At 37.8% G+C, this 288,358-nt stretch overlaps 1 protein-coding gene across 16 annotated transcripts; it reads right to left on the reverse strand.

Annotated features, from left to right (window-relative positions):
- Positions 1–15,589: 15,589 nt before the first annotated feature.
- On the reverse strand, positions 15,590–193,685 carry PLEKHA5 (pleckstrin homology domain containing A5). Of its 16 annotated transcripts, none has more exons than XM_052789354.1 (30): positions 193,514–193,679; positions 193,307–193,383; positions 190,207–190,264; positions 89,024–89,107; positions 87,912–88,032; positions 82,563–82,667; positions 77,582–77,654; positions 73,719–73,819; positions 72,678–72,793; positions 64,601–65,068; positions 59,464–59,932; positions 57,825–57,908; positions 55,057–55,176; positions 54,318–54,371; positions 47,679–47,759; positions 41,081–41,143; positions 39,844–39,924; positions 39,560–39,709; positions 38,042–38,143; positions 36,819–36,930; positions 36,520–36,566; positions 35,420–35,608; positions 34,742–34,859; positions 29,997–30,112; positions 28,244–28,453; positions 25,333–25,491; positions 23,883–24,010; positions 22,912–23,057; positions 21,617–21,697; positions 15,590–18,530 (listed from the first exon to the last, which is right to left on the reverse strand). In XM_052789354.1, the coding sequence occupies exons 1-29, from the start codon at positions 193,609–193,611 to the stop codon at positions 21,627–21,629; spliced, it is 3,801 nt and encodes a 1,266-aa protein (XP_052645314.1). In that variant the 5' UTR covers positions 193,612–193,679; the 3' UTR covers positions 15,590–18,530; positions 21,617–21,626. The 16 variants fall into 16 exon arrangements, with proteins under 16 accessions (XP_052645314.1, XP_052645313.1, XP_052645315.1 ...); XM_052789353.1 differs by having other exon boundaries at positions 21,617–21,721; positions 193,514–193,678; XM_052789355.1 differs by lacking the exon at positions 21,617–21,697.
- Between the last annotated feature and the right edge of the window lie 94,673 nt (positions 193,686–288,358).

Raw genomic sequence — 288,358 nt, forward strand, 5'->3', positions numbered from 1 at the left:
CTCAGCAGCCTCCCAGCCAGTTCAGTCAGGAGCTGGGTTAAGCCTTAGGCCTCCGGGTCTGCCGGAGGGAGGGGGCAAAGAGAGCGGGAGTTACGGCTGAGGAAAACTTGGCGACATTTGCATCCGTGAGAGGAAAAAGAGGGGGGGAGGAGGCTGTAGGGACTCCGGAGTTGACTGGACTCGTAGTAACTTAAAATAGGGGGGAAACGGAGCATGGAGCTTACGAGAAAGGGAGAGACGAGGCTCCTTAGCAAAGAGAGCTATAGGGTGCAGGTCACGACGTGACATTACCCAGTGAGGATTGTCAAAAGACAAACTCGGCGGAGACACAAAGGAGACAGAAAACGGTTTTAAGCGATACTGGCAAAAAGGAATGAAAAAGCAGTCGTGCTATGCAGTGAGGAGAGTGAGAAAAGAGAATAAACTAGATGTGGCCCTAAACCTCTATTTGCGGTAAAGAGGCGTGTTGGCTACCAGGCAAAAGCAGTATTAGTAAAAGGGAGTGCAAAATACGGACTACTGCATTCAAATGAAAGTAAACCCAAAGAGTTCAATGTACTAAAACTGTGGAAATTGGTTAATTTTTTTTCTCATGAACCTAAATTTGGTTCCGGAGGCATGGGGTTAGTAAATTTGTTGAGTTGGGAATTGTGTCATCTGAAAAAAAACAGCTGTGTATGTGTAGAAGGGGAAAGGTGAAAGACAGCTGGACAGGATGACTGTCAATCACGTACAAGACTTCAGAACAAATTTTGAAAATTAAAGTAATTTTAATATTAAAGTTGGATAAAGTTTACTAAAGGTAGATCATGCCAGACTAATGTGACAGGCTTTTTGACCAGAGTCTTGTCTATATGGACATCAAGAAAGAAAGCATTTGATAAATTGGCACGTGGAAGTGATTAGCAAAAGTTTATAGGATGGAGATTTGCAGTAGAACAGGAAGGTGGGTGGAATCTGAACACAGAGATGAAATCAGGTAGTTTGACAAATTATTGGAGGCATGAAGAGGGTAATTGAAAGCATAAAATGCTATTCCACATGAATTTTAGATGTCATATATGCATCTGTCAGTCTTTACCCAACTCTTACAGAACGTGCCACATTTAAATAAAAATCATGAGGCAATGGTAGTTTAGTTTAAAAACAAACTACAAAACACAGAACCACAACTCAGTCCAGAAAAACATTGTGCCTTCTGCACAATAGGAAGAACATCACCAGTTCAAGTTACAGCAGGCATATCTGGCATATCCACAGAGATCCTAGATTCCAGGAGAAATTAACCACGTAGGATTAAAATCTGGAAAGAGTGCTTCTAAGACTTGCATTAGCATAGCTGGAGATGTCTCCCAGCCCATCAACAAATGTAGTTGTTAGCAGCAACGCCAGCAACCCGTGGTGCAGCACTGTCAACATAGAATGAATGCCACAATACTGAAACAGCAACATATTATTGGAGCAAAGGGACATGGCATTGGATTAATCTTTGGAAAGAAACCAATGACATCTTTAACCTGCAGAGGAGCATAAGCAAACTTCGGAAACCAACAGCAGCAAAAGAGTGATGATAGTTTCTGAGACTTCTAGAAACCAGCATCAGCTAGAAAGTGGAAATGGTAAGAATGCTAAAAAAAAAAAAAAAAAACAAAAAGACAAGGACAGCTGTAATGCTGTTTCATATGTGTAATATATGTAACGCTGGTCTACTAACTCCACCAAAATAGTCACCAAACCCTGAGCTTCTACATCCTCTTCTGCCTTTCCTCCTTGATCCCGGTAACAACGTGCCCTGTACTTCACTCTTCACTTAGGAAGGTGTGGCACTCCCGCGTGGGTGTTGCTGCCGCTAGTCTTATCAAACAAAAATCGTGAGGTTTCAAAAACAAACGACACCCTTTGATTCAGTCAGAAGACGGCAGCAGCTGAAGTAATTCCTGTTTCTCTTCTACCCATTGATTCCCTTCTGGAGTTCTCTGCTGTAGCAAGGGACAGAATCAGAGACGTATCAAGTCATGAGAAACCAAAAATATGTAAAGGACTTACATAAAAGACACCTTTCACAACCTAAGAATATGAGAAAGAAGGGGGGAAAATTACTTCAAAGAACTCTATGTACCCTAATGTAAATCGTCCAAATCCACTCCGCTGTGTGTTCTCAAGCCCATCAACGTACTTTTTTTCCCGCAAGCCTCTCTGGGTTTCTTGAGGTCGCGTGTGCACGCAACGCTCCTTGTGCTTGTGTACCGAAAGCAAGCAGGATGATTCAGACCTCCCACTTTCCTAAGTAGAGCGGTAGAGACGCCAGCTCATTAGGTAATTTGTGTATTCGAAGAGGGTCAGGGAAGGAAACCTCAGGATACGAATAGGAAGGATGGTGTGAATCTGCCTAATGGAAATCACTTAGCATTTAAGCAAGAGATCAGTACCAAAGGGGTCACTACTGCAGCAGGCAGTCATCAAAGAAATACTCGGTGATAATCTCTTGGTGTTCTGCTCTCAGTTTTTCAAAACCACAAAATTCTGTGTCCAGGCTTGGTCCTTGAGTGCTATAGTGAAGTCCTAATCAAGGGCAAGCAGCAATGATTACTTGAATCTCTTGTTACTGAGCTTTCTCTGTGCAAAAATAGGCAGTTTACCAAAGGTAATTCTCCTTTTTCTCCAAGATTTTTGACTTTTCAAAAGTCTTGAAAGAGGAGATTTGTCTGAGAACAGGTGAGTCTAGAACTTGCAAAGGCATCTAAATCCCTTGCATTTGAATGGTCTGATAAAAGCTCAAAGCAGGAGACACACTTAGGAAATCCTTTGGAAAAAAGAACTTAAACATCCACTTAGGCTTTGAGGGAGGATGTTACTCTGTCCTTCACACAAAGGACTTCTGGTATGCTCAGTTTAGCTTGGTATGATCATTTTACAACAGGGATGATGCTTTAAAACTGAGATATTTATGTTGAGGCATACTAATCTGTGGTACTTGGAAAACATTCTCAATAAAGTACAAAATAAAATTTAAAAAAAAGTCAGTAGTTAAACTAGGAGAAGCTTGTTCACAGGCAAAGAGTCCAAGCAGAACCATTCTCCGCTACTGTGAGAACAAACAACATTGCAGACACAGCAGAGCAGGGAGAAGAAATTAAGATTTTATTGTCTTACCTCAGGAACACCAGGATGCAGGGCATTCACATTGACAGCAGAATCAATAATGAGCACACTCCAAAGAAGTAGTTTCTTCTTTTCTTGAGTCACAACGATTTTGCTGCTTTGTGGGGGTTTTTTTGAAGGACAGTTAGGTGAGATCATCAGAAGATTTTGTACACGTAAAGCAGGTTTTTTGAGGTTTTTTTCCTAACGTTGATCAGCATCATAACACTATGATGTATAGTATGCAAGCAAAACACTTCAAAACAGTAAGAAGGGCCTATAAAGAGAGAAGAAAAAATGCCACCGGCATAAGAGACAGGAAAAGCGACATCCCGTCTTGCACTTGTTAGGATACCAGGGAAAATTCTGTGAAACAAAACATTTGGTCAGTGGATTCCCTTCTCCTGCCCCTGCCTCCCCATGCATGTCTTACTGCAGGAAATTCCTGCTGCCTGAACCTCATGACTCACCTTGCTCACAATATTCTGCCTGCTCAGCAGCCTCTGGAAACTGCACCCTTCCCTTCTTTCTGCCCCACCCTTCCCCATCCAAATTCAAGGTCTGGAGGAAGAGGCTGCAATCTCCCATTGCTTCAAGTAAGCATCCAGCACTGGTTCTCACCCTTCCCTTCAGACCAGACTGAAACTGCCTCATTCTGCGATTCTGACCCCACCCTCTCCTGCAGCACCCAGTTAATTCTCCCTTTAAACTCGGCTTCTACGCTGTTTTCTTTTTAAAGCTGCCTTTAATCTTTCCCCATACTGTTTGCTTAGAAACCATGACTATAGGAAACTTCAAGCCTTGCTTAGGTTGAGTCAACCAAAGGGAGGCTGCTGGGAATGCATGTTGGGCTGGGGTCCCTCTTCTCTCCCCATTCGGCGGTGAGCCCTCAGTGGGGCTGTACAGTGGCTTTGCAAAACACTGCAGCAATATGAATCCTAAACACTGCTTGTGTCCTTCTTCCCCCTTTTCCCTGCATGTGCTTTGTTACAGCTCTCATGGTGACACACTGCCTCTTCTGTTGTGCCAGCACAGCTGTCTCTGAAATTCATGCCATGAGCTAGACCAAGGAACTGCTTTTAGTGGTAACTAGGGGGAAAAAAAAAAAAAAAAAAAAAAAAAAAAAGGCATTCTGTTGCTGCTAGGTCATGAAACTTCAGAAAACTCCAGACAGCTCAGTTAAATGTAACTGTGCCCACTCTGGGAATGGGAAAAAAAAGGAACAGAAAAATTAAGAAATTATTAAGGTGACACAAAGGACCAGGAGTTAGTTCAGGAATGGAAAACCCTTTTCTATCATTCTGGCACTCATCCAAAAGCACATCCTAACATTATATTTGCATTTGTATTACTGTAACAACTTACAAGCCCAGTGGAGATGAGGGCATCTTTGCGTTAAGCCACCTATAAACACAATGAGTAAGAGGAAGCCCACGTTCTATAGATGTTCTGATATAATTGCAAGGAATCAGATATTTTACAAGTGCATAAAAAGTCTTCTCTAAAATGCACGCTAATTGATGTTAAATTTGCTGTCAAATGATATTGAAGGAAAACACAAAAAGCAAAACAAGAAAGCATAAAGATTTCTTGTAAGTGAAAGATACAGAGCTTTGAGTTCAAGGCATTAAGCGGACTCATAATATGGTTCACTTATGTGCTTTACAGCTTGTTGCAAAAACTGAAACATAAGCACAGAATTTCAAATAGATACTATTTAGCTATGATACCCTATTAGTTATTATAGACACCACTGAGAATGAACTCAGAATTTGCTTCAAAAGCAAAAGCTACTTACAATACCTCTGCACTGGTATATCTATCTGAATATTAATCCTGTCACCCTGTGTCTTAATTTTTGTGAGTTCAAGGGACTTGCATAAATATATGCTAAAAATGTGTTGTGCTTTTCTTTGAAACTATTCAGAAAGTTTTCCAAATGCCACATTGGAAAATTTAAATAGCTGATGCAATACATCATATGACCAGGTAAAACAATAATATATGCAGTATTGTACAAGCAAATAGAGCATCTTTTCTCTGTCATGAATATTGTCAATATTTTTATATTATGATTCAAGAAAATATATAAATTATCAGAGACATTTTCTTTTCCTCCCAAAGTATCTTATACCTCCTTGTGTACATTTTTAACTTGGCACAGTTTGCTCTTTTCAATAAAAAGCAGCCAAAATTCTTAAGTCTCAGAGGAATCAACATTCTTGAAAGGTACAATTTAGATTAGTTTTAATCATAAATAATTAACATATTTGCTTCCAGATTAAAGACTCTTTAGCATGCTGTTAATATGGGGAATGTGTGTTTTCTACATTCTTATGCAAACCAGAGCCAGATTCCAGCTTTGAATGAAGGTGTGTGCCGGACCACAAATACAGGGTTGCCACCAGTACATTCATTTATTTTCTGCAGGTCAGTTACTACAGAGCATTACAATAAAACCAGGGGGAGGTCATCCCAACGGCGGGGGCAATTCTGCACAAGCATGCTAGGCAGTAAATCCCAGCAGTTTTTTTTCTAAAAATGTAGATGTGAAGTCAAGAGCAAAGTCCTTCTTTGCACACATGGAGATTCTTTTCAAAACCATAAAAGTAATCAAGATCTTGCATGTTGCAAAACCGGTGTGTAACCATTACAACCAAACAGAAATGCATAATGAATTGAATGCTAATTAAATACAAATCACAGCTTGGAAGGAATACAAGTTTGCAGCAGATTTCCATGTTCTTCTAGGATTACTTTAAAGCTCCTCTTTTTCAGTTTGTGGTCATAACCAGAATATGGTCTTAATTTTTTTAAAAATTAATATTTCATAAAATTTAAATGAAAATTCCCTTGCAGAAATCTAGTTATAATGTTTGTGGTTTTATTTTTTTTCTTCTTTTTTTTCTTGAAACAATCTCTTGTCTTTCCAAGATCAAGCTCTTGTGAACACATGTCATTCCAACCATGGTTGTCAGCTTCCCAGAACATGTTGTGATGGGCCCAGCAAGGGGCCCTGAGGATAATTAAAGTGGTGGAGCATGTCAGATGAGGAGAGGCTGAGAGCTGGGACTGTTCAGCCTGGAGAAGTAAAGGCTTAGGGGAATCTTATCAAGGTGTATAAATATCTGATGGGGCAAGTAAAGAAGATGGACCCAGACTCTTCTCAGTGGCATCTGGTGAAGGGCAAGAAGCAATGGCCACAAAGTGAAATACAAAAAATTCTATTTAAACATAAGAAAAAACTGTTTCACAGTGAGGGCTGTCAAGCAGTGGAAGCAGTTGCCCAGAGAGGTTGTGGCATTGCCATTCCTGAAGGTATTCAAAACACACCTGGACATGGTCCTGAGCAGCCTGTTCTAGCTGACGCTGCTTTGAGCAGCAGGGTTGGACTCAATGATCTCCAAGATGCCTTCCAACCTCAACTTTTCTGTGATTCTGTAAAGCTGAGATATTGTTCCCACGTTACATGAAGACACAGGCATTGTCAAATCTGCAAAAACGGTAAATATTTTTCTGCGTCCCCATATATAACCATATGCCCTGGCTTTGCTCCAGCTTGGGGATGAAAACCATGTTCACACCGGTCATGCCTTGCACCGTGATTTCTAAAGATGGGAAGGGAGGCCTAGTCAGGAGCCACAGAAGCTGAGCTGCATGACTGGAACCAAGCAGTGAGTCCCTGCAGGCAGGTTTAGATGCAGCCTGAAAGCCTAATGACTGCATTCAGAATTCCCATGGTAGCGCGTATGACAAATTTAGGGTTCTGCTAAATCCTGTGAGATTAAAAGTGACATACATCTAAGATTACATACTTTCCATGACTGCCAGATTTTGGCATGCTAGAGAGTTAAGGGAGGGAGGTTATCCTTAAGAGAGGCATTTATCACCCAGTCTGGTCAGCCTTGGGCAAGATAGTCTCATGGAAAAGGTGTCAAAGTACAGATTTCCCAAAACCTTAACAGCTGGACGATTCCTCTTCTCTCCCCACTGCTCTGCTTATATTACAAGAAAAATTCAGGTCATGGAATGTTTATCAAACAGCTAGAGATATACAGAATTAGTGTATTTAAATAGAAATTATTATTTGGTAGGCTTGAGCACAAGGAAATACCTGAATTTCAGAACAGTTCAGATTTGCATCCAAAAACTAGCCTTTCCATTATTATGGTATTCACCGAACAGCAGAAGTCATACTCAAAGTAATCAAAACTAATTTAACAATTACAAAACCAGCAGGATGACTTTATTGTCATTTGCCACTAATGACAAATATTTATTACAGATAGTGTATTTGTCTTCTGAGCTATTAAAATGTTTCCAATTCATAGCTCTTCAAACCTTTCCTATAAGATCAAGGATCTGTCATGTTAATGGAAAATAAGCGAAGTCCATAGAAGTAGAGCGTCCCTCCCTATTCTCAATCAATCAAATCTGAGAGAGAGAGGGAGATTGATGAGAACAACCTACTTTTCTGTGCATGGCATTCACTGAATGTGAAAAGGGGTTTCAGAAGGACCGAGAAAGTAGCTGTTGTCATGACAGCACTAGGAAGCCCAGGGACTGAAAAGATCTTCATCGGCTCACTGCAGCAATTCTGTGCCAAAGGAACTGCACTGCCTGTCTGCATATTGACAACAGAGCCAGGGGAGCACCTCCTTGTCAAATCTCCCTGGTTTTACTCTGCAAACTTCCCCACTCTTGCCCTCTGAAGCTGGAATATAGTTGCAATCTGGCAAAAATGGAACTCTCCTGCCGCCCTCCTCTCCCTTCAATACCCCCCACACCTCCTGCTCATCTATCTGGTTTAACAGGGGCAGCACCTAGTCTTCCTGTACTCCCTTTTGCCCCACCCTGGCAACAAAAATGCCATGTAGAAGGCAGCAGTAATCTGCAGAAAACCTGTACAAATACCAGCATGTTCTGCAATCCAACTCCATCGATGTAACAACTACCACTCCTGTTATCTCAATGTTATGGGCCAGCATGTCTGTATGCTCTGATGTTTGCATGGCAGCTTTGGGGCAAGAACCTGAGAGGATTTCTGTGGCAGTATCAGCTGCTTGGGGTCATACTCTTGACAACAGTGGGATCTTAACGTGGTCAGCTCTTTCCATTCCATTCCAAGTAAATGCATTGTCTTTCATGCTGCAGTTAGGCAACCTGCTGTCCATGCCAACTGCCACACTGTAATCACCACAAGCACCAGTTTGAGACTCTTCATTCACAGTGAAGCTTTTCTTTTACTGAAATGGCTGAAAATGGTTGCTGCATGGCTGAGATCCTCATAATGTAAACAAGGAAGGAGAAAGTAAGGTCTTTTTGACTATGCACATGTTGATTGAATTCCAATACTGTTTATTTGAAGCACTGGGAAATATAAACATGAACATTTGGAAACTTGCATTATGCTCCTACCAATTATCACTAATAGAATGGAAACTGAGATTGAGCACTTTACACCCAATCTCACAACAGCCACGTTTATTGCAAATTAAATGATCAGAGATGTCTGCTCTCAGATGAACTCTAAAAGCCTTGTCAGAAACTTTGGCCGCTCTGGTATTGATTGCAAAATTCCCATTGACCTCAGTGGGGCCAGAATGTCAAACTCAGCCCAAGAGCTGGGGAACCAAGGAGTTCTGAGGAACTTATAGCAAATCCTGATATTGTTGGCCGAGGGAGGATGGCTACTAGGAGGTGGGGACATATCACACAGGAGAGTCTAAGTTGCACCGTGACCCTTCCATAATTCAGAATTTAAATAGTTCAGAGGGTCACTCCCTCAGGAAGCCTGGAATACATTGCAGAATTGGGAGACCTAAATCCTAAATTAGATTAATGCCCCAATGATGTGCCTTACAGATGAGCTACATGCCTTCTAACAGCCAAAGCAGCAATTCCCCTCTCCTGAAGTCTATTCCCAGCTCAGTTGCTCACAGACTCCAAAGCAAGGGACTATACAGGAGTGGGCAAACCATTTTATCATTTTGTTATGCAGCAATGTAACCATGGTTAGGATGTGCATTAACAGTCTCTTTCCCAGGATTGCTCTGAAGTATAGTTGTCTGCCTGTCCAGTGAAAGCTCGTTATACGTATACATGGAATGTTCCCAATCGAGATGGGCCTAGTTTTTAATGACATAACACTTTTGATTCTATGTAGTCTTTTAAAACTTCTTTTTTTCAGCAAAGATGACCATTTATTATGTGCTTAATGATTTTTGCCTAGTGACACATTTAAACTGTATTCAAGAAACAAATTCTGTCCAGTACTTTTCCTAGGCAGTTCGGTGTCCCAAACCAACCTACCATAGCACTTAAAATATAGTAGGAAAACGTGGCACTATAAAATCTTAGCAAGCTGTTGCTATAGAGGCCTACTATCAGGATGAATGGCAGCAGTTTGGCTTTATATTACATTTAACTAGATAATTTATCAGAACCATCATCTTTACGGTTGAATTTCTAGGTGGGTTTGGCAATGTTAAGTATTTGTTTCATCTTGGTGAAAAGTGGATTCAGCTATTTAAAGCCTGGAAAATACAGGAAACATTTTTATTATAACAATTTAGAGCAAGGTAAAAAAGATCTAATTTTAAATGTGGTGCATCTTACAATTCATGCCTACATGTCTTCACATAAAACTGGGGACTCTAAGTTGAGAAAACTATGTGATTTAGGTTGTGCTAGTGCATGAGAGGTACAACGAAGAGGCATGTATTATAGAAGCGTAACTTGGGCACTGAAAAGTGTTAAGGTACCAGCTCTGTAGAGAGCAATGACCTACTTCTGCCTTATTCTTCTGCTCCCTGCTACCTTGAGGACCTGATCTTGCACAAATGTTCCTCAGCCGTGTTCAGTTCCCAGTTTCATAACCTGGTAGCAAAGCAGCCAGTTTAAAATGGGATTTTACAGGAAAAAAAAAAAAAACAGTCCCCCCCGCCTTGACTATTTTCATATGAATTAAGTGCTGGACCAATGGCTGTGAACCACTTGTCTTTCAGTTTTGTTATACTAGCATGCATTTTGGAGGTCTTTTTCATACTAATATAGTCAGGTTTTGGGACTCTTTTTTATTGCACTAGGTGATCTCAGTCCACCACCTGCACTGTACTGTGGTAACCTCCTTTGGCATATTGCATATATATTTATTTCTATTACAAGTAACATATTATCATCAGCTTATGCTCTATAGTAAAATATATATACAAACCTCAACAACTGAGTTTATATCATGCTTAACAAAGTATGGCAAAATAAATGCTGGTTTAAAATCTATACAAATATTAAAACATGAAATATTTGAGAGTTACTCCCCTCTTCCCTTACCTAATTATAGTATTAATAAGCAACATGCTGAATTTCGGCTGAGATGTAGTAACCACAAGAGATTAGACTCTCACACAAATTCTCTCTCCTATCATAATGTTTGCAGTATAAGCATGTTTAACTTTTAATCATACAAGCTGTCCACCTGAAGCCAAAAGCGCTGTTCCCATCTGGGCTCAGGTCTGCTATATGAACATGAACCCTGTTGCTCTGTTTGTATGCAACTCCAGATTAGGCCAAGAACATATTTTGTCTGTTTTGCAGTAATTTGTCCTGTAGTTCCAGTTTAATATGATTGTCCACTTTTTATCTTTAATCGTTGCTGTGCATGATTAAGCAGCAATACCATGACACGTAAAAGTCACTTTGTCTTTATGGTTGGTGAAGCAACCCCATTTCATGGACAAAGGAAGGCTCTGAGATGTGGCTACAACCTTGCAAAGAAACCTGTTTATGCAAAGTCACATCAAGAACTTCTTTCATGTAGGTTAAAGGATCAAGTCCTTAATATTTGAAAATACACAATAAACATACAACACTGGATCATTGAGTATGAAGGTTAATAAAAATACAGCCTGGCATTAACATTAAAAAGGCTCTAATTTTTTCTTCACAGGTAATTAGTTCACACAATGAAATAATCTCCTTTCTTATCCTGGAAACACATGCATAAAACAGCTCAGATAACATCATTTACATACAGGCTGCTGCATCCGCATGTTAATGTCTGGCAGTGAAAAGTTCAGACAAGTTTGTAATCCCCGATTTCCTGCGCGTGCTCAGCACCCAGATTCCCAGAAAGTCAGAAGAGAATGGGATACTAAATATTACTAAGATGACAGGTCAGCTGCAGTCTGTGCTGCATCTGGACAGCTTGCAAGTTACATTTTCCCAGACCACAGGATCTTTGACAGTTCTGGACATTTTAACATCAGGGGTTTTTTTAAACACATATTGGTATTTGTGTACCACAGTTTCTTTTGTCAGTCACTTACGGTTATGGCGATCATTCTAAGCCTATTATGCTGCCGCCACTTGCTTTGTCCGCGTTACTATATTGCTCGGTATTGGAACCAATCCGCATTCTCATTTAAAGCACTATCATGTCACCCATCAGCAATCATTTGCTTTCATCCCTTAAAACTACTATACAATGGCAACCACGCCATGAGGACAAAAGCACAGGCAGAGAGGAAAAAGGAGGAAAGCTGAAGTGGGAAAGCGGCAGCGGCAGCTGCAGCGAGGCTAACTTTGTTCTTTCGAGGTCCTTCCGGGTGAGTACTTGAACTTGGACTGATAATGTACATGCCCTTCATCTTTTGCTTCCCCTGTTAACACAACTTATCTTCCCAGTGCAGATACTGGAAGGAAGCTTAGATTGGCTGCTTTTGCACCAAGGCCAACAGGTAAAAACACTGTTTTTACAGCACAAGCCCGTGAGTCTATGCCTACTGACAGCTGCAGGAAAAGGGAGGGCTGTGGGAGGGACAGCCTCCTATTGCAGTAATACTGATTGCCAGCAGCACTTTTCAAAACACGAATCCAGCTTGCTGGGCATCCTTAAAATCAACAGTTCTTGGAGGAGGCCATCTGATCAACTGAATAGAAATCCAGTTTGCTGCATTCAGACAAAGATGCAGTTACAACATCCGAGGGTTTGGGAATTGGCTAGAAAGTCTGGAGTGCTTCGGCTTTAACTGGGATTCATTTCTGTTTACAGTCATCCTCCTAATAGTTTAGAGCCATCAGCTGTAAAGAGATCTTAGACTTCACAGACTGCTTATGATTAATTGCCTGAAAATGTTGTAAAAGTTAGGGATTCTGTTCCAAGGTGAAATAACTGGAGTGCTCTAGCCTGGAACCAGGCAGACAGGGAAAGATGTATATTTGTAATTCGTGCAGAGCACTTCTCTGAAATAGGCATGGCACAGAGCAAGGCTTTAGACTCCTACCTTTTACAAACATGACCTAACTGTGCTCCTTGGGTTCCACACGATTTTAATGAGGTAAAAATGATCAAAATGTCATGACCTCTGTTCTTCCTTGTCCTAAATTCTGGATAATGGAAATGAAGAGGAGCTTAGCTAGGTTATATTTAGCAGATCACACAGAATGGAATAGCTTTAAGATCATGAAATAAAAGGTTTAAAATAAAATGCTGTGAATTCAGAGTAGTTATCCCCCCATATTCCACAGAATCAGATTATATAAGCAAGTATGCTTTTCCTAATGTTGCAATTCATTTGAGTATTAACCAATTCCTCTTCACTAACACAATTTCCTAAATGGCTGAGAAGCTGGTTATTTAATTCGTAACTGTTACCTTGTAAACAGTGATCAGGATCTCACACATTATCCAGGCACTTTGTCTTTATTAAAAATATTTTTTATTTGTAGGCACAATATACTAGAAACAGTAGTTACAAGGTATTATAGGTATGTAGGCACAGGCTAAGAAAACAGCCAGAAATGTTATTCAAAGGTGCTTTAGATCAAACAATCCCAGATTTCCAGGCAATCTCCTAGCTCACAAAAATGACACCTTCAGCTAGTCCTCACTCATACACAAGTTGGCTTCCGTGCAGTACCAGCCCTTGCATGTGTAAACTCTGAGACAGTCTCCAGGCAGCCAGAAATCAAACACAAAATAGCAGCAGTCACAAACATCAGAAAACATTAATCAGAAAGTTCAGTTGTCATTGTCTTTTTTCTCTCTATCTAGATATGACCATTTCAGTGTACAAAGCGAATAATTGCAATAGCCGCTAATGTCTGTTTCCAAGATTGGTGGATGAGCATGAAAATACTAAAAAAAAAAATAAAAATCAATCCTCTTGAAAGCTAAAACATCTGAAACAGCCTCCACCTTCTGCTGACTTGGGATTTTACCAAGAAGAAAGTTGCACAATACAGAGCAGTTGACTACACATGTAATCAATGTCAAGACTCGGCAGAAATTCATATTGTGAAGAAGTTATTTTTATGACTTGAGAGTTGCTGAATTTTGCAGCTTTTTTCAATATCACTTTGAAATGTACTCATCAATTGATGACAATTTTCTCAAAGAATTTCTTATATATTTGTACCTACTAATTATTTGATTTCTAGCAGTGTGACTAGTACTTTGAAAAAAAAAATCTTTTTTTCATCTAAATAGAATCTATTGCTGATAATAAGGGAGATTCACATGCAAGTTACTTGGAAATGTTGGGTGCCTCACAACATATGCTTTGAGCTTGATCTTTCAAGATGCTAAGCACCTGCAGTTTTTAGCAATTTCAAGCAAGAAACTGGTGGCCTGGATTCAGCTGCTTATGTAGGGACAGACAACTGTTGTATGGATAACACGTTTTTTCTCCATACAAGGAACGCAGAATATTTTACACATTGGGCTGGAGTGGATTTAAAGCTGCAAAAGAGAGTCCTGGACAGTGCCAGTCACTTCACTGTGATTCACCAAAACTACCAGATGACAAAAGATGAGGACCAGGCATTTTTCTGAAAGTTTTCATTGACCAAATCTCTAGACTGCAAGTAAATCTTGCATCTTCTACATATAAAGTTAAACCTGTGGGGTCTGCTTTCTTTTTTTTTTTTTTTTAAAACAGTACTCCTTTCACCTTCGAAAGAGGAAGAGGGTGTTTCCATTTTTAGTCTGAAATTCTTTGAAGTATTCCTGCTCCATAGAACAGGGATCTGGATAGAATTTGACAAAAAATTAATTCCTCATTTTAGGTTTGGTTTCAGCAATAAAGAAGTTAATGAGATCACATCTGTTTTTGTCCTGATATACTCTACAGCAGCCCACTGGAAACAGCACCATTTGCTTACAGCTTTTCTTTTATTCCAAACAGAACCTAATCCAGCCTAAATAAGTGTTCTTAAATGCATCCATAGCAAGACTGCCATATGAGCTAATTCGCAACCACGGTGGTGATGTTACTTACCATAGTTACAATTAAAGAGTTGCTTGCAGTTTCACAACAACGGCTAGATAATATTTAGACAGACCTTAAAAACATTTTCTTTGGCATACAACAGACTGAAGAAACATCACAACCCCCCCCCCAAAAACTTCATTCCACAAGTAACATTTGAATACTGACACATCTGGAACAGCTGGGTAACAAGTTGTGCGTGTCAAGTTTAGAAAGCAGCTGCTTTTAGCCTTCATTTTGGGCCAGACATTTGCTTTCAGCCACCAGTATATTCCATTTTATTTTGTAGCAGCTTCTTCAGTGTTCCCATATGGACAAGCTAAACAGCTCCAAGGATATAGCAGCAAGTATATATAATGTTCCTTAGAAGAAATGAAGGCCAGATGTTGCTTTGTTATCTTCACATGCATCCTTAAAAAAGTTAAATTAGGTTGTTTCAGATATATTATTAATGCCAGGTATAGGCAATTTGTTCATTGGCCATTTAAATGTCAACTTTCCAAAGGATGGAAAATAACATTTTAACTGAGGATTCAAACTGAAATAAGATTAAACCACCCTAGAATAACTTAAGAAAATAAGTACAGCAAAATCCAGGATCACAGGGACAAAAAAGTATTGTGCAGAAAAGACATGATGACCCACTTCTCAGATCTGAATGAGTACTAGTTACGATTTATTAGAAAAGAAAAAAAACCCCCACCTCATTGTTACAAAGTAATGAAAAGTTTGGGGTAAGAGTTATCCGGCACCACCACTGATGAAAGATCTTCCACTCTGCTGCTTTACTCAACCAGGATATAACTTAAGCCACCAGTCCAAGTACTAGAGAATTCAGAAGATCTGTTACTAACAGTGTAATCCATTAACGTTTTTCATGTATGTACTCCTGGTTACTACATCTAGTGGATCCAATAGCGTGGGTAATAATTCTTTCCCAGACTGTCCAATTAAAGTGATTTAGATAGAAATGAACTGTTTAAAATTTTTCTGATTTCCTGAAAATAGAACCTTATTGGATTCATTTTATGACAGATATATTTATAAGGAAATATTAACTGAAGACTACTTTTCCCCCCTCAGTAATAATATAAACAAGGTTTGAGTTTCAACTGCCTGGTGAGGTCTTTCTCTTTGAGCCAGTCCACGACAGTCAAAAACTACCAAGACACCAACTATAACTTTTTGAGTAATGTCACTTTATTAAGGGACTTAAAAGAATCACATTCTCTAGTAGCCTTGGAACAATGCAAGTGGTGAACAAAAGACAAAAATAGATGTAATTGGTTCTGAAAAGCATGAACATCTGTAGAGAATGTGTTGCATTATTCCTAAGGACTCTTGCTTTTGAAAAAAAGCATGTTCCATATATACAAGTGTCAGTGCAACAGCCAATAAAGCAATCAGTCAGAAATATAAAAATATCCTAGATACAAACTTAAAATAGATGTTTGAAGACTGACAATATCAGTATTCTGATATTTCTATATCTCAGGAGTATGATCACTGGGATGAGTTATTCTGATGAGGTAAGAGACAGTAGATGCTCTGTGATAACACAAAGCCATACATTTTTTCCATAAGACAAAAAAATAGAGCACCCAATGAAACTGCAAGTCTTTGCTGCAAGTGCCTACAGGAAGTGAAATTATAGTCTATGAGAGCATTACTACATTCCTGCATCATTTACATTTGCTGTCTTTGCCAACAGTTATACTAGCAAAAACTTGCTAATTCTCCCACCCTCCCGCAGCTTCAGCATAAACTTCACGTACTTCGCAGATATACCAAACCGACAACTGCTTTAAACACAGACAAGATCTATAAATGTCTGAAAAACACTTAGTCATTCTTTCCTTTATTTGTTGCAATTCTTTTCTTGGCAGCAAGGACAGAAAGAGATCACAAAGCTTGACAGCTGAACAGCTCTCTCTAGAAGGGTTAGGGAGAGAACAGGGTGTGTCCTATTTGCTTTGCCCCAGGTGTTCCAGTGATGACACTGAACTTAAACCTCAGCTGGTTGAGCAATAAAAATCACATTCCTCCTCTTCACTCTATGTTTTGGATGGAAGGATGTACTAATTTGGGGCTACTGTTCCAAAAAAAGAAGTAAGGCTATTTGGTCAAACTTTCAGTTGGATGCTGTCTGTCTGCATCATGATTCATCTTCTTTCCTTCAGCCAGCTCTTTCACTATGACCCTCCAAGCTCTGCTGCTAAATTCTGCTTCCTATTTCTTCACTTTTCAAAGAAAATGGCAAAATGACAGGTAGACAGACAGGTACTCTGTGTCTTTGTAGCAAAGAGCCCCAGGAAGAACTGGCAGCAGAGCTGGGAGTGGCAGAAGAGTACAATGAACACAAACTCCTACTTAGGGGACTGATAAAGAGTTAATTTCAAACTGTGTGTCAATGTCAGGCACTCCTCTATGGAAAAGCACAATGAATTATATAGTCTCTAAAACAGCAATATTAACTTGAACAGGATATGATTTGTATGATAAAAAAGCACAACAGGAGCTGGCAGTCGTCTTCATATGAAACTGGCCTTACCACTTATGGCACACACATGCACTGAAGCACACAGCAGTTGCCTGAACCTGTAAAAGATTTCTTAGCTTTATATCCTAGATTCAAAAGCTTTTCCTTCAATCTTTTCATTTTCCATTGTTCTTTCCTAAACTTGTTTTGTCTCGGGCAAATTCAGACAGCAGTGTGAGATGGAAAAGTGAAGCTAGTAACATCTGTAGTATGATGACACTTGACAAACTATCTCAGGTTTTCTTTCAGTTTCTGGAAGATGCTTTGCAGATTTCAGAGCCTCAAGGAATCATCATATTTCTCTCCTTAACCCCACTGAATGTGGCATTCAACAGTTGCAAATATTGAATTACTACTCACCACACCCCAGTAAGACAGGCTATTACCTCTCAAGTAAACAGGCAGGGAATGGAGGCACAGAATGACTAAGTGATTATTCCAACATCACGATGCAAGTCTCGGAGAATCAGGAGCTGAACCTGTATTTCTTGCGTCTCGGTTTCAGGCTGTCTTTTTGTTCTGTGTTGCAGCCTTATCCTTTCCTGTAGAGGAAGACTGGAATCTCTTAAGAGTCTGTCACTGCTACTCTGGTTGACAGGTGATGTTGCCAATGAGATAAGAATTGTTGCATTCCCCACATCAAAAGGTGGAACACAGTGTGACATCTGTTTGCTGGAAGAAATACTAACCATACAAGTCCTTAAGAACATCAACATTTATTTAATATGCTATAAAAGAAATGGGATATGAACATTCATATTTGAACAATAGTAAGTGGCTTCTTATACTTACATCGTATGTGCTCATTGTATAATATATACACAATGAACATAATTACATTTGTACACAAACTAAGTACTGGATTGAAAACCTGCTTATTGCTGTACACACCCTAACCCAACGAAGGAAAAGCCCAGTACCTCAAAATACCTACACTCCATTTTATTTAAGAAAAAGTAACCACTAACATTAATGTATTTGTTGACAGAAGTGTGGCAGTAACTGCTGACATTGCAACCTGACCAAGAAATAATTACAGCAGAAACAGGACATATTTTACTAAGCAATAATAAAAATGGCACATTTTAAATATATCTATATGTATATATATATATAAAAATTTTACAAATAAAATGTTAAAACAATAAATTGTAATGTTTTAAAAGTGTAAAACAAGGTTTAGTGGTGATATGTAAAATTAACTGAGTTATGCATCTAAAAGAAGCAAAAAAGTAAACTTGTATGATCCATAATTAAAAGAACATTAAATTCTGGAGAATATCAAATACAGTTCTGACTGTAGGCTGCACGTTAAAAAGAGCCTTTATCTTATGTGCACAGAAATCATAGCAGCAAGCTGGTATCAGGAGAACAATTTGAAGGTTGTTGAGTGTACATGTGGGCCATTTAAAGCTCTCTTGGAATAAACATTTTCCAGGAAGTGATAAAATGATGCTCTGTGGCCAAAAGCATCAGAACTATGAATTTCATAGATTTAAAATATACTGTACAATATCTTCTTTTCATAGGTCAGGTCCATACATCTCAGGCATGAATTGTTTCAATAGAAGCCATTAATGCTGAAAGACAGACATAGATTAAGTTACTCTATTTTAGCAACAACAGAATACTGTATAAAGCAACTCCTGGGATTAAACACAGCAAGGAATTTCTGACCTCATCCTAGCAGTAGTCATCAATGGCGTAAACACAATAGATTATTTTAGAAATCAGTTGTTTCCCAAATCAATTTTTCTGATGAATAATACTGCTGTCAAGATACTTTGACAGCAAGAAGCAAAAGCAAGCTTTTTTCAAATTTACACAACTTCGTATGAAAACCTGTTTATTCTGAGAGTTTTTTCCTGTTGTACATGGCCATCTCCAAATGTTCTTCATATAAAACTGGTAATAATAGCAAAGACCCTAATTGCTCTTACAAAGGACAGGTACAGTTTGAAGAGGGATGCAGTATTATTCAGTTGCTACACCGTAATGGCAGCATAGCTGTGAGGTGTTCTGAAGTTCAAGTGCTCCACCCAGAGCTTGCTGCATTTTGGTAATTGCTGAAAGGACTTCTATAAATAGCTTTTAACAGTTTGTTAGCAAAAATGCTTCTGAGCTTTGGATCCAGGTGCTGTATAAGATTTCATTATCCCTCCATTACTCAGTGTAAATGTAATGCTTAAAGCATAACAATGGTAGTGGTACACATCCAGATTTGTCTTTGCAAAGCAACAGCCGTGACAAAGAAAGTAGCGTTGTGTTAATGGGTTTTTCCTTAGTCCTACAATATCCTATGCCACCCATTCCCTATGCCAAATTCCCCTGGCATCGTTCCAAGAGTATCATTTTACTAATTGACCATAAAAGCCAAATATAGGTATTACCTCATTATTCTCTGAAATCTACCATACATTTTCCAGATGCTGCCTGAAAAATTTCATTGCATGTGAACAGGGCTGATCCCACAGCTCTGAAGTTCCCTCTGCCGCATTAGGATTTCTTGCATCTGAGAGACACTGAGCTCTTGCACGTTAAAAGACCTATCTTTCAGCAAAGCACTGGCATACTGGAGCAGCAGCCCCAGAAGGTAAGGGGCAGTGAATACTTCGGGCAAGCAGACTATGCTTCATACATCTCCTATGTATACTAGGCCCAGCTCATGGCATGAATTTATTTTAGAGCTCCTAGAAAACAACTGACAGTGGCATCAAGTGCAGCAAAGAAACGTGGAATGTATATGCACATAGTTGAATGTATATGCACATAGTTGAATGCTTTTTCCAACTCAATTCAAATTCTAAACAGCCAAGGTGGATGTATTTTAAGTTCTGGAATCCTTTCTTCATTATAGTGAGGCATGTGTATCCAGAGCATTAGTTTTACAAGTGCCATCCCAGATGCACCATTTTGTCATAAGCAATTAAGGTCTATTTGTAGAACCGTACTTAACATGGAAATGTTACAGCTACACTATTACCTATGAGGATACAGCACACTGTGGGATGTCAAGGCTTGGGCATTAAGTTACAAAGCAGATCACTACGTGAGCGCTTCACTTTTGCTAGTCTCATATTTAGCATAAATCCTTAAAAAAATGAATTTGCTGATCTGATCATTGGAGATGATGACAAAGGCTAAAAGCAACTTAATGCAATTGGTAATAGATTCCTGGTGAAGTTACAGGCTGCTTCTCCTTTCAAGACAGGCACACCGTGGCTATGGACAGAATTCAGCAGTGCAGTTTCAGTTTCACTGCTGACCTGAAACTGAGTTGATGAGGTAATGTTTGTCCTATTTGAAAAGGAGATGCATGATAAATGCACGTGTATTTATACAGTGAAACTGAAAAGCATTAACACAAATCAGTATTTCCAGAAAAACTCAATAGTCCCACTTATCTTTTTTAAATAGTTCTGTAATAAAACTTTTGAATAAAAGTACAAAAGTCCAAGCTAAATCTAATCCTGACAGACCACATCCATCAGGAAGCCAGCAACACAGGTGTCAGCATTGAATGTGAAGAGTGCATTTTCTACTCTCAAAAGGAGAAAAAGATAAAAATAATTTCCTTTTTTTTTTTTTTTTTTTTTTAGAATATGAATAGTTTCCTGCCTATAGTTCATACAAGAAAGCTATCTGTGATGAATAATAAGTCTAATTTTGCCAAGATGAAAGCTTGGCAATGCAGATTGGGACAGTAAATGAAAAAATGCATTTTCAGATCTCCTCATGCTAAATGACTGAAAATGTCTTGATTTTAAAGTTTTCTTGATTTTAAAGTCTTCTTAAGTTACATTAGCTATGGCATTTAACATTACCATTGAAACAAAGTTCATTCTTTTATTAGAAAGCTTATTTAAACAGGTACTTCCTGACAACAAAGAAATGTGGATTGATTTAAATGCTGGTAAAGTGCTGAAGCATTCACATTGGTATCTTATTAATTTCTTTAAACACTTGTATAAACAAATATGCTTACTTCCATTTCCATTTCTATTCATTAAGTAGGTAACACTACAAGTATGAACATGTAAATCTGGCCTAACTCATGCTTTTTAACTTGATTCCTAGAAGAAATCACCTACTACGACAAGGGAAGAAAAATTGTATAGGGCTATCTCTATAGAAAGAAAGAAAAAAAAAGGTTTGTAATTGTTATATTTCTTCTACCCTCATTTTTTCCCTTCCTGTTTGTCATGCGTCAGTCCTCTATGTCTTAAGCTATAAACTCTTTGGGCCATTAGACCATTCCCTCCTACGCATCACTAAGAGATCTAGCTCTAGTTGCCTATTACCACAACTGAAGCATCAAGATTCATTTGCACCTGAGCACTGATGCTCATAGCTTAACTGGGTATCTGTTTTGTAATAGCTTAGGCCTCTCATGTAGTTCAAAAGGCTATTACCTTGACAGTTGTGGAGAATGTGCTTGATAAGCCAATTAGTCCTTTCTCTTAGTACTTAGAGAATATATTACTTGCAAGCAAATACATACATGTATGTGTTTTGTTTTCTAGTTAGTTTATATTCAACTTTGTTAGATAACTTTGTCTTGCCAAGTATTGTCTACAGATGTTTCTTGGAAAAATAACTAGAATACATATACTTAGAAAAATATTAGGAAAATGGCAGGAGGAGTGGAAAAAAAAAATAGACATACTTCTCTGTAACTATACACACATGAAATGTGATCCTTCTGTGAGCTGTGTCTGTGTAGATGGAGCTGGTGACAATGACGATTCTGGTGAAGAAGGCAAACTTTTCACTGCGAGTCACACAGCAAGATAAATAAGAATACAAGTTACAGAAGGCATGATTTCAAGCCATAATAAAGATAAGCTTGAAAATCATCATTTCAAGCCATAATAAATATAAGCAGAACCAAATGAAAGCTACACAAGTAAAGACTCAAAATCCAATCAGCACAATAAGCACAACTTCAGGGGAGAGCATAGCTGTTTTCAAGAAAGATCATTACTCAGGCCTATAAACAACTAGTAGAACACCAAAGGAACAAACAACGGACACATGAATGCTGACTTGCTATTTACGTTGCAAAGAGAGAGGGGGGAAAAAAAAAAGTAAAATTTAACTAGTCAGGATACTCCCAGACCCACCTTTATGTCCCAGCTCAGATTAACTAAGCATTTTTTATTCTGCTGAGCACTATAAAATATACTTAGAAGGTCTGGTTCTGATTATCAAGTCACAGAAAGGGTTGCTGACTGCACTACAAAGGTCCAGGTCACCTTTTATATCCATAAATCGAACCATTTGGCTTACTTAGCCATTCCCATCACCAGATATCCTAATAATGTCTTAAATTCTATCTTCTTCCTTCCTGCTCCCCTACACACTCCCCCTCCCCTTTTTTTCTCTTTGCAAACAAATTTGCTTTATTCCAGCCTTCTCTTCTTGCAGAGTAGCACACCACCAGCCATTTTACTAGTCAGCTAGTGTTTTCTGTTTCTTCATCTCTTTTTACTCCTGAAAACATGACCGAACTGGGGTCTTTTACTTGCTAATTCAAAATCTGCTAGATATATTGGCAACTCTCAAGGATTTCTCCATCTTGGGCATACCTGAGGCCATCCATTAGCAAGGAGGTATGGGTAAATAATCTATATATATCCAGGATTGAGATGCTGTTCTACAAGATGAATAGGGAAGGATTTGCTCCAACCAACAACTATAGTATGACTCAATTTCTGGCAATAGTTATTTAATTCCCTGAATTAAATGCTACATTAAAACCTCAGAAAAATGGAGTTTCTGTAATTGTCTGCTGGGAAACACTTTTTCCTCTACATTATAAAACCATACACTTGACATCTAGACTAGCTCAGCACTTTCAATTCACCAGGGTTTCAAAGCATCAAAAGACATAATCAAAATGAAATAAAGTTTTACATATGTACTGTATAAGTTGTGCTTCAGTCAAACTCTCTTCCATACCTGCTGTTGCCTGATTTGCTTTTGAAGACTGTGCTGCTAATTCAAATGAAGACATAATCCCTTCTTGCTCCTGAACACTAACTACTTCACTTTCTTCTGAGCTGGTTTTGGGTTTGTGGTTTGTAACTGTGGTCACACTCTGCAAGCTGGTTAAAAAAAGCACAGCGTTTAGAACTCAGTCTAACTTAATTTCAGGTGTTAACCACTAAGTATAGGAGTTACAATTTAATTTTCTTTTGTTAATAGAAAAATGTTGCAACATGCAAATTTGTGTAATATAAATTAAGCACGTATTTTAAAACCCTTCTACCTCGTAAAGTTAGACTTAAAAAAAAAAAAGTACTGGAAACTGAATTCCTTTCTTTTACATACTCATGCAGTTTCCTACTCCACGATATCTATTTTGCTGAAGGGTGCTGTGAGAAAGTTATGACCTAATGTAAGAACTCACTTAAGATCTACAGTGTAACTTACACTGAAGTTATGAATCCTTAAAAAGGAATATCCAAGACATGATATTCCTCTAATTCTGCAATACTCCAAAATAGTGAAGTAAAAATTAAAGCAGGAGATACAGAATAAGCTGTTTAGCCTGCTCCTAAATATCAGCAGTAAAGAGCTTGCTGCGGAAGCCCTGGCTGAAGCTTTCATAATAAACTAATGCAAAGCTTGAACTGGCATTACTAAATACATTTTGTATCCCAAAGCAAGGATTATGAACATATTTTGTTTATAACTGGGGCAATACTTGAAAGTAAACATTGCTTCACCCACCAACTCATCACCTCTTACTGAAGCCCTGCAGCAGTTAGGTTTCTCACCAGATTTCGCTATATGTAAACCACTCAAAAACATATAAATATACCTTATAAGTATTTATGGCAGTGTTTCATTAGTTGCTTGGTCCATTCAGCTAGTAAATATAATGTTCAGAGGCTATTTTAAACTTGCACATCTTGTTTTATTTTTACCTTATATCACCATCATATGTTTCTTCCAATTTATTTTTCTTTTCCTTTTCTGCTTTCTCTTCATTACTCACTTCTTTTGAGTCAGATACAACATGTGCATCTGATAAAATATCATCAGTTTTTGTCAGCTATAAAAAAATTGAAATCATGAAACAATAAGCTGTAACACATACTAAGTGGCAGATAAGAAAATACAGTATCAGGAAACAGTTTTATTAACAGACAAATTTTGCCATCATGTATACTTAGTAACTCAGAATTACATAACTTAAGAAATTTTTATCAATACCATTCAGGTTAATAGAGTTATCCTGAAACTTATACCAGAGCCAATGGGCAGGGCTTGGCTTAATAACTTCCAGAACTTACCTGAACTCTTTGGATTGCAGCCTGCCTGTTTTTTCATGCTATCCCTCTCTTCACAATGCCAACAGAGATTCCAGCTACTGGAATATATTGCTGATAAGCCTGAACACTGCTCTTAAAGGTTTCATTAGATATAAACAATGTAAGTGTGTTACATAATTTTCCTTTAAAAGATATGCATATTTAACAAAGCAACAGACTCTCAAAAGAAAGTGTTTTTAAAGAATAACAACAGATGTTAATTATTTGATTTTATACCATTCTCCATAAGACATATGTTTAAAAAAGCTAAATATAAAATAGGAAGACAAAAGGAAAAATGAGTGAAGAAAAGGAAAAGCAAAGGATGATTAAAGAATATGGATAGAAAAGAAGAACACCCCCCCCCCCCCAGATTTAAAAAAATATTAAACTATAAGCAGGATATGATTATGTAGAAAAAACTCCAGTAATCTATTCTTCACAGGCAGTCTGTTTTTGCTGAGTGTTCAGGGCACTTTAGTACCAGAAACACCAAGGTAATTCACTGCCAAGTGAGTTTGAGACTGTTTCAAGACAGAAATCAATCCAGTGACCATATAGCACAAACTACAGTTACTGCCTACTTCCATATATAAATTGTTGTGTCAGTTTTATTCTGCATCCTGTAACTATTTGATGCACTATAGCCAACCAAACAAAAAAGTCAGGTGTAGTAAATGACTGTCAAAAACTACACTGGGATATCCTAAGCAATGAACAGATCAATGATTATTATTTAAAGATACATAGTATCGGTTTTGTTTCCAAATAAATAAAGACCACAATTTTGTAGTTTTCCAATCAATCAAGATAGTAACAGATAAAGTTAAGTAAAATGAAATTTAGGAAGACCACATACAAGAAAATTCAGTATCTCAGCTATAGACAGATCTGATACAATTTTGCGCTTCTGTATAGAATATTTGTTATATCCAAAAAGATATCTTAATCGTCCAAGCAAAAGGAACTGGCTCAATTTCCCATACTCTGCTGTCTGTGGCTCAAAATATTTTCCTACTGCAAGACAGGCTGATGTACAGTTCAATAAGGGACAGTTTAGTACCTCTTTAGTAAAACTTGAATTATGTTCTTGTTCTCCATCATGTTTTAGTTGCGCTATTTCTTCTCCAGGACTCTCATTATTTTGTTTCAAATTCCTTTCTTTACTGGTGCTCTCCAATTCCTTCATGTTACTAGATACAGTATCATCCTTTTTTCGATTCTGTGGAACAAAATTGATATACAGACATATTGTTACAAAAGTTATCACAGTCTCAGTTCTTCTGCTGTCCTCTGATTGTGATAAAAAAAGTACTTAAAAAACCCTTAAGTATACCACATTGCAATATGGAAAATGGAAATTAAGGACCTAGAATTTTCTTATTTTTGTACCTTTCAAAACAGTTCAGCCAGTCTAACAATTTTTTTCTCTGTAAGATTATTTACTTTCTGTGCCCCCCTCCAATATCCAGCATTTCTATTAGTCACCTTTGTCTTCTGAAATTTCATTCATATTTAGCTCAGTCACACACAGGCTTAGTAGCATCCTTATTTGCATTCATAAGCACTGATTTTTTTTTTTTTTAAATAGCTTTTCCTGGTTTAAAAAAAAAAAGGGGAATAAAAATCTGCTCTCAGTACAAAATTGCACAGAAGTGCACTGTGTCTTTCTCCAATTATGTTGGGTATCTTCCAAGTCTATGCTGTTAACTGATTTAACAGAGGACAACATAGCAGCTGATTATGCAAGAGGATATTACTTATTCCTTAAAAAAAAAAAAAAATCCGTTGCACAGAGAATAATTTGATTTAAAAATTTTGAGGAAGGATGGTAGATGTGATTTAAGACTGTGAACTGCAAACATTATGTTGGCAGAGTAGCAAAACAAACTGAAGCGAGTTCATATAAGTCTTATCGAACTAAGTACTAGGGCTGAGAAAAATAGGAGCCATGAAAGTAGTAAATCTTGTGGTTGAATTCGTGTGATTTAGCACATGCACTGTTAAGAGGAAATTCCATGCAAGTCAGTTCACAAATCAATCTCTCTACTTTCCTAACTAAAGTATACACCCATATCATACACTTGTCCAGAAACAATAACAATCGTGAAGCAATTGTATTTTGGTAATCACTTAAAAATTACACAGTAGGCTGTTTATAAAATCCTTTTTCTCCTCCAGTTCTTAAAGAACCAAACCCCAGTTGAAAAGACTTCCAGCAGTTAATGCCACTGCACCATTTTTCTGTATAAAAATCAATAGGCATACAAACTATGCTTTTAAAAGTAAGAGCTATTACTACAGCGTAATACCTCATATCTTGGGGCTTTTTGCCAAATAGCATTCTGGAAGAATTAAAGTTGTGATAGAAAAAGTGATTTTGTAGCACGGATGACTAGCTAAATATTCAATTCAGACACATTCTCACTTATTGTATAAATTTCTTATCTCATCCACGTAGCACTGATTTCACACAGAAGACTGAAGAACATGCTGACATGAACAAAATTCTTTTGAGGTCTGTATAGCAAGTAGTGCTGGCACAGAGGATCTGGCTGCTTCCCCCACTCTGCTCCCAATGTGCTGGCTAAGCAGGTATGACACATACGTGACTGCAGTTTCCTCACCTTGAGGTATGAAGGGGTACCATAGGAAAGTGGTAAAGCTCAAACGCCTCTGTAAAAACTACAAAAAGAAACATCTGCAAAGCTTTGCTTTGCATGTCCTCTTCTTGAGAAAGGCAGTGTTATCACAAAAATATTTGTAGAAGCCCCCTTCATATCTAGCACTCATGATGTCAGCCCAAATATAGATGCTCTAACGCAAAGGCAAAACTTGAATTCAGTGTCTTCTGGGGATCCAATGCTGTTGAAGGAAAAGTAACTTTTGTATAGCTCTGAAGGCAGCTTAGCATGCTCAGAGGGAAAAAAAACCCCACAACTAAAACTTCTTTGGAAATATGTGACTTCTTAACAGTGCAATGCATTTAATCTGGCTTTGGAAAATCAGATGTTAAAATGCACACAAAACATAGAAGAAGGCATTTCCAAATCAGTGTTAACCAACATCCCCCCCAAAAAAACACCCCACCCTCCCAAAACACAGTGTGATCTGAGGAAAAAAGTATGTCAGAAGATAAAAAAAAACAAAACCAAAACTAAACTCCATTAAGCTATTGAAAAAGAAAACTAATTCTTAGCAGTTAGAAAGTAGTAGGCTGTTTAACATCCACTACCCTGAATCTATCTGATTTTTTTGTCCTGAGGTGGCGTGGCATTTTTTGTTTGTTAGCTGGGTTTTGCGTTGGTTTGTTTTTTTGGTTTTATTTTAGATGTATATTCAGGATAGTATTTCCTGGTTAATGACAAGCAGTTATATCTTCCTCCTCTCTCCCCACCTTTAACCATTTTATAAACTCACTTCTTTGCCTTAACTGTTTAAGCATGAGCGAAAACAAAAGCGAGGGTTCTATTTTTATGTACTTACGGGCTCAAAAACCTCAGCAAAAGAGCACAAGTTAAGAGCTATCATCATAAAGATACATTCCTACTTAAAAATGTTACAGATGTTTGAATACATTACATGGCAGAAAAATCTTCATAATTTATACATCAACTGAATCATGGTTCTCCCCGATACTGCTTTTATTCACAAAGCTTGCAATTTCATGTTGCTTGCTAAATTTGACAAAAAACCTCTGCTAACAAACATCAAAATGCGTAATCAAACATATGTAGATTTGAACTATTTATTTTCCAAAAAGACAAAGAAGTGACTTCTACTATCATTAGGTATAAGCATGAAGATTGTCATCTCCCTTTCTCTTGTGTCTGGCAGAGAATTGTGGCTGTTACTCTATACAAGCAGTCTCAAATAGACACCTATAGTATTACGTGATTTTGGAAAAAGAACAATTTTGTAACTTTTTTCTTTTAACTGGACACATTAAAGTTTTTGAATAATGTGGGACCCACCTGTGCCAATTTGAATGGATTCTCTCTGACAAATGACAGACTCTGTGAAGGAGACTGGTCTGAAACACCAATAATATTGAGTCCTTTTCTCTTTTCTCTCAGGCAAGCCTGTTGGTGTCTCTTTATTCTTTCCATCTGTTCCTCCACAGTCATTCGAGGCCGTGTGCTTTCTGCAAGACACAGCTGCTCCACTGCACTTCTTGGTCTTTCCTTAAATGAAAGAATATATATATATATATATTTATTAAAAAAGCGAGATTCTAAACTGTTTAGTTTACCAGAAAAGATCACCTAATGATTTACTAAGAAGCAGAAGAATAGCAGGCAAGTAAAGATCTCCTATGTATGTGAAGAAAGTACAAGAACCAATTATTAATAAATGAACAATGAAATTTGAAATAAAAGGAATAATTTGATTTTTTGAACAGTGACATTGTCGCCATCAATGATAAACATTAAGAGAATGGGTAGATGCTCTCTCAAAGCCATCCTATCAAGTCGAAACAATTTACTAGACATTATACAACAGGCAAACACAAGTTACTTGGCTGAGACAAAAACGTAATAGAAATTTAATGATCCAGGACATTTATACCAGTTGATCTAATAGTGATTTCTGCCCTTTTATTTCAAGAAAAACTATAGCTGGGCATCATTTAATGGCAAGTACAGGCTGAAACAAACAAATGGCTTCAAGTTGCACCAGGGGAAGTTTATTTTCCATATTAGGAAATATTTCTTCACCAAAAGCATTGGAACAGGCTGCCCAGGGAAGTGGTGGAGTCACCATCCCTGGAGGTATTAAAAAGACGTGTAGATGTGGTGCTTAGGGACAGGGTTTAGTGGTGGACTTGGCAGTGTTAGGTTTATGGTTGGACTCAATGATCTTAAAGGTCTTTTCCAACCTAAATGATTCTATGGCCATTTAAAAATCTGTAATTTAAAGCATTATATTATTCCCAAAATAACAACCATCACTTTACCTACTCTGTTCTTGAAATTCACTGTTTTTCAGATAGTTCTGTACTTTGTATGACAGAAAAAAATTTACTTCTGGCTAATCAGCTGCATTCAGTACATTCACAGTAACTGATTTCACTTCTGAAAAATGGTGTTCTTTCTCCAGTCAACATCCTGTGAGTTTCTCTTTCCTCTCCCATTCTTCCTACAATTTCTCCTGTTCTATTCACGCTACAACTATGGCAAAACTTTTCCGCCCTTCTGCCTGAGCCACCTGTAAACTTTTGTCTTCAACCCAGAGACTACAGGACTCTAATCTGAAATTCCAGGCTTATTGCCCACATATTACTTGCTGTACCCTTATTTTCTGGCTGCTTTAGTTTTTTCCCCAATAATTTTAGTAATAAAATAAACAAAACTGATATTTGTTATAAAAGGGCTGTTAAATTGCCCCAGAAGCCAAATACAAGTCCTCCAAAAGTTTTAGCCTAAGTTGCTGCCTGTCCTTTCAACTCAGGTGTGAACTTCAGTAGCTTAGTAGATATATCATTACCATTTAGCTCTTGCCCAGTTTGAGATTAGGGAAATCTCTATGCAGTTTAACATGCACGACCTTTATAATTTTGTCATTCTTTCTACAGCTGTCTCCATTAACCTAGCACATTTTTATAACAGCGAGTTTTATGTAAAGAAAATTAAAAACATAACTACAACTTTTGAAGTAATTATAGAAATTAAACTTAGAAGTGAACCCATCGCTATCCATCAATACTTAAAGGTTATTTTAAAGTACCGTTCTTAGATCTATCTTCTTATTCTTCCTCAAAGTGACATAGGATGCTATTGTTGAAGACTCTGGTGTTGGTGACTTGGTTCTGGGTGGTACAACTCCCACAGGAAAATGTGAGCCTGCGAAACAGTAAAGCAATATACTAAGCTCTACGCAAAACACTGCCAAACCAGTTCATTGTTTTCTAGAAAATACACGTTGTCAGCCTTGGAAACTATTCTTCAAAAGACAGCAAAGATCTTAATGCCTAACTACCACATCTGTTAAGGTACACAGGCAGAAGACTAGCCCCCAGCCTGAGGTTTAGCTGAATAGAACATGGGGAAACTACTGCACATGGCACAAGAAATTGCTGGACATAAAAATATAAATGTAAAAATTTTGTCTGTGAGAAACAGACAAAAGTTAGTGCTGTGTGGAATGGCTAGATTTCACAGATGGTTAGGGGGGAATTACGTGAAAGATGGCCAAACTTCACAGCTAATTGGACGACCACACTGGGGGCAACCCCATGCAGCGCTACAGGCTTGGGGAAGAGTGGCTGGAAAGCTGCCCAGCAGAGAAAGACCTGGGCGTGCTGGTTGACAGCCAGCTGAATATGAGCCAGCAGTGTGCCCAGGTGGCCAAGAAGGCCAATCGCATCCTGGCCTGTATCAGGAACAGTGTGGCCAGCAGGAGCAGGGAGGTGGTTGTCCCCCTGTACTCGGCACTGGTGAGGCCACACCTCGAGTCCTGTGTTCAGTTTTGGGCCCCTCACTACAGGAAAGACATTGAGCTGCTGGTGCGTGTCCAGAGAAGGGCAACCAAGTTGGTGAGGGGCCTTGAGCACAAGTCTTATGAGGAGCGGCTGAAGGATCTGGGGTTGTTCAGTCTAGAAAAGAGGAGGCTGAGGGGAGACCTTATCACTCTCTACAACTACCTGAAAGGGGGTTGTAGTGAGGTGGGTGTTGGTCTCTTCTGTCAGGTGTCTGGAGATAGGACAAGAGGAAACGGCCTCAAGTTGAGGCAAGGGAGATTTAGGTTAGATATTAGGAAAAATTTTTTTACTGAGAGGGTTGTCAAACATTGGAACGGGCTGCCCAGGGAAGTGGTTGATTCACCATCCCTGGAGGTATTCAAAAAGCAAGTGGACAGGGTACTCCAGGGCATGGTTTAGGGGGCATGGTTAATGGTTGGACTTGATGATCTTGAAGGTCTTTTCCAACCGAAATGATTCTATGATTCTATGACTTTTTGTGGAATAGGGTTTGCAAGGCCAGCAGAATGCCTAGGTAGCCATACCAGTGGTACCAGTTCCAGCCAAGCTTACCTAGATAACGGTGTCAAACATACAAAATCTAGCAAAAGTGGGACTAACGAACAAAAAGTAATTGTGGGTGGGTTGTTTATCTGGGAGGAAACAAAAACTGCAAAAGGGATGGGTCAAGGTGGAAGGGAAAGAACAGGCATGGAACAAGAGAGAGAAGGGGGAGTAAAAGGGGCCAGCTTTGCACAAACAAGCCGTTTGTCAGTATGCTTGTCTGACCTAGCCCTGTGCCTTAGCATTGCAGTCTGGCCTATGTTCTTATTAAACTTTATTCTTAAGTATTTTCCATGGAGTAGCTTTCCCTTCTGTGTATGAGAGTGTGGGAGATAGTAGTGATCTTCAAGCCAGGCCAGCTTGCGAGTAGGAGGCAGCTACCGAGAGATCATAGGTCTGGACGCCAAAGATGGGAAAGACCGCAGTTCTGCAGGTCAGCTACTGGAGGGACCATAGGTCTGGACCTGCTACCAGGGGAACCTTCTGCCTGTGAGATGCTAGCAAACTGAAGACAAGACTAGATGGCAAGCAGAATACGAGGTGTGGGAGCCAGCTGTCCAAGAGACCTTAGGTCTAGGATTCAGATACCGGAGAGGCCAGAGGTACTGCGAGTTGACAGATGAAGATACCATAGGTCTGGCCAGCTTTTGCAGGGACTCATTTGTGGGTATGCACACATGTGCTCACGTCTAGATGTGTAGGAGATCAGTTAGCAGGCTTTGAGCCTGATTAGCTGGTGAGTGAGAATAGGATCATGCTATTTGTGTTGTTCCACTGTCATGCGAGTGTTGGTCTTGTTTATGCTGTGCCTGTAATGGCACCAGTCCCAAACCTGCTTGTGTTATCTGTTGTGGTCAGCTGTGGCTGTGCTTATGCACAGTGGGACTATATCCTCAGCCTTGCAGAGAACCAGAGCAGCCAGGCTCCGTCTGGTCAGGAGTTGAGGATATTCTGTGTCCTGACATCCACTACATTCAGCCTCTCGTAACAATATCCACCACTAGTTTTTCTACTTAGAGAAGCCCTGCCAAAATATAATTAAGCTGGTAGAAAACTGAAGTAAGTTAAAATTTACCAAAATATACAGATAAATAACACACTCTTCATTTTTGCTTCTTGATACATACAGGAAATCAAACTATTAAAAATATTGTTTTGTTGCTGATTTTGCCTAAAAACCAGATATAATATCTTCTTTGATAGCCAAATTATTTCTCCTTGTTTTTCCTGAGCTTGCACAGATTTGAGAGGAAATATTGACTCGGTGAAGGCTCAACTCTTTCTCCAAATTGTTTGATAGTCTGACAAAATAGTCTGGAAGTATTTGAATGCCAAATCCATAATTCAAAACAAAAACTATAAAGCAACAGTTTGGGTCTCCTTTAGACGTAAAAAGGATAAAACACAGCTGAAGTCCGTTTTCCTTTTGTGTTACCTTTATGTACCACTCAGGTCATAAATACTCCTCTGCTTGCAGACAGCTGTAAGGGTTACCTTACATAGTCTCATGAAAACATTTCTCTGATTGTTGACATTTGAAAAGAGAGAGAAATGGTTGACATGAGAAGTGTCTAGTACACTAACATCCACAATGAACTAGAAAACCATTTTTAAATTTCCTCTGAAATTTACTAATTTTTAGAACCACCCTCAATAGGAAACTATGTAATTTGACTACTTAAAACAGCAAGAAAGAAGAATTGCAGAGATGAGCTGCCTTTGAGTTTGTTTCCTTTTCAGCTTATAAACTGTTAAGATAGAATGGCATAAAAATGTTGAAACAGCATATAGTTGTAATGGCATACACACTATAAAAACCATAAACAACCACTAATGGTTCTACTTTTCCTACTGCATGGGGATTGTTTTCATAAGTGAATGCCCAGAACAAGAAATATCAGTTAGAAAATTCACATGCCCAAAAGCATGGACTGGATGATAAAACACAGCTACGATAAACCCACTTCACTGTTGTTTGAGAGATAAAAAGCCTCTTGCTGCTTGCTACCACTGCAGCTATTCTCTCCCTCTCCTCTAAATTTTATTTATATTAGAAGAATTTGTATTACTGCTTTCCCTTACTGAGGACTGTTTTTCTACAAATGGACATAATAAAATTACTTATGTCTTTACAGAAGAAAATAGAAAGCAGATTGGGGTGCTCAAAAAGTATTGGTTTGCTTTATGTAGTCAGTGTAGGCTTTCTTGTATTGTCTTGATAATTACTTTCCCTCCTGTCATAAATTACTATAAATAATCTGGAACACCACAGGTCAATAAAACCTAGGCATGTTGTCAGAAAGGCAGCTTCCTCAATTTAGGTAGTTGATGATTAGCAAATCTCAGGCTAAACCTTGCATTTCTCACCACCAAGTTAAATTTAATATCTATCTTAAGTGAACATTATAACCTCAGCAAATACCATAGTGAATCTGAATTGACTAATTGTCTGGTAAGTGCAAGCTTAATTGCATCATATATCACGGGGCCATTCACGTTGTTTACACCCAAACTGTATGCTAACCTTAGTTTTAAAAACCTCCACTACCATTCTGATGAAAGTAATATCCTTATATGGCCATAGTTCCTGGTCAAATTCTGGTACTGTTGCACCAGCCTGCTATGTACGTGCTTAGTCAAACTACCAGAACAGGAGGCAGTGATCTTTCTGGCACTGGAAACATCAACCATTATGGTAAAAAAAATAGGTAAGTTTAGTTACTTTTTCTAAAAGCTCTTAATATGGTTTTGGGGAGGTGCTCAAGCTGCTTTTCCTGAAGTCACCTTTAACAAACTATTCTGTGTGTTTTAACAAACAGAATTGAGAAGCACTTCCTGGTAAAAGACTCTACCAAGCAATTAGTAGCCTTTATGGAAGCTAGATGAAGAGAAGAATCTAAAGCATTTAGCAATTGCAAAGACCTTTATTGTCTGTACACTCCAAGGTCATGATCATTATTCCTATTATATCAGAGGACAGAAGGCAATTCAACAATTACAAGATTAAAAAAAAGAAAAAGACATTGTTTCCCTGCCTTATGAGAGCCTGAAAATTCTGTGGTGCTGCCTTTTTGGACGTTCCAGTGACATAACATCGGGAGCTTGATTCAGAAACTGAATAATTGTTCAAGGGCAAGAACATAAAATGGGTAATTGTTCAAGGGAATGGTGTGTGGGGAATGTGAGTGATGTGATTAGACATGGTGTCAATAAGGATTTCAGGGTTGTTGGTGAGTGTAATGTTTGATTTTTCTGCAGTGTAATTGACTGAAATCTTTCTCGTCATATAATTAAATCATTATTTTATCGTGAAAGCTGTTTCATCATATTAAGAAATGGACATGCTACAAAAATGCAAAAGATGATATAGCTTCTATAACACAGTTAAAGGTTTGTATTCCTTGTGAAAAAGGCTGAAAGGTTGTAAACACCATGCCTGGGGACAAACCTTTAGCAGTAGATTCTGATTCTGAAATCTGTTCTGTTTTTTCTTCGCCATTAGACTCATCCACTTCTGCTACTGTAGTTAACTCTGGTTCACTCTTATAAAGCCTATAATCAGGACCCTGAGGAACGACAAGTTATAAGGTAAATAAACAGGCATTTTTGTACAAGCATTTATGTCTTAAGACTCAAAACAGTTATTTTGTGATGACTCTGTTCTCACTTTAAGACAATGTTTCATTGTTCAAGCACTATTGCAGCAGTATTTCTTCGCAGTTAATTTGAGTAACAACATTTGCAGACTCAGAAATTACAGAAAAAAATTGCCATAAAAATGCAGCGGGTTTTTTTTTTTTCATTTAAATGATCTTCAGTAAACAAATTTGTATAAGATTTCAGCAAAAACTGATTCTGAGCCTAGAGTTTTATGAGAACTTGTGAGTAGAAGAATCTAATTTTCTGAAATTTACTCAGAGACAATCATTTAAGTCTTAAGACATTTTATGTAAGCGCAGAATGTATGACAGGAAAACGTGAAGAGCAAATGATGGAGCTATAAAGAAAGCTAAGTAAACAAAAGCAGAAACATAACACAAAAGTAGCCAGATGACAAAATAAAAATTGTGACTGTGCAAAGGAAGGGGGATGCTTCAAGAACAATGTGGCAGTTTAAGCCACTTACACAGTAAGATCCATTTCTCTGATATCCTTGCACTTGGTGAATCTTCTTTTCTTCTGGCAGATGTACTGGGCCCCTGCTATAACAGAGCAAGGAGCTGCTATCACTGGGCAGAGGGGGGATTATGGGAGGATGCTCTGTAAAGTCATAGGACCGAGGGAGTGGAGGACGAGGTGGGACTACTTCCTCTTCCTAAAGATTGTAGAATAGTCACCTTATTTAGATGTGCACACCTGTTACAATTATTTATAACTTAAAAAGAAAAATATATTATGATAGCTACACCAGCTATAGACTGTGGAATTAAAGGGACAATGTCACACTAAAAAAAAAAAAAAAAAAAAAAGGCCAAGAGAGCTTTTTCTTTGGGTTTCTTTGGGGTTTTTTTTGTTCATTTGCTTGCATTTTATTACTACCACCTAGACTGAAATACTTCAATAGTTTCATTATTCAGCTTATCAAGATTTTGAATTCTAACACCTGCACTTTCTGTTGGACATGTATGAACTCTCTGAATCATCCTTTTAAAAATTAAATTCAGTATCTTGTTAAGATTTTTACATAAATCAGACTTTTAGAAAGTTCTGTAAGCCAGATGTATATTGCATACACTTTAGATAACCATGACAATGTCCCTTTAAAACTGTAACTTCTAGCCAGATTTTCAGAGGAATTGAACATTTGGGAGCTCCCACAGTTTCAGCTGTTCTTGTGGGTGCTCTGGCCATCTGAGAACCCGGCTCAATATGTGAATAGACATATAAAGCAATGTATTCCTTCCCATGAAAAGTATGGTGGGTAGAAAACAAATCCATAAGTCAGGGTTTATATTTCTAGGGTAAGAGCCTAGGGAGAGGAAAAGGTGAGAAATGGAAAAGAGAAATATACCAGTGAGAATACAAAGACACAGAACAAATGAACGTGTTAGAACTACTAGTGGAGATATCAGTCTTTAAAACTAATTTATAATGCAATATTTTCACAGAAACATACTGAATACGTACTTCAGACATGCTTAAAACAATTTATTATAATGTTCATTTTTATCATAGGTATAGTAGAAATTCAGTGATGCTAAAATGGTAAATATGCTAAAACCATACCTCATTTTTATATTTAATAGCTGAAAATGTCCTTGATCCCATGAAGCCTGTTTAGGGGGAGGGGGAAAGGCGTAGAAAGAAAGAGAAAAATTGTTTTCAATAAACAGCTTTTAAATTATGAACTATAACCTGTTGCTATCAAATATGGAAAGCATTAACTTAGAATAGATGATTGCTTTCTTCTTTCCTCAGCAATTGTACCATTTTTTTCAAAAATGCAAAAGCAACTGTGGACCTTATCCTTCAAAAATGTGTATGATCCAAACACACTTCCTATGAGATAAAAGCAATCAGTTTACCTGCCTCTGAAGAGCTTCTTTGTTGTTTATGTTTACTTAAACCCTCCATGACATCTTGAATTCTCCACAGTTCCTTCTGAATCTGAGCACGCTGTATCCCTGCTGACTCAGTCTGCCAGTAAGTAAACAGCATATATAGGAAATAAATTAGAATACACTGCAAGCGGAAAAAAACAGAAAACCTTTTTCTTTCTTTAGTTTACACTGCATATCCTTTCCCAATGAAGGAAAATAAAGTGCAGTAATGACAGACACTCTCCTTTCCCATAAAAGTGCAACATTCAAATATTGTCAGAAATAAGAAATGTAAGATTAACTAATTTCATAATGTGTCAGTTAATTTGACAGCAATTTGCTAGTTCAAACTCCACTTAGGAATAGAATTGTATCTACTGTCTCCAAAGAAAATCCAAGCAAACTTTGCACAGGAGACTTACAACAAAAGAAAAGGAATCATCAGTTCCAACCCTAAAATAGGTGCCGATGAACATGGTATTTGCATTCTAGCATATAAACTGTGGGCCTATTTGCATGCTTTGGTCATGCATGCTTTGGACTGCATAACACAAATTTCTCAGCTCTTGGGCTTCCTTGTAATCTCCCTCTCATAGCTGCATAGAAAATCAATCCCTGGAGCAAACAGCCTTTAATGCCTCCCAGCATGGACCACACCCATCTGCCCACTCCAGATAACGTATGCACATCTCTGCCTGCGCATCTCTGTGTGTGTGTGTCTCAGAAAGATCTCCTGAGAAATTCAGAACTTATACTACCTGTCCAATCCTCCACAGCACAGTGAGGTAATAAGATACACGTCAGAACTCTTCATATGCAAGACCTGAAGCAATGCCTAGAATATTTTTTATTATAATTTATTTTGATAGAATGATTTAATTACATTTTAAAATATTCAGTTAAATGGAATAATTTGTGCGAAGATTTAATATGACTGTCATAGCAATTGAAGTCTGAGAAAACTACCCCCTTTTGGACCCCATCACTGAAACAGAAAGAGGAGGCTTCTAGACACAGGAAAACCAGTGCTATAGCTTCAAAAAACCAGGAAAAGCTGAAGACCTCCTCAGAGCTTACAGACTTCTCATTTATTTTTATACCTTGGAAGTTCACGCAGCCCATGTCCCCCTTTTTTCACCTGTGTAGTTTTTAAACAAAATCATAGAAAATGAAAGTGACTTAAGTGTACTTTAAGAGCTATGCCACACCTGAATTTCTCCAAGACGATCAAGTTGCTCCTGCATGTGGTTCCTTGTAACCGTTACATCATACTCCAGTTTGTCATATTCTCTCCAAGCTCTTTCCAGTTCCTAACAGAAGAATTAGAGATGCACATTCAAGTACACAAAAAAAAAAAAAAATAAAATTATTTTTCTTCATTCAGTGGCATGAAACTTAAGGAAGTAATGCATAAACAGATGTCAGCAATAAATAAATATGTATTTTAGAGAATGCAATGTTTAAACACCTTTTTGATTTTCTAATGATACTGAATGGAATTCAAACAAACAGCATTTTGTCTTTTCACAAACAAAAAATATAGGCAAGGGCAAAATCTTCAGAATATGTCTTTATAGTCAGCAGGCATGTGGGTCTTAAGCTGTCCTTCCACTGAGGCAGAAAACCCACAAAAATGGATGCAAATTTGTCTCTTTTATCACATAGAATACATATGTGTGAGTGCACAGCATGTGCATGTACATGCAATGTATTATGCATGACAAACATAAGTCATCCAACCCTGCCTGTGAGGTTACCCGTGAATGCTCCAAGCCTGCTAATACACCATTCTTTTACATATGTGAAACTACAAACACCAGAAGGGAGAAGGTGCAAAAAGAAAATCTTCTTTGAGGTCAGCTCTACCATCTCACTTTTTAAGCCTACATCAAGCAATTTACTCAATTTAGCATAAATTAAAAACTTAATGAGGGAAAGTATATCTTGAGGATTTCCTTTCCCCTAATTCCCTTTTCATTGTCCAACCAATTCCTTTTACAACATAGTCTAACGTTCAGCCTAAAACCAGTATTTCATGGCCTGCTTTGTATCAATTTCACCACAGCAAACCACTGGAATTTAACACTGAAATACCTTTTTGGATATATATACATAAGTAGGGAAAAATGATTCTTTGCCTTGTCATTTCAGTGTAGAAACCATCATGAAGTGGAAAAAGACAGTAAATAGCAATTCCCTTTCTTTCCTTTTTTTTTTTTTTTTAAGGTTTTTGAAAGTGCATAACTTGAAAGATCTTTTAAATATAATGGCCCACTATTAAGAGACCATGACAGTATAATCTTTTCTTCTTTTTATCCTACACCTTAAAATATTGCTTAAAATACATCGCCTATCTGATTGAATATCTGATAAAGTTTGCACTTGCTACTATTTTGCCATCATATGACATAGCTTATTTGCATTATTTACTTCTTCTGTAATCAATTTTTCATATTATGTAGATTAAAATTACCACACCAATTAAAGTCAGTGTGCACTCATTCCTGCCAAAAAAAAACCCCAAACCAAAAAACTACTCAATGAATACAGTGAAAAGATCACTTTCCAGCTGCCTTTGTCAAAAATACAAGCAAGTAAAAGACAACTGAGTTTTGTTGGAACGTAATGAAAAATAACCAAAGAAAAACAACCCAATTAAGAATATGAACATGAAGATAATCGTTTAATACTTCATTGAGTTTTACTGGCAAGAACGTATTACTTACTGCAGTAGCTCGCGATACTTCTCGACAAGTGCTAAGTAGTCCGTTCTGCAGGTCATCTCTCTGTAAGACTACATTTTGTATGGCTGCAGGATTATCTGCATTCATTTCTATCTCCTGACTTGCTGATAGCAAAGCTTGCTCAAGCGTGTACTATTATAATAAAAAGAATTATTTTTAATGTTCTGCATCATTAGGCTGATTTTAATTTTATTTCAGTTATCAATGTTCTGATAATAAGCATGTAAAATAACATCCACTTTAGGTAATAAATACAATTGTCCTACTTTCTCCTTGTGTAGCTGTTGAAGCTTCTCCTCCAGTGCTTGTACAACTTTATCTTGTTCACATAAACGGCTAAGCTTAGCCTAGTATATAACAGAAAATGATTGCAATTAGGATTTCATTTTTAACATCTTCAGTAATCAAAATATAACTTGATCAAATCATTACATGAATCTATATAAAATGTTATTACCACAAAATAGGAATTCTAAAATTATGAAGGCATCAGTCTTGCATTTTCAAATTAATCTTAAGAAACCCTCTTAAGATACTATGAAATAAGTGTTATTATAACTTGAAACAGCATGGCTGAAAACATATAATTTATGATTCTACAGCTAAACCTTTACAACTTAATAATAGGTATTAAATACCTTTTTAATTTACATATTCCTCAGTATTATTGCCAAAAGAACATTGTATTACTTTTGCAGCCTTTCCCATGGTTTATTTCTGGTGGTAGTTTTTAATAGTTAGTTAGTAGTATTATCCACGCTCTGCTCTGTTTTAGCTCTTACCAAGGCTTGGCTATAACTAAAACTGTTCCACTCCAGCTCCAGTTTGAGCAAGTAACTGTTCAGCACACTCTAACCAATTTGAAACAGTTTACTTTTCTATTTGAACAACCTTTTTTGTTCAGTTTGTGCTGCTCTGACTTTTTAACTCTAAGAAAACACTGGAAGCCTGCTTTCTTTTTTACTCTTAAAATAACATCCCTTAAATCATTATGTCTACTCTTAGTTGCATTGTGCAAGAATGACTAGACATGCATATGTATGCATATACAGTATGACTATATGAGTGTATTTTTCACCACCAATTTTACAGCAAGCGCCTTTTCTTTAGTAACTAGCAACCCGATACTCTAAATGGTAACTACCCATGCCAAATTTCAGTTTTGCAGTATCGGTCATATTTCCTGAGAAATTACATCTCATGCTTATAACTGAACTACAACTACAGAGTTTTTCCCTTCTTAAGTAATTAATTCCTTTCTGGAAGCAATTCACCTTTGAACAGATATAATACGTGAAATTAGAGCCTAAAAGATAATACCTCCTGCAAGTTAGAAGCTTATTATGAAAAGAGTCTTATGCCCCTCAGTTTCACAAAGCAATTTCTATTGGTAATCACCTATATGAAGTGTGTTTCAAACCCTAAAGTCAAGGGGGAAATTATTATCAAAATAAAGAGACAAATACCAACATTTCCAAGGAAGAAGAAATACAAATTACTTACATCAATATCCAGCTCTTCAGTTCTATATTTGTATAGTGTACCCCTACATTCTTCTTGTGTTAACTATAAGGAAGAATAATAATGCCATAAAACAACTTAATTGGACTATGAAAATGAAACTACTGTTCAGCTTAAGAGTTTTAATAGCGAAATCAGCTTTTGCTTGAAAGTCAAACATACTATATTGAACAATATATTTTTAGCCAGTATGTATTAATGAAGATAAGTAAATGGGATGTCAAGCAGACTGTCAGTAGAAAGTTGCAATAACTTAATACACTATGTTTCTAATGAAATTGGATTTTTAAAGATGTACCACTAACTCAATCAAGTATGGATTATGTAGGAAGATGAAAACGTCAGAGTACACCTAGACAAAGTTATACATCATTATGTACGTTTTCTTATGTGCAATCTAAACACAGGGGCTCATTCTACTTGGAATTAACTACTCTAGGCCCGCTAAGATCAAGTCTATTCACAAGGAAGATATTCTGATGTGAATCCGAAATCAGAACAGAATGACCTAAGTATACAAAGCATGTGTAAAATATCTCATTACAGACATATGCCCAGTAAGTGCCACCAAATACCTTTCTACCTACTTTTTCATATGGATTCCCTACCCTCCAATAGAGTTGTCCTGGTTTCGGCTGGGGTAGAGTTAATTGTCTTCCTAGTAGCTGATATAGTGCTATGTTTTGGGTTCAGTATGAGAAGAATGTTGATAACACTGATGTTTTCAGTTGTTGCTAAATAGTGTTTACACTAAGTCAAGGATTTTTCAGCTTCTCATGCCCAGCCAGCAAGAAGGCTGGAGGGGCACAAGAAGTTGGGAGGGGACACAGCCAGGGCAGCTGACCCAAACTGGCCAAAGGAATATTCCATACCATGTGATGTCATGCCCAGTATATAAACTGTGGGGAGTTGGCCGGGGGGGATTGCTGCTTGGGAACTAACTGGGCATCGGTCGGCGAGTGGTGAGCAATTGCACTGTGTATCACTTGTTCTGTATATTCCAATCCTTTTATTATTATTGTCATTTTGTTATTGTTATTATTATCATTATTAGTTTCTTCCCTTCTGTTCTATTAAACTGTTCTTCTCTCAACCCATGAGTTTTACTTTTTTTTCCCCCTATTCTCTCCCCTATCCCACTGGGTGGGGGGGGAAGCAAGTGAGGTGCTGCGTGGTGCTTAGCTGCTGGCTGGGGTTAAACCACAGCAAAAGTATTACCAGAAATGCCATAAATGGAAGCCCTTCTATTTTATCTTTGGACCTATGCAAACTTGTCTCCGCATGCCAGTCAGCATGTAAGCTATCCTCACACTACTTTCATACAGCTCCTCACATTAAGTTCTTCACTCTTTCAGTCTCTGAACTGGCCAGTAACAAGATTTAAAAATATTTTACATGAAAAAAGGTAGCGCCCCATTTTAGAATGGACTGTCACATACAGTATCTACTTAATGTCCTACACTGCACTTATTGGCATAACACTATCAACCTTCATATTCTATTTAATTAAAAACATGTGTGCATTGAGTCCCAACACAGATGCTTTCCTTTCATGTATCTGTCATAATTAGGTCATCGTGATTTAATAGTGCAAGACAGACTATAAAAACACAATTCTATGTTAAAGCACACTTACAAGTAAAAGGACGAGGGAAGGGTTAATCAGACAAGCATTCCAAACATATAGTAAATCTTCAACACACTTAAGTGTTTCATTTCAAGACATTATGTCCACATACCTCATGCAAATGCACCTGGTGACAATTTAAAAGTATGTATAGTGTATTAAAACCACACAATAACTTTCTTTGAAATGGACATTTTATGAAAATGAGTGTTGGAATATGAAAAAAGCCACAGCACTTTTGCACCTCATGAATGTCACAAAAATTAAGATATCTGTTTAAACTCTTACTATTGTAGAGTTGTGTTTTTTAACTGTTGATTTTATCACAATGAGAGAAAAATGAGGAATGGAAATATTTAAAAAAAAAACAAACTCATAAACATGGCCAAATGTCTTTAACTTACAGAGAAAACCTAATTATATTTCACAACAGGAAGATTTTACAAAAGAAAGATTATTCCCTATTAGAAAAATACATCTTCCCAAGACACTGCTTAGCATTTTATATAGCTTGCCTGGAAAAATGTAACGTTATTTTTTCAAGGCAGTATTTTTTACACTGTTTTAATTTTTTAAAAAAGACATTGATTTTTTTTTTGGCATTTCAGCCTTAATTATAGCCAAGTTTAAAACAGCTTGCCAATTCAGCATCCTTATCCTTGCTTGCCTCCTAAAAGGAATATATTTTAAGTATTCAGAAAACAAAAACACATTTTCAAAGACGACTATGCATGTGCTAATTCTTCTTATTAAAATCCTATCACACTTTTAAAATTGCTGCCAACTTCTTGCTTTTGTCAGCGGTACTAGTTTCCCACAATAGGCACTGCTGGAGGGCCAATTCATTTCAACATCTCTACTGCAACATTTTACGTAGACTTAGCGCAAAAACTCTAAAAATAGTATGAAACACTTAATCCATCTCTGACAAAACAGCAGCTTCTCTTTCCATAGCACATCTATAAATCAGCTTAAGGCAAAAAGTGCAGAATGCTATGACATCCTACTGGAATTATGAGAGGAATTGCAGTAGACAAAATGCAATTACACATTACAAGCAAGGTTAACAACCTCATAACCTTGGCAAATGCATTATAAGAGCTCCAACGATCAAGTTATCGAAATGTATTTTATGTCACATTCAACAAACGCCTCTTTCGCCAAATCATTCCTACAAACACTTCACCAGGATGTTAATTTCAGAGAAAGAGTGCCACCTGCTGAATCAATGACATGACTTGCTGCTGACTTCTACACTTTTCCTCAACATTTGCCTACTCAAATATAAAAAAGTCCATTCCTCTTACCACAGTGAAATACACTGTACAGCTCCCAGACATTAAGGAGCCGCACCCTGAATACCTACAAATAGAACTTACCATTTTTGAAAGGCAAACTGCATGTGCAGAGGGTGGCCAAACCTCTATCTGACATGTGAAAAGGTAAACTGACCTTAATTGAATTGCCATCTTATGTTCAAAATAATTTGTCATCTACTTTACAGTCCTACTGTACAGTCCCCATCTCTGTCAAACGCCAGTACCAGCTGAATCACATAAGTGGATAAATCCACCACAAAGGACACAATGTAAGATGTCCTTAAACGGAAATTTCTTCCCAAATAAAAGCAGATTAGGCAAATGTCTCTCTTGAGACATGAAGGGTTAAACCTATTTAAGCAGTCAATATTAAAAACTAAGTGACAGTATTATTTCATTACCTTATAAGCTATTTTCAGATTCTGCTAACCATTTTGATTCAATAAATATATGGCAGGAAATTTCACACCCTGAGAGCACACTAAGCATCTCTACAAGGTTACTGCACTTAGGAAATTAAAACAGGACAATCTAGGACATTTTGTGGGGAGCACAATGTTCAAGTTAGACTTCCAAAGGCTTTTTTCTTTTTTTTTTCTTTTCTTTTTTAAAGTACTTCTTACTATCAGGAAGCAGATCAAATGGGCATTTACCCCACAGTAAGCAAGATTTTCCTCTAATTTTGCATAATGTGACAGATAACATTTCAAATACAAATTGGAAATACAAGATTTTTAGCTCAAATACAATCATCTCGTGTTCATAACAAAACCTTAAAAATATTTCTACCTACAAGTCTCAAAATCTAACATGCATAACAGTTTAAATGTATGCAGCTGCTATAATAATAACAATAATAATGATGATGGTGATGATGATGATGATGATAATAGTAAAGTATGCCGTAAACAAGATCTCCCTATCCTTATAGGAGAAAAAAAATCAAGGACTATTTTTATAGGTTTTTAATGTATTAAGAATAATTACCCAAGCAAAGACCTAGGTGTTAGCTTGTTGCACTCAGATTTTCATTTTTTCCCCCCTTTAGGGAACAAACACACGTAAGAGGAACAGAGGATAATTCTACTTTTTAAAATCAGCATATACTGCTTTAGAAAACAAGATTAACATTCCTCACCTAGTATTAGAAAGAAAGAAAAAAACCCCCAAAGTAGAAATGGGTCCAGGCTGTAAAAAGCCTCAATTTTTCTTGTCTCTACATATGGAATCATTGCCCTGGCTTATACTTGTAAATTTACAGTACAGCCCATAGAGCAGACTGATGTAAGTCAATGTGATTTAAATAACTGTGAAGATGTAACAAATCACAAACAAAAATGTCTTATAAATAGCATATTTAAAATAGTATATATTTTACTAAAGAACCATTAATCATTAGAAACAGGAAGGAAGACACCTTAATTTTTAATTAAATACAAGCGTTTCTTGCTTTCCATTGCTTAACTCTAAATGAGCTTAGTCATAAAACTGAACTGAATAAACTGAAGCAAAGAAAGATCCTTTTCTCTACCCACAAGAATGGTTACAGTCATCACAAACTAGTTTATCATCTTGACAACAAAACAGGTTTCAGTCGCTTACACAGAGGCTTCTCCCAATTGTTTACATTTCTTTAAAACTGCAGTGGGAAAGATGATTGGTAAACCCAATTTATTTTATTTAAATAAAAAAATTGTATGTTGTTTAAACTTTAAATAAGTTGCCAAAATCTTAAACAGGTTAGTTTTACATCACAGAAGTTTAGAAGACTATTTAAGCGGTGAAATTTTGAGTGTATTTTTATCCTTTCCTGGCAGTTGGTTAATGCAGTATTTTGTGGAGGAGACTTTATCCATGAAAGCAGAAGGTCTTGCTGTTCTCCAGTTTATGCAATACATGGGTTTTTCTGCACAAGCCTGCCAACTTGTCGCAAACACTCTGACCTGAAGAGATCACAGCTCTAGTGACAAAAGGTTATTCCATCTTCATGACCTGCTAGATTCACTGTTTCTTTGACAAGAATGTCAAAAAAGGTGCTTATTCAGTGTCAAGTATGAAGCAGCAGGTGTGTCTACAAGGTGAAGGCAGTGCTGTGTAGCGATACCTTAGGTGACAGCATAGCTTTGTCAAGGCAGCGCTCTGAAATTTATTGGTATCCCTCAATAAGCAGGCAGACTAGCCCAGGCACAGCCATGCCTCAAATGTGTCTATATTAACATTAGAAGCTGAGCTAGTTTACCCTGACACATCCAAAGCACCTCTGTTCATTATATGTACGTTGACTTACTTGTCTTATGTACTCTATTACAGAAAATTGACTTGCTTTTAAAAAAATCATAACAGCTAGGCTTCTTAAAAAACAAAACAAAACAAAAAAAACAAACTCCACTTTCATTTAGGGCTTGAGGACACCTTACTTCTCCCATTCCTCTCCTAAATAGTTCCTTCAGGTTCCATGTTAAAGCTCCTATTGTGCACATAGGGGCACAAATTGAATGATCCTGAAATCAAAGTCACTCACAACCCAACTTCCTTTGGAAAGCTGAGATTTTTCTTGCAACTTTTCTGGATCACAAGCAAGTCTACAATGTGGAGTTGACTTCCAAAAAAATGAAACATGAAATTAAGCTGTAGCATATTTTAGAAACACGGCAAAGCATTAATAAATGACTGTGTTACATGGCAGAACATCTACTTTTCTTCAAACTATGCAACCTTTTTATGTCGTTTGGCTCACAAGGGCATAAATGCAAGTGCAAGGGAACTGGTCATATATTCCCTTTTGACTGGCAGCCAGAATTGCCCACCTCATCTGCTGCAATATATCATAGTCATTTAAGTAAGAACAACATCTTTGTTGCAGTTGAGGCTAGAAACTTCTTAAAAAGTCCCTGATGTGACAGGAGCTATTCAGTTAAGGCCCAGTATCTCTAAGACACTGCAGTGCCAACAGATACGTATTGGCCATGCTCATAAGTTAATGCAGGTCTCAACTCACAGACAATATTTCCATTCACATTTCTGATTCTTCTTCCATCTTACCATTTACAACCATCACTAGATACTCTAAGTGTGCACAGTTAAGTCTGCTGTGACTTTATGAACAGACACTGCCTTTTGGATTTACAGTCCCCAGATCAAAGTAAATTTGATCCTTCCTTTCTTCAGTGGCTAAAGGCTTGGTAGGTGCAAACAAAAACTTGTAAATCCACTTCCTAGAACAAAACAAAATTGCCAGAAATGACCAGGTAAACACCACTCACATGCTTTTGTAGTGGTCAAAAGAAAGAAGCACCTTTGAACACTAATTGCAGAGAATCATGCTAAGACAAATGTTGGAAGCTTATTGGAAGTTTTATGAATTTACTGGACACCTGCATAAAACATCAACTAATTAAATTGTCTAGACAGAAAAAGTTATTCAAAGTGTACATTTAATACTTAACAACAAAAACGCAGCAAAAGCCATGCTAACGATATTGCAGCATTTTATAAAGCATGGATGACTTGTGGTTTTCCAAAGCAAATAAGAGAACACCAATGTTATGAATAAATCTGAGGAACAACCAAAACTGTCACTAAGGAAAATTTTCGCAGATGATAAAGCAATTTCATTCACTATCCAAGACCTTACTTGCTGGTACAGTTGCGGTCTTAGCGCCGAGTTCTCAATCATAGTGTGAACCATGGTGATTAAAGGTTCATTCTCTTTCATCTATTTCAAATCAGGAGGAGCATACAGCAAACATCAGTTTACAGCATGGCTAGATTTGAAAGACGACACTGTAAAATATAGCCTCTACTTTAATTTTTTCTAATAATGCAGTAGATTACATTTTATCCCATGCTTTTTATATATTCCATCATTCAGTAATATCAACATCTGAAAAGTTTAGTAATATCAAAAAAATGTAACAAAACCACATAAATGCTCAAAACCAATGTAACATTTATTCACCAACACTCTCCCTTTTAAAAAATAAAAATGCTTAAAATAAGCCCAACTTTGCAAGATATTGAAATGAAAAGTATTATCGGATTATGCAATAGGAACATGCAAACCTTTACCAGAAAACCTTTTAAATTATAGATTTAATAACTCAATGTACATTAAAAAGATACAAGCATTCCCAGCTTCTTAATATTGAAGCGAGGTTTAGACTTATGTTCACGTATCACAAAATGCCTTTATATACTGCACTGATTTATATACTTAGGAACTTCGAATCATTACCCATTGTATGTATCCACCCTCATATATGGGTGTGAAACTCTTTCAGAACTGGTCAGACATTTTCTATAATGATTAGTATTTATTGATGTGTGTGCAAATGTCAAAACCAGATACTTTGATTATTACAGTAAAAATTGCAACACAGAAAATAGTATGGGATTTTTGGGTTTAAAAGTGAGACTTCCCTGACAGTAAGGAAAAAGTTATGAAAACAGATAGTTTTCCTCTCCAAAAGAAAATGAAAAGTCACTTAATGCACAATCCCCCTCCTATTTTTGTTGGAAGCTTTAGGACCTATTGAAAATTTTAGGAAACTTTAGCAATACCTGTTTCAAGTATGGTTACACAGGAAGGAAGTGTGTGTATGAATATTTATGATCTTTCACTCTGTCTTCATGTATATATATGCACTCACCATAAATTTGCACGGGAAGGTTTTGTCTCACAGATTGAAATGCAACAGAAAGCCTGAGTTTTTGATGCCTTTTGGAATTTCTTGCCCCTAATTACTTAGGAAAAAACCTAACTTGTACATTTGGAGAAGTATTTTTTTCTTCTCCTTATAGGAGCCACATTTTTCTTGTTACAGATAGAGGACCTTTTTGTTGTTGTTGTTGTTTTATACATAGTAAAGTCTGATAAGCTGATAAGTTCATCACCCAATAAAGAGTACCTTATCTTAAGAAGGCAGGCTTATGATGCTCTGTTTGTTCAAGGCAGGAAAAAACCAAACGAGCAACCCCTCCCATTGGCACCATCATCTACAGTATACATAAACAGAAAACGAGAACTGACACAAGAAGTTGTTCTCCCTTTACATTAAAATTTTGTCCAGAGAGTGGGTGCACAGGGTGATACCAAAAGATAGCTCCATAGTAAGATCAACAATAAGGTCCAAAGCCAAGCAATCAACCTACAGCCAACTGAAATATTTGTAAAGGAAAAATTGCTCTGAAGCTGAAATATTTTATTAGGAGTATACTGGTTTGGATGCATTTTTATTAGGAGGATTTCAACAGCTTCAGGCTGTTTGGCTAATTCTTTTTTACAGTATTTCAAATTTTTCCTTTCTGACTGATAACAGACACCGGAATTAATTTCTGTGGAACTGTTCAAAGATTGTTCTTATCCAGATTAGAAAAGAAGAAAAGTGGATTTGCTCAAAAGATGTTCCTAAGTAATGTTTTGTCCTCCAGCCAGCTCCAACTTTGATTTATAGGACTTCTTCCAATATTTTTACTACCATTGGTGCTTAACTGTGCTTATCTAACACTGCAAAGGCCAGTTATTTCCAGAAAAGCTCCAGTTCCTTAAGCCCTTATGGAACAAAGATGAAAAAACAGATAATTGGTAAAGTAATGCCAACCAAAGAGACTTTGTAGCAGCCAAAAATAGCAAGCTTTTTGTCCATTTAGGAAATAACGTTTCCAAAAAATACTGATATTTAACTACTGAGAAGTTAAGTTCTTGAGGGAGTATGTATCTGTCACAAACCTTCCATTAACTAAAGCTAGCGCACACGCAAGGCAATGCATACTGAAGAACTGTCAAAGTAAACTAGAGCTACGCTGGACACAATGGCAAGTCCCATGCTCTAAAAGGTGAAGAGGATACCTATTTTGTGTTCTTAAAGCATTATCATGAGGCTACTCCCAAACTGAAGTTGGACACTATTCACATTGAATAAATAGCTCAAGGAAAAATATTTGCTTGTTCACAACAGAAATAAGCCTTGATTTTCTCTCACTTCCGAAAAAAAAAAAAAAAAATTGTACAGTAAAGGATGCCTTTTAGATCCTATGTATAATACTAATAGCATTATAGAGTGTCTCCACTTAAAGAAGTCACAAAAATTGGAATTAAGATTTTTGTAAGCAAACTGAAGCGTGAACTGCCTGATGCCACACAGCAACACAGCAGTAAAACCAAGGAAAATCCATCAGTCCTGGCTTTATCACTTTCTACTTCTAGTAAATAACACTTTCTTCCCAGAAGTGATGCTTCATCTTTGCTTTTTTCTTTACTAATGTAGTATATAAAAGCATTTTCCAGTTGGAAGCAACGAAAAAAATACCACCTTGACATATGATCTATATGAACAGCTACATTATTTACAAGTGAGTATCTGAGTGGGTATTTTGTGTTTTAAACTGTAAAGCCAAACTATTGACAATTTTTCTCTTCCTTCCTTTTCCTAAATTCTCTTCTGTGTTTGATAACACCCTATATAGATGACATTTCAGTATGTGCTGTTCTGGTGGCAGTGATCAGCTGGAATAGCGGCTCCCTACCAGGACAGTTGACCTCACTGATAAGACCATATGTTTTGGGTGACAAAAGACTGAGCTCAGATTGGCAGTTTTATCCATTTCCTCTCAAGCTTCCTGATGGTAAAAGAAGTGGCAATAGGACCTGACCAAGCTTTTCTCCCACCTTTCCCCTGATGAAGCTTTTCTCCCACCTTTCCTCTGCTCTTTAATCTTCTGTCCAAAAAAAGAAGGAAAAAGCACTTTTCCTTCCTGCTGCCTTTTTACAGCAATGCTGCCTCCAGCGCAGACTTTTTTTCACCCTACAGGGCCCCTGTCCTTGAGCCTCCCTTCTTCCCCTGGGGAGGTAAAAGGGAAAAAAAAGCGGCAGAAAGAACAACAGTGGTGGCTGGGTCAGCTCACTCTACCTTTTCCAGATAACCTGAAAAATACAAGTAAGAGTAGTATCCTATATTTTGCTAATATAGGACATAGAATTCTAGGTTGAAACACAAGATATCAGATATAATACATGATATCTGTCAGCTCTATCCAAACCCCCTTGTACTATTCTAGCCTCCCTTAATTTACTACATTTTCCCAGAACCACCTTCAGCATCTCAGAAAGAGGTGGTGAAGAGGAAAAAATGGAAGTGAAACACCAAGACAGTATGGATGTTGGCTGTGGGACCTGGACTCCTTTATTTCTTTATTTGACAACTTCCTGTTCAAGTTCTGTTTATTTTTATGCACCCTTTGAAAAGTGAAAGAAACTAAAAATGAAAGTACCAGCAGAAGTATATGAACTACTTAACACCTAAACTATTTACATAAATAGCCATTTCAAAAAATGGGAAAAAAACCCCAAGACTAAATGAAATTTAGTAGAGCTTCTACTGTGACAAACCAACTTGGGATATGCTGAAATCAGTATGACAACATGCATGGAGAGTTTTACATAGATAGCTTGAGCTCAGTAGAAAAGGGTTTTTCAACCAAAGAAAAGTTTTACTATGAACATAAAATTCAGAAGTGTACTAAAAGACTGGTTTGCTGGAATTCTCCATAGTAGCAGAAAGATTCGAGTGCGACCTCCTGCCCTGGCTTTATTTACAAAGGAGAAAAAAGCGTGTCTAGCTTTTATTTGAAAAAAAATCCTACTTTTTGTTCCTGTTATTGTAATTACTGGGTACAAATGCATTAAGGAGACTGGTGGCTTGGATTTGGTAATACACAATGAGTCATCCCTTAAAATTTGATAATGCAGAAGACTGAGATTATATGTGCCCTCATTGCCATCCCACGTTGGCAAACAAATCATCATTGCCTAGGGTTGCTAGCTATGTTGCAGGAACTACTTCCTAAAAGGCAGACGAGTCTCTCTCCCAGCTCTCTACGAACCTTGAGCCAGCAGAGTGGTTCACAACCTCACTTTAAAAAAAAGGATGCTGGACAATCATTCTTTGGGCCATAAGACATCAAAGAAATCATATGGTTGCATGTAAGTGTGTCAAGTCTCTTCAATCTTTTCTTCCCTACCTCTGGACTCCAACAACAACAACAAAAATTCTGAAAGCGTAACACAAAAACATCAAAAAGTGTAACATAAGAATTTCTAAGCATCTCAACAGGAAACAGCAGTACAAAAACAAAGTATGATTTAAAAAAGGCTATGGGATATTCTTGAGTCTTGATAAGAAAGCCACCTAACCAGTAGACACCAACTTACTGCAACAGTAAACATAAAAGTTACCCTCCCTACACATGAACTTTAGTCTGCCTGAAAAATTCACCTGTGCAGCCTTGGTACAAACTTACTAATTATTGTTATGCATGGTACTGAACTCTTTGCAACCAAAAAGGTGAGAGTTGAAGATAACAGGACTGGAGTTCCACCACATGCTTTAGGCAAAGCAGGTTTTGACACTATTTCCAGGGATTAATACAATCGGAAATACCTTATTTAAGTACACTGGACATTTAAAATTCAAAGAGGGCAAGTGATTATGCAAGCTGGTTACAGTTGTGGATAACAAGGAAGAAAGGTCTCAACTAGACTAAAAAAAACTTTGATTTTTTTCTTCCCAAATTAAAAGAAAACTGATAATGGACAAAGTAATAAAAAGATATAATGAGATACCACCCCTAGAAGCAGTGGTACTCAAAGCAAAGAGAGTCTCAGGGGTATTTATTTCATACAGGTAGGTTGCAGGATTATATTAATACAAGGGAAAAAAAGAAAAACTGATCAGAAACTGGGACAAGTATTCCAACCTGCTCTTCCATGATTTTGTAATTAAGGTAATATATTTTAGACTTGATAATGATTTCTTGCTGTAAGAAGTGCAGTGATTTCTTGTATCTCTGGTAGGGGTAATTATGGCACGTTTGTAAGATTTAGACACTTCCCTAAATTAATGTTTATCACATCACATTTCTAAATTTTATCTGATGCAAGTAAAAAGAAAATCCTTCTTACCACTTTGCGTGTTATATATAGGCAATTCTTTCTGTTCAATCCTGTCTATTATACTCACAAGCTTGGCTAATCAAGCAACAGCATGGTACACAGTTTTACACTTCACATAGACAGTTATCTTTTCTTGGCAATGAATTACACTGTTGAAGACAGAATTACTCCCTTATTCCAAAACATTATAAACTGGAAATATTCGAGTTGGATGAAATATTTTGGCCTAATTTAGCAAGCAGTTTTTCCCTACTGTTTTGGACCTCCTGCAGCCCCTTAAGACAGAGATGTTTAGAAATGCATTGCCATCTAACTGAATTTGTCACAATTCACACCTTGTTTTCAAGAGATAATAGGAAAATAAAGTCACTGGGTGAACTAAGTGCATGTGTGCGGATGTCTCTGCGCGAGTGTGTGGTTTTTTGTAACTCACTGAAATCCTATTACAGGAACAGGTAGGACATAGAAGTTCTGAGAACAGTTGGTTTTAAGTGTAAGGCTGAAAAAGTTCATTAGAAGAAAGAATACTAGAAAAAGAAAAAGCTGTATTGATTTTTATATCTTTAACTAATGGACATGTAGTTGCTTATATTTCTTCTAAGCACTTATGACTGTCTTTTATAAGTGCCAGCAAAAATTTCCCATTTAAAAACTTCTCACACACAACTTGTACAGAAATCCCTTTTGATCATGCAACAAGCCCATAAAAAGAGATATGTGATATCACAATTCTTCACTTGGCAATCAATTATGTTAGTGAAGACAGAATTGTACCCTCACTCCATAAGTTATCAGAAATTGTAAAGAAGTAAAATCTTTTAAACCTTTAAGAAATAACTGAGTAAAAGGAGAAAAAGTAATGAGCCATGCTATGATTTGTTTAAAACATTTTTTCCTGTTTGACCTCCCTTTCATTTAGTGTCGTGTAGAAACATCTAATTCTTCTTAATTCAGAAAACTAAAATTATCAGAAGTTTCTATAAATTGCATGTGTGTCATATGAGCTTGGAAATATATTACGCCTCTGGTTAAAGATGATACAATGCTACAGTTAGTGTTATTATAAGAAGGAAATGAGGAACAGAAAAATTAATTGGTGGGTGGCTACTGTATTCTGACAAATTTTAAATTGAGGGTTTTTTTCCATTACAGGTCAAATTTGTAAGTGATTAAGATATTCTGTTCTACTTAAAAAGGGTGTGTATTAAATATCCAATTTGATAAAAAGCACTGAAAATCCTTCTCCCCAAATATTTCCAGCTTGATAGGAGCAGGCAAAAAGCATTAAGAAATGTAAACACACAAGAAAATTGCAAATCCCACCTGATGATCCAAATATATGGCATTCCTTTGAAGGTGATGTGAAAGAATCTCATTCTAGCAGGCAGCAGTCAGGGAGAAAAAGGAAAGGGACAGAAAGTGCAGAATGTATGAAAAGAGCTTTAAAAGATGTAAACTAGACAGTGATCTTTCTGTTTTATGTAGAAATATAATGCTGCTTTTATCTGCTTTTTTTTGGTGAAGTGTTAACAAGTTCTTATCCCAAAACAGAATTGATGAAAGTTTGCCATGAATCAGACTACGAACTACTACATTATGTTTTGGCTTTACATATAAAATACAGTAAGCTCATGTAAATTTCTACTACACAGAGAACTATAAACCCTTTGATAAATCTGTGTTTTAAACATGTCCTGATTTTTCTACACAGATTACAAGTAAGATTATATCTGATATGAGGCAGTATAAACAATAAATTAACCTCATGATCTATCACCACTGATTTTGATTATAACAATAGGTAAAAAACCTTTAACTTTAAACTTAACTACCATATATTTTAAATTGTTCCTATGGAATTTTGACTTAGGTAATATCAAAAAGCTATGAATAAAGCCTCAAAGGGTTAATAGCAAAACATCACATACACAATCAATGTTACTCTATTCTACTCCCATAGCAGTCAGAAAATTTTGCACTAACGGTACAATGCAAACTTTGATTAATGAATGACTACAAGTTAGTGAGAATGGTACATGACACACATTGCTTTATAGCTGACCTTTGGGCTGCTGGCCTCAAGTTTTAGTTGCATGAGCTGTGCTAGTGTGTGTTCCCGGATACTACTCAGTTCAGCTTGCTGCCGTCTCAGCTTTATTAGCAGCAGCGTGAGCTCCTCTGGCTGAAGGAGTGCAGTGTGCGAAGCCAAAGAGTAGAAAAAAGGTTAATTGGTATCCTAAACAACACTTAATTAAAATAAGGGTTCTTAGTATCTTTCTTACAAAAACTTTCTATAGTGATACAACAAAAGATACACCATTCTTCCCCCAAATTGACCACTTTCAAATATATAATGAAGGGTTAACTTTTAACTACTCAAAACAATTGATACTGCAAATGCTGTAGAAGTGGATCATTCTGTATAAAGGACAAAAACAAGTGAGGATTTTGCAGGAGAAAGTCTGTGCAGCCCTCAAACTTTTTCTGACATGCATATCAAATTGATGATATTGACTTAAGTAAAGGGGGAGATAATTTCAGCCCTTAGGATATCATTACCTGTACATGGACAGTCATTTGAGCTTGGTGAAAGGATGGCCAAAATTAAGAGTAAAAATAATAAAAACCCCACGATAACAGAACTACATCAGAAACAATCACCTTTCACAAATTAAAACTGCACAAGCATGACAAAAATAATTTTCCGTCCCACCTTCCACAGGTCTGAGGCTACCAGTTAATTTATTGCTTTAAATACTATTCTTCATCCCTTCCTAAGGCTGTATTGTACACCTTAGTCATAAAAATAAAGTCCAAGGTTATATATATAATGGAAATAAAGTCACACTCAAATAGGTATTTGTCAGGTAATTCCACACAGATCAGTTTAGGTCAGTTTGGGAAACTCTACCTGAACCATTCCTGGGAGCCACTTCTATTAGCAATACTTTCAAGAAAACAAACCACTTAACATCATATATTTTTGTTATGTTCCTGTTTGCTTCTGTTTCTTACACTTCTCCAGAAGTCAATCTTATAAGAAGTTAAATATTCATCCAGCATTTTGATTTCCCCACAAGTTCTGTGAGTTAAAAAACCCCAAACAAACCCAAACACAAAAAAACCCCTAAAACCCCGCTTGCTCTTTCCCACAGTCACAGAATTTCCCCAAAGCAGAGTAAAGAAAAAAAGCTCCAGAGAACCACATATTAAATTACTGAAAAACGAATACCAGTTTCTTAGAATAAAGAAGAAAAATCCCCGAGACTAAGCACGGTACTGGCACCGTTGTGAGCTCGTACCAAAGTGACCCACAAGAGGGAGCAAGGGATCGCCACATAGCTTCAGTTGTCAAAACCAACACCAAAGCCAAATCGTCTAATGGCCAATCTTCCTCTTACAGTACTCTTTCAATACCTGGATTTGAAATACTTAATTTCAGAGAGTAAGCGTAAGAATCTAGACTGCTATACAAGACATTTTCAACTTCTCTCCAAAAATCAGTGACAATGCTTTCAGTCTGAAAATTAACATCATTTCAAAGCACAAGAAAACTTATTTTTAGAAATAAGAGAATTAAAAGTAGCATCTTCAAACAAAAGGAACAGTGAATCACTTTTTCAAGATCAAAACTCTTCTCAGTATGTTCTGCAAAAGCCCGATTTTAGTGCATTAGGAATAAACTCTTTAATGGTACTTAAATGCAACGTTTGCAAGCAAACTTTTTTCCATAGAGGAGCCCATCGAACAGTAATTCCTACTCCTCTCTAGACATTCACAATGTTGCAAACATTTTTGACATTGCTGTAAGTGGTGTGCTTTTGATACAGCTCTTGGGACTCTTGCAACAACTACAACACAACATTTTGTTTAAAGAGCTACCTACAGGTTTCCTCCTCTGGCCCCTGCAACGCTTGTGCTGTGGGCAGGACTTCTGGTTTCTACAAGCAGAAGCTTGGACCTCCTTGCCCCCTACCCTGCTCATCAGCCCAGCTTCAGCCCAGGGGAGCTGATGGGGCCGTGAACCCAAAGAAATGTCTGCAGAAGACAAGGCGCAGAGATAAGGCACCAGCTACCAAAGGCAACCCCTAAGTTGCTGAAGGTGCCAGGGATTCATGCTGGGAAGTGCAAGAAACAGGGGTCAAGGCAGTGGAAGGATGGACTGGGGAGCTGTTGCCCAAAGCATGATTCAAAATCTGTATTCTTAATTCATAACTCACTCAAACAGTAATTTCCGATGGACAGAGAAAGATTACGGAAAGGAGACAAAAACTGGTAAAGAAATTACATAAGTTTAGGACTATCTCTTAGCTTTTGGCTAAGAGTCATGTTTGAATTAGGAAGGTGGATGGTATTCACCAATATTACTTCGATGAAATACCTTCAATGAGAATTTCAGCTCTACCACAGTAAAATGGGAGATGTCAGAAAGGACACAATTTTACCAAATGCAATTTTAGCATCCTCAAGTTTTCCAAAAAAGGTGAACTTTACTTCTAGGATTTTCTAAATAATTAATGGAGAAATAAGTGTTCTGTGATGTATTCTACCTTCTCCCAGGAATTTCAGTAATGGATCAAAGATGATTAAAAAAAAAAAAAATCATCTGTATTTCTCAAAGAAAATCTGGACTCAGCGGCTACACAATATTCTCAGAATTCAATGGAACCACAGAGGAGTACTTTATTTGCTTTAAAAATCCCTGATAATTAAAATAAAGGCTACATTTAATGCAACCTTTGAATAGAATAAAATTTCAGTGTTGCCTCTTCATACTTAAAGCATTAATCTTAAAAGAACCCTGATGTACCAAATAAAAATCCAACTCACTGTTTTGCCTTGGAGACTCTGAGGAGTAACAGGCTGTAAACTCAGACCTGCTGGCATTGACCTTCTGTCGGGCACAAAGACATGCTGTACAAAAACAAAATAGCACAGTATGATCCACAGTTATCTAAAAAACTCACAAACTATTAAATGCTAAAAAAAAGTCAAGCCAACTTCATGCTCATGACAAATTTGCTATGATTTGTGCCAGCTTTGGCCAGTCCTGCTCCCTGCTGATCTACTATCTAGGACACTCGAGTAGCCTACCTCTAAATTTTAGAAATACCCCAGCTTTCATCATTCATTTAATTAGCAGTCCTCCCTCAGAGTTGTTGCCCTACTGATAGCCCATGTAAACAACAATTTTAGTTTTTCACCCATCACTGAAAGCTGTTTAAAAACCTAAGACCTCTATATAGATGGGGTTTAAATCTTAAATTTACCTTACTGATTTCAAATAGCCAGTCTCCCTCTTAAAAACATGTCTGTGTTTTTAAGTTAATGGCAAAAGGTAGTTGTGTAACTAAAAAAATATGAACCAAATAGCATGAAAAACCAAAGGTAAACAGAAGTCTTGTATAAAAGACACTAAATATGAAATGAAATGCTAGCATGAAGTGTTTCACAAGGGAGAAAAAAATATCAGAAAGCAAAACATGGCTGAAAGGACAAGTAAGCACATGCTCTGCAGCACTGACCCTACTGATATTTCTCAGATTTGTGAGAAGTACTGATTACTAAGTTTCCAGTGCAGTTGAGACATAAAGGATGTCAAAACGACTCTTTTGTTGATAGGGACCTAAAAACTTTCAAAACCAAGACTTAGTAATGAACTGTAAGTTGTTTAAACTTAAACTGCTTTAAGATGTAGTTAAAGATTTTTTCCTGCATCAAGAAACATAAAGACACCTGAGATAAAGATTTAGGAATAATGTTCAGGACCATTTTACACAAACTTTAGTGTTATATCCAACTGAAAGTAATTTTTATGTAATTACCTCCAATTTATTAAAAAACATGCATAACACAAGCATGATGGATATAGCAGAGGCACATACGGCACCCCGTTTACAATTCTTTGTGTCTCCATCTCACTGATGAAGACCAGCGAAGTTACACCAGTCAAGCGCTAAGGTTGTGTGCAAATAGACTCTGATCTTTTGTGATCTCCCTAATAACTCAAAGGCATCAAAAGAAACCACTATGTTCAGTTTTCTGCTGGAACCCAAGGCAGGCAAACTTGTGGCTGAAGAATAGAAAACAGCATGTGGAAAGAAATCTGGGATTTTCAGTCCTCAGAGTTCCAGCTAAAAAAAGCTAGAAAGGAGAAAGTTTTCTGTACATACAACAAACTATTATGAACATTTTGCCTATTGACTCCTTTTCTTTCCTTTAGAGAACCACAGTATCAAGGACAGAAGTATTAGGACAACATGTTTTCACTTAGTGTATTAAAAAAATGCCTTTTTACTACCTTTAGATTTTTAAATGCTTTTTAAAACCAAACCTTTCTCTGTGAAAACAGTGATCTAACTTAATCTTCATTATAATACAGTGCAACATGAGTTTTACAGTAACTGTATACTTTCTACTAAAAATCCTTGTAAATAAGATTTTCAACTATTAAAATAAGTATTTTTACCTTAGTATGATGCGTCCTGTGTCTGCGATCAATAGTTACATCTCCCCTTTGCACCGGTGAAGACACTTCTGATCTGTAGGTCCGCTGTGGGGAATATCCTTGGAAACCAGCAATTGAACCATGAGAAGGTGAGGTGGGAATTGAATGCATCGTCTGATCAGAAATATTAATCATAGTTTTTGGGCTACTTAAAGTACTATGTCTAGTAAGAGTTGTTTGCTTATTGTAAAACTGACGTTGCTGCCATTCATAGAGCTGCCACATTGTGTCATCACGCATCGACCTCCGTTTTTCTTCGGCTGTAGCTGGTCCTATGGCTCTGTCGTAAGCCGATGGTGTTATGCTGCAGAGGCTCTCTGGCCGTGCTTTGCTGTTTCTTGGCAGGGTTCTGTAGCCTTCTGGGTAACGGGGTAAAACTTGAGGTCGATGACTTGGCATGTTTCTTGGTAACGTCTGATATGAGATTATGCTGAAACACAAATTTTCTTTTTATTAGTGGACAGCATTAATATTATGGCAATAGAGTTTTTCAATATTTGTTAGGTTTATCTAGTTAACTCTTACTTTTTTTTTTAATACTACAAGTATCATTTTAAAAACATGCAAGAAAATCAAGACAACCATTAATTGAAGAATCAACTATATTGGTTGAATGTACTGTGGCAGCTGAAACTCGATCCTCTCTCTGATTAGCTGCTTGATTATATAATCCATATTTCATCTTTTGACCAGTTGAACAGTTTAGTAGTGTTAAGTTTAGATCAAATCTTGTAACTCGTCTATGTGCTGGACAGTTCAGAGTTTTGAAAGCTTTGAAGTTCTATCCTGTTTCCATATGAGCCCATTTTTCAAAAGTGAAAAAATCTTAATGAAATTACATTTTGCAATTGTCAAGGACAAGCCATTCCGTATCAGCTACTCAAGTGAAACAAATAGCAAAATAATATCTTTGTTTTATAATAATATTGTATTGCTTTTCAACTCATATACGAATTCAAAGGCTTATTCTTTAATTTGTTGCCACATTAAAATTCTGGAGTGCTACAGTCATTTACCAACTTTCAGCATTAGTTGAAATGCAAAATTTTCCATACCACGTATCGATGCATGCTTAAGTATGACAAAGCATTTCTTGCTTTCTCAGAGGACAAAATCTAGGTCATAAACATTGATTCATTCAACCCTTATCTAAAATTCAGATGAGCACCTCTTAAAGCGTTTTGCTGCTGATCACATCTATGATAGATGCTTGCCCACAGACAACAAAACTGATCTCAAATTGGACATGATTCAGCCCTCAGAGGGCAGCAGCTTCTGGCTACATCCCAGACTAATTCAAACTAAAATCCCTGCCACCACGAGGCACCAGAATCTGAAGACGGTTTTGAATTACTTCAGTGCCACAAAAACATTAAAGAAGTCATGTAGGGCAAATGGCAAGGTAAACCAGCATTATGCATGTTAGATGCTTATGGAATACCTATCAAGGAAATTGATGATGGTAAAACCCACTTTTCACTGAAAATAGTCAAGCTGAGTATTTATGATCACCTGTAACATTTTGGAGATGAAAACTGCTATAAAGAGCTTTACATACACAATCTGCTACAGTTTCTGAAGCTTTCTAAGAATTAATGAAGTATTATCTCCATTTTGTAGATTGGACAGCTTTCCATTCTCACAAAAAAAAAAAAAAAAGGGAAATGGACTCTAAATCCTATTCTTTTGCTGCAAAACCTGCTTAAATACCTCTAAATTTCTTCATGTAACATACCATTAAAGATAAGTGCTTTTCTCCATCTCCATATTGAAAAAACCAACAACCCAGACCCTTTGGGGTTCAATTTCTAACTTTCAAAATATTATTTTAGCTATTCACAAATGGGTATGGTGAAGCCTGATGTTTTCAATGAAGATAACCGGTAGCTAGATACACCTCACTCACTGAAGCTCCTCTCCCATTTTATTAATTAAATGGGCAGCATAATCCTGTTGGCTCCTTTAAATATCCCAGACAACCTGATGAAAAGCTGTCTGAAGTTTTTACTATGTAAAGATAGCAATTTAAAGTCTGCATGCAATTACTTATATTCTAGAAGATTTAGGACGATAACATATCCGACTTCTATTGGTAAACCATGAAAACTGTAGAAAGGCCAACTGCCTCAATATTAAGCCTTGTTTTACGTCATTTGATAAAATCAAAACAGATTCACCAATGTCTTGTTGATACCTGCAAAAATGTCATTCTAGTGAAATCCAAAGAACAACTTTAGACAGTACTGCAGCTTATAGCTGCCTCGCACACAAAGGGAGACTGCTGCAGCCAGTCAAGCAGTCACGCACACTGTGAAGTTGTAAAATATTTCTGCAACTGTCATCATAAAAAGCTCCCTACAAATGTTCCCATGTGAAAAAAAGGCTTCCACATGAGTTTATAGACTCCTCATAGACACCTTTAGAGGTTGTCTCTAGGATTACTGTTGGGTGGTAATACTGGTTCCGGTGTCCAACTTGGAGTATTTGGGAAAGCAACCTTGCTGCTAAACTTCTAGGGGCTCAGTCCTGCAATGTTAAGAATACCCTCAGATCAAAACCTCAAAATAGTCCTTCATCCTAAAGAATGCAAATACCAGCTGGTCCAGAATACAGAACTTCCACACGCGAATCAAGCAAAGGGTGGCAGAGTGAAGATGGAAACCTGGTGCTGTACAACAGGTATTTATTATTTAGGATGAAGCTTGTATGGGCAAGGTGGGGAGACAGAGTCTCACATCCTGGCTTAGCAGCAATAAAAAACCTCACTTAGTACCACGCAACCCTTCTATATTTTTTTCACATTTGAGAAAGACCACTCAAGTGGACCGCTTTTGGTGAAAATGTTTACTAGTAGCCGACTTGTGCAAAATTAATTCAATAAAATGATACTGAAGTGGAACGTTTTTATTTAAAAAATATTTATTTTTGTTTTTTTAAAAAAAAGGTTTGTCTTCCTCAAAGCATCAGTTGCTTTTATTTGTGTGGCTCTTGCAAAACTAGATGTCTAGATCCACAGAAATGGCAGATAACAGCTTCAAGAATTAAAAAATTACAATGCCATCATTCTCATCAATTTTGCAGGCAGTCAAATTACTAACGGGTCAGCCTGTTCCTCTAAAAGATTAGTAGCTTTACAGTGAAGTCTTTTCATTCCATATTGAGGGCAGCTAACAGCTCCTATTTTACATATAGTTATTTAAGTGAATCTGTTTGTTAAAAATTTAATATTCTTAAAGAACTAATTTTTTTTTTTCAGTCTGACACACCAGAGATACTCAGTTTGGTTCTCCATGATTTCTCTAACACATCAGAGAGACATATACAATGGACAGCATCTTTGTTAAAAGTCAGCAACTTTTCCCCATTAAGTGAAGACTACTCTTCTCATAAATTCAAGTTACGAGTTGAACAGGACTTACGACAAACAGCCTTACTAGCCTCTCACCCCAACCTTAAGCTTTAACATAAACTGGAGCTTCTTCCTACTCTTATTCACCAACTTCAATTCTACTTAAATTTCTGTCTCCAGCCCGAAACTGGCAATCTGAACAAAAGTAAAATTTAAAATTTAAATGAAACCACATTCTAAAGACATCACTATACATTAGAAATTTAGATCATTATTCAAGACCACTTCCACACAATGCAAAAAAGATAGCTCAAGGCAAATTCTTTTTCAGTTTGCTACTTTTATGTAGAACTGCATTTGAAAGCACACCCTTTGTGCTATCAATGCCACCCTTATTTAAGCAACAAGCGTTCTCTATAGTCAAGAATAAAATATTGTTAATTAGTAACATATTGTTAACAGTACTTCCCTCTATTTGATTCCTGCAATGATATCAGTTTTAGGGTTTTTATACTTGTTTGCAACTGAAAAATGGCACAGCTATTCAAATTTTTACTGTTTTGTTGCAAGTTTTACAGTCCAATTTAAAAAAAAAAATCTAATTGCATCAAAGAGCATTCTCAGTTCTCATTCCGCAGCATGCGTTACAAAATAAATGTCAGGGTGTGCAAGTCGCTGTCTGCACTGCAAGTTCAAACTTCATCAAACTGCTTATATGGAGTATTTCATAAAACACATTAACAATTCCTAATTATATTTAATGAAGGACTAATGGCAATGAGGAAATGTTCAACCAATATTGGCAACTGTAAGTCAAACTAATGTAAATTTTTCAAGTTTGGGCAAAAACTGAAAAGCCCCCAACCGCCATATTTTGAAATTTGCAGAAAACACATTTTCTGAACTTGGTTCTATCTTAAGCTCTGCTCTGTCATCTATCCATACACAAACTCCCTAATTTCCAGCTCTTCAAAATACCTCCTGTGATAGCATCTCCATACTTCCTATCTAATGTAATATTGAAAACTTTTATATTTTACTTCGAGAGCTGCTTGTCTGTAAGCCATCCTGGAAGCAACGTACCTACACTTTTGTCAGACGGAGAAATTGCTGTCGGCACAAGATTCAGTATTGTCAATCATTCATACATAATTTTAAAGCTTCATGAATAAGCACTGGAACTCAATATTAGAACTGGGAGATGTTTAATTTCATGAGAAGAGAAGCTTTAAGCATCAAGTTAGTTAGATTTCTATGACTTACTCTTAGGTAAAGCTTCTCTCTCTCTCTCTCTTCGATTAAAGCTTGTTTAAAGTTTAAACTTTAATATTAAAATGGAATATTTTTAAAGAATTTTAAATAAAATATTATTACAAGAATTTGTGAACAAAAATGCAGAAGACAGGGCAATTTCAAGAACAGATTTTAAGAGGAAAAAAAATTGTTATGATCGATGACACCTCTCTGCTGGGATAGAGAAATTTCTAACACCCAAAAAGGGTTTCTGACCATTTTTATTTATTAAGTTATTAATCTAGTTTAATTTATTAATAATCACTCAAATGTTAATAAAAGCAAAACTTTAATAAATCTGTTCTGAGCAGTCATCCAGGCACTTCTTACAGAGAACAATGAATTATATATTTATGTAAAATAGACCAAAACCTAAGGAACCTTACCAGGATACATGTCTTAGTATTTGCTAGAAAGCCTATTAAAAAAAAAAAAAAAAAATTACATAGTACTTACCCTCTTGTTTCCTCCTCTTGTCCTTTTCCTCTTTGTATTTTAATCCATTGTTCCAACTGCAGCATTGAATTAGTTCTCTGCATAACTCGTTCAGACTCCATATGTGACTGGACCACATTGTGCTGAACTCCATCTCCAGTGTCTGCCAGGACAACACCAACAGCTTTATTCTCAGACCCATTTAAATGAACTGGTCTAAAGTGTCCAGCCTGAATCGTGCTTATGGGTAAAGTCCTGTATTCGGTTCCCAAAGGATTTAGCTTTACACTGTTAATTTTTGTTAGTGGTTTATCTTGCCCAACTTTCTGGAATCCGTATTTTTCAGCTTCCAAAGCTTTCTTCTCCTCATTTTTGTTCACCTCCTTGTTTTTCTGGTTATTTTGTGCCTCTGGCTTAATTAGCACCCGATGGTTTGAAATATTATTTGCCTCTCGAGGTGGTGTATTTTCAGTGGTTAACTTCTCTACTCTGGAAAGGAATATATGACAAGCTATAATATCAACAAAACATTCATTTAAAAATAGTAAAAAATGACAAGTGAATATACTGGTGCTTATCAGGTTTATTTCAGTGAATCCCTGTCCAGATATTTTACACTTATATCTTGTCTTTGATAGAAAAATCTAGGACATATTTGCACAATAATCAAGGACAGGGGTTTTTTTTGTTGTTGTTTTGGGTTTTGTTTTGTTTTGGGGGGTCATGGTGGTGTTTGGTTTTGGGTTTTGTTTGGGTTTTTTTATTTTTTGTTTGTTTGGTTAGTTTGGGGGTTTTTTGGTTGGCGAGTATAAGAGTTTTTTCTTCCACGCTTCTCTATTTCTTTGCTATTTTAAAAGCATTTACAACATAGGGTAAATTTTTTAAGCTAAATTCCAGTTAACCCCCTAGAAAAGATGTGCACAAGAAGAAATAAAGCCAGAGTCTGAAAAATAGGATGTTCAGTTCCTGGAGGGCTGGACGTTCAACAATAAAAATATTCAGTGGCTCTCCAAGCGCTACAGCTTCCAGATGTCAACAGCCTGAAATTCAGATGATTTCTAAAGCTATCTTTAAAAATGGTACCAGATTACATTGCTGACCAGCTTGTGATTCACAATACTGCTGAATTTAACATATAAAGAGCTCCTTTAAAGAAAGCAAACAACTTTTCATGCCCATGGGCATCAATTAGGTTTTGCTGCTATGTTATCACTTTGGCTGGTACACATTTTGTGGAAAATAACTGTGGCTTCCCTAATTTTAAGGGAGAAAATAGCTGCTGACTTAGGGAACTGTACCACAAAAACAATGATATTTTTAGAACAGTTACTGCTCTACAGTACTTACACAAATACTCAGTGTATGCAGTTCTATTAGCTATCTTCTTTTTAAAATTCCAAAGTGTCAAGAAGCTGTATCATTTTCTGTACTGGGACATAAACTGAACATCCAGCTCAGATAGTGACTTTTTTTTTTTTTTTCCAGTTTACTAGGAAAAAAAAAACCCAACCCAAACCATAAAATGTTTTGATCAACATTTTTTGGTATGGGAGGAAAGAAGAATCTTAATTCTTTAAGATTACATCTCTGTATAAAACCAAAGCAAGAACAAATCTTTATTTTAAGATGATGTCAAATTAACCTTTCACACTGTTTGGCATCTTTTTTGCAAATGTATTATTCAGCTTTATAACTGTGTCCAGTTCAAATGCCAAATCCATGTGTAAAAAGGCCATCACATACACAACTGACCAAGAGCACAAGTATAACCACCCCTCTGAAAAATACTCTAATTCCAAGTAGACAAACTACATATAGCTGTAAGCATTTTGCTTACCCCATCTTGAACAACAGGCTTAAATGTCCAACAAGTCTACACTTCCCCAACAGATTATTTAAGCCATGAATTCCCAACAGGCCAACAACTATTTAGGACAGAACCCCAGCAAATACATAAAGGACTGAAAACTGTTAAGGTCCTTATAAAATACTACCCACTGCTAATAGTATTGGACACTTAATTTCAAATGCACCTCCCATTACCACCCTACTCTTGCTATGAGTTCTCCATGACGTGAAAGGAATCAAGAGACTCCTACCTTGACAAGTACACCATTTCAAATGTATCAGTCAGAAACAGCAAGACATCAATGTCCTCTGCATACTGTGCCTGAGTTAGAATGAAATGCTCATACACTTTGCATGTTAACAAGGGGTGTGACTCTTTTCCCCCGTGCCTCTTCCTGACATAGTTGTGATGATCCCAATCTCTTCTTGATACTTCATAATGTTATAGAAGTCCTCCAAAATTCACTCTATTAATGTAAGTAGCTCAAAATAGTCCTTTTCTTTCAGTGATTATTCCTGAGCTGCCGATGTGAAAGCGTACACGCACATCAAACGTATTGCAAATGGAAACATTCCTACCAATAATCCAACATGAATGTCTCTTTGGCTATATGGATCACCATTATTTTTAAACGCAATATTTTTTCTCATACATCACTATTAAATGCAGAGGTTAGATACATCTGATGTTTTCAGCTAGCAGAAAGGAAAGGGTAATATTTCTGCCAACCATAACTTTTAGAGAAAGAAAATCTCTATGTAGAACCAGTTTTTATGTAGAATTTTGCAGGGAAGGACATGTGGTGGAACTCTTATACCTACATCACCTTTTCTATAATTTCCAAGTATCAGCAAAGAAATGCTATGATCGTCTCCTACTACAATTTAAGTGAGGTGTTTTGTTTTTATTTTTTTCCCCCGAGACTTTAAACTGTTCCCAAGACCAAACATTTCTGCCTAGGTTCCTCCTCAAGGTTATGGAAAAAAACGGGATCACCTCCTCCCTCCCACCTCAGAAATACCCAGTGTTCTACCACAAACTGACGGAATTCCCTACACAGGAAAGTGAATGGAAAACTCCATTTCCCACAACTAGCAAGTCAAAAAAGTGTGTTAAAAATTCAGTTTTCAGCCAGCACTCAAGAGTTTACAAATAAATGTAAGGACTACTTTGCAAATAATCCTAAACATGGGCATTAATATATGCAACATGACTTAATAGTACCACCTACCCCCTTATATAGCTTTTTATGTCAATCTTTTCTCAAGGTACTTTACAGCGGAGAAGCAGTTGCCATTTTACAGATGGAAAATCTGTGGTGCAGAGGGAGAGTGGCATCTCTAAGGACATTCATCAGATATGTGGCAAGACTTGGCACAGTGTTCGATTCACACTATCGTACTACTTTCCACTGTCTTAATTAAAAACCAACAAACTCCAAAATCACAGAGTTGTTTTTCCATGCAATCTCTATGCTGTATCACTCGTTACTATGGTTATACACAGCAGAGCCAAGCATTTATATTTGACATTCTTTGCAATGGTGTAGAGGCTGAATGACTGACTTTCAAATAGACTTCTGGGCTCTCCTTTGTGCTTCAAATCAGTCAACCCAGTGTGAGCAAGAGACCTCTTCCCACAGCAAAGGATCCAAATGGGAAAGAATTATCAGAAACTAATAGGTAAACATAAGAAACATAAATCCATAATTATATTTGGCTCCATATTTATATTTAGCTCTCAAAAACATATTCAACAAAACTTGCAGGGTATTTTGAGGATGGGAGAGGGAAAAGACGAAGAGAATGAGCACTTTCAGCATATACTGAATGCAATTTATAGTTCTCTACAACCAAACAGGAATAATATGTATGGAAGAGTAATGCAGGAAAAGTACTATTTTCTGCTGGTTTATATAAACAAAATAATTCTGAAAGGGTTGGGTGGGGGGCATGTAATTAAGTTTCAGATGGACATGAGGACTGTGATTTAATAAAGCCAGGCAGAAGCATTTGAAAAGAAAAAGCCATTTTTTCCAAACCCAGCAACGTCAGTAAACCCCCACTGTGGATGTCGCTATGCTAACAAGCACTTTTTTGGCAGCTTAGCTTATGCTGTTCAGGGAAAGTAGCTACACTAGGAGGAGGAAAAAAAAGTAAAATATCTTTTCTTAGTACATGCTGCATCACTCAGAAGAAACAAAGGCTCTAGCACACACAGCTGACAGTGAAACGACAGAAAAATGATGCTCTTAAACATGGGAGAGTAGAGAAATCAGCATTTAGGGTAAAAATGATAAATCAATATGTTGGTGGATATTAGCATCTACAAACGCAAGCAATCAGTACTCAGATACAACTTAACTGTGGTCTGCAGTGATACAACATGGAATAAGATGTTTTGCTAATTCAGAGAGGTTGTTTGAGATCATATTTTGAGTCATAGGCTTAAATAGTTCCTCACTGACTAAAGTATTTGTGTTTAATTATTTTGATAGGTCTCTCAGTACAGTATTAAACTTGAATTTACTATCTAGGTAAAATTAAAACAAAAATGTTTAGAAAGGAGTAATTACAGTTAAGTCAATAGGACCAAATAATATTTGTTCTTCCCTGCAGTTATACATCAGAAAGGAGTTGTTCTGCTGTGACTGCAGATCAGTTCTAAAAGAAATGGTTACATTTTTATTTTCTCACCTCAGTATCTCATTTCTGTATTATGTTGCTAACTAGATGTTGAAAGTAAGAATATTTTATGGAAAACCGGACACCCCCCCCCCCCCCCCGCCCAGCTTAGTGTTTTAAATATTCCTTTTGTCTTTTCTCTCGAAGGAACTCACATACTCAGAAAAATAAAGATACAAATTGTAGCTCTGAAATTATTTAAAGCTGAAACATTCAGTTTAACAGACTGTTGGGTTTGGCTTTCCAGAGTATCATAAGCAGTGAAGTACCTTGACTTCTAGATTTAAAGAACTATACTATAAAAACTCTGACTTATCATTGGGCTTTTTATATTAATAAGCACTTAAGAGTGGTTCAACACCAGCTTGCGTAGATATTTAAGGAAGTTCTTAACGACTCTAGCTATTATATCGTAAGTATCTAGTCTGTTAGAAAACTGTATTCAGTACAATGTTAGAACGTGTAGAAAAAACAGAAGTGAGAAACAAAGGTACTGGCTGAATTTGACTGAACCAAAATCATTTATGCTTACAGCTGTGTGCATGCCAAACTTTAGGCTACTTAGAGATGAGGTAATACAATACTTAATAGTTAACAGATTTTTACAGGGAAGAAACAGTATTTCTTCTGGATAAGATCATATCCTGCTACATGGTTCATTTTAAGAACTGGTTTGATAGCCAAAAGATGGATTCTTTAGAAAACAGATGTCTGAAGGATTTTCTTCCTTATTATAGCTAACAGACACAAAAGTCTTTTAGACTTCACTGGTCTTGAAATGTTATTTTCTCTGAAGTAATTATTTCAAGACTACTAACAAACTTTTAATAGAGGTCACATCTACTTCTGTTTCATTCTGAGGTTTCTCGCCTGAATTAAAACAACAAGATGGTGTAACGTAAGTCACTTTTCTTGTTGCTTTTCTGACACTTGTTTTGGCTGTTGGCACACCTGTTCTGCCTGTGATATCCAGGCAGAAAACTACTGCTTTTGCTGCCGAGTGCTTTTCTACTCATTTAGTGTGCTACAGATTCACCAAGGAGTAAGATAAGCACCAAAAGCAATGCAAGGCAGATCGCAGGTGCATGTATAGCTGGATGAAAGGTGTAAAATAAGTTCAGCTGGATTGGGACTCCCCACTGTTTGCCTATATGCTGCCAAACACCTGAAATAGGCAGACATCAATGCAGCTGACAGAAGGGGGTAGGAATGCATGGCCAAGCATTTCAGGAGCTGGAACACCCTTCGTGGCAGTGGACTGCACATCCATCTTATTATAGCCGCCATGGCACTGCAGCCTAGAAGGACGACCCGCCTGCAATGGAGCTCACGACATGTCTTCATAGGCTCTGAGGCAGCTAACATGGCTGTACAGCTGTATTAATGAACTGCACAAAAGAGTTGATATTTACATAAACATTTTAGATTGCTTCTTATGTTAAAAGAAATGTCACAAGTAATAACGTAACATCTGTCTATATAATTTACTAAGTATCTTCTATAGAGCATTGACTATTATGGGAGAGACTATGAAGACAACACTTATTAAGGAGGCTCTGTCAAATGGAGATGCACTTTTTTCACGCTAATTTTTTTTCTACTACAAAGATGTCCTCTTCAAACGTTCAATCTTCACAGTATTGCAAATATCAAATGAAGGTCATTTCACTGGTTCAAAAAAAGTCAGAATGACTCACTTCAGTATTATTCCCCCTATGAAGTGCTTATACAATCAATACATGATTTTTCTTAGAAGTTAAGTGGGTCTGATTTGGTTTAATCATTTCGCCATCTGTAAGCTACCACAGCTAACTGCCCTACACTTACAGTGCGAACCAAAACTGATTTTTCAGATTAAGTTTATTATTCACTAAGCTAAATGAAACATTTTATTTTGTAAAGTAACTCCATTCTTTTAAGAGCAATCTCTTAAAAGCTCTGAACAGAGGAAGTAAAAGGTGAAAATGCTATTAAGTGTCTACTTGCTTATGCTCAAATTCACTCTGCTCATCCCTTTCTCATAACATCGACTGTTCCCAAACATGAGGAGGGTTACAGAAGACAAAAAACATAAAATCTTCATATATAATATGAAATCATACATAATCAGATCAAATTTCATTGTGGTAGTTGGACCTACCACTCCTCCTTTCTATAAGCTGAAATCTTTTATTTTCAGTAATTTTGGGAAAAACACACATGACCCCTGAGAGCTTGAAGCACATGTGTTATTTTTTCAAAGTATAGAGAACAACGTATTTTTTCTGTTAAGCTATTTCGCTATGCTGTCCAATGCAGAGAATTAAATACTTCATATACTATCTCTATAATTAAAGGATCTTGGAGATGAAAGCTAAGATTTCAACCTTTTGTTTAAGATTAGTCACTAAAAAGTTGCATAGGTGCAAATTTAAAAGTGTTCTCATTTACTGTTAGCCTTCTGAATGTCCTGTAGATTGGTGTAAGTAAAAGCTTCATTATGTTTGACTAAGAAGCTCACAAAACATTAAAACATGTAACATTAAAAGTGTCTAATCATTCTGCATTCCATTTCATGCTTCTGCCAGCACCATACTGGAACATGGGATATAGAAATGCCAGGAACAAGTTAAGAGGAATGTCTTGCATTAGCAAGGCAAAATTCAGAAAGATTGTTTGTAATTTAACAACAATTTGAATGTGCTTACTCTTCTGCAAAAATTGTACCTTTTCCTTCTTTGGTACCTGTGTCTATGCGTGTTTTTTTTTTTTTTTAACTTAAAATTTCTCAGCATTGCTGCCATTCATTTAGCTCCAGTGTAGCAAGAACTAACAGAGTGCAGAATAGATCAAGTGACAGCAGCCATCAGCAATAACTTCTGTGCCATCAATAATGAGAAGCTTCTAAATTTTCAACTGATGAGGTTTCCATTATAGATGCCATGGAGCTGACCCAAGGGACCACATTCAGAGAGAAAACAATTCTTACTGGGTGGACAGCAGCAGACAATATTCAGTTTCTGAGAACACAAGGCTTCCAGTGATAACTCTCTTTGTCAACACATGGACACATAAAGGATAAGGCTCCAGATTAGGTAAGTATAAATTTGATGACAGCTTAATGATGAACAAGAATTACTCCCCACAGGTTGCCCATAGGCACAACTGTTTAATTTAGCCAGAAACTACAGTTGTGAATTTGAGACTTAGCTTTAAGCCAAAGACTACCACCAGTTGAGCTGCTATTGCTATTCAGTCAGGAGGGTAGGGGAAGACAAACATGCCTGCACATAGTATTTTGTCATTGGACTTCTTTTGATGCTGCTGGCTAAAGGAAACAGTCTTTTTTTTTTTTTCTTCTAGCCCCTTACACTCAAGGCATCCATATTCAGAACAGAACTTAGTCTATTTTTACCACTTCAAAATTTTATCCCACGTTGTTAAATTAGTAAGGGGTCTTCAATATAAGGAGAAATTACTTCAGCCAACTTACATTCTATTCTAAGGTATACTCTTTCATTTAAATAAATCAAACTAAACATGAAAAAGAAATACAGTGTGCCACTGTTTTGTCAATCCACACTACCTTTTCACAGGTTCTGTCTGCACAAGTGCTGCATCTGTCATGGCTTTCATCCACAGCTCCATTTCCTTCCCTGTATCTGTGCAGAAATAATAGGTCCTCATGTTTGGATGAGCTGCCTGATTGGAAATGACATGGTCATTGCAATAAAAATATAAGATCCTGTAAAAGAAAAGAGGCAAATAATGTTACTGTATACTCACTCTAATGTTTTCTATAATAAGATTTCTGCAAATAATATTATCAGAAAAAACATGAGAAGGAACACTTCAATGTTTGTCTGTCACTGTATTCATATTTTCAAAATAATTCCCTACAATTTTCAATCATAGCTGCTTCTTCATTAGTATGCTCAATAAAAAGCCCTTAAATTTCTTCAATCTATTAAAAACTATCTTGACTATCCATTAATGTAAATTATATTAATTATTATAAATAAGATTTTGGCATAGATTTTTGCAGTCTGAATGATACTGCAGTATCATGGTAGTAAGTTTTAATTTGTACTTACCATAGTAAATAAACGATGTGTTGCTTAGGAGGCCAAAAGAAGAGCCAAAAGGAGCTCATAAAACAACAAAAAGTCAAGAGAAAATATTTAGCAGAGTGATTTATATCATGATTAAAAACATTAGCTGTGAAACACTAACAATGATTCATGTAATATTATGATTCAATTGATAATAAAACCTTATTTTTATTTATATGTAAAGATACTTTGTATCTAAAGAACTTTAATTAGTGGGATAAGTCCAGCTGCAGATGCATCTACAATTCTAAACCAACACACAGTATTTAAGATCCATGAACTAAAAATAAAAGACTAATAATAAGTGATATTCATCCATTTTCTCACTCTGATAGTTATGTCTATAGTTACATCAGGCTAAATACCTGAATCCCCTGCTACTCTATCATGCAAAAATCAGTCTCAGAAGCTGTTTGTCAATCCTCTTTTGCATAACTACTCAGTAAAATGAGTTCTGATCACTAGGCTGTCGTGCTTTCAGACATAAAATTAAACTGAAAAATTGATTCCTTTACCTTGAAGGCATATTTGCGGTTAATATGGTCCTCAGCAGAAAGCACAGATATCTGAAAACTAGGTAGAAGGATGCTACCTAGTATTCCTTCTTCTTTCTCATCTATGAATAAATAGTCTTTGATTAGAGAAACAAAGTGTTTTGATACATAATACTTGTATTCAGACACTTCAGTGAAACTCTGTATTTAACAACACAAGACCACTACCAAGAAGTTTACCTCAGAAGAAAATGCATCAGAGAATCAGAAAGACAGACTGATTTATTATGCAGGTGTCTGTACACAGTCTCAGAAGCGCGCAGACCACAAAAGCAGTTGTGCAGCCCCTCTCTGCCAACACACGCCACGGGACGTGTACCACACGAGTGTGTGCCCCCAAAAACCTGCTAAGCACCGTGAAATCTCGGCCACCTGAAAACGGCCACCTTTGACTTTTTCAAGATGGACAAGCATAACCTGTCCCCCCCATCCCCGAGTGTGCTAGTTTGCAAAAGTTGAAGCACATGAGCTACCTTATGGAATCTGCCTTATGCAAAACACCACGAGTGGATATGCCTAGAGTTTTTCTGGGGATCAGTGCTCACCTGCATATGAGTTCAAAACTGAAAAGCAGATGGAAGTCAAGCCTCTAATTCAGTGACAAGAACAATACTTGCTGTCTATTGCCTGCTCAGTAAAAATTGCAAATACCTATGAGAGCAGAAGTATTTTAAAATACTGCTTCTGATTGTTGGCCTCAGAGAAAATTTGCACATTCTTCTTATGATATTGGGCATATCAAGCTACAAGTTTTTATAATCCCCATGAAGAGTTTACACTCAGTTACATTCTATTTGTAAGAATGCATATGTTTCAGATAATTTGTAAAAAACAAACTCTCCCCCCAAACAAACACCCTTTTTCCAGAACCTTGTTTTACATAAAATTTTAGAACAATACATTGTAATAATAAGTTGACATTTTAATTGGGAACCACAACCAGCTCTTAAATCCAATTATACTTTAATAAAGGAATAATTGGATGCAATTCACAAAGTCAATCTTAATTCTATTTCAAATACAGAACTTCTATTTACAACCAGTATCTTAGGTCACTGTCCCCCATAACACTTCCCTTAGTTGAAGATACTGCCCACAACAAATGACTATGTATCTATGAAATTAAGATGAAAACATAGATATTCCAAAGTTTCAAGCATGGAAAATTAATAACTACATTTAAACTACATGTAAACAGCACAAAAGAACTCCCTCTCATACACGGATTTACAAATCTTTTCCCGGTTCTCATTTACTCACTAAATTCTGAAAAGCCACAACTTTCATTTAAGTTATTCATATGGGGAAAGCTCTGCCGAGCCATTTTAGTATTACATGACATGTTAGATGTAAAAATTATGCTTTCTTGGATAGTAATTTAATTGGAGAACTGACCATAAAATTATTCTGATTAAAAGGTAGAAAAGAAATGAAGGGAGTGGATTTACTTTCAGGTACTCAACTGTACTCATAAGTAAGCCTGAATCCATCCCACCTTCCCCTCTCAAATATTTACTCCTTGCTAGCCCCACACATGAAAAAAATCTGCCTTTTTTTCCCTGTCCCAGAATGCATAGCAAATGTTGTGGTTCACTTTATTTGGACTGCTGGTTTTGGGAAAAATTCCCTTCTTCTGCTAGATTACACTTTGACTTATTACTAAGTCACACCCACTAGTGCCATATAAAAGCATTAAGCATTTTTGTTCCACTGAACAGCTGCATGTCTGGAGGACTTTAGTCTCTGTTAAAGACATACGGCTACATTCCATTTCCAGATTTTAAAAATGTGTTTCCAATCAGACTAGCTTTTATCTACACTTTACACTGTACCATACCCATCTTTACTTGTATGCTGTGTATGAATAATACAAGAGAAAAATAGCAGATCTTCTGTCTAGCTCTAAGATCTTTTATTTGTTGCAACAATAACCTTCCAATATGAAAGCAGGCAGTCTTTTATCCCTCCGTGAAACAGAAAAACAGTATTCCCTAAACTCCAAAAAAATACAATGAAATCATTTTTCTTTTCATCTATAAATTAGATTTAAGCTGCTAACATTGTAACACAACTGTAAAAGTTCAGTAAGATTTGCTAACAGAACCAAAACACCACCCCCCAAAACCCCAACAACCACAATTGCACAAACAGAAACACTGTTTGCGATCTGGGAATAAGTGCATGGCTCCCCCCTTTCCATTTTTTCAATATCTGAGACAGAATTAACAAAAATGTAAAAGCACATGTTTTAGAGTGCAAGTTTTTTATATTTCAGTAGTCATTTCTAATACCTTTAAGACTATCACTATACATGTTTAATTACGGTTTATCTGCTTTCTGTTAAGTGAGTGATAGCTAAAAGCTAAGTTTATCATGTAAACAATTCAGACTATTCTGCTTGTATTTCAGCTTATTTGGCACACTAACATGTAGAAATGAAAAAGTAAGATTATAGAGCTGTTTCGATTTATTTTATTTGTTGTTGGTTTTGCTTATTGCTTTTTGTTTTATTTTGAGATACTTCATGTGCAGTGCTTTAAGTCAATTTAATTTGTTCTTAAGGCAGCTACAAAGCAGCATTGTCTTTACACCCTTTGGAAGGCAGAGCCTGAAGACTTGTTTAAAAACAGAAAACCCTATAAAAGCATAGAGTATATAATGACCACAGTGTAACTGTATCACAATCAATGTCTCCATGACTGAAATTATAGCCTAATTTTGACTCAGCAGTGGTTTACCCAACTTCTATACTTCTTGGGGTAAAGAAACAAAGCCTAATGATTATATTTCAATAATTCAGAATTTGTTAACTGAATCAGATAAACAGTTACAGAGCTTTTATGTTTCATGACCTGATTTGTCTTGATTAGATTAGAACCATGCTGCACTTTAACAGAACAGCATTTTAAAGTCATCAGTCACTGCTTTCAGCATCACCAGCATCAACACCACTTCTACCAGTTCGAAAGTCTCATCCTAAACTGAAACCCTTTCTTATCCTTCATCTGTAGTTAAGGCTGTAGATGGCATTAACTGTTTATCTTCCTCTATTTTGCCATGCTTTACAATGTTCTTTGCTCGTAGCCTCCTTTAAACTATTACGGTTGTACACCTTATTTCAGGATTGAATACATTTCCATATGTACAAATCCCATTTGCTTATCCCCTCAGGAGCACTACATTTAATAATCTGTAATGGTGAAGGAATCAGTTTTCTAACATACATATCTCCAGACTAGAATTATAAGCAGCTAATCTTTCCCATGTAAAATAAGTCTGATGTAGCTACATAAGGGTACTAACAGATTTCTTTGTTCCAAATACAGCAGAGACTTCTACTGATATGGAATTAGACAACATTTCACTTTATAAGTATTCATGAACACTGATTAGATTCCCAAAAGGCATATATATTCTCTTTATCATTCCAAAGGCAGTTTCAGCTCCCCTGCACTATCCTTTTCCTATCCCCATTTCAGTTACTTAGTTTGCATGAAAAATCAGATTTGACCTGGCATATCTAGTTCCTAGCAACAGAAATAGTGAGAAAACTACAATACAGAATTTAATAAAAGAGGTGGCTGTGAATGGGTTTGCCCTTTGAGCATACCTGACAAGCAGGAAGCAATTATGTGAAATTGGTAATTAAGAAAGAAAAAAAAAAAAAAAAAGAAAAGTAGCAGGCCTGGATATTGACAGCTATACAACTACTTTAATCCATTAAATTAAGTAGCAGCTTCTTACTTCTTACATTTGAGTCGTGTGTCAAAATTTATCTGCTTCCAGTAAAACTAGCAAACAAAGCTCTCCTGAGTGGAACTTACCTCTGTAATAGAAGAGGCACAGATCTGAGAGCACAAACCACCGTTTCTTCCACAACTTCATTCCAGTGCTATCCTGTATTAATCAAAGTGATCAAGTAAGAACTTTCAAACTGTTAACAGCAATAGTTCATAAAGTAAACCAGGTAATACATAACTGTGGTGTGTGCTAATAGTTCATTTTCTTGGCTAAGATATTTTAAGTATCTTTGACTTCTCATCACAGACTTGACACTGCAAACAAAGATCATAGCCCAGGAAGCCTAAAGTTAACATGATTCAAGAACAGGAGCTGATTATTTTAGCATGCTAGAGACTACATTCTACAGTTAACCAAAAAAATGTATACTTTTTTTTTTAAAAGGAAAAGAGCAAGGTAATAATTGGGGTACATCCTCCTTTGTTTTCTGAAGAAACTCTCTGCTGAGCTTCATATTCTACTACCACTCATATCTAGAGCAAATTTCTTTCCCAAATAAAGTTTATTCATAAAGCAATTTTATTTTCTTTTATGCTTATAACCAATTTACACTGCACAACTCAGAATGAAAGACTGCTACCACTACTGCTGTGTAAATAAGCCAGAGCATTGCAGCACGCACATCGTAGTAGAATCAGACTTAATAAATATGTTAATCTGTTCCAAGAAGAAAAGTACATGTGAATTCTCAATATTCTTGTAGGAAATAGGTTTTGTGACAACCAAGAAGAGGGATTCTATAATGAAAAACTGTGGGGTGGGGTGGATTTGTTTTTGGGGTTCTTTGGGGTTTTTTTTTTTGAGAAAATTCAGCATAATTTTTAGCATATTTCAAGCTCTGCTCTTTTTGGGGTGAGGAAAGTGAGCTGAAGGTGGGAGAAGAAAGGGTGAAGCAAGCATTAGCTAGGAAATATTATTCAGAAAAAGTTAAAAAACATCCTTTGCTACAAACATTTTCATAAATAGAATAACTAAACACTTTATAGCACCTTCCTTCTGAGGACCTCAAAGTGGTTTAACAAACACTAGTGAAGTCTGGAAGCACTGCCCATAGCAGTCAGCTCCTATTTCCCAGCTGGAAAGGCAGACATGAGGAGGGGAGGCTGCCTTCCTCACCTCACTGACAAGGTCACTGACTCTGTAGTGGATTAGGATGCTGAACCCCTGGCCCAAAGAACGCTGGCCATAAAAATCAACTGTACCATGTGAAAATACCCAAACTTCTTCAGTATAAAGGATTATCACAAACCCTCAGACGGACTTTCTGAAGAGGTTGTTATGCAACATCACATTTATCCCATCACTCAAAAACACCAACGGGTTTCTATGCAGCCACGTGTAAAAATTCTGCCAGCAATTAGACAAGCTAGGAATGATCTTTTGGCCTTCTTCAGACATAGCAGAGGCCCACACAAAATGACTGTGTGCATCTCATATTTTAAATTCTTTCCTATTTTAAAGTACATCCTTTCTGTATCAGTGGATTTACTGATTATTGTTTCCTCTTTATTGTGATTATGTCATAATATGGTAACAGGATGTTCACAGTAAACACCTTCCAAAAAAAGAGTTGACTCCAGACTTAAAAATTAGTAGAAAAAAGACAGAATGTCGTGGTTTAACCCCAGCCAGCAACTAAGCACCACGCAGCCGCTCACTCACTCCCCCCTCACGCAGTGGGATGGGGGACAAAAAAAATCGGGAAAAGAAGTAAAACTCATGGGTTGAGAGAAGAATGGTTTAATAGAACAGAAAAGAAGAAACTAATAATGATAAAGATAACACTAATAAAATGACAGCAGTAAAAGGATTTGAATATACAAATGATGCACAGTGCAATTGCTCACCACCCGCCGATCGACGCCCAGTTAGTCCCCAAGAGGCGATCCCCCCGCCCCCACACCGCCCAGTTTCTATACTAGATGTGACATCACATGGTATGGAATACCCCCGGTTGGCCAGTTTGGGTCAGCTGTCCTGGCTGTGTCCCCTCCCAACTTGTGCCCCTCCAGCCTTCTCACTGGTTGGGCATTCGAAGCTGAAAAATCCTTGACTTAGTCTAAACACTACTTAGCAACAACTGAAAACATCAGTGTTATCAACATTCTTCGCATACTGAACCCAAAACATAGCACCGTAGCAGCTACTAGGAAGACAATTAACTCTATCCCAGATGAAACCAGGACACAGAACAGCATTACGTGCAATGAGACAGCACACCCCAAGTCAAACAAAACTTGCTGTTCTCTGTGATTACACAAACGTGTTAAGAAAGTTATCTTACTATTAAAAAGAAACCTGCACAAGCTTTCACTGTAAATATCTGAAGATAGCATCTGTTGGTAAAGCTCTCGACTAAATTGGCTTTCAATTACTACTACAACATGGAAACATACAGCAACACCTTTTCTTACAAAAACCAATCAAACATCACAGCATTTAAATCATTTTACACATAAACCCTGTCCAATGGCATGCATTTTGACAGTGAGGTAGATTGAAAACTGGTTGAACTACGAGGCCCAGAGGGTGGTGATCAGTGGCACCAGAGGCAGCCAGTTGCTAGTGGTCTATCCCAGGGGTTGATACTGTGGCCAAGACTATTTAATATCTTTGTTAATGACCTGCACACTGGGACAGAGTGCATCCTCAGCAAGTTTGCAGGTAATACAAACTGTAAAGGAGTTACTGATACACGAGACGGTTGTGCTGTCATTCAGAGGGACCTCGACAGGAAGAATCTCATGAAGTTCAACAAAGGGCAATGCTCAGTCCTCCATCTGGAGAGGAATAACCCCATGCACCAGTACACACCAGGGCTGATCAACTAAAAAGGAGCTCTGTGGTGAAGGACCTGGGGGGTCCTGGTGGACAACAACTGATCATGAGCCAGCAATGGACCCTCATGGCAGAGGTGGCCAACAGCATCCTGGACTGCATTAGCAGGGTTGCCAACAGATGGAGGGAGGACATCCTTCCTCTCGACTCAGCACTACTGGGGCCTAGCTGGAGTGCTGGGTTCAGTGCTGGGCTCACTGGTACAAGAGAAACATGAACATACTGGAGTGAATCCAGCAAAGGGCCACAAAGATGGTTAAGGGATTGAAGCACCTTTCATGTGAAGAAAGGCTGAGAGCACTGGGACTGTTCAGTCTGGAGAAAGGGCAGCTTGGGGGCATCTTACCAACATGTATAAATACCTGATGGAAGAGTGTAAAGAAGACAGAGCCAAACTCTTCCCAGTGGTGCCCAGTGACATGACAAGAGGCAATGGGCACAAATTAAGAAACGTGAAATTCCACCTGAGCAGAGGTAAACTTTTTTAGTGTGAGAGTGATCAAACACTGGCACATCTTGCCCAGAGAGGTTGTGGTGCAGTCTCCATCTCTGAGGATATTCAAAACCTGGCTGGACACAGTCCTGGACAACCTGCTCTAGCTGAGCCTGCTTGAGCAGGGGAGGTTGTGCTAGATGATCAAGAGGACCCTTCCAACCATCATAATTCTGTGATCTTAAAGTATAGCTACTGTTTCTTCATTAGTAAAATAATATAATTGTACACTAAAATGGACTTGGTAATATGAACATAGAGTATAATTTTTAGGAAAGCAACATCTTTGTACTACTTTATGTGTTGAATATCCATGGTTTGATGTAAAACAAGAGACATAAATCAGCTAGAATCTTTAGAGCATTCCAGTAAGTTAGTTCAGGTACATAACCATATCTTTTCATACATGTAAAACTCACTACAAAGGACCTCAGAATGAAAAGCCAGATCATCATGAATCTAACTTATTCAGAAGTAGGCAGCAAAGACAACAGATACTTATGAGCACAACCACCTGTGCTATAATCCAGACTTCATATGTCAATCAAATTAACTGATTGTCTCATTTAATTAAAAAAATCCAGAAAACGTTACTTTAGGAAAAGAGTGATTTTTTTTCAAGCTAAAAAGTTTAATAGCCCCAAAACAAAGCAAAAAAATCTGTCACCTTTGCGACAACTTTTCACTCTCAAAACTGAATGAGAGTAGAGGCCACAAGAGTATCTAAACATGGAAAAATCTGCTAAACAGATACTTCTAGACCTTTTTATCTGATAGTAATTTTTAAAAACTGACTCATCAACAGCATCCAGAAAGCTCTGTGGGTCATACCAGTCTATCAGAGTAGCGACAGTAAATGATAATGTAGATTCAAAACTACATGTACACATTTGCCTCAGCTGAGTTTAAATGGCAAGTTGTTACAGGGTTCTTGGTGGATTTATAAAATATATTCCTAATATGGCCTAATCGGTTTTGTTGTTCAATTTTTTGACTGAACTACTCTACTCTGATTTCCTGCAGAGCAAGAAAGTGCAAGTGGTCTGGTATTGCGGAATAGCAAATCTACAACAGGCTAGGTACACTGTCACTGAATACTAAAGAGCACATACTTCAGATTAGTTTACATTCAATAGGAAAAACTAAAATGATCTCTGGTTTTAAGATAATTATCTTTGAGTTAAGAAAACAGGCATTCCTCTCTTTTCATATGTGAAAAAATTGCTTGATTTCCAATTTGTTATTGAAAATACTTACTTACTCTTTAAAAAAACTTTAAGAGAGACAGCCTAACAAAAGAAACTTCAGAATTTAAAAAAAACAGTATGCTGGGCTTAGTATCCTTGTCCCATCACCTCTTCATGCCTGAAATAAATTCAGCTATTTACTAACAACATCTGCCTAGATTTTTCAAGCCCTTTGTGTATTTTAGACAGAAATATAATATATCAATGTTCTGCACTTGTCTGATGCCCTTACTCATTTGTATCAGAATGTTATCCAATAAATAGCTAATTAATTAAAATACCATGTGTCAGTTCCTCACAGTTTATAGTTTCACTCTAATATTGCTATCGTTGTAGTTTATGCAAATGATTGGTTTTTGTACATTATACACCTTACCCCCCCCCCCCCCCCAAAAAAAAAGAAGGGGGTGAAGAGGGGAAGAGTACCTGTTTGTAGAGCCAGCCACGTCTGACAACTGGTGCATTAGGATTTCTCTTTATTGAATTTGATCTCTTTCCAAAATTATGAACCTTCTTTGAAGATCGTGATGTCTAAATTGAATTGAACAGGTTAAAGAAAACATGACATCAATATCTGTTGAAAAATCATAACACATTTTCTTTTCTTTAAGATCTTTTTCTTACACACGTTCCTCTAGGGCACTGCAGAATACAAACTGTCTTGCTTTTTTAGATAAATAATTATTATGATGGTTCTGCTGGCTTCAGCATTTCTTTCTTTTCCTCTGCAGAAAATTTAAAGACAAATCCCAAGACAAGTACTTAAAGCTATTTTTTTTTTAAATAAGAAAAAACAACAAAATACATATCTGACCTTCTTATAAGGTAGGTAGCCTACCAAGCTGTAGAAAGAGAAGTAAAACTAACAGAACTATTATTAATTATGAAAAATTCCATCACCTGGGCAAGAAAATGCTACTCTTTCCTGCTTCCAACACTGGCTTAATATATGAAAACATGTTCAGATTTCAACAAGATATAACTCCCCCTTTTCTAACACACACTAAATTTTTTTTATTCTTTCTTCCCTCTCAAGAACCCTTTGCTCTGTGATCCCTTGGCTGATTTGAATATTCATTATTTTACCTGCTTGCACTAAGGCCTATTTTGAAACTTTTGCCCTGAAACTCCAGTGCTTACTTATATCTGCTGTTGCTTATACTTTTTACAACCTTACAGCTACGCCATGATCACAGATGTTTAAGAGAAGTAGGATAAATAAGCCATTTTAGATTTTAGCCTTCTACTCGAGTAACCAAGATAAATAGGAAAAGGCATAAAGAAACGTGCAGTGCTTTGCCAATTCACACTTCATTCTTTTCCGCCTACATTTAGAAAGTTTGTTCTGCAACTGAGCTGAACGTTCGTGTTTTACATTCTGTAAGAATTGGTGCCTCAGAGAGCATGCAATGTGATACAGCAAAGTATCCCACTCTGCAAAGGAAGTAAAGTTCAAATAAGTTTAAGCTGTGTTCATGGCTCTGCTCCAAATCCACCATTTGAACGGAGACAATACAATCCTGTGCTTCAGCTTTCCCATCTCTACTGCTGAAACTAATCATAAGGTTATGCAAAGTTCCTAAAGGAGGAAGGCTAATCAAACACTTGGTTTTCGTTGCAGATTAGGGTATGGGGTTTCTCTATGGAAATTCTCTCAACACGCATCACAGAACTGGGTTGGGTTTTATACATGCTTCAGAGAGAATTCCACAGTAGGTTAAAAATCATAAACTGAAAACTGCAATTTAAAATGATGTGCAGCTTTTGTCAACGATGCCATCAACTGAAGAATATAACATAGCTTAGCCAAAAAAGCATAATATTACAAAAACTACGTGTGTTTGCCTTAAGCCTACAACACAATGAAACAATGTAGTTTTGTATTTCTTTTTTGAAAGAATCAGGAGGGAATATAAAAACAATCAGAGTGCTTTTAATTTCCCTTGGAGATACAGAAATTTGACTCAACTCTGTTTGGAAACCTAATTAAAAGTAAAAGTAAAAATCTTTCACATTTTCATCTGAACAATTCTACCAGTACAAAATGGACAAAGGTTTGTAAGAAGCCAAGAGAATTCTGACATCCAGCTGTAAAAAAAGGGAATATACAGAGAACCTATATAGCAAACCAGAGCACATTATAAAGTTAACTACATCTATCTCAGTTAACCTGTATGGCTACTATATTGGCATATCACACAAGAACCGTGCCAAGATTTTGATCAGAAATAATTTATAACACTCATAGCTGCTCTAATATTAGGTATTAAAGGTTCAAAACCTCTCAAGAGTGTTCCAGACTTCCTATGCTTATAAAATGGCTAATGCATTAAGGATGTTTCTGAAAACAGAACCAACCACGAGTACTACTAATGTCAAGTCTACTAACAAATTCAGATAATTTAGATAGGTATCTCTTAGGTAGGTCTGATAATAAACCATATTGACTCCATTTTCACTGAGCTCACAGCTAAGTTTTAATGGGTTACATCTTACCAACTGTGAATACAAACTTCCTTTAATTAAACACAGCATCACAAGTGCTTTCTAATTTTAGTTAATATAGAGAACACTTCAGATGACTCGTGATTATTTTACCACACACTGCATAAAGAGAATAACTGTTCACAACAAATTTTGAGCCTTAAGACAATGAGTATTTTAGGATATTGAAATACCATAGGTGTATACATAAACTCAAACTTTTTAGATCACCTCCGGCTCTTGATATGTCTGGGATCCCTGGCCATCCCATATTCTCCCACACACATGCCTAATATACCTCAAACTGGGGAAACAGGAAGAAAGGAAAAAAAAAATAAAATTGAAGGGTTCAACTATTTACCCCACAGCCCTAAAAATATAGGGCATACTGCACAGCTCCAGGTTCTGGAGAAGGCAAAGAGAAAAGGAGGATAGTGAATGAAGGGTCCAACTACTAACCACTTGCTGGAAGGTGTAGAAGGTAACAGAGCTAGCAAACTTGCAGTCACACCTGGTACCATCTGACCCATTCTAAGGAATGGTCCCAGCAACTGTCATGCCTCCAAACCCAGAACCTATGGGAGGGACCCTGTACAGTTCCAGTACTGAGAAAGACGCCAGGAAATCCAGCCAGTGATATTCACTCTTTCCCAAACCTGAAGAAAACAAACACTGGCAGGGTTTTGAACTCTGGGCAACAGTCCAGTCAGTAGCTGGGCCTGCACACTTCATCACTCTGCAAGCTGCTCTTCTCTCTGCTTAGCTGGTAGAGGACACAGAATTTCTGTGAGGCTTCTTCCCAATTTCAGAACTAGCACAAAAGTAATTAATTAACACTAAGCTTATTGTGTCTACATTTGAAAAACGTGGGTTGAGAACCTTGCTGATAAGGAAGTTTTCTGCATGTAAACTCAAAGAATGGAAATCTAAATCTTTGTTACTTTCAACTTCTGTTCAAAAATATGTTTCCACTCTTCAAGTCTTACATTATCTTCCAAACCACAAACCAACATGATGCTGCCTTCTGAATTTTGTCGGCAATTTCAGTGCCTTCCAATGTTGCAGTTTTCCATGAGCTGAGTGGGTTTCTGCCTCAGCATTTTAGCTTGGACCAGGAGGTTGCTCTTGAAGCAAATCTCCCAATCATTCACTCTTATTGTGCTTTGGTTTGCATAGTACAGCAAACTGGATTTATTTTAGATAAGACTAAAATGTAAGATGCACAAGGAGCACTACTGGACTCATCCAAATATAAACCATGAAAAAACAGTACAGGTGTTCAGCCCTGAGCAGCAATACTTTGCCCTTCACATTGCTCCTGTTCACTATGCTGTTTGCTAATGTATCTCAGGACTGTTACTCCAAAATTTCTGGCTAACCTGAATCCTGAGAAGACATGTATGGCTATACCTTAACTAGCCATTTAAAGCTGGACTAGCTTAAGCACTGTATGAAATATCTATAAACAAACAATATTTATAACCAATGTGAAACATCCTAGCTGTAATGGAGACATGATGAGCTCTGCAGCAGCTGTACTAGGCTAAACACTCCATTCCACTCACTGTGAGAAAACTTCTAGCTTTATTCTGCTGATAATCAGGACAGCAATAAAGAGCAGGGGAGATGAACTGTGGGGTGTGACTGGTAATATGACAGACTTTACACATTCAAAAGCTGATTCCCTGAATGCATTTCAGGACATATAATCAGATTTGTCTAGGTAGCGATTTTAACAGTGGGGGAAAAAAAATAAAATAAAAAGATAACTACAAAAACAACTTCTTAATTTTAAAAAGAGGAGTGGAAATATATACCTCTGTAGCAATCTCAAGCCTATGTAGATCTTTTTCCACAGTCAGAGGTCTGTGCTAGTGGCTTGAAGTTTAGAAATACACTTCAAGCTAATAGGGAAGTAGCAGCACTTAACAGAGCTGTAGTGTGTTATTTGGTCAGCATTATGTATATAGCATTAAACTCCAGTGAGTCTTTCAGCCACAAAATAGAAAAGTTCTGTATCTATTTGAGATCAATTAACATTAAAGAAAGGGAAAACTTATTTCTACACCCCTCAATTGCCTGAAACTTTAGTTGTACCACAAACTTTTCTTCCATTCCTCATCACCTTCCAATATTAGGTGTGTTCATGAGCCATCTCTGAAAACAGAAACACCTAAAAAACAGGTGTGGCAACCACATGAAGCATTCTTCTGCTCTGTAATTTACTTTCCTCATCAATATTTTACTCCTCTTATTGTGCTGCAATACACACAGACTCTACATATTATATTCAAAGGTTGATAAGACAGCTTATCAGTCCAAGTTTCTGAAATTAAGGAATTTGCTCAGTTAAAACACCTTCCAAAGTTTATTTTTCTCTTGCAGGCTGGATTAATCTGCTGAAAAGCCCTTCTCAGGGATAAAGTTTTCAATGATAAGCAAAAGTATGAGGTTTTTTTCCTTGTTTAAATGTTAACTGCTAGGTAGAAGAGATTACAGGTCTCTTGTCTGTCTTCACTGATCAAAGTTGTTATCTTGCTGTCCGAGTAAACTTAAGGAAATTCTTAATTTTGTAGCAAGCACACTTTCCTTTCAGGAAAGCTATCCAGAAAATGGAAAAAAATCCACACCGCCTCATCAGCTTTATCCAATAAACTTAGAAGTTAATATAATTGAAACCATCACCTCAATAAGCATCCGGGCATTTACCTTAACCTTCTGAGAAGCTGGGTGAATGGGGAAAGTGGGACACAAATTAAGGTGACCTAGGAATCTCTAGGACTTTTCCCAGGAATTTTCCTAGGAAACCAGGACTTCTACTTCTTGTCCAGTGACAGCGAGTCATGTCATCTGCCCTTTAATTTTACCACAGGGTCACCTTCCATCTCTCTTGTAACTACTTCTTACACACAACTATAATTCTCTCTATTTTACCTGGAGAAATCTGGTCAATTATTTGTGATTGAGCAATTTCTGTAACAATGCTTACTCAGATATTTGATCAGTCACTCAACATTCTACTGTTCACACAGATTAGAAAGGTCAGATTCTGTAAACAATTTAAGTACATGCAAGTCATAAGATCAGATATACCTGATAAAAATTACAGCTTCAGTGATAATTTGTTTCAGACACTTCAGTTTCCAAATTAAACATGAAAGGAGCCAAGTGCCCTGAAAAAAATATGTGCTTTGTTTCTCTTTTTCAATGAAATACTAATACATAGTACTGTCTAGTACCTTGTGGAATAACAGAATGATCTTAATTTTAATTTAATTTGGACATACTTACTCTGCCCACAGGGCTCATTGGATGAGCAGCATAATCTGATGTCAGATTATAGTTAGCTGCTTCACATATCATGCTTACTGGTCGCTCCTTCTTTTCTTCAGATGTCATTGCTGCAGCAGTCCTGAAAATAGAATATGTAATAGCACTAGAACATGCTGTGTGTGAGGACTGCTATTAAAAACCACCCCTAGATGTAGCCTAATACAGCCCGTGTCCTACCTTTCCAATTTGAAAGCAATTCACAGTTCATTGTAAAGTTACCTGCACTGTGTTTTAAACTTAAATCTATTATAGATGAATTTTAAGCCATTGTTTTAAAATAGGATTTCTGTATTTGCGTAAGATGTTGATGGGAGGAAAAAAGACAGGTATGAGCATGAGATGGAAATGGGAAGAAATGCTCTCCGAAGACCCCATATGGCTTTGTCCCACTTCAGTGAGAACACGTATGTTTATGAAATTTCACATATTGCAGTTCTGATAGTTTTCACTCTGGCAACTGTATAATGTGTTGCAGCGGTGGTGGTGAGTAGGACACCCAATACCCAGCCACATATAAAATCTTGAGGTCAGGTATGACTTCCATGCATACCTTCTCATACTGTTGTGTATTCTACAAAACCAATGCAAAGATAGCAAACCCAAGTCATTATCCAATGGTACAGAAAATGTCTCGACTGGCCAAGAAAATAACTTTGAGGAGAAATTATCAGGCAAAACATGATCGATTAAAGGCAGGTGATTGTCCCTAAGAGATTAAAAAATTTATTCCTTTTTGGAAGTTTATTATATTCTTATATAATATATAGGTCATTTGCTAACACTATAGAATAAGTAAAGTGATAAGTGGAAATTTACGCAGTACATAAACACGGTGCATTTCTATCATATAACTAATTTGGGCTATGGTTTTTATCTTAAAAATTAGTATTAAATATTTAATATTACTTTCAAATTTATTAGTATTTCAAATAATTTAAACAAGTAAAACTTTATACATGCTAATCTGACTTGGAAAAAATAAATACTGCAATTAGCAATCACTGAATCTTACTTCAACATTAACAAGTTTTAAAACATGTATTTTATAGACTGAAACAGATGCCCCTTACTGTTCATTCACAACAAAAATGCAGTTGTCCTGTGATGGCTGTCCGGTTACTGGATGTTTGCAGGTTACTTTTCGTTCATTATGACTGTGGAAGAGAGATAAGGAAATTATTAGGCAATGATATTTTGATTTTCCAACTCAAGTATATAAATCCAGTACATTGAGTATATCAGCCCAGTGAAAACAATTACGAATGTTTCATTACGGCATATAACAATGTACATGTACACAACACACAGATACATATATATATAAACTAATAAAAAGAATGATAACAAGTATTAAAGAATCTTCATTAATACTCTGGAAAGAGATGGAAAACATTGGCACGGGTTGGTAATGGGTTTGAATTTAAGAACTAGAGCAGTAAGTGTGTTACTAGTTCATATATGATCACCAATAATTCACTTCAGCTAAGTCTTTATATATTCATAAACAGGATTTCAGCTAGACAGGAACAAGTTAAACATAAGACATAAGCAACTGCTCTGTAGGGATGAAATATCACTACCGTAAAAGCAATTGTCTTCTAGCTTAGACCATGAAGTTACTAGTTTAAAATTTTCCAGTAATTACAGATAAATATTCAGTGATTGGAACAAGAGTGATGCATCGCAATCACAGTTCTACTTTTGCTGGTGACTTTTTAATGCTACTCCCCTGTAGCTGTCTTGGGAGTACCTTCAAGCGGCAGGGAGCCCGCCAGCTGAGGGCTTCACCCTCATCAGCACAAAACACCCACTTTGCAGTATCTCCTTCCCCTGAACTGCAGGCGTTGCTAGATCACAGCAGCTCCCACAATTTGGAAGAAATTGCCAAAATTCAACAATTAGCAGCCGCTGCCACTCAAGAAGGAAATGTTTTGACTTGAGCCCTCCAGCCCTAGAGGGGAAGGAAGAGAAGGGGAGGAATTGCCTTTACTGCCTACCAGGCATGTCAATCAGCTGACAGTTATAACTTGTGCCTGCTGCACACCGGGGCTTTTCTACCCCCAGCCTCCATGCAAGCGGCAGGGTCCCAGCCCCAGTTATGCTACGAGCACACCTGAGAGCACGAGCTACCAGCTGGCACAGCAGCAAGACTGTGCAACTAGGAGAGGCAAGGGTGGCTGAACTGCCATAACCCCCTCTGAACTCTCTGGCCCTGAAACGCTGGAAAGAGAGCGGGAAAGGTGCACCGACAAAATTGAAACCTGGTTCAGTGATCAAAAAGCATATAAGCAGAAATCAGACTAAGAAAGGGAAATGATTATATAAGGCAGATGCGTTATTTGGATATAACCCACATGCTTCAAAACAAACTCACCTGTTCTGTTTTTAACACTTTAAATAATATTTATAAACAAAAAAGTGTACAATGCAAGAAAACCAGTATCTGAAATCAGCACTGTAAGTCACGAAGAAAGTAAATCCATTTGATAGTATTTACTTTTGCAAAGAATATGTGATGATAATCTTTTTCATGTAAGGTATCTTATACAACACTATGGCTTTCTCATCACAAGTTCAGCCCTGAAAAACATTCCTGGACAGAGAACCTGGACAAAAAGAAAGAAAAAAAAAAAAAAAAAGTGCTGTAGTTGCAAGATAGCACAAGAGGTGCAGAACAACAAAAGCTTTGCATGGCACTTTATCCTTAACACCTACTTCTTTTATTGCCTATTCATTTAACCTTCTTAGCTTTCAAAACTATGAAGCACAGCTCATCCAGCAAATGTTACGCTCTCTACCCTTCCTGCGTCTTAAAACAACCTACACTTAACAAAGACTAACAATCCCCAGGTTTCTTGAAAATGCCTTTGGATCGTAAGATTTTGCAACTATGGAGCATTACTAATTTAAAATTACCTCCAAACAAAAGCCTAATAAAATATTCACACTACTTTCATGGTCAATGGATAGTTGAAAAACACTGCATAAACCTAAAGTGCAAGATTAGAAAGATGATAGCCCAATTCCTTGCACTTTCTTTACTGGGATTTTAAAAACCTACTAATACCTAAATGGCTAGACATGTTATGGAGCTTAACTAGTGAGCTGGCAAATGCTGGTACTTTAACTTCACACTAAATTCAGCAGAATTCTAAGTCTAGGTTCTAAAGAAGCTTCTGTTACAGAAATACATCCATTACAATGAGGGGACAGAAAAGAGTAAATCTGTGCCATTCCGAGTTGCCATGGTCCTACAAAGCCTTTCAAGTGAAAATGGCCCAGATTGAAGAGAATTAAAATTCAAAACATTCCTGAGGAAGCATCCAGGTTTTTTTGTGATTTCTCTTTTTCTTCAGTTCCAAAAACTTTTTGTTCCCTCTGACATTTCAGAAACTCTTACACCAAACTGAAAAACCCCCATAATTATGGAGATGAGCTGGCACTCCACAAGCTTTGCCAAAATGTTGCCATCTTGTTCGCTATCAGCTGACATCCAGAAATGTAGCAATAAATGGATCAGGACTTCTGCTCAAGGACCATCTATACTCAGGACCACTACAGAGGAGGCACATGGCACATTTTGTATGAGTGCGTGCGGCTCACAGGAATGACATAGGATGAGGCCATACTCAAAGATTGTAAAGGGGAGGTCATACAAAACCAGGAGGGAAAGCAGGAAGGGGGAGGAAATTAGAGAGAGAAGAAGCAGCACTGACACAAATCTATTCAAGAATATTTTGTTTTGGGCTTGAGTCATATATCAAGTCAGCATTCCAAAATTTTTGGACAAAATACAGTTTTCCTTACTACTCACACTGATGTCAAGATGTATAGAGGTGTAGCTGACATAACATAAAAGGCAAAAAAATAGGTAGACATGAAACACTCTCCTGTGGGATATACAATACTTTCTTTCTAGTGTTTGAGAGACCTTTATAGTCACTTCCTTCTAAAAAGGTGAGGCAAAGGAAGAACTATCTTTTCTTTCTCTTCAGCTTAGACACAAGTGAAATCTCATGACTGAACACTGAAAATTCAGCTTGTACAACTAAGAAGTATGATGACTGTAAATATGTCTAACTGGATGAATAGATTTTAAATACTTTTGTTTGAAAACTTTTTCATTACTCATCTGAATTACTGCATTTTTGGCATTAATTTAGCTGATATTTTGACACGACTCTTCAAAATACTTGCGTAAGGTGGAGAGTAGCTTGATGATTGTTATTATAACCCTCCCACATAACAGTAGGTTAAGGCATTTGTTTTAAACTCCATCTTGCAGACTACAGAGGGTTTCATTAAAGCCAAGCTACAATTTGATACTCACAATCTTCAACATCCAATTTAGACAGTTGTTCAGTTATCCATGAATTTCTGGGTCCACAAACACACTTAGTATTTCATATATTACACTATAATAATACATAACTCATCAGTAAATCTCAGGGGAAATAAAGCAAAAATTGTTTTGTTTTGTTTTTTACTGAGAACTTTAATTTTGATTTTATACAAACTCCAGTGTGTAATTCAGAGTTTCAACTCTGCATATTTATGTGTTTGTACTTTTATTATGTGGTAAAGAGTGATTCACTTTGACACAGGCAGCTAGAAGCCAGTGTGTTAACTTTTTGCTTGTGTAGAGATACAACCTCCAAGACGTATATGGCAACAATATCCCTCTTCCTTCTCTCTCCAATCAATTTTTCATATCAACGTGTTTTGAGAATACAGGGTAACTATACACACACACTGTCACACTTACACTGAAGGATATAACTGACCCTTACTATTTTAGCATCCATAGTTAGGCTGTATTAATGGCATGATAAACACTAGAGCCAAAGATGGAAAAAATTCCCCTGTGTATTTTATTAGTATTCACAAGCATAGTCTGCAGACTCAGTACATGGCACAAATTATTCCTCATTAATATTTGCTACTGGGATGTGTTGGGCACCAGAAATCGACACAGCTGACTAAGATGACATGTCAATCCAAATTAAAGCATAGTTCTTGCATGTATCAAGATAATATTCTGTTCCTGATTCCAGTAGTGGCCTGGGAAAATGATCTGCTGTAAAAGGATCAGAACCAAACCAAAACAAACCAACAATAAATAAATAAAAACACCCCCCACAACACAAAACCCTAACCATACCAAAATAGCTCATGCAGGGACAAGTTCCATTTGTAGCTCTCTCAGTGCAAGACAACTGATACCAACTTAACTTGACCTCTTTTCTCCAAAATTTTTAAACTTCTTCCCAGTCCTTTCCTCTGAACACTGCAAGCTTTGGAATCATTTGGCAGGTAGCTTAGCTTTGGCACATGGACAAGCCCTCAGAGCAAAAGGATTTCTCTTGTTCAGGTTAGAAGTTGACAATAACCTTGAATTTGACTCATGTTTTTTGCCGCCTTATCTATGCTCTTTTCTCCTTTCCAACCCTTGCGACCCTTAATCTCTTTAGAAGACAGGATTATTTTACTTATTTTCTAGATATCCTCAAAAAATGTTGTTGTATAGTTTTAATCTACTCACTAAATGTAGTCAACAGAAATCTTTTTGATGGCCAAATGTGATCCAAGGACTACTAAAAAAAAAGCCTTCAAATATATCATTCAAATGTATTATTCTATTTGTAAGTAGCAACAGAATGCATAATTCCAGGAGCAGCACTTGCAACAGAAGTCCTACACAAGCAGGATTGTTTGTTTTCATTCTACTTTGTGTTTTACAGGACTGCTGACCCAAAAATGCTGTGTACCAATATTTTGTTCTAACACACACCACTGCAAAAATCAGCAAATTCAAAATTCTGTCCAGTTTTGCTGTTTTGAAATTGCTATCATCTTCAACAGTATCAGGATTTTTTTTAATAGGAAATAAACTCAGATAATAGCAGTTAGAATGGAAAAAAGAGAGATATGTAATCCAATTGTACAGGAGGATGCACACAATTAAAAATGAAGGGTTAGACTGTCTTTCCTCTGGAACAAAGCAGTTCACTCAGAAGTGGCAAGAAAGATCAAAGTACTAGGGTGGGGACAGTTAGTTTGGGGTCTCTCCATTGTATGATTTGGTTGAGTTCCCTGCCCTCTCAAAAAAAATGAGCTGGGCCAGAACTCCCAGACACACATCTGGTTTTCTCCCACTAAAATTAAAACTAGATGCCACTTCAAAGCTTCTCTCATGCCCTTTCTTTGTAGACTTTATTTATGCGTTCCTAAATGCTAAGGCCTTCTCATTTGCTCATTCTCAATGTGACCATCAAAGCAAAGGCTGAGTTCTACTTCACTGAAAGAATACAAAGTCATAAACCAGAACACAACTTTCAACAGGCCTCCATATCTTTAATTTAGAAAGACTGTCCCTTTTGACAAGTGAACACTGAAGAACACATTTCAGAAGAATACTACAACAAGTATCTGCCTCCTAGCTTTTATTCTACATCTTAGGTAAGATTCAGTCTGACAATCTAATCTCTATTATGCAAACATGCAAACTCTGTATATCACAAATATACTCAGAGTACATAGGTATTTCTTATGAGAAGCAGTTTTATGCATTTTTCATACCTGCTTCATGACAAAGTACCTTAAAAAATTACAGATAAGTTAAGACAACCAAAATTACCAGAGCAACGAAGTCATCCTCTCTACGTTAATGCTAAATTTTTGCACTGACATTTAAAATTAAGGTTCAACTGGAGACAAACATAAGACAAGTCTAGGCGAGCTTTATTCTGCTTCTGTGAAGCATTTCATTCCTGAACTGGGGGTGGGGAGGAAATTACATCAGCATTTTTTACCTTGTATGCTTGCTTCCTAGTGTAAGAATGTCTCATTTCTAATTGAAATAAATGCAGTAACTTGCAGTTATCTAACAAAAAGTTGCCTGAATTTGGAAAAAATTTAGTAAATGCAGTCCCCACACAACTGCTAGCAAGGATGTGGTCTGTGGCTGTACCAACTCTTCTATTTTACTAAATCTGTAATGCCACATTGTACAGTAAATAGCAAATGCAAGCACTTTTTTGTCAGTGCTATCATACCCTAGAATTACGAGCCTTTTTTCAATTAAGCTTTTTAAACAGCAACTTTGGAAACCAGGCAGCATGTCTCCACTGGAAAACATGTGAGTATGGTAACTTAACATCAGGGAGTCTGAATAAAAGAGGGTGTAAAGAGACAGTTTCAAAGCAAAGTGCTGACAGACCTGTATAAAATCACATATGCTGCTAAGAGCAAAGTGTTTATAATCCTTCATGTGTACACACACTTCGGAAGGTGCATACAAAATTCTACTAATTTTCTTGGCAGACAATGCAACACCTAAACTATAGTTTGCTGCCACCATTTTCTTGGCCTACTATGCATTTACTTTTTCAAGCAATGTGTCAATTCTGTAGACTTTCCTTTTAAGCCCTCCTTAGTTACAGTTATGGGAGTTTTGGTATCCTTGCTGGTGCTGTAAATGAAAAAGCACCTGGACATTTCTATACAACTGACTGTACTTCAGCTTTTCATTTATTATTGATATTTATTTTCCAAAAGATTAAGCACTACTGCCCTGAAATTGTACACCTTTATTTCAATGGGATTATTCTAAAACGAGGTTTATATTCCAATGAAAATATTTATGTAAAAGCAAAGCCTTTTCTCACTTAGGCAGATACAATTAACATGCTCTCATGACATACTTCCCGTGTAAAACTGTAAGTTTATGTAATTAAGTGCAAATATTGAAAACTCTTTCAAAATGCTAGGATTAAATACTTTCTAAAATAGCATATACTGTATTACAGATTGAGAAGCTTTTAATAAGTAACTGTTCTTTCTAATCAAGCACTGTATTTTCAGAAAAAGAAAGTGTTACTGTTTTCAGTTTTCCCAAAACTTTGTAGGAGTGTGTCTTTCACTCTATAGATAACATATTTGGGAATTTGTAAGATACTGAGACTTGGTAAAGGCCACAAAAGCCACACACCTTTAAATAGAAGTATGGCAATTTGGGAGAGGTACTTACTATATGTCATGAATTTATAAAACATTTCGCTACCTACATTTTAAGCCCTGGGCACAATGTCTATTGTAGTACCTTGATAATAGCACTGCAGATTATGAAAATTTTCAATTCTGTAAGTATTAGTCTGTAGTAAAAATGACTAATACATCGTTTGCTGTTTGAGATAAGTTTGAGAAAATAGTGAGTTGGGTGTTAGAAGGCAGAATTATCTGTAAGCCTCAGATTTGATAGTTGAAATCCAAGCATCCCTTAATAGCTAACTACCTGGAAAGCTTCCAAGAACTACAGTAACATAACAATTCTGCAGTGAAAACCCACAATCTGTTTTCTAAAGAAAAATGGGATTTGGAGTAGTATGGTTCAGCAGGTGGCTTGTGGACCAGAAGCAGCACTGGATGCTCCAATCTGGCTGCTGCTGCCTCTTCCTGTTGAAGACTGACAGCAGATGTCTGATCAGCTAGTGCTGCTCAAAAGTTCGCTTCCCCAGTACGGGAGGGACACGCTGCAGCCTCTCCTGAAGAGATAGAGAGGATGGAAGAAGTAAAAGCTAACTTGTGGAGAGGGCAACAAAAAGCCACAGTCAACAGCTGTTCCAATACGAAGAACACGCTCTCTTTGCTGCTGAAGCTAGACCACTCAGATTAGCAGACTAATAAATTGCTGCATTTCATTAGGATGAGTTAATTAGGAACCATTAATTGATATTTTCTTACACGTAGAATGTTAAAGGTTTTCAGAACCAGAAACAAACCTGACTTGAATTTACAAGGAACAGATACACTTAGGCTGTGTAACTAACTGCATGATCGTGATTGTACCACACTACCCAGAGCAATTCATTACACTAAGTAAATTAGAGCGAATTCAGTTGTCTTAGTCACCCTCCACAACTCTAAGCATCAATTTCAGTAAAAACTTTTAGTAAATGCTTTGATAGCTGCATACCAACTTTAAATGTTTTCAAAGCTCACTAGACAGAAAATTATCTCCAACACATATCACTAAGCTCATTTCTGCAAGCCTTGCCCTTTGTGATTTATTACAGTATTAGAAGCATAAGCGAAATGTGCTCTTGAGCAAGTGTTAGAAACAGAAGTATGAACTCAAAAGGTAATTTTGACTTATGCTTCCATTTCACTGTAAAGAAACTAGAGATATTTTGCAAGAGAAACTTACTCTAATAACAGTTCCTTTTACTAATTTTTACATGTTTTTCAATAATTATGCTTTGAAAAAGAATAGCTTGGCTAAGATAACTATAAGAAAAGATAATGCAGACAAATTAAGCAGCTTAATACCTACATATGTGTATATATATTTTTAAATACATTAATATATAGCCTATGCAAAAAACCAATCTTGCTGTCAAAAGTACTTCCAACTTAAGTCTGACTTGGGTCAGACTTCTCTGCAGGCTCACATGGTTTCAAGAGCTCAAGATGTCTCCAATTAGCATACCCTGAAAAAAGTCAAAGCTGTGCAACAATGTCTTAATTTCCATTTGGCTTGAAGAGCCTGCATCACTGCCACTTCTCTGCACCTCTCAAGCACTGACAACCTTGACTGTCCTATTGCTCAATCCAGCCCCTTCTCCACTTTAAGTTCAAAAGGGATCTCAACAGATTCAGTAATCGGAGGACACACAAAAAAAAGAAAACTTCGGATTTCATTCAGAAACGGTTGTGCATTTGCTAACAAGAACAATAAATCCTACAAGTGCTTACTCACCTCAGTTTTTTCAACCAGTTTGGAGCATTCTCTGATACAGAACAAGCGTTTCGGAACAGCCAGCCATTCCCCTTCACAAAATTTAGGTATTTAGTAAATTGGTATAGTTGCCCCCTATTTATAGTTCTCTTACTAATGATCTGTTTTGCCCCACATACATTGCATATCAGATTTCTTTTCACTCCAGTTTTCACCATGTTGCGTGGGGTTTGAGTGTTGTTTTGGGGTTTTTTTGTTTGTTTGTTTTGTGGGTTTGGGTTTTTTTTTTTGCTTAAGGTATAGACAAAACAGCACACTATGAATATACGTTCATCATCTACTGCATGACTCTTCCATTTTCAACATTTAGCACTTAAAAGCCTTGTCTCTGCCTCTCCCTCTCTCCCAGTTAACAAACCAGAGGACCATGAAATGATTAACTGTGCATATAGTTCCTTCCACAACTTTCCACTCTTTTTGTGCAACAATTTCAATGCTTTCACTGTCATGCCTTCTTCCTCTCCCTACTTTCCCCTCTTCGATAACAGCATACAATTACCTACTACTGAAATAACTCAAATTTTGTGGATTCTCATTCTCTCAAAACTCACATTCCACTTTGCTTCCATTGTTGGTCTCCTCAGATCTCAGCTGTCCATTATCTTCACTCTGGACTGCTTGCTGGTTTGTTAAAAGATATGACTTGCTTAGTATTTATTTTTACTCTTGTATCATACAACTCAATCTTGTTTAGCTTAGTCTCAAACTACTTACAGCAGTCACAACCTTTAAAGAATAGTTGCAGGAGTTACAGCACAAGTCAATTTTTCAATTAAACTCCTGCTGCAGAACTGCAAAGAAGTAAAGCTGCTTCATTTTATTGAGTTACAAATGTAATACATATATATAAATCTAAAAAAATATATATAATTTCAGTAAATTACTACCTCAAATTCAACAGCAGACTTTCAAGAGACATTTGGTGAAATCACACTGTACTGCTTCGCAAATCTAGCTAAGCACATCAGGATCAAAATCGGATATGCATTAACAGAAGTAGTTAAATACCTTATTTCTCTTAAAAGTTTTCTGCCTTTGGCCAGATTTCTAGGGATCTCTTTCCCTTATCCCATCTGCTATTATTTATTATTACTCTGAGGGGTGGTGGTGGTGGGGGGTGTTTTGTTTTGTTTTATTTTGTTTGGTTTTTTTTTCCAGATTATGTGAATCACAGTATTAGCTGTCTATGAAGCAAATCCCTTTATCTTAGCCAAGGTTACACAGAAGTGTAACAACATAATACCATCTTCAGATAGTTACATGACTTCCGTGATTTCTTGATCACTTTCCCAATGCCTTAGGAGTTGGCATACTTCCACAATCACATCTCTAGTAAACAGCCATTTTTAGTAAATAACAACACACTTCTATTAAGAACCCAGTAGAACTTTTAAAAGAAAGCCATGCTTATCAAGCAGTTATATCAGAATATACTAGGTCATAACTAGACACTTCCTCAGTCCGCTGAGAGGGGAAAATGGTCTGGCAAGCTTCTGCTAAGTAAATACATTACCATCATCTGGGAAATGCTTAGAAATATTTCTTTTAACAATTTGACAGAAGAAAGCAGCTGAAATTTTGGTGCATCCACTTGCGTATCAGTTTTAATTGTGGTAACAATTCAGACACATCCTGTATTTCAGGCTTTCCCCCACAATAGATCCTATTTTGCAAGATATAAGGGTAGACACTGAAATTTATAAAAATAATTATTTTATAAATGAACAGTCATCACTAACACTTTAATCACAGGCCTTCTTAAAGCTATTGTAAGGATTTAATTGAATAATCTTGGTGGTCCACTGATAGAGCGTATGCAAATATGTGCACCAGACCCCAGAGGATAATTAATTGAAGCTTACACCATGTGTGGGCCTGCATTCATCTCAGACAAAAGAGTACAAACTCCATTAAAAATATTCATTGCTTATGACGTAAAGTTCAAGTACAGAGACACACAGGGTATAACGCATGGCACTGAACTGGAACGCTGAACGTGTCAGCTGTCATCTCCAAGGTCTGAGGGCACAGCTCAGCTTGCTCAGCTCTCTTGTTTCTTTCAGTCCATTTGGGTTCAGCTTCAGGAGCTGATCATTTCAGAAAAATAATAATATTGTTGTCTTAGAAGAATAGCAGCAAGTTGTTTTAGAAGGCTCCAAAAGACTGAAACGTTAGCAACAAATAAAATTCATTTGGGATTTGTTTGAAATCACAAGTAGATCAGAAATTATCTCAGGATTTTCTCTGCACACTCACATCCTTTAAATAAAACTACGTTGTTTCCTTGAAATGTCCACACTTCACGTTCATGTTTGCACTTAATGTTCATTTGCTCATATTTCAGATTAAAGATCCTGGTGGAGATATAACATATTTTAATCTGGAGGTGTAGATGCCAATCAGGCTTGTGGGAAACCCTGAGAACTGATCTAACTGCAAAAAAGGCCACATTTCCTCTCTTTTCTCTGGTTTTAAATTCATCATTCCCTACTATTCATCTTGTTAGCTTCAAGTATTTCTAAAAATTAGGCAGGCCTCAACACTTCAGCAAATACTGCTTTTCAGAAAAAACACCATTATAATATTATCCACAAAAAAATACCAAAGAGAATCACGCTTCGACATGATGTTAATTCCTCACACACCTTTGTCTCAAACATCGGCAGAAGTCCTTACCAGGGAGAGAATGTCAGGCCAGATGGACCCACTGTCTGGTCTATGGCGACAGCCCTTATGCTCCTGTGGGGAGTTTAACTCTGATTGTCAGAGTTAAGTGACTGTCTACGCCTAATTGTTGGTGCTAAGAATACCTTTCAGCAATTAGCAAAACCAGCCCTTTACAGCATTTAATCTATCTTCCGTGCTGTTTAATGCTATTAGTCTGCAGCATTAATTCCTTGCTTTGATGCATATGATCAAAAAGCAATGGAAGCCCACAGTTTTATGCAACAAGAAAAGGGCTGAGAAATACACCACGGAAACAGGCAGAGCCAAATTACGGCTGGGAACTGGAGATTGGTGCCCTCCCTCTGTTACCAGGCACAAAAATGAAAGAGTGGGAGCATTTAGAAGCAGTGGTCTACAGGAAAATGTCCAAGGTTAGGTAACAGGTGATTAGTCAGATTCCTATAAAAAACAACCAAACACCCCCCCCCCCCCCCCCCAAACCCAAGAACGAACCCTGTTTCAAATACAGTTTTGGTTTGCTTTCTCTTGATCTGTTGTTATATGCCTCATCACAACTGGCAGGAGCCCCAGACAGTGGAGTATCTTTCTGTTAGTTCAGAATGCACACAGAAAAAGTTAGTAACATTATGGTACTGTTATCAAATGTCATTGTCTGCTACTTAAGATTCCTAGCTGTGTAGAATCTTTTACATCATTCAGACATCTTCCCCTAAATGATCTCAAAAATGCCAACTTAGTTAAAAAAAGAATACTAAGAAAGAAAAAACAGTTTAAAGGATACTTCCATTTAAAGATTATTCTCAGTAAAAATTATTATGATAAAATCCATTGACTTTAGCACCAGCCTACCTACAAATAGCAAAAAAAGGCAAGTCAACCTGAACACAAGATTAAGTACTATTTCCTTTATGTAGTGTTTTAGCTACTTTTTCCCATCTGAATGCTAAGTTTCTTAGAAAATAAATGAATATCACAATTTAGACAGACTGCTGAAGTAGTAGCAACAATTTAGGACAACTTCAGCAACACTGTTACTCATTATTAGGTAAGGAAGTGGAACAGATGAAGAGTCACTACAATATGCTTTCTCTGTAGATTAAAGCAATTTGGCCTTTTTAAATAAAGAAAAAATTCTGTATGATGGGTAAACACAAATGAACTATTTAAGGTATTTTCTTTTAGGAAATGGCTGCAGTACATTGAAAAAAAGATTTACTTTTTAGAATGTGTTTTAATGCATACAGTCAGGTATTTTTAAAAGGCAAATGGGCCAAAATAAGTACCATAATAACAAGGTCATTTAGGTAGTAGGCTATATCATTATTCAATTTACCAAATGAAATTTTAGCACCCCATCTGATCAAGAGTTTACATCTAGTGCTTATATGCAGATTGTCAATCACTTTGATGCCTGTTGGTCTTGTATAATCAAACCATTGGCTCTAGAAGTTTAGAAATTTCCATTTGACAAAAGTATTTCTTGGCTGTCTCCCCTTGTATTTTCACATCTTCAGTTTCAACACCTACACAGATTGTTCTGCATTATCCATTTCTTTCATAAATGCAAAGGAACAACTACAGTTTATTTACAAAATGAACTGTCAGCAGATTTGACAGCTATGCAGGAAACATAGACAGCAAAAAGTTATTATAACTCAGTCTCTTAGTTTTACATCCTGACCCTCACAACTGTATCCTTATCCCACAACACAACTGAAATAACACTTAATTTTTATTAAAAACTATTGCTGACCCAGCAACACATAGCCCTTCGGAAAATGGCACACCAGGTTGTCTCTTCCAATTACAATCATAGGTTAACTGCAGCGGCAGAAAAAACTGCAGGTCAATACCTCCTCTGAAAAGACATGATGCCCCTGATGACCTTGTCAGCATTTTCTTGCATTAAATTCATACCTCAGTGAGAGCCAGAAGCTGGGAGCTGTTTTCTTTCACAGGTGTTTTTTTCAAGCTGTTGTGAGACTCCAAGCTGCCGGAATTGTGCTGTGCCATCCAAAGTCTACACAAGCCATCTTTGGCCAACTCTGGTAGGCTGTTCTCTCACATATTGAGTAATAAAATGCTAACAGCATCGGTGATGACTTTTTGAGTTTTAATCCCAACAGCTAGAATTTTCTCATGTAAAGCACGCACACTCACACACCTGCCACCGACCACTGAAATTAATATAACACAGGGGCAGCTGTGACACAGAAGTATTTTGATGTTGCACACAAAATACAGCCCACAACCTGCAACTGGGATAGAAGAACCACAGGCTTCAGCCTCAGTGCAGCAGTGAGGCAGGTACATACATGGCTGTTGCATTGGAAATGCATATGCCAGGTCCACCCGAACAACTGAGACAGCTGTTACATGTGCAGGTATGCTCTGTGTGCAGGTCGATGTCTTCTGCTTAAAGCCAGGTCTTGGGGCTACACTCTTACAACCGCTTTGAGAAAACGGCTAGCTGCTCTAGAATGACAAGCCGACTCCACCCTTTGCTCTTGTGCTGGCACCAGTGCTCAAGCAGTCACGCAGCATTCACCCAACTGAAAATGAATTGTTTTTCATGGCACTAACCTTCCTGCAGGCTCACAGCACAGCGTGCAGCAAGGAGAGGTGGAACCAGCCTTTTTGACAACAGCTGAGTATTGCATTGGTGTAACTACAAACTCAGCCTCAAGCTGGCAAAAGTGATGGTTTTAATGTCAGAGCAGTTATCTGTACTATACATTTCTAAGAGTGTAACTAAATGGTGATGAAAAAAAAGTCCTGGTAAAGACTCGTTTCATAAAGAAACACCATATGTAAAAATGACAAATCAGTTCATTTCATTTGTGTCAGAGCAAGGGGTCAGGGACAAAAGGACACTTGGATGGCAGACATCACACTCAATGTCAAAGTCATTTCAATGGAATTTTTAAATGAGAAAGAAAATCCAATACCACTCTTTGTATTGGGTGGGAAACACTATCTTCTATCAACTTCATTATGAACTTGTTTTTCTTATGTTGAATCTGGCTTTAGAAAGAATTTTAAAGGACTAGTAAAATCGTATTGAAGAAGATAAATTAACTGCAGTTTACCATATGGAGTATTACTCATTTCTCCTTTTACCACTAGAAAACATGAACATAAGGAAGAGATTTGCAAGGCAGTGAATTTTCATACGAAACCCAGAAGTGAAAACTTCTTCCGTCATTTTTTTTTTCTTTCCGGATTACACATTCTATCAGAAAAGCAGATTTTAGGCTACATTTCAAGACTATAAAACAGAGTATTTGTAAAAAAAGATGTTTTTACAGTATCTCTCACCTTACAGAACGTTTCCAGAATCAGCAATTTTAGAGATATTCCAGATCTATAAAGTAACTATGCTACGCAGAATTTTTACAGATGTCCAGCTACTCAATACAGTTCTACATGTTATGTGCCTTCTGACATTAAATTTTTTCAGAATGGTTGTCTTCTGGTATCCACAATTTCCTAGCATTCTTTATGGGTATCCAGCCTCTATATGGGTATACCCCTCTCCTAGCTACAAAGTGTGGGGGTTTTGAAATATACTTAGGGCTAGCAAGGTTTATAGTAGCACAATACTTTATCATTGTTACAAAGAAAAAAAAAAAAACAAACCCAAAACAAAAAACCAAAACCTAGATGTTGCACTAAAGACCCCTGGTCCTTCATTGCAGAAAAGAGCACTGTTCACTTGTATGTTTGTTTGCTTTAAACCCAGATTCCTGGTGTCCACTAAAGATTCAGGCACAGTGTATATCACAAAACAGGTATCATGGACCAGCTCTAACTGCTTGTCAGCCTTTTATTGTGTATGCCTGCTCTGATCAACATAGTAATGAAATCTCTAAAACAGGCTACTGTCTAGAGCTGTATATACAATAATGTTTCTCCTTAATGGTGGACATTACAATAAAAAAGTCATTTGAAGACACAGCCTTTGCAAATCTTTCTGTATATGTTTAGGACTGACATTCAATAAGAATCGAGAGATCACAAAGCAACACCAACTTTAAAGACAGCAACTCCACAACCCAGGTCTTTGCTGGGTAGAATTAACTACTATTTGTGAATATTATTAATTCTCCTTCTATCCCATTTGAGTCTCATAAAGCAAGGGTCAGGAATTTTAACAGTGGAAGGTTGGGGAGGGGGTAGAACGACAGTTCACCAGCAGTTTCTCATTCCACATGAAAAATGGGCACAAAAGTAAGTCTTGCATGTTGAAAACAAAATGCCACTTGAATAACTCTTCCATGCAGTATGAATGTAGGGAGTTTGGCCGTATTATTGCCTTAGGCTGGGAAGTTTCCAGATGTCCATTGACTGCAGGGTGTGCTAACACTCAATTAGTTCCTGTTCCCTGGTTGCCTTGGGCAGGGAGTCTGAAAATGCTCTGCCAATGACAGTCAGGAAAAAAAACTTGCCATGGTCTCCTCCCTCTTCATGCCCTTTCCCTGGTGATAATTGAGGCAAAAACATCCAAATCAAACAATTCAACCTACTTTATGCATTTTAAAGGAGCAGAAAATGCACAAGCCAAAATATGAATTGGTAGATCAACTTCAGATAAAATTTATTCTCTCTTTTACTTGGATAGTTCTGACCCTGAAAATGATTGACATTGTTACAGAACTAAGTTTTTAATGATTTAACGCTAAGCTAAAAGTTTGATCCCATAGTACGTATTTTATAGAAGCAAACATGGTCTTCACAAAAGAAGCATTTTCAGTATTTTGTGAAAAAAGAACATTCTAGAAGATGAAAACAGATCAGTGTATGAGACAAATCAAATAAAATGTTCAGGCCAAGCAATAAATTCATCAGCTTCACCAAAAGCAAGTGTGAACAAGTGGTAATGTCTTGCCATGAATGTTGTTCATACTTTTCCTCATTAGGCAGAAGGTGTTTTGAGGTGAAGAATTTGTTCAATGATCATTGCTCTAAACTATTTCACTGCTCAGATGAAATCAGAAATTTGCCCCTTCCTCTCTCCACCCCCCCAAAATAAACACCACGCTTTAAGCTTTTTAAAATTTCTGGCAGAAAGATAGCTTTCACTCTTTTCATGAAGGAAATTTGTTTCTAAAGCCAGATAAGGGAAAATATAGATCACACTGAATGTTCAGTTTGTGTTCCTTTAGGAATCATATTATTTAGATAAAATAGGAGTTTCAGTACCAGAAGAAACATATTTAACCCCGCTCTCCACCCCCTTCTCCCCCAATAAAACAGACTGACTGATACAACTGACTCAGTTTAGAAGCAAAGCCAGAAGTTCCTTTCAGTCACTTGGCTTGGTGACATATACCTTTAAATACATCAATATATTCCTCTTTTAGCCTATATTAGCTAGCCACACATTTCAAATAAGATCTACTTCCAGGTTTAAAAAAAACACTTGCTCATATTTAAACTGTATCCTTTTCTCCTTAAAACCCGCCCCCCCTAATCCTGCAAGAAAATGGGAAACTTATGAGCAAGACTGTTACTCCTATAGGTAGGAAAAAGTAACTGGAAAATTCCAGCCATCACCACACTAACTCAAACTAACTATGGCTCTATTCAGTTAACCAACAAAACCAGAAAGTTTCTTATTAACAATTACATGATAAAGCTAGCTGATGTAGTATTTTTTTTTTAGACCTATATTTAAGAAAGGCCTCTCTCATTCTGCTGCCTTTTTTTTTCCTGGAAAGGATCTAAACAAGTTATCCTGATGAATTTAAAAAGTATAGCTGCATATTCTCTTTCGGTAAAGAAAAGCAGCAAATTAGAAGTTTACGCACAGTTCTAAATTCCAGTCAACAGAACAAGAAAATAGCTATTTGTGTCATTCAACATATATGACTCCTACCTAAAATGCTACTAGCACCTCATATTCCTGTATAATTTCTCTATTCCTTTCCATTTAATAGTACATTCAATAGGGTTTACATATATCAAAAAGCACACCACTTTAAACATCTTTGAAGACAGTCTGATATAACTGCCTATAAAAACCTATTTCGGGTAAGCCCAAATTACACTAAAAACAACAGTGATAAAACTGGTAATAAAATTTAACTTATCAAGCTTTAAAAATAAAGCCAAGTAGGTATGATAAACATCTCACTAAAATGAACCATTAAAATTTATCTAAATTCAACATTAAAATTTATTTGGAAACTATAATGACATAGAAAATAGTTCTATTAGTGACAATATAATTTAAAAAGCATTTCCTACAGCTCATTGCTTTTAGTTCTGGGTTGGAAGCCAACCATCTACATAAAGAGTCAGAGCTACAAAGGAATTTCTATGCTAATAGTAATCTGCCATATCACATAAATCATAAATATTATATCAATTCTATACATGCAATATATCATCACCACACCACTGTATCATAAAAATTGTCAGTTGACTCATTAATTAAATTATCCTAAGCACAGGCTTCTGAAAGCTAGCTTATCACATCCACATAGCTACCCACAGCTCTGATTCAGACCCATCTAAATTCAGTCTGGAAATGATTTCCTGCTGGAAATCAATATCTAACTTTTACCAAGATGAGTTTCACTACTCCCCAGAATCTTCAAACAGATGAATAAGATATTTTTGCATGTGTTCATTCATCAAGACTTGTCATCCTTAAAGAAAACACCAAAAGAAACCAAAACCAAAGTGACACAGCAAAACCCCGGGCTTCCCTTGCAAAATACCTCTGTGTAGATAGGTATGCTGTAATTTTCTACCTATAATATGGAAGATTATTAGCATATTAAAATAAAAACCCTTTCAAAATTTGAATCTGCCCAGGCTTCTGAATGTCATAGTATTGCAGTACTTTTACAATTAGACATTAAAGTGCTAGGGAGGAGAAAAGGTGGCATGTATTTTATATTTCTTCTGCGATGAGAAAACAGTTACCATAAAGTGGAAACTAAAGTGTATTTCAGTTATTTAAAACTTAAGCTACAACCAGATACAGTTTTGTGGGTTGGGTTTGGTTTTTTTGCTAAATAATTTTTATGCTGACAGATTTTGCAGCTCAATATATGACATTCATATAGAAATGAACATACAGCTTGGCAGATGATACACATACAGATACATACACTAACTGGAAATGCATCTTTTTTTCCATTTGGTCCCCCCTATACACATATACAACCCCAAAATAACATTTGAAAGATGGTCATCTATTAACGTTGCCATATGAGCTGTATATTAAAATAAGGCAACTTACAAGTGTCTATTTGGAGAGTACTTCCCATTCAGTGTTGCAAGCTAATTAAAAAAGCTCAAATTCCTGCTACATTCAATCTCTTAGACATATGATCTAGTAGACAAGCATGTCTGAATAAAAATCTTGGAAGTTATACACAGTTACAGGAAGTAATAAATCAGTAAACACTTAATTTCTACCTAAAATTAGGTTTCTATTTAAAATCTTAACTTGAATGCTATAAATGTTGTGTGCTACTTTGAATATATTGTGAATTATTGAATGCTGGATTAAAAAAAAAAAAAAAAAAAGTGTTTTTCCAAAGGAGGAAGAAATGCTTTATGTCTAAAGAAAAACAGTTGTTAAAACGTATAAGAATTACTCACCAGTCTCCGGGGAAATTCATTCTTTACAAAAAGCTTGACACACAAACAACAAAAAACACATAAGGACGTGAGGTACAACCCTTTTCTCTTGGAAGCTGCTCCCCAGTGAATACTGCACAACCCCAACCCAGAGAAAAAGCAACTTAGCTGTCAGGATTGCTGGCCTCTGAGAAAGCTGATACCAGAGTGATGTCACATACTTCTGAAATGTTACTGCAGCTCCAAATTACCGACTCTTTTCTACCAATAAAATCTCTACCTCTAGATGATGGAAGACAAAACATTTAACAACACGATTAAGTTTCAACAGGAGCTAATAGTAAAGATTTTTAAGAGCACATCACGAGGTTGGACAAAATGTTACAGGTCAGAAAAACTGAAGAAGAACAGATGCTGGCTCTGTTATCTAAATATGCTCTTCTAATTTACCTTAAACTTGCAAAGTTTTTATTTGTTGCAGCAATATTCATAAAACACTTCCTGAGTTGGAGGGGAAGAGCAAAGACTAGCACAGACCACCACAGCACTAAGCATCTCTCTACAAGTCTCCAGCTAATCCAGCCGAGAAGTTCTCGACTCCACATGGTGGCCCTCAGCCGGGCCACCTTTCTCACTCTCTTGACCTCCTTCTGCCCCCAAATTTGCCCCACTATCCTTTCTCTCATCCCACATGCCTTGTCCCAGTCACAGGGAGTAAATGGAAGCACAATGGACTCTAATCAAAGATCCTCAGAAAGCACTTGCCTAATTCCATTGTGAACAAAAGGCTAGGAAACTGGATAAAAAGAAAAAAAATAATAGAAAAAATGTAATCCTTGTATGTTAAGATTGGGAACTTTGACACCAAAATAGATGCATCCAAACTACTAATGCAGGATGTGAAGCTACACACAGTGTGAATAACACCACAGAAAAGAAAGGAATGATCATAACAGAGGTGCTGAAGGAAATTTCTATGCAGGAAAGAAAAACCATGGACTAGCGTTCTACTTTAAATGTATAAAGCAAAAAGGAGATGAACAGCATGAATAAATTACGTGGTATGTAAAATGCACTTTTGCAAAAGTAAAAACTAGAGTTGAAGTTGCAGGGATGGCTGGGGTCTTATACAAATTCCAAAATTTAGACTAGAGTGCGGACAGAGAGCTTTCATATTAAAATCATAAACATCAAAGATTATCTTTATGAATATTTTCAAATTAATGTCACATATCTTTAAATATGACAGCCCACAGATTTTCAACAGTCCTGAACCATCAGTATGTTAGTTTAGAGCTGGTTAGTAATCAACGGGGGCACTGTGTGGGAAAGTACTGCCTTCAGTCAACTAGACTGAGGGCAGTGCAAGTCTTTCACTACAGAAGAGGCCTGAAATTTTTTGACGTTATAATTAGTGAAGTTATCTGCAACCTATAAAGAGAAGAATCTTGCAGCAAAAGGTTCCAAATTCACAAGATAAATCACTACTTTTTAAAAACGATCCAGCATGAGTAAGATCAGAAATTCTAAGGAAAGGATAAAGGAACAAACCAGAAAGAACACACAGGCCTTCAAAGTAAAGAAATGGCAATTCAGACACTAAAAACACTCTTCCCATAGAAAGAAGACTGGGAAAAAAACAAAAAACAAACAAACCAACCCCACCCACAGAACTGGTATGCAGTCAGAAAGGGGTTAGAATGGGAGTTAGCAGAGATAGGGACCAAAACCTGAGTAATATTCCTCCTCAGTTTTCAATGTGAACAGTATCAACCATGGGAGCTGGAAGGCAGAATGAACTAACAGAAACAAATGCATGGGAACAGGCTGCCACTGAGGTAGGGAAGAAACTGGTTCAAGAGTAGCAGCCAAGGACAAAACCAGGAACCAGCTGATGCACAGAAGACTACTACCAGAATTCAATCCTGTTCAGAGGACTAAGTTAAAATTAGTGTTTTCATTAGTAACTAAGAAGAAAGGCATACATAATGAAGTCTGCTGGTGACAAAGCCAAGGGGCATCATCGGACATATAAGCTATATTTGATAAAGTATAAGAAATAGATAAGTTTCATACAGAAAGAAATGGATAAACAAGAGAAAGGAGCAACAATGGTAGAACAAAATTCAGGAGTACAAATGTAAGGTGATACCCCTAACTAACAAAATATCTGTTAAAAAAAAGATAAGAATGTGAATGGCATCCTGTATGCATGCAGATGGTTCTAACCTGAGATCTCTACCTCTGTGTCCTGTGGCTACTTCTATAGTAAAACATGGAGAAGTCTGCACTTCCCACTGACTTTTTTTGTCCCTTTTCTAATGGGTCCATAGCCTGAGAAAGGTTGAAGAACAGCAGAATTGGGATATGATTAAGTAATGTACGTATGCCAATTAATTATACCTATTACTCTAAACTAGAACAAAAATAAAAGTTTACCAACATGACCATTCACTCTGAGAGAAGATAACAGGAATAAGCCTCACCTGGCCAAGCAGAATGAAGTAGGACAGGACTACACTACATAAAGATGATGCTAAGTATAGGTAAAGCAGGAAAAGGAAATAGGAAAGGTAAATAACACTTGAGGCTAGAACAAACAGATGAAAGTTGTCTGAGATATGTAAATTGGAAATAAAGAGTTTTAAAATGAGGCTGGTCTTCTTAATGGGTGAGATCGTATAACTTTTCTGTGTCAGAAAGAGGTTGGCTTCAAAGTCCAGAAATGCTAACCCTTAAGGCAAGTGACCTATTTTGAAACAATTTCACCTGTCACACTTAGAATGGCAAAAGTCTGGAGTGCAAAACCTGAGCAGAGGTGTTTCCAGAAAGGTATGGAATATGAAACTTGAAGCCAAAAGTTAACAATCCAGAAACCAGGTGGAAAATTGAAGAGTTTTACCATTAGTCACGTGTTAAGTGGTCAATACTAGAGACTATGCTTCCCTTTCTCACTTGCACTGTTCATGTACAAAATTGACCCAGTGCTTGAAATTAAGTTGGCAGGCTTTTCCTCCTTTTTTGTTAGCATACGATAAGCTTTATAGAAGTAATTAATGTCCTGAGAGTTCCCTGGCATTAATGCCTCTCTTTGTAGGAGCTGTGCTATTTCCAGAAGAATCTAAGTTTCATTAATAGCCTCCAGCCCTGATTTCAGAGTTAAGATTTGATAAAGCATTAGCACATGATGTTTGAAGACAAAGACAAGCAGGACCAAGGCAGCTGGAAGACAGAACTATCAGGTTTGAGACATGGTAGCTTACCAGTAGGTAAGGGCTAATTTTGAATGAGAGAAAAACTTAGTAGTAAAATACACCAACTTTCTGCTATTTTCCAGTTTTCGATTTCAGTAAAAAACAAAGTTACATTTCATAGCAAAAAGCTAACTCCCCACTTCTAAACAGCCTGCAAACTGAGACAGCACCCAGTGCTGAAGCACTATCATTTTAAACCAATAGTTTAATATCATAAAAATTAAACTGATTAATCCTGAAAATCTAAATCAGAGTAGGACAACTGGTCACAATTTGTCACTGTTGAACATACTATCTATCCTAGAGAGTTATGGACCATTCCAGTAAACCTAATTTGCTATTTTCAAGTAAGAAGAAAAATTATTTTGTTTTTCAGTCAAGCCAATATAAAGACAAAACAACATTAACTGGGTCAAAGGAGCAGGGGAAAATAAAATTGCTCTGGGCACATACGTACAGATGACCACATGGCAACGTTATCTATATTTTCCACAGAATTTAGGGTTTTATGTTCATATTATTACTAAGTTCTTTAGACATCTGGTTTAGGGAATGTGCTTCTGATGAATGCAACAGGCTGTCTTATGGACAGTCTCAGGATAAGTGCTATGCTGTATAAAAAACTTAAATCAAAAAGATTTTCCATATAAATGAGACTCATACAAAAATGTAAGTTGGACAAGACCCCTGTGGTCATCAATTCAACCCTATGCTCAGAGATAAATTCTATACCAGATCAGGTTGCAAAGGCCCTTGTCCAGTTGAGTTGCAAAACTCTCCAAGAATAATGATTCCATAGCCTCTCTGTGCTCAACAGCTTTGTGATTTGTTTTTTTACTATTATTATTTTAACCTGTTAGAATGTACTTCATTGCAATTTATGACCATTGCCTCTTGCCCTTTCTTTATGCACTTCTGAGAAGAGTCTGTCTCCTCTACAAAGCCCATGCAATTATGTCCCTGCTTTTACCTTCTCTTCTTCAGCAGAAACACACCAATCCCCTTCAGCCTCTTCTTGTACATCATATGTGCTGGCCCTGTAACCATGCTAGTGCTGGACTCTGTCTGTCTCTCTGTCATACTGACAGGACCAAATCTGGACACATTATTCCCCTCAATTCATCACTTTTGAGACTATCTCTGGAATAATCGTCACTCTTGCTAAGGCAGCTCAATATGTGGCTAGCCTTCATCACCATTGCAGCTTAACACTAACATTCAGCTTGCTGTCCACCAGGACCTGCAGGCCATTTTCCAGGATGCTGCTCCTCCACCTGCACATTTGCCTTTGCTGAACTTCAGCATGTTCCAGTCTGCTCACTCCTCCAGTTTGCTGAGGTCTGTGTGAATGACCGCCCTGCCCTCCAGCATACCGATCCCTCCTCCCAAGGGTGGTGTTATCCAGGAACTTGCTGATGGTGCATTCTGCTTCATTGCCCAACTTGCTGAGGAGTGTTAAAATAGTTTCAGCCCCAGTATCAACTGCAAGAAAGACTTCTTGTAAACAGCCACTCGTTTAAAACTTCAGACTATTGATTGCTACTCTTTAAGCCCAATGGTGCAATCAGTTTTTCACCCACCTTGTAGTCTGTTCATTCAATCCATACCCCCTCATTTCGATACAAGGATACTACATGAAACTACACCAAAAGCCTTGCTAAAGGTAAGTGGCTTCCACTATTTTTCCCCTCACTTGAAGAGGCAGTCATTGTAGAAAGTAGTCAGATTGGTCAAGCAACCAATTTTTCCTTGATACAACCGTGCTGGCTGTTTCCAATTACCTTCCAGTCCTCCACAAGCCTAGAAATAGTTTCTATGGGAATTTGCCCCATAATATTCCCAGGAAAAGAGGTGAAGCTGACCAGTGTTTAGTTCCCTGGATTCTCTTTCCTGCTCTTCTTTTGCAAACAGTAATGTTTGCCTTTTTCTAGTCATCAGGGTTCTCCACACTGATAAAAGAAAAAACAGTCTCATGGTGACATCTGCCAGCTCACTCAGTCCCCTCAGATGGTTATGTTCCTAGAATAAGAATCCATAGTTGTTTCAAACACTGGTCAGAAAATAATTTATAACTGAATGTCCTATTAAAAAAAAAAAGTGAGGGCAAAAGGTCTTGAGGCAGCTTATATCTCTCAAAACAAGAAAGAGGAGGTGGAACAACAAATGACCCCATAGGAACCAAACCCACGTTGCTGGTATGCTCCAGGACTTACTGGCTGTCTTCTGCTACTTCTGCCATTTCTGCTATACCCATGAAATTTCACAAAATTGCTGTAAATCTATGACAGCACTGATGTGTTGCTCTAGCATTTCCTTAAGCTTGTTCTGCTTAGTTTAAGCTCTGTATACCATGAACAAAAATATTAATGAATTTTGAAGTAGGAATTTTGACTACTTGCTGTTGGCAGAACAGACAGAACAAGTTTTTCCAAAGGGAAAGCCCAACCTGGGCTTGCAACTGGCATGTCTTGTTCTGCCCCAAATATCAAACAGGTTAAAGATATGTAATAGAACCTGCATGAAGCATGAACATTACCAGTCCAGCAACCTTAGCAGGGAAGGCAAGGCTGCAACAGCCTGTGGGACACTTCTCAATTACAGTGACATATAAACACTGACAAAGAACCTTAAATAAGCTTGGGAATGAACAGTCAGCATTTAGAGTTGCTAGTCTTTCTAAAATAACATGTTTATAGTACCCTACATGTATTCAGCCTTTGATTCTGTGCATTTAAAATTAAAAGAAACAATGAAAATGAATTTGTTTCCTCCTTTCCAAAGCTTTTAGAGGAAGGAAACAATATTTTTAGATTTACTTCTGGAAGACCAGGATTAAAGCAAACATCTAGTTAAAGCAACAGCCATTTGCATGTTAATTAAAAAAAAAAGAAAACAACAAAACCCACATTTCTCAGCTACAGAATCTTCTATTAAAGCAAACCACCCCAATCCAAGTGATGTAGTCATTTACATAGCACTTTCATGCTGAGAGGGAGCTTGCTGTTAGGCACGGCTGCAACAAAAAGTTTCAGAGAATTTTAGCACTCTACTTAAGCCAACACCAGTCACAATCTACTCTTCATACTAGTAATAATGTAGAGGATATTTTCTTCTCTTCCTTTTCTAAAATATGCTTCACGTTTAATCCAGTCCAAATTCAGAATGTAATTGTTTGGGAAAAAAAGCAATCACGAAACCTGATTACCTAGGGATTTTATTCACTCTAAAACAGGTTTTCAAGCATGTGCCAGACATGAAGGACCCACAGTCTCCCACAGCTCAGAACTAAGACCTGAATCTTCTGAAACAGAAGACAAATGCTCTTATTCCATTCCCTGAAGCCTGTGACAGTCTTCTGCTCCCCCCAGTGGCAAAAAAAAAAAAAAAAAAAAAAAAAAAAAATTAATCCAGAAGGAGGCCATTAAAGAACCATCACTTGCTCATACAGTACTGTTCTTGAAGGTTCTTCAAACCAAAAATTCTAGTACTTAAAGGAGATTTTTGTCCTATGAAAAATAAACAGTCTAAATCAACATTCATCTTGAACTCATATTTATGCAAAAAAGTTTTAGGAATTGATAAATATAAAGTAGTTGATAATGAAAACAGATTTTAAATTGATCTATAGTCCTAAAATTGACAGTCATTTCATCAGGTTATGATAAAGAAAACCAGCCATCTTTAAAAATAAAACTACTTTTGATAGAAGTATTAGTAGCAAACTTCTGTGTAAAAAAAAGGATCTCATAGAAAGCTGCCGCCAGAGATATCACTTGCCTACCCTTATCAGCATTCTGATGTACCCTTTCTCATAAACTTCAAAAAGTTTAAAAAAAACCAGTGAGCATAGCAAGAACAGTATTTTCTGAAAGATGAACCAAATGGGTATTTAAAAAAATAATTCTGACATTTAGTGTAACTTCAAGGATATACCTTAGATACAGTAAACGTGTAAATGACAGTATTCTATATTCAAAGATTGACTGCAAAACTATGTTATTTCAAATATTTCTGGCTTATATTAGTGGCATCTAATATTAAATTTAGCCTTGTCTAACAACTGACTGACCACTATTTAAAACTTGTACACCACTTATGAAAAGTGACTTTTAATCTAACAGTCTTGGAAATCTGAATTCAATGTGAGGAAGCCAGCAGCCAAGGAAAAGCATAATGGGAGTGATGCCTAAAGTCTAGTAACTGCTTAAGAGAACTACAAAATTTAGCAATTGTGTAACAGAGGAATGCAACAGTAGTATCCACTAACATTAACATTGTAATATTTAAAAATTTCTGACAGGGGTATTGACGTATTACTGAAAAGCTTGATGAAAAATGTTATGTGCTATTTTCTAACTAAGCAAATGTTTGCATGTTAGCAGTTGTTAATAAGCAACACTGTTGATTGTTGTGGCAACCCTTTGACAAACTTGTTTTCAATTTAGTCACAAAAATATGGAAGGACTGCTGTTTTGGTCAAGATAGGGTATTGTTCAAACTACGCAATCCAGTGAAGGCTCGGCAGCAAGCAAGGAGATGGCACAAACCCAAATGAATTACAGGGAATGACACCGAAGCCAACATCCAATGCAGTGACTAAAGATTTCCCTGGAGACTATGATCTGGCTGGATTAACACTAAGAGATGGCCACGTAGTCTAGATGGGTTGAAGTACGCAGTAGGTAGAAGTTGAAGTTCAAATGGGGAACAGAGAGGAAGACTGGAGCCTTCAAGAAAACGACAAAAGCAGGTGGATTAGACCAAGTTTGCAGATGACACCAATTTGCAGGGCAAGGGCTACCGTACCGAGGGACCCAGACAGGCTGGAGGAATGGGCCGATAAGAACCTAATGAAATTCAGCAGGGCCGAAGGCAGAGCCCTGCCCCGGGGAGGACGAGCCCCGGCGGCCACACGGGCTGGGGCCGGCCTGCCTGCCCGCCTGCCTGGGGAGCAGCTCTGCCGAAAGGCCCCGGGGCCTGGTGGGCAGCGAGCTGGGCACGAGCCAGCAGTGCCCTGGCAGCAGAGACGGCCGGCAGCCGCCCGGGATGTACCGAGGGGGACGACGTACCGAGGGGGACGACGTACCGAGGGGGACGACGTACCGAGGGGGACGACGTACCGAGGGGGACGACGTACCGAGGGGGACGACGTACCGAGGGGGACGACGTACCGAGGGGGACGACGTACCGAGGGGGACGACGTACCGAGGGGGACGACGTACCGAGGGGGACGCGGCCAGCAGCTCCGTTCACGGGAGGAGAGGGATCGTCCCCTCTGCTCAGCCCTTCTGAGATCCTGCCTGGAAGACCGCGTCCAGTTCCGTTGCTCCCCGATGGAAGAAAGACGGATAAACTGTCGCGAGTTCAGCAGAGGGCCGCCACGACGGTCCGGGGCTGGAGCACCTGCCCCGTGAGGAGAGGCTGAGGGAGCTGGGCCGGTTCAGCCTGGAGAGCAGGTGGCTCCGGGGGTCCTAACAGCAGCCCACCTGTACCTACAGGGAGCGTATTAGGAAAATGAAGCCAAGTTCTTCACAGTGAAGCATGGCCAGAGGCTGAGAGACAACAGACACGAATGGAAACCCGAGAGGTTCAGACTGGACACGAGGAAAAACTTCTTCATGCAGGACAGCCAGGTGGTGGGACAGGTTGCCCAGAGGCTGTGGAGTCTCCACCCTTGAGGGCTCTCAGGACCATACGGGATAATCGTTCAGCAGACTGGTCTGAGCTCAGAGCTGACCCTGCTTTGGGCAGGAGGTTGGACAAGTGATGTTCTGTGTCAGTTTCGAACTGAATAATCCTGTGATTACTTACCAGCCACCTTCAGTAACCTTAGAAATGATAAGAAAGAGCCCCAGGGCTTTTTTATTTCATGCACCAAATGAGGTGAGATACTGAACCCACATTTGAAGGTCCAAAACATTGATGCAAAACTTTAAACACTGTATTTAAGAAAATCAATTATCAAATCTCACTGGTCCAAACTGAACCTACTGCAGGTAAGTACACATTAAGAAAGTTAACTTAAAATTTAGTTCTCAAATTTACCAGAGGTTTTAAGCAATCCAAAAATTCTCTAACACAGGTATTGAAAATCACCTATATGCTGCACTTCTTTTCAATATACTTAAATGTGCACTGTTTACACAAACTCAAAACTATCTAATAGGTTAGAATAGCCCCAAAGGATGTTACAATAAATATGGTCTAAACTGCATCTAAAGAACTTCTAGGTTGGAGTTTTTCCTCTTATTTCCAAGGATTCCTCTATCACCCCTTACTTCTCACACAGAGAAATAATAACCTTCATTATTTTTGCATACTTTGAGGTTCTTATGTGCTATTAAGTCAAAGCCCTTGGACTGTCATAAAGTGGTTCTAGGAGCCTTCACACCCCTCATTTATTCTGAGGAACGAAACAAAGAACTGACCAACCCATCTAGAAAGAGTATGTTCTGTCAGTAAAATGAATGCTATCTGCATGGTGGAATCGTGTCGTATGTTGATATTAGCATTACTACAAGCAGCACTGAAGCCAGTAAGGCAAGGTTTACACAAGGATCAGCATCTTTTGTTACATCTACTGACAATGCTGGAAACAAGTTACAAGCTTATGAAGCAAAAGCCATTGTTCAATCTTGAAATAAAGGCAGCAGTGTTCACTGATTTAGGAAAGCTGAAAACCATCATGCTGAGTTGAAATTAGGTATGTTTATCAGACCAGCTGAGAAGAAAAGGAGTTAGAGTCCAGTAGAGGGGAGTGAGATTTGTTAATAATTTTTTCTTTTTTTTAATTATTCCTTTTTTTCTCCCACTAAAGGGGAAGGTGCTAAAATGGTGGCATTAGCTGAATTGGACAAGAAAATTATGTGATATAAAACAACTAGGTTCATGAGTTTTAAGATCTAATAGATTTCTGAATTTCATTCCCATGCTTGTCTTTCAAATGCACTTTGCAGACTTTCCTTGAGGATTAGGACAACAGTGGGAGAAGTAGCTTTGTAAGAATTTTTCTCCCATTCTCTTTTAATGATTTTGGAAGTGTTCATACTGGTGCACAGCAGTTGTTTAGCTTCACTGGCAGTTTCCATGAGTGAGTTCCACTGAGGTACACCAAACAAAATACTGTTAGGTCAGTCATTTTGATATCTCAGAAATAAACGGCATATCAAATATTCAGTACTCAAGACTGAGAAGACACATTTTTTCCAATAATTATAGGATGATTCACATTCCAAACAGTTCAGCTTTTTGCAGAATAAATACTGATGATCCACATCTATTGCCTACACAAGTGAATATTGCTTGTCAGAAAACATGAATGTAACGTTTTGACAGAAACAGAATCAGCGATAACCATCTCCAGAGTCATAAAGGATTTGGCACATTCCAAAAAAACATCTAGTTTAAAGTTATAAACTTCTTTACGTATTTGGGTTCTGTTTCTAACACAGATGATATGCTAGAGTTATTTGTCAGTAACTTTAAACCATAACATCTGTAAATTATAATTTCTGCCTCCAGAGTAAGGACTGCAATGTCAACAGAATCAGCAAAGGAATCTACTGTCTTTAACTAATTTACTTTCTAGATCAAGAGCAGCAGGGTCTTACTGATTATTATTACTTGTTACTGTAATTCTTCAATTAAACTTCCATGTTCATTCCATATGAGAAAGCTGTAGAGAACTGGAAGTATATTCACCAGTCACAATGCCTAGATTTTTAGCAGTAAGAATACTATCGGTGTGTGCTAGAGGTCCCACAAGTTAAAAAAAGAAAACGTGTACACTGTTTGCAGTCTGAAATGCTTTTCACTGAAAAAGGGTCCAATCTTCTAAATAGTAAACTTTTCTTCAATGCCGCAGGAATATCAGAGCTTTGCAGAGAACCAGCTGGAAACATTTCAAAACTATTAAGAATATTTTTCTTCTAATGTTTTTCAAGGAAACAGCTCTACCATCTGCATTTAATCTTTTAATTAAAACTACGGAGGTAACAAGAGAAAAAAATTCAGTCTGGGAAGCTAAAGTGCTTTCTGGACCAGAAAGTCTAGAAGTGTTAGAGAAACTACATGGTGATGGTTAATGTAAAGTACTGGCTAGACTAACATATACACATATGTACACAGCCCCATGTACTCGCACTGCAGTGACTCTGACATTTCTTAGCTTCTATTCCCTTGACTGCTGTGTTATTACTCTTTCATATAGTTCTGAGACTTTGTTCCAGCTTTACACAGGTGCAGTAGAAGTTTTCAGAAATTTTTATGTGAAAATGGAGGAGGGGACTACAGTCAGAATGTCTCAACATCACTTCAACACAGTTGTCAGAAGATGACACATTGCTGCTCTAATAGATGTGTCACTATAACAAAAAAAAGAAATTAAATAAATGTAATTTTGTTGAAATCCCACACTAATTTATATATTTAATAGCTCCTTTTAAACAAAATCTGAACTGTTCTTGCTTGATTTCAACACAGACATGTTCGAGAAATAAACATATCCAATGGATCAAATTATCAATCTGAATATATCCTGCAAACAAGAACCATTACAGGACACAACAAGGACAAGAATACCTTAGTGCTCAGGGTCCCAAGTTGATGAAGTAAGGACCTTAAGCTTATCATGTTACAGGGCAGTGCCATATTAAGATAGCAGAATGGGTTGTGAGTGATCTGGAATTTCTAGATAAGATAATGCAAAGCTGGTAGCTAATATCTCAAAAACAGTACAGCCTCAGGAGCAAAACGTTTCTCTAGGGATATTTGGCTTTTCTTCCTATGGGGCCAGGTGCAGCTTTGGACTGACATGCATTTCAGTACCTGAGGTATTTCACTGACAGTCATTCAGGGATCACATCAAGCTAATTGCATCAGGGATATGCCCTTTGGATTCACTTTCTGCTTCATTAGACTTTCTATGTGACCTTGGTTAAGTAAACCTCTGTTTCAATTTCCAATTTTTAATATCATGATATAAAATACTCCCCATCATTAAACCAACTAAATGCAACTGAAACTGTGAGATACTAATGCTGTAATAGAAGGTTGTGGGGAATGTTCCCAACCTATTCTGATCATTGAAGCAGCTAGAAATTAAATTCAGCCTAAACCTATCGAGTACTGGTTTTAAAAAAATCAAACTCACTAGGTCTAGAAAAGGTCTCAACTGCTTAGTGTCAGGAGTACTCCAAAGGACTCAAGCAAGCCATTCAGTAGCTGGTTTTTCTTTTCCTCTTGACCACTACCCATCTGTAACCAGCTACATCTTACAGATGTTTCTGTAAGATACATTTTAGGATACAATTTTAAGGATCTGGCGAAATTCCACCACTCAATCTTTGATTCACGCCACCTCCTCTTTCCCTCATCTGTGCAAATCCTGCCTCCCACTGGCATTGCTATGATCCACTGAGCAGCAGCCAGACTTTACCAGACAGGTAACTGAAGCTGCCTCTGCAGGAAACATATTGTGGCTAGAAACACGCTGTACTTTGAGATACTTTCAAAGGTGGCATTAAAGTACCTACTTTGACAGCCTCCACATGAGGGCTACTAAAGATATCTGTCTTGTCTTTGCTCATAAAGAAAACAAATGTCCTGGACAGTGTGGGATGAAACAGATGGCATTACAGAAAATGGCATTGTTTAAGTCATGCCTTTTCATTCTCTGCTAGAATATGACAACCTTGATGTCTCAGGCTATTTTCTCCAGAGGGAAAGAAAAATGTTTCATACTATTTCTCAGGACAATGAAAAACAAAGAAAAAGTCTATTTTAGATTTCCCAAGTAAGATACAATGTCCTCTATCAGAAAAATTTTGATTTAGTAAAATTGTTCAAAATTGTACTGATGTCCTGTTTTTTTAATGACAGTTCTGAAAACTTTTTCGCATTTCTTGATTCTCAGAACATTCTTCCCTCAAAAACCTCCATCATATGCTGAACACATCTTGTCAAAGAATTGGCACAATTTAAAATAGTGCAATACAGCCATTTTGCTTTTTGTTTTTAACTTAATCATGGGTCACACTTAATATGGCCTTAAAAAAAAAAGAAAAAAAGGAAAAAAAAAAAGAGAGAGAGAGAGAGCTCTGTAAAAAGGCTCCATAGCAAATATTGTCAAAACCTTGAAGGTCATTCCACTAAGTTAGTTTTGTCACCAAACACAATCTTTTCACCAATTAAAAAGACTTTATTTAATTGTCCATATGTTAATTTTCGTGTAAATGACAGATTATCTACCAACATGGTTATGTTATGATGCCTATATAATTCCCTGGAAAAAAACTGCACACATTATTATATATAAAGGCAAAAGATGCAAAGGCAGCATCTGAAATATAAATACAGACAGATTTGTGAATAAAATTTAAATACTGAAATACTGATTATCTTTTCTATATAAATGGGAAACTATAGAACATGGAAACCTTTTGGTGGTTAAGGTTTTTGGACAAGAATGTATCAAAGGATATGAATTGCATACAAGCCCCTTCAAATGGCCTGAATTACATAAAAATTAACTACTCCCCCCCCCCGATGGCCATGCTTTGGAAGAGCATAAATTTGTGATTGGCTTAGAAACAAATCAGTCACTGTATGGCACATACTTCCATTAAATTCAGATTAGTTTTAAGAAAGCACAATGCAATTCTAGTGTTCTTAAAGCCACTGAGATGTTTAAATACTAAGCTATTGTCTCCCTACCACAGTACTGAAGCATGCATAAGACTGAGTATCCTAAAAATATTTCAAACATTGATGTTCTCTGGAGCATAAAATAGTATTTCAGATCCTCTTAAAAAATATGGATGCATGTATATACATAAAGCAAGTAATGTTGTATTGTGCTGAAAACACATAGAAAAAATTAAAACTTATGTACTATTTTGACAAACATTCCCATACTTTTTTTTCCTTTTTGTTTTTCCCCTTTTCTCTTCCCTGTGTTTTTTTGGAGGGCTGGAAATTCTGACTACAAAAGGGAATGTTTTACTCTTGGTTACCTTTTAGGAAATGTAAAGCTCCCAATGCTCACTTTATACAAAATCATTTTCTAAATTTTTATTGATAGACACTCCCACTAAATACCGATTCATTATTGAATTGCAATGATGTAGTGTATTCATGGCTAAAATCTGCCAAAATTAACAGGACTGTATCTAATACCCATTTTAAACCTCAATGTACTGAAAAAGTAGAGACAATCCTCATCTCATTCAGCAAGGACTTAGCCAACTCCTTACCATTTCCACTCTCTTGGTACAAACAAGCTGAAGATTTTTTAAAAACAAAACAATTTAAAACACTTTAGGTTTTCATTTTAAAAAACCTGTTTCTCAACTTACACTACATATATATAAAAAGAACTAATAATGCCTTCTTTATTTTTCCATAAAACCTCAGACCCAATGCTGACATTACAGCTAATTATTTTAAATGAGTACTGGTGTGCAGTTTCTTTTTCATTTGGAAAAGTAAATTTAGATCATGCTTGTGAAACATAGCTCCACTCCTTCCTCCACTCTATAAAAAAAAAGAAACCAAAAAAAAAAGGGCATTATTCTCTTGAAAGCATCAGATTGTAGCGTACTGTCTAAAATGGGTCAAGATTTGATGCAGAATGCTGACAAGGCTTTTAGACACAACCTTTAGTCTAAAATTGTTACAGGCTTTCCATCTGGCACACGAACTGAGTATGTGCAATTGTTAGCAGTAGTAAAATCTTTCATTTAGAAGACAACGTAAATGGAAAAAGACTGAGCCTTCACTGTCCAAAAGATTATAATAATTCAAAAAATAGTTGGCAGGCAGCTTAAGCGATATATATACACAAGAGGTTACCCTTCACCCCACATCCCTAACTTCCATATCCTTTTCTGGTTTTTTTGGTTTGTTTTTCTTAGTTCTGTACAAACATTTATATTTAAAAAATTCAAGCAGCACAAGGTTTATTTAAACATTATTTCAGCAGTGGTTCTTCCTCAAAATAACTGAAGTCACTACCACATTCTTATGGGTATACTGCTCTCCTAGTGAAGAAGCACCACGCAAGCCAGTAACTTTTTATTCATGTGGAAAACACAATAAATTTTTTTCATCCTTTTCAAAAAAATAACTGAACAAGGTGAATTACATGCCTTATATTGCCAGTCATGTGAATGGACACCTCAAAGATCCTTCCAGAGACCTACAGTTTCTGAAAATCTGAAAGATAGGTCTACATAGCAGAGTCATAAGAACTTAAACCTTACACTGGTATTTTATTGCAAGTTACAATATATTGATCCAAAATAAAATAAAATGAAATAAATAAAATAAAATCCTACTGATGACTGGCATGTGTAAAATGACTGAATCAACATTCTTTGAAATTGAATAAAACTATCTTTTTTTTCATTTTAGTTCTCAATTCAGTGCAATTTTAAGTGCATTCTGAATAAGCTTGTACAACCAGCAGCCCTTATACACATTCACCCTCCCTCTCTGCATATTCTCTGTGTGTGCGTGTGCATGCGTATACATATATACACACACAGATACATAAAGACATTAACAAAACTAACACAGTAAATTACAGCAAAAGAAAAGGTAATGTATGGGTGTCAGGTTCTCAGAGATCTCAAATTCATCTATTTATGCACAATCACCATTAAGATCATAAACACAAGGCAAACTTTTCTGCATGCTACCCATGACCAAAGGGGACTTATATGCTAAATAAAATGGGTATAGACAAGAGTAGCACTGCAGAGTAGACAGTATCTTGCCTGTAAAACTTCAGTTAACCTTTATAACTATAATATAGGCATTCCTCTTTTTGGAAAGCTAACCAGAGTCAGCATTTACTTCAAAGGAAAGGATGAACATTATTCTGAAAAGTAAAATAGACAAGATCAACGTTACAAAAATAACTTGAGATGTTTAACACTTGCAAATTTCTGCTTTCATTGAGACTAACAATTGCTCCCTTACAAAACCTGTAAAATATGACTTTTTATACTTTTGGTTATTTCAAACGGATATCTCAGTAGAATCATACTAAGGTCAAACTTCTTCAGCAATCCAAACCAGAAATCTCAAATTTTTGCATGCTTACAGTGATAAAGGAACACCACCAGAACAGCTAAATGCTGCTTTTTTTTGCACGTGTTTACCTTTTAGAACTCTGTTCCTCTTATATTGCCATTCCCATTGCCTGCTCTGCAGTCACTAATGCAAGTCTTTACCTTTTTCATCTCTTTGTTCCCTTCCTAAAAGGCCTTAAGTTTTCTAAGTTTGCCGTTCATCCGGAAACTGTCCTATGGCAAATCTGTACAGCTTTGTAGCATTTTCCAGATCTAAGACACACAGCTCGTGGCACCTGAAGGCACCACCATTATGAAACAACACATCCTAGTTATAAAAGCAAAAACTTAGTATTAGAAATAATATGTGCTCTGAAGATAACAATTCGGTATAGTAATATATTTTGCACAACACAGGTTTGCAGTTACCCCTCGCTGTCTCTCTTTCATCATTTGTCAGAGCTGCACACTAGAAACCTGTTTTGGCAGCCAAAGTGCAGGTTTTCTGACGGGTTATGACAGCCCTTTGCCACAGCAAGGCCTCAATTAAATGCATTATCCTCAGGCTTTAACAAAAATCTTAACTATTACACCCATTTAGATCACTTCCACTGAGAACCCTGTATCAGGGGTCAAGCAAACTACCATTCAAGTACTCAAGATTCATATACACCACTCTCCATCCTGTCTCCCTTCCAACCTGGACTGTCAAGGCAATGATGAAGCCTTATGGGTTTATTGATTTTACTCCTATGAATCAGGTCAATCGGAATCATAACAGGGGTTATGTTTAGCAAGAATCTCTTTTGTCGGGCTCAGTGAATTCACTGACAAGCAGTTTTTCCCACTGTAATTCAAATCTTTTATCCAGAAGACTGTTTAAAGTCTATACACACAATCACAACAGGACAAAGTATCTGCTTGTAAAAACAAACAACCCTCCCAACCAAAAAATATATGTGAATGTATTAAGACCTCCAATCTCAATCCAGTCATGAACTGTATTTTAGGAAGTAACTCTAGTATGTCACAACTGAAACCTTAAAACATGCATGAAGCTCAATCATGATATCAAATCACCTTTATTTACTGGGAGATAAGTGTAATGAGGAACAAACTTTTTGGAGGGGGGGGAGAGTGGGGTGGGTGGTGTCAGAGTTTATTAATTCACTCAGTGCTTTTTACAACCCCAGTTTAGATGTTTTAAAAGTATATTGTCAACTGACTTTTTGCTACAAGTTAAATGCATTGCATTAAAGAATTTTTAAAAGTCATATTTTGCAGATGATCTTGGAGGAAAATAAGATTTTAAATCAAGTGCAAGAACTAAGCTTTGGTAATACTTTGAATCATAAATCCTGCCTTCCCACAGTTAATTAAAAGTTAATTAAAAGATAATTAAATGTTAAGCTGTATCAAACATTCACTTTAGCTACTATAAAGACTATAAATTTGTTCAGCATTTCCTATTATATCCTACCAATGTGCAAAATCTCAGTCATAACAAAGAACTAGGAGATGCCTTTTTCTTAGCTGGTTAAAGGAGGAAATACATGCATATCTATTAGAAAAACTAATAGATGACAACAGTTGACTTACCCTGTTTAGCAATTTGCATTGAAACCAAGTACTGTAAATATCCTTCAGCATTGTATTACATAAATAAAATTATCTTTTGCAAGACTACTCAAACTCCCTCTAAGAGATACACAAAACAATCTAGGTTTTAAACCAATTTACTAAGAACATAAAGAAAATGAAAACTGACTGAAAAGTGATGGTTAAAGAACTGTTGCTATATTTAGAATAATTAGCTAATTTAAAGTCAGAAGAAAAAGGATATATGCCCATGTTTTGGACTTCTGAGAGAAACCACCTAGCATTCCTGTTAAAAAAGCAATTCTTCTCCAGTAAAGAAATTAATACACACATACCAGAATTATTTTACTGAAGCGAGCGACAGCAGACATTTCAAACAGATACCATTATTAGAGAATAGAGATAAGTATGAAGCTGAGTTTTATCTGAGATATCTAAAGGCATTAGAAAGGAAAGAGATGAATATCAACTCACCAAAAACACTGGCGATCTAACAGCAAGGCTTGTCTCACAGCTCAAGTTTCCAGTTCCAAGAGAAATCATATGTGCAGTGATAGAAAGATGACAAAAGGGCATGCTGTGCTCTCCTCTACTTCAGTTGAATGACAGCTCTACTAACAGGGAACCGACACACGCACTGCAAAATCTAAAAAGAGTGGGTACTTGATATGAGCATGCTCGGTATCTAATTTAAAATGGCCTGATGCTTCATCTCAGCATGAGATGGCCTACTTCCAAACAATTTCAGAACTTTAAGTCAAATCTAAAATCATTAATTGGAATACGCAAAACTCAGCCACCAAGCAGTATTGATTTTTTATTTTTTTTTTTAATCTGCACTGATGCACAGATAATTATTTGCACTACTTCCCTGCAAGGCATCCTAAGGCTTAAACACTATCATCATGTGCTTCAATGTAATTACATGATACCACTGTAACAGACTGAAAACCTTTTCAGGATAGCACAAAATTTGAACACTAAGCAGCACAATTCATAAATCAAAGACAACAAATCTGTTAAATATTCTCCAAATCAATTTAAGAATTATCTTACCTAGTGATTTCTGGGCAGCTTTTTTTTTTTTTTAGGGTGGGGGAGGCAAGAAGGAAGGCTAGAGAACTGTCTAACAAGTGATTTATGTTCCAAAGGAGTTTACCTCCACTTAAAATCTCTTTATACATAAGGAAACCATTTAGCTTCTTAATGAAACAATTTATTTTGATATCAAAAGCCAGGTTATTCACATGCAAAAATCCTATGTCAAAGAAAACAGATATTCAACCCCCTTCCCTTTAGAGATTAACATCTTTTAATTCACCCACAAACACAAGTAGTATAGAAGTTTTCTATGTTTTGATTTTCTCTATCTCACAGGCCACTTTCCATATTTATTGTATATTCATTTTTTTCACATGAACACACTACGTCTTTCCCCTCTTGTGGGAAGACAAAAGCTATGCCCCAGGCACTTTGGTTGTTTTTTTTGGTTTGTTTTTTTTTTTTTTAAATGCTTTCCTGCTTATCATTCAAGCTGAAAGCAAAGCCAGGCAGACTATTTTATAAATGTTATATTTTAAAAGATGCTACATAAAAAAGCAACACAACCCACCTCCTGGTCTCTGCCACAGCTGGGCATAGAATTACTTAACTGAATTTGGAGTAAATTCTACTAATTGGAAGGCATGTATCAAATCCTTTACTTTTAGTACAGTGGATAAAGGTTAATACAACATTCAGTAGAGAAGCAAGACATTACTCTTAAGCTTCACTGATGTCTACAACTAACTTAAAAATTAGGTTTTTGTATCTATGCGAAAATGCTTGTATTTAGTATGGGAATCTGCAGCTTCAGCCATAGTGATCTGAAGTCCAAGACTCACACACTGCAATCCTACCCTTTGAAAATCCTCTTGGCATGAAAACAAAATATTTTCTAAGGTAATTATTTTAACATTCATCCTTGCCCTTTGCCTTTGAACTCACACAAAATGATAGGAAGTACTTTTACTTCAGAAATTCCTTCCAGGCATAAACCCAGAAGTCAAGATGCACAACAGAGCTATGGCACTGTTAAACCTGATTTGCATGAACAAACTAAAACATCCCATTTCATACTCCAGAGTTAATAGTACATCACTATAAAAAGAAGTTTGTTTACAATCACGTAACACTAACTGAATTAATTTGATTTTTAATCATGTAATACCTTGGTAGTTAGTTTTCTTGCACCAATACATACAAAAAACAACCCATGCTACAAGATCTGTCCAGGTTGCAAAATTCAAATGATTTCTACAGTCTACCATTAGGCGATGAAAAGTCTGCTTCTTGATAAGAATTTCGGTATTTCCTTGTCAGCTAATGAACTCTTTAAAAGAAAAAGGAAATGAGTATTAAATCATATTTCACATTTTTATCTAAGCTTATCTTCTTTCATCACCTAACTTTTCATCATTTGCTCTGTTATTGCTCTCTGAACTTCCACAGAGATTCAGACTGGTGAAACGCAACATATTTTTAAAATGCAAGATGTCATTAACATAAGAGCTGCCTCCTGAGTGAGAAATGTTTTCATCCAGGCAGGTTTGATCTAGCTTCACTCTAAAAAAAAAAAAAAAAAAATGCCATTGAAGAAAGATTCATTGTGCAAATCTATATCTACCTAATCAGTAGTTTGTAGTTTCCACACATAGAAGATAAAGGGGAAAAAGTCGCTAATAAAATCCATTAAAATTGAAGTAAACACTGTTCTCTTGTTCTAGGTTTATTTGCCTTTGCTTCCCAAAATCCCATCAAGCTAAGCACAAATTCTGAGAATTTTCTTCGAGCTAGACAACAATTTACAAGTTCAAAAGGTCTGCTCTGAAGTTAAATTTCTGTGGGTATATTGTTATCGCCTTGTTATCACCCAGCACACTAAAACTATGCCAGACTACTGTGTGTTGATATAAATACTGAGTTTAATGAGCCCTAGGAGACTATTACAGGAATAAGATTCATTTCAGTAAACTTGGCACACAGAAGACACGACAGAAAACGTTTAAAGACTGAGATTTTTTTTTTCTTTTAGTATATTTATCAAGAAATCAGGTGGTGAATACTTATGACATCTTTGCTGCTTTCTAACAGCTTCTTAGCAACAGTTCATGCAAACACCTTTGTTCACCTTTTCTGACAGCAGAGCAGCTCATTTTAATATGATTGGTGTTTTGCATTACATTTAGGTTCATTTTAAGTCTCAATATCAAACTCACTACTATTTCAGAATGAAGTATGATTCACTTTTGAGCTTATAATTAGGCCTAACTATGTGGATTTTATTAAAAGGTTTGACTTATGCAACTGATGTTTTTAACTAAACATGATAAATTCTTCAGTAAATTATATAAAGCTGCATTTCACAAGGCTTTCTGGCATCCTAAAAAGAATTCCACAATCCTGTCTCTCTCGAGCTCTTTCAGCTCTCTTCCCAGCTTTGGCATGATCACACAAGCAGCTTTCCTGGATTTGGACTACTGTTAGTAATACCTCAGAACGCCTCTCTCAAATACTACGTCACAGATATCTAAAATTTCTTCCTTTTCTATATAGTTTAAAGCTATGTTCTCCAGATACATGTAGCAATTTAAAAATCTGTTTGCCATTATGTTTTCACATATTAACTATCAGCTGACCTATTCAAGTAGAAAGAACGTTCTTCAATGAAACCAAGAAAAAGTATATATCTGGGTCTAGACAACCACAAGAAAAAAACTACATATGCAAAGTTCAAAAGATGAGTCATTTTTCTCTTATTTACATAACATCATTTACATTCTTGTTTCTATTCATAGTTTTGTTTATGCTACATATTTCCAGCATGCCTATGTGCAATGCTTAAGTCTTCCTATATTAATAAGTATATTTCTCTGGTTTTTTTTCTTTTGTAATTATTCTTGCACGTAATTTGAAAATATTGTCTGGGTTTACAGCCCTCCTTTCCATCCCATGTGTTATTTTTGCCTTCAACTTTCTTCTTTTATTTTTTCCCTGTTGTTAACCCATCTCCCAATGCCTTCAATACTGAAAGCAAATTAAATAGATGTTGAATATTACTCATTAATAGTAACTTCAAACAACCAGGAATAAAAATGGTTGAAAAAAAAGGAAGATGCAAATCTTCTGAACTTTTATTAATGCACATATCGTATGGCTAAAGGCATCAGGAACTGATTAATACCAAAATCAGGACTAGGACATAAAAACACCATAGAAAGATAGCATTTGTTATCTGCAGTGCTTGTTTTACTTCTGTCACTATCTATGTTTTCAGTTTATCTGAGTAGTTAACTCCAGACATTCAGAGAAGCATCAAGTCTCTCACTCTGCCCGAGTTCAGCACTCTCAGTACACCTGCAGCAAATCTAAAGATAACAGATAGTCTTCAACTATCTTGCAGGGCTTGCACAACCCACCAAAGGGCATTACCATTACTGACTCAAAGGACCTTCTCCAAAGGATGTCCTCCTCACCTCATCTCTTCATTTGAAGGCTTCACGACGGAGGACTTGACAATTACGTGACATGGCATGAAAGGGCAAATGAGGCATCAAAGGATCCTCAAAATACATTTACTGCATCAGCTGAGAAGAGACCTGTATTCTACTCCTTATTAAGTTATTGCAAGCCCCTGGTAAGTCTGTCTTCATAGTCTTTCACTCTTCATATGCCCACAATTAGACTGAATAGTCAACTATGAGTTTGTGCATTACCATTTATATTGTCATTTCCTTCCTAAGTATAGGTATACTAAATGTTACAGATACAATAGTTTGTGCTCGTGCTCTTGAATACGTATAATGGAAAAATAGGGTTTATATCTGCTGTTCCCAGCTTATAAAAGCAGACTGCGTGTTGGTCTTTAATATATGACCATAGATGATTCATCTGGAAAATTTTATCAATGTGCCAGAAAATATAAAATTGCCACTGCTGCCCAGATTGTTAGTGTTGCTTTCCAAGTTTATACATATATTTGTATTACAGGGTGTCTGAGACTAAGACCACATCTGAACCAAACACCTTTCATAAATACAAGCTATGTATGTGCCTATCCTGATGACAAGCTCTAGCTACAGACAACTCACTACCTTCCTCAGAGTAGACAGAATTCTTCCTCACCCATTATTCTCTTAACAAATTTGCTTTTCTTTTAAAAATAGTCATTAGCTTTAGAAACACATTCAAGATGGGCAAGAGAACAACAGCCTGACAAAGGAACTGTACTTGGTAAGGCAAATTCTTGACTATTTCTGAAATTCAACCCATTAGTGCCATTCCTTATTTGATGTCTATTCCCAGAATTGACATTAAAAAAAAATAATCTAGTGATTCCATATATGAATACGTTTACTTCTGCTCAGAACCGCCAATCTCAGGAATCCAACCTGAATACTTATTCTTAATGTCTAACACAATTGATTTTTCTGCAAATTTCTTATACTGCAAAAATTGTACAAGTCCAAGAAATTTTTTTAAGGCAACATCGCTACGGACCTGGTCAGTTGATAACACATCCTTCAATTCTATTCAGCATCAACGAAAGCAGCATAAAATACTTCTCAGTTTTGGATGCGACACAGAACACAAGTGAAACAACCCATCAAATACAAGTTTCTGTGCAAGAAACATTGAAGCTCAGCAGCCCTTTTGTGCTGCAAGACCTATAGTCATTTTCAAATCCTTATTCAATAACTGTCACATAGCACGAATCCCTTTTATTAACTGATAAAGCCAGACTTAAAACTGCTGAGATCCCATCTGGAAAATATCTAAATTGTCCTCTCAAACTAACTTACTAGCCATCCAAAGCTCTCTGCAAAGTTCTTAAACTCATTCTGAATTGCAGTTACACATGTGCTCATTAAGCAGCTTCCTTATATTACTGGAAGGAATTCTAAAGTAAAAATATCCTTTTGTAGATTTATCACTTAATACTTATAAAACAAATACAAGCATTTAATGAATTTAAAATTAACTATTTAGAAAAACACACTACTCTGACAACTTGCTGATTGTGTACCCAATACAGAATTGCAGACACGAGCACTGGCTGAACCAATCCAAACAAGCACTAAGATCTCTGCTTCATCTCCCAAGTCTCTAGATACACAAAAATTAAGGTGATGAAATCCCTGCAGTGAATGAAAGGACAAACTCTTCTACAGTACAGAAAATGTAATATATTGTAGGGAAAATGTGTATCGCTTATTTCAAAATTATTTAAAGCAAAATACAGATCAGCATCACTAAATAGCAAGGTAAGAAAAGTTTACTGAAAGAAAAATTCTGAAAGTGTTCAAATGGGAGAAAGAATACTAGCTGCAATGAAAACTCACAAACAGGCAAGTCAAAAAATAAATACATTGCAGGCTCTGAGGAACCACTTGCAAATGTGTAGAGCCTGAAAAGGGGAGAGACAGACCCTGTATCTCACGCCTAATATAGCTTTCAAACTTCAGAATCAGGAAGCTTTTCAACCAAAAAAGAAATTAAAAAAATAAAAAAGAAAAAAAATCAAGAAGACTGATAGATGGGTAAGGTCACTGCAGAAAGCTCAGTTACATTACTTTCCTCTATTTGTTTTCACGGTTGGGGATGCCTTTATGGCACCCTTGTTCACCTAATTGGCCCAATGCACATTGTCCAATGAATCAAAGTATTGGTTGAATAGGGTGAAGCAGCCAGATGGTCTTCTGTAACCACAGAGCTTATCTGTTATCCAAGGTATCCAAATTGCCTCAGTTCCACAGAATTGGAAGGTCCCTTGACTCTATGTCAAGTTTTACAGAGCTTCTAGGGTCAGCTAGAGGTCTACAGACCAGGTAAACCCTATGGTTTGTACCAGGCAAAGCCATCAGAACTATTCTAAATAACTGAGTTAACAGGTATGAAATCTGTTGCAACAGGGAAAAGTCACCACAGCTTTTGGAAAGGAAAGCCATACCTCAGGCATCCAACAGACTTAGTAGTAGTAAATAAAAAACTAACAACAACAAAAAACAAACAAGCAAACAAACAAACAAAACCAAACACCAAACAACAGAAAAAAGCAAACAGGCCTTTCAGCTCAGAGAACGTGGTTTTCCTAAAAGCATCCAATAAGGTCACTCATCAAAGCTGCTCAAAGAAACTAAGCTGCCAGAGTGTAAGAGGGAAGGTTGTCACATAGATGGTAACTGGTTCAAAAGAATGAAAGGATATGAGTAAGACCTGCAAGGGCTTGAGCTCACATATACTCTTCATCCTGATTTCAAAAAGGGGATGAATACAGAGGTAAAACTTTACCAGAGAGTATCTCATACAAAGGATGCTATTCAGGATACAACAACAAGGGCCCAACTGAAAAATTACAGAGGAACTATATAACATTAGGACCACAAGCAGTAAAACAGCAAGTGATATTTAATAGTGGTAACATACCATGACGCAAGTGAACCCCACCCTGTATTTTACATATTCAATAATGGGCTCTGAGCTCACCATTTCTACCATGGAACAAAACCTTAGTATTGTAACAGATACCTTTTCACAGTCTGGTCATCTCACAGAGAATTCACAGGAAGTTTTGTGTGTAGATCAATCCTTACACTCAAACAAAACATAAAAAAACCCCACAGAGTTCCAAAAAATGGCAACAAGGATGACTAAAGGGTGTAGAACACTTTCCACATGTAAGGGACAAGAATAGATTGATAGGCCTCAGACTGGGGATGTGATAAAGATCCTTTTTCCACTCAGGCTTTTATGGTAAACAGTGCATCACCGCACCTACAGGAAAACCAGGACACACCAAATTAAACTAGATGGTAGCAATTCAAAACTAAAAAGGTGTTAGCCCTTCATACATGCAGTTGCAGCACGGAGCTCTGTTTAGCCTCTGAAACAACTTCTGGAGAGTTTGCCTGGGTTCAGGAATGAATACAGAAACCCATCAGCTGCAGTAAAATACAAAGATATCACCTCTGCCTCTGGAAGTCACTGAACCACAGACTGCTGTTGGCCAGGAATTCTTGTGTAGGTTCTCGAAAAACAAAACAAAAATCCTCATCTCTGCCTAAATCAGTTTCTGGCAAATGCTGTGAAAACCACAAATATACTCTGTTAGAAACCTTGAAGACAGGACATATCAAACTACTAGAGATATTTTCTCCTATATTTGGCTGCTTTTCTCAGCTACTGCAGAGCCCAGTATGAATGGTATTATAGTATCAATTTATTAAAATTTAGAGGGTTTTTTTGGGGGGTGGTGGGTGGTGGTGGGTTTTTTTGTTGTTGTTTTTTTTCCAAACTTCCAAATTTCTTCAAACAGTTTTTTCTATTCCCCTGTCTTCTCCAACATCCTTTTCAACAAGATAGGGAACGATCAACCAACTTGTGGCATGGAGTTGACTTTCCCTTCAGATTACACTAGCTTGCCAAATACGAACATCATCTTCCAGCAGGCCAGAGCTTATGGACTGTTCCCTATTCCCCTGAAAATTGATGTAGAATAGATTGTGGAAGGGAGAGGAAAGTAATTCTCAAGCCACGGACATTGAAAGATTATTAAACCAGTGAACAGGATAATTAAACTCTGAATGATCCACGGCTAATTTGCAGTGGAACTTTACTATACAACACAGGTGTGTAATTATCCTTTTTAATCAGATACTTGATATAAGAGTCCCTGTTAGGGGGTCCCCACAGATAGATGCCTAAAACAGGGATACTATTTAATATACTTGGACAACAATTTCACAAGCTAGTGTGTAGCCGTTTAATTTTATTCTCAACTAAATCACCAGATCCAGCACAGTGCGGGATTAGCCGCTAATATCACAGGCTTTCCTTCCGTACAAGCTGCCACCAATTCAGCAGAGCTATCCTCACCAAGAACTCCTACTGTCAGATACCAAGCACTTAAACCTGCTGAAAGCAAATCTAATCAAAGTGACAGTTAAAATAAAACCAGCACAGATGAAAATCATCATATTATGGCTTTCCCTTTTGTTAAAGTCAATTTAACTGATCTAATGAGTTTTATATTCCTCAATATGAAAAAGCCTACATGCATCAATAAAAACTAGAGGGAGCAACACTTTAAATGCTTTTTTAATTGACTTTTGTTTTCAGGCCAACAGCCCAGGGATAAAGTTTCATTATTACTCCAATATTTCAAGTCCTTCAAAAAGTATACAATTTGTACTCAGGATACCATTCAAACATGATTCACAGGAAATAAGCTAAAAACAAAAACACAAGAAAATCAACAATTAAATTGGATTTACATTACCAATAAAAATCTCTTCAATTTTGAATCCTACAGTCACATTTTAGTTAAGGTAGCAAATACCAAGAATATTTTCTAAGCTATTCGTATTTGCTTAAAATACCCATCTTTAAAATTAAGATGTACTCGCACTGACATGGGAATAATGTGTATTTAAAGTATCTTTAAGAACAGGAAGGCAAACACTGGAGGTTTGACTTCCTATAAGTAAAAGACTCATTCTCATCCAAAGCACTTAAAAAAAAAAAATTACAGGAAATTTGAGTGGTAAAGTACGCGGTATATTACATGCTGAAACCAAACTCCAAAACCCCAATTAGTCCAAAAAAGTAAAAAGAAAAATTAATGAGCAAGATAGCCAATACGTGTGGCTTCAATGCAAGCCAGAGGAAATTCATTCACAGCTTCACTTAAACTTCTCTTTCAAGCAGCCTCTGACAGACTTTTTTTTAAAGGCTAAGATATTACTTAGAAATATATATACACACACACAGATATACAAAGAGTCACAAAGCAGTATTGAATATGAAAATGGAAAAAAACCTGTTTTGACCTCCTACTTGAAAAACAGAAGAATAAAAGAAAGGTTAAATGCTTCATTCTCCACTGATTACATGAGGACATTATTACTTTAATCCACTGTTGAGATGAGAAGAACAAGTAGAAATTTTCTTGTTATTTAAAGACTGCTGCTGATTTTGCACCTTTCAAACCACTTGTGACTCGAGATTTCCAAGCAAACTGCTAAAACAACTGAATAACTTCAAATAAAATAAAAAAAAACGAGTTGACAAACTGTTGTTGGTCTTAACTCAAAATGAAGAAAAATCTAAAAAAAGACTGAATTACTTGTAGTAATTCAATGTTTGAAACACAGGATCTTGGCACACTATAGTATGAGTCCAGGCACACTATCAGTATGCAAACAGCATAAATGGACAAAACTTGAAAAAGTGTTTATTTCAACTTGTCTACAAGCTTCTCTTCCCAATAGCAGCTCTGTCTACTACAATGTATTATACACAAAGAAGTTTATCATTGCAGTGTGTAGCTTTACAGTAAGTGACTTTGTAGACAAAACTCACAATGTTTGTTTGACATGCAGAACTCAACCATGCACAGAGCAAACCCTACTAGACCATCCCTACATTATGTCTGGCTAAAAAATTCTCAGGAAACCATCTGCAGACAAACAGAAGTTTAACATTTTTATCACATGAATTCCTCCATCTAAAAAAACTCTGTGGTCTGAAGTGCTTTAAAAACAATTTACACAGAGCTACAGATTTCCATACAATATCCTATGCTGCACTTCAAACAAATTATATTATGTTTGAAAACCCTTGAAACAATGATCTGACTTACTCTGTATATACACATGCAGTATTGTTACAATAATTATGAAACAACATTAATTATGGATTAATATTCTTTATTGGTAAATCCTTAGCTGCTAAGACTATAATGCTTGGATATTAAAGTATTACAAAAATGCTTTACTGCGCTCTCAATTGTAGAGCGATGCCAGCTGCACTGCAATAGGTTGACAGCATTCTGCCACTAATGAAAAATAAGACTTTGTTGTATTTCCTTAGCAAAGGGTGTATTACAGGTTTTTACTTCTGGCAACATCTCGTACCTGCAAGGACTAAAGAGACAGCAGTGTGAAATAAACTCCTAATATTAATTGAGGATTATTAATCAAGTATTAATGGCCTTTTAATTTTTCCACCTACAGGAGGGCAGCTCCCAAGGTATATACTTGCAGCTTCCATCTCACTGGAAGTCACACCACAGCCCAACAAGTTCTGGGACACACATGATTGCACAGCAGTGCCTAAACAAGATTCAGTGTCATCCTTCCCCTATTTTGAAAAATTCATTTGCTGTTAAAACAAACAAAACACAACCCGCATGCAAAACCCCACACAGCCAAACAGGGTCTGAAATTCAGTCACTTGTTTAGAACTGGAAGTTTGATGGATAAAGAAAAAAGTACCTTTCAAAAAGTAAGTTTCAATTAATGTGCTAACACACTAAAAACCTGATCTTTGCTGGCAATCCCATCCCTCCCTCCCTCTCGCTGGTGCAAGGTGTGTTCAGACTACTTTGGTTTTTTTAAATCTAAATTAGCTTAGGTAAGACACTCTCAGGGTTCCTATCAGACTGAAACATCAAAATACTATATGAGCACTAAAAAAAATTTAATTCTGCCACGAGTTTTTAAAAATTTGTTTTTAAATAAATGGATTTAAGACAAACACACATACTACCAATTTTTGAAAGTAAGTTTGTGTTACAGTAAATATTACTTAGTGTATTACTATTTTTTTTATTACTAAAGACTTGCTGTTAAAAAACACAGGAGCTGCAGGGTTTGTTTGTGGTTTGTTTGGGTTTTGTTGTTGTTGTGTTTTCTTTGTTCAGTTGGTTTGTGTTTTTTTTTGAAATAGCTTGCTATAAGGCTAATATTCAGAGAAATCCTTCGCCCACCTGCCCCCAAATTTTACAACTGCTATTTCCTTTAGGTTTTATAATGGGAGGCAAAAATCCATCTCCCCAAGCAATAATCTAGTACTCCGCTGCCAACCAATGTAAAAAAGAATCATCCAGAGAGCGCATCCAGAAAAAAATAAATGAAATCAAAAACTTGGTAGAAATACAAATACCCGAATTACATGCATACAGATATTTTAGTGCCATTATTACATCATCATTCAAAATTACTATCACAGCTTCACATTTCAAACATGATGTACTAAAGAACATCAAGCTAAACTTGTTTTTCTTATATATAGGCGCATTTTGATTCTTTAACGTTACTTTCTGGCATATTACTTTTTTCCTTTTCTTTTTAATCTCTTTTGATAAATTGTTTCAGACTTTTGTGTGCTTGAGAGGTGACTTGTGTAAGTTGACTGACAGGCATTTGAATTTCCTGTTGAGTCTGAAGACAGAAGTTACCTTTGATGATTATCGAATTTATTCCTTCCAGATATGAATTTTAAAACATAGATATTTATTTTAAAGACAAGATATAGCATTTCTGCTCTTTTAAGCCTTGGTAGGAGATACTCAAAAGTAAAGTGTCAGCACTTATGTTTACCTGTAAAGTGCATTTACTCCAAAGCTTTCAATTTTTTTAACACAAAAGCAGCATTAACCCTCAAATATTTTACCCACATTTTAAAGTTTAGAAGCAACTTTAGAAAGCTGAACTGATGACTACACTTGTGTCCCCTCCTGGCAACTTTCTGCTTTCAAACCACGGATAGACCGTTTGTGCCTCTTCATCTATGAATGCAGGTAAGTGTGGCAACAGGTCCCAATAACATTCTAAAAATCACCTCCCAATTCCTCTTTGCTCTTGAAACCATCAAGAAATTCTACTCTGGTGCCAGCTTCCTTCCCCAGAATCCTTACCAGTATCCCAGAACAATCCATATTTAAGTGATTCATATAAGCATAACCTATGGAGTTGGAAAAACTGACTGTTTACAACTTTATTCCTGATGTTAAGTGTGATGCAATAATTAATTATAGGAAGTACATCTGAGAATAATTACACATAAGCTAGTCCTTTTCTTTGGCACCACAGTACTTGCCATGGCTTTTGCAACCTCAAGTCACTTCACCTGGAAAATCTTACTCCTGTGCCAAGGAGTCAAGTATCTCCTCCATTAATATTTTAATGTGGAACACGCATAACTTATTCACAGAAGTATCTGTAAGAAGTAACTTGATCTGCAGTGTAAATTAATATACAAATGCAACTTAAAAAGCCCTCGACCCTCACCCCCAAACAAAAACTAAATCCCATCCAAACATGTAGCTTGTCCTGAAAAGACAAAGCTCATAAGATAGTCTGCATTTATTAAGATGATCCTCATGTTCTTCCTGGCTTGAATAGCAAGAGCAGGAAAGGTTGCCACAGATATAGCTCTTACCATAACCACAGGCATCTTAAGTAGAATGGACACAAGGTAAATTTATTCAGAAAAAACATTCTCACATTTGTTTGCCCATTACTTCATCTAAAGTTTCAAAGATACTGAAAAAGGACTTAACATAAATTTTATACAAAGAACAGAATTTGCCTTCAGAGCGTGGAAAAAACAGAGTAAGTTTCCTGGGAAAAAATACTTCTTTCTTTCCTCTGGGCTATATAATCAAGGTTGGGACAGAGGGGAGGGAGACGGAAAGAGAGGGCAAGAATAGATTAAACAGAATCACAAATTTCTATTCCTAGCAATAACGGAATTACTTTACATATAAAATTGATAAAATATTTTATCAATTACAAAAGTCACTCTCTTTCCTCTTCTGAATCAATGATTTGATTTATTCACACTGAGATACTCCTAAACCACCAGTGACCTTTGCCTTCAAGACACATAAGGATTTGGTTGGTTCCAGTAGATTTATAGCCCAAAGAAAGTGCAACGTGTTAGAGATGTTAAATCATGTATCGCTTTCCTAATGAACATTTGCAGCACAGGTAATATAAAGTTCTTCCATAAAGGCTAATGCTTTTACCAGTCAGTGAATTACAAATTCTACAGGAGATTTCCCATGTATGTTCTGATGATTTTGAATTGTCTTAGATATGATTGGCAAAAAATATCCAAATGTTTTTGTTAACAGCAAGAACATAATGAACATTTTAACTGTATTTTCATTATGTTCCTTGAATTGATTTGGAGACAAAAGTCAGCACTTCCATAATGCAATGAACTATTTTCATTCCCTCCTCTAACATTCAACCATTTCAATGACATAAAAAGCAACAGTCAAAAGTATTTTGACACTTCCCCCCCCCCTTACTAACTGGTTTAAAGCATGGCTACCCAATAAAGTCAAGCATGCTTGTTTTTACAGGAAGAATGAAAACACTGAATATTGCAATTCTCTTCAACCTTGACATACCTACTTTTCTCATGCCATCCTCATTTGTGTCCCATTAAATTTTACTCCACGTCCTACTCCCACATTACTTTTTTGTCCTCACAGTCCACTTCTAAACTTATGCCAAAGTAAAATATTAGACTGGACATTGACTGTTGTCTTGTAACAGGTTTGCAAAGAGGAAGAAATACTGAGAACTTGAAATAAACACTGAAAACACCACCGGCTTTAAACAGTCTGGATAACCTCTGTTATTAAAGCAAAGCCATACTAATGAAAGATTTCTTTCTAGAAGAATCCTAGTCTTTATGTTCAAATTTGAGCAACCTGGTCTAGTGGAAGGTGTCCCTGCCCATGGCAAGCAGGTTGGAACTAGATGATCTTAAGGTCCCTTCCAACCCAACCATTCTATTCTATGATTCTATGAAATTCAAAGCCTCGCCTGAGTTTAATCTTAAACATACACTATTTATATATACTGTATTTACAGTATATGTATACTGCAGTCATATTTAGATTTGTGCACCAGACTATCATCACCTCTTACTTACAGGCTGAGCTACTCAGTCTCCTCCAAGAGCTACCACACAAAGCAGGATATGAAAAAGGAAAATCACTCCTCAGCCGAGGTGCTCGGAGTAAGCAAGGCTAATGCTTCCGAAAAGAGAAAAAGGCACATCGCCACAGTCAGTATCACGCCCTTGGCAGTGCTCACTCCGAGTCTGAGAGAAAGCTGAGAAAAATTCCCCCTCTCCCCCCGCCCCCTTCCTCCTTGCTTTAAAAGGTTACTTTTAAAGGTTACTTTAAAAGGTTACTCCTATGAGCATGTATTAACTGAAGCTAGCCATCCAGCTCCTCCAGTGAAGCACTGGGATGGGCAGGAGAACAGGCAGTAAATGCTGCCATCTACCAGAAAGTTGAGAATTTTCCATTTCAGCTGGCAGTTAAGCAAAGCGGGGGGGGGGGGGGGGGGGGGAGCAGCAGAGGAGCTGCCACGGCAGCCAGCTCTTAGCAGTTGTAATCTTTAAAACATAAAAGCCACTAAATAAAACCCACAAAAAAAAAGATGTTTCAAGAAGTATGGAAAGCAAAAACGTAAAGCTGCAATTCGGCAGGCCAAGGAAAATCACCTCTGGCACATGGCATAAAAATTGACTTTCTCCAAGCAGACGAAATTCTTCCAGAATCTGAAGAATCGATTTGATCCGAAGATGCAGAAGGAGCACTCAAGACAGGCAAAACCACAGCAAAAGAGCTGGCCGCATTCTTCTCATTAGAGAAACCAAGTTCCCCTTAAAAGTGCCAAAGTGTTTCTTTATAGGCAAGAGAGTTTTATAAACTGTCTCAAAGCAATGTCACTACAAGAGATTTATTTTACAGAGCTGATATAAGTGAACTGCAATAAAACCACCAGGTCATATTAGTATTTATTTAATAATTCTAAGGAAATAAGGAAAAAAAAAAAAAGAGTAGTATGACATAATGGTGTACCTCTCACACAAACTGACTTCTGTATCAGAAGAATGAAGATGCCAAATGGTGATCCTATGTGCTATAAAGTGCTCCACTTTTTTCAAGTTTAGCTTCTGTATTGGGTGAGTTATCAGGTATTATAATGAAAAACATAATTCACAGATATTTTAATATATACAGTATACTGTGAAAGAGTCAACATCACTTCTGTAGGGGAAAGCCTCACCTTGCACATCTACTGAAATGGAATCGTATTAATCAGATACATATGCTTATCTCAAAAAAAATCCCATTTTTATAATAAAGTCCTTCATTCAGACCTCTTAAAGAAGCCTAATTGCAATGAAACGAAACAGAGTCCTCTGTATGTACGGGTAGGAAGATGCAGAATACAAGAACCCATTATACTCAAGATATACAGAAGCTATATGAAAAAGCAAGTGAATAGCATAGGAATAATTTGAAATTGATACAAAATTATTCAGGACAGGCAAAATTAGATTGAAGAGAGTTGCTGAGAAAACCCATAATAGCCTGTGCCTGAGACAGAAGACAGCAATTGAAACCAGGCGTTTTAATTGCAAAGCGATTCTTAAAGGAAAGAGAAGCACAGAGACAAAGATCAGGCTTGAATTAGGTGCCGCCTCTCAGAAGAGGTCTGGAGAGCTACCTGGTGGTTTCAAAAAGCGTCAGCTCAGTGGCAGTCAAAAAGGCAAACATGTTAGAGGAATTGATAACAGTAAACAACCTTATCACCATTGAATCATGTGGGGCATGGAGATCCAGTCTTGTCCCCCAACTCCAAACGAGGGACATTCAGAAACATGGAATGGTCTAAAAGAGCTGAGGTTCAACTGAGGAGGACTCCAGCTCAGAGAGCAGGGAGGAGACACACATGAAAAATGGTGCAGATAAACCAGAAAGCTGAATTCACAAATGATACCAAAAAGTGATACTGAAAATTACTTCCACACAGGAAGCATTCATCATTTCTCAAGATATAAGAAGTGGTAATGTTAATAGTATCTTTAGTGAAAAGCAAGGTTTTTTTCAAAAGAAACAAATGGAACTTTAAAAAATTCTGGATCTCCTTATCACAAAATATTCTGGAGAGCAAAAAAAACCCCCACATGTATATGCAGAATAAAGTACTTACAAATATCACACCACACTTTGGTGCAGTTTTTAGCTGCAGCCACACTCTTCATAGTTACCCTGTTTTTATTATATTCTTTCCTAAAGGTCTCAACATTCATCACACGCAGATCTCTTTGGTCTGCCTAGTACAAGCATTTTGAAGTTATACTCTAGATGACCATTGATCAAAAAAAAAATAACCTCCATTTACTAGACAATTAAGATTGAGCTACAAAATAACACCACTTGGACCAAATGTCCCTAAGGCAGCCTTAATGTTTTTTCCACCATAGGAACATGGGTATCAGCATAAAAATAAAATAGAACATTTAAATTTGTAATAAAATCCTACCCCTGAATATGCATTTAGGGAACACACTAGCATTGTTTTGAAACTAGTATATAATTTTTTATGAGAGCAAACTGATGCTTGTGGGGCTTTTCTCCCCTCCACCTATTAAAAAAATAATATGTTAAATAGATATTCATGTCATAGCATAGAACCTGCACTCCCAACTCACTAGTTTATTAACAAACAAGAAAAAAGAAATCTATTATTCCCAGCAGGAATATTTCCACACCTTACTACAAAGTTTAATTACTAATGGCACTTCAGGCTTCAAACCAAACTTCCAAAAAAAGGAAAAGTTGTGATGCATCCTACAGAACATGCTTTAAAACTGCATGGACTTATATCCCTATATTACATCACAGCAAGGTTAATATTGCAATTCAGGTGAACTGACTGTGCTTTCTGTCAAGAATTTTGCCAACAATCACAGAAAACAACATTTGGGTAGGAAAGAGCACTAAAAGACTCTCCACTTGTTTCACAGGCAGTATACTCAGCCATTGCTACACATGTATTTATAAGAAAAATAGCATTAATTCCAAAAAGACAAAAATTAATTTCCCTGCAGAAGGAGCATTTACATATAAAAACTGTGTAACCAGATGAACAAAGGAAAATCAGAAATTCAGCTCCCCAAAGAATGCTGAAAACACTTGCTCCAGCATACAACGCAAAGCCGATTCCTAAATATGCCACACAGTAAGTTACGTTATACTAGTTCCAGTCTTTAATAATCACTGAATAGATACCATGTAACACAGCTGCTTTGAAACCCTGATATAATTACAAACATGCAGGCTACCAACTGAATGACAGTTTTTACTTAGAAGATCTCTTTCTTGTCCCAGAAACCAAATGGTATTTTGAGTTGTATGCTACACATGATACAGGAAAACAAAGAATCTTAGTCAAGGACTAGTACCTTACCTTACATGTAAGCACGGAATAAAACCTCTTACTTCAAAGAGATTACATTCAGGTATAGAAAGAGGAAAGACAGACCAAAAAGCAGACAATATGCAATAGAATGCAACTGATGAATTTACTTAAGGAAAACAAACAAAAACAAAACCAAAAATCCCTCCTTGAAAGTAATATGCATTTATAAAGTCTTTCAAAATGCAGACAGCAACATAAAAAAAAAACAACAAAAAACCCAAACCAAAAAAAAAAACGAAACGAGCTCAACAAACAATGATTTAGGAAGTTTAAGACATGTCTAAAGTGACATATTAATTTGACAGTGGGAACAACGACGCTTATGCACAGTGTGTTCTTAACCACTAAATCTAGGCTATAGCTAGATATTTTAATGATTTCATCACATGTTTAATAAACAAAACCACAATTTGCAGGTATGTTGGCATCATGAACGTATACAAAAACAGATTGTCATTGTAATTTGTCCCATCAAGGCTTATGAAAATATCAGGGACATTCTTCCGTTTAGACTGTTTTTCCCCAGCTCCAGCTTAAGACCATTATTACTTGTCTTACCTGCCAGAGACATAGAAAACCAATTACTCTCACTTTGTTGTAGCTGTTAATGTATTTCTGGAGTTATGTTCCCTTTCAGCTTTCTTGTCTGTAGGCTAAGTAATCTCTCCTTATAGATTGTGTTTCCCTGACTCTCCAATTTGCTTGCACTGGTTTTGGTATCTCAGGAAATCTCCGCTCAGTGGATGTGATTTCACACATGCACCTGATTATTCTTGCTTAAACGTAGTACACTAATGAACTTACAATCATTTCACTATTTTCTACAGTACATCCGAGGTGACTGGTGAAGAAAGCAGAAATTTACATATTCTGAGATCCACTACTGCCTTTAACAAGGGTCTAAATCACCCTGATCATGTTACACAGGCTCCCGCTCTAATAAACTGGACTGGGGACAACTGGCTTTCACAATCCAAGATTCCCAGTACTGATGAAATCACTGGCACGTCTCATCCTCAACAGGCACAATTCATGTTTTTAATATGAGGGTTTTTTTCCCCCCACACACCACCCCATCCCCGATACAAATATACTTAGAAAACAAATCTTAAAGAAATTTATAAGCCAGGCAAGATTTAAACAGCTATGACCTCAGATATTACACAACTGACATACAAGCACAGATACACATATAAACATGGGTATCTAATAAATTCTGGAAAGAGAAGCTGACTGGCACTCAGGATTAGCTACATGCCACAGGACCTACTACATACTTCAATCAACAATCTTATAGTGGAAACTTCCACCACACATTACTAAATACAAAGGAATTCTGCTCTATTTTTAGATCATCCCCAACAAAAGGGTCTACAGCTGAGGATACACCTATGCAGAGCTTTCACAATAAGACAAATCAATTGTACAGCAACCTCTAAGATTCAGTTACAAGTCCTATCTAGGATGATCAATTCCTGGCAAGAAAGAATACTAACAAGATTGTCCTCCAGCAAAGACACAGGAATTTGCAAATTATTATTATAAAACTACTGCACAGCTGACAAGGAAATCAAGATGCTTTTGAAAGTCAATTAATTACAGATAGGCTTGAAAGTGATCTTGTAACAAAGAAAGCTTACTGGACAGTATATGGCAGGATAATCTCCTGTTATCTTAGAATAATACCAACGCTTTCTTCTAAACAAAGCAAACGTGTCACTACAATATATACAACTTGTCAATAAACTTTCCTTTTGTGGAGAAATGCTTACCATATCCTACAAGACCCCAAATCTGCTTCAGAGTTTCTTTTCAAAGCAACAATCATTGTATGAACATTCAAAACATTTTTTTGATCCACACCACTTATATAACTGCTCTAATTTTTCCTTGAAAGAGGCAAACAGAGGGTTTTTTGAGGTTCCTTCCTTGCTGTTTTCTGAGAATGAAGAAACCTGCAGCAGTAGGAGAACCGCAAACAAACCAGCATGATGCTAGTGAGCCTGATGGGTTGGGAATGGCCCACAGACAAAGGTGCTTTTAACTTCTAGACAGAAGTATTGCTTCATAACTATAGGCATCACAAACATCATTGGATCTAGTATCTAACAATATATACCTCTTGACTCATCCTTTATATTTTCTTAATAAGAACTTACATTCATTAAATATTTTATTTAAATACCAAACAACTTCCCCCCTGTAACTACTGATAATCCCAGACTAAGTAACTCTAACGATGTCCTAGTTACAGCTGGGAGAGGGTTAATTTTCTTCCTAGTAGCTGGTACAGTGCTGTATTTTGGATTTAGTATGAGAATAATGTTGATAACACACTGATGTTTTAGGATAAGCACTACTCAGAAACAACTAAGTCAAGGATTTTTCAGTTTCCCATGCTCTGCCAGCGAGCAGGTGCACCAGAAGCTGGGAGGGAGCATGGCCAGGACAGCTGACCCAAACCAGCCAAAGGGATATTCCATACCGTAGAACATCATGCTCAGTATATAAACTGGGGGGAGTTGGCCAGAAGGGGTAGATCAATGCTCAGGGAGTGACTGAGCATCAGTCAGCGAGTGGTGAGCAATTGCATTGTGCATCACTTGTTTTTTTTTTTTTCCTTAGGTTTTCTTTCTCTTTTTGTTATCTTCATTTTCATTGCAATTATTATTACTATTATTATTATATTTTATTTCGATTATTAAACAGTTCTTATCTCAACCCACGAGCTTTACTTTTTTTCCGATTCTCCTCCCCATCTCTTGGGGGGTGGTGGGGGGGAAGCGAGTGAGCAGCTGCATGGTGCTTAGTTGCCAGCTGGGGTTAAACCATGACAAACGAGTACTAAATGAATCAAGTTTTTCAGGATTTAATTTTTAGGTAAAACATTTTTCCAAAGGAACAACAGTGGTACCAATCCAACTTGTCCATTTTACCAATACATCAGTACTGCAAAAGAAAAATAAAATTGTGGAACAAAAAGGAAAAGAACAGTTTGCCCATGGAGAGAGCACTAATCCAGGATCAATTTATACATTAATATACAAATTATTATTAACAAAAGATTGCAATTTCCTTAAATGAAAAGTTATTTCCTCTTTTTTGTAATATTTTAGAAATTTTCTACATATACTTGCATTTTTATGTGAGTGTTCCATCATTCCAGGAAGTAGGACAAAAGTAGGCACGGAAGTCTTACTGGCAGTACCAACATCCAACGCATTCAGAGAGCCTTGCTGCCAAAAACACTTCAGAGAGGATTGGTTTTAATGGGACTTGAGCATCAGTTGACTAGATAAACTTCTACAGTAACTGGGGTTGACCACAGAGGTCAATCTCCAGGATGCTCCTATGAGTGAGAAAGGAGTGGCTTCAGCAAGGAAGCACTCAAAAGTCTCCCAAAAGGACAACAGCATGGCCCTACTGAAATTTAAGCAATCTACTGCATCTGCAGTGTTTTTTGCCCTTCTCCTGTCCGAGGTGTGATGGAGTGAGAGCAAAAAGAGAATAAAATGAATAGAAAAGGAGACGGGTTGAGTGCAAGCCTGTACCAGTAGCAAGGCTGTCTCTACTGTTGATTCCAAGTTGAGAGATCAAATCTTATAGCAGGAATGCACAGAGATCAAAGCAGGAAATCCTCAAGCATGAAGACATGTAAGAAATGATCTGGTATTTATAAAGGAATAAACTGAACATAATCTGGGGAAACCCCAACAAGCCATACAGGCACAGAAGAAAATTCAGCCAATGCCAGTCCTTCCTCTCAAATCACTGTAGCTGATCCTCTAGCTCAAGGTTACAAAGCTAAATAGAAACTCTGGAACAAAAGTCAAGCTCATAAGCTACCAATCAGTTCAGCCTTTTGTAGACTATTGAAACGCTTTGGGGCTACTCTAGCCAAACTAACCAATTATTTTATTCTTCAAAGACTTTTCCCAGACTTATAGACTCCCTTTTCCAGGTTTCCCCTTCCAATATTACATTAGATATGAGATATTTATTATATATATCCTGTAAAAGCCACCTCAACAGAAGAATGTTTATTCGTATTTCCCTTCTGTTTTTCTCCACTCTCTCTTCTTATATGCTGACTTCTCACTTTACTTGCCATTTCACACATAAACAACTGCCTTAACTTCTCCAGGTTAGGACATCTCTTTCCGTCTGTCTTACTTCTAGCATCAATTTGCCTCTTCTTTTACTTTCTTTTCTGGCAGATTCATTCCTCTTGATACCACAGTAATATTAAAAATTAAGAAACGAGACAATCTCTGCAGGTTTCTTGCAAGGAAAATAAAGATTAGAACAAAATACTGCATTTTAAAGGTAGCTTCTTTCTTGGGAGTACATCCAAAACTGCTTCTCATTTCACACAGATTAAGACTATTACTCTTCATACACTACTTCGGAGATCATGATTACTACTGACTTTAGAAATAAATTCTAATTCCTTTCATAAACACAATTCCTCTCCCCTTTTCTAACACTGAGGAAGTTTTGGCATCTTTTGGGGGGGGGGGGGCGGGACCTCAAAAACAAAACAAAACAAACAAAAAAAATCCAACATCCAACCTTAAGTCAGTTACAAGGTCTTTCTTCATATGGAAAGAATCCAAGATGACAGCCTAAGGGCACTCATAGCAACTTCCTCAAGGCATCATTTTTATTTCAAAAGCTACCCTGAACACATTTAGGCAATGTGGAAACAGGCTTTTGTTTATACAAAGTTACACAAGAGGGCCACAGGGATCCAAAGAGCAGATGCAAACAGAAGCCTAAAGCTGATGGTGATTCTGATGCTGATGTGAAGAGATTCCTCACCACCTGAACTGAAAGGTTCAGTGTATTTTTAAAGCAGCAACATAATCACATGCTGCACTTAACGCTGCAAATCAGTTTAGTAAAGAATACTCAATCTAATGAGGATATTACACACTCAGCTGTTAAGACAATGAGATCTACAGTTTCTAGACAGCTGCTATAGTGAACTCAAGGGACTTGACATCCTAGCTGACATTTCTTTAAGTAAATCTACTGCCTAAAATGGTGTCACCCTGGTAGCAACTGAAAGTCTTACAGTTTTAGGTTATGCTTCTCATCTCTGATACTTACTGATGAGCAGAAACAAGAGACAAACTGAGAAATTCTTATCACAAGAAGCTCCTTGCGTAAAAGCACCTTTTGGAAGCATCTGGTATTAAACTAGAGAAACTACATGAATGTGATGATTTAATTTACAGTTCTACTTTGCAAAACACAAAGCAATCTTGTTAAAAAATATAAACGCAAAAGTAATAAACAATTACAGATTGTTAACAAAGGAATGAAGGAGCTGCCAAATGTGCTTGAAATGATGAGCTTCACCATAACAGCAGCAGCACAGGTGAGCCACGTATGCCCTTTCTGAAAGCTGGCATGATACAAGGTACTTGAAGTAACACCGGTGAAACTATGAAAACATAGGAATCACTAGCGAGGGATTGCAGAGGGAGTTTTAAGGTGCAAGCAGAGTTGAGACATTGTGAAGAAAGCTTCAAAATCATGTCAAGCTCTATCTTTCACTATGGTTTAACTGCTTTTGGTGTGTAAGCTAAATTTTTAAAAAGCCAACTCAGGAAACTCTACACTACAGTGCAAGTGTCAGCACAGGCATCCCTTTTGAAATAACTTTTGAGGTGCCTGAAGCTAGAAGATTAAATCCCTTAGGAATTCTAACTCAAAACACTATCCCATTTACAATAACAACTTGAGTGTTGTTGATGTGGAGGTTCCAGCAGAATTTTCTGGCAGGCAAACTACCTCAAGCTTAACATGCTGCTTAGCTACGTCCACTGTACTGCTCAGTAATGTCACCTTAATTGAGTAAAAAGCAACTTAAGTTGTACTGACTGCTGACAGACACAAAGACTAATCTGTAGGCACATTTCAAAAACTCACCTGCTGTCTGAGGTGATGTGTTTTATTCTTGGCTCTGAAATGAGGACAGAGGTCCTGAGCTGGTAGAACAACAGACTGAGAACCAGAACGTAAACATTCTGGTTCTCATCACAACTGATTGCAGCAATGTGACAGCATCAAAAAAGCAATCTTTAGAAGGCAGTTTTCACTACTTTTTTTCTGATTGTTTCGCAAACAATTTCTCAGCTAAATAACCCAGCATGGAGATGTCAAATAGGCAAACTTTTATTACCATGTTTTCACCTAATAAAAGACTTTCACCCAGACCATGGTATACAGCCTATAGCATTCCACCTACGCGAGTGCTCTCCTGGAGTTTTTGAAAGGAAATTTAGTAAAACCCTGCTGGAACACGTAGAGCTTTCTAGCAAGAGCCAATAACCCCCCATTGCTCTACTGTACTCAAAAGCAGGGATAAAGCTGCAACTTAATTTCAGCTTTGCCCATTAGGTAACTTTGAAAAGTTGCAGGACACTGCTTTGCAGAGGTCATCTTTCAGTGTTAAGATGATCACTGTCCTGTTATGCCTTTAGCCTGAAGCCTGAAATAATGGCACTCAAAACATCTATATGCTATATTTATAGTAGAGTGTTACGTTTTCAATGACTAAGTAGGAAAGAAAGATGATCGTTTCTTCCAAGACCAAAAAAACCCCACCTGAGGCAACTTTTTTTTACTCCTAGAAATATTAGTAATTTCACTTTTCTACTGATGGTTCACTAACAATCAGAGTGAATACTAAACTCTGACTGAATACAAGGGTAAGACGTTTAAGCTACAAGCTGCAATATTTTCTTCTGCAAAGATACCTTGAGTTTCAGCAGCTACATGGTAGCAGTCAAAATATGGAGGTACAAATTAACTCTAAACCTGGTCATTTTGAATTAATGGCCATGTTCGGTTCACACAGTATTGATCATTTCAATAAACATGATGCAAGCTCTTTAAAGTAGTCAGTGTTGCAATCTGAAGTTTATATTGCGCAACTTGTGTTAATTAGCCTGTTCACTGTACAGGACTCCATCAGCTCCAATCTTTGTGTGACTACAGTGAAGGAGTACATTTTAACTCAAGTTTTTTAAAATTAAATGTTATTGTTTTAAAATAGAAAGTACGTTATGAAAAAACTACTTCCTGAAGTTACTTACTGAGACACTTTTTGACAATTTTTATATGCCGAGCAGCTAAAGCGTCAGAGAGAAACGCTCGGTATTAAAACTGTTTAAATGAAATTCAACACAAATTCATTTACAGCCAGCTTCTAGACTACCATTTTGGTGTTATTACTACTTATATATCAAAGTCATGCAATGCTTCAGAGGCTTTTGCAAGCCCTTGTTATTACCAAGAACAAGACAAAATGTTTAGGAACTGATAGAATTCTTTACTATTTTTATTTTGCTAAAAGGTCTTATTCAAGAAGAACATATGGAAGGAGCTTATTTGAAACAAAAAGAGTAAATAAAAATAGCGGGGGGGGGGGGGGGGGGGGAAGAGTGAACAACAGCAGTTCGGCTGGGAAAGCAGGGAGCCGTAGTGCAGCTTAATTCCACATGGGGGACCCAAGTCTAACACTTAACAGCTCTGACACTGAAAATCATTAAGGCAAGCTATCAAAGCTCTGGAAGAAGTTTAAAGTCTTTCTAAAGTGGTATGTCCAGTCAGATGAAGAATCTTCTTGATTATCACGGAAGCAAGAATTACAGGCACATTAACATAACTGATAAAAGGACTGTCAGTTCAGAACTGGGGACGAGAAGAGCAAGCACGCATGAACCACAGTAGCAGACTGACACACAGGGACACGATACAGTGGAGACTGATCCAGTCTACTGACTCCATGTTTCGACAAATTCAACTTCATATTTGTTTCTTGAAGAACTGACTCATTACACAGGGCTGGGGGGCAGCCTGCAGTAACTCACCATTCTTCAGTGTTTTGAAGTTGTGTCATAAAAGCCTATATTGCCAAAATAAACAGGTCCCAAACAGATTCTTGAATACTAAGGAATTTTCTTGACACTTCTTCATTGGTTGTCACATTAGATATTCCAAAACAGTTTCTCATTACTTCTCCCCAGAGCCATTTCCTTCTTAAATAGTGACTACTTAAAAGCAAAGATGACACCCAAGAAGCATTTTAATATCGAAGAAAATTACTTCAAGTTGAAGCACCATGGCAACTAGAAGTCGCTATGCATTTTAAGTTTATCTCTTCTTCTGAATTTCCATTTATAACAAAACAGAGTTGTTTCTTTAATGCCTAAACACATTGATAGTCCGTCCAGTCCCTCAAACAATGACATTTTCAAGTGTGATTCTCCATCAGTCAACAATCAAAACAATAAAAATGTTAACAAGAAGTTGAGACTTGTGTTTGTATTTTACTGGCAAGAATAAATATTGAAGTACTGGGGGTGTCCCTCATAAATTGCTTATTGCCATAACAACTATTAACATTCTTGCCAGCCTTTTCATATGGAAACATAGGGGGCCACAGAGGAGCTAGTGCGCTCACAAGAGGAAAGGAAGTGTCAGAAAAGCTTAGAACATGAATGGGACAGCATAGTAGGATAACTGAGGATATCAAGTAGAGATAACACTTAGCAGGAAATCCCCAAACTTAAAAAAAATAAAAGTGTTCTACAACTGGTTGCAGAATATCTTTACATCTCCATTTACAAATATCTTCCAAGTATAAAATGTTAAAATCTGCACAAGTGTAGTACATCTTAAAAGTATGATCAGAAGATAAGTAGGAACTAAAGCTTTTTTTTTTTTTTTTTAAAGGAACAATTTTTCAGGAAAAGTGTAAATTTCCAGAATTTATAGAATCCTTACTGATGGATTTTCAAAGTACTTTGCATGTTTTAGGTAAGAAATAGTTATTTAAGAGATCTGCATGAGTACCTAGCGTAACAAGCTCTTCACATTTAAGCAGTTTAAGACCTGCTCTAATTCCTGTGCAGAGAAAAATAAAGACAGATACCCCCAGTTAACAATGCAGCTTAGATTCAGTTCTTGTGATTATGCACCTATACAATTTTTTAGCAAAACAGATTTTTTTAATTAGACCTTTTTATTTTTAAGATTTCATATGTATTTTAGACTTCTGATGAGCACAAAATATTGTACTGTTATCATATCAGAACAGTTACTGAACCCAAATGTTTAAAGGGAAAATTTAAACACAAAATAATTGGTAAGCATGCAATACAAGTGAAACTTCAGTGGAAAGGCACTATTTGGGCTATAATGTAGAAGCTTACCTTCTAGATTTATTTCAGTCCAATTTGTGTGTCGATAGAGTTGAAACCAGAACCACTTGGTCATTTACAAAATTGAAAGGCTTGAGTAAATGAATAAGTATGTTCTACTGTGAAAGAGACATTTCATGTGTTTGCTCAAAATGCAACTGTGTATTCCTCTTGCATGTAACAGTCCCCCAGTAATATATAACTGGCCAAGGACTGTGTCTGGGGTCTAAAACATATTTCAGTTCAGTGATTCTACTTACTCTAGCATAAAGCATATATTGCAAATTCATATTAATACCTGTGTGACAGCTACAACTTATGCCAAGGGCCCATTTCATACCTGAAGGGACCCCTTTTTCTTTACGACAATTCAGCTAAACCCTTTCTGCTAGTACATAGTACTTTGGGGCTCAGATTATAATCTTTTAAGGAATTGAGTTGCCAGAGTTTGTGTTTGCATCTCTGTTTAAATGCAACTCCTTTGTTTGAAGTAAGTTCTTTAAAAAAAAAAGTTAGTTTGTTTTGTGAAAATAGTTCATATTTGACACATATTTCAGCAATTTGTTCTACAATGGCACAAACTAAAATACTACATATTTCATATTTTTGTTCTGTATTTTTACAGCCGAGTGTGCTACAATAGTTACTTTTGCTAAAAAAGCTATAGTTAAAACTAGTGTTGGCAGTCTTTACGCACTTAAATATATAAAAGATAATGGATTACTCTACCATTTCTACATCAAGTATTCAAACAAAGCATGTACATCCAGTTACAGGCTGTGTAAAATTTATAGATTCTGGATAGTAAGTGCTTAATTTAATATTTGTGTAACTGTAGTACATCCTGTGTAACCATCTTTGCTGAAAAGGCCTCTAGCATCCATTAAGTGAAACTAGGGAAGAGAAAAAAGTAGGCCTTAATGAAAATTCTTAACAGTCAACAAGCTAAAATGTTTAACAAATTAAGAATTATTACTTTGCTGCCTTAATTGACACTGACATTTCAAAACTAGGAAATTTCTGAAAGAAAGCAGCAAGAAAGGATCACAAAAAGGGCATAATGGAAGGCTCTCAAAGTTTTACAAGACCTAAGACTATCAGATTTTTGTAAGAGGAAAGTCCACATTAGCTGAAAGGTATGCTAAATTAGACAGATTCACTAGTTTAAGAAAAAGGCACATAACTTCACAAAATGTTTAAAAACCTGAACCATCTCAATCCATGGAAACTTTTGAACAGAGAGGAAAATAAGCAGGGAAATACATCAGAAACTGATATTATTTTGACTATTGTATATTTCCTGCTGGTAAGTAAGGAACAGGGATATTTTAAAACTTTATGTGAAATATAAAGAGCATAACACACACGCTTAACAGTAACTGACCACAGCAGAGCAAGTAGGGGAAACAAATAGGAGCCGTTAAAAGCAAAACCTTTGGTGCCGAGGACTTGCAAACCCTACACATTTCAGTTACGTTTGGTTTTGTTTTCAAATACTTCAGAGTAGCTACAGATTAGTGCCATAGATTGAACACTTGAAACAGAGTAACAGGAGAAGGAAATTTTAAGCTACTAACTACTTTCTTCAATGGTCCACCCTGGCTGACAAAGTGTAGAGCAGAGGCCAACATTTCCTGGGGATAACAATCTCTGCAGGAAACACACCAGGGAAATAAATGGTGCTCCAGCTTACAGAGAGGCTCAGCCCACCACAGAACAGAAATCTTAAGAGTTTGCAACAGAGGGAGCTGGCCAAACTTGCATGGAAGTTTTACTGTTCTCAAAATAAAATTAAGAAGTAAACCAACCACACAGAATAACTTATTCACACTTCTGTAGGAAGCTGAATTTAAACATGCCAGCAGTCAGGCTATTTAAAAATGGGGAAATGTCACATTATTTTAAATATCCTGCCACTTGCTTGCCTCGAAATCTTTTTGTAGCTTCAGTTGGGGTATCTTAGTTGAATATGATGACCACACTTAAAAAAGAAGAGTTCCTGTTTGGCTACATCCTCTCCTTTTTCTGTTTTTGCCTACAAACCAGTAAAGCATGCTCTAAGAGTGACTGTCTCAAACAGCCTTGCAGAGGGTTGTGTTTTGTTCCAGCAAACAAACAGTATGGAAGTTAGTGAAAGTTTTAAAGGGTCTACAATTCTAATTCTGTAATCTTTCCAATTAGTAGGTCTGCTTACAGGCCAATAACAGACTATCAGATGGGGCACCCAGGGGGCAGGGAAGGCAACACTGCAAATTAATGCATGCTCCCAATGATCTGACAACATAATCTTTATTAGAAGGGTTTCTTATGGTGTAACCATGACTGCAAGACAAAAAAAAGGAATGAACTTTAGAAGATTTTTTTTGGTGGTGTAAAAGCCACTAAAAATCCAAGGAGGATGACTACTACATGTTATCTTTTTCTATAATTCCATAAGGAACCTTGATAACAGTTACTCACTGGCAGAAGTGTGAATGTCAAGCAGTGACCATCCTGACTTTGGACAATTTGTGAAAGAACTCTTTGATGTAGATTTAAATTAAAAGGGCTCTTCCCCTTGCCCTCAAGGTGCAGTAAAACTCAGATGCCGAGTTCAGGTTTTTGGCTTCATTTATAAACTACTTTTTGACTGACAGAAGTCTTCCAAGACATTCTCTTTAAGATGGGAAGATAAGAAGGTGGCTGTTAGTCATATCCATAACATACATGCATATTGCAGCTACCAGACAGTCTTAAAATTACCAGGATTTAAAATATATTTTTAGCACTTGAAATTACTGCAGAAGCAAAATTATATCCCTAACATTTCTCAGAAGAAAAAGCGAGACACTTCAGTATTTTCACATGTAAGAGCTACTACCATTAAGAGTTGATAAGGATCTGTATCTAATTAGTTAAGATGCCAGTTGATATCTATTAAAGATAAAATACAAATGAGCAAAATCCCCTCACCTTATATACCCAATTGATGTCTACTTTTTTTTTTAAGGAGTAATTGGAAAAAATAGAAATATTAGTTCCATTAGGTTACTTGAGGTTATGAGAAGACTTCCAAATACACTTCTATACATCCCCCGCCTCCCCCAAAGAATACCTAGAAATTTATAACCTGACAGCTCAGAGATGCACTCTGGCAATTCACGACCTAAGACAGGTTAAAAGACAGCTGCCCACCCCACCTCAATCCTAGGAGTTTCCATGCCTGCAGCAGGGGAGGCAGAATCCTAAATCACTGAATAATTTTGACTAGAATGGACCTCTGGAAAACATTTAGACCAGTTCCTCACTCAGAGCAGGGCCAACATGGGTCAAGTTGCTCAGGGTTTTGTCTGGTTGAGTCCTGAAGGGAGTTCCAACAATTTCTCGGGCAACCTGTCCCAATATGTGATTACCCTCATAGTATTTTTTTTTTCTTAATACTTAATTCAATTTTCCCTCGCTACAACTTATATCTGTTGGCTTTCATCCTATCAATAGGTACGTCCAAGAAGACTATGCTTACCAGCAACTCAGCCGTGAATATACATGCTAATTTGGAAACTGTAAGCCATGGAGGTTCTTTATGTTCTGCTATAAATAACAGACATGTCTCTTGTTGTGTTGGTTTTCCTAGAAGGATTACATGCACACACACACACAAAAAAAAAAATCTTTCGGAAAAGAGTGGGGAGGTAACCTCTTAAACTTAAGATCTAAGTGAGGTAACCTCTTAAATAAAACCACCATGAATTGCTGAAGTCTACCTGAAGGTAGACTCATTAAGGGATCAACTCAGCTTCCTTTACCTTGCAGGTTTCCAATCTTTATCCCCCTACAGTAGTTCTTTACGCTTATTTCGGTAACATATTAGGATAGTCCATTTTCTGCTGTATTCAGATTAGAGCCTTCCTTCAGAAGAACACTACCGAGTGTTTCAGGTTGCATCTGCCACTTTAAGTGCCTTCTCACCCAGAACACTGACTTAAAAGTTGTTCTGAACTACCTACCACTTTTGAGAGCTATTCAACTTCTTTATTTCAGAACTTCAAATGTTAATTTCACTGATAGAAATTCAAATTTGTAGCAATCGCTGATACCAATTCAAATGTTAATTTCACCAATACCGGTGAATTCTAACCACTTCAGGTAAAATATCTTAAGAACAATTAAATGGGGATAGTGGACTGCACACAAAAAGGACTGTCTGACACCAGCCAAAACATTAAAAATGTTGAAAAACTGTACCAGTTTCATATTTATCATACCATGCTGCACCTAGTTTTCGAATTCTTAATTCCCAAATATTTACCTTTATCTCCCCCCGCCCCATAAATAACTTCCTAAATAAAACAAAGACTGGAATTTTATAGGTTGCAGGTTTTGGGGGATTTGGGGAGTTTCCTGGGTTGGGTTTTTTTGTTTGGGGTTTTTTTTTGTTGTTTTTGTTTGTTTGTTGGTTTGGGTTTTTTTGTTGGTTTTTTTTTTTTTTTTTTAGAAATGGTATAATTAACATGTATACATCTAGACTTTTAGAAAGCTAAAGCAGACTGATACATACAAACTATCCTTTGTGGTATGTGCTGGAAGAGAAAGCATTGCATCACCAACGCTATTACTAACATAAGCATCCAGCTACAAAGTGCAAGGCAATGCAAAATGTACATCTTCCAAGAGCCATACTCCTGCTTGAAAATGCTTGGCCCTTCCCCCTCATCCAGGCAAAGAATTCAAAATCTCAAAATCCTTAAAGCTGAACAACTTTTATAACCACTATGTTGAGTCACATTCTTTCTGCACTTGCTTTTTTTTCATTGTTGTTGTTTGGTTTTACATTTTGTTGTTGCTGGTTTTATTTATTTTAACTTATGAGTTGTCATGTTATAAATTTCATTTATCCTCATTTTTCTGGTAGGTACCAATGTCATATACCATTTTCCATGTTACAAATCAAAACACACATTCATGAAACTACTTCCTGCCTTGAGGCATTTTTCTTATATCTTCTTGTTGTATCTTCTTCCAAAAAGATTAAACTTTAATCTCCCTAAACCAAATTTATTTAAATATTTTGGTCTGAAAAGTTATAAATCCCAGTTATACAAAGCTGTGTTTAAGAAGTCATACAATTTTCACTCATTCCTTCTTTCACACTGGCATAATGCATTATTTCTCAAGAAAGCAGAAAAGTCAACACCAGCATTAAAGTTTGTATAATCCCAAGTGATTTAAAGAAAAAAAAAAAAAAAAAAAAAAGAAAAAAGAAAACCCCACAAGAGCTTCACAGCAGTCATCAGGTACCTGCCCTGAGGCCAAAAGCAAGTTTTTCCTGTTGAGCACACCAACCATAAAGTTCATAGTTTAGCAAGGAAGAACACACTCCAGTTAAGTAGTGGTGTACAGAAAGGATGTTTACTTTTTCCTTCTGTGCTAGTCCTTGTCCATTTATAGATTGAGGTAAGATAATTCATTGCCAAGACTCCTCCACCCCAGCATTACTCATACGTTTTAAGTGAGAACTGAAACAAAACAGTGAAAAGCTTAAGAGACAGCATTTGAATCAAAGCAACACAAACAGCAAAGCTAGCATTTTATTGCTATTACCTATTTAACTACACATTGCTATACACTTGAAAGACGAGGTCCTAAACTGGTTGTGAATTGCTGTAAACTGTAAATTCATCACCTGCACCACCGCCCAGGAAAGCTACAATCCCATGTACATGGTATTGTGCAACGTACGAATAATCTTAAAACAAATCTCACTAAACTTTACATTCACCACAGCTTCATTGCGTAATTTATAATAGCTACAATATCGTTGGTCTTAAAGCAATAAATCTAACTTTGCTGATGAATGTCTTCCATTGTCCAACCGAGTTCAGGTAAAACGAATCACACAAAAGCACCTCTCTATTTTTTTTTTCTCCCAAAGACAAGGTTTCTGTATTTGATCAAATACTCATCAAAAGGGATGCTAAGCTCCTATGGAAGAAGTTTCACAAGCACTTGCTATTTCATGAAGTCAAATGAGAAAGATACTAAAGTTTTGGACACAGGATAGCTAATTTTTGATAAGTGTCTAAGAAAAACATTAGGTGGATTTGTTGTTAATTTGGAAAACTAACTAAACATACAGATACCTTTCAGGCCATAAAAAAAAAAAAGTATTAAAATCACAGTAAAGAGGAAAATATTACAAGATAGCTCTCTCAAGCTCAAAAAATAGACACTTCCACACATCACCACAACAGACATAATAACAGGACTCCTCCCACAGATGAAAACAAGCAAGTCTTCCTTTATGCTTTGAAGAAATTATTAGTCTAAAATACAAGTGTTTACTCCCACTTCGTCCTAACTTATGTTGTGCCTTATGAGAAAAAAGGTGAGGGCTACAGTTTAATATTTGGGTCACTTCAACAAGAAGCTTAAGTTCTGTTTCTCTTTGGCTTCCACTAGTCAAAAAACAATCTATATCTTCAATTCTCAAATTAATATTTCTCAGATTTCTGAGCTATTATCCTGGCAATTATTACCCTCTTTAGCAATCAAACTGCAAAGTTAGGATTAATTTCTAGGTAAACAAACCCAAACCAATACATTCAGAACTTGAACACTCCTTTAGAACAGGGACAACACTCCTACCAGGTACAGGTGTGCATAATCTCATTTTGCAAGCTCTGTGCCTAGAAGTAAGGTCCTGGACTTGTTAAGCCCCCTCAATAGCCCTCTATCATTTACCGCCTTTAAGTATAGTTCTATTTGGTTTGTGTAGCAAGGTTTGGTAGCAGAGGGGCTATGGGGGTGGCTTCTGTGAGAAGCTGCTAGAAGCTTCCCCTGTGTCCAACAGAGCCAATGCCGGCTGGCTCCAAGACAGACCCGCCGCTGGCCAAGGCTGAGCCCATCAGCAACGGTGGTAGTGCCTCTGGGATAATGTATTTAAGAAGGGAAAAAAGTTGCTGTGGCACAGAAACTCCAGAGAGAGGAGTGAGAACATGTGAGAGAAACAACCCTGCAGACCCCCAGGTCAGTGAAGAAGGAGGGGGAGGAGGTGCTCCAGGTGCCGGAGCAGAGATTCCCCTGCAGCCCGTGGGGAAGACCATGGTGAGGCAGGCTGTCCCCCTGCAGCCCAGGGAGGTCCACAGCGGAGCAGATATCCACCTGCAGCCCGGGGAGGGCCCCACGATGGAGCAGGTGGGTGCCTGAAGGAGGCTGTGACCCCATGGGAAGCCTGTGCTGGAGCAGGCTCCTGGCAGGACCTGCGGATCTGTGGAGAGAGGAGCCCACACTGGAGCAGTTTTGCTGGCAGGACTTGTGACCCCATGGGGGACACACGCTGGAGCAGTCTGTGCCTGAAGGACTGCACCCTGTGGAAGGGACCCACGCTGGAGAAGTTCATGGAGGACTGTCTCCCATGGGAGGGACCCCACGCTGGAGCAGGGGAAGAGTGTGAGGAGTCCTGCCCCTGACGAGGAAGGAGCAGCAGAGACAACATATGATGAACTGACCACAACCCCCATTCCCCATCCCCCTGTGCTGCTGGTGGGGAGGAGGTAGAGAAATTGGGAGTAAAGTTGTGCCTGGGAAGAAGGGAGGGGTGGGGGGAAGATATTTTAAGATTTGGTTTTATTTCTCACTACCCTACCCTGATTTGATTGGCAATAAATTAAACTAATTTCCCCAAGTTGAGTTTGTTTTGCCCATGATGGTAACTGGCAAGTGATTTCTCCCTGTCCTTATCACAACCCATGAGCCTTTCATTATATTTTCTCTACCCTGTCCAGCTGAGGATGGGAGTGACAGAGCACCTTTGGTGGACACCTGGCGTCCAGCCAGAGTCAACCCACCACAATAGTATTTGTGGTTCCTTGCCCTCTGCTAAACTCCTGCAGTCTGCTAAACTCCTGCAGTTTTTTCCCCCAAATAACAACATTTCTAATAGGAGAGCACTATTTGAATACTCAAAAATAACCCACCACCAAAAACACCCACCCCAAAACCCCACAACACATGTACACTGATTTTACTTCAAAAACCACTGTCAAAAAAATTAGCATGAGTTAGATAAAAGATCAAAGCCTTTCGTATAATGTGACAGAACTGCAGTCATGACTCACATTCATGCAGTTTCTGAAAGAAACAGGCTTGATCAAGTGAAGAAGTTCCAGACTCAACAGGTAAGGGTTTCTCAATATCCTGCTCCATAAATGAGCTTCTTATAGTATTTTTGTTATTCTTACAAATAGTTTGCCTTGTCCATATGAAACTATTCCATTCAAAAAGAATCATCTCAACTTCTTTTTCCTTGGAGGTTGGGGGCAGGGAAAGGCTAATTCACCTATTTCCCCTCTACACTATTCAGAGCAGCTACTGCCACCATAGTATAGGCAGCTGGGGTTGTTTGTACCAAAATGTCAATCTTTACTCCATGCATCCTAAAAATTACTTAGAATTTCCTCCTGTCTATTCTTCATTGTACCACTTTTTCATCTATGCTTCCAAATGTTTTCCAGAAGCATGAACTAAAATTAACTGCAGTAGTGATCTCTCCCAACACAGATTCTCTCTAGGAGGTGACCAAAAGTTCACACTTGCTCTATTTTCTGAATGCTGGTTAAGACCATGCTTTGGAAGATGTCTATTAGAAAGCCTTTGCTTTGCTCTACTAGTGAATGTTAAGAAATTTAGGACATGTTAAAATGTGAAAGCACAGTGGAAATCTCTAACAGTGACCAAACTGGAAATACAAGCACACAGCACAGAACCATGCAGCAATGCAGCTTCCGTCTGGAACTAGTAACCAAAAATGAAACAAGCAAACACATCATCTTTAGGCTCCAGAAATCTCACTTGGGAAGGACTTCTTGATTAAGTAGTTGATTCTCTAACATCTCACAAGGAATTAATATTTAAGGCTCTCCATAATATTTTTCCCATACATAGTAGATCCTTCTATCTGTTTTCACAAAACTTTCGAGGAATTAATCATCTTTGAGCTCTAACTCACTCCAGGCATGCCTGAAATTACTTACTCTACTCAAGTGTCATTACATACGCATATCAATTAATCTCTCCGTGGTCACATTTTCCCCCTAATAATCTTTCAGCCTGGCTTCCCTTTGGTTGACAATCAAGACAGAGGACAACAACATGTAAGTCAACAGTCCTTTAGTTCAAGTCCTTTAGTAACATTCTCAGTCCACTCCAGCTGACACAGATGGCCTTGTCCAGGTGACAACAGCTATAAGACAAAGTAAGGCTGCATATACACTAGCAAGGGGGAATATGCATGAGAGGAAGACTGTGAGAGAGAGAAGAATGAGACAACAAAGATGTCAGAGGGTAGCTGTACCTATACTAGTTGCTCTTCTCCCACATAAAGAGGCAAAGCTGTTTTTCTATGAAGTGATCTGCATTTGCCACAGGCAAGTTACACTAACTGAAGTCTGCAGAGAGAGCATAAAACCCAGTCAACTCAAAAAAGTGATCTCAACCGAGTTAAAAGTCTGTGTGTACATCAGTGGGACCACAGTTACAATCCCAGACCTTCTCCTTGCAATTTATTTCTTCAAGAAAAACGTACCTATGAAATAAGATTAGGAAATTAATCTATTGATGTGAAAAGGCAGTAGTTACAAAAAAATAGTCAAAATGGAAAAAAAGAAACTCCCGCAAATAAGTGCATGTTATCTAACTTCTATAAAAGATCCTCTACAACAAGCAAAAAAATAAAGATCAGTCCATCAGTACACACATTTTCTACCAAAGTCCATGTTCCTTTCTTCCCACTTTAGACTCCCACATAACAGAGGGAACTGTTTAATTTTTAAACTATATTTGAAATAGAAATTAAACTAGGTTTGTCACAAGCACTGCAACAGACTCAAACCACCAAAAAAAATTCATAGTACAAGTAGTAACAATAAAATTAATGAAGTTCTGACTCTTTTTACCATATTTACAGGTAAAATTTACAGCTACACTGTATAAATAAAAGCTAAAGGAAACACACAAAATAAGATTACACTGTTTTCCAGCCTACTTCCAGGTCAGTACAAATGCTTGAAAAAATGTTTCTAAAGAACAAAAGAAAAAATTAAAGTACCTCTGTATCACATCAATAAATATATATAATACAATAAAGTTATGGAGAGAGATGTTTAGTACCTAAAAAAACCTATATACACCTGAGACTTCATAACATACAGTTTGTTTGAATGCATTGTATCAACGAACAGTCAACTCAGATAATAAATACATAATGGTAGCTTGTATCTGCACTGTTAACACATACATGGAACACTACTCTTTTTTAGCATTGTTTAATGCAACTTATTTCATATATATTGTACAGTTGAGACTCTCTAAACCCAACTGTATTATTAGATACCTAGCTACCTCTGCCTTCTGTGTTTATGTAATAGAATAACAACATTTTAGAGAATACATAGAACATAGCAAAACAGAAACATCTATGCTTATAGTTGTAAGCAAATATTCAACTACTATTGAACTAAAAAAAAACCAAACACCCCCCCCCCCCCCCCAAAAAAACCAAACCCAAACATCTCCCCCCCCCCCCCCCCCCCAACCAAACCTTATTTTGCCTGGTAACATCCAGTAAAGTTGTCACGCTCAATCCTCCTCCAATTCCATTTTAAATGACTTAGAATCAAATGCTTCTTGGACACGCATGCACATATAAAAGCATGAAAACAGATTAAAAGTACAAAAAATTGGCATAAAAACACAAACATTTGAGTTCTTCTGCTATCCATTCATGTGAAAAAAAAAAAGCAACAATATGAACCAAACTGAGAAACACTATAATCATCATCATCCATGGTCTTGAAAATGTTTAAAAAGCAAAAGAGATCTTCCTGCCTACGCACCTCTCCTGTACCAACTAACAGGTTACAGAACCAAACCAGAAATGAGGCAACTGTCAATACTGCTCTGCAGCTTCACTGTATGTTTCTCTTTTGAAGTGTACCACAAAGCTCTCTCAAGAAGGTATGCAAAGTGTTGGGTTTTTTTCTTTGACTTGTTTTTAAATGATGCATTTAAAGACGCCAACGCTACCAAGCTCCCTCTGCTGTTATATTTACTCCCGAGTTGTCAGTTAAAGCACAAGACCAGGAAAAATGCCTTGTCCTAGACAGGTCAGAAGAGATAATCTTGATTATTAAGACTTTTTTGAACAAGGTTTTTATAAGTTTAAAAGGTCTAAGTTCCAAATTCAACAATTATGGAGAAGATTTTTATTAATAGTTACTGTAGCGCTTAAAGCTTCCAAACAAACTATAAAAACTAACATGAAGTAGAAATAATCCTTGGCTTAAAAAAAAAAAAAAAAAACCAAAACACAAAACTATGAACATATCAGAAACACTAAAAATACAACACAAAGAAAAAGCACCATAAATGTCTCCTCAGCTCAATATATGCAGGAGAAGTTGGTGCCTTAACCCATCTCATTAACTTTTAATCAATTTCAACTATTATTCACTGACCTTTCATCATAACCACTCAGGTATGAAGGGGTCTTCTCCCCCAAAACACATTTTAAGTATCCTCTTAACATCATACAAAACTCCAGTACTGCAAACAAACTCAAATGACAGCTTTACTAGAGCCCTGGGGATGGTGCTTGCTTACAGTATTCACCCCAATCCAGACTGCATCACATCAGGGTGCTCTGAACTAAGTTTGAGCCAACCACCTCAGTTTAAGCTTCAGTTCCCTCCCAGGTACATGCAGACAAAACTTTTAATTTCTACATTCAAAGTCTGTCTTGATTTTTTAGCTCAGGAGGACTACACTGAAAATTCACTTCTCCTTGGCACTGGGATCCATGCAGGTGCCTGGTTTGCATCGTTACTGAACAAACTGTGCCATTTCAGAGACGTTTACAACTCTCTGTAAGCTACAACTGTATTGGTAAACACAAAAGCAACGAAAGACAACTCTCTACTCAACCTGATATCAAGCACTTCTCAGAAAATAAATCTGTGTATGTAGATACATTTTTGCTTAATATTCCTCCTTCCACATTTCAGCCAAATGCTAATGTCCATGGAAAAAAAGCTACTACAATATTATCTTCTTATGGAAGATCCATTGTTTCACTCACAAAAATCACACAATGATTTAGGCCGGAAAGTACCTCTGGAGCTCATTTAGTCCAACCCCCTGCTGCAAACAGGCCCAGCTTCAAACCTAGTTCAGGTTAATTAGAGCCTTGTGCAGTCAAGTTTTGACAATCTTCAAAGACAGAGACCCCACTGAGGCAAGTCACAGATTAGGCACTTCTCAAGGATAGTTCAACAAGGCCAAGTGCCGGGTCCTGCACTTCGGTCATGGCAACCCCATGCAGCGCTACAGGCTTGGGGAAGAGTGGCTGGAAAGCTGCCCAGCAGAGAAAGACCTGGGGGTGCTGGTTGACAGCCGGCTGAACATGAGCCAGCAGTGTGCCCAGGTGGCCAAGAAGGCCAATCGCATCCTGGCCTGTATCAGGAACAGTGTGGCCAGCAGGAACAGGGAGGTGGTTGTTCCCCTGTACTCGGCACTGGTGAGGCCGCACCTCGAGTCCTGTGTTCAGTTTTGGGCCCCTCACTACAGGAAAGACATTGAGCTGCTGGTGCGTGTCCAGAGAAGGGCAACCAAGTTGGTGAGGGGCCTTGAGCACAAGTCTTATGAGGAGCGGCTGAGGGAGCTGGGGTTGTTCAGTCTAGAAAAGAGGAGGCTGAGGGGAGACCTTATCACTCTCTACAACTACCTGAAGGGGGGTTGTAGTGAGGTGGGTGTTGGTCTCTTCTGTCAGGTGGCTGGAGATAGGACAAGAGGAAACGGCCTCAAGTTGAGGCAAGGGAGATTTAGGTTAGATATTAGGAAAAATTTTTTTACTGAGAGGGTTGTCAAACATTGGAATGGGCTGCCCAGGGAAGTGGTTGATTCACCATCCCTGGAGGTATTCAAAAAGCGAGTGGACAGGGTACTCCAGGGCATGGTTTAGGGGGCATGGTTAATGGTTGGACTCGATGATCTTGAAGGTCTTTTCCAACCGAAATGATTCTATGATTCTATGATATTTACATCTTCGTATCAAGAGCTGGCAAAAGCCCCTACTGTTGCTGACAAAATGATATTGCTATGTCAAATAGCACTGAAAAAGTTAGCAGCAGCAGCTCTCTCCTATAATAGAGTTTCTGCACGGAAAACTTGTTTCTGACAGTATTTTTCAAGGCAGAACCATCTCCTCAAGTCTTCTTGCCAAAACTAACAAAACTCATGGTATTCAGTCAGAAATACTTCCTTTATTTCTAGGCATATAGGTCCATTTTTTAATGCTACACTGTGATAACAGGTGGAGCAAATACGGCATATGTTCTCTGCCTTTAAAACCAACAGACACATCAAATAATCTGTGGAGAAAAAACTATTTACAAACAAGTCAGATAAATGAATGGTATTTTCCTTTATTTTATCAATGTGATGAATGACTTGCACTTCTGAAGTCAACTTCTTTTGTTGTTTGGGTTTTTGTTTTGTTTTGATTTTAAATTAATTATAGTAATGAGCACAAGACAACCTAAGGATTCAAATTCCTCCAGGAATTTGTAGCCAAGGTAAACGTTCTTTTTGCCATTATTTTTTATTTGGTGCTCCCCTCCCCTCCTTCTATTCTACCTTCATTGCCTGCTTTACCACAGAAACATTAGCAATGTTAAGTCAATTCTTTTCTGGTTTTGCTGGAATTTTAGAGATCTCAAACATGAATCGTTTTATCTAGATACACCTCTACTTTTTCTCATAATTATTCATTAGGGATTGGTGATTAAAATAAAATTATTAACCTAGAGATTGAAAAAAACCTTAACCTGCTCAGTCAGCTTGGCATTCGTTTTCTTATGTACATTTCAACAGTCCTCTAACTGTCACCTAGAAGCCCAAGAGAGGGCCTGAACTTTTAACATAGCAACTAGCAGAAAACTACACAAATCTCAAACCTCGTTTCATAGGTATACACACATAAGTGCGCACACACACACACACAATAGTCAGGAAAAACCATGAAGGGGAAGTAGCCTTCCCCCATTCCCAAAGTCACTTTTAAAAGTTCACAAAAGTTTAGACTTGTACTTACAAGTGTAATCAAAATTTTTAAACTCATCTCACAGTTCCAGTTATCAGAGATCTCAACACACACTGCTAAACCAGAACAGTTAATTCTACAATTGTAATAAATTCCTGTTAGTACAGCTACATTTTAACTTGACTCATCTGCCATTTCAGCTATATACTACAGCATTCCTTTTCAATTTTCTGTGAACAGACAGGCAAGTTGTTCAATTCAATTCAATAAACAGTATTTACAATTTTGCTGGATTCTAAAGCTTCTGCTGATTTTGGAGGCAGCCGTAAAAGCAGACTTCAAAGAATATTTTTGTGTCTCTATTTCAATATGCCTTCTATGCTAGAAATAGCACCTAGTTACTGTTTTAGCTAATCAAAGAAAACTGTAAGTATAAATAGAAACATGAGTGAGTTGCAGGGAAACACTGAGCTGGCATTACTTACATATGCACATAAGAACACTGCATAGAAACTATAAGCAAATCTACATAGCAGATTTTTCCCCACATAGCAGTACCATACCGCATGCTATTTAGTGAGAAACGTTTCAGCATTAACAAACCCTCTTAAGACAGATGGAGCTATGCCAACATAAAAGTCTTTTCTCTGAATAGCTGATACTGCCCGATGAACTGGTATTTGCAGAAGCACTTCTTGAAAGCAATACAGGTTCAAGTCAGCTCACACATCTGACTGAAAACTATTCCTACAATGGACAAATTTTCAGTTTGATTTGACTTGCCCTACAACTGCATGATTGCAAGCGCCATGATAAGAGAGGAAGGACCACATGACTAGAGGGAAAGGAATCTGTGGGACTGATCTTTCCTAGATAGTTTCAAATCACTTTAAAGCTAAGATGAACCTATCCTGGGAAAGTGTTCCAGAGGTACACTAAAAAAAAAAAAAAAAAAAAAAATTAAAACCCCCTTTCTCCTTGGAGCGAGCCATTAACTTTGGACTTGGCAAACCTACATCCGTAATATACAATTCTTTGACCACAGTTATGAAAGAGTAGCTGATTTCATGGGTGCTTCAGAGAGAATGCACAAAGCATGAAATAATTGTTTTGCATAGCACTCCCACTCTCTTAAAATGGTTATGATTAACAAAGGATAACTTTCACTGACAATTCCATGCACAATCAGAGATTTTTGTTACAGAATTCTCATGTCTGGGGTTTTTTTTGTTTACATAATTTATATTGTCAGCACTTAAAGCGGCTTCAATTCACCATTGCTTCAAGCCTGCTCAAAAAGTATACATCAAACAGTGGCAGAGAGCACATGCTACTGTGGCAGCCTTTGACACATCTTCTAAGAGAATTCCTCGTGTCATTTCCTGTATTGCAGTTCCTTCATCTATTACAAAGAGTTTTGCAAGAGTTAGGTCCTAAGAGTTTTTTTGCAGGGAATGAAAATTGGTAACTAAACGTAGCTGCACCCCAATAATTTATCGTTTTTGATGTGGAAGTGCCATCACATGGATTAAAGAGTAGGCATCAGTAATTACAAGAGCTAATTAACCTATACAGAAAACAGAACCCGTTTTCAGATAAAAATATTTTTCAAGTGTTATTATTTTATATGGAAGAATTTCAAAGTAATTGCATAGAAAGTTGTAGTTTCTCTAAAGTGGAGTCCATTTTCCATTTAGACTTAATTCTGGAAGACCGGAGGTGAGGGGTTTTTTTGTTGTTTTTTGTTTTTTTTTTTTTTCCTTTTTTTCCCCTCAAAGTTCTGTTCATGCTTTTGTTGTCAGCAACCTGGCTTAAAAAGCTGAAGACAGTGCCAAAACACTAGTTGCTGACTCCTCTGCCAAACAATTCTTCTATTGTTTTTCAGGATTTAAACTGACTTGTCTTTGGGTAAAGTAGTAGTCACAAAACAATCCAAATTGAAGAGCCTGAAAATTGGGAAAGCATGGCAAGATCTTTATCAACATTTGGAAACTCAGTTATCCATTTTTGAAGAGAGAATAAGAAAATAACATAATTAAAGAGTAAGCCATGCAAAAAAGTCATCAAATGCCTTTAAAAGCTTGGATGAATTCCTGGTAGGATTAAATTTGGGCAGTGTTGGTAGAACGCTTCACAACCTAAATCTTGGTGATGAGTATTTTAAATTAACAAGTTTGATTTATAAACTACCAGTTTCCAATATTCTTGTTACTCAGTTCTCTTGTATTTGTTTTCTAGATAAAATGAGAACCCAGGTTTCTAGTATTGTTATATACTTATTCCTAATCTTGTTCCTCCCAACCCAAATGAGAAATAATTAAATGTGAATAAACCCTAGACTAGGAATCCAAGTGGTGTTACACTAAGCAGCTTTTACCAGCTAAATTCTCTTTATAGCATTCTCGTTATATTTTAAAGGTATTCCACAGGCACATCCAGCAAATTTAGGAATTTATTCCTATCCATTGAGACAGTTTACACGTCTATTCCCACAAATGTAGTTTAACAGCAAAAAAACATCATTTGTGTCAGCCAGGAAGTCTGTATTTCCACTCTTCAAAATATCCAAAAAGGAACAACTCAAGCTTTCTCTTTTCTTTAATAAGATAATACTGATTCAAAAAAATTAAACCTTTCACAGAGCTTTCTAATAGAGTTCTTGTACTCCAAAGCCTTTTGGAGTCTTGTGTATACAACCTTACTGTTGCTAATACTAAATCACTGTAAGTAAGTCATTGTCTTTTGATTTTATGAATGGGCCTGTTACTTTGCAACTCTAAATTCTGATACCAATTATGGGCCACATGCAGGAAAACAAACTTTAATTTTCAGAGTTGACCAACATTGGGATCTGTATGTAAGAGAGCTTCCAGATTCATTGCTCAAATTCCTACAGTTTCACTAATAAAAAAAAGTAATAATGAAATCTCTAACTTTAGAGAAAAAAGTTGTATAAATTATGATTAGAGCTCTACTGTATTTGTATCCCAGTTGTTATATTTTCCAAAGAATTTCTTTCTTGAGAGAGTAATATAGAAAGAATAGTTATTTCCTAATAATCCAAGTACTCATTTAGAGTTGAAGAAAAATCATTCTTCCTAAATGCCCATGTGCTTAGGTGGAACAGTCGTGTGTTTTGGGAAGAAAGGGAGAAAAGAGAATACAATTTTTTAATTTTTTTGCAAATAAGTAATCAGTCTGTCATTTAGACTGTTGAAAATATCTCACTCACCCCTCCCCAAGCATGCATCATCTAAGTTAATCTCCAACTATCTCCAAAATGATCTCATAGGATTTCTGAAAGCAGGTACAAGTTTAACACTTCAATTCCATTTACAATCTGAAAAACAATTCAGCTTTAAAATCTCTTTGCCAGGTACCACCTCACTCACACAAACCTGTTTGTGCAAAAAGTTAAGTCAGTTACATCAGTCTAAATCAATACTCAACTAGCAGACAGTATCTAATGATTTCATAAGTTCTATGTTCCTCTCATTAAATCTCTGTGTGTAGTAAAGCTCAAGTAGGAAGATCAGCAGCATTTTCATGTTTACATAGTCTATTTTCAAAACAAGGTAAGACCAATACGTTACTATAGGGAAAATATTAAGTCTTCCCATACAGCAATGTTTTGTGCACACACAGCATCCATCAAAGCTTCAGTGATAAGATACCAGTCAGAGATACTCTGCAAGACCATTCCTAAGAATCTGCATAACCATAACTAAAACAACCTTCCTCTCATTTACTACTAGTAAATGAATATTTATAACTTGGTGATTAGTGTTGTTCTTAAGAGCAGCTGAACTAGGTCAGATCAAAAATCCACGTAACACAGTGCCCTGTTCCCAGCCGCAATACGCGGCAAATGTCTTTGAGAGCCCACCAGAACAGGAGAGACAGACAGTGATACCTTGCTTCGGCAATTATAAGCCTCAGAGGTGGGATACCAAATGAAAGAGGTGGCCAGATATTCCTCTTTCATGAATGTAGACTTACAGCCTACAGCATCCCAAGCTATGCTTCCTACACGTTTTCAGTCACTTTCCTTAGTTACATATGCATTTTGTTCAGACCTTTTGAACATTAGCCACAAGGGTCAACTCTTCTTGATTTGTAATTCCTCCTGCTAGTTCTGTCATTGGAATATAAAGCAAATGTGTTTTCTACTCTCCTTTCAACCAGTTATAATTTTATAGACTTACACTCTCCGCATCAGCCCTCAATGAAGTATTATAGGTGCTCTTCAAATGAAGAGCTTCTGTCTTCGATCAACCTTGTCCAGCTTCTCTGTATCTTCTCTAGTTCTATTATATCACTTTCATGTCAAACCAGTACTACTTTAGCTTAAAACTACACTCATATTTCCAGACACGCTTAACTGGAACAATATTATTTCAGATGGCAAGCCTTTACGGTCACGTGACTTCAACTGGAGTCTGATTTTAAGAAGCCTGTTTTCTCTACACTGGGGATCAAGGCTACAGCTTCCATTTTCTTCCTAAATGAAAGTGTTAAAATATAATCTGAGTATCAATAGATTTTTTTTTTAATATCCTGAGTGCATGTAACTGTCAATTCATAAACCTAACATCATGAAGATGTCAATTAAATTTTAGAAATTAGTGCTGCCTTCCAAATAGGAAGTCTTGTTAAAAAGAGCTAGAAATCCTTGCATGAAAAGGTCAGTCAAAAGCAGTGGCATCATAACTAAAAAAAAAAAAAAAAGCACACCTAAGAATCAAAAAGAATTATCTCCTTTTTACTTTCCAAATGAAATGATTTAAGCAAATGCTTTTCTGAAAGGCTTAGGATTCTCTTAGCACTGCCAGGAGATCATGGCAAGTCATAAAAAGTAGAAATAACCCCTGCTTGTCTCCAATAAACAAGATAACATTGCATATGTCTGGAAAACACTGGTCATACAGCTCATGACAACAAAATGCTAGTTATGTATAGATGCCCTGTTTCCACTTGTCTGCCACTGCAGTGGGAATGCTGATCATCTATTGGTAAGTTCCCACCACTTTTCTGGAAATACTAGTAAAACAACAAATTGATAGAGTTGCATGCAGTTATTTTTAAACACATGTAGAGCTTCCTTGCTAAAAGTGCAAGAATATTCATTCTATGAACAGACGTTTGCTCTAAGTTTATTTTAACAAAGAAGAAATAAGATTCAATTAAGATATTGGCTCAAAAAGAGATATAAAGAAGAAATAAAAACAACCAACAACTTAGCCAGCGTTAGAAAGACATCACTAAAATTTAGGACCTGGTGGCTCCATAGATTGAAGTGATAAAATAGCATCTATCATCCGCAGATTGCCTGTGTAGATGTTCAATCACATCAGGGAACAACAACAAAAAAATGCTATTATTTAACTGCTCCTGGGAAACAAGACTCATAGCTTAACTTTAGTGCCCACTTCACAAAGTCTGTACTACTATTCACAATTGGGATTTATATGGAAATCTTTGAAAGAGTCTGAAAGAACATGGAGCTTATACTCTCTCCTCTGTACTGCATGTTACTGCTGAAATCAGTATTCAACATGGCACATTGAGTGAGAGCAATTTGCTTCCTAGTTACCTTAAATAAGAAGCAGATTATTACACTTTTTTCTTTTTAAAGAAACCAGTGGTAGACTCTGCAGAGAAAGGGATTTCAATTTTCAAATCACTACCTAAAAAATGAACACTACGAGTCAGCTAAAAAAAACCCCTGAACCAGTATTAACACTACACAGATGTACATTTTTGGTTATTATTTTACTTTGGGGAAAGTCCCTGTCCCCAGGCAAATACAAGAAAAGAAAAAAGAGAAAGTCAATTAAGCAGTCACAATTAACAAGTATATAAAGAGGAAAAAACATTCACCAAAATAAGTTCTCTATAGAATGTCATTACAGACCTCACCATATTTTTTTTTTTTAATGCTGAACTACTTACACAGGGTAAAAAAAGAAAATATTTTAATTGGCCTCTAACTTCATATTCTTCCACCTATTAATCTTGTACCACAATGAAAACCTTTAATCTGTTTTTCTAGCAAAAAGACCTCCTACAAGCAGATGGTTGACTTTGGTTAGATAAAAAATTCTTCGAAAGGAAGAACTGAGCCATGTAAACTATTTAATATGAACCACTTCAGCTGCCTCAAAACACATTATAAAGATACATAAACTTTTGATGAATTCACACTATTCAGTTCAACTACTGCCCAGACAGGTCATATCTTGACAACATAGCTGTTTCCTTCAAGCTCAAGAGAACAGTAATTGTACGTAAATTCCTGTCCTAACTTCATGTAGAGTGTTAATCATCCTCTCCTCAGCTGCTGGGACTATATGCTAATCCTATTCCTGAGTATTTGTAGAAGTGCAAAGCAATTTTCCTCTTAGATTTTTTTTTTTTCTCCATTAAAAGTTTTTATTCTGAAGAAATGTGTCCATTCAGAAGCACGTTGCCTCTCCCCACTCAGCTCCCTGCCTATTTACTGGTATAATTCACAAAATACTTCTATCACTCAATAGATTGCTTACAGTTACTTATGCACATAAACTAATATCCTGATACCATTATCTTTTTTGAGACTTGTGTCTTCTCAGCTTTCCATCAGTCAGTTTTTCCTAAATTATCTTGGCCATTACTACGCTAGCAGGTGAACCACAATAGCAAAAAGTAGTAACACTGGAAGATGAGTACAGCTAATTACTGAAAATAAAATCATAGCTTCAAAGATTGTTCCACACGCAACATTTACATACTCTTCTTCATTACACCTTGAGCAAGTAAATATATATTAATTTTAATAAATATCCAAGTATAGCTTACAGACTAGTAATGGTCTCATATAATTTCTGGTGGCCCAAAGAATTATCAGAACACCAAAAAAGAAAGATCTGAACACATACAGAAATAGCTCAAAGCAGAATCACCAGAGCATTTCCATGATATTTTGTGCAGTACAAAATATTGTCTAAAATCAGAAAAAGCCAAGCTTCTTTGAAAAATGAAGAAAGAAGAACAGGTCTTTTGGATGCAAATTAAAAAAAAAAAAAACCCACAAATATTTAAACACATAGTTGAAGCCCAAGTTGCTAAGTTATGGAAACGTATTATGAAATTAGATTCTTCTCCCTTCCCATCGCTTTTATTTGAGTGCTGAGTGCTAAGTGTGTACCATTATATGGAATTAAGTCAAGCAAGTTTTTTTGTTTTTACCATTTCAATACATAACTTGGAAAGCAACCAATGAAATAGTAGAATTTATCTCTAAAAATAAGACCAGAGAGTTTAGTGGCTCTTGATTATGTTTTCCTTACAAGGATCCTTTGCAGAAAAGTACATGTTTCAGTTTAGAACAATGATAATTAGTGCCTGTGGGAATAAAGCAAACTAATTTTTCCACAGCAATATAATTTCCTGTAACTTTAATTTTTACATGATGGTACTCCAGTAGTTGCTCAGATACAACATTTTACTGTCTACAGCATGATCAGGATTTGAGACAATTAGCTGTTTTCAGTTTAATCCCCCCATTTAAAAAAAGTTAGTTTTACATATTTGTTATGAAAAAACTGTATATGAAAAAAGATGATTTGCCAATAATCTCCACATATTTTTAGGGATGTTAACAAATTCCTCTAACTTTGGATTAAATTATTTCAAATGACAAAACCAAACAGATGCAACTTGTAAGTGCACCTCTTCTCAGTATTGCAATAGAACTCATTTTCAGAACTCCAGGAATCCACCTTCACTGACTAGGAAGAGTAATATTTAATCTACATAAAAGGGGGCATAGCCAAATTGCTTAAATACAGATATAAGAGCTGACAGTGGTTTGCAGAGAGACAACACTACAGAGGCTACACTCCAACATCTAAGGTTAGTCCCAGAGTACGCTTAATGGACACACAGTTCAGATGTGGAGGAAACTACGATTGTCCTTAGAGCCCTTGAACAGTTATTTTTCATTCAGCAACAGTAAGAAACATGTTTTAATGGGAATATAGCTGTACAAACGACAGCAAATGCAATGAAATTTGAGAGAATAGACCTGCATCCTTTCCTACTGAAATGAAAAACAAATATCAGCACTTTTTTTTTCAAGTTTTAATGATGCACAGGGAACTATGTTTAATCATCACCTCATGAGGAGGATTCATTAAATACTTCAAAAGAAGCTTCTAAAAAAGACCAATATTCTATTTTATAGAAAAAAAACCCACCATACATTCCCTTGTAGACTTCTCAGCCAACAGTATTGGGTCTTTCCCAAAATAAATCCTGGGGTTACAGAATTAGACCAAGAAAAGCACTGATGCAATGATGAGTTGAACAGACATCGTGTCATTAACTCAGGCAGCTCCAGAAGCCAAAACAGAGTCAATCCATATGGTGAAGTTATGCATGTATTAGTATTTACATCTTTATTCCCTGACTTTAAGGCTCTAGAAATTCAACAGCGCTGATGCAAAGTGTTGTAAAACAACAAAACCAAACTTCACAAACCCTACACAGCTAGACACATACCAGACTTCTTATAATCCTGCAGATGAAATTCCCATCCAACAGAAATTAGAAATTACTATGACATAATTTCATAAACAACAACACAACAACCCCCCCCACATTCTTTTGATTAAGTAACAAAAATAGCTTTTTATTTTATTTTAAAAGAAAGCACAGAACTGGTAGATCAGCTGTTCTTACTACTTCACAGCAATTAACTTGAATTTTTACTTGAATATTTTAAGCATTGTCCTACCAGCACACAGGTGTTTATGCTTTTCATTTTTAGAGAGAAATGGTATGTAAAGTGGATCTCCAAATAAATAAAGTATAGTAACAAATGCTGTTCAATGGCACAAAACTAAGTATTAACAAAATTGTTCAAGAAATGTATTTGAGTACCATTCTTCAAAGATGGCTTTACACTCCATAATACATTTATCCTTGCTTCAAAATAAGCCGTTTCATAATGTATTAATTTGAACTTAGTATTACTTTACTTACAAGACAGCTACAAATGCTTTCCATTTTAGAATCTGTTTTTTTCTCAGTTCAGCACTGTACTTCTTCATCAATACCTCTAACAGTTAATTTCAATATTCACTTTAATCCACTAAGAAAATCAAGGCATAGCATTCAATAGTTAAATATTTCTTCATCTGGGTATTATGAAAGCGTCCCACACAAAACCACAGATGTGTTGGTAAAACTTTATGAGGAACATTACAAAAGCACTGTAAAGCAGATTGGACTTATCTAATGACCGCATCACTATTTATCCCCTCACAAAAATAAAACAGCTTTGATAAAAAGAAGGCAAGAATTCCCCAACCGCAAGTCATATTTTTCTGTTGTGATTTCACGGTGACATTATCATGATGTCTTAGAGACATGGAGAAAAAAATGGAGACTGAATCAGTCTTGTCATGGTGTGGCCAGCAGAATACACCAAAGAACAATTCAACCCAACTCGTCCATTAACATTCGGAGGTTATTTTCTTCTATTTTCATCAATTAGATGGATTCCTTCACCAAAACTAATAGCAGCCAATCTTTCATAGACAACAGCTCAAAAGACAAATATGCCTAAAGTATGCCAATCTACTGACAGCACTACAAAGCAAAAAACTCAAGTCCAATTGTTAATCTATACTTTCACTCCTTGTAAAATGAGAAGTGCTGCATCAAGCACTTTAGATTGGATATTAGGAAAAATTTCTTCACTGAAAGGGTTGTCAGGCATTGGAACAGGCTGCCCAGGGAAGTGGTTGAGTCACCATCCCTGGAGGTATTCAAAAAGCACGTAGACAAGGCACTTCAGGACATGGTTTAGTGGGCATGGTTGATGGTTGGACTCGATCTTAAAGGTCTTTTCCAACCTAAATCATTCTATGATTCTAAGCCCTTAGCAGCACGTAGATGCAAGTAATTCAAAGTATCATATGGCCAATTAAAGAGCATCACTGATCTAAAGGAAACACAGTGAGCATTTCTCCCTCAAAAGAATGACTAGCAGGTTTGTATGAAGTACCAGAGAAAGTCATAAGAAGCAATTTGGCTTTGCTCTGCTATGCAAGTTTACCACAGTCCTCTCTCCCTACCACTCTTTTTTGGAAAGAAAGGGAGGGGGGAAGGAGGTGAGGGGAAACATGGAGGAATAGATGGACTGAAGATTTTATTTGCTATCAAAAGCACATTAGTTCAATGCTTAAGTATCACCGTTTTAAATATGCTGCAGGTGAGCACACACACACATATACCGCTTCCTCTGGCTTACAACCTTAACAAAATATATCAACTAATCCATCAATATAGAGGTTTTTAAACATATCTGTTAGTTACCACAGTTATAGTGAGCTGTCCCTAGTGCTCGCTCTTTTGCTTTTAGTTTAGGGAAAAAAAAAAAGCTTAATTAAAGTAAAAAAACCCCAAACCAACAACTGTAAAGCATAACATATAATTTAAAGTCTTGACTTTTCAATATTTAGCACCGTATCCCGAGCAGGTCCTAATTTTGACTGAATAGCAGAAGATCCTGCAAGGTTCATTTCAGGCTGCAGGCATTTGATACTGAACTGACCTCACAGTATTTACATTCCCCTTAGGAAAATTTGGCATGCAGTCCAACTGGGGAAGATCAAATCTAACACTACTTGAGCTACCAGTGCTAGAAGCAAGCAGAATAACAGTGAAAAGAGTAGGGTGAACAATAAGGGCACATATATAGAAATAAAATAGAAAGGAAGAAGAGAAAGAGAAGGTCAAACAGCAGAAGAAAAGAAGAATTGAAGAGACAAGAGTTGAAGACAGTTGTTTTTCTGATATAAATAAGTCCCCAATTTTTTTTTTCAAACTACTAGTGCAGGCAGGCCTTTCAACTAGTAAAAGCAAATTACTTCAACTCAAGGAAAATAAACTAATCGGAAGACTTGAAATATTTGTGTCTGCTCAAAACAAATTAACAGCTGCCAACTACAGCTTTGTCTGCATTGCATTTGATTTCTTGTTGTGGTTGCCATACCTATGTCAAATTTGGACAGAAGAAAAACCCCAAACCATAAAACTCCCCCATAAGCTCTGCTTTTGACTATTCCCACTACAGCTGTAATAGAGACACCTGTTGAATCCAGCAGTTAAAGCAAATCCAAAACATATTCAACTCCATTCATTACCATTTAGGTCCCTACTGCTGCAAAGAAATTAGATAGGAATACAAGAGCCAGTCAGCAAATCCTACTCCCATTTTTCCTAGAAGTGCTTATTGCATCTTCAAACAAGTGAAAAATTATGTTTGTTCTTTACAGATTCACTCTGCCAGCTACATAATCTCCTATAAACCAGGCCTGGTGAAATTGTACAAGAGACGCAGATTCTGAACCAACTCCAGATTAATTTCTTCACCTCCTTGAAAAATTAACTAAAACCCTTAAGTTACCATAATTTCTTTGAAAACCTTATTTCCAACTGCACAAGGCAATTTTTAAACAAAGTAATAAAATAACTGAAATGCAAGAGTTCTTGTACAAGTTTGTGATGGGTTAACCCTGACTGGACGCCAGGTGCCCACCAAAGCTGTTCTATCACTCCCCCTCCTCCTCAGCTGGACAGGGGAGAGAAAATCTAACAAAGAGCTTGTGGGTTGAGATAAGGACAGGAGAGATCACTCACCAATTACCATCACGGGCAAAACAGACTCAGCTTGGGGAAAATTAACTCAATTTATTACAAATCAACCAGAGTAGGGTAATGAGAAATAAAACCAAATCTCAGAACACCTTCCCTCCACCCCTCCCTTCTTCCCAGGCACAACTTCACTCTCAGATTCTCTACCAACCCCCCAGCGGCACAGGGGGACGGGGTTTACGGTCAGTTCATCACACGTTATTTTCTGCCGCTTCATCCTCCTCAGGGGCAGGACTCATCACACTCTTCCCCTGCTCCAGCATGGGGTCCCTCCCACGGGAGACAGTCCTCCACGAACTTCTCCAACGTGGGTCCTTCCCACGGGCTGCAGTTCTTCACAAACTGCTCCAGCATGGGTCCTTTCCACGGTGTGCAGTCCTTCAGGCACAGACTGCTCCAGCGTGGGCCCCCCACGGGGTCACAAGTCCTGCCAGAAAACCTGCTCCAGCACGGGCTCCTCTCTCCACAGATCCGCAGGTCCTGCCAGGAGCCTGCTCCAGCGCGGGGTTCCCATGGGGTCACAGCCTCCTTCGGGAACCCACCTGCTCCGGCGTGGGGTCCTCCCCGGGCTGCAGGTGGATATCTGCTCCACCGTGGACCTCCCTGGGCTGCAGGAGGACAGCCTGCCTCACCATGGTCTTCCCCACGGGCTGCAGGGGAATCTCTGCTCCAGCGCCTGGAGCATCTCCTCCCCCTCCTTCTGCACTGACCTTGGTGTCCACAGGGTTGTTTCTCTTACATGTTCTCACTCCTCTCTCCGGCTGCCGTTTTTCATCTGTCCCAACTTTTTCCATCTTAAAAATGTTATCACAGAGGCGTTACCACTATCGCCGACTGGCTCAGCCTTGGCCGGCAGCGGGTCCATGTTAGAGCCGGCTAGTATGGGCTCTCTCGAACACAGGGGAAGCTTCCAGCAGCTTCTTACAGAAGCCACCCCTGTAACCCCCCCCCCCGCTACCAAAACCTTGCCACACAAAGCCAATACAAAGTTAATGTTGATTGCAATACCTGTCTAAAATGACAGTACCTTCATTCCTCATTAAAAGTTTGAGAAGTTTCTGCCTGCTTTAATGACTTACAAATAGCATCACTAAAAGTCAAAAAGAAAAACCAACTCCATTACTAAACAATGACTGCAAAAGACTCTCTCCCCCTCTTATTTAAAACCAGGTCGCTAATAATTCCAACTCCTCAGCCTGATTGCAGATCCCTCAGGTAGCCCAAGCTCAAATCATCAAGGGCTGTGAAACACAACAAACTCCACTTATAAGCTGATAGGACATCACTGCTTTAATCAACAGATTTTTTTTTCTACTTATATCTCACTTCACATAGTTCTTTTCCATCTACAAAACTGCAAGATTTTCACACAACTTCCATATTTGAGCTCAAAAATATTTTGAAGCAGCAGACAGCCAAACAAAAGATTATAACGAAGAGGATAAAGCACTGGCATTTGAACTGACTGCTGAATTTGATAGCACTTTTTGTTGTTTTAAACCACAAAGTGAGGAATCAGAGGCAACAGAAATCCCGAATTTCTTGTTAGGCAGGTTTGGCACTCTCACCTGAAGCTGAACAAAAACCACAATAGAGTGAGCTCTATTCTGAAGCATATTGCAAAATCTCTTTTGTGTTTAGCTTGGGATACAAGAATAAAGAGCACTTCAGGAAAAGGTTCAGATTTTTCCTGATCTCTAAAAATCTTTTTGCATTTTGAATGTGAAGCAAAATGCAAGTGTTCCATGTAAGAAATTTGGAGTGAGGATCCTTGAAAGAGCCATAAAAACAATGTGCCCTGTACATATATACAAAATATATATAAATAATAAATATATATAAAAATATATATAAAATATATAACCACTACTGGCAAAGAGAGGACCAAAACGATACTCTTTCATTTAATTTATATTTAAACAGAAGTCACTTTACCCATAATACTAGGTACATGTAAATAATTCCAAAACTTCACCTTTTATGCTGTTTACTACGCACTGTGCAATGTACTTAGCTAGAAAGTTATACAGATTTAACGGTTTTGTTGTCAGTTTATCTGCTCTTAAGAACAAAAAACTTTTCTTAAACCATATTTGTGGCAAACACTGCAGAGAACATTTTAACCTGAGAAAGTTTTTAATTCAATTTCCAGGAAAAAACCTTTCATTTAGTAACTGAATTATCAGACAGACAGGAGCTGCAGAAAAAGAAATACAAGGCTCAGTACAAAAGGCAATAAAAGTCAAACTACCTTTTCTAGCAGTGTTACCACAATTCACACTCTGCTTCCTTCTAGTCTCATCTCCACACTACTTCAAGGCAAGGTTTATTAAGTGGCCTTGCTGCTTGCAATATTGTCAGTTCATTTTTATCTGAAGTTGAGTAAAAGGAGGGACATAAGCAGGAGACAGACTGTATGGCAGAGATCAGAACATACTACTTTCTCAAAGTTCATCAGCTGGTGTAGTCCCTAGGCATGCTTGTATAAAGAGATAAGAAACTCTAAGTCAGTATTTTTTACTGACCACAAACTACAGACAGATATCCCAAGACTCTCATTGATGAGTAAGTATTTACGCTCCCAAACTCTCCAAATTCATTGTAGAACAATTTTAATAACTACCTCATGTCTGATCAAGGATAACTTTAGTGACCTACTCCTGTAAAATTCACTATGTCAGAGATATTCTTAGGTGTTCAATTCAACCAACTAAAAATGTATTGGTTCAAATGTCAAAATTTTTTAACTCTGCAGATACAATAAAGAAGATTGATTAACTAGTAAAAGCTAAAAATGTTACCAGTTACAAAAAAATTCAGTAACATTTGTGTGCTTTAACAACTTAAAACATTTCAGTGTTGCAGACCAGGTAAGTAACTGGTACCCACATCAAGCTTAGAAGATAGATAGAGATTGTACCATAGAAGAGATTTAAGATCAGAACAGATTATATGAATTTCTAATGAAGTTTAACTTGCATCATTGTTCTGATTAATTAAGATAAACATTTCATGTTATGACATTGATTGCTCAAACACACACTTTTGTTTGTAATTTTCTTTTTCAATCTTCTGTATCAAACTTTATCAAAGATTTCAACCACGAAGTTTTAAATTTATCTAGAGTATTTTCTTTGTATATGGAAAAATACAAAATAAAGTAGCCTTAGAAAACGGTGTGGCCAACATGTAAAAGCAACCAACAAAAAAATCCCAACAGTCTTAGCCAGCTTTACTTTCTCCATCAAGAAACCAAGTTATCCTTTTTGACATTCAATTAGATTAAAAGGTTTTTTCTGCCCTGTAGGTATTTGAGAGTACCATGTGTTTATTCTTGTTGCTTACAACATTTTATTTCAAAGTGAGATTTCTGTCCTTCTTATAAACCAAGTTCATTGAAAAACTTTAAAGATGATATATCATCTGTTCTTAGACATCCCAAAAGATATTGTCAAAAATGATAAGTGATAGACATTGGTCAGCAGCTGCATAATCTGTAGGATTTAACACAAAATTAGAGAATAAAAAAAATATAAAATGACAATTTTGCTAGTAGTAGTAATGCAGCTCAGAAAAAAAAAAAAAGCATCAAAAGCTGTATTTTTGCAGGATTTATACAATCTCAGTAGTCCTACTTACACAGAGAGTAGTAAAGAATATGCAAGTTCCCATGAAATAGCAGAAGTGAAAGATGGCATTTTAAATTACAACTTTCACCAGGTGTTTTTCTTTCAAAACCCTTTGTTTACTAGGATCCCTCTTACCTGGTCCGACACACTGAAATACTTCCAGTTAATAAAGCACAAAATTCATTTTTTAAGTACTTATTTCTATTAAACATATCTACAATAGATTCTCAAAAAGGGAAAAAACAGGGCGCTAATTTTAAAGGATAGGTTGCTTGGCAATGTACCTTTCCTCACAAATAATTGTTCTTACTAAGTCACCATGGAGAAAGCCATGAAGAACTAAGTGTCTGAAGCCTCCTGAATTTGCAAGTGGTTTTCTAATTGTTTATGTAAAGCTCTGAGACCATCACAGGCCATATAGGCATTCAAAATGCTGTCTAAAAGCCTTTTTTTCCACTTCACAGATTTCAAACGAGTATTCAACTCAAATTATATAGGTCTGGAGCAGAAAGATGCAACTTCAACCAACTATTTAAGCAGACCTCCCTGTCCTACCCAGTACTGGGAAATGGAATCTTTCCCAAAGAGTTTTACTGGAGTGCCTACGTTATCAAGTTCCCATTCCCAAACTACTAGTTCTGAAGGTGGCTACTGATGCAACTTCTTCCCTCTCAACATCACTGTCAGAGAATACCTTCCCTTCAACCAAATGCAAGAGCAAGTGAAGTGAACAGGAACGGCTATCTTCCGCATTCAAAAGAAAGAAGGCAAAGGAGGGAGGAGAGAGAAGGGGAAAGTGTTTAAATTTAGATATTTACTTACTGAAACACAGAAAAAACACACATACAGGCACCACGTTGGCAGAAATCCCAGCAGTCAGGGCTGTGGAGCTTTGCTTCCAGCCAGCATTTGCCTCAAGCTTCACAGGAGTTTTCTCCCTCTCTCACACGCACAGAAGCGTACTGAAGATCGCTCTGAACTGCCAACCAAAGTGTATCTCAGGTTTAATGAAAGCGTAATTCATTATAATAAGAGCCACTGTAACATAAACATATGCAGGAAAAACAGGCTTAGCGCAGCACCACAACAGACACTGGTTTTGATCCAGTACAACAAAACACTTGCAGACCACAGAAAAAAAGTGGGCGCAATTCCTTTAAAGTAAAAGCAGAACTTAACGTGCACCAGGTAAAATTTAGACCCGTAAAAGTTCTACCAAATGGTGGCTACAGCAAGTAGACTTCTCTGATGGCAAAGTTCACAAGGTACCTGCCTGCCAGTTCAGGTGGTTTTGGAAGTGTCCCTCAGTTCCAAGTACTGCAGGACATGGGCACCGAGACGGGGAAAAGAAAAAGCAGCTGTGCAACACCCTGATACAACAGGCAGATGAAGTACTGGTACAGGCCGTAAAATAATTCTTAAGAGGGCACATCAGTTATCTTTTTTTGCAAAGGAGGGAGGGTTTGGGAGAAAAAAATGCATCACTATATTTACAAAGTAATGCAGCAACCATCTACATAAAAGCTATGATCGATCAGCATCTCCTTTGCTTTTTACCATCCCTCACACATTTTAGATAGCAAAAATGAAAGACCACAGAAGAGTTCACTGTAATAACATCTCAAAAGCATATATTAGCTTTATCTGCTATTATTACTCAATCACCAATTCAGACCAAAGTTAGGGAAGAAATATTACCACTTCCAAAACCAGGATGTAAAACCAGGAAAATTAACTTAGTAATCTGTTAACAGATATCAAAAAGCTTGAGTGTCTTCAATGTCTTCCTCATGGATTTCAACATTTCATGTAACAACTTACATACAGATTTTTTTTTTTTATTTTTAAGTAATTATCCATTAATTCTTATAAGTGTTTAAAAACTTGGTAATGGTTTTAAAAAAAGAAATAAATCAGTAAGTTCCCTCATGGTTTCAAGTCTATCTTAGTAAAACTAAAGCATTCAAGGTATTACCCAATTTAGAAACACACTTCAGGAAACAGACAGCTCAAAATATCAACCACAGATGTCACATTCAAAAAGAAACTTCACAAGCACAGTAATTCCTAACGTCCACATTTGATATTCTACCTGCCAGACTAACTTCGAAACAGGTTCATAAACCAGGGATAATCGGCCCTGCCAGACCTGCACACGAGTCAGACAACATGTTTTCACAGGGTGAACTTTTGCCACCCTTCCCTCTGGGAGAAATTCCACCGAGTTCACTCCTAGGAAATGAGCTCCCACACTCCAACTCCTTTTACTGACTTTCCACTGCCACCGCTCCTTTCTGCCTGGTTTAGCTTCCACTCCTCCCTGTTCTGCAACTACTTCCACCCTTTTAGCCTTCTCCTTCAGTAAACCACTACCTCCATCCTCTTCCTTCCACATCCAGCCCATAAGCTGGTTTTTGGATGCAGTCCCACCCCTCCTCCTCTGACCCACACTCATTTCTTCCTGTGTCTAGGATCCTTCCACCTCCACATCCAGCTTCAGCATTGCAGTATTTTTTATTCTGCTGAAATATTTCAAGAACCAAGAAGTAAATGTTAAACTAGATAATAAATTTGTAGGCATTCCTAAAAAGTTCTCCTTTTCTGAACAGCTTTGCTCACTACAAAGATAAAAAGCACAGGTCAGTTCATTGTAATGTTATGTCCCAGTTCACCCATCTAACCATATGCCATTATTTGACCTAGAGGTCTTACCATGTAAGAATGAATCGAATGAAGGCTAAGAATAACCTTAGTCTTTCCTTAATTTTAGTAAAATAAAGGTTAGAGGTAACACGAAAAGAACTAAATTTCTGGGAGGAACACTGTCATTCTTACTACTGGAGGAAAACAGTCTGATCTGTTCTTATATTTTTTTTCAAATTCTGTTTTTCCTTTCAAGGGCTTCTCTGCAAACATGACTAGTTGTTCTCTGATTTTTCTGGAGAGTCTCAGCTGAATGGGAGAGGATCTTTATAATGCATATAAAAGACAAAGGTTTCAAACAAAAGCTGAATTCTCAATGAGCACAGGTTTATTTCAGTAAACAACAGAAACTCAAGGCTGAAAAAGATCTTATCCCTTTTAATCACTTAATAAATTTTTCTTACCTTCCCAGTTTTCAAGCTACATGCCTACAATAAGCAAACCTGCATTGATAAAAGTCTCTATAAAAGCATACAAAACCTCGATTTGATGCAACAGCAAACTCACCTCGGCTTTGGCCTGGGTTTGCCAATGCCTTGCCTCAGCAACAGGCAAAAATTGTTCTAATAAATACAGAATAAGGTAAACTTTGACGCAAAACCCTAAAAATGAAACTTTAACCTTCTTAATTCTTTAAGTTTTTAAGAACTCTTTCAGTCAGCTTTTGTACTGCCCAAAAAGTATCAGTCCTACAGCAGAGTTAAGAAATATCAAATTTTAACACCTAAATAGCTTACCTAAAAGTACTTTTGTAGAACCCAAACTACGTAGACTGACACAAAGTTCCTCAAATATCATCCTTGGACTGATTTTTAAAACAATTCTATTTGGTAAATTAATAACTTAAATAATATAAACCTGGTTTAAAAAAAAATACAAAAATCCTAACGTATGTTCAGAACTACTGAAATTAAAATAGAAAAAAGGGAAGAAAAGTAAGCAAATGCCTGAGTTTAGATAGTCAGGTGGTTTTAACAAGCAATAAGGGTTTCTTAAACACATGCGTATGAATAAATACACACACACACATATACATACATACAGAGAAAGACATATTTATGTAATTTTATGGCACTCAAAACCAGTACCTTGGTGCCTAATGACTGTGTAGTCATCACAAGGTACTAAAAAAAAAAAAAAAATCCTCATTGATCTTAACAGGTGAGGAGTCTGAAGCCCGTGCCCAGGTATGTATTCTCTAATTGACAAGAATCATACTGGGATTGTCACATGGGTCCATTTCCTTATGCACTTATAAATAATGTAAGTAACTTAAGCTTCCCATACTACTATCCAGCTTAAATCTGTTTTGAGGATAAAGTCCTTAACTTTTCAGACCTCAATGAGTGCTTAATACACTAAGCATAAATAACTAGTTCAATGAAGTATTCAAAGCAGATCAAAAGAAAATCTCAAATTTTTCAGCATGCTCTGCCATCATTTTCAAACTGAGTTTTCCCATATCTTGTTTTACTTTATGATAAAGAAGATTCAATAGTTAACTGATAATAAACTGGTTATTAAAGGTTATATTTGAATGTGTTGATTCTACAGTCTTACAGCCCTATATTCCAGGTAAAAATTTAGTTATTGTATAAATAAAGATTACACCCAAATCAAGCATTACTTAGAAAATTTTTCTGACAAGAGTTCCCATCAACTGTTGAGGAAGGGCTATCCTGTGCACATTTCTAACATTAAGTAAACAAAACCAGACTTTCTCACTCCCAAAGAGACAAAACACTTTAACAATGTAACCACATCTCATGCAAACATATACAATATATTATGGCATTACATTTTTTTTACTCCAACTAACAAACACCACCTTTTGTCATTTGCATTTACAAGGGATGGGGAAGATGGGGGGGGAAGGATTCTGTCATTACTAAGTATTAGATTTCTTCTACTAACCCCAAAAAACTGCAAAAAAGGTCAAAGTCTAGCTAGCATCAACTTACTAATACAACCCTATACAAAACCAAAACCATTTTATGCAATGGAAACAACTCCTTATCTATCCCTGTTTCAGAATATCTTTCCTTCTTAAAGCTAGAACAAATTCAATGTCATGGGAAAAAAAAAAGTGTAAAATAGTCACCATTTGGTATTTACTTATTCAGAAGATGAATGTACACATCCCAAGAAAAATACAGCGTCCTTTAAAAATAATCAAATTTCAATGCAGTCTGTATCCCGAGTCATTTGTTTGAAATGCCAGTCCAAGGAATGTTAAGGTTTAGCTGACGATTATCTCCTCGACATTATCCCAGTTTGATTATACAGTGTTTACTACATCAAAGCCAGAAAAAGCACAGTAATCGATTCAGCGACACACCCACTTGGAACACTGAAGACCTATTATTAAAGAACCATAAGGATAATTTTCAAAAGGTTTTATTTTCAAACACAGTCTAGCATAATATCTTACCATAAAGCAAGGTTGTCAAATATTTTTATTCAGCCCACATATTTGAAGCTGTGCCTCAGAAGTTTGGTGAAATTATTTATGTGATCAGGAAACTTGACTATCCTTCTCTAACTCTTTTATTGGACACAGTACAGAAATCCAACAGCCAAGTTCCACATGGCTGAATGCATCAATAGCGTGCTATTAACATTCATTCCCTTGTAACTTTGTAACTCATACCAGACAAACCAACATATTTGTTTCAGACCTGATCACGAACAAGTTTTTAGTATCTCTCGTTTTAACACAGTTTTATTATGCTGTAATCAACATATTTAGGACATGTGGGGGTGCCTGTATAGCACAAGGTCATAACAACCTGCGCTGTTTCCCACTGGTGCGGGAGCACCACAGCAGTTTAGATTCAGACAACTAGAATTATTATAATCAACACATCATACAGAGTTACATTGCCTAGGATTACAAAATAGTGATTATAATGTCACCTTGTCTAAGTTAGCTCTCACATCTTCTCTAGCACTGGTAAGTCTGAATGCTAGACAGCTTTAAAAGGAGAAACTATCATTGGGCAGAAGTTTAAATTCAGCTTGAGAGGCTACACAACAAATACGTATTTAACTAAGGATGCCAACCTGGTCATACCACGTGAACCTTTCAGCAGGATTGACAGCACTATCCCTGCTATCCTCCTACATCTACCAAATCACAGAGAAGTGTTGTTTGTGCAACATGTTTTCAAAGATGCAGCACAACTTTTAAATATAAACAGAGCTATTTAGTGTTGGCTATCAGCAAAACAATCAACTTAATGTACCTCTTAACTGTTATGGTAACACCTCAAACACAAGATCTTATATGGACAAGAGTACACAACCAACCTACCACTCGGTAAGTTTGTGCATAAGCGCATCAGTCACTCTACAATAGTTGTCCACACGCTTTTTTTTTTTATACTAAGAAAACTCAAGTTGCTATTTTCCAGTTACTATAGCTAACACATTCTTCATAGGTTTATTCTATATGAACAAGTTCCATCTGAAAGTCTAGAAGAATTTCTTTTTATATACACAAATACAGCTTTCTTTAATTTTTCACCCATCTTCATTTAATAATCTGAACAGAACACCAGAAGTGAAATCCTTAGTACATTCGTGTCCTCAGTCTGGTGTAGTTCTTGTTAGTTGCTATACAACACTAGTGTAATGTAAATTACAAGAAGGCACAATACAACAGTAAAACAAACATGTTGCCTATTAACAAAAAGTCCCCTTCTAGAGAGCACAGCACCAGTTCTAACCAGATTTTTGGAACATTATCCTTCAGTACTTTTTTTAAATTTTGTTTAGGATCAAATCAAACACGTTCCTATATAAAATAAACCATGCAACACATACGCAACACCCATCTCACAACGTCTACAATGCAGCTACCTTTTGCTCAATACTAACACACAGAAAAACCTACCTGCAGCTTATAACCTCTATGACTATTAGTAACCTTCACTCATAGAAGTTATCCCACTGACAACACTATTCATTTAAAGATGGCAAACCAAACACACAGTATAGTGAGTAAAAACTCCTGAATGAATCGAGAAAAGCCTGCAAACTGTGAAATAACAGAAAAAGAAGCATATTAACAAGACCAATACACATAGGTGCCACTTTAAAATTTTCCAGAAAAGGATGGTCTAACTATCTAGAGAGGAAAAGCTTGTAAGAAGTTTGTACGGATCTGATCAACACGACCTCTGGACTTCTACATAAGAGCTCTATTTCCATGCCTCTCATTCAAAAAGACAATATACACAGCAAGTCTACCATAGTGGACACACTCTTCAAAGCATACTACAACCTGAATAAAAAGATAATGAAAATCAATGCCAGAAGCAGAAACAGGAGGTCTGCAAAGAAAATAGACACATTAAACCTTCAGAGTGGCTTTAAACAATGTAATTACTAGAGAATAGAGAACCAAGACTCTTCTCCCAGTGACGAAGTAAGATCTTGCCTTTCTGAAAGCATTTATGACATGACAGTGTACACACACAAGCATCAGACAGACAAACTCAAGGTATTCTCGACTTGCAAGGACATTTGTTGCTAGATGGTTACACTCACAGCAGAAATTTCATTTGAATATGCATACTCAAGCAGCTTTAATTAAAAGTATTAACAAAAAACTCAAGAAATTGTTTTAGCTGTGCAGAATTCAGTAAACAGAGGTCTACATACACTATGACAAGCTTGAATACTCCTTTTAGATTTATAGCATAACATTTAAATTCAGTTTGGAATACATTCAAGATTGCAGCAACATTTAGACAAACTATCTGAAAATTATAGTATTGTGACAGATAAACATTCAACTTACTTTACATAATATCTTGCACCTTCAAAAGTATAAGCTTCTTCCCAACCTGTGGGTAAGTCTGGAAAACAAGTAGCAAAACATTCTAATTACCTTTTGAAATGATGCTAGCCATACTGGTCTACTCCCTAAAACTAAGGCAGTTAAAATACTGTGTGTCTGATTCCAGTTGTTGAAAACTTTAGCCCTATAAATATTTTAGAATTGACTCACAATACTGTCTCAGTTTAAATTCTGTAATCCAAGAGAAGCTACATGCATGAAAATCTGATTTGGATTTCTCATTCTGAAATAATAACAATAAGGGTTTAAGCGTGGCCTTATTTAACAATGTTCCTTCCTTTGACCAGTACCTAGAACTCATGGTCATCGCCAGATCTTTCTGCTTGGAACTTCAGTAGCATCAAATTACCTGGCAGGCAGAGAGCTAAACAAAAATCCATTTACTGAGTTTGCGTTACATGCAAGTCACAAGCATCTTAACAAGCATGATATCAACTACACCACAGAGTATTAGCATTATATTAGCATAATTCCACCACTGTTGTGACTAACAAGTGTTCCTGCAGTGTTTACAACTCTATTCAATTTTACATGAAAATAATTTTCAATGCAAATCTAGTGGAGGAAGTGGGTATGTCTTCTCCTTCTCCATTATCACTCTTAAGAGTCAGGAGCCCGCATATAAAAAAGAAACCCCCACCACTAATGGTCAATTCTTTTGAAGTAACAGCTTCCTGATGTAATGGAAGCTCTGAAGATATTGGGCACCTCTATGCAACTCTAGATACATCGCTACCCTTAAAAGTTTGCCCCAGTTACTAAAAACAATAATTAATATGTAGGACTCACTCATTGAATTATAAAAGCAAGAATGCATTTCCTAATTAAAAGAAAAAAATATTCAGTCCAGGTCATGTGATATCCCCCCCCCCCCCCCCCCCCAGTTTACTTATTTGCTCTGGCTGGCTTTTTTCTTCACTCCTGTCTTCTCTAAAACAAAAATCAAGGTGTCTTTTGCTAACAGCACAGGGCAAAGTACAGCAAACAGGAAGTCTCTCTAGCAGAAGTATTTATGACTGCTGTAACAACTTTGCAAAAAATACCTTCCCAGTGCTGAATATCTCAAGGAATAAAAAGCACTTCATAATGGAGGACAAAGCTTTCCTCATCGTCCAGTAAATATCTTACGGTATTATTTAATAAGGAGTTTTATAATAATATACACTTCCAAAAGAAGTGTTATTCACTCAAAAATTGTTTCTTAAGAGAAGACATATTTTGAACATATTTTAACTAGGTTCCAAAAAAATGGTCAGGGCAAAACAAGACATAAAATCCAGAGTTAATCTGTTTGATTATATCTATGTATGGAGAGATTCATTAACATACACATGAATGAGGAAAACTACAGAAACAGGTTTGTTTCGCAGATACTTCAGTATCTGATTGATAAATCACGGTCAGTATATTCAAGGTCATGCCTCACTTTTGTGTTCAGAAAGAAGTTTAATTTACCTGATAATAACTCTGCTATGCTACATACAATACTCCAGGTACTCAAAAGCAAACTGCATTTCCTTCAGAAGGCACTTAATGGCAGAAACAAATGAGACACTTAGCAAATTACTGGGAAATCACCATCAGTCAACAGAGACGCTGGTAATAGTTTAAAAAAAGAATTAATACTCAGCTAATGTTAGCGTCCAACAAGCAAAACACTTCACATACATCTGCCCCCATGCATATTGCTGTAAGTGAAGGCCAGTTTCTCAATTAATCTGAGTACTGAAAGCGGTGGAAAGAGAAGCCTGATAGCAATCAGTAGTTCTATTTCCCGGCATTAAATGACTTCTTACAAACAACAGACCTTCATTGCAAATCAAACTGCAGAATTCTAACAGCCAGAAACCTGTGCTTTTTAAACTATTCCCAACTCAAAAAAAAAAAAAAAAAAAGGCTGCCCGCAGTTTTCTAAAAGGCTGTTTCTGATTTCTTAATGTGTAAGTATTAACCAAACATAAAAGCAAATAATCTGATATAGTCCAATTCAGTTGCAGATTTTCCTGCGATTATCCAAGTGATTACACGCATAAAAACAACTGCACTTATTACTACACTCCACCACCTCCCAGCGGCATATGTAGCCTGTGTGCAATGCCAGCAGTCGGAGTTTGGCTCTGGGTCTCCAGAGTGTCTGCTGTAAATCCTCCTCCTCCAGCACCTCCTGCTGCTACTTCTCCAGAGTGGAACAAACAGCAGTAGCAAGGAAGACAGATTCCACCTTCCTCCCCCCAAGTTATTCCTAACGTTTCAGTCCCTTTTCCTCCTACCTATTCCACCACTCTCAGTCACTTCGAAACCACCCACAGTCTCAGCCTAGATGGAAGTGCAGGGAGGAAAAGGGCTTCTAGGTGACTAGTGAAATCAGCCTCCACATTTCCAGTGTACCTATCGTGGTTATATCTAGGTACTGCTGGAAACAGAAGTAAGATGTGTGGTTTAACGCTAAACCGAGACAGGATGCTGTGCAGGTGAATGAATAGCCGGGGTACCCTGTAAGAAGCACGAGAGGAACAAGGCGGTCTCCGATGGCAACTACACAATATTATAGGGGTGATACAAGGCAACGGAAAGCAAGCAAAGAAAGAGAAATCACACGGGCACGGAGGAAAGACACGGGGGCAAAGGAAAGCGTTGTAAGAAAAAGATGAGGAGCGCACCGATGGCGAGCTGGACACGCAAGGCTGCACCGTAATGTCATTCCTCCTCAACCCGGGGGCAAACAACTGCGAGAAGTGAGGGGAGCACGGGGCGAGGAGTTGTCTCGGGTGGCCGCGGCGGCACCACGGCGGCCCGGGGGCGCCGGGGCGAAGCCAGAGGCGCTGCCGGCGCCCGCGGCAGGGAAGGGGCGCCGGGGCCGAGCCCGCCCGGGAGCCGGGGCGCGGGAGCCGGGCGGGGGGGGGGGGGGGGGGGCTCGGCGAGACCCCGGGGAGCGGGGAGGGGAGGGGAGCAGGGCGGCGCTCGCCGGGCCGTGCCGGGCGGGGGCGGCCGTGCCGGGGAAGGGCCGGGGACCCCGGCCGCCCCCGGGCGGGGCGCCTACCTGCGCTGCGGCGGTGCCCGGTGATCACGGCCTCTCCGGTGAGCGGGTGCAGCCAGGTCGTGCTCTTCGCCTCCTCGCTGCGGGGACGGACACACGGACCGAGTCAGGCAGGCGCAGCCCCGCCGCCGCCTTCCCTCCCCCCCCCCCCCCGCCCGCCAGCCCAGCCCCGCTCCGCTCCGCTCCCCTCCTCGCCGGCCCCCCGCTCACTTGATGAAGAAGACGCGGCCGCCCTGGCTGATCCCGTAACTCCAGCTGCCGGGCAGCGCCCGCAGCCGCTCCGCGCTCAGCTCCGCCGGGGCCGCCATGGCCGACCCGCCGCCGCCGCCGCTACCAGCGCAGCCGGGGAGAGCCGAGGGGAGCGGGGAGGGGGGGCGGCGCGGGCACGAGCGAGCGCGTCCCCGCTGCCGCCGCCGCCAACACCTTGGGGAGGGGGAGGGCACAGCGCGAGGGGGAGGGGGCGCAGCGGCCCGCCCCGCCCCGCGCCGCGCCGCCCCGCCCCTCCCGCCGCGGGGGCGCGCGCGGCGCCCTGGCCGGCTGCCCGCGGGGGCGCGCCGCCTGCCCCCGCCGCGGCCGTTGGGGCGGGGCGGGGCGGGGCGCGGCGGGTTCCGGCGGGCGGGGAGGGAGGGGGGGAGGGAGCCCCGCCGGGCGGCGCCGGCCCCTCACAGGGGTGTACCGCGGGCGAGCGCGGCGCTGCGGGAGGGAAGGCAGCGCCCGGGAGGCGGCGAGGGCTGCGCCGCAGGGTGGAAGGCCCGGCCGTGCGGCGGCCGCGGCTGGCGACGGTCGTGCGGGGGGAGGGGGGCCTCGCCCGGACGGCGCGGGCGGGCGCGGTCCGGTACCGGTCTGAGGAGCGCGGGGGCCGGGGCGGTCCTGTGCCGCGGGTACTGAGCCGGGCCAAAGGCAAGGCGGCTGATCTGGCCGGGGGACGAAGCCCGCGCTTCTTGCGGGGGGGTGGTTCCCCCACCGGCCGGGGGCCCGCCCCCCGCGAAGTACTGCCGTGCGCCGCACAGCCCGGCGGCTCGAACTGCCGGCGTGAGGCACCACCTCTGGCCATCTCTCGTCGGGTCTTCAAGACGCGCATTCCCACAGGAAATTAAAACTTTTGTCGAATTTCCTCCAGGGGTGCACATGCTCGTCTCATACCCTCAACTTCAAGCTTTCTAAAAATTTCTTATATAGAAGTATAGTCTTCGGAAAGCAAGAGTGAAGAGATGCCCTATTTCCTCCTCACGTAAACAACACTGCCTGCACTGTGTGCCTGTCCTTTAAAAGAGATCTAGGGTATGGCATGCATACATGTTTTCGGTGTTCAGGGAGGTGGTGGTAATTCGGGTAAAATCCATGTCTGCAGAAATGAAAGTGTATGTGTGTGTGTACTTTTATTCACATGAATAATCTGATCGCATGTGCATTTATGCATAGCTATGCACACCTTTGATTTAAGTTACATGTGACAAATGTAAATTACTAGAACTGCGTCTTGACCGTGATATTTCTAAGAGAATCTTGCCTTACCAAACCACTTTCTGAATGAGGAGTAAAGCTGGGAAGTCCGATGGTATTCCTGTGTCCACAAAAACATTTGAAATTCACAGCTGATGGTGTTCTGCATAGCAGCCTTGTGCTCTCTCCCATTCTGAACACCTTGGGAAAAATAAAATTTGACAGAACAAGTTGCTGTTGGTTTGGTCCCCACCACACCGTATGGTCAAAGCCTTAAAGCCCACTTGCCCCACACAAGATATTCCAGACCTGAAGAGCAGCAAACATGTGAGCAGATCTTAAGTTATCTTTAAGTAACTAGAGATAAGAATTCCTCCCTGTCCAACAATACCCTTCATTTCCACTCACCCCTGACAGCATCTGAGATTTATAGACTACCAGAAAAAAAATACACTGGAGAAAACACAAGTTATTCTACAAACAGTTCCCTTCTCTCCTAAGAGCAAGAGCCCTTGGATGATGAGTAAAAGTGAATAATGACTCTTCCTCTGAAGGGCTGCGGAAAGCTGCCTGGCAACAGCATGGGGGAAATCACATGTGTTTTGGGCTTCTGACGTGGTAGTGGTCATATCCTGATACTTCCTCACGCAGCCTAACTAAAGCAAAGACCAAGTGCTCTTGATCTCCAGAACACTGGATACCTTCCACCACGCAAAATCAATTTCCTTCTCTGGCAGAGAAGGACATGCAGCACAGCTAGGCTTATATTGGCCCAGATCCGTAAGTTAGGTATTTAGGTAGGATTTTGGTGCATAAATCCTGCCTAATCCCAGCGTGTGCTTTGCCAAACACCTTCCTTAGGCAACTAAATTCTGCCAGTACCTTGCCTTGCAGCCTTCTTTCTGCTTTGCATATGTTTAGAGTTGCTACCATCTTGGTAAAACCGAGAGCGGGGTACCTAAAATATGTCAGAGCCTGGCTGAATTCTCAGGCAAGGCATTCCTCCAAGGCCACACCTAAGAAGGACAAGATTAGTTTCTGTATAACTCATAGCAAACAGGTTGGCGGCAGAGTCACCTCCACGAACACCACAGAAAACCTCTTCAGCCTCAAGGATGAAGGGCATTGAAAACCATGTCACTCTCTTCCCAGGAAAAGGCTTTTGCTCCAAGCTATAAGCTATTCTGAAGCTGAGACTATTCGATGAGTATACTGAAGGTGCTCCTCCTCACCCTTTGAAGTCACATTATTTTGCAAATGTAATTATTGGGCTATAGGGTGGTGACATGACTTGCTGGTCTCATGAATAAGAAGCTCATCCAGGGAGTGATGGAAGATCTAGGTTCTGCTCCATTTTTCAGGAACTCTTATGTATTTTGTGTTAAACAGTCATCAAATAAAATTTGGTATAAGTTCTGGAACACATGGAAGGTACTTTACGACTGTATTTGCAGATACTGATCCTGCAAGGTGGCATGTACCGTGAACGCGCAGTGATTTCTGGGAGCTCAGAGTTTTACAATTTTGTGGAGCAGAGCTCCTGAATTCCAAAGAATGTGAGGGAAACCACACCTGCATCATTTGTGCAGGCTGGTGCTGGCAGTTCTTCTTTTTGAAGGCAGCTGTTGGTTCCATAGTTAAAACTTTTGCTTCAAAGTTAGTCTAAGAGTTTGATAAAAACAAATCACACATTGAGTTTTCACAGAGTTCAGTAAGAGTACGTCTTTCCTACAGTCAGATAAGTGCTTGAATACTCTTCAAAGAGGGACTCAAGAATAATAATTTAAAAAAGCTACATCACTAAGGGGAGTAAAAATCTCTTTTAAAAGGAGTTTATATCACCGTAACAACTCCATGCATAATTTAAGATATTATATTGTACCTTTCACATAATTCTTTTTTACTATAAAAATGAGCGAAAGATTCCAAATGTGAAATTGGTCAACCCGATTTATAAGACTCAGAGAAATCCACCAGGATGTTCCCATCTGGCCAACACTTTTTTTTTCCCAAAAGAGTTGAAGACCAAGTGTTGGAGTGGTGACCACCACTGACACAACTGTTCTCTGCTTTCTGCATGTATGGCCTGATCTATCTGCTGCTCCTGTCACCAATGGGAAGTGGATAGAGGATGTGGAGCAAGTTGTTAATCTGTATGTGAGGCAGAGCCCTCCCACCAGTATATCGGCCACCCATCACTGGGAGCTTGGGATAAAAAGTAAGAACCCGGCTCCACCGAGCTTTTTCCTGTGGTTCTCCATTCTGACCCCACCTTTTTTCCTTCCTCTTTCACCTCCCCATGACAGTACCTTTCCTAGCAACTCCCTCAGGGTCAGGGAGGACTAAGGGAGCAGTAAGTTTATTGATGTTTAAAAAAAAAAATTTGGCTCAATAATGTATTCATAATAAAAATATTTAAAATTCCTGAGGCAAAAGAACCCTGCCCACAAGACAATGAATCCCTTTAAATGGGATTAATTAAAAACCAGCATTGGGAGAACATTCATTGAATAAGACTCAGAGAAATCCACCCACACCTCTCCCAACAAGTATGAGGTGACAATGATGAGCCAGGAAAAAAAGGACTACATCTAAGCATAGCACCTGACAAAGCCAGTAGCCTCTGAAGCAGGGAGTGGACTGCAGTCCCGACGTTCCACCTAAAACCTCTTCACAGAATTGTATTCATCAGGATTGATTCTGTGTATTCTGTCAATATGAATCAAATTGGATGAGGTTATTTCATGGAGTCTGTGACTTTACATTTTTTATGCTGTTTAACTAGCAAGGCAATATAATGCTTAACATTGCAAGAAAAGACCATTGGTGGTGGTGTGGATTTATATTACACATTCTCATGAGGGAGCTGCTTCCGAAGGGCGGGTTCCTTTGTGCCCCATCCCTAAACGTGAATTTTTCTTGCCTCTATACCAATATTGCAGCCCATGGTGAATTAGGTCAGTTTGCTGATCTGGTAGAAAATAAATCACAAATCCTCTCAAATAATTCATTTCCCCTCAGATCAATAAGCTGATCCAACTCATCCTATGATCACTTGATAACTAGATCCAACACATGGGGTGGGAAGAGAAGAACCACTCCATGTAGGCTACATTCCTCAATGACAGAGGGGGGGAAAATCAACAAATACGCTGATTGACGTTCTCTGGAGTCAGGGTATCTCTGTGTAGATGAAAGGAACAATTAGCCTAGGTCAAAGGAAATAAGAGAGAGGAAAAAAGCTGACTAACACAGCCTCTGCAGACAGCTCTGTTGGTAGAATGGAGCCTCTCCTTTGCTCTAAATAGCGAGCCTGATAACAGTTCAGGGCTCCTGTCTGGTAGCTCTGAAGGCTGCAAGCTTCTCTGGGGGTCATTGGTACAAGTGGCACAGTAGTCCTCTTCTGGGTTGGCGTAAGGCATCAGTCTGAGTGAGCAAGCATTGGGTCATTAGCCTCCCTGTCATCAGCATGAGATAGCCTAGCAGACTGTTTTCACAGGCTGTGAGATACAGAACTAAAGCCTGCACTTACTCAGGCAGTAGAAACAACACATTATTTTGCAGTTTAATAAGTTTTGCAATCTGTGCTTGACAGAAAAAGCAGTTTTGCTCATTTCAAAACTTTTTTTTTAGCCACAGTTAATGATTTCCGGGTATAGCTATGTCATGTGAAAATTTTGCTACCTTTGGGATAGTGAATCCTTATATGAGACCGATTTCTTTTAAACATCCTGTTAGACTAATACAAAACAAACTCTAAAGCCAGAGCATGACATTTGCTTTTCCCTGGCAGGGAACATCAGAAAGGCAAAAGGGCTTATTACTCTCCGAACCAGCATCATCTTGTCAGAATCATATTGACCATTCGGTGCAATTTTGAACAGAGAACGCTCTTTTTGTAACAGGTCTCTTTTCAGAGACTTGTTTACCTTACTGTCCATATCACGTATACCATGGTGAGCTTCTCGCCCAGTCTTCCAGCCTGAAAGGATGGATGCCATAATTGGGACCTTCAGGTTTCTTTTACTGATCGTATAATATTCAATACCTCAAAAAAGATTGAGGCCTTAAGATCAAGAGCTGCTTTGCTGGAACCTTCTTTTCTTTGTTTTCACACCATTTCACAGCCTTCTTGTTTAGGAAGCCCTCAAGCCTACCATAACAATGGTTGTCTGTGAATTTCACACAACAGTCAAATGACATTTTTTAATCACATTTATTACCAGGATTAGTTTAAAATAATATTAGGAAGGAAAGAATTTGTGAGGGAAATGCAGTTCTCTCAATATCCCACTTGTCCTCTCACTAGCAGTTGTTAGCCACAGCTGGCTGAAGCCAGGAAATTCATCTTTCAGATAACCCTTTCATTCGAATCATCCAGAAGAAAATCATATACAGTACAACACAAATAAATTCTCAGTCTCTCAGCTGGCTCCTCTGTGTCACAGGTCTCTTCAGTATCTGGTAGACTTCCAACATCTGCTTTTCTTCACACAGTTCTCTTCATTGCTGCTGTCCAACTCCTCAAAAACCTGCTCTGTTTCAAACTCTAGGAGATGCAGAAGCTTTCGCTCTTCTGGAAGAAGCAGAAGGTGACCTGTGTGATTCCTAAGAATTGTCTTTGTTCAGTAACTGCTTGAACAAATAAGGAGAAACTTAATGTGGAATATCTGGAAGGGCTTCACCTGTGATTTGCATTATGGAAGATACATAGAGCCCTGTGGCTGCAAGGGCTTTCACTTATGTGATCTTTTCTTGTATCTTTTCTCAGGTGCATTTCCCTGCCCCTCCCCTTTTTTTTTTCTTAATGGAGCTAGTAAGAATTTGCAGTATCTTTGTATTTAATAGTACCAACTTTATAATGAATTTTAAGCTATCCCCATTAAACTTTCAGCAACTGATAGTCTGTTTTCAGAGTAAGGCGAAATAATAGTGTTTCACCCTTGAGATTTTTGTAGACACCCTTGTTGCAATCTTGATGACATTTTCCATAAAACCATTATGTTGTGGATACCTTGGCCGTGAAGTGCTTGAAGTGATACTGTTTTTGCAAGACATTTAACATCATAATCAAATCATGGTCCATTTTCTGTAGTTACCACAGTTGGTGTGATACGTATGTCAGTCTTTATGGACTAGACATAAGATTACCAGTGTAGCAGTGATATTCTTTAATAGTGCTATAGCAGAATAACAAGAAAAGTAATCTATTTTTAGTCTGTAATTTTCCCAGTGTCGTAAGCAAATCCAGGCCACCTCTTAACTTGTTGATCTGAGGTTTCCTTGAGTATATTTAGATACGAGCTAGTATCTGTTCCAACAGTTGTTTTGTTGTTAAGAGCACTCACCTTTTATCATCTTAGCACTTTCTTTCTGGCCTGGACTCTTTACTAGAAATTCTATTCTTATTTTGCTGTATTTTCATGTACTTCAGCTTTCCTACGCACATCTTTTTCATTTTATCTTCATGAACTCCATTTCTTCCATAGTTTCAGCCCTCCCAATGGGAGGTAAGACAGAGTTTTGTTCTGTCACATTTGTTTCCTTTACATCTGATTTACATTTTACTCGCAGTAAGAATATTTTGTTCACTGCATGACAGGAGTTTTACCTAATTGTGCTGGATAGGTATATAACTGAAAAAAACATTATTGAAACTTTACCTGCAAAATTGTGTCCAACTCATATTCACTGTATTATTTCAGGTACTGGGATTGGATTTTTCTGACAGAATGAAGGTGTCTCCCAAGGCTGCTTTTACAGCAGCAGTGGGCTAGTCAATACAGTCAATGTAGTCTGTGGTGAGTTCTTATTCTGATGTAGGTACCTGTATCCACTCAGCAGAATCACGCCTTGAACTGTTCTGACTACATTGACTAGCACTCTGTTAACAACAATGGGATTCTTCCCCAGGTAGAAGTAGAGACCTATATCGTAAACTGCTGTAGTCAGAGGAGACAAATCCCATCTGAAACACAACTATCATTTGAAGAGTTCCCACAAAGAACCCCCCATACAGAATATTTCTTTTAAAGACACTGATGGGGAGCTTTTGCAAAATGTTTTTGCTTCTTACGAATATAGCTGTGCATTTTCTTCCAATCAGTCTCTTCCATTATTTCTTGAAAATTTACTCTGGTTGATTGCATTTTTTAGACTTCACCTCTGAATCTTGAGATGTGCTCTGCTTCTTCATTTTGTGATGTGGTTGTGTGGCATCAGCTGGCTTCCCTTTCAAAGCTTGTAATCAGATCTAGCTCTCTTCTGCAGCCAAGTTAATTCTCACAGTCTTTACTAAGCTAAAACTGTGTTCTTCTAGAATCCTTTTTCTGAGTTTTGGGTCTCTTGATCCCTATAGTATTCTGATCTCAGATCTGATTTTGAAAATTACAAAATTGACAGTACTTTCAAACATTATAAGTACCTTGAAAGATTTCCTTTTTGGTTTCAGTTATACAACTGCTGTGTCTCAAATATTTCAGTCTTTCCAAGAGCGCAATATTTTCTCAAATCTCTATAGCACAGGATTTCTCATTTGCAATCTGGTGCTTCTGGTCTTGCAGTACTCAGAAAGAGAGTTACCTTAATTCATCTTCCTTTTCATCAGTCCTATCTCCTTTTTAAAGAAAAATTGTGTTATTTGATTGAATCTCCTCCAACCATATCCTCCATTTCTGGAGAATTTAATCTGCTTTGAACTTTTTTAGTTTCTGCTCCGTAGTGTTCTCCATTTACCACTTCTTCTAATTTTTTATTTTTCTGTGCCATCTTTTGTTTTTACCTGTGCTGGTGCTCACATGTAAGGCTTTTCAGTTGCATTAAAGAAAATGCTAGATTAGTGATAAAAAAGGCATCTTTACTACAATAAAAGGGTAACATGCATATATGTGAAAGTACTAAAGATACAAAAAAGGAAGGAATTTGTGAAGGAGAAACTAAATATGCTCCACTAAGCCAGTTGCTGGCACCAAGTATTACTGTCAACAGTTGTTGTACTGGAGAGTGTTCCGTCCTCTAACGCAACAGGTCACTCGGTTACAACCAGAAACCCACTGTCATTTGTCTCGCTAGTTCTGCACACTCTCAGTTCCTAGTCTGTACATTAAGTTTTGTGCTCATATAGTTCTGTCATACTCTCTATATTCTCCTATACTATTGTCATTCAAATGGTTTTCAACCTTTTTTTTATTTGTGGAGCTCTCTTTTCCAGGGGAGGCAGGAGCCCTGTGTGGCAGGGTTGTATTCACTGAAAACAGGGTTATCTTTCATTAAACACTTAGTAGTTCACAGATCACACACAGTCTCTAGCTCCCTGGTTAAATATTGCTGCTAATACTTCTCTTTTTTTCCCCAGTTATTTCCATTTGTCCCAGCTTGTAGCAAAGGTTAACCCAGCTTGATTTGTAGTAGTTTTCTTTTATCTTTATACTTTCAGTTTTCTGAAATTGAATTTTCTTTATTAAGCAATTTTAATGTCAATTTTTTTTCTACAGATTTCTGCATATATAAAATATCTTGTTTGAAGTATTTGTTCATGTAGAGTTAGCATCCCTGAAGTCCCTGTAGGATGCCCTCCCACTCCCCCTTCATTATTTGGCATTAAGTACCTAAAAGCTTCTGGTTTTTTCCCTCTCTTTCCTTTCTGCCTCGTTGCTCTGCTGGCTTTTACGTTCTCATTTTGCCTCCCTTTCTCAACTTCCTTTTTCTGCCTCTGAAATGGCTGATGCCCATTTGTCTTGAACCCTACTTCCTCCTCATCATCTTTTCCTCTCCCAGTATTCCACTTTAACTCGACCGCTCTCTCCCTCCATTTACACTTCTGCTCCTTCTAAAGAGGACGAGCATAGCACAGAAACAGGTAAAAGCTGTGACAGAATGACCTCTCCTCTGCTCTTTGTTTTCCCTGAAGGCTGCATCTTCTCTCCAACACTGTCTGTACACCTGTCTGCTCTTGTGATAATTTCTGCACAATTCTGCACCTCCAGCTGGTCCCCAGAGGAGTCAGATTGGTGCTGTGAATATTGAGGCTTCCCTCCCTCCAGTCTATTCTGGATATTATTTTTTTCCTACCTGCCCACTTGTTCTCTATGTTTAATATCCATGTGGCACTGATCTTCTCTCTCCTGTACTAAGCCTTCCATTACAACTGGCTTCTAGCTTTGCATTTTGCTCTTTCTGTAGCTGATGATCTCATTTTCTACACTGAGATCTGTGCTCCTCTGTAAGTCTACATCAGCTGCTTTATTTCTCCAGATAAGCACTCTGTTTGTTTTGCTTTCCTCATGCCACTGCAGCATGCTCTTGTTCCTTCCATTAATCAAGCTACAGAGAGTATTAAACTCTACTGTAACTTTTTAGTATTTCAGGTTTTAGAGAGGGCAAGAATGCATATGGCAGACTTGCAAGTTGAAGAGATTAACTTCTCAAAGCTTTGCCACCATGCATTATTATTCCTAAAACATCATGAGAAAAAAATGGATACTATTCTCAAGTTAGGAGGAAAACAAGAAAATCTCAGTGAGATCAGTCTGCTGGGAAAAGCTTGAAAGAAAGACAAGAGAACTCTTGGGAAACTGAAAGAAATTAAGTAATCCCAAATCTTAGGAAATGACAGAAAAAGAAAATCAGAATTCCTGAGTAAAGGCAGGGGGAAGGGCACGTAAATAGATCCTATAACAAAAACAACTGCAGAGGGGATTGCAAAAGCACAGAAAAATGAAGCAACCCTGCTCAATAGAAAACAGGAGTAAGCAACAGTATGCCAGAGGCCCTGAAGACTGCTGGTGTTTCACAGCAAGCTGCAGCAGCAGAGCTCCCTGCCACCGTGCTAGAGAAGTTATGTAAACCCTAGTGGGTGTATTAAACTGCATTCAACGAAACCACAAGAGTATCAGATAAATGTCCTAACATTTGTGGTAGGAGATGGGACAACGCGGTTATCATCTGTGCGTCCCTTTACTAATGTTGAAAGGAAAGGAGAAAGTTTGCAGAGGAAAGGACATGCTTGATTCCTGCTTGATGACAGATTTTTTTTCTAGCACCACTTATAAAGATTGCCTGTTGCAACAAAAAACAAGCAGAAAAAGAAGACATTTTGTTAGCAAGAGTTGTTCAGTGCTGTTTACATGATCATGAAAAAAAAAATGTTTTACCAGTTCAGCTATCCCAGGGAACAATTTCTTAAATTTTGTTGACCATTAGTGAAAAGATCACGTAAACCAGCAGCACTGTTTATGCCACCAGCAGGATATACAACATTTCCAGTAACACTGTGAAGTCAAACAAAAGAAATATGAGAGAAATGAGAAAGACAGATTTCCAGTATAATAAAATTAGTGCCATAGAAATGCTCACACCAGAACACCTTTATAAAAGAGAAGAATAACAATAAACTGTAGAAGAGGGCCTGGTTGTACACTGCATCCAGTACAGGTGACAAGAAGGAAGGAAGGCAACAGTATGTAACCACATCACAGCGGCATGCAAATAGCTAAAAATAGTGGAACCCACCCAAAGAGGACCGAGATCAGAAGATGCTTCCACATTCCCATGGGACGTAACATAATGGGATGGACAGCAGCATATTACACAAAAAAATCTAAATGAATGAGAAATTCAGATTGATTCTGGAATGTGTTTCAGTCATATATCTGAAAAGACTATAGATTCTATGTTCACCTGGTAAAGCTATGTTAGATGTTGATTGACAGTTCCTAGGGAACCACTAGAACCACAATACAGAAGAATTAATGTAAGTAAGTAGAAGAAAGATAAAATTGAGTTTGGAGCAGTTGTCACTGGGATAAAAACCCAAAACCCAACCCTGTTCAGCTGCAGACCTGAAAGAGACCTGATTCAATTCTGGACATATGCACTATTGCTATACTGCATATATATATAAGTTGTTTACAGCCAGTTCCTAAGGAAACTAGAGAAAGAAAAGAAAATGTTCCAAGAAAAATGTGAGAAATTATCAGCTACTTTTACTGTGATTGCCAGGAATGAAAGAGTTAGCTGCAGAAGGAGAGCTTGGTTACACTGGTGATAGAGAGGAATCTATAAATAAATGCATTTCACAAGTCTTCACAGGGTTAGAAAAAAGGAACAAAATAAGATTAAGATAATTTGTCACTTCCTTTGGTGTCACAGTTCTTTATTGCTTTTCAGTATCAAGGCACTGTAGTTATTTCCAAGACAGGAAGTATTGGATAAGTACTTTTAAAGTAAAAACCCAATTACTTCCATAGGCATCACAGAACTTAATACAAGTACGGTTTTGGAATGATACTTGCTTCATTCAGCATGTCAGATATTTGTTAGGTTATCCAAAGCCAAAATACTATTAGAAATAAGTGACACATGAAGCTTTTGGCAAAAGCTTTCCTGCGAAAGAATCAATGCTAACTACAGCCCCTGTGTTTACAGTTGCATCCCTTAAACATTTCTTCAGTGCTCTGTTAGTCTTCAGAAGAAATCAGCCTTATGGGGACCAAGATTACTAGCATAATATCTGACTGGTAAAGTTGACAGTGAACACAAAGCTGAACAAAATGTATACCACATGTAGGTCTAACAAGACAACCTTGCCTTGCGTAGAAGGAAACATAAAACTCTAGAAAATCTGAAGACAAAATGGGAAGTGTTTCAGGTCTTAACATACGTAACTTTTAAGCAGGATCATAAGAATTACTTTTAATTGTTTTAAAATATGTATTTTTAACAGATTCTGTATGTACCAAAATCTCAAATTAAGGTAATGCATAGAATCTAATTTGCTCACCAAAAAGCTCCATTCACTGTGTGCTTCAGCAACTGTAGAAAACAGTGCGTCTTTGTAACATTTAACAACTGTTTAAGAAGTAAGAACAAATGAAGAGGAAAACCAGAAGCCTGTCACGTATTTCAAGCATTGCAAACATACAAACACACCCAACCCAGCATTATGTCCCAGTGGAAATGAAAGTCTTAGTAATGACACAGACATTTGAACAGCTTACTGAGTATTTGGTATGGTTTGTTTCTGTTGTAAAAATGCCTCTTTAAGCCTTTAGGCACAGCTGAATCCAAAATCATTAAATGAATTTTTGCCCAGAATACAAATGCTGTTACTGCAACTTGACAACTTTCTTTTCGAACTGAGCACTTCCCAGAGAGCACAGTCTTTGGGACACATGTTTTGTCAAGAGCTCCAGTTACGCAATAACACAACAGGAAAGAGCTTAGAATCAAGGAAAAAAAAAAACAACAAACAAAACCCAAGGCCTTTGCTGACCTTACAACAACAGCAATTTCAGCATCAGCCAGCCAACTGGAGCCACTTAGAGATGCACGGTTAAAAAGCCTGCTGGAAAGTTGCGCAAAGCTGGGTGGAGCTGAAGGAACAAGCCTCTGCCAGGTTCGCTCTCATCTTGGCACTGACCTCCCTATCATTGACAAAGTGTTTCTGAAAGAATAGCATATTTTCACAATTTCAGTGCTTTGAAAATAAGTGCTTTATGATATCCACAAGGGATGCTGATATAAACAAATGTCGGACAAAAATACAGCAATCAGGTGGATGGCCTTGACCACACAGACAGACTCATACTCTATCACACAGCTGTAAAAGATATAACCTAAAGAGAAGAAACAACCTCTTTTCCCACCCTGCAGAGTCACTTAATGGATTTCAGCAGCGAGTAGGCCACAAAGCTGTTTTTCTGGAATGGAAATGTTGTAGTTATTCCTTCTCTAAATATACAGAGCAGGCAATAATGCTTAAAGAATCTCATCCGTAAAGAAATAGAAATCAATATTGCAATACATGAGACTCGTGATGTCCTGGTTTGGCTAAAAGCTCTTAATTTCTAGTATAGCCCTTCATGGCATTTGTGCTGCTGGCAGGAAGCTGCCCAGCAGTGATTTATCAGCAAGGGAAATAAATATCTGAAGCTGGGCTCCTATGTCCATACTCAGTTACCAAAATAAATTGCCTGATTTTCAAGCTTGCCAAGAACCAGAAGCTCTCAAGAGCACACGTGTGATAGAGAAGGAACAATTACGTAGCAGATCAAAGCTAAAGCAGACTCACCACAGTCCGCTAAATTACAGAGGAAACCAAGCCTTTAGTGCCAATTGGAACACATTTTTTTTCTTCTTGCTTTTCAGTTCCAGGTCTCCAGCCTGTGACCCACCGAGAAAGCTACTAACTCCAGAACTGCCTCCAGAATTCGACAAACTGGAGACCAATTCAGGGAGTTTTCACCTGACATTTTAGGACAGGTTTCTAAAGCTGTGACAGATCACTGACATGTCCAAATACCTTCTAATCCAGGATAATGTAATGAATTTTAAATCACTGTCTCCAGATGTCTAACACAGAATAGTTTAAGAGACTTAAACTCATTTAGATCAGCTTGCTGTGGAAGGGAGCATAACATTTTGATATTCATGCATTATCTACAATGTTTTGTGCTTGATGCAAGCATAAAATTAAAGGTCTCTCTTCAGAAAGCACCTAATATTGTCAGGGCTCCATGTTAATTCTTATAACTCCAAGTGGTCAGAAGTGAAATCAGACTACCTTGGGCAGATGCTATTGACCCAAATTCGTGTCACACAGGCAGAAGAAAATGGCCCTAAAACACCACAATAAATCAGCGTATTACAAATCATTTATTCACAAGTAAAGCTTCAGAATCCTGTGGACTACAAACATTTCATGTTTCAAGACATACATGAGAAAATAGTGGTTAATAAATTCAGGCCTCTTTGTTGCAAAATACATTTTTCAGTTTGGTTCAAAGAATCCAGTTGGAAATGACTTCATGAACGTCCAGAAAACAAAACGCAAATATTTCATCTTTATCATAAATGGACCCAGAACGTAGCCATAATGACAGTGAAGGCTCAGTGTCATTAAAGGCTATGGATGCTACTAGAATAAAAATAATCTCAGTAATATTTACCACACTAGAACCAAAAGGCAATTTAACCTCAGAATAATAAACCTAGTGTTCTATGTTTATTCTGAGATATTAGAAAAAAGATTACTGTTGCCATTTTCAGCTACATCTGATCCAACATTGCTTTAAAATAGTGTTAGAAGCACATGTGTAGCATTTTAGAGCAAACTGTGTGCTAGTCAAACAGAGTCATGGAAGGTTATTCATAAGAAAATTACATAATAAATTTGTTTCAGTAGGAAGGCAAAAAAAAATTCTCCTCATTATATCCCATTTTTGTTATCTGTTGAGCTTAGCTCTCCTCTTCGACTGTAATTTTTCATCTTGAGACAAGTATGACTGATTTTAGGAAGACAAGAAGTTACAATGCTCAGTCTCAAATGTGCCTACACTAACTTGCAGCATACAGGTTAAATGGTATTCAACTCATATTACAGGAAAGTGGATTAGACCTGTAGATCTTGTAATACTGACTATATCTGGCATGACTGGACTATATTTTCGGTTTATATTAGTGGTGAGGAGCATGCAAGGTTCCTTCAGTGAGAGATTTGCTGTTGTTGAAGAATGACCTAGAATTTTTACATGTAAATCTATCTCTTTATTACCATAAGCTTATGATTTTTTGGGGGTGGTTCTCTTTAAATTTGCATATCTGTATGTAGGGCTCAGGCATAGTCTCATCCGTCTGCTCTCCCATTCCTTGCACACTGTTGACACTGTAAGGTTCTCAGCTCTTGCAAAAACATGACTCATATGGAAAAAAGTTTCCTTTTGGGAAGCTGTACTTCGTTAGGTCTCGTATGAGCCAGCCTCTCCTGACCATTCCAGATCAAATATTAGGACACCTTTGTTGAAAGACTTCAGCTCTCTAATTCTCTGCCAATTCCTTCTCATGAAGGAAACTAGCCTCATCATAGTTTCTCTAGGAAGCCTCAGCCACAGCCTTCTGCTTCTCTCTCTAATTCCTAGACTCACAACCTTTATTTTGTTTAGGGACTCTGCTGCCACCCTCTTTCATTAGCTTCTTTGGAACACAGACAGAGTTCTTAAAGCTCATCAGTGCCCAAGTCCTTGTCCATGTCCCCACAGACTAAATGGATCCATCTGAGCCCCATCTGAAGACCCTTCTCCCTACCCTGGGCCTATCACATCTGGACTGACCATCTAAAGCCCATTCTCATCTTGTCCAACCATTAAAAAAATCCGTGGTCAAATCCTACACCAAAGGCCTGTATTTTACTAATGCTCAGGTGCTTATCTGATTACTCAAGTTAAGAATGTTAGCATTTGCACCTCACAGATTTCAGCGTGAAACTTGCAGGCTTCCAGTGAAAGTCCTCAAATCCATTCTGCACATTTTTTCTCCTTAGAAATTGGTGCTGAACATGCAAACCAAGTATTCTAAAATAATTGGAAAAATACACCATGAAACAAACCATTTGAGTCTGAAACCTGATCCTAGAGTTACTACTTGTTTTATTTTAATGAACAACTGAGTTTTAAACGTGCTGAAAAATAGGAATCATGAGCTTATTTTGCTCTTTGTGCAGTCATGGTATTTGTTGTCCAAATATCTGTAAGCAAGAGTTGAATATTCTTGAAAATAATCACACATTTTAAGGTTCTTAATTTTTTTCCCCAATTCTTATTCATTAGCACCATTTTCTGATTTTGTTAGGTACATATTCTTTCTCTGCTCTTGTGCCATCCAGTGTTTGTGCAAAAAAAAACCCCAAAAGTGACCTTATGCATATTCAACTTCAGTGTTTCCAGAAAATCCGAATGCTTAAGTTAATTCTCATGAATGAGTTGAAAAACATTTATATTGATTTTAATATTAACCTAGAGATGCCCAAATAAAAACTCCAGCACTTACTGAGGAATAGTTTAAGAGACCACAATTTAAAAAAACCACCACCAGAAACAAAAACAAAGAGACAAAACCCCCAGCAACCTTACAGTATAATATTTTGATATAATAAGACAGCAGAGAGAGATGGGTCAGATTTCCCATTTCCTGTGCACATAACTCATAATGATATTTGCTTCTTAGCAATGTTGCTTTAAAGATATACCCTATAGCATATCAACAACAAGTCTACTTGAAGAAATCAGGATCAGTTAAGAAATGATTCATGAGCATGGAGAAGGGCTGCATGGGTAACAAATATTCAGCCATCTCTGCACGTTTTCTGTTCTCACCTCCTGCTTACCAAGTAGCTTCTGTTCGAGAGTTTGCAGTATTCCCCGTGGAAATGGAAGTGCTAGTCCAGTCGCCAACCACACCTTTTTGTTTTTAAATACGTATATTTGCACCAGCTGACTAAGGCTTTTCTTTCCAAGTCAAACAAAATGTTTTCCTACATGATGACTACCCTGTGTTTTTGTTTCCCACTTTAAAGCTTTGTGGAGACAGCAAATTATTATTTTACTGTGAAACATAGCAGGTGGAGTCACTTACAGGCATATGATGTAGTGTCAACCTCATTTTGCTACCTCTCAGTGGAAATATAAGGGTTTCTCACCACTGGGATTTTAAAGCAAGATAACCACCATGACATGCTTATCTCTCTGTATAAGATACAGCAGTGGAGAATAAGCTTGAAGTGTGAATTAATTTCTTACTCATCAGCAAGTATGCAGAGCCTCTAGACCTTATCATATACAGTTGCTGAACATGTTGCACAACAGATCCATGGTAACTCATACACCTATCATGAGGGAGTCTGGTCTCCCTGAGCGTTTCCACAATGTCATCGGTGTTACAGCTGAAGAGGAGGTGTTGGAAAAAAGATTGGATTTTTTTTGGTAACGAAATCAATGAGGGTAGGCAAGTCATAGACCAGAGTAGGAAGTGTGGTTGTGACTTGCTGAGAAGATCAGATCCTTGGAGTGTATTAAGCCTATGATACAGTAACACTTTATTTCAACAGCAGGAAGCACCCTCAAGTTATAATCTAATTAGAGTCATTAAGATTCATTTGCATGTTATGGGACGTATTTTAGGGACAAGCTTCTTTGATCTTTAAAAAAACGCCGATAAATGGTTGTCCTCTACTGTATCTAAATCAGGTAACTTGAAGTTAATATGAACTGAGTTTCAGTATGCTAGAATTTACATAGAGATGATTAACATTTCAAACGGAACAGAGCCAACATTAAACGCAGGCATGTTATGTGTTTACAACTGGCAGGAGGGTTGGTTTATTGCTGTCCTAGGAGATGAGTCCTAGGTGACTTCATAATCTTTCAAACAGAGTAGACAATATTCAGTTGGATTCAGGTACCCCCAAAATGGGATATAAAAAGCACTATGTGCTGTATATAAGTACTCAAGAGAGGGGGAGAGGGAGAGAGATTTTACTCTCTAATGGAGACTATTTTCCTGAAATACGATCATGGTTTTTTATTCATCTCTTTCCCTGGGTTAATATAATCAGGTAATTCTTCTAATCTGTATTCAGGACATTTGAGCCAGTAATAATTTAGGAATGAGAAAAAAATATTCAGGTCTCTCTTCACCTTTGCAGAGCCTGGAAATTGACTGCAGACTGTGGGCCCAAATGCTTCGTGTTTTATCTGGGAACAAGTTACAAGCAATCCTCTGGTTTAGTGCACATGTTTATGTGAGTGAGATTATTAAAGATCATATATAACAGGGCAGCCTGTTTGTGACTCTCTGTGAAGCACCAGTAAAAATAAAAGGGGTGTGTGGCATACAGCTCTCTCCTCTACAGCTGCATTTAAGAGGGGGGAATTCCCCTTTTTCTATTTATCTTGCTGAACAGTTTCCACACTAAGCTCTGCCTCTGTCTTGGCCGGTACACTGATATTTCTATTTTTCTGTTTCTATACACCTCTCTTTTTCTTCTGTACACCACCAGCAGTTGGGGGTCCTCACTCTTGACGTCCTAAGTTATTTTCCTATTAGTAATTTACTTTACCACTGTGCTGTCTTTCTGCCTGCTTCTGATGCCATTAGTTGTCACTGCATCTACAGTACGCAAAACAGGCTTTTCGTATATAAGCCCGCTGCTGCACTAACACAGAAACTGTGCTGTGCTGGAGATACAAGTGCTTTGGGGTGAATGTGGGCTCTTTCTTATACGGAAAACCTGCACCTAGCTGTCACTCATTTCTGCTCACATTTTGTACTTGCATTCAGAGAGCTGGGTGAGATATAGTGCAGAATAATACCAGCATCTTTTCTCATGCATGTTTGCTTTCTCCAAAGATTTGATAGATTCCTTGTGTATTGAGAAAGTCTCTGTGTGTAGATTGGTATACAGGCTAGAAAAAATAGAGAGAAGGATTATGGTAGAAAATGTAAGTAAAATCAACTCATAGGATTTTTTTATAGTACTGTATTATCTATTCATCATGTAAAGCTGAACGTCACTTATAATTGCTTTGTAAGATTATCACGGTTGAGAAAGACTGTTTCACTTTCACATTCCACTGTACCAGTGGCCTTCTCAATTGTTTTTAGTTTTGTACATGGGCAACAAGTCCTTTGAGCCACCCTAGCTTTTTTGAATTCCTACTGCTATTAATAATTATGGACAAATTATACAGGCCATAACAAGTGACAGGCTGTCTAGATCATGAAGAGGTGAAACCCAGGTCACTGCTAAGCTTATCTTTTTCTTGAGAATCCACAGGTTTAGATTGTGTTGTATGGCTTTGAGAAGGTGTTTAGTTGTATCTTATCCCAACTTGTATCTGTAAACACAATAATAATAATTAATAACAATACTATATGACTATTGCAAATACTAACTGCTTTGGGAGCCTCAGATGAACAGTATTAGGTAAGGACACAATATTATTATTAAATACAACAAGTATTGCCTGTAGCACTAAATATGCATTCATACATTCATTCATTCATTCCATTTGCACCCGAAAACATACTGGGCCAAAGCCTGAGGTCTCCATCCAGGTTTTAACCTAAGTTTTACTCAGACTAGCCCTAGGTAAAAAACAAGGTAAGCAAAATTACTAATAATGCTAACTGAATGAGTCAGATGCTTCTTGGCTGTGCTGGCCTGTTCAGTACAAAGGTGGCCAGAAAAGGAATATAAATAACACCCTCCTCACCCTATTTTATTCCCTAATGAAAAGTGAGAAGGGTCTGAAACAACTTTTTTTTTGTTTCCTTTTCTGCTATGCTTTTTACATCAGAAATTCAGATTCTTTTTGCGCTGCCAGACCAGTGGAAAAAAAACCCAAGATGATAATGAAAGGCCTAGAACTGAGGTCAAAGGTTTTCAGCTGATATTATATTGAAATCGTTTTGCCAGATACCCTTGTCTATTCCAGACTTTACGCTGTCTAAGTTACCCAAAGGAGCTACAAAATTACCTGGCTCTGGCAAGGTGGCACTTCTCCTTGTGGATGACTGGTTTCAGCAGTCACAGCATTCCCATCTCCGTGTCCTGCACCATCGCCTCCCTTAGCTCCCGGAGGAGGGAGGGCTGAGGCTCACCACTGGAGCACATCCGCCTCTCCCCAGCTGGTGTACTTTCCCTCTGGGAGCATTGCCAGTTGGTGTAGGGTAGAACAGCCCTCGGGCTTCTTATCGGCCGCTTTCCCTTCACCGAACCGACTGAAAAATCTGCCAACGTGTGGTTCCATTTTGAGAATAGGTATGTGTGACAAGCGTGGGAGTGATCCTGGGTGATTTGTAATAGTTTGGAAAAGGCTGTCACTCACGTGGCGTGTTTGCATTATGAGCAGGATAAATATTTCACTCTGAGAGGTCTGTCTAGTTAGCAGAACTATGCATCTAGGCAGAAGCAAATTGTCCTTTTATCTGAATACAAGAACAGTCTTTAAGGTGCAGAGCCAGAGAAAATAGCACAATGAATGCAGGGGAGGGAGCCACAGCAGGCAGGTGCAAGCAGGCTGGTTAGTGGGATGGGTGCTTGGGTCCGTCCCTGCGCTTTGCTCAGAAAGCCAGGTGGGCAGAGTTTGCAGGCAAGTGAAAGACTGGATGAGCTTGAACATGCTTGAAATGTGGCTGCTAATTTTGAATCTTTCTTTCTCTAGTGCATTATTCCAGCTACTAAATAAAAATTATTCATTATAATAATGTGTTGGTTGGTACGTGTATGCCTATGTCATATTCTACATGCTCCAAAGTTGGCTTGAGTTTTGGGAGCCAAGCAGTGTGATACGATTGCACCTGTACAGACAGTGAGGTAAAGTGTGAACATGAGCTGGTGCCTGTACCTTCCATGGCAGGACAATAAAAAATAACTTGCATCACTGTGTCCTGTCTCTAAGAACAAAGAAAGGTCCCTTCCCGGGGAAGGGGTGGATTATCGAGTGTGAAAGGTAAGGGCCAATGCAAAACTTTCAGGGTAAAACTGGAAGAATGATGGGATTATCCCTGGGGAGAAGTGCATGGGTGTCCATAGCCTAAGAAAAGGCAGAAGTGGAGCAGAGTAGAGCTGCCTGTTACCATGACAATAGGCAACAGTGTATCTGTGTGCGGAACAAAAAGATTAGTAGTCATCCAGGAAAGATTCTCATCAAAACCCTACCTTTCCTACAGTCTAACAAAGGGAAATTTAACCTTTTATTTGAAAGATTGTCAACTCATTGGAGTCTCGCCTTCCTGTCCCACCAGCAACTAATACATCCTGTAGCAATCACAAATTTTGTGTATTATAACATTTTTCACGCACATCTGAAGGCGTATTAGAATTTGATGATAGCTGTGTGATGTGAATGTGAGGAAGAACTTTTCTTGGAAAAAGAGTCTCTCTGTAGTTTAAAATTTTGCTCTATCACTCTAGTGAATCCTAAATAAATTTGTATTTTTACCCTTGATGCTACTATGTGGTTGGTCCATTAATTCATTATAGCCTTTCACATATGCACTCATTTGCATAAGTATGAAATGGTTGTAAAATACTATCACACTGATGAGGTGATATTTTACCTCCACTTTGCATTGTTATAGTAATGATTCCTGGTTCAGGGCCCTGGTTAATAAAATTTAATAGCTTTTTCCACTGGAGCTGTTTTTGTGATCTTTCAGCTATCTCTGCTCTCACGGGGTGAAGAGAATGATATATCCAAGACTGGCATGTTCTAAGGCCTCAAACTGTCTACCATATGCTTAAGTAGAAATGTGAGCTTAAAGTTAAGCAAATGGTAGAGTAACTTGGGTGATGGATTAAGCTTGATAAAGGGACCAGCTTATTAAAAAAATTGGAAGGGGAACAAATTACTCTTAAAGTAGAATGTTTTACTGGATATTAATGCTATACACTGTAAATTAATTGCTTATTCTTATGTAGTGAGTAATTTTGTTTAATTCATGTTTGTCTGGCTCATAGGTCTATATGCATGTTATGAAACAAATAAAAGGAATGAAAATGCACCGATCTAGATGTACAGACACACACAAAGAGCAGGTTAATTTGAGTGGCTTTATACAAATACCTAGGAAGGCTTGTTTGGAATATTCATGCTAAGCTATTAGTCATCTTCCCAAATATTCATTTAGATTTTGTCAGGCTCTTAGAGGACATATAATCAAATATTTGTGAAGCCAGCATGCAGCACTGCTGGTGGAATTGTGTTTTGGATTCTCTAACATGAGGGCAGAGTTATGTGGGTTGCTGCTGTGCACTCTCTAACAGGCTTTGCGAAGCCTTCTAATTTGAAAGACAGCTATTATTTCCCCAAAGCCTGACACAGTGAGTGTTCATGTCCTGATTTTCATTACTTTCATTTTTGGTGACTGAAAGCCTCAGTCTGTGTGCTGCAGAGGTTTCATTCTAATCAGACTTTTTTTCTTTTTAACTTTACTCAGCTACTGTTTGCACTAGCAGCAAAAGAAAGGCATAAGTATTTTACTTTCCAGTCAAGTTGCTTTTACATATCCAAGTACATATCCATATACATTACTTGTGTATCCAAGTCTCATTACTTTCTCTTCATACATGACATCATTCATAAGACACATTTGTTGATGAGTCTTAGGAAGTTTCCTAGTAGTTTTAGAAAGATACTGTTTGGCCTCACTCACAGTCAGGTTTTTTAATCATGATAGGTATAGACAGCCTATTTCTTGAAGTTTAGACAAGGTTTTATTGTAATAAAGGTTGTAAATAGACATTTTATTTCACGGTGCTCTGCTTGCACTGGATACAATAGAAGAATTACAACCCTACATATTAATATATATATTCTGTATAAAAATCTATAAAACTACATGAATTATCATAAGAAAGAAGTAATCATTCAGTTTCTCAAACATAATAATCCTTAAGTACCAGTAGGAGGACTGTAAACTACGTATAAGGGGCAATTTCTGCAGTGTAAAAATTGGCAGACACAAAATTTGCCTAGAGATACTAATAATTTACCGCTTATGATCCATGTAGTGTTCTGCAACTAAGTCTTTGTACACTAAAGTGAGGAGAGGTCTTTGTGCAACAATGGTAGTTATTGTACAAGGCTCAAGTATGCATGTAAACATTTTCAAACACTCCTGTATGTCTTGGAAATTCAAAATGCATTGGAGTGAAAATCAACATTGTAGCAAATTCGGAATCCTGACCCAGTCAAACACAAAAAAGGATTAATTCTTTTTTAGTTTAAGAACTTAATGTGTTTTTAAATATTGGATTCTACTTGGACTAAGTTTAAAGGTGAGTATTGAGGTGAATACAAGAAAACCATCAAAAATTTTGTCAATATTTTATAAACTCTTCTTTCTGACCCTGGCTAAGCCATAATTTAGGATACAGAAATATGGAAGGAGAATTCAAAAATCACAAACCCCAACTTTTAAGGCACTGCCTTAACTCCCATTTACTTAAACAGTGTATCTTGGTTCTGTGGCTCCATGAACATTCCCCAGATCTCAGGTCCAGGTGCATATCCAGTCATGTCCAAATTCCTCTTCAGGATGAGACCTGGGTGCGCACCTATGAGACCTGGATGGATGGGCTAGGAGACAGCTGCAGTGCTCTGGAAAAGTTCAAGGTAACTGGTAGACCAGGAGTGTAAAACATGCCATGAAGCGTAGCTACCCCATGGTCTAGACAATGTCATTAAGACTTAGGTGCTTAACTTCTCTAATTCCCCTTGAAATTCCTTTGCTAGTAGCTAGAAGAAGGAAACCACAGATCTCAGGGGGTTTTTTAGTTTTGTTTCTGGTGGCATTTAGCTCTGTTGTCTTTGCTACGGTTCTTTAAAACTCAGTTTATCTTATTGCAAAAAGGCAATAATGAAATCCACTTGCAAAATTAATATTTAATTTTAAGATAGCTAAATCACTTTTATCCAAAACATTCAAATATGTAAAACACTACTGCTGTGTGAGCTGCACAATTGTGCTCCATTGCTCAGGGAATGACTGGTGCTTGTTGTATTGCAACCCTGTTCTAATGAGCTATTCTCATAGTTCAAGATAGAAAATGTAGGAAGTAATCAGCTGGGATCCTGATTACCTTTGCCCATGTTAAGACCTTTGTGATAAAACAAAAAGTTCTGAACTATAGTGTCTACATCATCATCAAAAGCCAAGATTAAAATAAATGCTCAGTTGTGCTTGGGAAGGTCTGATGGCCTGATTTTCCATTTGCATTCAAGGTGCAAGTGATAGAGAAAGATAAATGTAAGGTGTTTACTTGTAAAAAGCAGTCATATTGGAAAAAGTTAGAAACTGACTTTTACAAAATGAGTCCTTCAATAAGCTATGGTCAATAACAACTTTAGCAGAAGGGAGACTAAATTTACTAGCATATATGGAATGAGTGATTTAATCTATTGCTGAATGACTGCCAGTGCTGGGGTGGAATACAGCAGATGTTTTTCATGGAAACTTTAAACATAATTTTCCAATAGAAAGTGAAGCATAATATTGTGTCTAATTGAAATAGTAGGAAAAACTTCAGTGGATCCAGTAACTACTGTCTTCCTCCTAGTAATATCATTTACAGCCTTCTTTCTTGTTTCAATTTTAATCATTTTTCTGCTAAAGAATCAAGATATTTATGAATAAAGTAAACAAACTATCATAGTAAGCTAAAGTGGAATTAATACTGCAGAGTAGCAACAGAATTAGCTAGTCTGAGGTGCGTAAGCTTGTGTACTATGCAAAGCCTACATATTTAGACCTTGTTACTTATCTCAGCTGGTACATAGATGGGAGAACAAACAGTTGAAAAAGCTACTCCACAATTGCAGCACCAGGTCTTAGAGGCAAAATAACAGTGTGCAATTTAGGTAATTATCAAATATAAGACTCTACATCTGGTAAAGACACAGAAATGCCAAATGAGGCACTGGAAATTGTGACCTCTGGTGCAGCTGTTCTCGTCACTTCTGCAGAGGATCCCTTTGGGGTATAACCAAGATAGGCTCTGTCCCTAGGGCCATGCAATGCCAACTCAAATCCTCTGAAATATTCAGTTTTTAACTTAGAAATGTCTATGCTAAGATGCATAATGAGAGAATACAAAGAATCTTGACCCATAAAGGTCTTGTTTTACCTCAACTTTCCTAGGATTAGACAAGAGAAGAAATATTTAGTACTATGCAAAGTTATGGGGAAAGCTCTCAACAGATATGTGTGTGCATGGGGAATCCACATTATGAAATGCTTTCAAGAGTGAGCCAAAAGTTTTAAATTAACATTTATATTGTATGATCACAGGAAACAGAAGAATAACAAACAACGGTACATTAATCCTGTTGGTAATCTTATTAATTTGTTTGGGATAAGTATCTATACAGGTTTTAAAATTCAAATACATTAATGTGTTGATATGGATTATCCCACAGTTCATGCCACGGAGATATAAGGGGAGTGTGCTTGATTAGAAAGAGAGGGAGAGAGGAACCATAAGCCAGTCCACAACCCCCACACTGTTGCTTGCTAGAGCTATTCCAACTCATTTAAAATGGCTCAGTGATGAGGTTTTCATGACTTCCTCTGGGAGATTATTCTACAGAATTGCAAATCTCAGAAATGGGAAGTGTAAATATTCCCTCAGTTAATTTAATTAAGCTACTCTCCATTCTTGCCCTTTCACAACCTAGTAATTTCTCTCTTTTCTTACTTTGCATATTCCTCTAAAACTATATGCTTGAATGGCCACTAATCTGACTGGGGATAGGGAGAAATCCTTCTTTCTCTTGTTTCTCCATGTTTGATCCACTGCTTGACTTGTGCTTGGAAGGAAGGGAGAAAGTCACGTGGGGCATCAGGAGGCCAGAGGAATGCAGGCTTTCACTGAGGGGCCAGCTCAGCCTGCACCACCCACAGAAGGACGCCGGTTGAGTTTTGCATGGCTTCTTTCACCATGCTGAGTACTTCAGTAGTATGCATGACTTTATCCCTATGGCTGTCCTGTGAGGAAGCAGAATAACCCCGGTTTATCATACTGGAAGTAGAAACCAAGGCATTCGCATAAGTTGTTAAGCAAGCGATAATATGTCTCCACCACACAGTGCGGTACCAAGCTGGGATGCTCAAGATACTTCTAACAGGTTAGGTAGGGTGCCGGAAGCAGCATCTGTTGGTGTGCTCTGCACAGAATAATTTGCTCTGTAAAGAAGCTAACCTGGGTATCTTTACACTGCACTAAGAAGTGTAAGCATGGTATCTGCGACAGATGTTAAATGAGCTCAGCTCTGTTAGGCAGCTAAGACAGGAAAGACTAAGGGGCTCTGGTGGAGTCCTGGTGAGAAAGCTGCTGACTGGCATGAAAATCACAAAAGAAGATAGTGCTACAGGACCTTTCTTGGCAAAAGCCTGGGATAATGCCATCTTAGCTCTGTAAATTTGGGGTAAAAATCAGTGAATATTAAAGCTAAGGTTTTCATAGCAATAATGTCTTGCCTCTGTTGCTTGGTTACTTATTAGACTAATTTTCTACTTTTTTATATTCAGTAGAATACAATCTGCTGCCTTCGTAATAATTGGAATCAGATCACCTCCTTGAACCAGTAGAACTATTGAAATTTTATGCCAGTTTCACTGAAAGTGGGGGTTACTCATTATCTATAAGGGGGAATTAGTGTTTACAGGCCCTGTCCACATATGAATAAGAATGGTTATGCTCAGCTATCCCTGTCACACTAGTGTTGTGAAAACAGTATGAAACTAACAGGACAGGAATACATGAAGGGATTCAACCCTCTCTCTCTGTCTTTAGTCAGAGCAATCGAGATTAACAGCTGTCCAATATCTTTTGCCCTAAATACTTTTTGTTGTTGTTAAAAGAAAAGCTCTTTTGCACTTCCTGACTTCCTGTTTATGGCTAAAATCCAATTCAGAATATCAGTAGATCTGATGGTTTGAAATAGGAATCACTGTCTCTATTAAAAAAAAAAAAAAATCAAGGTCAGATGATGAAGGTTGCTATAGTTAAGTCAGTAGCGCTACATCAATGTTAAGCAATTATAAATGAAAGAAGAATCAAAATCTAAATACACTCTGTAGGATTTGACCTTTAATGCACAGCTGTTAATACTTCAACTCTACTCTTTGTACTTCTCCTCAGAGCTCCACTTGTGCCTGTTGTCTCCAGTTCCTTTTTCTACTTGACCCCAACATGTTCAAATCTTAATGTCTACCCAATGACCTCCTCTATCCATAAATGTTTTTTTTTTCCCTTTTTGCTCTCAAATTATTAATTTTCTCTTACATTTACTAGATGTCAAAAACTTGTCAAACATTCTCCTTTCTGTCCTATACTACTTTCAAACCTCCTCCCCACCCTCTTTAAAACCCTACTGTTCTTCTATGCCTGTCTTATCCTGGCACTGGTACATATACTCAGGAACTTACAGGAGGCAGTTCTGCTTCTTCAAGTTCAGTAAATGGATCAGCTCAGCATGGAAGGTCAGAAGAATAGCACGGCAGTGACAAGGAGATGCTTTTAAAATTGTCCGGTAAGAAATGGAAGAATGAGCATCTAATCAGGTGGCAAATCTCTCCTGAATTTGCTTTATTATGTTAAGAATATATCCCTGTAACAAGTAATGTGCAGTATTTTCTAATAAACTACATCTTATGTTCAGCATTTTACCCTTCATGCCTGCAAGACGTTTTTTTTTTTAAATTGGGCTTGTGACCTTTCTGATTCATGAAATATATTCTTATAGAATTTTTTTTTTCTGGTAGTGTTGAATTTTGAAAGCGTATTAGTAGTATGAAGATTTTTCTTTGGGAGTTATAAACAGAGTTTACTCTGACATTTTGCGAAGGGGTGTTCTATTCTCATGACAGTCGTTTCTCCAAAACGCAAAGTAACCACAGAAATTAAAAAAACCCTACAGCTGCCAACCCTGTGTTTAAGTACACGTTTAGATTTTGGTTTTGCTGCGATGCTCACCATTTCATTAATTGTTTTGGGTTTTTTTCATGTATAGGTCATCTTTGCAAAGAATGAAGTTTTGCAAAGAATGACCTTTACCAACACTGTTTTCAGGTTTGTAGAAAATGCCATTTTGCTCTTAAGCGAGGTGAGATTCATGTGGGAAAGGCTGCTGTTCTGCAATCCGGAAAGCAGTTGCACACTTCTTTCTTCCTAGACAGGATAAGCAGATGCTTTCTGCAGGCCTGCTTAGAAGAAAGTGCAGCTACCCACTCTTAGTCAAGACTACTGCTGGGATGCCAGTTAGTCCTTTTCACAAAGACATATTGCACACTGGAGTAGTGGTATCAAACAAAATGCTCTCACATACTTACATAGGTCACAGTATTGCCCTCATCATTTTATACTTAACCTCCTGATAGATGTTAATCAATTTATCGGCACTATGCCTCTAAGGTATAAATCCAAAAGTAAAAATTACAGAAGTTCCCCAGAGGGTACAGATTCATCCTAACATGTTCAAAACCATCCTGTGACAAAAAGGGGGTACAATCCTATCAAGCCATTGGCTACCCCATATTCTAAACCTTTTGGAGAAAATCTCTATCCAAAATGCTGGTAAGATTGAATAGGAATTTCAAAGAAGAAATTGCCATAAGCCTTCTAACATGTTTGCCACCAAGTCTCTGAGTGAAGTGCAGAGGCTCCATCACCTCTTCTGCTTGAACCGAGGGCTTTGGCTGCCCATGTTCAAAGTCAGAGCTGGTACAGTGCACCGGTGACTTTGTGAGACTGCTGGGCAGACAGCTGGGTGAATGAACAAGAGCTGGGAGAATCCTGGATGGGGGATTCCCCTGTTTGTGCAGGAGCTACATCTAAGCCCAGGCCCTTCTCCTTGGTCCTCACCTGAGCTACGCCACAGCCTTGCCCATCCCAGGTACAGATGAAGAAAGATTACTTAAAGCTACTTTTATTCCTCAAGACATTTTCTATGGGGAGCTTTCATTCATGACATACACACAGCTTCTTCAGACACATACAAAGACTTTCACCAGCAACTTCTTTTAACCTGATGGCATAGCCTCTGCAATGTGCTCCCTTCCTGAAAAGTATGGTAGGTGGAAAGAACCTGGCTGCTACTCAGCATCTGCACTCCGAGAGTGGATGTGTGAAAGTGGGCGCAGTATGACAACCATGCTCAGAGAACACCTAAAAGAGTAAGGTATTGTAAAATGAGAAATTTCTGTCCTCTGGAATAAGCAAAAGGATCCCCTTTAGGATATTTAGCTGTCATTTGATTTGCAGGTGGAAGTCTGATTTTACAGATGGAAGTAATTTTGTTCTCTTTAATGAAAAAAAGATAAGATCTTAAAGCTGCTCTTCCTAATTCGAACACTTAATTTCAGTGCCATGATAAAAACTTAGAGAATTGTTAATGTGTGGATAGAAGACCATGTAGTTAGTTATGCATCTCTTATTAGCATGGTTGTGAATAGGTCATTTGTTTGTAAATAACGTATTTCATTCATTTGTATATATATGGATCAGTTATTTACAAGAGGCTACAACTCTACAAAAATATAGTCTGATTTTATTTGCAAAGTTATTTTTAAATTGTCAGATTGCTTCTAATACTTACATGTTTTTCTTGTATTTAGTCAGCAGTAACCGGTGCTGATGTAGTCCCTGATATGATAGAGATTTGACGTATGCTTAAGTTTTTACACTATGAGTTTTCCTGTTAGCTTTGATAGGACTAGTCATTGGGCATAAGCATGTGTAAAAGTCCTAGTGAGAGCTGATGCCAAGTCCTTTGCTGTCTAACTCTTGGCAGGAGAATGACCCCAGGCTGGATTGGAATACTAGGAAAAAAAAAAAAAGGAAGTATCTAGATGCTGTTACTGTTCTTCTGAGTCATACAGACTCTAAAAATATTTTAAAAGCTGTACGCTTCAAAATTAAAGAGTGCATTAAAACCTTCAAATTATTTGTTTTTATACAGTATGTGTAAATATACACCTCTAACTTTGTTTTTCTATCTTTATTGAAAAATGTTGATCCTTAATTTAAAGACATTTTTGTGGCTAACCTTAAAGGAGAATATCTCTTTATTAACTAACAGAAAAACTGTAGTGCTTGATGGCCGCAGGAACAGCATCGTATTTCAGTTTGAACAGCTGCTATCACCATGACCAAACCTGGCAATCCTTTTTGAATGTACACACAGAATAGGCCCAAACAAGAAGATGTGATTCAGCAGTGTCCCTAGAAAGACTTTTATGACCTATACTGAAGCCACACCTTTGTGGCTACATATGAGTCAGCAGAACAGAAATTAAATTTTCATTGAGTCTGGTGAATTCAGCAAGCAAATAGAACTCGTTATTTCCTGGTAATTCAGCTCCCCTTTGTGTCACTGACCTTGGGCAAGTTATTCAGCTTTGCAATATTTCATCTTCTATGTAAAATGAATTTAACAAGACCTAATCATCACATACATAGTATTCTGTAGACCTCAGTGGAACTGCAGCTGTATAAGTGAAGGCAGAATTTAGCACGCAGCTCTGCCACAGTATTTTGGGGTTCTCAGATGACTTTTGACCAAAATGAAATATAAATTATGCAAGAACCGGCTAACATTTAATTAAGTGAAGCCTCTTGCTATTTTGAGAACAGTTTCTTAACAAGCAGAATTAGCAGAAATATTCTGCTGGTAGAAGCCAATAGCTTCTCCAGGCAGAGCTGGTCTCTTCCCATCCTGATAAGGCTGTAAACTCCTTCTGTGTTTTATGAATCATGTATCTCCCAATTTTGCATATTATGGGTGCAATTTTTCCTTTGCTTAGCACTGAAGAGAAAGTACAGCTAACAGGGTAAGATGATGGTTGTTATTTTTTGTACATACATGAGCAGAATTGCTTAGTAGTTTAAGCCACTTTGCAACTGTACAAACACACTGTGAGCAGTAGGAATGCACTTATGTCCCCAAGGACCTAATCTGGCTTGCAAAACTTCCACTAGTGGCACAGATGTGCAAAAAGCAAAAATCCAGCTTCACTCTCTGGTTGCATGTGCAGAATGTGGATGTAGCTAGAAAATAATATATTAGCATTTCTACACTGATTTTTATTCATATGCTCAAAGACTTTTATTTACATTGAGTGGTAAGAATCATACCAGTTTATATTTCATATTTGGAAACTGAGCCAAAAAGTGACAAAGTAATTCCTTCAAAATCATCCAGCAAGTCAGTCTTAGAGAAAAATGTACCTGTTTCACTAGACCATATTGGTCTGTATATATCCTTTTATTTATGAAAAGCTCTGACTATTAGAATCTATTATTTATATTTCCACTAAGCTTATTTCCCCCCCGCCCCGCAGTAGATATTCTACAAAGGCAGAATTGTTGTCATTTTTCTGCAGGTACTGTGATTCACTGGAGTATTATGGACGATAATGAAGCAGCACTGCAGATACTGTTAAGCAAGAGTCTTAAAATTCGTTACCTAAAAACAGCGTAGCACTTTAAAAAAAGAATTAAAACAGAAAAGTGTGGGTTGTGAATTTTCAGTGATAAAGTAACTCAGAAAAGGTTTGTTCTGTCTGCATCATTGACCCCACACCATCAAACATTTTCAAGCCCTGTCAGTGTTTATCCTCAATGCTAGCAGTTTGATTTACATGCATACACTGTACTAACAACACATACACTGAGAGCTGGTTACAACCTTAAATAGGAAGAATTAGTCACCTGTCCACAATAGTGGCCTGAGGTTTACGCTGGTGACAAGCAAATTTCAAAAAGCCTAGAGGCTTGGCTCCAGGCCCAGAATTTCAAATCATCAGAGGTTGCCACCCCGCTAAAGAAAACAATAATAAAATGACAGAAATGGTTACTGCCGAGCTACAGAGCTCCCACGCACAGAAGAGGTGTGTATAAGGCACTAGCAATGAGGGGAGCTGTGCTGCATGCCCTGTGATCAGTGGTGGAGCTGTGTTTTAGGAGGTTGTGGCTGTGGGGAGATGGTAGAACAGGCTGTGTAAAGTGCATAGACTAACTAGCATTGACTGAAGACACAGATGTCTGCTTTTAATTTGCATGAAGCTGCTAATTTTTAAAGGAGGAATTAGCATATCTCTAATTTTAACTAGAGGGTTGTAATTAGTATGTTCAGAAAACGTGGTAGTTGCTACAGACTTTGCCAAAGCAAAAACCAGGTTCCAGTTCTGCACTGGTCCCCTGGAGGAACAAGCCCCTTTGGCTAGTAGGAGTAGGTAAGACGCAGGGACCATAGCACATATTGTTCAGTAGGAAAATACTTTGAAACACAGCCCCCCTTTTCCTCCCTCTCTCAGAAAACAACTTGTTTTTCTCTTCAAGAGCGCAGCATTCTGATTTTCTGCCTGAGTGACAACAGATGGATTTGAAAGAAGTGTCCACTATTACAACAGTATTTCAGCCCCTCAATTGTTTCCTCCCCTTTAGAAAACTAGTAGCTGATTTTATCCCAGGCAGTTTCTCCTTCATAGTCTTTTATAGCTCTAGAATCTATATCCTGTTTACTGAACTCCTCTGGTTTATCTTCCAGTTTTCTCAGCTTCAGGGGTATCTGTCTCTCACTGTAGAGTCACCTTACAGCCATTGCACAGCAGCCATCCTGGTCACACATCAAGAGCTGAGGAACCGTCTGACTGTTTCTGTGGTCTCCAGTGGCTGTAGGAGTAGGTTTGGAAGTTAGTGCTTCTTGTGATGTTGAAACATGAAATAACAGCAGTGTTGTGCATTATCCACCCCTGATAAACCTTTAGAATACCTTCCTTAGACTCTGGCAACACTCTAGCTTGTCATGCCAGTAAGACATTTTTTCACTGAATTGGAATTGAAACATTAACTCAGTTCCCAGAGGAGTTAGTTTAGTCGTCTAAGCATCACGTTTAAAATACCCAGGCACTTTCAGTCTTGCAAGATCCACTGAGCCGTTCACTATTCTGAGATACACATACTGAGTTTCATACAATTTACTTGGTGTGTTTTCACATGAGATCTTGAAAACCAAGTAATGTACCTTGTGGTAATTTTTGGGCAAAGATTTCTCCTTCTTAGCTATATACAAAAGGAACTTTAAAAATTACAGTCATCATTTTCTCTGGTCACCTCTACATTGTTTATTGGATCACACCATGCAGTGATAACCGCTTTTTAGGTGGCAACTTGTCAGCGTTACATAGACTAGCAAACTGAACCTTGGTCACTCAAGATATAGCCTCAGTTTTCCACCAGCTACATTTCCTCTGCCAGCTCTTGACACTGGTTGAGCTTGTCCCTGTCAGCAGTTGCTTTTAAGTGGCTAGGCAGGCTGTGTATATAATTTGTAAAGTAATTTGTAATTCTTTGGAATGAAAAATGTAATATAATGTAATATCATAAGCCAGACAGCATACTTCCATTGGCTTGAGACCTGTTCCAGATGAGGATTTGAGCATTAAATATGCTCCTATAACATCCTATGACATGATCTTCAAACCTGATTTTTCTTAAGTTTATAATAATTGAGTTCATCCTGGTCTACAGGATTTTTTATTTGTGAAGTTTTGCATTCCAAAGCTTCACTCAAGTAAATGGGGCAGCCCTTTCTCCCACAGATGACTCTGTCAACACTACGAGATAAACAAGGGTGTTACTTCCAAAAGAACACTAGATTCCCATATCCGCCTAACATCAGACAGATACCAACTTCTCTCTCTTCCCATGCCACAATATCTCCATTCATTACACTGTTGTTTGGTTATAAAGGAATAAAGGCAGCTTAGAAGCCAGGACAGTACTGATGGGAGGAAATGTGTGATTTAAATTTTGATTTAATGGCCAGATTGTGGCTCTTTTGATAAAAAACATGGAAAGGAAAATTCTTAGAGATGCCCTTAAATCCCTGCAGAGAGAGGCTAAAGCCAGAGCTGTGTGCCTAGCTTTGAGAAGCCATGGCCTTCTCTATCTGCTGGGTGTCCCGGAGACCTGCTTGAAGGCAGAGCACCTACTGTATTTTCCCATCTTCTGGCAATATGCTTCCTTTAGAGCTACGTGGGTTAGCTAAGGGTCTTTTTCCTGGGTATATTGCTGACATCGCATCTCTTTTCTGGTGTAGTCCATACTAGTTACCAATCCTTGCTATATCCTTTCCACTGTTTCTCCCCTGGAGGATGAATCATAGATCACAGAGGCTGATGGGGAGAAGGAAGAAGAGCTGCACAGAGGTATCTGATATTCTGGCAGAAGAACAACAACTGTTCTCATGGGGATCTCTGTGTACTGAACTCGGACAAAGTGTCTGTATTCCATTTTTAAACTAAAAACCCCAAACCAAACAAAAAACAACAACAAAAAATACAGTTTGCAGCTCAGTTTTGCTTTCACCCACTAGCTTTACTTATGCTTCCCTCCTCTTCATAACCCCAATTATCATGACCTCCTTTGTTAGATTTTCTTTTTATAACATATAGCCTGCAATCTACAGATAGAAATTAATAATGTTAGAAACCAGCCGGTCTGGTAATGGGAGATGTAATCCACTAAATAATGCTGCTTCAAGAGTTTCGGCTGTGTTTTTTAGAAGCAGCCTGGAATTTTCTGTAATTGTTTGTTCTCACAATAGGAAAGCTCATCTTGTGTTGTATTTTCTATGTTTTCTTTTCTTCCAACTTTTTACAGTATTCCTGTATGTGTAGGAAGCATGATTTCTTTTTTTTTTCCTAAATATCTATAGCACATCAATTAGGTGAGCAACAGAGTAATACCTTTCAGAATCTTGATTTTAATTGTGTGTGTATATATCGTGAAGCAACTAATATGGCTAGTTAAGCTTCCATGACATCTAGATTTTGCAATTGGCAATGTTTTGGTGTTTGACTGCCTGGCTTCACAGCAGAGTGACAATGAAAATACATTTAAACAAAAAAATGAAGAAAAAATACCTAGTTTAAATGTTTCCCCCTTTTTTGTTTTTTTTGTTGTCAAACAACACAAGCATGATAGTTATACAACAGTCTCAGAGTATAATGAAGTAATCCTCTGAAACCAAAGCTCCAAAGGCTCTGTGATTATTTTCAAACTGTCTGCCAAGATCCCAAAGTATGATAATTAATGAGCTTTAACATATGTGACAAAATTCCTAATTGAAGTAGGAGGGGTGCAGTGCACATTAATGAAATGAAACTGGTTTTTCAAAGTATCAGTTTTGAACCCTTCAATTTTATCTTTAATTATTATTTTTAGGGGAGAGCCTCCAGAAGTTCAGTGACATTCTTGGTACTGTTAGAGGCATTGTAGAGAACCGTGGAGAGAGACAATACTTGCTTAAGAGAGTTTTCAAAGAAGTCACCAATCTTGCAAGTCTTCTCTATGTTTTTTGCAGACTCAGGGCATAGGAAAAAAGAAATGGTGAAAAGCGTAAGGAGATGAAACAGCTTGGGTGTACTTCACAAACAGAACAGGCAGGAGAGGCAGGAATAGGATACAGCTGTTCTGATGCCTAAACCTAAGGTGCTACCCTTCAGGCCTTACTGACTCTTACCCTTTCAGCACTCCCATTCATATTTACAATGGAAATGTGATTGCAACAGTGATTAAAACCAAGTTATTTTGGGTGAGTTAGAAAAAGACTAATCACAGAAATAAATGATAAAGAGTATGAATTCCATGAATGTGTCTGGGTTTTTTTCTTTGCTTAATATTTAACATAGTTCAAATGTAAAAGAGAATCTTACAGAAGAAGAAACCCACTATTGATATGACAAAAGAGAGTAGTTATCTTCTACAAACCTTTCTTTCTGCTCAAATTATTGGTTATACTGATTTTGCATACCTATCTACTAGCTCGCCGATGAAATTTATGCTGCATAACAAAATAGTGTTTTAGATTTTCTAGTGTATGGAGAGTGCACCAGAAGCATGGTGCAGGAGTGAAGTAGGGGCCCAGTGTGGCTGTGGAGTCTCCATCCTTGGAGGCCTTCAAAATTCAGCTGCACGAGGCCTCCAGCAACCTGGCTTACTTTCAAAGTTGCCCCCACTTTGGGTGGGAGGTGGGAATAGAGGACCTCCAGAGGTCCCTTCCAACGTGTGTTGGTCAGTGGGTTTACTCTGTGAAACTGGTGCTGCTGCCTGTACCCTGAATCTGGATTCAGTTCCTCCTAAGGGAAGTGGAATCCCTTACGCAGCATTTCATATTAATGGGAGCACAATTGGCTGTGTGTTTGTGCTTGAGTCAGGAAACTGAAAAGTAAGTTTGAAACAAAACTTCACAGTTTCCTAATCACCTTTCCCTCTTACCTGTTTGCTTAAATAAAACCTGAAGAAAAAAATGACCTTTACTGCTGCTTTTCATTTGCTTTCAATTAGAAAATTCAATCCTTCCAGCATGTAGAATTTGCTAATATTTAAAAGGATTCTAAACATAGTCCCTTAACTGGAGATAAAAGTATTACAGTTTTTAAACTAGTCTGGAGAAACATTTCTTTTCTAGTACCCATTATTATTTTAGAAATCCTTAAGACCAGAAGGAAGATTTCCCTTAGACCCATTGCATATTAAAGATGAGAACAAGCAAATATTTTCTTGTATGTCCTACCAACTGTCTCAGGCTGAAAGTTAAGAATGCTATTTGCCTCTGAAAATGTACATTTTAAATTATACCTGAAGTTATAACATTTTTCTTTTCAAGATTAAAGATTTTCAGATTCCTTTAGATTATTTTAGAGAATCAGAAAACATGAGAGTTAAAAGAAAAACAAAAATGCAATGATGCACTAATAGTCATATTCCTTGGAAAAGAAGCAAATGCTACTATTAAAGAAAAGTTAAAAACAAAGGCAGAAAACAAGCCCAATTCTTTGGCATTCTTTGCCTGCCATCACTCACATTTTCTCCAGTGAGACACTTGAGTCCTTAATGAGTATGCAATTACTACTGCCATTTGTACTCTTCTAGTGCCTGGAGGTCTCAGTCAGGGACTGAGGTCTGTTGTGTATGTGCTGTACAAACACATTGAAGAGCTCGTTGTAAAACTCTTGTAAAGCAATAGCTAAGCAGAATATGAGAAACAACTGAAGAGCAGACGAGGGGTGGTACACAGTCAGAGGGAGGTGATTATGATCACAGCCGAAGCAGCAGTCAGTGCAGCCACAGACTAATCATCGCTGAAGGGTTTTTTGGCATTTAATCTACGCAGCCATCGCTGGCTTATATAGCCGCCAGCGCTGCAGTAAGTGAACATCTTTAATATGTTTATCTTCACTCTCTTTCCCTGTGATAGGAAAGCATTAGCCTCATTTAACACAGCGTTCGCATGCTTAGCTCGGTTGGGGTACTCCACCCTTGGAGGAGCACCTCAGGCAGATTCCCTCCCTCTTCCTTTGGTCCTGGCCCCGCAGGGCACTGGGGGTGTCCGGGAGCTCCCAGCCCACCTGCCATGACCCCACATGCCAAAGTGTTTCAACCCCAGATCTCCCCCACACACACCCAGCGCCTTTCCCCCAGCGTCAAGGAGGAGGGACCCTACTAGGATCTTGGCTGTGGTGCTCTGGCTGCGTCCTTGGGCACTGCGCACTGCGCGATGGCCATGGCAGCGCTAGGGCAGCTGGAATACCAGCAGTGGTGCTGATGGCTCAGCCATACTAACCCCGTCTATTTGCACATTATCACAATCATGTGGTATTTAGATAGCAAAGGTAGTGGTAAAACATTATGACTGCCTATACCTTCCCCTTCCCTCATTCTATCTCAGATTGCATTTGCAAAAATTAAGTATATATACATTCATACTACAACTCCAAGTCTTGTTCTTTTTTGTTGTTTTTGGTTTTTGTTTGTTTGTTTGTTTTAAATAAATGGCAAAACCCTGGGAAACTTGATAAACCATTTATTTGCCTGATTTGCAAGGCAGGTAAAACATGACACCAGCATCTCCTCAAGGTCTCAAATAATTTCCAGTGCTTACTATTTTGAAACAGAACCGTATGAAAATCTTGTGAATATATAGTAGGTATGGACTAATTTGCTGAAATACTCTTCAATTTAATTTTGTCTGCCTCCTTTCAATTTTCATAACTGATGATCTTCCTAAATATACAATGCAGATTAATTGACTCTATGGTTTAAGTACAAAAACCAGAGGCGTAATCAATACCCTTTATCCAATTTATTAGGCCTGCATGACATTTAGGTAATTAGAAAGCAAAACATAAGGATCAAAAGAGCAGAATAATATATTATCAACAGTAAAAGGGACTCTGTTTTCTTTCCCAAGTGAAGTGGTATTAAAATAGCTTAAAAGAGGTAAAAATAGAAAGTTTGGCAGATGCATTTTGCTTTGTGTGTACTGTTGAATCCCTGTGCTTTCAAGGCCATTTCAAAGGTTTAATATCATAATTTAAGGCTCTTATTCCACAATGAATAGGAAAACAAACACACAAAAAATTGGAAAACTTCATGCCAATAAATAAGACAAAAGATTCTTGCTCCTGCACTTTGCAGCCAGACAATATTCCCATTGAAACTGAAAGTCCAAAAGTACATATTTGGTGATTTTTGCATTTCCCCCAAACTCCTAACTGTCCACTTAAAACTATTATAATACACGTTTCACACACATGAGTATACTGAAAACCTTCTACTGCCATTGGTTCCTAATGTGCTCCTTTTTCATTATCCACCACTAACATTTATCATAAACAAGTGCAGAGTTGCTATTGCTGCTGCAGGTGAGTTGATGATTTGCTGCATTGCTGTGACAGCTCCTTGCACGACTCAGCTGCCCGTGCCTAATGCTGAAATGTAAAATACCACTAAGTGGCAAAATAAAGAAAACCGTGCCCCTTAACCAGGCCTCCTTGTTTTTTCTGTCTTGTCTTCCCATGCCCCTTTCCCATGTAGCCACTGTACAGAGGGTTATTTTGTGCAAAATAGAGTGTAGCAGTCTGATTATATAAAACTACGTGTGCCTGTCACCAGCTTTGTCACTGGCATGTAGCACCTCCGAGTCTTTTAATTAAGGTTAGTGCAAATGTAGTGTGCTCCTGACCTCCAGGAAGACCAGACATTTCGGTTGTTCAATACTTGCACCTGGCACACCGACCCTCAGTGAACAGCTCCGGAAAGCTGTTATTGCTGCATGTGGTTATGTGAGTTTCTACTCAGCTTTTGCCTATTAGCACACATAATATTGAGCACTGCATTGCGTTTTATGTTCTGGAAGACTACCAAAACTTTCTGCTTTATGTTGGCCAGAGAACTGGAGGCCAAGACACAAGTGTTGCTCTGTTCTACATTGGCTCGATTTCTAGGAGTGATGTTTGTGTAAGGAAATACAGTGAAAATAATAAGTATTTCACTGGAGAAGCTTGTAGCTACATTTTAGTTTCACTTTCTGCACTCTAGTCAACAAATGGGAGTTTTGTTTGGACTTGCTCAAAGCAGGAGTAAATAACTCCTCTGCTTGTTGCTCCAGCGTATGTTTGCCAGAGAGGAAATATCCCTAACACCCAGTGTTTGTGTGTGCTAGCTCTCGCGTTGGCCCTAAGCATTTTGGGAGAGATACTAGCAGCTTATGTCTGTGATATTTCTGCAAACACAGAATCTTCAAAAGTCTCCGCATATTTGGCTTTATTTGGATTTGCTACCTTTATAGAAGTGGAGTAACCTGGGTTTGCCTATTTCACCTCACTGCACTTTGCACTCAAAATACTAGGCAAGAATAACTGCCCCCTCACAATCACACAAACACACACATTTGCATTTATTGAGCAAGACTTGATGCCAGCATATCAGCCAGACTACTAAAAGCCGGTAAACAAGCAGAGCAAACATAAGTGCAATCCTGGGTTCACTTGATAATTGGATACCTTTCTAATTGCCCAGTGTCTGTTAGCTAGAATACCTGAGGGGCTCTCCAGCCTTTAAAACTGGAGGTTTAGGATATCTGCTAACACTACCCAGAGACTGCAATCTGAAAGGCTTTCTTCGTGCCCTACTGGCATATCTTTCAAGTTTGAATTTCAGGTGTAAATGTGGCTATTCCTGACAGTTTTCTGGAGAAGGCTTGCCAACCCTCTGGGGTACTGAAGAGTGATTTCCTCTCTGATGCAGTGATTTTGACAGACGCGGTTGTACAAGTTGTTACTAATGAGTCTGAGAGAGTCAAAGTTGAAAAGCTTTAGCTCCTTTCGCTTGCTGAACCCATGACTGCCTCCTGTCTCCACCTGGATAGGGCCTTTTATCTGGTTTATTGATACATTCATGGTAAGCAGACCAGGCACTGGCTACACAGACTCACTGCAAAGGGTGAGACGGCAGCTATGCTGCAAATTTTTTTACAAAGAAAACATATGTGACATGAAAAATCCTTGTGACAGACTGAAGACTAGTATGAACTTTAGGGGTGCAAAGCCCTGTATAATATAGAGCCTTTAACATTTTCAGATGTTTTGAAAAATTGTGGTTTTCTTCTCCAGTCTTTTTTTACTTCTGTCACATTGCCGCCGGTGGCCAAACGTAATTGTGTAATTACTGACTCATTGCTGTCAGGTTACTCTTTAATGTCTCTATTTTTCATCTGGCACTATTCTGGGAGTAAAATGCTATCTACTAGTTCAGAAGAAAAAAGTGCCCAAGATTTGCAGATGAATGACAGATGAATTGACTTTCAAATTCTTGACTTAGAAGTGTAAATGATTTTTAATTAAGTCTAAATGCATGTTCCTCTTCTTCTTTCTATTCACTCTTTCTAGAATCAACCAGTCGCCCACATCATATTCCTTGTCATTTTTTGTGTCTGCTGTTTACAAAGCTACAAATTTGAGGGCTGGCTGTATTACAAGTATCTTAGGCATTACAGAGAGCAAAATAAAAATGGCCTAGTGAGCATGTTTAGTAGAGTTTAGAAGAAGTTTTAGTACCACCTGCTGTGGTTAGCATCCAGAAGCAATACATCTGATCAGTTCAGTAGTCATACTGAAATCTAACTGTACTCTAATTTTGCACATGCAAATCATTTGATACAACACAAGATTATAGAGCCCTTTCAATGCAGGGCCTTGTCTAATCAAGTTGTACGCAGTAGTCAAATTATGGGAGTACCAAGGCACTTCATCCAATATAACATTAATGTTAGGGGTAGGCAGAATTCTGACAATTCATTATTAAAAAAATATTTAATCACAGTAAATATTCCCGCTTGTCAGTCACAACCAAGTCTTTTCTCTTCTCTCAAAGCCTCAAATGTAAGATGGAGGTAATAACATTAACTGATGTACCAACATGAGGTATTGGCGGCTCTTATGTCTTTTTAAACACCTGTCCAAATGTGGTAAAAGCTCCCTACACTACAAAGCAGTTCAAAACTCTTTTTCCTTTCAAGTTAAAGATACTGTCATTTTTTCTAACCAGAAAACAAGTGCCATTTCAGGCCGATGGCACTAGACACTAAAGCATTATTTCAACTGTCCTTGGCATTAGTGAGTTTCCTGTAGCAGAAAGCGATAGGCTGTGTCAACATAACTAGCCTAACCAGTCTTGGCAACCTCAGCTGCTTATTGAGGTAACTCTATTGCTAGTCAATGAAGGTTAAACTTGTTTGTGAAACACCACGGTGTTATACTCCTAGAGCATCGCTGGACTGTAAGTCAAGCACTTATCTTCTGAGAAATACAGAACTTCTTTAAAATAATCCAGTCTTCTCTTGTGTGAAAAAAAACCCCACATTTTGCTACTTAGCCACTGAAACCAGGCTATACATTCACCCTTCTGCTTAGCTTGACAGTGGCAATAACCGGTTTTCTAAGACACATAGAAAATTCAGTTAATTTCATTTTAACTATTAATACAATTTGCTCCTCTTCTTTCTGGATTTTGCAATAGATTCTCTAAGGCTGTCAGTGAAACAAAATGTTCAGGCATGTCATAACAAGACTTTTTTGTTATCTAAGAGGTAGCACACCCGTAGTCATCTCTTTCATTCAGGTATTTTATCAAGATTGAATATTTATAAGCTATTATATGGCTCAGCAAAAAGAAAAAGGAAAAAAGCATATCACCTGATCTCAGTTAAGCCTTAATTACATAGCCATCCTTTATAACAGTTATTCTCTAAGACAGGTTGCTGCTTAACAGGTACCAGACAGTCGGGATGAAACATCACTGGTATTCATAAAAAGGTTTACTTGCGTTTCACAGTCTGCAATGTCCTTTCCACATAGCATTCATACAGGAACTTTTACTATGTGTAGATATTTTGGAGGATCATGTTGATAATTATATTGAGAAAGGAAATGCATTAGATTATGCTCTGGTCTGCTAATGATCTGTCTTCCATTTTTTAAACTTTGTTTGCAGTGTATCTTGTAAATACATGGCTCAAACATTCTGATGTAAGTTGGTATTAAAATGCTAAAGCCTAATTTCAAAATTAGAAGTGCTGAACAAGGTAAGTCTATTGTACAATCTAAGCACTTCCAGTGGCACACTGAAGTTTAAACTTGAGCTGCTTGTAGCTGTCATGATTTTTTTCCCTTTATTTGCTGTATTTTCTTTGTTTTTAAGAGTGTGTGGGTATGCAGAAAACAGTGATTTTATGCTTGGATTTGTTTTTGTTTCTTAACAGATTGGGAAATACACCCCATGACTTCAGGTAGAAATCTTAAAGTTATTCTTTCTTTTTTGTTGCTATTTTTAATTAAACTAAAAAGCAATTAGCATTTTCAGCTACTCCAAAATATTCCTTTGTTTGAAGATGTGTTATACAGCAGTTTTAACAGTTACATCTTTTCATTTCATAGTCTGGATGACACTGAGTTACTGAAACTGGAGAATCTCTCTGGAATTTTTTCACAGTCTGTCTGAGTTTGCTGTTGATTTTACAAAAAAAAGTGTTCTGCTCTTTCTGGAAAGGAAAAAAAAACAAGCCCAAATTTTAACTTGAGATGACACGAATAACATTGTGTTCACTTAAATGCATGGGCATCCTGAGAGGAAACTTTGGATTTCCCAACCCACACCAAACAGGACTGTCATCTGATTTTGTAATGGTAGGTTTGCTTTGACTGTAGTTTTCAGGCATTCAAAATCTCTATGTGTTTCACAGAAAGTGTGTGATCCTTGGTAAGCAAAGAAGAAAGGCAGTGTTCCAGCTTTGTGGCAGCTTGTTGGGTTTTACATATGCTTATAACTTGTTTTTCTAATAAGTAAATATTGTTGTTCTTTTGGTTTTGCTTAAAGAAGCACAGTTGGACAATCCCCAAATTTTATAGAGCAGGTTATCTGCTTTATGGGACTTGCATGTACACTCTGTAGAAGTATCCTGAATGATCTCTGTCTTTCTGAATCAAATGTGTTACGGAAGGTCAAAAAGATTGGTTACATATCAACAACTTCCCCCCCGCCCCCAGTCTGTAGTCTCCTGTCTTCGTGCAGAATTGTCTCCTTTCATTTACAAATGATTAGCAAGTCAGTATCCACAGATGGTGCCTGTGGATACACTTGCTAAACAATTTACTTTGTGTATGTGATTCTTACACTCTAATGAAAGTTTGTACTTTTTCTATTATCTTTTCTTACATCCTCTTCCTGCTTTTCTTTCCTTGCTATAATTTTATTTCCTTCTAATTATAAACATATATTTTCTTCTAGATAGGAGAGATACTTGGTAGGTCAGGTCTTTAAGGCAAGTGTTGTGTTGAGGAGGGAAATCATAGTGTAAGGGTAGTGTAAGATGGAGGGTTCCACACAGAGCACAGAAAAGTCTTACTTTACTTGAAGTAAATGTGTTAGGTCAGCCCCGGTGCTGGAAAAAGTCATTGTAGGCTCCTGACCAGGGAACTGTGGCTGTGAAATGGTCGCTGGGTGGCTGTAGTGCAGACTCTGGTCATTTCAGGGGTTACTAAGTAATGGAGTGTAATGAGCATGTCAAAGTCATAGCACTGGTTTGAAATCACTTTGCCCATTTAGCGCTCTAGTCTTGTGTTGATTGTAGCGCAGAAGGAATAGACCCTACCTCTAGCTCTGTTTCTCTAGATATTATCAGATGATCTGTTAATTTGCAAAGAAATGAAATGTTTTTTTTTTTTTTTTCATAAACTTGTGTAGGATGAAGAATTTCTCCCTAATATAAAATGATTTAAATTAATTTAGTCATCTTTGTCTTCACTTAAAATACCAATTTCTGTTACTTATTCATTGCAAAAAAAAAAGCAACTGTTGGTGACTAATGTTGATTATACTGTGACTATCTCAGCAGATAATTATATTTAAATATGTGGGTTTAAGAATAAATAATCATAGAAAATTAATGCAAACTAATAAAGTTTTTTCTAGACAGGAGTCATTTCTTGAGGGAGGTACTGTGGCAGTTGTTTCTTTGATTATTTCTACTGTTTGCCTGAGAACATATTTTAAATTGTGACACTAAGCAAAAGTAAATGATAGAAAATGGCTGTGAAATTAAGACTGAACTTATTTTTTGGAATTCAAGTGCAGCCTTCAACAGACTTACTTTAAACTAGTCCAAAAGAAGAATCAGGCCTTTTGTCTTCACATCAAAGCAACTTTTGAACCTGATTTTTCACTTTGCAAAGGAGGTTTTGATATACCATGTGGGATTACAAATAGCAAAGATGAATAGGTGTGCATCTAAGTCACTATAATTGCTATCTATGAACAGATGCATATTCTGGAGCTGTAGGATTTTGGACAGTGACCATATTAAACTTCTCCCCTCAGATTAGCTCATAGAAGAATATAAATCACAAGTCATTTATTGTGGAGTGATTAGGGCCATGCAGGGCAGGCTCTAGGTAAAGTGTGTTCAGGGCCCACCTTGAGACAGCAATTCTGCTCTTTGCATCAGTGTTTTATGACAGTTCAAGTGCATCTTAAAATGATTCGAAATGAATGTAATAAAGAACAAAAGAAATAGGCTCTCCTTCTTGTACTAAAGCATAGCAGCGAGTGGTAGGGAGCACTGCCTTGTTTCAGCTGTCAGCAAAAACGGGCTCCTGATCGATCCTTCTCCAGAGGAAGGGAGAAAAGAATTGTTCAAGAAATTGAGAAAACTTCCCATGTACAGTTAATGATTTCTTTTTTTTGTATTCTTGGTTATTCTTTGTCCTTCTTGTATACTTAAAGATACTCTAACCAAAACCTAAGACAATCCTAACAAAGTGCTCATGCTGTTTGGATTTGAAAAATGAGTCCAATGTGTGTTAGATACCAACTTAACCCATAGAACCTCACACATTTTAAGTTGTTCAGACTAATTATCTTTTCACAATGTCTCTGCTTCAGCTTAGGCTTTAGCTGCGAAGAGTTTGGTGAACCAAATAAGAACGTTTATGATACTAATAAAACAGTGAAGCCGAAAAGAAAAGAGCATCCAGAAGCAAATGGAAGAAAGTGCGATGTAGACTGACAGATCTTTTTGTCGCACAATGAACTTGCAAATATAACGCTCTCTGGCCACATTGGAAGAAGAAATAAAAAAATCACCAACAATTGTTAAAAGCAAACTAAAAGCTTACAGAATTCATGCAATTATGTCTACAGTTAGGTGAAATCAAAGGCTTAGGCAATCTAGGCTAACTAACACTGAAGAGTCACAGGTTGAATGTCAGTCAGTCATTATGTATTAGTTCCAGTACATCTGCTTCAAGAGATGCATCCATCCAGACACTCTTCAAAAAGTGAGTGGAGATTTTAAGTTCTCCCTTCTGCAAAGAGAAAGGGAATTTCTCTCTCTTTTTTTTTTTTCGAAAAGCTTTTTAAGTTTCTAAAGCTCCAAAGAGCTTTACAGTTGTTAACTCTCACAAGATTCAATGGAAGCAGGCAGTATTATACAAAGTGTATAGAAAAATTGTGGCACGCACTTACAGGCTAAATTGTGGAATGGTTTGAACTTGTGACACTCTGCCTGTGTCTATACTAGTCCTGTCAAAGTGCTTCTTGGAGGCTTGCCTTGAAACTTGCCTTTCCCAGGACTCAGGAATCTTATCTGTCTTTGTGGCAGGTGCCATTAGGGCTCTTTACAAAGAAAACCTGAGTTGAGAGGGTAGATCAGACAGCTTTATGTTTTGGATATTGCTGAAGAGTGTTCTGTATGTCAAAGTTTTCCCTAATAATTATAGGAAATCCTTTCCAGAGCTGGCTCTGGGAGTACTCTAGATCTCATCTCCTGTGGCCAGGTACCCATTTTGGCTTTGACAGCATTCCTGGGCCATTACCCACAGCAATGCAGATGTATCCATAAGGCTAGATTTTCAGAGGGAGTGAGCACAAAATATGTCAGGAACACCCCAAAAACTGGAGTGAAAATATATGTTCCTGTCCAAAGTGCTAGAAGACATCAAAGATGAAAAATAGAAAGCTCAGTTTTGGCACAGTTCTTCGAAAATGTGTTAATAAGAAATATAGCTAATAATTCTGCATTAATGGAAGTCCAACAGCTTTTTAAAATTTTGGTTGCACCAAAGAGGTTTCTTGTTTTGCTGCCCTTTGCGAACTTGAAGCAGTGACTAGTATGAAAATGAAGAAGTGAAAAGTTTAATAAAAAGAGAGGAAAGCATTATGTTCTACTTGGAATAAAGGCTCATAATATTTTGTATTCCTCACATTTTTTTGCTTATGTTCCTTATGGACATATAATTAACCTTATAGGGGTTTTTTTTAATACCTCTTTGAATAATAAATCTCCTCAAACGTGAGCTATGAGACTGAGATGGATATCCCCTGCATAATAGCACAATCCTGGTAGTTTTCGTGTGGTGTGGTAAAATATTACAGGGCTAACCAGCTTTGCTATTCAATTTGAAAGGCAAATATACGGGTGTATCCAGTTCTACTTTTTTCTTTTTTTTTTTTCATTTTGCCAGTCTTGGTTTTTTTTTACAAATGTTAAAACTTTGATTTTTAAACAGTTGTCCTCATGGAGCAGGCTCCAGATTGGTGACTAAATACAGACAGTAGAAAATTTATTTAACATACAGTAAACAGGCACGAGTTAAACTTTGGGGGGTGAAAAGGTATGGCAATTCCTTGAAAATCTTCAAGCAGGAAATCTTGCCCCTGTCTGAATAGTGTGAAAGGTTGAAAGGAGAAGAGATTTTCACTGCGTATAAAATTGGATATTTAAAGCCTAAAGAAGTTTTTAAATTGCATTTGGTTGAGTCTAGCATAGGAAATGGCTGTTTTTTTGAAATGTGATTTGTCTGAAATAGGCAGTGCCCAAGAATATAACTAGGCAATGAAGTCATTATCTAAAAGCTTTTTAGAGTGATGCTCAAACTACTCTAAGCTTAGTTAAAACTATCCATGGTGAGTGTTTTAAAATGAAAAGCTAAAAACCCCATGTGTCTAGCTAGTCCTTGAAAGAGGATTCCTCAAGATTTTGGACACCCTAAAAACTTACCAGTCCACCCCCAAACCAAGGCTAGCTATAACCATTGGTGAAATAGTCTGAATACTGTTGCGCTCTGATAAACAGGCCATGAAAGCTAAATAATTTCTTCTGCCTACTCTAACCAACATCCAGTTATGTTCATTTATTTTCCTTTGGACCTTTATTTCTTTTGCTTGAGTTTCCAACTTCAACAACAACAGACGAGAATGTGAGTGCCCAATATTTAAGATATTGGGGCAATTGTAAATGGCTGAACAGTTCTCACAACATATCCGAGAATTTAGAGAGAAGTCATGTTGCCAGCATGAGTTGCTGACTTACAGTTTTTGGCAATGCAGCGGGATTCTGTTGTGACAAGTGAAGTCTGAAACCAGCTTGACACATACGTGTTTCCTAATCAAATCTCTGCTAACTTCCAAGTACCTGCATCAGGGGCAGATAAATTCCAGCTGCTGCTCCCTCCTGAGTAAAGGGACAGAGGAGTAAATGTTGTGGGCAAGGCTGGGTATGGATGAATACAGCTCGTCCACTTCTGACTAGGCAAGACCTGTGTGTAGCCTTTTCTCAGTGCAGCAAACACCTTCCTTCAGCTTTGGTTTATATTCTCTGCTGCACCAGATGTAACAGACATCTCTGGTGACAATGTTTTCTGTTTGTCTTAGTGTTCTATCATACAATAGGATGAATCTGCTGGCAGAGATAAATGCCTCTCTCTCTTCTGTCTTTCTTCATGAATTACAGGAAGACTGCAGATGAGCAGCTGTGAGGTGAAGCCTCCCTTGAAAATTCACAGTAGGATCCAAAAAGTGGACCCAAACTACCCCCTTCTCTTCAGGCAATGTTTCAGAAGGAAAAAAAAAAAAAGAAAAAGAAAAAATGTAGTTCTTGAAAGGAAAGAAAGAATCTACTTCCCAGCATCTCTGAGGGGCAAGACTGCTGACTACTGTTTTCCTACTGCTTGGCACTAGCTTGTGGCTTGTTAAACGTGCTGGTTTTAGATATGCTGCTGATCTTTTACGTAATAGTTGTTCTAAATCTTATTATGAAATACCTCGTGTTCTCTATGCAACATATGGGCAAGTAGTATGCCTAACACTTTTTAGGGAGGGGCAGGTGCTTAGGAGTTACAGACCTTTACTTCTGGATAATCAAGTACTTTATTTGATGGGGACCCTTAATCTTACTGGACCTCAGTTCCCAACTCTGTAAAGAAAGGATAAAACCAGCATGTTCATACATGCTCACCAATATATGCAAACAATACCTTTATGAATCCTACTTGAGACAAAGCTCCCCTAGCAAAATCACTGCTGGTTTTGGAAGGTTAAATTACAGCCCTCACTGTAAGCATCTATTACTGAACCAATGATTATGCTAGTAGTAGTCATAACCATTTAGGCATGAAGGCCTGTAGCCAAAATGTTGATGCTACTCTTATTGTTATATGACCTTTCCTATGTTTCCAAGAAAGCTTTGCTGTGCTGAGAAGAATCTCCTGACCTAAGCTTTTAAAAAGATTGGCAGACTGTTCTGAGTGGGAGGCTGCATGAGAGCAAAGGATAAATATTTGCAATACAATGGAGATAAAGAGGAGGCTGGAAATGTTACTGCAGCATCAAGGCTTTATTTTACTTTTGAATTTGGGTAAGTGCCAAAAGGACTAACTCAGCACACTGGAAAATGCAAGAATGAACTTCCTTAAAAGAAAAAGATAAGTTACTAGCATCAGGAGTACAAATTTTATTCTGAATATTACTCCTGGAATTTTTTTCTCTTCTGAACCTGAAGTAATACTAATGGAAAAAAGTATTGTGTTTTTATTTCTAGCCCATATATATCTGCCTTTATAATTTACATAAGTACTGTAGTGGAATATTAACTTCCATTATTTATGAATCTACTGAACTTTGCAAGGATGTGCTGACAGTTGAAGGATTATAATTTTAAAGGCAGTTCAGTTGTTCACATCATAAATATCCTAAAAGGTCACATACTGCCTTACAGTAATATCTGAAGGAGAAGGAGCTTAAAGTCAGAGTTGTTTCTGTCAATTCAGAAAAAGTCTCACCAACATTGTCATTCTAGGAATCAAAAAGTACCCTTTATCACCTCATGGGAATATTTTTATACATGTTTTTGTGAAGTGCTGTGCTCCTATGGGTGTTGTGTTACCATGTGGAGTCCCTCCTCTTGGTTCTGACAGGACCTATACACTCCAGGGTTACCAAAGAACAGAACTGCAATCACAGCATTCATGCTACTTTCATACAACATGTGCATTGCAATATCAAAATCAACTAGATTCTTAATATCTTTGTTTCTGATGCCTACCTACCCTTGAAGTACCATGAATAAAGAAAGGCACTCAGCATTTTCTGGTAATCTGGTCAGCTTTACATTGTGTAAGGTGAGGAATCTAAAATATGGAAGCAATGAAACTTACTGTTTACCTGAAAACCTTATACTGTGTGAATAATGATAAGCCTGTATAGCAGTTCAGTCTAACTGGTTTAGACATGAGTTGTTTCCATTGAATAGAGAGCACCACACCAGTGATCATCACACCATTGTATAACTAAAAGAACTTTTACTAGGCCATGGATAAAATAATCACAGGTAAAATTGGAAATAGTCTGTAGAAGTACACTGACTAGAGTAAGTAATATTACTCCATTTGTAGTAACTGTTCAGGTTTTTTTTCTTTATAATCCAATAGCAAATAGTGAGTTATCATTTCCATTTACCTGTTTGCAACAGAGAGGGAAAAATAAAGCATTTATTAACTTGGTGTATGAAAATGGATGGAGAGATGATACTGAAAAAATTGGAGTATTTCATTGCATTAAAAAAGGGTGCCTGTAAAAATTTCTTGTACACTCAGTTTTACATGTTGTGTTATCTTCCATAATTAAAAGTACTAGCATGGATTTATAAGAACTCTTCCTTATGAAGCTGTGAAGGAGATTGACAAATATAAACTGATGCATTTTGACCAGATTATTAAGTTTTTCTGAGAGAGTTTAGAACAGCATGCTACACTCACATTCATTGTCAGCAACTGAAAATAAGGCCCAAGGTCTATACGAATCATATGCAGACATATTTTTGTTTACTACTGTTGGAACAAAAGTCGGAAACACCCTATTTTTTATTTAAGCAGTTCCTAAATGTGAGAATCTCACGCTGTATCAGTATTTCACATAGATTAAAGGACCAGGCCACTGCTGCAGAACAAAGCAGTAGATCAGTCTTTAGTAGCTGGTAGGAGCCTGTATGCTGCTGCATAAGGTGTGCTAACAGAGCAGATGTCAAGTTGAGAGCCTGTGTTATACTGTCTGGCTTTGAACAAAGTCACCTATTCAAACACGAGGAGCTGAAGTACCCTTATTGATGAAAAAAGTTGGCAAAATTATTTTTTAAGGAGATAATTTTTTTTGTTATTTTACTATTTTCATTAACATGCTAAAGACAAATTCTTTTTGCAACATCAGTTGCAAATTGCAAGATTTCTGGTTTGGGGTTAATTAAAATGCTATAAATTTACCAGGAAGAAAAAAAAAAAAAAAGAAGCCTGTGGTTCTCTTTTTTCCACTCTTATAAATGAAAATAAGCCCAACTAATCAGTGGGTTCTCAGAGGTGATGGTATAAACTACTTTGGCTAAGGGAACAGCAAAGAGAAATACAGAGCTGTCCAAGTGAAACTCTAAAGGAATTTAGGTAAATAATCTCAAGAAATCAAGTTGGAGCCACAACATCAGATTACTATACTTAAATACTTCATTTCCTTAGGAAACAATGTGTGATACAACCCACAGTCCTTATTGAAAATGTATGCTTACTGACTCCTCTTAACTATTTCAGAATCAGGATTACACCCACTAACTTCAATGGGACTACTTGTTAGATAAAGGATGACAAATCTGGTCCTAAAGTGGTAGACTCTCTTGATGAATATGCATCCTAATTCTTGATGACATTTAAGTGAGTGAAACATATGTACAGAGAGAATAAAATGCCAAAATGTGTTGCTTTGCCAAGTTGCCACAGTTGGAAGCTTTCAGTAAATTTCCATGTGTTTGTTGATAAATCCTCCATTTTGAATAAAACATTATTTCATTTTTAGAGTAGATTTAGAGTGACAAGCCCTTAAGGCTAACCAATACCTTGCTTTTTTTGAAACACCTGTGAAACAAAGTGATTTCTTCATTTTTGTATACATATCTGCAAGAAATCTGAATTTTCTGGTAGCTAACTTATTTGCTGTACAAATGTACATTTTTAAAAGCTGAGAGGCAAATATCAGTTCAAAGGTCCCAAATTTTTATTGCTAGAAGTAGAAATGAGCTTGGTTAATTGTTAAACAACAGGCAGTTTCCTGGGTGATTCAATATATCACAGGAGATAGGTAACCCTGATTAAGAACTCAGAAATAATTGAACAGGATAGATTACAAGACCAAGCTTAAAATACAAAGAACATAAGAGAGGAAGTCACACTAACATAAAGACTATTTTCTTTATATTTCATTATAGGGTTTTTTTGGTATCATTCTACAGTGTGTTTCAAAGCTTACTGAAGTTATTGAAAATATAGTGAGATGGCAGCTAATTGGAATTAAAACATTATTAGTTAGTTATTTAACTTTACAGTAGTCAAGAGAGAGATCTGTGCACTCTAATTAAAATTTAATACTGTGAAACAATAACAAACAATTTTAATCAGTATGAGATTGCTCGATAATACTAGTTAACGTAATACTAGCTCCTTCACATCCTTAACAAGTGACTCTGTGATGCAGTTCACACAGCACAGCAAGTCCTGAACTAACAATGCTGTAGCTGTTTCAACTGCCAGAAACCTTGTATAAATCAGGGGGCTCTGTAACGGCTATGAAAAGAGTCACAATATTTGGAAACCAACACTATACTTTTCTTGGTTAAAAAATCCATTCCCATGTGCTTCTGTTAAACTCTCCTCCTCTAAATCTGTGTTGTCTATCAACTCAACCTGCAAAAATCAACCAGACACATACCTACGATAGTAAGGAGAGCCACAACAGCTCTCAGCAAGGGGCTGTGCTCTCTGACCACAGAGAAGATGTAAAGATACGGTAAATACACAGTTTATACCTCCAGAATGTTGTCTCAGTATCCACCACTGTGATCAAAAGCTTCTTATTAATTAAAGTAAGCAGAATCCAAATTCATGTCCAGATGTTGGCAGAATCATATAGCAGTTTTTGGAAACATTCTTAATGTATTGCCCCTTTCAAATTGTGAGCAATGGACCTCTCGGTGCTCTGAGGTAAACCCTACACATTGTTTGTGACTATTGGCTTCTAATAACAGGTTCCTTCTCCTTTTCTCTAGCAATATTTCTAATAATAAGCAGTTGTATTTTCTGTCCAGGAGGTACCTCTATAGTACCTCAGTTTAGACATTGCCTCTGCTACTTGATGAAAAACCTTGAAGTTGCAAGGAAAATTACTGGAAAAAATCAGAAGGTTAGAATGGTGTGCTTACCAGTTGTTTTATACAGTTTGAAAATCTGCAGCATCTCAGACCAAGTGAAGGTTCAGTCTGATAGAAAGCTGAGTATTTTTCTAAAGAAGCTTATAGAAATTAATTGTAGGCAATTTAGTTACCGAAAGAAAATCAAAGACTTTGAAATGTCACACTGGCAAAGATTTTTTTTGTTTGTAGTGTGGCTACTATAGATAATATGCTATACCTAGATAAGGAGAGATTATAGGTCTATCTATGTCTGTACCTGTCTATTCATCTCTACTTCTAATCTCTGTATGATATCACAGAAAATATTAAGCAAGCAAGGAAATTAGGATATATAAAGTATTTGTGCTGCTCATGATTATTATCTACCAACAAGTACATTAGGAAATCTCATTTACTAAGAAAGGAAGAAGTGCCTGGTCCAAAAATCATGGATTCTATAGTGTTATTAGTCTGATAGCACATATGGTCCTCACCTCCTGCTAAATCCTCTGTGTTTCATCAGCAACAATTACCTGCCCATCCTTCTGACTTACTGGAGTTATCAATCTTCTCACCTGTTTCCTTCTAACATTTCCTCTTGCTCCTTATATTCCAACCACCTTTTTCTCTCAAGTTAGACTAAAGTCCCAGTCTAATTGAGTCATTTTAACTCAGAGCAACAGTTCTCAAACTGTACTTAGATTGAGATCTGTGGCTTCTGAATGAGAACTTGGGTCCCTCAGAGCTGGTATATCCAGCTGTATCACTGTGTATAAAGGCACCACCTTCTCTTTTAAGCCTTGTTCTTATCCATTAATAAATCATTAGGGTGATTATGTAGGGTATTTCGAAAGCTCTTGTAAACTAGAAAACTTCTAAAATAGATTAATCACAGTTTCCAATTTGTCCAAATATCCCATTAACGATGTGTTATTTCAAAGAGATGTGACCACTTCTGAGCTCCACATATATTTTCTTTTTGATATCTTTGCCAATATCAAACCTATTAGCATTTAATTCACCAATATGACGGCAAAAAGCTGGATGTTTGCATCACTGAAAGAGATGTAGAAGATCCAGGAGCTCCTTGTAAAATCTATGTAGTCAATGAGCAGATGAAAGACAATTTTACCAAATACACATTAAGTCATTAATGAAAATAAAGTTAAAAATACATGCGAACTTTTAATGTACATAATGAATGAAAAGTGATGGTGTTTTAGAAACTTCTTTTAAAAATATAATAGTTTCAATGTACTGACCAGTATTGCTTCTTGCTTGCATCTTACTTTTGCTAGTTGGGTCAGCATCTAATTTTCACCACATACAGTGATAACCATGCCACCTAACTGTTTGTGTTCATACCAACCTCTCCGCCTTGGGGAAGGGCGACCTGTTATCTTGGCTGGGAGTCTTATATGGCAACTTGAGCCAAGAAAACAGCAGCACTGGGGAAGTTATCTGCAGAGGAACCAGCTAATGTCCCAGAGAGGACACTGCCCTCTCACTGTACATAATCATAGCAAACACACACCCCAGTGGATACACCTCCTTCAAGAAGCCTGGCCCTGGCAACTGACACAAGGCTACACATGGGATTGACTGGGATTGACTGATTAGGGACTAAATATTTAAGATTTTTTTCTGTTTTGTTCCTAACCAGAGATGAAACTACTCTGGAGTAACGTACTCTGAAATAAAACACATAATATAATACTGAGTATTTTGGTTTAGTCCACAGTAGCTTCACTTCTGTGCATTTCATAAGACCATGCTAGCTTTTATTAATTTAAGGCTCAATTTGTAAAACATTAACACATGAAGAAATCTTTATATATTTATTATTTGAAATTATCCCAAGCGGCAAAGAAGTTTGGATTTCAAATAAGGACTTTCACAAAGTTCAGGGTTGTCGAATCAACGGTTTTGTTTCAAGCCATTCTAATAATGACTATTTACAGAAGAGATGGAGTGACTCACAAAAAGAGCTTTCAAGCCAAACTGTAGCAATATATTTCTAGAAAGTAGCTAGTTTCTTTTCAATTGTCAGCTTCTCACTATGATCAAAAAGGGTTCAACAGCAGTGATTTGTAGCGCTCTTCATCTTCATCAATGTTTCACAATTCGTCAGTTTCAAACCTAAATAATACTGTATCCCACTGCAAATGTTCCTATAATCCTTTCCTCCTCCAGTGACCTGATCTGCAGAACTACAGGGGAAAAATCCCCACTGTTCACCACTAAATATAAATCCTGCATGAAACAGATGTCTTCCCTTTATCTTCTCCATTGCTTTGTTATTGCATTTAATGATCTGCCTATGATTTCCCTTATTTTATTTCTTTTAATAACCAAGGAAGACCAGACAAATCCACTGTAATACACTCATCTCTCTGAAGTCTCCCACTTGATAATTATAGATAAAATGATGCTAAAGAATATTAAAAACCCCCAAGTTTAAGGGAGCAAATGTGCAATGTATCTGTAATATTATACTCCATTGTACCTAGCTATTTATTATATCCCTCCTTCTTTGAACGTCACACAAGAACTCCACCAATTGGTGTCAAATTTTATTATTATAATTTTATGGTGTAATTTCTGCATATTGCTGGAGATATTTTAAACATTGAATATTTTTGGTTTTAAACTGTTATTTAAAGAAAAAAAAGAGAGATCCAGGATGTATATCTCCTTTCCCAGTGCTCATATCTAATACTTGACTGATAGACTCTCTAGGTCTGATTTTCAAAAGAAATGAAAAAGCAAGGCAGGAATCTGAATGTCCTACTTTCCTTGAAATCCCTGTTATTTCCTTAGTTTTGTTGAAATCTTAGCATATCCTAGAGAGTCTTTCAAGGTGTTGGCTTCCTTATCAATGTCAGAATTCACCATGTATCTGAGAATTATCTCCTACCTCTCGTTATTCTATGTGACAGTGGGTTTCACAATACCATATCAGACTTCATCCTTCAGAAAGGCCCTCAGCATGTATTGCAGCTGGTCTTGAAATATTTTTATTTCCTGCACAGAATTATCGCCAAGTAATGAGCTAGACTCCTCATGTTCTATAAGCAGTGAGTAAGCTGAGAGGGGACTGAATTCAGAAGAGATGCTCAAAGTCTGTCTGGGATGGAAATTGATTCCCACAGAAACCCCATGGATTCAGAGGGTACCTCATCACCCTCCCTAATCTCTCGTTCAGAGATCAAGGCTGCTACAGCAAGTCGTTTGTAGGTCCTTGAACCTGTGCAGCTTACTATGATTTAGATATGAATTCTATATCTATATAATTTAGAGAAGCAAATTTTACTAGAGAAGATCCTTTAGGGATCCCATTGTGTGGCTCTAAAAGGCTAAGTCAGTTCTAGTTAGTAACAGAGGCCAGAGCCCACTGCCTGGCCCTGCATCAGGTGATGTGGCCAATTTGCATTGACATGCCCAAGCTTTCTTCTGCCCAAAAAAGGATGGTCACCTCCAAAATCCTGTTCTGAACAATTTCTGGCTTATGGCATCCCCTGAAATGTGCCCATCATAAATAGAGATTGTTGGCAATTAGCATATACTACCCAAAAGTTAGATAGGTAGCATAAGTTCAGTCAGAAGAATTGCATCATCTCTGCCAAAGTTTTCCAGGTGCAGGGCAAATTATACAGGGATGCTTAAAAAAAACTTAAAAATAAGAATTTCTCAAATGTTATCCAAATGGGAGATACATAAATCAAAGGATCAAAGGATACTTCATGTTGGAAGGGACCACAGGAGGTCATGTTTCCAACCTCCTGCTCAAAGCAGGATCAGCTTTTGGATGAGACCAGGCTGCTCAGAGTTGGGTTTTGAGTCCAGTTGCATTTTGACTACCCCCAAGGATGGAGAGTGCTCTGCCTCCCTGGGCAGGCTGCTCTGCTGCCTGGCTTCCTCATGGGGAAAAAGATTTTCCGCATGGCTAGTCTGATCCTCTCTTGTTTCAGTTTAAGCCTGTTGTCTCTCTTACTCACACCACCGTGAAGAGCTTGCCTCTGCTTTCTTGATACCCTCCCTGCAGGGTTGAGCAGGCTGCTATTAGGACCCCTGAATCCTCTCTTCTCCAAGCTCTCAGCCTCTCTCCGCAGGCAGGTGCTCCCACCCTTGACCCATTGTGGTGGCCCTCTGCCGAACCCATGCCAGTTTGTCAATGACTTTCTTGTACTGGGGATCTGAAAATGGACACGGCATTCTGTGTATGACCTAGCAAGCGCTGAGCAGAGGGGACGATCCCTCTCCTCCCGCGAACGGAGCTGCTGGCCGCGTCCCCCTCGGTACGTCGTCCCCTCGGTATGTCGTCCCCCTCGGTACGTCCCGGGCGGCCGCCGGCCGTCTCTGCTGCCAGGCCACTGCTGGCTCGTGCCCAGCTCGCTGCCCACCAGGCCCCGGGGCCTTTCGGCAGAGCTGCTCCCCAGGCAGGCGGGCAGGCAGGCCGGCCCCAGCCCATGTGGCCGCCGGGGCTCGTCCTCCCCGGGGCAGGGCTCTGCCTTCGGCCCTGCTCAGTGTCACTGGGCTCCGGGTGGCCCCTTCCCTCGGCCTGGCTGGGTCTCTGACCTAAGTGGACAGCATATGCTCTTTGTCCAGTGTTTCAGCTAATCCTGTTGAAAAAATTTCCTTTTTCTCCTTTAGTTTCCTCTACCAATCTTTCTTCTTGTGTCCTCCTTCTCTCTTGTAAGCCTCTGTCATTCACGACATAAATCCAATAGATGAACATTGCACTCCTCCATATACTTTCCAGCTTTCACTAGGCTTCGTTGAGACTGTCTCCTGGCATCTCTGAGGGCATGAAGTATTTTCTGCTGTTTCAAAATGTTGTCTGAGCTATTTATTACAGTATGAAGGGGGAATCATTGGCATGATTTAATAGTTATTTAGATAAGAAGTAAAAAAATGTTATAAAATCTGTGGAAAACAGCCACCCAACTTTCAAAGGAAATTTTAGAAAGAGTGAATCTTGTCCTTCTATCTAACCTAAGCATGCTTTTGCCATAATACAAGCCCTTCCCTGCTACTGGCAATATATGCTCCTACAAGATCTGAAATAAGCTACATCTTTCAAGCTGGAAAACTTGTAGATTGGATTGGCAGTTTGTGAAAGCACAACATACAGAAGAAGGCAAGAGCTTGATATATTTGCTGACATTTCATCTTTGTTCTTGTATTTGTTAGACTGACAAATAACTGTGGAACGCAGATGCATAAGGAAACCTTTTTAAAGAGAGCAGTGAATCAGTGTTTGAGACTGATGTTACATATGATGACAATTTCCTGGCTCTCTACGGTATTTCTCCTGTCTGAAACACTGTTCTGTATGTAATTTCCCATAGCTTGTTTTCCTTTACCTCAAGTCCCCTCTTCCCTAGTTTTCTCATGTAATAAAGCACTCTAAAATATACTGCTTATACCATTCTGTTCTGTTTTCTTACACTGTCACTAGTGTCCTCCCTCCCACACATATGCATCTTTAACACACAAAATTTTAAAAGTGGGAGCAATAGCTTGGAGGTCAACATCAAGCCATTCAATCTGCTTCCCCAAGGAGAGTCATTGTTAGCTGCACAAATATAGTTGCATGCGAATACAGACGCTAATGCTTCATTACCACTGCAACAGAATAATTGGTACTCTAATTCACATCCTCCCAACCCTATCTATCTATCAAGATGTAATAAGATATTTAACATGTTGTTACTCTATGTACGCACATGTTTTATACATAGCAATCTGTTATCTGTCAGCTTAAACCAGCACTGTACACTACAATTAGATTCTTTCCCCCGTAATTATCCTAACATATGTCTGGGCAACACCACTAAAGTCAAGTATTATGCACTGGATATAAATCATGACAGAATAAGGCCATGAACTGTTTTAGTATGGTTTTTTATATTATTTCACTTTCTTGAAACTCCAGATACCTAAGAGAAATGGATATTTAAAATGAAAAATATATTCATTCTTCCAAGCAGATGGCATAATACTTATAAATGCCTTCTTTACATTCTTATTCAAGAGGAATAGAATGAGCCATCCAGCAGGGTAGAATATGGATCAATATGTGTTTTCAATGTCTCCTGGTTTTATTTCCTCTGAAGTCAGTAAGTGTTTTGCCACTCATTTCCAAGAGTGCAAGATCAGGTCCAAGTAGCTAGAATTCATATCAGTCCTGTCTATCTCCTTTTTAGGTGCACAAATACTCCAGAAATCTTGAAATTCCATTGTCTGTGAGTAAACTGTACTCAGAAATGTGGAGTTCCTCCATAATCTGAAAGTTCTGCCATTACACAAAGTCATTCCAGTTCTTCCATTCAAATGGCTGCTCTTGCAAGTAATCTTTCTCAGTAAAATTAAAGCAGTAACTTTTTCCTTGTTCCCAATGATATTAGCATCTGTTTTTTCATGGTCATATACAGTATGAGATTTTCTGCCTTCTGTGCCTCTTTTGTACAAAGAACTGCAGTGAACAGAGTATTAGTATACTTAGCAGAGATGATGCATGATAACATCTGGGATGAATTATAACAGGTTATTCTCTCCACCTTCCCTGGCACCTTCTGTGCGAGCAGAAGGTATTCTTTTCCAACATCAGGTAAGCACACCAATTTTCCAAAATGCTCTGTTACTTCAAATTCAAGAAACAGAAAAATGAAATTATTCAGATTAAAAGAGAGTGATTAATAAAAAAGAATGAAGAATGTACACTATTTGGAAGAACATTAGCTGGAAGCAACCCCAACTACACTGAGACTGATGGGACTGTTCTGTTCCATAGGAATGCTGTAATATATTGACAAAGTGATTTTAACCCTCACTGTAACATCGTTTCTTTTCCTTGAAAAGGAATCCCTCTCCTGCAGAGAATTTCTGATTTTTTTTTTAGAATTACACCAACTGTAGTTTAACTGGAGTGAAGGGAACCTAGTGCATCCTGTTCTTTTGGATTTCTCGTAATATCCTTGTCTGTTAGCTGCTTAGACATCAGCAAGTAGCAAATGGTTATAAAATTTTATTTTCTTCAAGAAAAGCCTTACTTTAATAATAAATGTGATCTTCACAGAGATATTACTTTTGGATTTTTAGAGACTTCAGAGATTAAGTAATTTTTAAAATTAGGCTTGTTCACAGTTTTTAACTACTTTTGCTTTTCAGACAATAGTAGTTGATACAACCTTGGGTGCACTCTCAGCATGGAGCAGCATTGAGATATGATTAGGTAAATGCTCTAGAAATTAGTGCACATCCCTTTGGCATTCCAGATTTACATCTTAATTTCCCCTCCCTTCAGAAAATGTTAAATATATTTCCATGTGGTTTCGCCCAGTTAGCATAACGTGCTATGTACAGACATTTTGCTGAAATATAGCAATCCATAGGTATTTGATAAATAGGTGTGGATGCTTTCTTGTAAAAACATTTCACTTTGATTTCCAATTGCAGATCACCTTACTGGGACTCTATTTATTCTCCTACAGACAAGAATGTTAGACAGATCAGTCCTTTCTTCTATACAGTAAATAATTTGGAACAAGGACTATCATTTTCTCAATGTTTGTATCATTCTCAAACTAATGTATTCTTAAATTGATTGATGTCTAGTCACTACCACAATATGAATGTAAAACAGGGCTGCATTTCATATTAAGGCAGATATTAGCCAGTACTCATGGAAAGCAAACTTAATACTGGCTTGGATGAGTATGTACACTACACAGTTAAAAGTTACAGTCATCAAATGTCTGAAAGGAAGTATATCAAATACCTAACTGGGCAGTCAAAACAGCTCAAATTGCAACTATCAGACATTTACAATGAATTGCTCATGAATAGCAGCAGGCTAAGAATTACTGACAAGCTATTTGGAGAGGAGATTTGAACAAATCCGGGGAAAAAAAAATCATGCTCTTTCAATGACAGTTCACAAACAGAGAGATGACATTTGGCAAACAGATAATTCAACATGAATTACTCACTCAAGACTAGTAATAATACCTAGCAATTATACTGCGCTTTACACATTCAGTGGATTGTACAAACTCTGACATTAATTAAGTTGAACTGCCTCTTCTTGTCTACTCTTAGCTTTAAAATTCTCCCTAGTAAAAAACTTCATTTGGCACACACAGATTTTCACACAGACGGGCTGTGTTACTAGCAAAATCTCCATCTTTATGTGTAAAAGCAAATACATAAAAAGAAACAAGGTAAAGTCTGAAGTAAAAAACACAAGGCTAGCTTGTCAGTTTATAGTAGACCATAAATTAGGAATGATGCACAGTTGTTGTGACAAGCCTAGGGATGGACTTGCGATTTCTCAATTACTGTCCTTATTACTGGAGGAGGAGGAGAAGGAAGGATTTGTCTGCTGCATCGGCACCAGCTGAAACCCTGACAGCTGACCCAGTGGACCTGGCTGGTGCAGAGCCCGTACACCCTACAATGCTCATTTCCATTTCTGCATAGGAAGAAGCACCACCATCATTGCTGGAAATATTTACAGATTATTTAGCATGTGAAGTATGTGTTGAAACACTTCAGAGGGACAGGAGAGAAAAGGCCTTCACATGGCCTTTTTTCTCCTTCCCTTCTCCCCGCCTCCTTTCCCACTGTATATATAGAAGTTATTAAGGTGTGTATGTGAAAAAACAAAAGCAGAATTGTACAGCTGAGACCTGAGTAAAAGCTATTGGAAGAAAACAGGAAGACTAATAGGCTTGGATCAGCAGTATTTTCTATCATTTCTCCTAAAACTCCTATGAAATTCATTTCATAAATATTGGCAAATCATCTACCCTCTCTGTTCAGACAGATGATGAAAGCATGAAGTTGAATAGTCTGTAAAGAAACATATACTGAAATAATATAGGGCACCCAATACTGGTATAATCCAAATTTTGGAGGATGCCTTGAATAGATTAGAAATTAGAAATTATTCTTAATACACTCGAGAGGCTGCATTTCAATGTATAGAGATGATACGTATTCTAAAAAGACAAAGAAAAAGAAATTAGCCCCAGTGTTTTTAGTTGATGGGGTTAGAAAGCAAACTCATTAGCACATTCATAAGACATTTGCTTATCTGTACACCAGCCTTCTGTTGCTGAACAAACCTCCAGAGTATCCACTGGTTCATTTCTCCGCCATTGTCAGCTGTGCCACATGTATAGAGTTCAATACTGTCCTAGTTATTCAGCACTGGTGAGTAATCAATGTGCCCAGTAGCCACTCACTCATGTGTAAGGAAATCAAATGGTTCAGAGTCTTTGATCTCATTGCATTTCACTGGTTGAGTAATTTATAGGCCTGATAATTGAAAGTGGTACAGGTTCCCTGAGTTAAATTCTGTGCTCATTTTATAATGTGCTTTGATAAATGAAGTAGGTTGCTAAGCATAATTACAGTTCTGGTTTTTGATATTTTTTCTCTCTCTTTTTAGGATTATATTTAGATATAGTGGCAGTACAATTTTAAAAACAGCTTTTCTTTAACCACCATATGCCGAGTCTCTCCCAAAGCTCAACTCTTTTAGGTACAAACTCTTAGAGAATGTGTAAGTTTCTGACAGACAACCACCTGTCCTGTATTTGAACATATGCATTATAAATGGCACGTCCCTTTCATGATTACAGAAAGTGAACACTCATACTAAACATTCAAGGTTCGTTAATAATCAATAGCTCCTTCTTTTCCTGAAATTTTGGTATTCAGATAGAAAAGAATACATTCACGATGGTGTTCAAGACAAGTGCAAAGTATGTCTGGCTACATCTACATTACTAAACTCATCTGCCTCAGGAAGCAATTCCTGGCTCTGTGGCCCTAAGACATAATTAGAATATTTTGTGTTTTCAAAGTGATAATAAAGTGAGATAATCTGAAAAAAATGTGAAATCTGTACTGCAGCCTACCAGAGCAGTGTCTCCAGAGCACAATGCCAAAAGCATGCGTTGTTTGCCCTGCAGCCTGTCCTGAGGGTATGTGCTTGTCTTTGCGGGCACAGGGCCTGCTGGCATCATGTCAGAAGTCTGTCCCAGGCTGAAGGAGCCCATTTTGGCACCATCTATTTTGTGTTTTCTGGCTGGAGTGAACCTTGAAGCAAACTACGGTGCCAGCTGTGCCTTGGTTTCCTCCTGGAGGAAACAAGTTTACTCATTCAGAAAGGAGCCTGGAAAGGCCCTGGCATACCTTCACTATGAATAACCAGAAACCGAGGCTGGGGAGCTCCCTCGCTTAACAGCATAGAAGCCACTTAGGATATCATGTGGTCTTGCTATACTGACTAAGGGCTATAAGTGCTACCATGGTCAAATAGATAATTAAATACCACCCACACCAAAATTTCCATGACTATACGAGCTTGCAGAGCTGCTTATCCTCATCCGTAAGTTGTAAAGAGTAAGCTTTTTGTGACCTGCCACGTAGGATCCTGGGCTTAATACAATAATTCTTATTGAAGGACATGTGCTCACATTTTTTCCTATAGCATGATTTTCCATTGCATATTAAATAAGTTCAGGAGAAAATGGAGACAAGTGGTGAAGAGTACTGGATCTTGACAAATTGGCTCTCAACATCGAGATGCTCCCTAGAGATCTGCCTTCCAAGCAATAACCAGGCATCATACCCTTTGCTGGATAGCTCTTTCAGCCTGCTACTTTCACAAATATTAAGAGTAATTAAAATGCCCAAAATAAAAACATTGACTCCTACACACCTGTTTTTAAACTGTTGCTTAATATTTACTTAATTTTCATAATAGTATTTAGTGCGTTCACTTCTTTAGATGGATCTGTAACCATAGCAACAACATCATCACCTCAACACATTCTTTAAAATCACATTCTGGAAACAGTGCATTGTTCCAACTTGTGTTGTTTACTCTGATGCTTTGGATAAAAAAATGACTGAACTTATTCTGCTGTTGCTCCAATGATACTCTGCAGTTCAGTAGCCCCTTCCAGTTAAAGTGCTTTTCATGTATCACTAAGTGGTCCTCAAAACTTTTGTTAAAGCTAGTCTGCATTCCTACCAAGGTGAGGAAACAAAGGCACAAATATATTAGCTGACTTGTCCGCTGTCAGACATAATGTATGGGCAAAAAGAGGCACCAGCACACATTTTCTACACTTCCAGGCACAACACTCACTTTTCATCAATTAAACAATGAGACGTCCTCTAGATCCTATGTGGAAAAAAAAAAAAAAAGAAAAAAAGAAAGAAAGGAAAAATAAAAAACTGAGAGGTTTTCCTTTAAAAATTAAGCTGAAGCAGAATAATTCCAGAAGTCTGAGTGCAATGCAGTTTGGGTAAAAATTCATTCCAACATCTAGGTCATTGGCCATAAAACAGACTCAGAAAGCCAGTGCAGGATTTCTCTTGCTTACACTGCTATTTGTTTACGGTAACTGTTGAATTTCAAATTTATGCTGATTTGAGAGCAGAACTTGACCTCTTGTTTTCATGCAAACATCCACCACATGAAAAACAGAAAGAAGCAGTAAGAAAATCTGAAAGAAGCCAAATAGTTTCTGAACAGCACGATTTTCATAGTTCCTTGTGAGGCCTCTTTGAAGGGTGCTGTTGTGCTGCTTTTTGTGTAAAATGACATATTTTTGCCCTTACCCTTTTATTGCTATTCCCATTAGAATAGGACAGTAAACATTTTTAATGATGGTATGTTTTCACCGATTATTCAACAAATAGATGCAATGTCAAGTTAGAGGAAATGAAGCATGAAGTACTGCAGGCAGAGTTCATACAATGCACCACAGAGGCTTGAGAGGAACTGCTGAAAGCCATTGTGTTAAAATTTCACTTTGAAAAAGGTACACTTCTGTACAACAGGCTATAATGTTTCTAAAGAAACTGTTCAAAGCCTTTTGTGTAAATCATTTACATTCCCATTGTGTAAATAATTTAATTTTAAAATATCTAGTCAGTTGAAATGCCACAAATATTTGTATGATTGGTGTTTGGGCTTGAAAATGTGAATATACAATTAAAATATCCATTGTAAAGGCTGCAGATTGCCCTTGGTTCTCCCTGCTTTGGAAACAGAGAATGTAGGATAAGATACTCAAAGTTGCCTAGCACAGTAAAACACCTATTTAGGTTGAGCTAGGCACCAAGACACCTCTATTGGGTTTGCATGGCAAGGTTTTGCTAGCAGGGGGGCTACAGGGGTGGCGTCTGTGAGAAGCTGCTAGAAGCTTCCCCTGTGTCTGACAGATCCAATGCCAGCTGGCTCCAAGACAGACCCGCCACTGGCCCAGGCTGAGCCCATCAGTGACGGTGGTAGTGCCTCTGGGATAACGTATTTAAAAAGGGTGAAAAAAAAGACAAGAACAACAGCAGCAGAGAGAGGAGTGAGAACATGTGAGAGAAAGAACTCTGCAGACCCCCAGGTCAGTGCAGAAGGAGGGGGAGGATGTGCTCCAGGCGCCGGAGCAGAGATTCCCCTGCAGCCCGTGGGGAAGACCATGGTGAGGCAGGCTGTCCCCCTGCAGCCCAGGGAGGTCCACGGTGGAGCAGATATCCACCTGCAGCCCGGGGAGGACCCCACGCCGGAGCAGGTGGGTGCCTGAAGGAGGCTGTGACCCTGTGGGAAGCCTGTGCTGGAGCAAGGTCCCAGCAGGACCTGTGGGCCCATGAAGAGAGGAGCCCGTGCTGGAGCAGGTTTTCTGGCAGGACTTGTGACCCTGCAGGAGACCCATGCTGGAGCAGTCTGTGCCTGAAGGACTGCACCCTGTGGAAGGGACCCACACTGGAGCAGTTCGTGAAGAACTGCAGCCCATGGGAACGACTCATGTTGGAGAAGTTCATGGAGGACTGTCTCCCATGGGAGGGACCCCACGCTGGAGCAGGGGAAGAGTGTGAGGAGTCCTGCCCCTGAGGAGGAAGGAGCGGCAGAGACAACATATGATGAACTGACTGCAACCCCCATTCCCCATCCCCCTGTGCCGCTGGTGGGGAGGGGGTAGAGAAATTGGGAGTAAAGTTGTGCCTGGGAAGAAGGGAGGGGTGGGGGGTAGGTGTTTTAAGATTTGGTTTTATTTCTTGTTATCCTACTCTGATTTGATTGGTAATGAATTAAATTAATTTTCCCCAAGTCAAGTCTGTTTTGCCCGTGGCAGTAATTGGTGAATGATCTCTCCCTGTCCTTATTGTGACCCGTCAGCCTTTCGTTATATTTTCTTTCCCCTGTCCAGTTGAGAAGGGGAGCGATAGAGCAGCTTTGGTGGGCACCAGGTGTCCAGCCAGGGTCAACCCACCATGATAACTTAGTAAATCTCTTCCTCATATGTAATTAATCCTTCTTTAATGTCACTGATTTTAATAGGACATGAGGAGGTATTTATATTTTCATGTTACCAGATTTATAAAGTAGCACAATGATGTCATTTTTATACTAATATAGCTTATGGCAATACTGAGCATGGACTGTCAAATGCCATTTCTGATGACTCATGCACATAACTGTGGTCATTCTTTTGCCTTGCTTTTTCTTTGATGCTCTTGCCTTTCAACTTCTTCATGATTTCTCTGCTCTTCTGAGCCACTCTGAGTCCCTGCCTGACCCTCACTGACTCCAACCTCTCTGCCTCTCATAGTAGGCAACCTGCTTCCTATTGCCTTAATTTTTTAATTTCTTTATTTCTGCTTCTATTTATGCATGGAGCTTATCAGATTTCTTTGGGGCAGGGGCGTAAATTTGTTTGCTTTACTGACAAGAAGCACAGTTTTAGAGTTGTGGATGCCATGGTGCTCATGAATGCTGAGTAAAAAAATAAGAATACAAAGGACCGTAATATGTAAATGAAGGACACACTACCTAAGTAAGTGTCAAGGAAGGAAAATAAACTCTATGAAATTTGTCCTCCCCTCCATTTTTTTGTTTAAATAAACTGAAAAAAGTGAATTCCACTTAATTGAATACTGGCATCACAGCCAACAAGCAGTAATGCACTCCAGCACTTTCCACAGAGCTGCTCTGTAGAAGGATGAGTCACTTTGTCTTTCGGTTTTATCTGCTGATAGCAGAAAAATGAGAAGACTCAGAAAGAACCCTAACTGTGTCCAGCTCTTTCCCAGCTCTTCTTCTGGGCTCCTTGCCTGGCCAACCTCCAGTCCATTGCCCCCAGGTTATTGTCCAGCTTGTTTCTCCCTTGGTCCCATGCTCTCCACACTCTGCTGCTCCCAGCCACATAGGCTCTTTCTTATGGCTTGCTGGGGAGTTTCCTTCCTTGTGCTCTGCCCTATATCTTTTCTGTTGTCCCTGTTAAACGTTCTCTGGGATCCAGTGCTACAGCAGGTCAAGATAACTCACTGCAGCTCCCTTTCTCTGCATCACTTTTCAGTCTCCTCATCCAGTGAATCTTCCCTCATGGCAGAACTACACTTCACTGACAGTTTCACAAATACATTTCACTTCCCAATGAGCATAACTTGAAAAAAATATTTTTCATTATCCTTATTCACTGATACAGTTGGATCATGTGGCTCAGGCTGTACTTAACATTTGGACTGAGGCAGATATCTATCTAGTATGGCAAATTTTAGTCCTTTCTGTAAAAGTTTGCCAGATTAAAACCCCCTGTATTATAAAGGATAGTGTCTGGCAATCTTAATAATAAGTGTAATAACTTTAATAATACCACCAGCAGTCACTCATAATATATATGTTTTCCTTGATTGTTATGGAAAATTTCCCTGCAATATTCTTTTGAAATTATTTTATCTTTTCTCTCTATGAGTAAATTATAATTGACACTACAATTTATCATTTGAGAATAGCACCATGACATTACATTTTTAAAGGCTGCTTTTATTCAGATCACAAAATGGGACAGAATCTACACAATAGAAAAATCATGTAGTTTGTCTTTCAAGGTCAGCGAGATTACAGTGAAACAAGAAAATGTGGTCTACCATTGAGAGGCTTATTACAGCTGTATGCCATAGCTCTGTTTAAAGACCATCATTACATTCTTAAATGTTCTTCTGTTTTAACCAACATCTCCTCTCTCTGTCCCTCCCATTTGCAAGTCAAACAGATATTAGAGGAAAAGTGTTTGCAACTGTTATTCACCATCTCAGAGAACAAAAGTGAAGACAGAATGTAAAATTAAAAAGTGTATACTGCATTCAGTACTGAAATTAAACATAGGTGGATTTTGGCTTTATGTTTTTGAGGGACTGAACAGAAAAATGTTAGTGTGCAATTCAGGATATTAATGTAGAGGTAATAATTTTCAATATTTCTTACAACTTAGGAGAGAGTTTCCCAGAAATATGCAGGAATATAGAGGCTGTGTTTACACTATGAAAGACCCCACTGCTTAGATTACTGGATGGGAAATAAAGACAACTTCAACACTAGTAGTATAATTTAGGTAATTTTTTTTTCTCTTCAGTTTACCCACAAGGTATATATAGATGTTGGCAAAAATATCTACATAACAGAGGTACTATAAAGCTTTGCTAATGTGTAATCAAAACCTTAGAGAATATATACTAAATGCTAAAATTATTTTCCTTTCTTTTCTTCAGACATTTTTAGTCATAAAATCTTTTACATAGTTTCCCAAATCAAATTAATACCTCACAGTAATACTGAGCATGACATATATGTTTTCCCTAAATAAGTCTAATTTAGTGCATAATGTGCAGAAAAGTTTTGCACTATTCCTATAGGATATTTTGCTGAAATTACTCCACATAAATCAAAGAAAAGTTATCAAAATAACTTCAATGAGTCTCCTGTTTGCTTAATGTTTGCATGTTGGGCATAACTGATTCACTCTCTAGTGTGCCCTGGAGAGTTGTGAAATCCAAAAGAGGAAGCATTCTCTGTTGAAACAGCATAGTATTATTCATGAAAATAAAACTGCATTGGAAAAAAAAATAAGCCTACTAATTAACATGGGGCTACTGCAAGCAGATCTATTATTTACCAATATTAAATAATTAGCATTTTTATTACTGTACCATTATATACATCATTGGCTTATTTATTAAAGAGAGGGTTCTTAAACTTTCATGAATATGGTTTGATGCATTAGAGAATTGCTGTACTGGAACAAGCTACTCCAATCCTTTTTTCTCATTTTCATCACCAATTCTTAAAGGAACGAAAGGTGATGAGCTCAGTAAAGCTGAACTTACTGTATCTTTCCATATGCACATGTATCATTACCATGACATTGTAGTGTGTTGCTCTTGTCATCTTTTCACATTTATAGTTAATACAATGCAAAAATAAGCTAATTCATTAGCTCTTTCCCTACAAGTTTGTCTGGAGTTCTTGGAAGTTTCATTTGGAACCCCATCTTCAAAAGATGCTCAGTAGGAATCACACGTTCTCTGGTACCCTCATCCATTGACACAAGCCCATGTCCTGTGAAAACATTCTAAAGAAGGGCACATGACAAAGTATACACATATTTCAGTACAGTCTAAGACACAAAATTCTTTAAGACTGTTTTTGACTGTCTGCTGGTGCCAAAGAGGAATGCTGCCGATGGGTATTCTGTTTGTTGTTTGGCAAATATTTGATTATTTTTAATAACTGTGTGTCAGTTCTCATTGAATAAAAAATGTCAGAACAATTGTATGAACTATGGTCAGTGTCCAAATAGCATTTGGCAAGCATCTCTGTATTATGGTATTTCACCCACAGTTGGGTTTGCTGATCAAACTAACAGCTATTTATTTATTAGTGGTGGAAGTAGGATGAAATTCTATTTATAGCTATGGAATATTTCTGACTTATTGAACTGCACAACCACAATAGCAGCATCAACTAACATCTAAATTTCATTTCTATTACTGTTCTTGGCTTATCTTTGCAAGCGTAATGCAGCAACAAAGTTTAACTATTCACTGTTCTGTATACTTATGACCAGGCATGCTAAAGCACTCAAATGATTGCCTTCCAGGTGAGGATTTTTCCCCCTTTGCAAGGGGAGTGAGTTGGCAGAGATTGTTATAGATTTAGCCTAACTTATTCAGACATAAATATTCTTGAGAAAGAACATCATCTTGCAAAATGGAAGTGTAACCCACATCTCACAGATAGAGCATATAATAGAAGAATCCACTCAAAAGGGACAATCTCCTCTCCAAAATTTAAATATTGACCTGATTTCCAAGTCATCATAAAGCTAAAAGTCATCATTATTTATGATGTCAATTGAAACTGAGTCTAAACTGGCTGTAGATACATATTCAGGTCTTTCTGAAGATCCTTATCTCGAATAAAAGTGATATAGTACTTTGCAATAACAGAAAATTACAATCAAACTCTGAAATACAGAGCTATTCATGGCTTTGTCTTTGATATGTACTTAAAACTTACTATTATAGACATATGGTATAGGGCAGAATTTGGCTTGCATAGAACAGAATATGTATGTAATTTTGTATGAGGATTTTTTTTCTTTTCTTTTTTCCCATGATGTCTTTTAAAATCTCATTTGAAGTTAATGAATAACCATATAAAAATAATAAAGCCAACTAACCTAATACAGCTAATAGGTTCTTTTGAATAGAGTACACCAGAGTGCCATGAGCTGGGAAAGATTTTAAAGAGATTATGGGCTGAAGATAAGAATCCCTATCTGACAGATCCCTCTGGAGATCAGGCAAGGAAAACAAACAAGAAGCCATGTGGCCAAAAGATGATCCCCTAACAAACAATTAAAGGATATATGGGTCAGAAAAGGAGGAGAGAAGGGAGGCAAAATTGCAAATATTCAGTTCTACAAGATGATTGAGGTGATGATGGAAACAAGTAGAGTAACCCTTCATGTTGCTGATGTCCCAGCTCTTCAGCTGTTGAAATACCATGTATTTTTTGAAAGGCAGTTGTACCCTGGTCTGGTTGAACATTTGCCAGTGGTTCCTTCTGTGTGTCACATTTATAGCTGATGTACAGTAACTGTTTCATGCGCTGCATCAGCGATGCTCAGCCCTCCAGGTTAGGCTGCTCAAGCTACTGCAGAGGTGGGGGAAACACCGTATGTGCTAGCCCTCCTTCTACCTCCTCATGAGATCTGGCTGGCCACAGGATATTCCAGCTGTATGTGAGTAGCAGCCCTGGTGCTTCCCCAAATAGTGGACAGGCTATATGTGCGATACTGGTCTCCACACGTGCACAGGTGGCTCCCAGAAGGATGGTACCTGGTAGGTGCCAGGTATGGACAGGGACCAAATGAGTTTTCTGATGGCAGCATCCAATTCTGTCTGATTTCTATTTCCAGAAGCCTTGGGGGTCTCTCTTCTTGTATGGCCAGCAAATGCTCTGAATTAGACTGCAGAAATAATCCCTCTGATACTCGGGGTGTATTGCCCATGGCTCACCCTGAAAGTGGAGGAAATGAGTGGTTTTACTCCATATCAGATGCTAAGTCACATATGAAGTATGGTACACGCTGGGGTAATTATCCTGGAAACCATTAATTCTTTTTTCAAAAAGTTCCAAGCTAATGTTAGTGCTCTGGCCACTCTCATGAAGAAGGAACTGCCTCAGGAGAAAAAATATCATTGGAAGGAGAAGTATCAGCAGTATAGCTTTGGGGAGTGGCTGTAGATATGGGACAGTGTGACTCAAGTTTGATCAAACAGGACAGATTTGTATAGTACAGGAAGTATAGAAAACAACATTTGCTACTGAAGTCATGAGCTTATAGGAAAAGAAAAGAATTTTACAGTCTCCAGCTCTTGAGATTGTAACAAATGTGAATTCTTTCTGAAGACCTCAAATGCATTTAAATTATTGCTAAATTAATTCTGTGAACAACGCCAGCTGAAGTTAGGACACTAGAGAGAATGAATTTTTTTTTTTTTTCACTTGCTGTGAAAGTATACTTGCTGAATTAGAACACTTGAAGTAAGATGGATTCCACAGAATAAATTAGCAGCGTGCTGGTTTGAAGGTTGAAGCGTGTTTTCTGGCTGAAAGGGACTCAGAAATAGCAATGTCTATTTAAAGAAGAGGAGTTTCCAAACAGAATAAGAAAACAGTTAAGGAAAGGAAAGAATACAACTGGTTTGAAGTGATACATCAAAGATGTATTTACAATTTAGGTAATGCTATATGCTTTCATAATATTTTCTGTTTCTCTGACTTTTCCTTTCTTTGTCACAAATTTTCTTTTTGTTTTGAATTAGGGTTTTTTTCCCCACCCTGCAACACTTTGGTCAGCTGTCCCATATGTAAATGATGCTTTGGCCATCATTCCTAACACTACATTACTCTGAAGAAAAGATAACTGGAGAAGTGTTTTTTTTCTAAACTTTCCAAGTGATCCTACACTAGTCTGTAAGAAAAAAGATACACTGAAAAGTGAGTTGGGAGTGAAGGCAGAAAAGGAAAAAGAGAAAGAAATACCTAAACTGCTGAGAGCATCTTGGCTTTCCTGGTAAATGCACAGGAATTTTGGCCAAACCAAAAGGATCACTGGCTATTCAAGATACAACAACTCATGAACCACAGAGGGTATTGATGTATTCCATCAGAAACACAGGATGCCAGTTGTTCATGGCTTTTTTCTACTCAGAATGATGTTCAAAACCACTGGACTACTTACTAATTTGCCCTTTTTACCCACACTTCATTTCATTTTCATTTGTTGTCATGCTGAGATCTATTTAGGGTATTTAATGTAAAGCTAAACTGGATCCTATCAAAGGTAATTTTTTGTGCAAACAAATCATACAGAAAAACTGAACCCTTATTATTTCTGCTATTATAAAAGGAAGAAAGTTGTTTTTTTTTTTAAGATATTTTTCTCTTACACCCAAAATGTTATTCATACTGGGAAATAAGACTTTTCTAACCATAATCCCCAAATCAACTATGTAAGTACTAGTGAACTAATTACACTAAATTCAGATTGAGTATTTCATAAACTACTGTAGGTTTTCAGAACTGTTATCATCGTTACATGCAAATTATATGTAATATGTCACCAGTTTTGCAAAACTTAGTTTGTCTCTTAGTTGTTTCCCTTTTCCAAAGCCTCTGCTAATGCAAGTGTTGTTAATTCATATTTCTAACTCATCCAGTAAAACTGGCTACAACATCTCAGTGAAATTCAGTGGAGAGAATAATGGATCTATGTAAAGGGGAGGTGGGTACATGACCTGGGTGGTTACACCCACTCAGGGTCTAGAACTCTTTTTGCATGACTGTCTTGATTATCAGCCCTGGAAATTAAAGTGTTGTGTTTACACTGTTGGTTGCAAACACCCCGTGTAGCTATGAATAGCAAGTTGGAAAGTCGGTCTAAATGTAACTCCATTCTGTCACAGCTAGACTGTTTCTGTTCTTGAGCTAACTTCTTTACAGCTGGCCTGGGCAAAATCTCCAGGGTAGACATAATCAAAGGATAAACAAGAATGTCTTAAGTGCATCACTGTGTGGCTAATGAAGGATCTTATTGACCTAAGAATTACAGCATTCGTCACGTTGTTTTGTGCCTGAGCTCCTATGTGGAGGAGGCGAGGGTGTCTCCACCCTGGGAAGTTTCACTGGTGTAATTCACTAAGCTCCACTTAGCCTACATAGACACATCTTACAAAACTTTGTTAATTAGTTTAGGCTTCATAACACAGTTCCTAGTGTGGCATAATTAGAAGGACTGCTGGACAAGAGGTATGTGATGTAAATCACTGAGTCAGGTCCCCAGGTGTGGAAAACTATGAACAACCTGGAAATATAACAAGAAAAGAAAGAATACTACAAGGAAAATGCATTTGTATTCTGAAAGCACAGTCAGGATGCAGTAAGGCAGAGTAGGTCAGAAAATGACCATGCAGAAGAAAAGCATCACTCAAGGAAAAAGGAAGTGAGCAGATTGTCGTGATGGAACTGGAAGAGACAGCTCTCTCAAGGGCTGTATGGAATATGTTTGTGAAAGAGCAGGAAGCATAAAAATGCAATGCCATGGAAAAGAACTTAGATGACAAGTGGAGACTCTGACAGAACAGATATGAGACTGAAAGTAGCTGTAGACTGAAAGAGAAGGAATGATAAAGAAAAAAGAAAGGTATTAAAAGAAAGCATTGAACTTGTGACTCAGCTGTTGCACAGACTCTTTCCCTAAACTCACAGGCGCTGGAGAGATGATGAAAAGAGTTTATGCCAGGCTTTTTTTTGAATCTAAAAAAGAGTATTTGTCTCATGAAAAGGGCAGCAGGTGGAGTACTCCAATGTTGATCCCTGGTTGCTGAAATGACTCATCCAAGCCATAGGCAGCTACACATAATTAGGGGTAACTGAGACTGCTCTAATCTGTGACCAGGGAGTCTTCAGCCAGTTTATTGCTACCTCTCCACTTTCTCTTGAGCTGCTCTACATACAGCTCTTGTTTGGCATAGTTATGTTCCTCAGTAAGCATAAGATGCTCTCTGAAAGAGAAAAAATGGAACTATTGTTTAGGGAAATTTGGTTGAGGCAGAAAACACATAAATGCCTTTTCATCTGATCATTTGGACACCAGCAAGGTCTTCATGGTAGAACAGGTGGAACCAATTTGCAAAATGCTTTTGAGATTGCTTACTGTATGGTAAAATGTTACTGGCGTCAGAACACTTCATTAGAAACTTTGGAGAGCACACCTATTAAAATAATTTCAGTCATGTGTTATACACACACACATACATATATATGAGAATGACAAACAGTATTTTATATGGAACAGTAAAAGGAGGAAAAACAGATCAATCAAGAAAGATCAGGACTCTCTATAAGACATAAACCCCCCAGTTTTGTGCTTACTGACTGCAAAGCACTGAGGAGAGGATGTAATGAGGTGCACTGCTAAAAGTCCTCATAATCTAGAAGTTTCAGTAGCTAGAGTATGGACAAGATTTGTTGGATCATGCTGCTATTAAAGCAGCATTGATGAAATATCTTTGCCTGTATCAAGATTAATTCTCTGAAGATTATGCTAGTATGTCTGTACAAATCATGTCATGGATGTCTTCAAATAGAGCAGGAACTGTGCTCTAAGGAATGTTGTGGCTGGAGACAATAAGCACATATACTAAATGAAGGGGGTTCATTCCTGCCTGTCCGACATTCATTCAGCCAGAAAGAAAATGGGAAAAAAAAAAAAAAATCTGGAGAGGGTGTAATTTCTCTATTTCTCTGTTATCAGTTTCTGAAACACATCACAGGCATTCTCTAAGTTAAAGACTGTCATTTCTACCATCTACCTGTGAAGAAAACAGAAAATTGGACTTCTTGGTGAAGGAGGAAAGAGCCTTCCACTGCTGTTTTAGGGTATCTGCACAACACAGGTGTCCTTTACTCTAACAGCAGACATTGAAAAATTTATGGCTTAAATTCCTATTGAACAGAGCTGTCTGCAGATATAGCTACAAGCTCAGTGATAGCTTCCCCAGTCAGAAGAGTACTCTGGAAAAGTATGCAAGATGACCAGGAATATGCAATCCAATTTCCACTAGTATAGGTCAACAGAAAGTGTCCTCACCCTAAGTAAGGGTGAGGGAATGGTGGTTTGTAATGCAGGAGTGGCTTGTTCAAGTTTTCACGTCATCCCTGTAAACACAGGCAGTGTAGCCTTATGGAACTGTAAACCTACAGCTGAATCTCAGACATGAAAATAAGTAGTACAGATAGAAAATAAAAAGAATCAGCTGCCAGAACATGATTATAATTTTGTCTAGTTTGCTTTGTTCAGTTTTTGCTTTAGTAGTTTAAACCACAACTCTTAGTATTAAAACATATCAGTTCAAGCAGCTATTAATATCCTCTGAGATTTAGAAGCAATTACATTTAAAAATGGAATTACAGAAGATGTATAAACAGGAATGATGTTTTAAAGAAATTAAACAAAGACCTTAATTGCAAATCCAGTCATATGGCTGAGAACAGGAATAAACCTTTGTTAAATAAAGTCTCAGTGACATGAAGAAGTAATAATCTGACATTTTATTCCATGAGTTAAGTGTTTCTTTCTAACTACTAAATACTTGCCTGATGATCAGTTGCTGTCACATTTAGAACTGTAAGTTTCACCAGAAAAATTGAGTGTGCCCGACAAGATGCATTACTCGCTATGTATCTAGGACAACAGCACCAGGGACTAACATAGACTGTGGTCCTAACACAGACTGTGGCCATATTATGTTAGGTTCCTTTCAATAATTTCATGGTAATAAATACTGACAATAAACATTGGTAATTCTAAATGAGGCTGAGAACAGTCTTGGTCTCTTTTTTGGTCAGGTATTCTTCCATAGCAAACCACAATAAGAAAGACTATGTCACCCGCTGTACGTGAAATTGTCCAAGTTTTTTACTTTTATACTCCTGATAAAAATTTAATCCTGTTCAGTTCTGTTCCACTCTTTCCTTATAAATTCCTAAATGATATGAAACTTACTTGGGTTCAGATTTTGTTACAACCCCCAGATTAAAACCATGTTCATTTTTGTAAGCTTAGCCAGAATTTTCAAGGAGGTTTGGGTGAAGTGTAGAGCTTGCATTACATTTAGAGAAAAATTTGGCTGATTGATTGGGTTGGCATTACAGAATGCTGATTTTACAGCACAACAACAGCTTGGCAGATACAACAATACTTTTTCTATCAATATTTATCTTAATTTTTTATGAGACTTCTCATCAGTTGTATTTTCCTAATGATTATGTCTATATTTGAAAATCCCGTAAGTCTTATTTAAGATGATGTTATAGTCTGCAGCAAAACCCAAGTGCAGAGATATGCTGAAGCAAATGACGCAAATGATGAGGATCATGAGGCAAAAAGACACTAAGAACACAAACAGTTATATCAAATGCACATATACTTTCCTGACCTTAATCCTTAAAGAATGACTTCACTTTTTGACATGTTACAGCAATTCTTTAGTTTGTAGTTCAGGAAGCTCATGCAAAATTGAGAAGAAGGAGCAGAAGGAAGATCATTCGAGGTAACCTTTGTGTACAGTAGCAACCAAAATAGCTCAAATATTAACAACTATTCAGAATAAATATTTTAAAACACTGCTGTGAAATGACTGACTTTCAAGAAAAAGTTAGCCAGCCATATAAAATTTCTAATGTGAAAAACATGGAATTAGACAAAGAAACTAACCTGATTTGTTTTCTCAGCTCTAACTGTAATGCAATATCAAAAGAACAGTATGGTGTTTATTTCACTTTGTGGTTGAGTCATATACCTTGGATTCTACATAGTTAAAGTTTAAATCTGAGTAAAAAACATTTTTCTGAATTTAATGAACAAAGAACTGGAATTTTAAAAAGTATTCTTTGTGTTTATCAACATTTTCACTCATTAGAAAGCAAATCCCTTCAAAATTTTTAAGACTATTTCTTGCTCTTTTTGTAATAGTACATTCTAGGTATTAAATTTCACCTTTTATGAGGGCATTTTCAAAATTTTTGAGGCTATTAAACAAATGCTTTCTCAGCCAGAAACATGAATTTCCACAGTGCTTACTTTTGACTATAGAGGAACAGAAATAAGAGCCTCAAAGTTGTCTGCCTAAGTGGTCTGATTCTTCTCTCAGTTACTGGTGTATACCTGCTGAATTTTCCAATTTAGAACCTGATCCTACATAACTGAATTCAATGAGAGATTTGCTGTTGACTTCTGAGAGATATGTTGATGTCCTTAATGAAAAGTAAACCCCAAATTGTACTCTTTCTGAGCTGAGCTAGCCAGGACTGGAAGCTGAAACTATAGCTTCAGTGGAGCCATATTTCCAGTTCTGTAAGAAGAGAAAAAGGTGACCAGGAAAATGAGGGTAGCAGTAATCACCTATCTCTGTATTTAAAGTCATCACAAAAAAAGGAATCTTTAAAATTAATGAGTTATCTTTGTCTGTAATAATGATACATGTGAACATCTTTTTACACACTCTGCATCTCATTTCTGAGCAGGTAGAATTGGATCCCCTGCCCCCACTCCCCCAGGATAGCTGTACATATTCTGTCGCCATTATGACAGTACTTTGGGTATTTTGGAACATTTACTTTTACTGTCAAGCCTGTTTGTTGAATTTACACTATGTAGTACCAGCACAGATGCTTAGTCCCAGCAGCCTTTGAAGAGAAATGTTAACGAGGGTTGTGCATGGGCATGAACAGCAGGATCAGACCTCTAGGAAATATAGAGAAGCATGAAACTGCCTGAACTAGGCATAAAATGAGAGTTAATGATTGAGAAGCGACAAGTGCTTGTTGCTTACCGCATACGTAGCTCTAGAGTATTTCACAATGCAATTTCATTGAACAAAAGCCTACTAGAAGATAAGGAAAACATACTAATTTTTGATACCAATATAGGGACAGACTTCCCTGTGAATATACATGTATGTGTGTGCTTGCTTATTTTATCTGCAAAGGCATATTCATGACTCTACTTTGTCAGTGGGATGAGCTATATGTTACAGTATATCCTAGGAAAGGTAAACTATGAATGGTACTTGAAAGCTGAATTGTACTCTCATATCATACATAAAGTTCTGAGCTTGGATGGAACTTTCAGATGGGAGGCCAATATACTAATAATAAATCTAAAAGATTATCCTCAACTCCAGTCACAACACAACTAATTTCTAGCGCTCTACAGATTTTAATTCTGTTGAAACCAAGTTAAGGCATAACAGTTTTGTAATGTAATAACCTAACACAGCCACATTTGCAATAGAGACGTGTCCTTCCTGATGAACTAGAAATAATTCATGACTTCTGCACACAGTGTTAGCAATTTCAAAGTTCAAGCATATACTTAAGAGAGTTCGAAGCCTGGCAGATAAGGTGAAAGATTCTGACTTTGGTTTTTTTGGTTAAGTGACCGAGAAGTTCTCTTTGATTGAAAGACGGCTGAACTGTTGTAAAATAGTAAATGGGCATTTGCATCCATTGTTGCAGATTTTACATTAACATTTAACAAAGGGGAATAAAATCAGCGAATAGTACTGGACTTCTGCTTTCCTTTATACCATATATCACATAGAGAATACCTATAGTGTAAGAAAATAAAGCCTGCAAAATTAACTACAGGAAAAAAATGGAATTAAGGTTACCTGTATTTGAAGTTATCCTTCCCTTGTGTATATTAATTATTCTACAGTCTAATTACATGATCACGTATTAATTTTTTCTCTAGACTCCAGACTCAGTCATGTACAGAATGGATCGTACTTGCTGCCTAAGGGTTTTTCAACATTTGGTTCAGTGTGCAGCCCCAGGCCTCACATAGATTCAAACCACATTCTGAAAACAAAGTTTTTTCATTTCCACATGGACCATTCTACTTACATCACAATATCTAAGTTCCTAAGCAATATTAAACTAGTTCCTAACACTTTTGTGAGCTAAATGGCCTTATGGCTTCCTATTTACAAAGGAAAAGTGAGCCACAGCAACATCTGCCTGTGGCAAGTAGGGTAGAAAATGTCAGCCAAGATGGTTAAAGTCTGGTGATGTCATGAGTTGCTAATTAGATGATCTAGTGGTAGAAAACATCAACACAATCTGTAAGTGAAATTGTGCTCTGTACTCTAATACTTTTCAGCATTTTTTTATAGTTACTTTCAGCATTCTAGGGTATATTAGCAGTAATAACACTTTAGCCCAGCATTTCAAGAGTAATTATATAGTGCCTTCTTATAAAGTACTGGAGTAATAGGATCAATGCCTAAAGCTGCTATAGCTTGTTTATTTGTGAGCTGTAATCTCACAAACAGAACAGGGTCATGTTAGGCAAATACTTCAGAGTAAATTTAGGAGAGGTTTCCAAGGAAATTTTAGATGCCACAGGGGACTGTAGGAGCATGCTCATTCTTCAGTGAGTGCTGCATAAAGCTATACTTTCAATTTGCTGAATATCTCCACTTGCTGTGAATTTTCCCAGAGAGGAAATGATCATATCATGACTTTCATATTGGGCTTGTGGTGACATCTCTATACAGATCACAAAGACTCCAAATTATTGTGTCACAAACCATGCCATGTGTCACAACAACCAAAATGAATGAAAAATGTATTCAGGTATCTGGCACACTTTGCCAAATAGAAGGCCATTTTTCTGTATATTTAAGAGTGTGCCAATGTAGGTGTGGAGGAGACACACTACTGCATACTGGAGTTGACAAAGAAAACTTGGTGATTATAGGGGTTTTTTTTCAGAAACAGAATATATTTAAAACAATTCAGAATAAAGTGAAAAAACCCATGTTTGAATAGATATTTCCAGAAGTGAGTATGTGTGTAAGAAAGAGCTGGTGCAAGAAGGTAGGAGTTAGTTGTATTATGTGTGGCACTCTTCAGGTGTCAGTTACTGTTACCTTTGCATTTCCATCACCTAGATGAGGATAATATTATTGCACAAGGCTTCTGTGAAACTTAATATAGAGAAAACACTTTGAAATGGCAGAGGGAAAGGTATTATATAAATATCATAAATACTGAAAAATGTAAGATGTTATTGATGGCTGTATACTTATTCTTGGGTAAGAATTATGAGTTTGTTCCTTTTCCATGTGTTGTTTGTATTTCTCACAATATGTATGAGACACACATTTTACCCATGGAGGATCTTGGATTTTTATTTATTGTAAGACATTTTATTTCTTTGTTTTAAAGGAATGTTGCATGTATTTATCTGCATGCAAATTTCTTATTCTATTCAGGTGCCTAAAGCCTTCGGTAATTGAAGCCATAGTGTAAAATTTATGGTGTTATTTGTAAAGTAGCTTACTGGAAAGTAAACCAAAAAAATCTAGTATTCTCTGCCTTGTATCTAGAGCAAACAAAATTTAGTTTTCCTGGCTGTTAAACTTAAATCTACCTCCTAGGGTCTTACTGTAAATCTCACGCACCTTATTAATAACACTGGCCTGAATTAGTAGGATAAAGACAGTTGTAAAGCTTATCTTCTGCTCCACAGTTGTTAAGTTGTCAAATCAGGGCACTTAGGTTAAGATTAATTCTACTAAAATGCCTACTCCAGTTAATTCCCAGAAACATTCTGCAATAGGACATATGAGACCAAACACCATAAATAGTTGTAGTGAAACACGATTTTAAGGTAAGACATATGTGATGCTCAGTTTATGGCTGGCTTTATTTGTACCAGGCTAGAAGAACAAGAAATTCATGTCCCTGACACCTCTCCCCAATGTCTAAGAGTTGCAGTTGTCTCATTTAAAGCATATATACACTCAGAGGCTGCAAGAGTCATGATTAGCTCCCAGCACCTGAAAAAATTATAATTCCTACACTGGCCTAATAATACAGATGTTCTGATGATGATGCATTAAAACAAAAGTATTTGAGAATTATAAGATGAAAATTAAAGATGTCTAAACTGCCCCTGCAGTCCTCCTCTCTCCCAAGAGAGATTAACCTCTATCTCTGAGTTTTTGACTAAAATTATTTCTCAGGCAAATTCTTTGGCATCAAAGATAACAATTTCTGGCCTCCTGTGTCTCTGTCTCCTCTTTGGAAAGATATATTTAACCCAGAAAATTTCAATAGATGGCTTTGAACTGCCCTTATCAAGAAACATACAAAAATCTTTCCGAGATGAGACATAATTCAGTCAACAAAGGTTAGAGCATGGAATTAGGGAAGCTGGTTTCTAGCAACTACTGTTGTTATACAGTTACTGTGCATAATTTAGCTACTTAAAGAGCATTATGAGCTGAGCAGGACCTGCTCTACTCCCACTTAAGTCTCTGGATCAGTCTGAACGTGAGTCAAAGCTTAAAACATTAAAGCAATCCACTATACAACATGTACCAAACTATAAGGAGTTGTGTGCAGTTTTAATTTTATTTTAGTTCTATGTTAACTCGGGAATTCCTAGGCATGCATTTTTGCTGATTATTGCATTACTATATGATACACTAATAGCATGATCTAAGTGCTGAATATCTAGTCCCACAGGGGGATTTGATAATGCAGATGTCAATGACCTGACAGAGTATTTATGCTAATGGTTTCCAATAATGGATCAGGGCTCAAGTTTTCTGTGTGTGCCAGAGGATCTCTGTATCTTATGGCATAGCAAACTCAGTCTGTCACTTTCTTGATCTGTATAGTTCTGATCCCAAGTATGCACCTTTATTTGGAAACTGAACAGTTCTAATTGCTGTGACAACAGAACACCACAAATATAATATTTCAATAACAGATTCTTTTTTTTAAAAAAAAAGCCAAAAACAATAATGCAAAAAACCCTAACTAACTGCCTCGAACTTCTCTATCAATTAGAAGACAAGATGTCCCCATCTAGAAGAACCCAGATGACATTTTAAATGACCAGCAGTTTAGCATTTTTGAGTCATATACTATTTTATATGCTATAATTCATGACTATTGGGTTTGAATCAATTATATCTACTAAAGCAATATAAGGGCATCAAAACCATATCTGTTTCAAAATACACCATTATTCTGGGACAGCTCTTGTACTCTGTTTAAGGATTATAAGATATATATAAATGCAGCTGAGTTTCTGGTCTTCCAAGTGATTATATTTTGCATGACTTGTTGTACATGAACTGATTTATCACAGGTACACTTACCTGCAGCTTTTCAAAGAAGCTTTTGGACTACTAAATCTTATTTTTCTAGTACTCCAAGGGAGTAGAGTTTCATAGGTGTTCTCTAATTTAATTTTCCTGTTATGATACAAAGGTATCACAGAAGAAGGATCAGTATATATCAGAAAATCTAGAAGCAGTGATCTTTCCCTGTCACCTTGATATGAAAACTGAAGTCCGTGACTGAACATATCTCTTTAATCAGCTGAACAGAAAAAGATGAGATATGAACAGGTAGAAAATAGGAAGGACCAAAATGGATTTCAAGAAAGCAGGGATATGCACCCAGAAGGCATTGCTACAAACACGACTGAGTGCAGAACTAATGTGGGCTGTTAGCAGATTTGCAAAACGTGTGTGCAAATCCTATTTTTGGATTAAATGACTCACGTTAACTACACACAAGCCAACTAACTCTCTGAGTACAACAGAAATAACTTAAATGCAAACATGTCCTTCAAAGAATGTTGTGGGGTTTTTTAAATTATTATTACATATTTTTTTAAAGAGGCAAATGACCTGTTAGTAGAACTGGCACAAGACAAAGGCAGTTGCTTTGGGAGGCTGTTGACAGGGGGTGGTAGACATGTCCTTTGCCTATGCCCATATGTAGCTAGGTCACGCTTGCTGCCAGTCAGCTCAGTGAGTGCCACAGCAATTCAGAATTTAAACTGGCATCATCTTCCTCCACCAGAAATGAAAGCATGAGGCCACATTGCCCGAATAATATTAGTCAGGAGAAGACAACTCTCTCCAGCCAGGTAGGTTCAGTGCCCTCTCTCTCAGGAACTAGCCTCCTGTCCTCTATGGAGCTGCACCCTGTCAACCCTTCACCCTTTCTATGTTGAACTAGAAATTACATGAGAGGTGAGAGACGTTGGAGGTTAAGTGTCTTCCTCAAGGTTCCTCTCCAGTAGACCCAAAAACTTATATAATTGGCTAGAGATTAGAAGTTCATGTGCTTACAATAGAGCTTAATTACTTTCTGATACAAAGGTCTCCATTTGTCTCTTGGGCATAATAACAATTCATCACATATCAAATGCTTTTGCTCTCCTACATTTACAAACATATCTCCCTCTGTCATTATCCTGCCATAGAGAAAGAAACGGGAGTGAAGACAAGCAAGTGTGTATTGTGATGATCATCATGTGGTCCTGTAGCTAAACTGATGGAGCATAAGGTAGAAACCACCAACTTAATTTCTCAGAAAGATAGATCTACTGAAATCTGGCTCTATTTTCTTAAGTTCATAACTGGCCCAGTCTTAAACTCTTTATTTCAGATACAGCTGACTAACAGGATTGACTTAGTTTTATGCTAACAGTCCAACATAAAGCAACATGAGCCCTATCAGAATTAACTTTAAGACTTCCTGGCAACAAGAAATTGCAGTTTCCTTACTGCAAGAGATGTTGGACTTCGTTGCACTCAGATGTGATCACAAGTCCTCAGCCTCTCAATTACCTAAACCTACCCCTAATTCCAGTTTTATTTATATCACAGTGAATAATTCTCACTCCACAACTAATAGAGCCCTGCAGAGTTACAGAGAAGGAGTTACTGAAGTGATGCAGAGTTCAAAGAAGGCAAGGCAAGCATGAGAACTGGTGCAGGTAAGGGCAAGTGGCTTTTCCTTAGTTATAGTGGGGAATAGATGACTATAGGGCTCTAACCATCACAGCGTAATGGAGTGCTCCTAGAATGTTTGGGGAGGTCCTGGTACGGAGCTGTGGCTAGAGTTAGGATTTCTAAGAGTAGCTTTTGAGAATGCCAAGTACAGCAGTGCTAAATACCTTTACTGTTCAGTTATAGGTCCTGTAAATATCCATGGTCTATGAAGTATGACAAGGGTTAAAATTGGTGTTAGGGGTTAGGACTGTAGCATCTAGAAACTATGTTTAAACATTAGATAAACAATAAGATTAGGGAGGAAGCCATTGCTGGCAGATATTGCCTTATACTTCGCTGTAGAAGATCATGTTCTCTGACAGAGTATTAGGAACAAAGAAAAGGATGAGGTACAGGCTAAAGAAACTAGGATTTACAAAACCTGCTCCAAAGCATCTATGGGCTAGACTCCTAATGTTACTAACTCTCTTAATTGTTTGTGCTTTATGGTAGCTCACCATTCTGTCTCCAGTCATAATCCCAACTTGAACCCTGCTCTTTTCATCATAACTCAGCCCTTCCGAGGACTGTATTGGATCACCACATACAGAACCCACTACACTTCCAGAAGCCACAACAGCACAGTATCTTTTTCTGTGAATTAATAATGAACCAATAAATAGTATCCTTAGTCAACAATTTGCCAGGATATGTTGGAAGATTCCAACAAAAATAAATGTTGCTTCTTGCCAATGCTACCACCTCCACATCCCTAATCAAGTTTTCAGGATGAAGAGGAAGCTGTTTGTTTGTTCCTTCAAAAGGATTCACAGACTATTTTAATAAAAGTACAGGTGCTGTGTTGTTGGCAAAATTTTAGTAATTACAGTCTGCCTATCTGATATCCCCCGCTGTAGCTGTTCACTTCCCAGCACAGTGTTGTAATGTCTTTTCTATCAGAGATCACAAGGGTGTTATATTTTACAGAGAATGATACAATTCTGAATCACTATTGTGACTTGTGATAAAATGCACCATGTGTATCGAAAATTTATGTAAGTGAACTGTACCATTCCAATTAGCTGTTGGCTTTGTGGATTTAGGCAGAAGTTTAAAGATCAATCAGCTTGACCAGCAAGATGCTTTATCCTCTAGCTATTGCTTTGTCATTGAATCTTGACTGTATAATCAATGAAGCCTCTCATTTATTAAAGGATTTTCTAGCCTGTGATAGAATGTGAGAATACCACAGCAAACAAGAGAAATACATAGATGTTGCCATTACATTTTCAGGCTAAAGCTATGAGAAGATGGAAGCATGAATTACTGGAAAATACTTTTTTTTTTGATAAAATGGAACAATCAGGCAGAAAAAAAGGAAGAGGATTAGTCAGAGTTTCATGTTTCCAATACAGAAGTTAAAATTTTCAGATAGAGTTTTCTCTGTCCAAATCATGGTTATAATTTTGTGTTTTGCAAAATATTGTAACTAGCAGAATTCATGAGCAGAATTTGGCATTGGTTCTCAAAAGCCAACTCTGTTTAAGAGAAATCACCCATACACACTTGCTAACTGCTAAGTGGAATTTGAAGTTCCCTAAGTAATACTGAAACACAGTACTGAATATTACACATCTTTTTAAAGCACCTTTACTTTTCTGAAACCCCCAAAATCAACTATGCAAAGTGCAAACATGGGAAGAATCACACTTAGAGATATTTGAATATTCGTGAGAAAACACCTGCAAGAGAGTTCTGTGTATTTATTATTACTGACGTGGCCTGCGATCAGAACATCAGTCAAGGACTCATTCTGTCACAACACTGTCAAAAAGATAATGCTTACCTATAGCTAACAGCTAGAGAGATAGCACTGGCATATATAAATGACATATAAGAATTGAGTGCAGTAGCTTAATTTTTTTTTTTACTTTGCACACAGCAAAGGATTGTCATAGATAGAAGTTTAAATGGGGTTAAAAACGTATGCTAAAAATACCAGCTAGGTGTTGCAAAACAAAACAGCAATTTTGTTCATTGTCTTGACCCTGCTAGTCCTTGACTCAACTGTGTAATACATTCACATTGGTTTATCTTATTCTAACAAATTCTTTGCATTTAGTTCCCTAGTTTCAGAAGCTTCTGAAAAGAAAAAAAATTCTTTCCCTGGAATGTCTCTTTTTAGATCTTTATAGGGAACACCTGATCACTTCCTAGTGGGATCTGATTAACAGTGAGTGCAGTTATCAGGCTCCTAGCTTCCTCACCTTTAGAGGACTTCTCCTGTAAAAAATATAGAACAGTCTCATTTAGAGAAATAAGACTTATTTTTAACCTAGGAAACTGAGTACTTAAGGACATGCTGAATCGTATTATTCCAACATGATTCACAATAGTACCACACTGTACATTTACACACCCACAACTTGGGAATTTTGAAAAGGGAAAAATTGGTATTTTCTATGTTGTCCCTCTCACCCTCTCATGGGGTTTGAAGAACCCTTGCTTGTTCTTCCCTGACATGACCTCCTACCTCTACACTTACAACATCGCAGCCGCCGAAAATTCAAGGTGGCTGCAGCGATGGGCAGAGGAAAGGGGAAATTATTTGTTCTTGACAGCTAGCAAAGGACTAGAGACCAGACTAGAGTAAAATCTGTGGGCTGAGAGAAAAGATGCATTATAACATGTTTCTGGGCAGCTAAATAATGGTCTGAAGGCAACTACCCCATTGCATGCTTGTTGTTGTGATCACCAGCTTCTCAATATTTAAACTGTGGTTTGCAATTAGAATATCTACAGAAATATATTCTACCTTTTATTGTTATGACAAACATCAGTTATAAGAGAAGCATCGGGTGTGTGGGGTGTGTCAGCAACTGCCCTCTGATAGCCCTGAAAGGGTCTTACAGTCTTCTGCTCCTGAAGAATTTATGAATCTGACCTCAGCAAGACAGAGCACACATTCTTCATCCTATATCACTGAAAGCAGGAGGACATTCAGAAAGACAAAGTACTACCACAGTAATACTGCAGTCCTTGTGCTAGGCTGCTGGCAGCACTGCAGTTGTCAGCAGAGCCAACAGTGGAACTGAACAGAAACATTAAAAAGGATGCATAAGAAAGCTTTAAAAAGCTAATGTCTGGATACAGTTACTGGAAAAAATTCACCGCTGTGACTGACATCTGGACTGACAACCTGCCAAAAGCTACCTATTAAGCAGCAAGACTTAGTGATTCTGTTGCTCAACTGGACATCGAGGGATGTCAAATAATCACATAGTCCCATTTGTCAGCTGGAAGAAGACTGCGGCACTGGCTCCGCGTGTGGCAGGCAGCACCTTGCGCACCCGGCTGCAAGGGGCTCACTGAAGGTCATAGCCTTGCCCTCTGCTTGGTGCTATGTCAGAGCACACACCGTCCTACTCCCTGCTGCTGCGGGGGGGAGGCTGGGGGTAATAGTCATGGCCAGGGCTGGAGGTGGCCCCAGCAGGCAGCAGCAGGACGCCCGATGTCCGAGGGTGCTCCTCATCTCAGTTTTGTACTTTCCCCTCACCTTATTTTCCCTCCCATGACAGCAGCAGTGCAACACCAGCCCCAGCTCCTGGCCTTGTGAAGTAAAATTCAAGAAGCCTGAAGCTGGCTCTGGGAAGATTGCAAAGTGCTCAGAGATGACCATAATGGCTGTAGTAGAGGAAAATAAAGGCTACAGGAGAAAAATAAAGCAGGTTCCACCATCCAAGACGTTATTTTGTGTACACAGATATGGCAGTTTGCTTCACAGTTTGCTGACACCTATCCTGCTTGTGCACACAGATTTTGGGATATTCATGTAGTTCACTAGGCATGCAAAACTAGAGGCTGGTTTCAAAATATTCCTTTGAAAATATAGTTGAATATATTTTTTACTATCTCTCTGTACTATTAAAGTTTTAAAGAGGCAGTGATACTAATTCTTTGGAGATGACATGACTCTCATCTATGCACTAGAAGCAAGATGATAGGCTCGGCCATTTTCAGAGAAGAAATAAGCACATATTTACAGAGTTCTATAGTAAACTTGATCAATACTGCACATTTCCATATGAAAAATCTGTTCATTTTACTTTGGTTAAAAAACAAAACAAGAAGCTTCTGCTGTCACATGACATAATTACATCAACAAAACAAGAGTTGTCTATCTGAATTTTGTTTTGAATAGAAAAGAGGAGTTGATTATGTGATGGTCATTGTATTGTCTTGGAGAGACCAATTCAGTCCATGTCCTGATGGGTGCACAAGTGGCTAAAATTTATGTTTGGAGGAAAGTTATATAACTCTGGGAAAGGTAATACGTATGACGATAAATGGCAGATTTATTACCTTATATTCCCCTCTATTCCCCAGCTTTGAAAGTTAAAAGTCTAGCAAAGACTTTATGAACATAGTACTAAATGATCCATAAAGAAATTGCACTTACATCAGAATGTGTGGTCTTCCATGTACATAGCTGAAAGTCAAAGCCATGCAGCAAACAGGAGGGATGCTTCCTGCTGGCACTGATTATGTTGCTATCAAGTCCCATTAATGCTGGGAAGCAGTTTGCCATCCTTAACATCTGCATGGCAAACACGTTACTAAGAAATGAGGTGATGGAGAAACAGCAGAAAATGTTAACATTGAAATATGCCCAAAACAAAGGGCAAGCAACAGAGGTGTGTGACATACTTCATAGTTTGAATGAACATCAGTTCAGAATTTGTAGGCCTTTTTATGGAATGTGTCTCAAAGTACTTCAAGGCCTAGAACAGTCCTGCAGGTACCCTGCTTCTCTCCTGCTCAAAACAGTTAAAACAATGTTCCCTTCTTGCATAATTCATTTTTACTTATGTGAATTAGTTTCCTTCATTCATAGCTCTTCTTGGGACTGATCTTCTGTTCCTCTCTTTTTCAGATGTTTTTTGTGGGCTTGCACATCCTTTTTTTCCGCCCTCTGTAGCCTACAAGTTCCCCACTCCCTGAAAAGCCATTTTCTGTAGGGCTGTGCTTTCCAGCCCTGTCCGCCACAGCTTGACAATTCCTGGCATTCACTTTCTTAATTTTTCTACTCTTGGCTTTGAGAGCTCTGTAAAAAAGCCCAGCTCTGAGCCGGGCTTGAGACTTCACTGTACAACATTTGCCCAATTGTTTAATCCCTTCTCCAAGGCTTTTTTGGTAGCTAAGAGAAACACCTAGGCTCTAAGATGAGAAATGGCCATGATTTTCTCGACATTTCTTGTCCCACAATCTTCCTTTCTATGATTTACTGGTTGAAGTCTCCTTCAAACAAGCTTTCTTCTCCCCCATTTCCAGAATGGTGTATATGGTTTTGTTTCCCCAAAAGGACTCTTCACCATCCCCACTTTTTCCTAGCCTTAGATGCTTAGTATTTGTTACAAGGGTCTTGACCAACTTGCCTTGAAGCCAACAGGAATTTTTGTTACCTCAAATAGAAGTAAAATCTTAAAATAAATCCTCTATATTCTAGTATATTCTTCAGGGAAATATGACAATTAGGTCACTTTACCTACCCACCCCCAAATAACGACAAGGAATTTGGTCATTAACTTCTTATTTGGACACCTAAAATGTGGCCTGAATTGCAAAGTATTTATCATCCAGGTAGGTGCATTGCACATAAAATAAAAAAACACATGAAACAAGGGCATGTTTTGAACCTGTTTAACTGCTACTAAACACAAGAGTAAAAAACCCAACAAAACTGAAGAAGGTAGAGAACAGATGTCAAAATTTTGTCTCTGTTATTCAACTGGCAAAGAAGTTTTATCTGGTATAACCAAGAGGAGACAATTTTGAGGATGGCAAAGATGTGCTGTAGTCATAGTGAATTAAACTGATTGTGTAGTTAGGCATCCAGCAGGGATTAAAAAACCCACCAAACTAATACACTTTACAGATATTTCAGAAGATAAAACCGTTAAAGGGGAAAAGTTCAATTCAGTCTCCGAGCTGGTGTGACAGGGGTGGTGAAGCATGCTCACCATGAATAAATATAGAAAACTTATAAGTACATAAATGAATAAAGAGCTTCTTAAAACACATGTTCTACCGCATTCACTTCCAGCAATTTTGACACATTTGTCCATCAGTATGTGAATCAAAGAGATCAGCTTGAAATTATTTGCCTTGGAGAGAAGGAAAACACAACAAAAAAAAGAGAAAGATTTTCTTTGCAACAACTTCAATTTCTTGCTATCAGTACACTGAATAAACTGTTTTACATACAAGTTGCCAGGCTGAACAATATTGTTCCCATGTTGAAGTTTCTCCAGTTGTCTGCCACATTTGACTGCATGCAAATAATAATGCTCTCATGATGAGAAAGAGGAGAAAAAAAACCAACTAGCATTTTGTATGCCAGGAATAAAAATCTTCAATGCTTGAGAAGAAACATAATCAAAAGCTGCTAAAGAAACTTCTTCTTCCTTTAATGAAAAGTGTTACCAGAATACTATTTAGGTTTTTAAGCCATCAAACAGATAGGCTCATTTCATAAGACACATAACTAGAGGTTACTGGCATTAATAAATTAACATGATCTTTTTCACCATATCTCATTGACCTCATATCTCCTATCAGGATATATGATAAAATATCTAATAAAGATTATTCTTCTCATGGCTCCCAAATAGAAGATGTTTCAAATGCAACAAAAAGTAACAACTCATAAAATACGTTACAAAACCCAAAGCAAAGCCTATCTCCCTAATAGTATTGTCAAAAAATTACTTCCCTAAAAATAAAAATAGACTTAAGATACAGAAATCCATTATAACAACATTAATAATATTACAGCATTTAGATTTTCCTGCATTACTAATCTTTCTGGCTTAGTTCAGCTGCGCTTCCATTACACTTCACATGCTCTATTTGGACTTTCACAGGGCATGAAGCATGGGACCTCTTATCTGTAGTACATAGATAATATAAAGAAATTGAAGACAAAGAGCAAGAGACACAGATGGACAGTCACTGCAAATCTATAACAATGATACAGCATTGGCTTTGTGAACTCTAAAATCCTTTCTAAAAAACCTGCAAATATGTCATATTTTTATACATAAAAATATACATACATATACATACACACAAAATACATTATTCTCTGATATTTTATTCATTTATTATACTGCAATAAGTTGTCAAAAATATCTTGTCTCATATCAGGCAAAACATCACACAGTCTAATAAAAACAATGGCAAAGACATTTGGTCACAGAACTGAAGTGTTTGTCATCTGTGCTTGCCAACAGCAAATCCCACACCAGCTAAAGGCAGGCAAACAGCCCTCTCTTCCACTGTGCTCTGGCAGCTGCCAAAAATCAAAATTGGACAGATCGTATGTAGAAAAAAAATGTGGGGAGTACAAGACAAATTTGAGGCATATGGTCACTGTACTACATATAGTTATCTATCATTCATTGTTCAACAGGAAAATATTATTTTTCTATCTTTTTTGTGTTCTAGTTTTCCCTTACCAATGCCTCTTATTGAAATTTTTGAGGTCAAATGTGACCATTGCTAGCTGCAGGATGAAGATTTTTTTTTAATGATTAGGCCCTAATCCAGCTCCAATTAAAGTCAATGAAAAGACTCTAATAGCTACATTGAACCAGGCACAGTGCCAGAGCTTCCAGACTTTGCAAAAGCCCTAAACAAAGGTGCTTATTGTACTGCGAATCCCACATTCACAAATCCAGCTATCTACATCCAGTAAAGTGGTAGCCAGATTTTTACAGACTGCTGTAACCTTTCTGACAGGCACTGACTGGCAAAAACTATGGCCAGGTTCACTAGGAAACTATTGAAAACAATATGAAACAAAACATAAAACCACATTTCAGCCCTTCCTGAATATGAATTATGTTATCTGGGTTCTTGGTAAGAAGTGCTTGTGAATCTCCGTTTACAAGCAGTGGGTTAAACTGATTTACAGAAGTAGAACATTACTAAGGAGCAGAGGTGAAACGGAAACTCTGTAAGACTAACAACTCGGAAAACGGAACAACCCAAAATGTGCGAGACCATCACACCTCAGAATACAATGAGCGAGAGCAAAAGTAACCAGCGATCAGCCATCCTCAGCAGTACCTTACATGCTCACTAGTGTCTAGATGTGGATAAAACCAACTCATGAGCAGAAGGATCTGCTCTTCCAAGGGCAGAGGGTAGCAGGGATGCAGGTTTGGGAATGCTGCTGTCCACCCCACCCCCAGCGGTCAGCATTAACTACAAAGTGGAAGTGCCAGTGAAGTTGCTGCTCTGGGCTGCTGATATTGGTGGATGTGTTGTCTGCTACCACTTTTTCTTGTGAATGTGATTTGCAATTAGCTATTCCTATTAATCTGCTCTCTGGAGACCATTTCTACCCAAAGCTCTGACCAGAGCTGGTGAGTCAGATCACAGCAAACCCCTGCAGCATCCCAGTTCTTTTATAAGGGGCGAGCAGAACACAGACTCCCTCCCACAAAAAATAAAGAAAAAAGATACCAAGTGAATCCTTGCTCTCTTCCTTAAAAATCCCCTAAAAAAACAGATTGGCTCTTACAACTCCTTTTGCCAAGGATTCTTGACCTAAAACTGCAGCTATAAATATCTGCTTTATCATTCCTTCACCATGAAGGACAGAATCCAGCCAGGTTGTCCAGGATTTCTCAAACATAATGAAGAAGACCATATTTTCTTCAACTTTACAACCAGAAGTTCTTGAAAGAGAACTAAAATATATTTCAAAATACATATAACAAATAAAAAATAAATCAAATTTCTCTGGGTCTGGCTCACCTTAAGTATTGTGTGACTTGTATGAAAGGAGTGCTCGTACCATTGTGGGCAGCTGTGCTTCTAGGATTTTCAGGGAGATGCTTTTTGCCTTCCTTAGGCCACTATGTTTTCTTCTCATTTGCACCAAATCACTTTATAGGTGTGCTTGATACAGTCTTCTTGTCAAAGTAGATTAGTGTTAAGTGGTTGTCACCTGCAGATGTTAGCAAGGATTTGGGGAAAGGTTATGAGAAAATAATCTAGCACTAGTACAAGGATATGAGAGCAGGCAAGACAAAATAAGTCACTGTATTAGGTTTCCGTGGCAAGGTTTTGGTAGCAGGGGGGTACAGGGGTGGCTTTTGTGAGAAGCTGCTAGAAGCTTCCCCTGTGTCCGACAGAGCCAATGCCAGCCGGCTCCAAGATGGACCCACCACTGGCCAAGGCCAAGCCCATCAGCGATGGTGGGATAACATATATAAGAAAGGGTGTGTGTGTGAAAGATGAGAACAACAGCAGCCAGAGAGAGGAATGAGAACATGTAAGAGAAACAACCCTCCAGACCCCAGGTCAGTGCAGAAGGAGGGGGGGCAGGTGCTCCAGGCGCTGGAGCAGAGATTCCCCTGCAGCCCGTGGGGAAGACCATGGTGAGGCAGGCTGTCCCCCTGCAGCCCAGGGAGGTCCACGGTGGAGCAGATATCCACCTGCAGCCCATGGAGGACCCCACGCCGGAGCAGGTGGGTGCCCGTAGGAGGCTGTGACCCTGTGGGAAGCCTGCGCTGGAGCATGGTCCCAGCAGGACCTGTGGCCCCATGGAGAGAGGAGCCCGTGCTGGAGCAGGTTTTCTGGCAGGACTTGTGACCCTGCGGGAGACCCATGCTGGAGCAGTCTGTGCCTGAAGGACTGCACGCCGTGGAAGGGACCCACGCTGGAGCAGGAGTCCTGCCCCTAAGGAGGAAGGAGCGGCTGACACAACGTGTGATGAAATGACCCCAACATCCATTCCCTGTCCCCTGGCACCACTGGAGGGAAGGAAGTAGAGAAATTGGGAGTAAAGTTAAGCCCGGGAAGAAGGGAGGGGTGGGAGAAAGGTATTTTAAGATTTGGTTTCATTTCTCATTATCCTACTCTGATTTGATTGGTAACAAATTAAATTAATTTTCCCCAAGTCGAGTCTGTTTTGCCCATGATGGTAATTGGCAAATGATCTCTCCCTGTCCTTAACTTGACCCATGAGCCTTTATTTATATTTTCTCTCCCCTGTCCAGCTGAGGTGGGTAGTGATAGAGCAGCTTTGATGGGCACTTGGCATCCAGCAAGGGTCAACCCACTACAGTCACTGACAAGAATATTTTTAAAGCTATAAGCTTGAAGTTCTACAAGCACTCAGAGAAGGTATATGTGACACCACCAATACAAAGGAAAGGTAATGATCTCTGCCCTGGTGGACATTGGATTCCTCCTGTTGTGGAATGCCTGTGCTGTGGTTCTGGGATCAAATGTTCTGCTGCTGTAAAATGGAAAAATTTCAGAGGAGTCAATGAAGCTGTATCAGTTTAAACTGTCAGAGAATCTGATAATCAGAGAACTTTTAAGTTTTAATATATTGAAAAGTCATTTAGCTTTGAATGTATGCTGCAACAAGAAAATACTAAGCATATTACCAAGAAATATTAACAACTGTTCAGAAATGTTTGCCCCTTTTAACTGCAATGATCAAAGAGGCTCAAGAACAAAGACACAAAGACAGTACAGCTTTATAAACACAAAAGCAATAGATAAAAGGAAAAAATAATTATTTCTGTACAGAATTGACATGATGTAGAAGGTCTCTGCCAGCAATCCCTTCCTATGGTGCTGTCAGTAGTCTCTACTTTGTTATGCTGCAAAGAGTGGGTGGTCTTTGGGTGAATACAGGGCTCTAGGACTGAAGAAATTGGGAGAGTAATTCATGGTTTGGCATCAGGTCAAATGCTTATATGCCTCACATAATCTGGCACTCATGTCCTTTTGTCTTTTTGAAATGGTTAATTATAAGACAGGCTGTGTCCTGTTTGGTTGGTACAGATCAGTAGAATAGGAACTTGCTTTTGCTCAGCTAAGACCTCACTGCTGTAATTTTATAATGAAACAAATAATATCATCTACATCTTTTGTTGAAGTGTTAGAGTTCTTACATAACTGTAGGCCCCAAAAGGCTCTTCTGGTTTCTAATGGTTAATTGAGGTTACATGCAGGGTCATCTCTCCAGAACAGATTGTTCCCAGAAACTCTGTATTTGTTAACAGACTGAAAAGGATAAAAAGAAACTTAGTTCGAGTTGTGGGGTTTGGTTTGGTTTTCCCCC

Source organism: Harpia harpyja, chromosome 6 (assembly GCF_026419915.1).
Source record: "Harpia harpyja isolate bHarHar1 chromosome 6, bHarHar1 primary haplotype, whole genome shotgun sequence".
Taxonomy (NCBI): domain Eukaryota; kingdom Metazoa; phylum Chordata; class Aves; order Accipitriformes; family Accipitridae; genus Harpia; species Harpia harpyja.

What these genes read in the sequence shown, in the direction of transcription:
- PLEKHA5 (XM_052789353.1), bottom strand. Translation starts at nt 193,611, where the DNA reads ATGGCGGCCCCGGCGGAGCTGAGCGCGGAGCGGCTGCGGGCGCTGCCC. An exon ending in CAGACAGAACCTGTGAAAAG is followed by an intron (nt 65,069 to 72,677) that starts GTAGTGTGGATT and finishes ATTCCTTTCCAG; the next exon opens with AGTAGAGAAGTTAACCACTG. An exon ending in CAAGAGGAGGAAACAAGAGG is followed by an intron (nt 59,933 to 64,600) that starts GTAAGTACTATG and finishes TTTGTGTTTCAG; the next exon opens with CATAATCTCATATCAGACGT.